Genomic DNA, 288,358 nt, shown 5'->3' on the forward strand with positions numbered 1-288,358 from the left:
AGTTCACACCAGTACTGTTGTAGAGAAACCATCATACAGTAAGCTTCAATTAACTAAAATATACAAAAACTGAAATCAACGAAGCTTGATGAAGTGGTTACATGATTGCTGCTAATGTACGCATGCTGTATGAAATTGGTGTTTTGCATTTTGTACACAAATTGACTCCTATTCTACTGTAACTAACTACATCATTTTTAACCACAGCACATTATTCTGTTGTTAAAATCAACTTCTCCTCATTGGTTTTCGAGATGAGATCAGATCTAACTTAGCCTACAAAGTTCAAGTCATTTTTGCCACCCAGGCATGTTCAGCTGACAGTGTGGTCGGTGGTTTCGCTCGTTATCGTGGCCCTCCAGCTGTTAGAGATTTAAAAACAGGCACTTGTTAAGATTATGCAATAAATCCTGTCAAATTACATGAAATACATACATGGTTCCAACAGAAATAATAGAAACAGTTATCATTTTTGATAGTATCAGCAGCCCTAACTGGCTCATTAATTGAAACATTGTATTAATCACCTTTCTGGATTAAAAAAACGAGTTCAAGCTACGGGTGAGTGATATTTCACCCCATCTGCTGGTTGGAAAAAAGGACAATACTCCTACTGTACTCAATATGTATTACATGTGTGTACAAAGTCAAACTCTTTACACACACACAGGCAAAAGTTTGAGATGTTTCCATCAAGACTAACTTCCATCCCAGCTGTACAGCGCAGTGTGAACACAGCACTGTGGCAGCATAGTCATAAACACAGCAGGGTTGGTCGTCTCTTCATTTAATCAGACAGTATAATCATGTTCTGTCTTTTTAATCGTCCAACATCACACATTTTAAACTCAAACCACGGCCCCCTGTTGAGCTCCGTCTTTGGTTAAAGGACAAGTTACACACAGTACGTCTTCAGGGTTTTAGTTTGCACGGAAAGGGAAAACAAACCTTCCTTCTGAAAGGGAAAAGCAGGGAGAAGTTTCTGAAGCTTCTCGGACAAGTGTCTGTTAAAGTTACACTCTTTATGACGGACAGAGAACATGGCAAACTGTGAGCATTGTTTTCATGACCCAGCTGTTCAGTGTTTTCTTTTGATAAAGGCTGAACATGAGCTTATCTCTCTGACCTTTACCACTATAAAGTGCTGTGTTGCTCATTTATTTGTGTCTGACTAATGTATTCACAAACCCTATGCAGGCTCATTATTTACCAAGTGGATTCTGCTGACCACACATTTGAATGGATAATTAATAGATAATTAGAAGAGGCCGTAATTAAACAATGAATCTCAGAAAACTGCTGAATTGAGAATTATAATGTATATTTTTATCAAATATGTAGCTTCTGTCATGCATTGTGTAGCTGTGCACAGTTTTGTTAAAAAAAGTCGTGTGTAACCTACGGAAGCCCATTTCCATCACTGAGAGGACATTTTTGATGACTTACTAAATCATTATGATGACTTTGTCATTATTTTTTGACTAACTATGTAATTATAATTAACACTCATTATTTAGAATTATTATCTCAATTAAAATGAGATAATAATTAATTTAATAATTTCTTGACATATTAACTCAAAATAACGACCTAATGGACCTGCTTTCAGCAGTTGGGCTGCCGCATGCACTTGACAGCTCAAACACATACACGTAGTAATTTTGATTCTAAACCGACGGATGTTATTTAGCACATTCTTAGTTAAATCTGAAACTTGACTTAACTCTAAAGCCATGTCCGTCAGCATCATTGCAAAAGCCGACCTTGACTGGCTGCTAAACTGTAAGTCACACCGGAAGCTAACAAAACAAAGCTATAATAAGCTACCATGATTTATACACAATCTCATTGCGAATGCATAAGCCGCGGTTTAGGACCACAATTGAAGTTCCATTAACAGACAAACCAAACTTCAATGAAAATGGCATCTGCTCTGTCCTTGTTGCTGAACATTTTCCCCTGGTCATCCTCATATTATATGAATAATAAAACAAACAGCTTTACTGTTACATTGCTTGCAAGGCAAGGCAAGGCAAGTTTATTTATATAGCATTTTTCAATGGCAATTCAAAGTGCTTTACAAAAAATGAAAGACATTAAGAAAATGGCATTTAAAATCAGTCATTAAAAAGAAAAGCTAATAAAATAAACATTAAAAGAAAAAGTACAAGGATAAAAGTTACAGTGCAGTTTAAGATATGAATAGTTCAAGTAAAAGCAGCGACAAAAAGAAAAGTCTTCAGCCTGGATTTAAAAGTAGTCAGAGTTGCAGCGGACCTGCAGGTTTCTGGGAGTTTGTTCCAGATATTTGGAGCATAATAACTGAACGCTGCTTTACCATGTTTAGTTCTGACTCTGGGGACAGAAAGCTGACCAGTCCCTGAAGACCTGAGAGATCTGGATGGTTCATCATTTAGCAGGAGGTCAGAAATGTATTTTGGGCCTAAACCATTCAGGGCTTTATAAACCAGCAGCAGTATTTTGAAATCTATTCTTTGACACACAGGAAGCCAGTGTAAAGACTTCAGAACTGGAGTGATGTGATCCACTTTCTTAGTGTTAGTGAGGACTCGAGCAGCGGCGTTCTGAATCAGCTGCAGCTTTCCAATAGATTTTTTAGTGAGACCTGTGAATGCAGGCAATTCGTGTGCTTTTCCCTCGCCAGGGCCTACTAAGGGAAAAAGTGCTATTATTAGCAGATTCAACAACCCCCTTGTGTGCATTTACTTAGTAGGCCTACTTCAAGATAACATTACTGATAATGTCTTCTCTGCTTCAAACGCCAACACACCACACACTGCGCTATTCCTAAAGGTCCTTTGCAACTGTTATAACACCATGTATTCATTTAAATTGTCTTTTTAATGTAAATTATCTAATTAGAAAAGCGTGATGGAAAAGATAACTCCAGCATAACTATCCCCAGAGCGGTCAAACACACTGCTGACCCTGTAGGGGAGACTCTATAATTAAAGAAACACGTTGTCTTCCCCATCAGTGTCCATCTTGCTTCATGAGCAAGAAATACCGTCTTATGGGCTGAAAAAGGAAAGATTTATAGCATTATGGCATAGCATTGTTTGTACTAAGAACTCTTAGTATGCCATAAACTGAAAACAGTTATCCTAACAATTGTTAAAATAATATAATCCACCTAGCAGCACCTCTGAAGCTCAATAATGACCATATCTTTGTCAGGCGTAGCAGCTTCCTGGAGTCTCTTTTAGTTAACTGTCAACCTCGCTAAAAATACTTTTCATGAATTAAAGTCAGCTTTCTGTAATTCTGACAGTCGAACCGCCTTACATTGGGCTCTTTTCCACAGACCGCTCTCGACAGTCACTTATTTGAAGATGAGAAAAGAACAAATGTTTGTTGTCTTCAGAAGTGTTTTGATGTCTCTGTGTGTGGGCATACATTGAAAGTCCTGGCACCAACTGGCAGACCTTCATGACTCCACTTTCACTGCTCTCTTGTAAGTGCTGCTGGCCTGACTTCAGTGTTTAACGGCGTCCAATTAGAGGTGAAGATACTTTGAAAGGTTAATCAGTCGGCTCTTGCTATGTACTTCATTATTTCATGGGAGTAAAAAGGGAGCAGTTGCAGTCATCACAGCTCTACTTTTATATACAACTTTAAACAGACCCAGGCTTTGTTCATGCTAAGATGTTCTACATGGAGGGCCTCGTAACAGTTCAACACACGTCTAACATACAACAGCCTGAAGTGAACACACACACACACACACACATACACACATCTAACATACAACAGCATGACGTGAACACACACACATCTAACATACAACAGCATGACGTGAACACACACACATATTACATACAACAGCATGAAGTGAACACACACACATCTTACATACAACAGCATGAAGTGAACACACACCCATCTTACGTACAACAGCATGTAGAGAACACACACACATCTTACGTACAACAGCATGAAGTGAACACACACACATATTACATACAACAGCATGAAGTGAACACACACACATATTACGTACAACAGCATGAAGTGAACACACACACATATTACATACAACAGCATGAAGTGAACACACACACATATTACATACAACAGCATGAAGTGAACACACACCCATCTTACATACAACAGCATGTAGATAACACACACACATCTTACGTACAACAGCATGAAGTGAACACACACACCAAAAAAGAAACAAATGACACTGTATCAGACTATTTGAATATTTTATTAATATGTAGAAAATGTATTAAAAAAGGAACTATATAGTACATGTTTAAGTCAAACTAGAGCTACATGTGACAGTAATCCTTAGTTTCAGCATATATAAGCTTCTCAACAGTCAACAACGCATTTTCAACATTGGCAAGATTTCAAATGAATGCAGTTTGAGTTTCTGGCTCATATTGGAAACGTCAACAAACGTGGTGTTTTGATCATTTAATTGACCTTTTAAAGCAAACCCAAATATCACATTTTCTTTTTGATATCTTAGAGGATCATTTGTCATTATTAGATTAAATCGTTTTTCACAATGTGGCATCAGTAACAGAGACATTGGAAAATAAGTTAAATAAATAAGGGGAACATGTTTCCTGTTCTGTAGGAGGCTCAGTATAAATAAATAGTAATACAGTGTGATACTCAGTTTTATGTTTAAATAACGGAGAAGGTTATCTATTTTCAAACCCTCCATTTAAAAAATAATAATACTGTAGTTGGCTTGAAATGAGTAAAACAAATGATTTGGTCTTAATGTTAGACGGACTGTTATCGTTATCATCATCATATCAAGAAAATATTCAAGCTCTTTAGTCTATGGAATTTCAAGCATGTTTTTTTTTCATTACACAAGGGTTGCATTTGCTCAATTTCAATAGTTTTGTTTTCCTAAAAGCTTCATAAATAATTAACTTGAAATGAAAGATGGGACAGAAGCTTGTTTTAAGCAAGACAACGTGACTTATTTTTTCTCATTGATTGACACACATGGTTAAATTGATTGAATGATTGGAAACATTTGAAAACAAACAATATTATAGCATATCAGCATTCCTCTATTTAAGAGCACCTTATATTTTGCCATGAGTAAAACCCCCCACAATACTAATAACATTCAGTTCCTTTTCTGCAAAGCTTCGTGACCTTTTGTTCAAAAATGCACTGAGGCAAACTTCATCTAAGTAGTTAATGAAATAAGTACACGGAGAATTCCCTACGCTACTATAAATCACAGAAAGAGATGGAGTGCATGAGAGGCTCTGAAACAGTCACTTTGACACAGGACATAAATCAGACTGGGAAAGGTCACATGTTGAAACAGTTTGTTAAATGTATATGTTAGGTTATGCTGGTTTTTATTTTACCCTTGAAGGGCAATTTTACTGTTTTTCACAACAGTTTAGAGGCCTGATAAATCTATATTATGTTATCAACATATCTTACTTTACAAACTATTTCAATGGCGCCTTTTACCCAGTTCAGCAAAGAAACTGCAGACACAAACATATCGCTATGACATTTGTTATTTACCATCAGGCTCTTGATTGCATCCATGCATTGGTCTCCATCTGCCCTCGAACACAACAACGGTTAAAAATATAACGGTCAAAAGGGAAATGTTTCTGAATTAGTTTGCATCTAAAGGGGAACACATCAAAAGTCATCTCTATCTCTACATGAGTATATTAGTAGTTTATAGAGGGGAGAGTCACCATTGTTTTCAAGTCTAATGAAGAAAAAAAAAACACAAATTAAAATGTACAGTCGTATAATACAAGCCAGATTTCCTGGTTTGCTCAAAACAAAAAAGAAATAAAGAAACTGACAGGAGTACATAAGAATGAGATCTCCAGCTGGAAATATTGAATCTATGAGACAAAATGTTGCTTGCAGGGATTGTAGAATTCGTTTTCAATCGATTCAATTGTAGAATAAAAACATTTATTTATGGATAGTTTGAAGCCAGAGAGGAGATTTAGCCATTTATTTGATTTGACTTCAAACTCCTCAGAGATCATTTCCCCTCCAACAGCGAAACTAAAACAAGTTATGTTTCTAACAAACCGCAGTCAACTAAACTCACTGGCACTGAACGCTGTGTGCGACAGTGTGAACGCTGAATGAAAAACAAAATGCTCGGTGGGCTGCAGATTATGCCCGCTAAAAGAAACCTTCTCTGCCATGTTTGCTGATGTTATTGTTTCACCGGGGAGCTTCAATAGCGAGCTAGTTAAGAACGGCAGAGAAGAAAGAGTTGGCTCCTCCCCACCCTCTGTGCTGCCTCCTTTGTCGGGTTCATTTCAGTGTACAGTGGGGGAGAGGCCGGGCGAAAAACCGCACTATGCCCACCCTGACTTTCTTCTGCATATAATTTAGTGTTCACATTGCATACACGCACAACGCCAGGGGACACCATTACCATAAAAGTCCCTGAAAAGTGAGAATCTACTAATGCAGGAAAATGCTGCTTCAGTGACTTTGGTGACAAAACTGACTGGCATCTTTCCAAGCTGCGGGTTGAAGCTCTATTGTGCAGGTCTTTGGTTACACCTCTCTGCAAGCAATCACTGCGCATACAGAAGGGGGGGGGGGGCACAGATATTAAGCGTTTGTTGTTTGGAAATAAATTCCAGGAAATAATATTTTAAAAGCCCACGGACGACTGAAGAAATCATTCAGCTGAACGGACAAGAATAGCTTTGCTGTGTTCCCACTCGTAGTGCACATACTGTCTCAGTGTGGCTACCAAAAATAATAAAGACTTTCTTTCTGCTTTAATAATGAACACAAATGATACCGTGGTAACAGTAACACAGAGGAATATGATAAATAAAACAGGTGGTAATGAAGCTGTTGCTGGTGCACGGCTTTGTGAACGAGGAGTCTGGAGGTTTTGTTTTTTAAAGTTAATTTCATCTCTTATGTCCTTTATTTGTAATTACATTAACTTAATATAGGCTCTAATACCAAGGCATCAAATCATACTAAATAGATGGATTTTGCCACAATATTAGTTATAAAAATATATTTATCTTACAGTTAAGGGTTTTAAGGGCATATACATTATGTTTCTTTTGTTAAAAGTGTTATTATTTCGGTTAAAATAACGTTAGCTCTTGCAGCCTTGAGGGCATTTCTGAGCACATTTCTATCCCAGGGAAAGGCAAATCACAGCATTAAAGGAAACAAAAAGCTTCTTGGTTTGCCTTTCCATTTTTTTTTTACAGCAAATTCGAACCATTGTCATTCAAAGTGTTTAATAAATTACATACAGCGTCTTCTTTCATCTGAGTAGAAGTACAGCAGGGAGCGACGGCGAAAGAGAGATAAACGGAGCTCGGTCATTGTTTCCTTATCTGCTATGTCGTGTTCTCATCGATGGTTAGAAACAGTTTCTGCATGTTAGTTATACATTATTAATAATGGGGTTTTATTATTTTACAACAGAAGATGAATCAAATATTAGTATCTTTTTGTCATAACCCTTTCTTTTTCTTTGCAGCCTCACTAAAAGGCGTTACAACGCTCATCAGTGAGACACAGATAGCAGAAACTCATCAGTGAACAGCCTCCGACCTGCGTTATCTGTGACTCTGGGCCGGGGGGGGGGCTTTGTTTACAATCCAGGGGCGGACCGCCTCCTCTTGCTGCTGATGCTGCGGAAGTTGAACGGCCTCATCTTCATCTCCACGGCAGGAATAGAGAACTCGTGGCCTTTCCAGTGGTACCAGTTAATGCCCTGTAAGAGTGACAAGAGGGGTTTCAGAAGCAGGGTCAATCAACAGGGTGTTTAAAGGCCCCTCTTTTTCATCAATATATTATGGTTCTCAGTTATATACAAAACATGTCTCTGAAGTGTCTGGCTCGAAATACCAAACAGACCATTGTAGCATCCCATAAACCCCTCTGTTTCAGCCCTGTTTCAAAAGTGCTGATTCTCTGAGATATTTGGTTAAAAAGAACACAATGGTGCTCTAGGAGGAGATTCAGGTGATAAGGGGGGGGGGGGGTTACTAATGGTTACACAAGCCAACAAATCGTTCTGACATCATAAAGTGGCTGATCAGGTTTTTAATATAAATGGATCAGGACAAAAAGAGAGCGAATCTTTTCTCCTGAAACTTTCAGAAACTCTTTAAACAGAGGGGACACATGTTTCTGTATAAAAGACAAGAAAAAGTGGATTTTGCATAATAGGTGACATTTAAGGTGAGGGGAAATGACAGAAAAAATTTCAATAAAAAGGAAGGAGGAAATGTAACATACTCAGAAAAGTGTCTGAAAGCACACATCCTTACTTAAGAGCTACCGTAGCACTAGCATGAATTCAGTGTAATTATAGTCTCACTCCATCCCCGCTAATCCACCACCTCCAAACCTTCCAATTTGCAGCTCTACACTGAGAGGCACTTTGTCCGTGCGTGTCGTTATGCCTGTCCATCTCTGCTCCTACCTGCTCTCATTTCATGTCCTCACACAATAAAGACGGCGGGCCAGAGCGCCGAGGGAGAAGCAGTGGTGCTCCGGGGCTTTGTAGTTCAGCCTAATCACAGCTTCACACAACACCTCGCTCTCTTTGTCCAGCCATTACAGCACCGAGCTGAGAGAGAGCCACATCACACACTCGTCAAAAAGAAACGGACAAGCACTCGACTCTCACTGCCACATCACGCAGAGGGAGCCTCAGTGTGATCACACGTGTGCATGTTGTTTGTTTCCCTCACATGGTTCTGTAATTAGAATACTGTATGCTGCCCTTTTTAGACAAGTCTATATTAGCATTCATGGGGTCACCTGATCATTTTGAAATGATTTTATTTGTATTTAAATATTCTAATACATTTCCTTACAAAACTCATTTGAATTTAGTTTGTGACACTAAAGGAACCTAGTTTTTAGTTGATTAAACTTGTAATGAGTTGTAAACCTGCAACATGTCCCTAAATGAAATGTTCTGGTGTTTTTATTTGAACTATTTCCTCTTGAAGACCATCATGTAAGATCTCCCTACTACTCTGACTACTTCATACCTGAGCTGGCACTATTTCTATTGTTGTTTAAAAAAAAATTGTATGTCTTGTAATTGCTTTGTTGAGGAACCTGTCACGCAAGTTTTTCATCATAAGATACTACAGCGTAGTTGTGTATATGATATGACAATAAACTGAAAATTCGGTTCCAAACTACTACATTTAAATTTAAATAATGCCATTAATTTTCCATAATTATACAAGTTTAATAACATTTTAAATTGTGTGATTTTATTTCAGTTTCTAGTGACAAATATTTCTGACAATATATCCCATTGTCTACTCCTTTTTTAATCTGAATGTCTGAATCAAAGCATTAGCCTCCAACAGCTGACTCAACACCAATCCACTGTAGTTCTCACTGGTATGAGTGTTTGGAGCCAAACAGATGAAACAGGATCCTCTGCTCAATGAGTGTCCCTGAGTTTAATCAAAATGGCTGTGACAGTGTTAGCCTTTTTTTTATCATTCATTACAGCTCCTCATTCAGGCCAATCAGTGTAACGGAGTATCGAGATGCATGTCTGCAGCAAATCTCATGTAATTACATTTATTATTAGCCCTTTAAATGTAATGATGTCATCCTTTCAATCACACTGCCGTAAATGTCTATGTGCATTCTGTAAATGCCACAATACAGTGCCTGTCTTGGAGCAGTGCAGATAGTTTTACGTGTTGTGCGTGATGTGCTCAGCTTTAGTGACACCATCTGATTGTTATGCGGTAAACCTTCATATCATTAAAAAAGTGTCTCTGAATATGTGGACTGCAGCCTCTGTTGACGCGTTTAAAAAGAAGACGCACTTATTTAAATGTAATAATTTGTAGTCGAGTAGAGCGCTTTCTGATACTGTTCTTTAAAAGATGAAAAACGTACTTGCTTACACCAAAACACTCAAATAGAACATTTGTGGAGCTCGAAGGAATGTGGAAACGCATTTAAAACATTTAACAGGAATGTGTATTTCCAGAAACTGTATCCAGTTCAACTTGCTTTGAATAATCCTCAGAAATTGAAGTCAGCATTTTTCTAAACTACTTTCGAAATGGAGAAGTTCCTCAATTCCTGTAATTTCGTACCGTTTCTTAAACTAAAATACACCCTGGCCTCAGATGTGTGGTTATTAAAGGAACGCGCATGTATTCATGAATATGAAAGCTCAAAACTAAAATAACGATGATAGGTGGGTTAGGGTTAGAACCTGGACCACACGTTTGGGTAATAAAGCACCTCCAGGCCCTTATCATGTCTCATTAATGTGCTTCGGTGCTGCATATTCCCAAACAGAATTTCAATTTAATTATCACAAATGAGTTTACACCAAGCTACACCTGGAGTTCTGGGGCAGCTGTCTACTTCGCCATGCTGTTAATCAATCCTCGTCTTGTATCCACCCTCGACACAGTCCAACACATTGGGAGGGGTCTTTTTGTAAATTGGATAAACAAACCCTTTTTTCACCACTAAATCAGTTTTTGACTTTAAGGTCCCCTATTATACTGTTTTTCATCAATACATTATAGGTCTCAGTTACATACAAAACATGCCTCTGAAGTCTTTGGCTCCAAATACCAAACAGATCATTGCAGCCAGCATCCCATAATCCCCTCTGTTTCAGCCCTGTTTCAAAAGTGCTGATTCTGTGTCTGTTACTTTAGATGAAAGTAAGGAGCCACTCCCCACGCCCCTCTGAGAGATATTTGGTTAAAAAGAACACAATGGTGCTCTAGGAGGAGACTCAGGTGATAAGGTGGGGGGGGGGGGGGGGTACCTTGGTTGGTTTTTGGATAATGGTTACACAAGCCAAAAAAACATGATGACGTCACAAAGTGGCCAAAATCGGATCTGCTCATTTTCAGACAGGTTTTTATAGAAATGGATCAGGATAAAAAGAGAACAAATATTTTTTCCTGAAACTTTCAGAATCTCTTTACACAGCGGGGACACATGTTTCTGTATAAAAGACATGAGAAAGTGTATTTTGCATAATAGATGAACTTCTTGCTCTATTATTTATCACGTCTTTACGGGATGACTGACCTGACTGTGTCTGGACTCGCCGTATTTGCCGTTGAGGTTGGCCCGGTGGCAGTTCTTGTACCACCAGGCTCCTTTGTAAGACAAGGCACAGTTAGTGACGGCGATGTCGTTGTCTCTGTCTTTTGTGGAGAAGGGCCGGCCCTGGTGATAGCTCAGAGAGTCACCTGGGATCAGAGGAAAGAGAGAGAAAGAGTGAGACCGTTAAACCTCCGCGTATGCTTCATTTGCATATGGCTGCGGTGAATAACGGCGTGATGAGGAGACATATATACGACCAGGCAGGAGAGGAACGGGAGAGACATGACAGGAAATAAATCCTGCTACAGGCAATCTCAATGTACTAAGGCAGAGAGAAATATAATTATAAACATGAGAGGGTGACGGGTGATTCTGGCATATGGTCATGTTGACATACTGAGAGATGCATGGAGAGCAAGGACCTCAGTGGAAATGTGGAGGAGTGCTGAGGCAGGTATCAGACATAAGGGAGAAGAAAAACAATGGAGGGGAAAGGAGTGAGGAGAGAAAATGGCAGATGGCAGAGTAGGGATGGAAGGAGTATTTTCACTTAAAGGTTGGAAACAGCACACATTTTGATATATATAATTATAGTATAGTTATTTGACATAAACAGCTCCATATCACATCGAGCGTTGATGTTGATGTCATTACAGGTCATTTCTAAGGTTGATCACAGTGCAGAATTATGATGTACGTTAACTTAAACACATTCAATCCAATCGTTTTTACAATGATGTATTCCACCACGTACCAGCGGTGCCGTTGTACTCTCCTATTCTGAGCTTGTAGAGGCTTCTCGCGTCTCCAAGGGAGAATTTGTCATAGTTGGCATAGACTGACTCCTGTCCGTCCTTCATGTCAATTCTCAGCTCATAGCGGCCCTGGCCAGCAAGCTTCTGGATGTTGTCTAGACCTGTGGAGAAACAAAACACACTTTATTGAAAGTTATCACCCTCACACGGATATGGAAGTCATGACGTTCATATAGTGATTGAAAAAAATCCATAGGGAACCCTAAAAAAGCGAGCCTCCTATTTAACTTTATTTTGAAGAGACACACATGACTCAATTTGCCCAATAATTGTATATTCAAAACACAAATTACAATCTGTACAGCAGTTGCCCCTGTCCAACAATAGATCCTTAGGAGAAACACTAAACACAAACAAATAACTGTCAACACAGACAGACATAGATACTACATGTAAATAAGAATAGTACAATTACTATATGGATTGACAAAATGACAGTATTTGTAATTGATTGATTTGCGTTATTATTGTGTCATACATACATAATATGCCCAGCCGATACAAGCTAACAAGACACAGCTATTTATAAAACATTGTTTAAGGCATAAATCTAAAATAAAAATACACAAATAACTTAAACTGACATCCTGCAAAGGTAGTCAACCCTTTAAGCATTGGAATAAACCTTTCTATTCTGGGTATACCAAAACATTTCTGGAGTTTGAACAAAGATTTATTTTATATGAATATTCTAAATACATCATAATAAAGTGAACACAGAGGAAAATGTGAAATATCCCTTCTTATATTTCAAATGTTTAAGACAACCTGTTATTCATAAGAACATTGATCGGAGAGGTTGTTAAACCATTTCGCAAATAATGTAATATAGATTTCTGTGATGTATTGAATGTACCATGTACGTACACTAAAAGCTTTGAGTCCTGATAAGAACTCTGGCCGGTGTCTTTGTCAGCTGCTTTTACTGAAGAGTAAGATTGACATTTTCCGAGAGCCGTGGACACTGCCACCACCGGCGCCCCTTCAAATGCCACATGCAGCACAATCGTGAGATTTGCGGCTTTGCTCTCTATCACCAAGGTAACAGACATGAGGCTCGTTTGAACCCTGACAGGCGATAAGACCCCACACCGACCTGAGAGATTGGTACTGCCTCCACCATCAGATTACAACAAGCACCCATTTGGAAAGAGTCTATTTCCCTGCTTAACCTCCAGCAGAGGCATCACACACTTCTTCTTTTTCCACCCTGGGAAAATTAGAAGAACATCCTCCATTGCTGATAAGGAGTAGGAAGTGGAAATGCAAGAGAGGAGGGAAACTAAGTCTGCTGTAATACATCAATGGAAAGCATGTTTAATATGTAACACACCAGAGGCATTTAAGGTGAAAGCAATAGTCACAATAAAATTGCGTTTAATTCTCAGTCATCTCTAATTTCCATTATATTATATCACTGTATTATCAGCAATTAATATAGCAGCCATCATTTTTTTTACAGTTTTCTCCTCCAACAGTTTTATGGGATCAGACTGCTCTATTTCAGACTGCAGCGATTAAAAAATACATTTTGACACACTATTGCACTCTTGCCTTATTATACTACCAATATTACCGTCTCGTCACATTTTATTACCAGCCTTTCTCTCTCACTTACACAGGAACGACGACGACGGGGGATTAAAAAAAAAAAGAGTATGGGATAATGATCACATACTGCAGCTTCCCCGGTTTAAACATCACGAAGCTGACTTTGTGTTCAGCGCTAAAACCGGCCGAGGTCAGTGAGTAGGGAGAATAGATCGCCCTAAAGCAGCAATAAAAACGTCCGTTTGTTAAAGTGCATCAGATAATAATGAAAGCTTAATTTTCATATTCTTTACTGCTGACCAGTTAAGCACCTCTTCTTTTAAGTCTGAGTGGATTTAATATCCATGTTTATGGTTCCATACTGTCTGATATATTACTGTTCTGTGTGTGGGGGCGGTGATTAACTAAATGTTCACAATAATACAGTAGCTCTCCAGGGGCTATGGCAGCGACCAACTCTGTAGAAAGAAGAGTGAAGGACACATAGTTTCACACTGCAGTGACCATCTGGGATAACACCATTTACTTTCTATAGGGAACGTTAGTGGACCCTTCTTGAACTGTCACTGCTAAAAATGCCCTGCAAATTCTAGCCCCGATAGGAGAAATGTCTTCTTTTAACCATTCAATTATACCTTGTATGAAAAATGTAGAATATTCATTGTCAGTCCTTAAACAGGGCCACTGTTAAATGCTATTAGTAACACTTTCCAGTATGTGTTTTTGTTCTGTTTTTTACTTTTGAAATCAAGTCAAATTCCTCGTACGTGTCAACTTACCTGGTAATAAACCTGATTCTGATTCTGATTATTTCCCTCCTTTTTGAAACAATCTTGTAGTTCCCTGCTAACAGAGCTCTAGCTTAACAAACTCCGAGGTCAGTTTCATACGACATGTGTGCCGTACTCTGAGGCTGCTGTGATCCCTGCTGGCTCGTTATCTGTAATCACGAGGAGAAGCTTTCACAGAGCGGCTCTTGATGCTCCACACCCTGAGGTAACGTTAAGATGCTTTTATGCACTGAGAGAACAGAGTACAGTACAAGTGAGAGAAGACGAAGAAGGACGCGGGAAGTGCAACCTAGAAGGCACTTATGAAAAGTAAAGAGGGACCTTAGAGATTGAAGGAGCTGCCCTTGACTAGCATACCTCCAGAAGTGGTGAGAGGGCAGATTATTGCTGAAGTAATATTTGGAGGCACTGAACCACATTTGCTCTGGATTTTATTGTAGGGACAAAGGCAATGTAAATCTGCAAGATGGGAAATCGGTGCCATGATGCTGCAACATGAGACTTCTGAACACTGCCGTCACTTTATGGCTCACTATCTTTGCTTCATACTGCGCAGTGTGCACTTGGGAGGGATTCCTATTCTGTTTGGCGCACAAAAATGTTTGTAGAATATTTTTCATCCTGCTTCCTGTGCTTCAGTGAATAATGCCCTCCATATTCCTCATTGAAATACAGAAACAAATTAATTTATACCAGCAGACAGCAATCCTTTCTCTGTTGTGATAAAAAAAGTTATACTTTGAACACCCTCCCTGTGGTCCAGACCAGCTGGCATTATTATTCAATTCACCTCATAACAACGCAAACAGCTTTACAAAATAATCAGTGAGACAAATAATCTGACACTCTGGAAGAAATGCCTTTGAAGCAGATTGCATTATTTTGTCAGCTCCTGATTATGATGGGTCTGAAATCTCTTTCACCTATAACAGTGTGTTTAGTCGCTAATGGCCTACAGCGTGCCGCAAACTATCTTGTGTTATGATCCAATATGTGTCAGCTGCCGAGTAACAGCCTTCCCTCTGTGATAATGTGCTGATAAGGCAATTTCCCCCCAGTGTTATTCAATTCCTGTAATCAAAAAGTTCAGAACAGATTCTTCTCAAGGTTCTGATTCGCTTAATGAAATATTCATGTAATACTTTCCTTTAATCATCTGCACCAAAACAATAACACCAAATCTGGCCCATGAACAAACATGACTCATTTGCATATTTTCTAATGAATATCATTATTGTTTTCTAATGAAATCTTAAGAGGGAGGGGAACATATATTCAGTAGTTCATCAGTGTTCTGTTGTTTTGTCTTTGAATCAAACAGACGCTAAAACAATTTCCAACTCATTTCAGGGAGAGACGAGCTTTCAGTGAATCCAGTAATGAGTCGGACAGATTTTGTGAAGTAAAGAACTGAAAGATGAGATGAGCAGGACGAGAAAAAAATCCAGCTGCAGGGTTCTCCGTCTTCAGATAATAATAATAATCAATTGAATTTATATAGCGCTTTTCAAGTCTCAAAGTCACTTGACAGTTTGGAGGGGGGACCAGGAGTTTGTGGTGGATGCGGTGAGAGGGAAGAATCCAACAAAAATGGCTACCGCCCAGACAAGGTATGGGAAACGTCAACTTACAATAGATTTATCAATGGAACCAATTGAAAGCTGCCACCCTCTATTGATTAAATCCATTTCAGTCATGGAGACGGTGTGCAGATAAAGATGGTAATAAGGCTTTTACAAAACTGAACAAAACGTCTTAAAGGTGGGGTAGGTACGTTTGAGAAACCAGCTCGAGATACACTTGTTGTTATATTCCATGGAATGCAACATCCCGATAGCAATGAATATCTTCAGTGCTTTGACAAAAAATCCATAAAAACGTCATCTGTGGAAGCCGTAGTACTGTAAAAAGCACAACCAATCATCTGAGCCGGCCCGGCTAAAATAACTGGATGGCCTTCCTGCCTGTCAGCCTTCCATCTGTGCACAAACTTATCTCGTGCCCTCATTGGTCATGTGCGCGTTCGTGTGTGTTGGAGCTCTGTAAGGAAGTGGCAGATTTTCTCCGGTCGTGTATTTTCAAATTCTAGCGCACTCGAGCTGATTTCTCCAAAATTACCGACCCCACCTTTAATATCAGCCTGCAGCACAGAAAATGTAGATACTTGAAACTTGAATTAGGCAGTAGCATACTTGACCTTATTACCTTAATTTCATAATACACCTGTGTTCCAGCATCATCATCATCATGTCTATCTTATCCAGCAAGATAAGCTACGGTTATGCCAGAGCACATAAAGTGGACATGATGCGTGGATAATCTTTGTATTTGAAAGTACTCCCTGGGACTCTCTCTAGATTAATTATCTGAGATTAAGACTCTTACCAAGCCAGAATTCATCCTCCAGGTTTCCGAAGCCAACCCGATAGTCATTCCACTTCCTGGAAAAGTCTGTGAGTCCGTTCTGACGACGCTGGAAAACCTGAACACCAAAATATAACAATGTGACAAGATCAGAAAAATACAGTTTACAAATAGACTAATGCAACTTAAATGTTCAGACAAGATAAGTCAGTACTGTGACTAAAAGGACCTTCAGTACTGTGTAGTCAATCAAAACCTGCTCTGTCTTTTATACCTTTACAGTTTATTGCATTATAGTGAACCAAATGCTTTAGAAATGCTTCAGAGCTACTTACAATCCAGCCTCCTTCATCAGTGGTCATGTCACAGAACACCTGCACCCCCTGGCTGGGGTCTCTGTTGATGTAGATGGTGTAGACCCCGCTCAGAGTCTCTCCATTCAGCAGGTGTTGGGCACAATTCTGAGGCGTTGCAAACAGACGACTCCCTGGAGATAAGCAGAAGAGGACCCATTAGAACTTGAGTGTTTTTGTCCATCTTTTGTAGAGTTATCCGTAGACGGTACAGGCATTTGAAAACTTTCCATTTTCTTCAAAGGCTGCAATCATTTGGATTTTTATATCATCTGAGTAAACACCTATTTGCTCAAAGATCAAAAGCCATGGATAATCATTTACCGCTTTGTTGTTGCCCTCAGCGCAACAACAAAGCCCTTCACTGAAAACACTGTTTTGTTTACAGCCCATAACTTTTGTTTTGTTTTTAGCAGACAGTTGTTTTAGTGGACAAGCTCTGATAAACCAGCTGTATGCTATGTGCCTCAAATTATAGACGTAGCTGTTAAAGAGCCAATTACCCTCAGGAGAGAAGAGAACAATAAAAAGGAGAGCAACTATTGATTTAACATTCATCAGGCAACCAGAAACACGGCTCTAAATAAAGGTTAATGTTGCTCCATTTCCGTTGGATGTGTGTACTATTAAGTTTCCTATATACATTTGACAAGGTAATACATTCTAATAGTGTGTTTACAGCTTATCCTACTGCCTCGGTGTTAGTTACATTAATGCACAAGGAATAGATGCCCCGTACAAAAACATTCAAATCAAATATAAACAACATTTTAACAGTTGCTAGACTGTTCCATAGTTTTGCTCCTTGAACAGACTGAATGTCAAAGTCAGCTTTTGCGTCAGGAAATATGACAGCTACAGTTTTTAGTGTGTTGATTTAACTGGTCTGCTGGCGTCTTAAAACAAGTTCATTAAGCAGGGAAGAAGCATGACCATGTTCAAAATAAGCTTTCATTTGGAATAGCTTTTGAAGCTTTCGAAGTGTCCAAAAAACATCAATTAAAAGTTTAAGATTAGAGTAAAACTGACAACCTGCAAAGCTTTCATTTAACTGCCACGTTCACTGCTGGGTTGAAATGATAGATATTAATATTTACTTTTGGCATGCTCACAGAATTGTTCAAGTTATTAGCAGCTTCATAATGCTTCCTAACCCTTGTTTGAGTGACAGATCCAGAGTCTAACTATACACTGGGCAGAACATTGAAGATTAGAGCACTCTGTTCAGCTGTAGGATCGTAGACAGCCAACCTGCAGGTGCAGCCTAATGAGAAGTCTCCATACAGACAGGAAATGGAGATTATAATTGTGTCTGACGTTGGGGACACATTACTGTGCACCTTTGTTACGGTGACAGAAATATGAAATGCTGTGCAAGAAGGGGAAATAAATCGGGCCAAGAAAACTCACCCTGTAGGAATCTCTTTCCGAGTTTAAAGCAAACAATACAAACACATGGTGTGTATGTGTATACAGTATGTGAGGGGATGTGTGTGTGTGTACTGTACCTGTAGTGAAGGTAGTGGACACCACAGCGCTGGTGTCAAGTCCTCTAGCAGCCTGGAGCTTCACTGTGAACTCTGTGGTCTCTGCCAGACCCTCCAGACGAATCCATGTGTCCTCTGAATCCAGTATCAGCTCCTAATACACACACACACACACACACACACACACACACACACACACACACACACACACACACACACACACACACACACACACACACACACACACACACACACACACACACACACACACACACACACACACACACACACACACACACACACACACACACACACACACACACACACACACACACACACACACACACACACACACACACACACACACACACACACACACACACACACACACACACACACACACACACACACACACACACACACACACACACACACACACACACACACACACACACACACACACACACACTAGATTGAGACATTGTATTATACAAAGCAATAATTCAATGTGATTTCTGTGTAAACCTCAGGGTAGAAAACTAATGACACAAGAGTCCCCAACCAGTCACAGATAAAACATTTAATTCTGCTTGTGAGATTTCAAAAGACTTTTTTTGGCAACAAAGAGACCTTCAGGCTATTTTTGTTCAGGAAACACACGGCAGCTTGCTTTGTGTTCTAGTAGCACGGTGTTATGTCAAACTGGTGACTCAAAAAGGTGAGGAGGAAATTAGATGGATTGTAATAAGGATATAAGTTAGTTTAAATACTGTATTAGTGATTTTGTATAAGTTAGCTGTTTGCATATGAAACATTTGGCAGTTCTTTTTATTGTAGATGATTTCTTTCTCACACAAATATTTTGTTCTGTAAAATGGTGGCTTCCTGTACTTCCTTGTAAGATAGACTGGATGTTTGGCATGACACATAAATAACTAAGTAGTAAGTCTTGGACATGAAGAAAGGGACTAAGCCATATACAATATAAAAGGGTCTTATTGGACAGCCAAGTTGAGACGCTACGAAGGAATCAGGAAATAAACATTTATATTTCTGTTAAAGAAGTCATAAAAGTGCACCAGACAGTTACTTCCCTCTGTTAGTGAAAATGTTTCTTTCATTGAGCCTGTCTGAAAGAGCCATGACATATTTCCTGTGACAGGTTTCTTAGATCAGACATAAATCGCACAGTGCTCGCACTCTACGCCTGTATTGGTATGCATGTATGTTACAGTTTGCCCTGGATACACATTAAATATGAAGAAGAAAGAATGAAATATTCAGCCAGTTTTGAAAAAGAAATCACACATTTCCATGCAATGTGTCTACGTGAATTATGCATGGCAGCAGCTGGTAAATGGTGCCTCTCCGTCTCAGAGGATCTAACATATTCCCTCCATGTTTCTAGGGTCAAGATAGGATTTTCATGGAAAGCAAAAACTCCCTGTTTTCTAAAACATACCTTTATGTGTGTGGTCGATGTTTGGTGGATTTTTATTCATCCTTGTGCATGTTTGAATAGGGAGAACTTTATTATTCTAGGCACCAAAATAACCAACAGTGATACATGCATTTACAAACTGGTAAGTAAATGTTAATGAGATAAAAAATGAATCTCGTTGCTACTGTGTGTAATTTCAGTCCATTATCTCCGTAAGAGAGAGAGCTGAACAGCTGCAAGGCTCAGGAATATGTGTTTAGATTACAGCCGAGGTAACGCAGCCAAGATGAACCTCAAGTAGAGGCAACAGGAGGAGAATCTCTCAATGAGCACTTCAATCTGCGGCCACAGCGGTCGGTTTGGCTCGGAACTGAATGTGTTGTGACTCATTTCCTTTTCAAACACAATGACTGTGGCACTTGTTACTGAGGCAGCTCACTGGTGAACAAAGAATTGAATGAAATCTAAAAGAACATTATCAAAGGTGGCGAGGAGAGTGAGACAAAAAGAAACATGTTCATACTCCTTCTAACACAATCTTACAGATTTAAACACATTTTCTTTATAAATGATCAAAGCTTTATCAAGAATATAGTTATCTTTGGGGTTTTTCTTCTTGAAAATATGAAAGAAATACGCAAACTGTTACGAGCTATGGGCCTACAGTGGGGTTTTTTTCTCCAGTCGTAGCCAGAGCCAACATCTATACACACCGATATGACATTAGCTGCTCACTTTTTGAGCTGTAAAAGGTGCTGCATATGACCAGCTAATGAGCAGCCTGCAAACTGACCCAATGCATACTTCTCTTTTTCAGTGAGCAACTGAGACAATTAAACTGAGTACATGTCTACATTTGATAGGAAGCATACAGTATCGTCAAAGGTATGTTCAAAGTCTGTTGCTCTTGTTCTGTGTAGCAGGCTGCTGTCTGGTTGTTAGTCAGTATGCCTATGATAAAAAAGTGTTTTATGCAAATATGATTTATAAGAAACTACATTATTGGCTGTATGAAAACAACAGTGTTTTGATAGCATTAAAAAGAAAGCTCCATAATGAAACCTAACTGTTAGATATGAATGTCTACCTTTTGGTATTGATTTGTATGCTGCGTGTTTGTGTATTATGCAGATATGTATGTCGTAGGAGAACAATAATTGTGAAAAATGTTATTTCTCTTTAGCATGCAAAGTTATGCAGAGTCTTGGAAATGGCATATCAAAATGTTGATTTAAAAGTATTCTTGTGTAAAAGCCATTACATTTCTAGGGACCATTTTTCTTTTGAAACAAACCATTGTTTCGGAAAATAGACGAAAAGGCAGAACGAGGGATGAATATCAAGACAATTATATGAAGAAGGATGCTGATGGCACTTATAATAAAAAAAAGGGATACTGTTGCATTCTTTGTACATGAGTGACACCCGATGGTCAACCACAAAGCAGTACTACACATTCAAGCTCAGTGTGTGTGTGTGTGTGTGTGTGTGTGTGTGTGTGTGTGTGTGTGTGTGTGTGTGTGTGTGTGTGTGCCTGACATTGGGTCTTGAAGGGGACAGTCTTTGAACATCTGGTTTCATGTGTGTGCTTGTGTGTAGGACACCTAATTGCCAATAAAAGGGAGGCTGTTGCAGAGCATCATGGGAAATGGTTCTAGTCAATTCGATAACAGGTGTGGTGCGTTCTACACAGAGCTTACTAATGTGCTTTATTACCATGAATCGGCCACATGAAAATATTTAATCAAAATAAACAATGGCTCTACTGAGACCCATTAAAGTTATATCTTCATTGGACAGCCACGTTCCCTTCATGATTCCCTGGTGTGTGTGTGTGTGTGTGTGTGTGTGTGTGTGTGTGTGTGTGTGTGTGTGTGTGTGTGTATGTGAATCAATCTGTGTGTCCCCGAACGCTTGCACTCAATATCAAGGGATTACATGATTAAAAGATATAAAGTGGATTTTGAAAAGTTGTGATTTACCTTTCCAGAACGTTCTTCAACTCTCTAATAATGGGTTCAATAAACTGGGAACATGTTCTTCTTTGCAGAAATCCAAGAAGGTGTTGTCAATGTGTGTCTACTATCTGCAGTTTCTATTTTCAGGTGATTGGATTAGCAAAAGTACATCTTATCTCCCGGACACATGATTGCAAAAGTTTCATGGATACTCAACAGGAATTTAGAAGAAAGAAAGCAGATAAAGAAACCTCAGATAAAACTTTAACATACATGTAAATACAGTATAACAGATATGAGATAACAGACACAGTTGAGACAGTTCTGCTGTGTGCACTACATACTTTGCGGCTGCCGTCAGTTGCCTTGTAAGTGAGCATGTAGTTGTCAATCTCTGCGAGTGGTGGTTGCCAGGAGATGAGAGCGCTGCGGTGATTCACCTCACTGGCAGTCAGATTCAGGGGCGCGTCCATGGCTGACAGAGAGAAAAAAAACATACCAATTAAGTTCCAAATAAGGAATGCTTTCAGGACATTTTCTACATCTTCTGAGTACTGTAGTTATCAAATAATGATTGAGCTGTTGACTTGTCTAACCCAACCTCTTACAAAGTATTCATATCAATTATACACATTGCAATTTCGCTTTTTATAGATGCTCAGTTGTCATGGTGGAATGAGTGTGGGTCTGGGGTTGAAAAAAATAAAATGCGGAAGAAAATGGGTGGGCAACGGACCTATTGTAAACACAATAACATACATTTATCTCTTTACTTTAAGTAACATATTTTCTCATTCCTACCATCTGAAGAGTGCCCAACCGTTTGAAAATGGAGGATTCCATTAAGTGTTTGGTAGCAGTGGGCTGCTACTAGCTTAAGGGCAAAACAGCACCTCTTCATGTACAAGTCCACAATCTACTTGGAGTTGAAAAGCAGGTCTACAAAAGTGAGTTTTTCTTAGCATTTTAAACTAAATACTTGATTCTGCAAAGCCCGGACAGCTGACCTGAGGATCTGAGGCTGCGGATTGGCTCATGAATTGAATGAATGAATTGGCTCATGATTGGCTTCTGAAGGCCAAACCCTGTGAGCTTTAAAGGGATTTGTAAACCTTGAAATACCTTCTTAATCAAACACAGATTTATTGTAGAGAAGCCATGATTGGGGTTATTTGATGTTGTGAGTTAAGACCTTACAACCTGAACTACTTTGAGGTGAGATGTAGAGTTGATGGCGGAAATGAGGAAGTGGCAGCAGTCAAGTTGTGAACATACTGTAGTTGTGTGAATGACATTTTCTAGGTCAGAGTGTGAGAGCATTGTTTCAATCCTGGAGATGGTTCTTATTTAAAGGAAGCCGGATCGGACAACTTCTTTTTGATCTGTGGTTCAAAGCTTTCATTTGAAAGAAATAGTACTTCTGCGTTTTGGCAGAAGACTTTCCATTAGCAAACAAAGCACCGCTGATGTATGCAAACACTGATCTGCATGCATTATGCATAGCACAATTGGAAACTCTTCCGGAACATGTACCAAATGTGCTGATAATTTATGTTCTTGCTTTATTCCATTTTATTTCAAATCTTTTTTTCTTTTGCACCCCTGAATGAGGCTATCTGGCCGCACGACAGAAAACCAAAACCTTATTGGACCTTTCTCTGAGGTTGGCTCTCCTGCTGTTCTGCCTTGGCCAGATTTCTCTCTCTCTGGACAGAACCAGCAAGAGATGCAACAAAGCGTCAATGACCCCAACCTTCCCACAAACCTCTCTTTCTTTGATTAAATAAACCAGACAAATGCCATGCCATAACTGCTGAAGGTCATCTTGAATGGATCTCTTTATTTCCATTTTCTTTGCAACTTGTACCACAAGTGTGATGCTGCCAGAAGCAATAATACATATTATTGTTCCCTTAAACAAATCTGATAAAGAGACCATGTGAACCATGTGCAAACCAAAGCATTGGCCTGCAATCCATCTGTGCTCCCGGGTGTATCTGTGTATCTTGTTCCTGCCTGCGTACATGACATAAGCTGCTGCTCATAACCAATTGCCCCTTGCAGGATTAATAAAGTTGTTGATTGAGAATATTTCTCTTGATTTCTTTATAGAATTTGTGCGTTTATTTGATACTTTGACAGTGCAGAGGGTGACAGGGAAAAGGGGCGTTAGACTTCCACAACCTTGAATAAACATTAAACTATTGACATCTGCATACAAATCAGTTGTTTGACATGTTGTCGTGTAATTGTTGTAGACTATTTTACCAATGTTGATAGAAACATAGAAATAATGTCATCCATGTTGTGTATCATTGATGTGATTATAGATTTTGAACAATGCCAGTCTATGTCACAGGGGAATGAGCTATGCTAGGCTTTGACTACAAAGGCAACACCTCTCAGTAACAAATATATATTCGGGCTTTGGTCTTATATGATAGGTAGATTAGGAGTATAATATTACCAGACATATCCTATAATGCCATCATATCATTAGGGATGAAAGCCATTGGAACAAAAAGGAACATTTAAAAAAAATAGGGAAAACAAAGCTTATAATCTGTACTTTATAAGCAGTTAAAGGTGAACACATAGGAAAGGAAAAGCGCAGGTAAAAAGGAACACTTTCCCTTTTTGGACATTCTTGCACATATACGGTAAATGTGGTAAATGGGTACAATCCCAAAATCCCCACAGGACTGAGAGAGAGGAGCAGACAAGACACTTTCCATGTTTAGTCACAGTGTATCCCCGCTTCAAAATCATTCAAGCCCTTGATCGGTAAGCCCACCCAAGTTTTACCGCACATTACATCACTCCATCCAAGTATATTCTTGGTGCCTGCACAGTTTAAACAAGGCTTGATTATAGTCTGTCTTGAGACCTTAACCACATCACAAGCAGACTCACCTCAATGTCCCCACCTTACATCACACTTTTTTAGTCAATATCTGATCTTCCGACATGGTGGCAGAAGCATTGACACGCTGTAACCTCATTTGAGAGCTTGATGGAAAATAGATGACCTTCATTTTGAAAACATCAATTTCCAGGAGTTACATCATGGGTCTGGGGAACATCGTCAGCAAACAGCAGTCTGAGCATGGGAGGCAGGAACCGAAACAAGTGAAGTGCTCCACTTTGTGTTACGTGCAATCCAATGTCCCCACGGTGAAGACAAGATAAAGATGTCTACTAACATGTCTGTCCCTTTCTGTGATTTATTTTTCGACGTTAGACTTTTGTAAACAGTCTGAACTTTTAACTTCCCTAACTTTTAGCTAAACAACTAACCCCTAATTGAACTCAGACTTTACACAACTCCCCACATGCACTATTGCGGCAGTAATCTTAAACAAAGTGCCGCGAGGGACTAAACAAGAGAAAAAACACTGTGGACGCGCAAAAACTCAGTCTTTCCAAAAGTATGCGTTTGACCTTTTATTTCCAAAGCAAAAACATTCCATATCCATATGCGTAGGCCTATATTCCTTTACGCATGCATGCGGTCAACAAAAATGTTCCTTCTCCAGCTCACTCCCCCTCCATCTATTACAAAGTGCGCAGGTAAAAGCAACCGGATATAACCACAAACGTCACCACACAAATCCAATGACACGCCCACCACCTATAGTGACTCAAAAAACATGTATCGTAACAAACACAGAAACATACTTCAACTGTGGCTCCTACACGCACATACAAAATCCACAAACACACACTGTCTTCTATGTGAAATACTTGTCTGTGTGCACATTTGGAAGGATCAATGACAGCTGGGTAATTAACAGCATGTACGCGCCTTGATAACCTCCTGAGTTAAGTGGGGTGCTTCCTTTTGGAGACAGTGATAGGCAGATTCACATTGTGCGGCGGGGGGGGGATTTAGAGAGAGTGACAGAAATGGAACAAAGAGTTTTTTTAGGAGCGCCAGGCTGAGCATTTCGCTTGGAGATGAACACAGCACAGTGCACATTGTGCTGAAGTTTTCTCTCCTGCACCTTCTCAGCTTTATTGACCTGGTCTGCATCACAACTCTGCCTTTCTTCCTCCTCTTCTTTTGTCTGTTTCCTCCTATTCCCACATCAATCTGTGGTCTTCCTCTCCTTCATTCTCTTATCACTTTTTATCTCCATTTGTGCTTGTGTTTCTCTCTCCTTCCCATCCTTTGTCCACTTCTATTCTTGCTTATCTGACAGGCTGCCATTCTAACTCGATGTGCTAGAGAGTGAACTCGAGTTTATCGTTTTGTTCTTGTCCTCCTTCGGCTTGATGTACACTGTGCTATGTTATGCACGCATGGGAGATAGGTGAGAGAAAGAAGAGCCAGAAGGGGGCATTCCTTAAAAAAGGATGGCCAGCAAACAGCTTTAGCTTTCTGTCCGTATTCTTCACTTTCTCTTAATTAACTAAATAAAACTTTCCCTATCCTGTTCTGACTCACGCTCTCCCTCCAATGCAACCTTTCCATGGCGTGCGCCCAGGCAGGTGAGCAGGTGTCGGGAGTTACTGGCAGCTCTGAAGCTCCATTTTCAGGCGAGGCAGTTTGAACAATGGTATTGAGATGAATGGGTTTGGCTTCATCTAATGTCTCATTAACACGCTGTGTAAACAAAGGGAAAGTAAAAAAAGAACACACACAGCGCAGCAGATGGGAAGGGCAGCATGGGCAGCAGTCATTTGTTGTAGAAAGACAGAGGAAGTTATTCTTCTGGAGAGGGAAACACAACTCTATGCCAATTTGCAAGTGAATCATTCTGCCTGAATGATGTATAGGAAACTCCTTTGAATAAATGAAACCCATTGAAGTGAACACAATGCTGCTTGGATGAGCCTCACAGATTGTAGTTTGATGTTACACCTTGTTATTTTCCGTAAGAACACTCAAGAGCCTTGATTAGCGTCATGGCCAATATTAAAGAGCCAAAAGGAGCCTGACAACCACCATCAATGAGGATTACTTCAAACTTCTGCATACACTATAGCGTTTGAGAGCACTTCACTCCACCGCGGTTCTTCTTCAGACGAGTAGTTTGTTTAATTTATTCACCTAACAAACCAGGTTTCTTTGTTTTGTTTTATAAGCTTAAAACAAGAACAAAGACGACGCCTCAATGTCATACATTTTCTTCTGCCTTTCTTCAGTTTGTCGCTTACCCCCTTTGCTTTTATATATTCTTTTTGCATCCTCATTCTCTTATTACAGGGCAGATGATCAAGCGAAGATGTCTCATCAAGCCATTGATTCCATCCATGACACCCCTAGATAAGGATTGTTTCATATCTTATCAGTTTAGTCAATTTCTTTTATAAACTGCTTTTAAATATTGAGTGGGAACAGTAAGTTACTAGGCTCAACTCAATAAACCTTTTTGTATTTTAAACTGTTTGCAAACAAACATTCAAAACCTACTTTCAACTGACAGTGATATCGTGATATTAAAACAAACAAACACAGGAATGCTGAATCCTACGTCATCCCAAACATTATTAATAATGCCTTGCCGGTCTATTTCTGGTTGTTTTGGCTTGATCTATTCCTCCTAATATGACATTTGAAACATCTTTGTAAAATGGATACCATATCAGAGAATATGGAATAAATGAATACCTAAAAAAATGTAATATCTTTAACCCTAAATATTTAAACACATTCTTTAAAATACATTAAACTGTCAAAAGGCAGCTCGCTCAGTACTTGGTAAACATCTCCAGCCAGAGCTCAGAGATCTGCCCGCAGCGCAGATCTCTGCTGCTTCAAAACTTGCTGAGCACTTCTCTGTGGGCTCAGACATATCTGAGGGAGGAGAAGTCCCGGTGCTGCAGGCTTATTGAGACACCCGTAGCAAAAGCCCTTATCTTCCAGCCCTATAGCTAAATATCAGCTGATGGAGAGTCAAGCTGTCTCACTCTGTGTTGATCTCCTGAGGCGTGGAGGCCAGCCAACGAAACCACTCTGAGATGTGGTTAAGAGTCTTGGAAATCCACAAATAAACTCCTCCCTAAAAAAACGGAATGGCTGAGAAGGTCTTGGACACATTTTCATAGGAGCCAGACGCATTGCTTGTACTCCTCTCCTCTCTTTGTGCCGTGTGGAGAGACCATCCGGACAGAAAGAGCATCACTGACCCATCGACTCTTCTCCATCACGCCTTTGCATTTGCATAGCTGCTACAGTATACACCAGATGGACCACGAATGATTGCCCTCTCAAATAACCAATATTCCAACTGTTATAAAAGAATATGTATAAATACATTTCAGACACATACTGTACACTGAAACCAGAGATTCCAGAACGTTACAGACACTTGAAAATGTTGTGTAATTTTTTTGCAAATCGGTCAATAATGCTCTACACAACTACTATTTATTCTGCATGATTGCTGTTTGTCATTAGCGATATCTAAGAAGATAAGAAGGATTTTTCCCAACTTCGAAAATGTATACTCCACTATAAGACAAATACATTTAAATGGCTTCTTAAAGGTGGGGTAGGTAAGTTTGAGAAACCGGCTCGAGATACACTTTTTGTTATATTCCATGGAATGCTCTTAACATCCTGATAGCAATGAATATCTTAAGTGCTTTGACATCATCTGTGGAAGCCGTAGTACTGTAAAAAGCACGACCAATCACGGCCCGGCTAAAGTAACTGGATGGCCTACCTGCCTGTCAGCCTTCCATCTGTGCACAAACTTATCTCGTGCCCTCATTGGTCATGTGCGCGTTCGTGTGTGTTGGAGGAGGGGCTCTGTAAGGAAGTGGCAGATTTTTCCCGGTTGTGTATTTTCAAATTCTAGCGCACTCGAGCTGGTTTCTCCAAAATTACCTACCCCACCTTTAAGGCAAATCCTTTTACAATTATGTATGAGTCTACTTGTTATTCAATTACTATACATGTGAATTCATTAATATTATTGTAATTTATCTTAAATGTTTCTTCAAGGCACTTGCTGTTTCAATTTTCAAAAAATAAAATAAACTTCACTTGGCTATCTCTCAGGATAGATAAACCTTTTTCAGCCACTGTCACGGTTGCTTCTCGAGGCCGTCCATCTGAGTCATTCTTAACACTGTGGCTCAGTAGACAGACGGAGTGCGAGAGGCAGACAGACACAGAGGCAGTTGACAAACCCAATCAAGGGTCTCCTCTTCGTTCACAGCCTGTTCACAATGTGACATTTTCCAGTGGAGCAGAACAGCCCGAGGAAAACAAGCTGTGTGAGCGGAACCGAAACAGGCTTTAAGATTTCAATTAAGAAGTTTAATTAACAACACTAGAAGATTCCTGTGAAGTTGGGGTTGTCTATAAGGCGCCCCCTGTGAGACCTGCCATCATCATCTCTGCAAAGAGGAAGACTCTATTGGTGTGTGCTTGTGTGTGCAAGTATACTGTACACAGATGAGTGTACACTGTACCCTCACAGCTTGAATGTGCACTAGAAAGATGACATTGTTAAAATACACAGTGTTAATACCTTTAATGCCCAAGAGTAGCGCTTGATTAAGTTCAGGAATGATCCTTTAATGTTTATTTATTACATTTGAGTTTTTAGAAAAACACGAATAAGAGCAGTATTGAATTCAATTATAAAATGTGAATTTTATAGTTTTTGAAGGTCCTATTCTAGGACCATAACAAAGGTAACACACTCAAAAACCAAAATCCTTTCTTTGGCTCGATCCATCCGTGCTTTGTCCATCACAGCAGCTTCCAAATGTCCTTTACAGTATAAGAGAGAGTCTAACGGTGGCAGAAATACATGTTTTTGTTCTCGGGACAAACGAGGTACTAGGCAGAGCATCTGTTTCCGAAATAGAATCACCTTAAACTGCCACAAATATTTGTTTATGTATGAGTTGTATGTATGGCAGTAACATGGCTGTATGTATGCATAATTGTCCTGAGCCCCATTTATGTTTTGAAGTCTCTGCAGCGCTGCTCTCGTGCGTTGTTTGTTTCTGCTGCAGTGCAGGACAGGTAGCTCTGGTACTCCTCGGGGGATATGGCCTCCACTGCTGACTGAAAACTTTCTTTACTGCAAGAACTCAGAAGTTTTCAGGTGCAACTCAGCTAAACTGGAACAATTCCTTCACCCCTAACTTTGCTCTCGACAGATCAGCCAATAAAGGTAAATATCGTTTGAGAGAGGGGTCACCTTGAGGTGAAGTAGGCAAAGATGAAGAAAAAAAGCAAAAGTTGAATCCCCCCCAGTTTATGTTATGACCAAGTCAAAGTATCTAGGTACTGACCCTGCAGCGAGTGTTACACAGGGATTAAGGATCAAAGAAGTGCACACACTCGGTATGTACTGTACAAGTTTGATAATAATAACAGTACTCTATATCTTTTCGAATAATTTCCTGTACCCTTTTATCTATGGCTGCAAAATAAAATATATATGCACTTACCACGCACTGACCTTTTCATTTATATGTACATATAAACGCAGACGTAAACCTAAGAAAATCACTTCAGAGATGAGGGGTTTTAAGATTTAACAACCATCAAGTCCGCTTTTCTACAATAGTCCTGGTGGGGAGTAACAGGTAAATCACAGAGACACTGACTATATTTTCTTTGAAGAGAGAGAAACACATCAGTATTTGACTCATCCGACCTACTTTAGAAGCAGTGTGAAGCAGCCATAGTCCTTGGTCAAGGACAATGGCAGGAGAATTCCTACTTAACATACTTTTCTTTAGCAGTGAACGAAACCCAGCACCCGGAGGAGACCCACGCAAAACACAGAAAAAAGATTTTCATTCCACACAGAAAGGCTCCGGTGGGGCCTGGAGGCGCGTCCTGCTGGGATGCTTCAAAGCTAACCACAGAATCACGCACCTCCCACTGAACAGGCACCAGCTGAATAAAATGAGCACTTACGTGTTTGAAGGTTGGTGATGACGGTGCCGCTGGTGAGGGGTCCTTTGGTGGCGTACAGAGCCACAGAGTAGGTGGTGCTCGGCTTCAGATTGGACAGCTGGTGCTCCTGCTTGTTGCCTTCCACGAGGAAAGTGTCAGCTGTCACTGGAAAACATAAAAGGTTCATATGTTTACCACACTGCTCGCATTATTATTCATCTCTGAAAAGACTGCATTCATTTGTCACTCTTTAGAAATAAGCTCCTAAGCATGTTGAAACTTAATCTCAAATGAATCCTGCACTGTTCGGCAACCTTTGGGGTGCTCTTTGAAGTTGAAGGATTTCTACACTTATTATGCTTTGAGTTGAATTTGCTTTTGGGGGCAGCTCTGCATAAATAAAGCACACTATAAATATCTATTCCTTATAACATCTGACTGAATATAGAAGCAATGCAAGACTAAGAAAACATCTTCTCATGTAATTTAATATCCCAGAAATCAGTTTAAGGTATTTCATGGCTAATATAACCGTTTAACCCATTTGAAGTTTGAATTATGTACACATTTAAATACGGATAAATTATCATTCGGTAACCACTTCACATCAATGAATCAACTGTGCACAATTGCTGATTAAGAAAATAATTGTGTGACACGAGCAATAATTGAATTTGACTGGAAAATACATTTCACATAACTGCTGGGTTGTCAGCAGCTCACTGACAGGAGGTGTTTTACAACAGAATTTAAATTTGTAGTAATATTCCTCTTACGCCAGACTTTCTTTTACCCTAAATGTCACAGTGACAGTGATGTTTGTGAGGAATTAAACATGCACATGTGTCCATGCTAGAGTATTAACCTATTTTACAGAAGGTTTGACTTATGGATCCCATGCATGTAAGAGTGTTATGAGGTTGTGCCAATACAAATCTGTTTTGTAATGCAGGACAGTACCTGATGAAATATGAGATGTATTGACCTTGATGTGACACACTGACACTCAGGGGAATTGTCCACAACTTTATTATCGCACTGTCCTAAACCCTGGCTGGGGATGCTTTCCAACTATGTGCTCAGCATAAAGAAAGTGTCTCAGTATCTGAGATGATCTGGCTGCAGTCCAGTCAGGCAGGCAGGGTGTAACGCACCAATTGACTCAGAGAGCTGAGTTATACAGATTCCTCTGGATAACTCCAGGCTTAGACAGTCGGGTCGTGTGCAAATGAGAAATATCCTCCCCATAAAATGTCATCCAGACGGCTCCTAAAAGTCAGTAGGGAAATTATAGTTATCACGTTTTATTAAACCTTTAACAAACTATTTATTGAGTCAAGGCTGTTAAAATTAAAAGAGGTAATATAATTATAAATGGCTTTAGTTACGCATAAAGCAAAACACAGAATACTGCCAGAAAATATACAAACCATTTTTTCATTTCAGAGGATGAGCATCATACTGTAGGAGGACATTTTAATGTTAAGCATCAGTTTGCACGTACTACTTTAAAGCAGATGTGTGTCTCTGTAGTTGCCGTAAAGAAGTGGAATTCTTTGCCAAATTATTTAAAGAGCAAGACAATTTTTCTGTTCAAGAAAATGTATAAAGAAAGTGTAATTAGACAGCATGAAGTTGACTTTTGATTGTGTTCTGGTTTTATGTTTCAGTATTTGTAAGCAACTGTGACTGAAAGAATATTGCTTTTATTTTACTTTTTAATGGTTATTTCATTTTTGTTGTTGTTGTTATTCTTTTGTAAGAAGGGGCAGGTAAAATAAGATTTTCTTCTCCCTACTCCTTTCCACCATGCGCTATACAAAAGAAAAAACCAGTATAAGTGTACATGTTTTGTTTTAAAATAACTGCCATGTGTGGAATAAACAAATAAATAAATAAACTGGCTAGTTTAAAAAAGAAAATGACTGAGAAAATGGGGTGATGTTTGTTTAAAAATACAATTTCCTTACAATCTTTTGATACTTTCATATTTCAGCGCTCTCGCTGTGTATGTCAAGATGTTTTATATGTGGCAGTGTTGCCTACTGTAACTTGGCAGTCATCCACATGGTTCAGGGAGCAAATTATAAACTGACTCCGAGGGGCAAAGCAATATGGCTATCTGTTATCTGGATATGGCTGTCAGACAGTGAATACACGGGCTGCATCAGAAACATATGCCCTGTAAAACCCACAATTGGTTTCAAGGCTAAGTACTTCAACCAAGCATAATGAACTCTCTGGAGCCAAGACAGATCGATCCATATTACCTTCAAGGATCGTACTGATCTCACTTCTTATTGGAAAAACCTTGACGGTACCTAACATATCACCACACGTTGCACATGAATGACCAAAAACAAATCTGATCATCATGCTCTGACCTTACAGCAGCTATCACTCTATTACACTTAAAGCAAATCATTGTGCAGAGAGCTGTTAACAATAATAATTTGGTGTGTAGTTGTACAGTGCTTTTCACAACCGAGGTTAATAAGTACTTCACGACACACAAACATGACACCTACAAATGGCAGCATAAGATAAAAGGCTGATTTGTAAAATGGGATTCACAGTTTGCAACGAAAGCAGTCAAGTGACATCAAAGAAAGTGAGGCATTAAAGTGCTACAGTCGCAGATTGATCAAGGTGTTTCTTATAAACTGTAGGGGCAGGGGAAAGGGTTAAGGCATGTAGTTTAGATTCAAATGAAATGAAAATCTATGATGCATGTGTATTATCCTCGCAACTACAGTCGTTGAATGTCCACTTTTATGTAAGGTTTGAGGGTGTGCTTCTGCAAGCCTCATTTGCATATTCACCTGTCGCGGCGCGCCCAGAGGCTTTTTTGTGGGCACGTCAACAGGATGCAAGGTGTGGTTCTCACGGGAGGAGGAAGCCTGTGTGTGGTGAATGCGGGTATTCAGCGGGATAGTTACGTTTTCTCAGCATGTATATATGTTAAAATGCAATGGGGAAGTAACTGAAAGTAACCGTATGTGGATATTGCATCGACCGACCTGGAAGCACGTCTCCTTGGAGAGGACGCTCACAGAGAGAGATTCTCTCCGACACAGGGTGAGATCGCTCCTTTGTGCCACGCTGGACCTCGTGTTTCCTTTTTTTGTGGAATATATAGTAGCCTGAAAAGGCCTGCAAACATTTCTGTTTTTGCCGCTGACGGGCGCAGGAGCAACAGCCTTTTTTGTCAATGAACAATAGCCTGGATTAGGCAGTAAAGACACTTTTTGTGTATCGCAGAGCGGACTGTTTAATTTTGTTTGTGTTGTTTGGCTGGTAAACTGTCAATATAATGGATCCATGCATGAAATCTGTCTCTGTTTATTTTGTTTAAGGCCCTGTCACACTGTACCGAAATTGACACCCGATGGACACACGATAAAGGAAATGTTCAAATTCGGCTGTGATCGTAGCAACATCGGGCCATTCGTGAGGGCATCTAAGCCATCGTATGACCGCCGGTGGAGTTCCTCAGGCTCCGGCAGCAACTTCGTGAGCGGCAACTTCGTAAGGCACTCGTGAGGGCATCTTGTCAAATCGTGTCATCTTCGTGTTATCATCGGTGCATTCACACTCACTCTGATCGGGGCGAATGCCCGATGGCACCGAGGATAACAAGATGCCCTCACGATGGCCTTACGAAGGGCAAAATTGACACACGAATTCAACACGAAAATGAACCTTCGCAAGGTCCTTCGGCAATTTTTTGGCATGCCAAAGATTTTACCACCGCTCACGAAGTTGCTGCCGGAGCCTGAGAAACTCCACCAGCGATCATACGATGGCTTAAGATGCCCTCACGAATGGCCCGATGTTGCTACGATCACAGCCGAATTTGAACATTTCTTTTATCGTGTGGCCATCGGGTTGTTTTATTGCACAACAAAATAATGTAAACATATTATGTAAATAACCCAATTTGTGTTCTGTGAAACTAAAAAGGATATAATATATTATTTTGAAGGACAGTTGACAGGAAGTTGTTGTTGTTATGGAAACAAGTAAAGAACAAAGTCTGAAGATATCAGTACAGTATCATAGTACTGTAACATAATTGTTTTTGGTACTTTCATTGCAGTTGTATGTCTTAAATGTAATGTAAATGTTGCCTTCGTGTGTGGTTCGGGGCCATCTTCGTGCGAAATTCACAATTCCATATTCGTGTGTCCATCGGGTGTCAACTTCGGGACAGTGTGACAGGGGCTTACAGGAGCAGATTATCCGTTTATTATTTCTGTTTACCTTTATAATATAATTTCATTCAAGAACCCCTTGTGCGTTTAATTAACACAACTATTTTAAATAGTTGATCGTACAAAAGAGAGAAAGGTGTTGATGATTCTGTCCAAATGCTTTCATTAGTATAATTCTCGTGCTTTGATGGTGGTTAATCAAGCCTTCTTCTCCCCGTCTAATTAACAGCAAATGCCTCTTAATGGCAGTTCATATTACTCACCCTGGTTGTGTGTGAGGGTCAGCACGTAGTTGTCGACACTGGAAATGGGGGGATTCCACCTCAACAGAGCCCCTTGGGGAGTGATGTTGAGAGCTGTCAACTCAGCCGGCATGTCCATCGCTAGGATTACAACACAAATATAAGCCCAGACAAATACAACAATAACAGTATGTTCAGTGATATCTGGCCAGTATGACTGACAGCAATGGATCACCTTGAAGGACCCTTAAATGACAGTCGAAATGTTGGCTACATACTGTATCAGCCAAAAACATTAACAGCTTTCTTTATCAAATTTAAAGAGCAAAAACATTAACATTCTTACAATTCAGAAGCTGAAACCACAGTCAAATTAAAATAAAACTTAAATTGTCTCTTTTGTCTAGCATTTGCCAGATATCTTTGAAAACTACACTACCATAATTGTGTTCACAAACAGTGGAGCTGTGTCAGTCACTTACATACACAAAGACATTGTGATTCTGTACACAATGGGTCGAGATGCAATTGTAAAAACACATGGAATGCCAATTCCACCTAGACAATTCAAAATGGAAAACCATTACTCAATCCACATCTTAGTTGTACTGTAATTATAGAAATCGAGAGACAGAAGAGCTTCGCATCTACACTGATTAATTATGACTCTCTTGCCATTTTGATCACTGTTTCCTCAATTCATAGACACATCAAAGAGAAATGATGCAGTCAAAAGGCTGTAGGAAGTCTGAGAAACTCTCCTGAGCCTGACGCTTCGCCAACCTTTTCCTAATTTCATTCTCAGACTGCTAGACATGGCAACATTGAGTTTGAATTTAATTATACCTTTAACCTCAGTGTTTCAACCCCATTTCTCCTCAGGCATGTTATTTCTGCGCAGTAGAGAGCGTAGCAGCAGAACACACAACACCACGTGTGCTCCAAAGCTCTGCCCAGATGAGGTAATTAATGCTGCCCTGCCCTCATCAGACTAAAAAAAAAAGTTGTGCTCATTAGCACAACGAAGTGAGTTTGACTCTTCCTTATCTCTGCGATAGATGAACACACCTGATTCAAATCATTACTTTAATTGCAAAAAAGGTTTAAGTGAATTTAATGGAGACCTGCCAAGTCAATTAGTTTGGCAATGGAGATGGAGTTGAGATGGCCAATAAAGAAATAAATAAACAGGTCATCCACCTTCAACAGCCTCTGTGATAATCCAATCATCACTCCCCATCTCCTGATTGCTCGGGTGGATCGCAGATTGAGCCAAATACATCACGCTCGCACTCGAGGTGCTTAAGATTCAGAAAAGGAACAAAAGGCTGCTGTGGGGCATAATGCTGTGTTGCAGTCCCATGCTGATGGGAAGCTCTGCTCAATTAAACCTCCAGAAATACAAGAAAGCCTGAGCATTGACACAATTATCCTGTAAACCTGCTGTTTCCAAACACTACGTCACTGACAGCAGAGCAAATCCAAATGCCAATTACACAATAAGGCAAGTACACACTCATATGTTAATTGCAGTGTTTGCCTTCAAGGGGGTCAAATGGACCAAGAAGTATTTTCTATAGTGTTCTTCCCAGGGGATGACATTTAAAAAACTGTAGACACAGAACATCAGGTATATACTGAAATTAATATTAACATTATGTGAGAAATTATATTGGACAAACTAGTTCAGACATACCTTTGATTTCTGTTCAATTGCTCAAAACAAATGAGAGTTTTGGGTTATCGTTAAATGAAACGAGTAAAAAAATGAAGCCACTTTTACATACTTTATTCAGTGCTTTTTCCTAAAATCGGCCTCAGAGAATTTGAAAACTATTCTGTATCTAGACAATCTGACCGATTTAGTGATGTTTATTACTGTGATGCTTGAAATTAGTTTTCCAAAACTCTAATCATTGCATTGATAAGTGCAATAACATTTAGTGGTGAATTCTACTGTACTGTATGCGATTATCTGATGAAAGATGGTCGCATTAGACAATTTAAGCTACACATATTAAATCATAACCGATCATGTTGAGAATTCACAATCTCCTCTTTATCTGCTAAACATTAGATTAGGATTTTCATAATGTTAAAAAGGCTCTCTATCAAACTAAGTGTGGAAACATCGGTTACACAGCTTATTCGCAAAATAAAGACTAACAACTTCTGTCCTTGATTGTAAGGGAGAGAATAGGGCACAGGAATGCTGTATTGACGTATGAATCTGTGTGTTATTATGTGTGAATACATCTCAGCAAAACTTCAGGAAAATGTTTTACATTGAGTATTTGTGCTTTGCTGGAAAGGGTGTTTTTAGAAAAAACTTTAGATGTGACGGTTGACCATGAGGTCAGTCTGCTGTGTGCTGTGGCCATTATGAACCGCAGACCGCAGCAGATAGTGCAGTTAGCGAGACACATCGGACCATTTACTCCCCAGTCCATCTCTGCATCCCCTCTCATTACAATGGAAGCAGCACTGCCTCACTGTAAAGAAAAGCAGGTTATCAGTGTGAGTGTGTGTTCTCCACAACGCTCTACTGGAAGGGTGACATGCAACCATTGTACCTAATGATGTTATGCTGAAAGGAGGTTGTACTGTATATATCTATATATACATCGATACAACATTACGTGTTGATAGAAATCAACACGTAATGAAATAAGACCCCACGGTTTGATGATTGATAGGTGTGTGGGCTGTCTTTCATGTTGGCACACGGAACAATGGGGGCGATCCACCATTACCCACAATGTAAAGTAATTCACACAGCCTCTTCTCTCTGTGAGGAGCAGCAGGTTCAGCTTTCAGAACACAGTAACAACAAACTAAAATGGCATTGATTTTTTAAATATGTCGTGGAGTAATAGATTTATTTATTTTTCTGCTCAAGAGAGTACCAGAATGTGTGCAGGGGTTGGGTTTTCAGCATGTCAACTCTTTCACCTGTGGGGAAGTTGCAGGATTGGCTCCAGGTCGCCCTTTTTATTTACTACTAGACAAATGTGCCTTTTTGTTTCATACAGTTCAATTTGGATTGAGACAGGGAAATAATGTACCTCACGTGTGGCGTTTCACTGTCAAGGAGGCGATATAGCGTGTAATTACATTGCAAATACTGACTTGAGCCCCACCACTGTATGGGTTAGCCCTACCATAGATTACCCAACAAAAATACTCTGGAGCCGCAACTGCCGACCCGTATTGCGCATGCGCAGATCTAAGATCCAGTAGAAATTATAAAAAAGTAAAAGTCTGCTGCTTATTGTTCTAGGCCAAAATAGAGTCAAAGAGTATATGAGAGTGAGTGTGTGTTAATTAATATATTTGGCAGTTTGGAGTAAGTCTGGAGATTTGTTTGTGTGTGTGTGTGTGTGTGTGTGTGTGTGTGTGTGTGTGTGTGTGTGTGTGTGTGTGTTTCATGAATACGCCTCTCACGATAATTCATTTTGTTGGATACATTTTCCCGGAAATTATTGTCGGAAACGTTATATGACCATTTTAGACCACTGACATAATGATAATATATAATAATAATTCAAGTACATCCTTTCAAACTGCTAGTCACATCCTCATGTAAATGGCAATTTATCGAGTTCATTTTTATTTATCGTACGATAAGTCAATTAATTGCTTATCGCGACAGGCACACAATAAAACAGTGGAAACAAACATGTGTTTGACTTTCATTAGTGAATGAAACTGTGTGCCCTTTATAGTCTGTGTCCAATATTGTGTATTTGTATATATTGTATATATATCCTGTATATATGCTAAGGTCCCGCTGCTGACACGATAGCAGTCATTTTGTGCGCATATGTGTAATTAAACCCATGATATCAAAATCTCACTCCAGCTAGGTACCCAAAGTTGGCAACCCTGATAAAGCTACATGGAACATTTTCACTGCTCATTGTTGATTGTGAATGTATTGTATGTGTAGGAAACGCTCACTATCATAATGCTTTATTCAAAGAAATACTGAAACGACTTGTAAGCTAATGTATTACCTAACTGGTAGTCTTCAGCTGATTTGCTGGTACCTGCTGTGCCTTTGTATGAAGTTATATCATACAAATGCACACACACTGTGAAGACCACCGAGACAAATGTAACATTTGTGATATTGGGCAATATAAATAAACATTGATTGATTGATATCTCTCACAGGCTCCGCCCTCTACTGGACTCTATGGGTACTACCTTACCCTATGTTGCAAATGTATTATCTTTTGCAACATAGGACGTCTGTCCGTCCTGGGAGAGGGATCCCTCCTCTGTTGCTCTCCCTGAGGTTTCTCCCATTTTTCCCTTTAAACTGGGTTTTCTTTGGAAGTTTTTCCTTGTACGATGTGAGGGTCTAAGGACAGAGGGTGTCGTATTGTCATACTGATATTCTGTACACACTGTGAAGACCACTGAGACAAATGTACATTTGTGATATTGGGCTATATAAATAAACATTGATTGATTGATTGATTACCCTGCGAGCATTCTCCCACTGAGACTTCAATAGACGTAGCCGGCCTTGGGCGGGCCTACCTGAATGCGCGCGCCTCACACCGTATAAAAGGAGGCCTCGTCTCCTGACTATCACGGCCCCTACACACGGTGGCGTGCGTTGCCGCTTGGCGGTGGGCGTGTCTTGAGCTTGGGGAGTCAACGCGAGCAACGCGAGCAACCCGACCAACAACCAATCACATGAATGTCCCGCTCCGGACATACAAAGCAAAGCATTCATGCTACATCCAACCTACGTCTAGATCTCCGCGGCCCGAATCGCCACATTTCCTGCAGGAAATTCCGCATGTTAACTATGAAACAGTTACTGGGGCTTGTGCAGCCAGGCGATTGGTTCACCACCATCGACCTGACAGACGCGTACTTTCATGTAGAAATTGCTCCAGAGCACAGAAAGTGTCTGCGTTTTGCCTTCCAGGGGATAGCCTATGAGTACAATAGGCTGCCGTTCGGCTATTCCCTATCCCCCTATTCCCGTTCTCCAGCATTTCATGCCCCTAATTCAAGGGAGACATGTAATGGTCAGGAGCAACAACAGCACCACAGTGGCTTATATCAACAGGCAGGGCGGAGTCCGCTCCGCCGCCTTGTTGGCCACAGCGGAGAGGCTGTGGTTATGGGCTTCAGAGGTGGTGGTATCTCTGAGAGCCCTCCATATCCCGGGACTGGACAACAGGGGGGCCGACCTCATGTCGAGGGGCGGCCCCCTGCCAGGCGAATGGACGCTTCACCCGGAGGTGGTGAAGCAGATCTGGGCCCAGTTCGGGAGAGCGGAAGTGGATCTGTTTGCCAGCTGGCGCAACAACCACTGTGCCCTGTGGTTCTCCATGGCCCTGAGTGACGAACCGCCCTTGGGGGTGGACACGTTTGCATACGAGCCATGGCCAAGGAAGCTGCTATACGCCTTTCCACCGCTGCGTCTCATTCTCCCTCTCCTGGGGAGAGTGAGGCGAGAACGTCTGTCAGTCATCCTAGTGGCTCCGGACCGCGTCGGGGCGCCGTGGTACTCAGAGATGACACAGATGAAGGTGGGCCAGTCCTGGGCGGTTCCCCAGTTCTGGGGGGCGATGTCCCAAGAGGCAGGTGCAATCGGGGCGTTACCCACTCTCGGCCGTCCTCTCCAGTGGCTCCTGAGAGGGACAGGCTGAGACAGGGTGGATTGTCTGACAGTGTTATTCAGTCTATCCAGGCAGCTAGAGCTGGATCCACCACAGCCTGTTACAGGCCAAAGTGGCTAGGATTCCAGCGATGGTGTGAGGAGCAGAGAATAGAGCCCCTATCTTGTGAGTTAGGCTCTGTTTTTCCTTCTTACAGTTACTGGTGGACTGAGGGCTTGCACATTACACAGTGAAGGTGTATGCAGCAGCCATCTCGGCCTGCCATGAGGGATTTGGTGGCAGGTCAGCCTTTAGTCAACCACTGATCTCGCGGTTTTTACAGGGGGTCAGGAGGCTGCGCCCAGTAGTGCACGCCTCCACCCCGCAGTGGGACCTGCCCCTAGTGCTCAAAGCTCTGGTCTTAGAACCATGTGAGCCTCTGGAGCTCTCCTCCCTCGTGGAAGACAGCTTTGCTTCTTGCCTTAACGTCAGCCAAAACATTTGTCCGAGTTAACCGCTCTGGCGGTGCACCCGAGCTGTTTACTGATTCGGGGTGACCGTAGCGGCGCGACACTCAGACTGAACCCCTCCTTTGTGCCCAAGAGCCTAAGGAGTGCGTTCAGGTCGAGGGCTATTCAGTTAGGGGGGTTTAGTCTTCCCCCCCAGGGTGGGAACAAGGAAGTTAATCTGCACCTCCTCTGCCCGGTGCGTGCGCTAGCATGTTATGTGGAGCGCACGGCTGCCCTTAGACGCACCGAACAGCTGTTCGTATGCTTCGGGGGCGGGGTGATCGGGAAAGTTCTGTCCAAGAAACGCCTGGCAGGCTGGCTCTGCGATTGCATTGCACATGCCTACGGACAGGCAGGGAGAGCCTGCCCCACGGGGGCTCGTGCGCACTCCACACGGGCTGTAGCTGTGTCAACAGCCTTTGTCAACGGTGTGAGTGTGGAGGGTATATGCGGCGTCTTGGTCGACGCCAGGCCCCTTTATAAGGTTTTATCTCTTGGACATGTCTGGCTCTTTCTCCTCATCTGTGTTTGCTGGGGCAACACAGGATTTGTAGGGGGGGGGTTGTGGGTCAGTTGGCATCTGACCCCCTCCCCGGACGTGACGCGCCGTCGCCTTTCCCGGGCCCTCTGGGGGTCCCGGGATGGGCGAAGGGCGCGCTGGGCCCTTACAGCCCTCCACACTTTAGTCCACACACACTCTGCACGGGGTCGGTGTCTGAGTGTGGGGCATGGGCACTGGTGCTCTCCCTGCGATCCTTAGGGATTCAGGGAGGCAGGCGTGTAGTAAGCCCATTCTGGGCCGAGGGGGCTCTCCCCATCCGTCTATGGGTGGGGGGGGTCCCCCGGCACTGTTTTTTGAGCACACTTTCTGCGAGGTAAGCGCAGCAGGGTGTGCTCTGTCAGCCACAGCCCAGATTTCTCCTCGGTCACAACCGGGTTAAAGGAGAATATGGGGCAGCAGCTGCTGACCAGAAAAGCCGGTCAGGGGCAGTAGGGTAGAATGTTGTTGTTGGACAACAGTGCGCGTATACATCGGGCTCCACCCACTGTACCCATAGAGTCCAGTAGAGGGCGGAGCATGTGAGAGATATAACGTTGGGTTACGTATTGTAACCCTTATATATTAGCACAGGCGGAGCCCTCTACTCAGGGCACTGTCTGTCCTATTCCGCTCGCTGAAGATTGGTGTAGGATGATAGTCCTTTTATACGGTGTGAGGTGCTAGCATTCAGGTAGGCCCGCCAAAGGCCGGCTACGTCTATAGAAGTCTCAGTGGGAGAATGCTCGCAGGGTAAGGTAGTACCCATAGAGTCCAGTAGAGGGCGGAGCCTGTGCTAATATCACAAGGGTTACAATACGTAACCCAACGTTTCTTAACTATTGTGTTAACGACTGTGCAATAATAGCCCGCTGTATCACCTTTAATTTGCCATTATGAAGGTGTAGTCTTGCAGCTCCTACTGTAAGTAGACATGTCACGCTGAGACTGTGACTTGATGTGGAGCAGCGACAAAATGTGTCACCCCGAAAAACTGCAGACGATTTCACAACAAAGCCTAACGAGAAGAACGGCTCTGACGAGGAAAATAAAGGTTTTTGAAGATGAAAACCATGCAGTGTATCTTTGGAATAGCTCTGTCATATGTTAACAAATAATTTAAAAAAGAAATGCACATCCCTTATCTATGTCTTCTTGAAATATCACATATAAATATTGTGAGTAAAGCAGAGAGGACCGTAAAGGTCTGTTTCCGAACAGTTTGACAGAACACACAACACCACATGTGCTCCAAAGCTCTGCCCAGATGAGGTAATTAATGCCGCCCTGCCCTCATCAAAGAAAAAAAAAAAAAACAGTTTTGAGAAAAGTGAGACTTAAGTAGGTGTCCTGGCACTTTGCTAATGAGCGCCGTTATTAGCCTTTTGTTGTACCTAAACATAGTCCATTTAGTTTCAACCCTCCCAAATTCATCTGAGATTAGCAGCACCTGATATGTTAGCTTAATGAAATATTGCTCCCTGCTTCTTCATCCCCCCCTGACAATAATTGATTACGGAAGAGAAGTACGTGGCAATTGCAGCGTTATTCAAGTCATTATATACTTGGCCGGGCCATGCAGGATTACTTTTCTAAATCCCCTGTTTATGTATTGTTGTTGAACGGCGGCATTAGAAGGTCCCTGGTTGGGCATTGTATGATGTGAGGAAATGTGTTTGACCTTTTCTAACAAGCTTGACTTGAGTTATGTTCTTTGCAGTCTATTACAGCCCCAACGGCTCTGCTCATTGTAAGCACACTGGGATTGTTCAAAAGGAAGCTGATGATAAAGAATTGCAGGGGAAGAGCCAGACATACAAGTGGCAATAAGAGAAAGAAAGGGATAACTTTCTTTTTTTCTCACTGGAGTTTTAAACCTCGCAGCTCCTGGTTAATCAGGTCTCATTTGCATTCAAACTCACCTCCTGCTCCTTTTCTCACTCCTTTGCTGGGCCCTATTTAGCTCTCTTTCTTTGCACACACACACACACACACACACACACACACACACACACACACACACACACACACACACACACACACACACACACACACACACACACACACACACACACACACACACACACACACACACACACACACACACACACACACACACACACACACACACACACACACACACACACACACACACACACACACACACACACACACACACACACACACACACACACACACACACACTATTATGCATAAAGCAGCGGCTGATTGTTTATATTAGGTCAGTGGAAGATTTACTTTGATTTGGAAGAAATAGGTTGGGTAGACACTAGGGTAGGAAGAAGCTAACAGGAGAGAAAGGATGAAGCAGAGAAGAAATGCAAAGAGAACAGAATAAAGGATACTGAGAGAAAGAATAGGGTAACATGCAGCTGGATAGAGGTGAGGAAAAAGTAGAAAGGGATAGAAAAAGGCAGGAGATAGAGGACAGTGAGCTGGAGTTGAGAGTAGGTTACCAATTACTGGGTCACGGAGTGGACAGCTTCATCTATTGCAGCTCCTCCTGCAATGTCAGCTGTACCCTTAGATTTTGTCTGACGTCTGTATCTGTGCGTGTTGCTCTTTTTAGCACAGAAGTCCCAATGCGCAGCTGTTTTTGGGAAAGAACAATTGGTCCGAGAGTCTAACTGAGAAAAGAGGGATTCTTCATACAGATCACACGGCAAACATTGTGTTCATGTGTCGCTCCCTCTCCTAGAAGGGCGTTTATCAAAGAGTCGAGGGAGCCAGGAGAGTGGTTTTAAAGTAGAGACATTTCATAATGTTGATTAAGAGAACATGAGGACAGCACATCAGAAGTATATTAAGTATGACACCTGACTATTCCCTGTGTTTTTTATATTTCTGTTGTAAATTATTGTCTTTTATTGTGATTGTAGTAATGTGTTTTTATTACATGCACAGCATTTTGGCTCGACCAAAAATTGCTTTTAAATGTGCTATATAAATAAAACGTGATTTGATTAAAGTGTTTAGTCAAAACAATTTACTCAACAGCTTAATGGGAGGGGAGGCGTGTGGCACAGTGGATAGAGCCTTGGTGTTTGGATCAGGGGGTCACAGGTTCAAACCCCACTGCAGTCAGCATGTCGTTGTGTCCCTGGGCAAGACACTTCACCCCAAATTGCCCACAGTATCGAGTATGTAAGTCGCTTTGGATAAAAGCGTCTAATAAGTAACATCTAATTTAATGTAATAATATAGCTCAAACTAAAGCATTCCAATGCAAAAATCCTGCAATAAATTGGTCCTTCATTAAAGGTCCCATGTCATGCTTTTCCGGTTTTTATGCATGTAAACGGTCTGCAGAGTCACAAACCCTCAAAGTACACCCTGTAGCGAGTACAACTCTAACACAGAAAAGACCCGTCTATGCTGCCTCAGAACGCCTCGTTGGAGATTTCTCTTTTTCTTCCTGGGTACAGTGACGTGCTCATACCCAAATGGTTCTCTCAGCGGCGAAACTGTGATGCGGTAGGGGGGGGTGCTAGTGGAGCCAATGGTGCTGAGGTGCTGGGGCCCTCTCAGCAACCCCCCCTTCCCGCGTCCATTCGCGATGTCTCGTTGTCTCGCAGACCCCACGCAGCAAGCAGGAAATGAACCCAGCTCACACTGTCCGCTCCTCGCAGCAGCGAGCCGCGCAACGTCCCGCCAACACGGCACCCAGACCCCACGCAGCATTCTCATCTGTTTGTCCTTACTGGTGTCATTTTCTGGTTGCTAACACCATTGTAACACATAATCACTGATGCTCCGCTGTAACGGTGGTGGACTCATCAGAACAGAGTGGGCGAGCTGACCAATCAGAGCACACTGGGCTCACAGGGGGGGGGGGGGGGGGGCAGGAGCTCCAACAAGCCGTGTAGGACAGAGAGTGAATACACATACTATACAGAGATGCTGTATGAGAAACCAATGTGAGTTTGGAAAATTGGGACCTTTAAAAGTAATGTTTTTATTAAAAGAGGTGATGATTTACTTATCAGGCTGTAGTTCGTGATGCTGTTCTATTGCATACTGACTAATGTTTCTAGTATTTTATCCACCACATTTATATTTCACTCCCTGTCCATAGTAGCGAAAGTTTTAACAAAGGAATAAACCGAGAAACCCTAGAAACACTCAGCTTCCCCAGCCAACCTACAGTACGGCCAATACAACATTTATAATCAAAGCATGTTCTCCTCTCACCTGCTTCACTCCATCGCTGTGTGACTGACAGTCCCGAGGAGAAAGTGGAAACCAGATCTTTTTGTTTTCTGTCCCTGCACTGTGCAGATGTAGCCTGCTACTGACCTCGAACATTGTTAACTACATCTCTGACTTGTTAAGCAATTTATTAATGTATGACAACAGACACATTACCAGTGTGAGTGACATGGACACAGCTCCACAGATTTCTCTAGTGACTAGATACTGATTGGTAAGGGCAACACAAAATAACCTCCCCATCAAGAAAGAAGTCAAGCTGAATAAATGAGGGGAAAAATAGTCAATTAAGTCTGATCGTTTGTTTAATTCAGCTGCAGTTTGTTTTGTTGCATGGCTGTTTGGCTCTCCTCTTAATATACAGCCATGTTATATATATATAATATACAGACACACTCCTACCTGTGAAGACGGCGGTGCTGACGACTTTGCTCTCCTGACTCCCTCTGACAGCGCTGATGCTGATCTCGTATTCAGTCGCAGGGAACAGGCTGGACAAGGTGTAGTTGGTCACATCGCTGTCAATCACCACGCTGTCCACTCGACCTGCAGACATCAGAACAGCCGCCGTCACTCTGATCTCAGATTTATCAGGTAAAGGGCACACTGCTGCGAGTTTTACATCACAGGGTAAACATTTAATCAATACAAACTGTTAATTACAAATTCATTCCACTGATAAAATGTTATCAATTAATTACAGCTACACCAGTGTGTGTAACAGTGCTCCCTTCTACAACATATCTTACATCAGAGAGACACGCTGCAACACATGCCATGTTCATTTAACTGCAACACGAAAACACAGTGCTCCAGCGTGCATATTGGTGAATTCCTTGTTCTTATAATACATTGACGTGTCGTTAAAGACTGGGTTACCTCTGGCTGATTGGTAGGACAGCTTATAATATTCAAATGGCGCCATTGGTTTGATCCAAGAGATAATCACAGAGTCTTCAGTCACATCTGACATTGTCATCTCTTTTGGAGGGTCCATGCCTAGAAAGGAGATATAAGTGTTAGCATAGGATCAAAATGGTCCACAATGGATAACATGGGACAATTTATTCTGATCCCAGAAAAGCGCATTATGTGGTATACTGGGCAAATAGGGGAATTTACATAAACATCTAAAAGATTCAGTGCCCTTGAAACCCGAGGTACTTCATAAATCCTTGCTTTGTCCATTTTTTATCTGCTCTTCATTATATTTGCACAAACAGAAGCAGCAGAAGCCCAGCGTGTTCAAAAATAAATAAATAAACACCATCAAAAGATATTCCAGAAGAAATCTATCTGGTAAAGAACACAATGGGCGGCATTAGCATTGAGACTGAGCAGGGCTTACTCAGAGGAGATTTACCCCCCCAGCTGACAATTTGTTTTATGCGTCTCCTGAGACTATCGAGCTGCCATGGAAAAGGTTATGGCCAAAACAATGTGAGAAAACAATTAAACTGAGGACAGGTCCTTAGCTGCTAGAGAACGAAATGGAGGGATAAAGAAAGTTTGAAAGGGGGAAACACAAAAAGACAGAAAAGGAAGAGATAAAGAGATAACATCTATCTGTCGGTGTGGACAAGAGGAGGAACGAGCAGCACATAAAACAACCACCCCACCCCCTGCTGAATAATAATGGCTATTATTCACAAGCAGAGGGGGCAGTTTATTACTCCTGGCTTTGAAGTCATTTGAATTCAACTTGTATGACATACAGTACCTTCATTTACATAATGTGTTGCATATTATTCATGCATGCATATCTTACTAATTATGTTTACTTTGGTAAAAATAACGGCTGGAAAAATAAAGAGCTTCTCGAGGTTCTGAATGGGAACAGTTACAGAACAGGTCCGTCAGTGAACTCTACTGCTATTGACCTGATCCTCCTGAAAGATCATAATTCAATTTTCACTGTGTAAGCTAATAAATGAATGTGGCCCTCAGGCTTAGCAACACTGAAGCACGGGTGGAACCGATAAACAGCCACACATATACTGAACTGGTTAGAAACTGAGGACTCCAGAACATTTGAAACGATAAAATCTAACAAAAAAAACCATTTAATCGAAAAGGAACGCCAAAGTCTTTAATCAGTGCTCACATTGAAATGAGCAGGATCAAAGCATTACACCCATTCTGAAGACAGGTGCAAGAATACTGTATAGCCATCTCAAAATCCCCATCCAATTTCACCCTCAGCATGTGCTTATATAATCATGTGTGGGTGAACGTAAAGAGAGAGTGCTTGTGACTGCTAAGGTATTATGTTAAACTGGATCAGTTATCAGATGGCAGCTTGCAGGTGTCTCTGGCACTGATGCAAAGATAATATCTATGTTGTTCAATGCTGACTTTTGCCTTTCCTCTAAGAGTCTCAGTCCTCTCTTTTGATTTCCTTTTTGTCCTGATTTTTCTTTTCTGTCTCTTTTTCAGGCAGGTTACTTCACTGACCCCCTTCTCATTTATTCTCTTTCCAAATGTGAATAGCACACTCATAATCAAAATAAATTATTCAAGAGCTCCTTCTATCAAAAAGGCAATTAGCGTGAAATGACAAGGTAATACTGTATTATGTATTGACAAAGAGAGAAAGATATGAACCATCTTTTCAGCGTGGTTTGAGGAAAAACATTTTAATCAAAAGACACAGAGAGAAATGATAGAGAAACCTTGAAAAAACTAAAGAGATTAAATAAAGGGAAGACTGAATGGAAAATATTCATTTCAAATGTGCAGAAAACAGTACAAAGCATTGGCAGACATCTTTAATTTACGGTAACAATGCCCATGTCCTCCTCCTCTCCCATTCTCTGTCCTTTACTGTATAAGCATTTGTCAGAATTGTCTCAAATATCAGTTACGATTGTTTATGAGTTTATAAACATGACTTAGCACTTGGCTGTTGACTCAAATGTCATGTATGTGGCAACCAGTGTTGTGCTAGTTACTGAAAACCAGTAACTAGTTACCATTACTAGTTACTTCATTTCAAAAGTAACTCAGTTACTTTACTGATTACTTACACCAAAAAGTAATGCGTTACTGTGAAAAGTAACGTTTTAGTTACTTTAAAAAAAGGCTCCCATTATATTAATGCCCTTATAGCCTTCATTTCAGTACTGTTATTGCATTGGAGAATAATACAATCTATTGATCAACTTGACATGCATTATATGCAATCTGGATAGCATCGATATTAGCTGGTTTTTGTATATTCTTTCTCCAGGTAGTTGGAAAAAGTTTTCCGTCCCATATGCTGTGTGCCGCCCGGACATGCTATCATGCTAACTAGCTCCCTGAAAGCGGGTGAATCCACTTTGGCAATAGCCTGCATGTGTTCTACAACATACCGTGCAATGGCTTTGTCGACTTTTCCCTGGCTAGCAGTCCCTTGGTTAAAATCCAGCCGCTGTTGCTTCGGTGCAGGTGGAGGTGGAGTGGCGTCGGCTGAGTCTCTGTGGTGTTAGCTACTAGCTTCGTCCCAGCATGTTGTTTTTGCAGATGTTTTAAGAGATTTGAATGACTGGTTTGGGCAGTAGATAGGCTCTTTGACCCGCCAGTACACAACTTACATTTAACTAAAACGTTCTTTTCTTTGTGCTCGACAAAAGTGAAATAGTGAGAATATCTCCAGGTGGAGAAACTAGACTTGAGCTCCGCCGCCGCCATGACAGTCTTGTTAGTAAACAACACAAACACGCCCACAGCCCGTCTCCCCATGTGACACAGGAAGTATCTAAGTACATTTACTCATCTCATCTCTGTTCACCTGGCTGTTGACTATATAAAAAAACTAACGCAGTAACGGAGTAACGCACCATGTAGTAACGGTAACTGAGTTACTGAATTTAAAAAGTAATGCGTTAGAGTACTAGTTACTGCCAAAAATAACGGCGTTACAGTAACGCGTTACTTGTAACGCGTTAGTCCCAACACTGGTGGCAACATACTATACCACACCGCAGGAGAATACAACTTGTATTGTTGGTACTACATCTTACAAAGAAATAGAAAGAAACAATCTCCCAGGCAGATCTGTAATTATTAACAATAATTCTGCTCTGGAATGAAATGCTAAAACAGCATATTTTGCAAATACATATTTAATTTAAAATCACTTTGAATTTCCATTTTTCCATTTGTTATCCCGTTTCCTTTCTCACACTTGCAACTGTGTTCTACTAATGTTCTTTTCTTCCTTGGTTACTGGTTTAAAAAGACTGGAAAATACAAAAAACATATTTTGATTATCTGTTACTTTATTTATGAATTTGTCTTCAAAAGGGAATTATAGCTTCTCCATTGTCGGGATTTTCTGCTTGTTTTAGTGAAAGTACATTGACATTTCTATGGAGTGTTAGGCTTTAGAAAATTATTTATGAAGGACAATGTTCAGTTTTTTCTGACCTTTCATGGATCCAAAAATTGCTCAATTTGCAGATCAATCAAAATGTAAAAGATTGTAAGTTGAAACCCTAAACGTGGTCTAATGTTAAAGGTCCCATGTCATGCTTTCAGGTTATTACCTGTCCCCTTGTGTGTTATGTAGCTTGTTATGCATGTAAACTGTCTGCAGAGTCACAAACCCTCAAAGTGCACCCTACAGCGAGTAAAACTCTAACACAGAAAATACCTGTATGTGCTGCCCCAGAACGCCGGGATTTCTCTTTTTCCATTTGTTTCTTCCGGGAATCAAGTGACGTAACGACGACCCAATGGACCAATCCGCGGAGCCGCTACGTTACGTCGACGGAGCCGTTACGTTAAGGACTTCCTCACACACCCACACTCAATCCACACACACACACTCAATCTTTTCTCAGGCAGCTGCAGCTCCGCAGATTTCTCAGCCTGAGACGGCGGGACGCGGCGAGGTGTGAGCACACACACAGACTCACAGCCAGGCTGCAGGTGTGTGTGTGTGTGTGTGTGTGTGTGTGTGTGTGTGTGTGTGTGTGTGTGTGTGTGTGTGTGTGTGTGTGTGTGCTCGGGCTGGGTTTAGCTGTGTCTCGCCGACCCCACGCAGCAACCAGGAAACCACCAGCTCACACTGTCTGCTCCTCGCAGCAGCGAGCCCCGCAACGTCCCGCCAACACGGCACCCAGACCCCACGCAGCATTCTCATCTGTTTGTCCTTACTGGTGTCATTTTCTGGTTGCTAACGCCATTGTAACACATAATCACTGATGTTCCGCAGTAACGGTGGTGGTCTCATCGGAACAGAGTGGGCGAGCTGACCAATCAGAGCACACTGGGCTCACAGGGAGGGGGGCAGGAGCTCCAACAAGCCGTTTAGGACAGAGAGTGAATACACATACTACTGTATACAGAGATGCTGTATGAGAAACCAATGTGAGTTTGGACAATTGCACAATATAAATAGACCTCAACAATGGAATTATGATCAGTAGAAATGGCCATGTCATGGGACCTTTAAGTACAGAGGTACAGAAAAATCTATGAATGTAAATACAAATACTCATATTATGAAGCAAGAATACCTAACTGCTGAAACTGGTCTCATACACTCCAGCCATAAGCCTTCACTCTGCTGCTCATGTTTATCGATGGTTGTGTGTTATCCCTGAGTAACCTCTGATACCACTGTTGCATGAAACCAAGCAGCTCACCTGTAGTGAGTGAGGCAGTAATGGGCTCAGAGGTAACGTCCCCCTGTATTGTGATTAGACTGACGGTGTACTGAGTGGAGGGCAGCAGACCCTGGACCAGCGACTTCATCTTGGAGCCATCCAGCGTCACCTTGGAGGTGTCGGTCCCATCTGCAGAGCTGTAGCTCAGGATGAAGAGGTCAGCAGGCGGAGCGGGGGAGCTCCACGCCACCAACACCGAGTCTGAAGTCACCTCTGACAAGTAGAGGTGGGTTACGGGCCTGATTCCTGGAGGGACGGGGGTTTAAAGGTCACCGGAGAGTTTTCAAGGACACGTAAAAAAGCCTCCACTCTAGCAGGAAACGGCGATGAACAAAGAGAGGAAAACAGCTGCCGTCATTATGGAGATGACAGATAAGAAATGTGATGATTGATGGAAGCAGTCCTGGATGGTATAATAGATCATTTATTATACAGTTGAGAAAATTAGCCTTTGGTGAAATGTTGATGGGGCAGGTGAGAGTCAGACGAGACCACAGTCATGTGGAAGTGATGAGTTAATTGGTCATAAAAAAAAGAAATAATGATAATTTATCCGCAGTAAAGAGGAGGTTGTGATGGGACTGTTAACTACAAGAAAACTGAGAAATGATGATGATGATGATGATGATGATGATGATGATGATGATGATGATGATGACGATGATGATGATGATGATGATGATGAAAGCAGATGCTGTTGTCAAAATGTGTGACCTGATCAAGAGATGATGACATGAATACCAACCAGTGTAGCAGATGACACAGCAACACATGCCGGACCATTTGAATTGAATTAGCCATGTGTGGATGTATAAATAGCAGGGAAGAAAGCAGCATCATTGACTTCTCTTTTTCTGACGCATCAAGATCAGTTTACTTTGTAATCAATTATTACTGGAAGCCTGTGTTGTTTAAACTTGTCTGCATTTATGATCTTCTCCTGTTTTATTGATGAACAGCTGCCTTTTTATGGCACATTTCCTTCACCAACTGTCGACATGCATTACCGCTTTGTGCAGTCAGCGGGAAATGTGTATCCCGTAAAAACCAGATAGTTGTGATCTGCATGTGTGTACTTGTGTGAAAGTCATTACAAGACATGACACAAATAACACACACACATCCAAACATGGCTCTGTAGCACCGACGGTGGTGACAAACTCCACATGGCAGGACAAAGAATGCAGAAGGAGTGTCAGAGTAATGTGACGATGGTGGTTATGATGAAGATGTCGACGATCGAGATGACGTGAAGGCTTTTGTAGAGTTTGGAATTATTAGAAAGAAAGGCAGTGACAATGGCCGCAAGGAGGAAATGTAGATATAATGATAATATGGTGAGTCCCATTCTAGGTCTTAATGATGCGTTTGGATATCATAGGACAGAGGCATTAACATCACAAATGATGTTAATACACTTTTGTAGATTAGGAGGTTCGTGCCTGATTAAATGAAATTCCCTTCAGGCATTCCTGAGATATCTTTTTCAAGAGAATAAACGGAATTCAGTTCACAGTGACTTTGGCCTTTGACCACTAAATTATAATCAGTGCATCCTTGAGTCGAAGTAGAGATTTGTGCCAAATTGAAGAAATTCCCTCCAGGTGGTTGTGAAATATCGTGTTCACGAAAATGTAACAGCCAACCCGAAAAAATCTCTGACTATTGTGGCCCAGACGCATGATAACGAGAGTTTTGAAGATGACTACATCCAGGAAGTAGTGGAGTTCATATGAACTAACAAAGGGACAAACTGAAATAGGAATAGTGCTCCAACTGCAGCCTGGGATATATTTGTAATCACAGTTTAAGATCAAATGTTTGTTAAATATTTTCGCTGTAATGAGTACACCTGAGCGGTGAACAGATGTTTCCAATATGTCAACGTGAACAGTGGAGGAGTATGTGACAGGTAATTAATTATTTTCCCTCTGATTCTCTTCATCTGTCATTTTAAGATTCTGTCATCTCTCCTCTCCAGATGGTTGGAATGGTGTTACCTTAAAAGGCCACAGATACAAAACGATGATGAGTGCGATGATGATGATGATGATGGTGATGGTGATGAAGGTCAGAGTGAAGAAGCAAAGAGATGATGATGGTGATGAAAGGTGAAGAAAAGAATGACAAATCTTGCATGCCCATCATTTAGTCAGCATCCTTTGTGCAATCAGTAGTAATCAGCAGCGAACCGCTTCAACACGTGTCTTTATTCACGGCATTCATTTTGATATTCTACAGTATTGTTGTTTTATAGTTATTTGTTAATGTATACAACCCAATTTGTGTTCTTTGAAATTGAAAAGGATATTGCATTGTGTTTGTTACTTTCGTCGCAGTTGTATTATATGTCTTAAGTGTAATTTGGCTTGGCTTCCTATTTTGTATGGACTTGCTTTTATTTTGAAGGAGAGTTAGCGCTGTTGACAGGAAGTTGTTGTTGCTATGGAAACAACGTGACGGAGATTAACGGAGAAAAAGTAATATCTACATATACAGTAAAGACGGAGAAAGTAAACGATAAAGTGTATGGTTAAGTGTTAGCACCCCCCGAAGAGGCACAAGCTCTTACGTTGATATTGGAGTTTTCAATAAATAAAAAAAAAATGGAAAAAAAAAACGAATATCCGAAGAACGAAATTGAAACCCGAATAGTACTCCAACGAACGAATATTCGGATATTTGGATGTCGGGTACAGCCCTAGTAGATTGACAGCAATCCCAATCCGACACATAGTTGGACGGAAAAGAGAACTTGGTTGTGATTGAAATTCTCAGAGAAAGAGGAAACATCAAGCTGAGAAAGAGGAAGAGCGTGGCAAGCTGACACTAACGAGTGTGACAGCAAAACTGAGAGCATCACACACATATATTAAGATGAAAAACAGAGGTGCAATCAGGGAACACTCGTAACACGCTCATTAGCTTACGTGAATAATTAAGTGCTGCTAATCGCTTCTTCAGAGTATTATGAGGTCCCTCCATTTTATTTTAGTGTGACTCACCTTACCTGCTGCCTCACTTTAGTCCATTATAGACACCGTTCAACTTCATTACGCGCCACCGTTGTTAAAACCGTTCTCCAGCTCTGTGCAGTAATGGGCTGATCTTTCATTTCTTTATCTGAGCCGAGAAAACACTCTAGAGTAAATGTCTCTTAGCTTTGCCTCATAATTGAGAGGATTCAAGTGACTCAAATCTTGATACGCCACACAAGTTTATATAGCACCGTATCCTCACCTGCCACTGCAGCAGGTATATCAGCTGCTCATATTTGTATGCCAGACACTTTGAATTGTAAACACTGAGTCAGTGGTACGTTACCTAAATAATTCCTGACTTTTATTAACTAAGGGATTGCTTTGGTGGCAGGTGTGCTGAATGTTTTACCTGACACAGTCACCTCTGTATTTGGCAGGTGCTTTATTATTGCCTTCAAGGAAAACACTACTGCTCTACTTAGACGACACTGTGTACCTGTTTGAGTATGTACAAGTTGAGTATTCTCCATACCAGTGAAGGCATCTATAGTGGCTGCAGTGCTCTGCTGTCTTCCTCTTCTCGCTGCCACAGTGATGCTGTACTCAGTCCCCGGCTCAAGGTCAGTCAGAGTGGTGGTGGTAACATCTTTAGGCACAGTCAGCTGAAAAGAAAGACACAGTTAAGCATTAATTCAATAGGATTTATTCAGACACAAAAGGTCAGTCACGTTGGTCCTTGGATGATTGTTGACCCATCTATGTACAGTATTATTAAAAGTATGTTTAATGTTTGATCTATTATTCACGAGGTATTAGTCTGTCATTTTCCTTACCTCAGTAGAGGCACCAGACGAGGATGTGAAGGTGACCTTGTAATGGTCGATGGGACCCTGGACCAAGCCCCACACCAGAGTGATGGTGTTGTCTGTAGAAGCCATCACAGTGAGATCCATGGGCACGTCCAGACCTGATAATGAGGAGACAAGATTTAGGTAAAACAAATTAAGATCTTTTCATTTGGAGAAAATAAAAAGAAGGTTATTTGAGCAATTTAAATGATGCCTTTAATTCGTTTTTAACATTTATTTTACCCTCCTTTTGTTTGGGCAACCTCAAAAAGTTATAACAACAGTAGGTACACAAAGCTTGATTTAATTAATACTCAAATTCTCTGTTGACTTACTTAAAAGTTATAATCTCATGTTATGTTGTAGGATGGTTTCTGTTTATTGCTACACTGTCCGACCCTTTTGTGTTTACAAGTGTAAAACTATTTCTAAGATACTCAGATGTCACAATCCCCTCTTTCGCTTTAGAAAAAACACTCATATCTCAAATTTGCATGACTCCCCGTCCTACTAATGAGAAAGTCCAGACGTTGTTTCATGTCACATCCTTACATTTTCCTCAAATAAATTGAGTTGATTGAAACCTTTGTTTTGTTTACATTTCAGCGATCTGCCCCCAACGTTTTAGCTCGTTGTTCTTTGGTGCAGCACTGACAGAAAAGCAGGACTGTTGCTGATTCAAATGTTGCTTACTCCTCCTTATTATCATAATCATCCCACATTCTGTGTTTAATCTTCTTGTTTTTGTTCTGGTTTTAAGATTGTCTTTTTGTTTCCTGCAACAATGACCCAACTTGCCCACCGGATCATCAATGTTTAATTCTCCTCTACTGCAAATGTTTTTGGAGATTATTGTCAAATAGATTTTTGGAGGGTAAAGTAAGACTGAACGTACTTCGATTGAAGCCACTGATAATGGAAATTATGCTTTTAGCTTTCAGCAACATGAGCACTGCTGCATGCTGGCCAGAGAGGTGTTGTTGTCATATTATTTAAAGCTTTTTGAGAAAGATGTGATAGCTCTACTGCATTTTTAAAGTTCAAAGAGTTGGATAGAAAGAGCTTGTTCGTAAAATTGAGGTATAATTTCGGAAAGTGCAAAATACCTTCAGCCATTAAAATGATTGCAACTGGAGGGAAGATGTGCTTGACATTCAACATGATGGGAAAGATTAGCAAAGCACCTCCACCCACTAACATTTTAACAGAAGGTTAAATGTTTTTTAAAAGACAGAAAAAACACAATAAAAATTCAAATAGCTTATAATGATATGAGACAAAGAGGGCCATTAGCAGTCAATGGTATGCATTATCACAGCCTTAAAATGCTGTAATGAGAACTTTAGCCCCAGCAGGTTTTATAGAACATCACCTAAAATAGCACATGTCTTGCTTAATTTCACTAAAGTGGCTTTAAATGGTTGGAACAGGAGCACTGACCCACAGCAGGAACTGAACATTACAAGTATAATAGCAAACCAGATGCTGTGAAGCTGGTATTTCTACAACGCTGCTGTGATCCACTTATAAGAAAGTGCCACCCTCAAAAAGACCATTTAAACATCATTTACTCACTGAATGTGTCTTTGTCCTAGAAATCCTAGATTTTTTTTCTTTTATGACTCTACAGTGAAGGTATAGACCAAAACGTATAGTCTTTAATGAAATACCATACAGGTTTTAAAATAGCAAAACTATATGAAAAGTACAGTTTACGCACTGTTGCAGTACAATAATGGTAAATAAGTTTCATTTATCCAATTTGCTCACTACTAAACATGTACATTTTCTCCATGTTTATACTGCACAAGTCGTGTGAAACTTGCTTAACTGATGTTCCAATTTAGTTCAGCGGTTTTTTGAGAAATCTGCACTTTTCTGGATTCTCGGTTCACTGTGCAGATATGCAAGCAACTCAGTTTTCGATAAAAATTACAAGTAACACCTTGAGTAATTGATATAAAAATCAAATTGTATATACAAATTATGTTGTATTTTATAGTAATTTCAAGGGTGAAGTATTCCTATAATCTGTTTTACATACATCAGTGGAGTATAAACAGGGATGGACTCACCTGTCCTGGCGTTCATTGTAGCTGGTGTACTCTGGTTGCTATCTTTCATGGCAGAAATACCAATGCCGTACTCTGTGCCTGGCAGCAGGTCTGAGGCACAAACACAGAGAGGGAATCCGTTACTAATTTAAAACATCATACAGCAAAAATAAACATAACACACACTTGTTTCCCACTCTCCTTCTCAAGCAGAGTGCAAGTCAATTAGAATGACTTTTTCACAACAGCCCAATTAGCTCTACATTGGTGATGAGGTCTGGGTAAATTAACGTACATCAGTATCATTTCTGTGAAAAAAACTCTTACAGCATAACTGATCAGTTTCAAATCAATTCAGTACATCCACAGTGAGTTTCATAAGTTACAGGAATAAGATAATGAGGAACGGAAATGAGCGAGGGAGTGACAATGATTATTAGTAGAGAGAAAGTGAGAGTGACAGAGAAGGAATGAGGGTGTAGGCAGCATAAATTGCAATGGCCCAACAACATAACACAAGGACCTTTGGCTTCTATTCTTATGCTGGCCGTGCCCTTTCCAGCACTGTGGCCTTTCAGAAAAAACATACCAGCTGACCCTTCCTTTCTGACAGCCTTTCAATACGTCCGCAGGACAACAAGCATTTCTACAGATACAATCAGTAGCCCTGTCCGCTGAATGTTAGCTCTGCAGATAATCCTGCCATGTAAAACACATAGGCTCTTCCAGCTTCCTCCGCATACATTAGATGCTCTGAGATAATACTGGAGACATAAGGAAAACATCGCACTGAGCGAAAGACCCCTACAGATGTTCATACATAATTCAATACAAATTAACTACAAACAATAAATTAAAGAAAAGCAACGGCGCTTTTTCCTTACCTGTGAGGGTGGTCTTAGTGGTGGCTCCCTCATTGCGTGGTACAATGACTTTATCATACTGGTCTCCTGCTAAAGTGCTGTACACCACCTGGTAGCTCTCCGTCTGGATTTAAACAGATACATTGAAACTTTAAGAACACCAACAAAAAGGAAACCTTTTAAACAAAATGAAGAAAGTACAAGACTATTAACCAATAGTCGGATCACAGAGTAAATGAATTATGTTGCATTAGCCCAGCCTGACATTAGTCTCTCTGCTGTGCAGGATCATGGGGATGAATACATTTGTAGTTCTAAGCGGCAATGAGACAGATTATCTTCTTACGTCTGTTGGAGTAGTTATTAGGGTCGGGCGATTGGATCATGAAGATATCTGCTACCAGTGATTGGCTAAAAACATTGCTTATTGTTTGTTTTTTGGCTGATGTTTGTAATTCTATTTTGCTAATTGAATGGTCTGCCATTGAAGCACAAAATAACCGCTGCAAAGCAGAGAGCTGACCAGAGGGCAGATAGAGAGAGACAGTGGGGAAAGACAGTGTAGATTTATAATATCATCACATCTAAGCGACTAAACTAAAACTTTATATCCATGAGCCAGAGTTGGTGATTCTTGGACGAGTGGTAAAACTAAAGCGAGGTGGTTGTGGCTGTTGGGCTGACAGTGGCTGGTTACAAAAATGCAATTAATTAGCCAGCAATAGTAGCCAGGGAGCCCTGGTAATAACATTATAAATACACAGTGAAAAAACATGATTTCCTAGATTTTTAGTCACAGTAAAACGTTTCGGTGACCACTTGAACCCAACACATTTCTTTGCTACATTCTCTGTATTGGCATTTACCAAGCTGACAAAATGCACACAGACCTGTCGGTGATGATAAAGTGCTCAATACAACAAGACAGAGCTTAGAGAAATGGAAGGAATACAAAAAACGGCTTTAGGGTGGGTAGTATGCAGGAAGGGTCCGGGGAGCATGGATAAGGTCAAGGGATTAAGGACACATTAGTTGTTTACACAAAATGTATTTTGTTAAATACGGGACACCTAAGGTTGAGTTGAGATCATGTGTAATCTAAGAGGTATTTCAGGTTAGTCCAGTACACATATTTTAATAATGTACATAATCAGAAAAGATAAAAGAGACAAAACATGTGCTTTCAGAAGAGACCATATATCTGTATATTACATTGCAGATGTTTGGCATGAATAGCTTGTGGAGGTATTCAGAATCTTTAATATAATTTAAACACGTTCCTATTCTCTGGGATGTTCTAATATATAACATTGCATTAGATTTGATATGCTATTCAAATGTTGTTTTGTCCCCGCGTCTTAGTCACTGGCTGAAAAACAAGTCATGAAAATGAAATGCAAAGGCTATTCGGTCATCATTTATTTACCTCAGCCTCGCTGTTGTCCCATTCGAGCTCCAGGGAGGTGGAGGTCTTGGACACGAGCCGCAGGTTCTTAGGGGCATCGATCTCTGAGAAGAACGATAAAGCTGACAATGTTGGGGACACAGACCAATTCTCAGGGATTGTGAACAAGCAAACATCAGCGGTTTACCAATCAGACACAGATACTGCTGGAGGGCAACTGTTAATTACTACAGTTAATCGGTACATTATTTACATCAGTTGCATCACATGTTCATTTGTAACATTGTATAGCTCATTAGTAAGTCAATGCACATTATATATTACATACATATGCATAGATGATTATTATTATTCAAAAAATATCATTTTGATGAATTCACTTTTTGTTTGCATTCAAAACAAGAAAGGATAGTGTTTCCACAACCAATCACAAACTACACACTGCAGCAATAATTACTCTGACCAGATGTTCACTTCTATATGCAACACAGATAAACGTTATGTTTTACATTAGGCCATATGTCATAGACTTTTCTATCCCCAGAGGCAGGCCAGGATCCCACACACACACACCACACACACTACTATCACCACATCTGCTTGCTGTCAGACCTCACCAGTAGTAAATTCAGTGGAAATAGATCCGCTCTCATTTCCTCTAAGCACTCCGCTCACAGACACCTCGTAACGCGAGCCAGGACGCAGAACCTGTGAAACAAAAACAAAAAAACAGGGACAGTTAGGCTTGTTTAATCTCTTTGCATGGCTTTTTTCATTTGTTTTATGTTTAATCTCCAGACACAGACGGCTGGCAGACTCTGGGAATAGATAATATTACCAAGCATGACAACAGTACACACACAACATAGCACTTGTGAGTACAAAGCAATAACACCAAAGCAAACCATCAACCCAAAGATAAGTGGTTTAAGTTGTGAGGACGAGCTTTTCTGTCCACAGATGGCAGGTGAGTCCACATGATGTGTGTGTATGATGAGATCTGTGACACCACAATGTGATCAATTGCACACACACCACACCACTCACCTGCAGGGAGTATTGACTGAGCGTTGGCTGGAGGCGGAAGGTGGTCCGTGGACCCTCTCCTCCCACCAGGCCGTATCGTAACACGATCTGATCAATCTTTGCCTTCGGTGGTGTCCACTCCACGAACGCTACGGTGTCTGACACATCCCGCACAATCAGCTGAGTGGGGCCATCAATCACTGCATACAGAAAAAGGAGGAAAGAAGCAGAATTATCGACCGTCCTGTTGCTCGCTTTGCCAACCTTTCCATCTATTGCTGCACTTTTTTTTACTTGGTCGATTTATTGTTTTCAAAATGTACAGTCTTTTTCAATTTGACCTGATTTTTTGGTTGGATTCCAAAACATTCGTAGGTGGAGATGCCACCAACAATTATTTAATATGCTAAATACAATTTAAGAAAATCGTCAAAAGTCTGAGAAGCATGAGGTGATTTGTTTTGTCCAAAACACACTCCAGAAACCCCAACATACAGTATTTCATATCTTTCCCATCACATAAGACAGTGCTTCTTAGTCTTTTTGGCTTGTAACACATACAAAAATAACCACACGTGCCAAAAATCCTTAAAATGTGTAATGTTTTATCTTCTTAGATTGTCGAATTTGAATACCATTTTTGTGAACATACATTAAGAAATAACTTTTTTTTGTATTTGTCTTAAAATATCAAATTTTCTTTCATTGATTAAAATCAAATTCATTCTTAGTTGTTAAATGTTGTCTAACCACAAGCAGCTTAAAAAGCTGTATTTTTGCCCTAAATAAAATACAGTAACGATAAATTATGTTTGAACTAAACAAAATCAAAAGATAGAATTAATACGATTGGTAATTTGACCAAATGATTGAAGCCAACTTTTTATTTGAACACATTTCAGTCAGTCTATAAGGAAGAGATGAAAGTTCATGTTAATACTGCCACAGGCCAATGCATTGGTAGATAGGTTATCAGGAAAAGCTGTTCGTTGACAGCCTGTACTGTAGAGCTTATCAGACCCAACACACGCTGAGACAATAGGCTTTATCTCTGCAAGGTGTAAAACATAAGCCACGATTAAAGTCTTTCTATGCCGATTGCTGGAAAACAGCACATACTAGGTGTTAAGAACTAAAACACATTTCAAAAGAAATTAGCTCCCCGTGTCGAAGAAACACAAAACCCTCCTCCACAATAAGGTGGTGTTTCTCAGAGGGGAGCCCAATCTGGACCGGTGCTTTGTTGATTTATAGGACCTTGCTAGTCATGAAATAGCAATAACAAACGTCAAGTTCAAGCATAGGGTGATCCATGCACAACTGTAACTGGTACTACCATAGGCCCAAAATATATGATCAAATGTGTGACCGTAACATAAACTCTCTAGCTTTATGGTTTAAACACTCAGTTCTTGTTCACTATGAGTGTAGGCAAAGCTTTCGATTCGCCTACAGAGCAAACAGGTCCACAGACGACACTATAGCCCTCACCACGGCATCCACACGTGGCTTTCACACGTGGACCAGAGGAACACATATGTGAGAATGCTGTTCATTGATTACAGTTCAGCCTTCAATACCATTGTGCCCTCCAAGCTGGTCATCAAACTCAGAAAAAGCTTGACAGCGACTCTTCTTCCTCCGCAGGCTGAGGAGGTTCAACATGGACTCCAGGATACTCTTCTACATGTGCACCATAGAGAGCATCCTGACCTTCTAGAGGTGCACCATAGAGAGTATCCTGACTGGCTGCATCACGGCCTGGTACGGCAGCTGCACTGCCCTCAATCGTAAGGCTTTACAGAGGGTGGTGAAAACTGCACAGAACATCACCAGGACGGAGCTGCCATTCATGGAGGACCTTTACTCCCAGCGCCTCTGGAAGAAATCCCTCCGGATTATAAAAGACTCCCATCACCCCAGCCACAAACTGTTCTGTCTGCTGCCGTCTGGCAGGCATTACCACAGCATCCGGACTAAAACCACCAGACTCAGGGACAGTTTCATCCCACAGGCAATAAGACTGTTAAACACCTGAACTGTTGTAACAACATCCATAATATTCATCTGCTACTTAGTAATTATGTATCTATTTATCTAATATATCATATTTTAATGACTTGCATATAGACTCTTATTTCACCATTTCACTTTTTTTTTTGCACTATATTTTTCTGTTTTTCTGTATTATTGTGTTGCACTGTTGGAGAAGCCTGTGACCTAAGATTTTCATCGACATAACTACTCTGTAGCTATGTTTGTATGACAAATAAAGAACCTTGAACCAGTTGCTGCATGAAAGAATAGGGATACATAAAGTATTACTCTGCATGCTCTCATTGTTAGAGCATCAATGTCAAAATAAAGACATTTCACTCAAGGTAATGGAGTGTTAAAGAATGTAACAATAAGCACTCTGCTTCATTAACCTGTGGATTACCTTTATCCACTGAAGCTATGGTGTGACATCTGTTGCTTTAACAGATTGTGGGGGAAATGCAGGTGCTTTTGATCTCTGAATCAACATTTTTCTTGATGATTTCCACAGCAGGTTAACAGGTATCTAATACACAACTACAATTCAACTAATTTCCAGTTTATGATACATGTTGAATTATCCATGATATGTTTGAAGAGACAGCCCAAATAGCACCTGGGACAATGATCAGTTGTAATTGAATTGAAAGCCCCATTCTAGTTGAGCATAATGATTCTCTGTCAATGTCCCCAGGGCCAACTTATGTAAATGAAATATTCCAAACAGTAAGTGAAGCAGGCACATACAGTCCTTCTTAAAGCTTTTGAGATCTAAATAAGTCTGAGACTAAGGCTACACATATTGCAGGTCAACCCCCGATCCTTGATGTATTAGAAATTGGGCCCTTGGGTCTTGTCCTAGAAAACATCCAGAGGAAGACATCTGCTGAGAACCTGTTCTCACATCAGCTCTCCTCTCCCTCTGGTTTTCCTCAGACTCCTCATCACACTCACTCCGTCTCAGAGGAAGGATAAATCTTTGTTATTAATAATTGAGTAACTTCAAATTTGTCTTTTCCTCTTTCTTTATCCAATAAGGTGTCCTGCAGTGGGCCGTCATAAAATAATTAATGACAGTGTGCCATGAATTATTAATCTTTATTTAATTACTCCCCAGAAAATGAACAGAGATTTGACAGGACAATTGATGGTGTTTTGACTACGGACATCATAGTTTGAATTGTTACGAAAGAGGTTTGAATTGCCTCTATTACAGATGTCTAGTAATAATGGCAGCTGGGTGAGGAGTGGGGCAATACCTCAGTGAGGTTTACATTGGGGACATTAATAATGGCAGACTATCAAATACGCCAAGGTGACATCGTATTTAACTCTGCGTTTTTGTGTGCGTGTGTTTGCGTGGACGGGATATATGCTCCATGTCCTAAAATGACATTTATGGAGACAATTAATTGCTGACAGTTATAACAATCACTTAATTATTCAAGCCTTTAATCAGGCAAAATAGCAAACATTTGCTTCAATCAGCTTCTTAATTTTGAGAACTTGCAGTTTTTCTGTTATTTATTAACTGTAAAACAAACACTGTTGTTTCTGCAAAACAAGGACTTTGAGATGTCCCCTTGGGTGGGTTTTAACTGACAGATTAATACATTATAATACAATCTTTTATTTGCAGTACTGCTCACATTTCATATTAATATAAAATAAGCTTTTTCTGATCAAATATGCAAATGTGTTAGAAAAATGGTAGTGGCTATTTAATCGTATTCCTCCTTAGGCCACATTCACAACTTATCTTAAAACCCCTAAACACTTTATTATCAAATCAAGTTTTATTTATAAAGCACATTTAAAAACTATTTTTGGTCGAGCCAAAGTGCATGCATGTAATAAAAGCACACTACAATAACACAAGAAAACAAATTGAAAAGACAATAATTTACAACAGAAATATAAAGACAAAAAACAGAGAAATGTCATGTTATGGCAGTATTGCTAAATGTGTTTAACTAAATTAACAAAAATCAAGTTGTGTGGTTTGAACATGACCTGGCAACAAAAGCTGTAATCACATTGTGTTTAAAGGTCACCTATTGTGCAAAATGCACCTTTTGATGTATTTTGTACATAAATATGTCCCCCCGGTGTGTTTGGTATTTTGAGCAAAACACTCCATATATATATTTTTAATATATATGTTTTTATATATATCTGAGACCTATGCTATTGCCTAAAAATAGCATGATAGGGACCTTTAAATGTTGTTTCTTTAAAGATTCTATTCATACGTACATGTTGTGACAGTGGCAGTGAATGGCTGGCTGCGACCCTGGTCTCTGAGCGCCACCAGGTTCACAGTGTACTCCTCCCCTGGCCTCAGACCAGTCTGCACGAAGAAAGTGATGGTGCTGGGCAGCTGTGCAGTCATCCCTCCTTCATTGTCCTTTGAAAAAAAAACAAGAGATAAATGTGATGAGCTGAAGAGCAATGCAATCTGCATATTTCGAGTAAGTGCCAGCTACTTTGTGGCTTAAACTTTGCGTCTCAGTGGAGATAAGGCATCTGGCAGATGCACAATATGTCACGATCTGTCTGTGTTGTGTTTTGTCTTGTCTAGATTGGTCTTTGGTTTTCTGTCTGCTTTGTGTTTTGTCTTGTTTAGATCTGTCTTTGGTTTCCTGTCTGTGGGCCCTTCTCACTTCGGTTAAATGGATTCCTTGCATCCCTCACTTGCGTCGTTTTCCTGTGACTAGTCCCTCCCACCAGGGAAGCATGGAGAGACGCAAGGAAACCACGAGAAGCAGGGAAATTAGTTTTAAGAGCAATGGGACGTCCTTTCCTCCGGGGCGTCACGTCCGTTTGTGATGGCGCTGCACAGCTGATCGTCTGACAGCAGCCAGCTCTGTCCCCGTTATTTCCACAAACACCCCTGCCTCTGTTAGTACACATTTACTGACACAAACATTTGTATCATCTGTTGTAGACCCAAATAAATCAAATCAAATAAGAACTCATTCTCAAAAAAGATAAACGCCATTCTTAAAATGTATAAACGAACAATAGTTTGATTAATATTGATTAGAGTGCACAAAATAAATAAAATAATTCAGAGAAGAAAAAGAGATATGCTATCTATCAAAACCCAGTTAGATTAACATTCATTGGATTGCACACTTTGTTTGTTTGTTTGGATATGTAGCAAATTAACATTTTAAATAGCACTTAATGACTGACTAATATAACTGCTCGGGTCTTGATAGATTGAGTGGGGAAGTTCATGAGATATTTCTAGAGGGTTATCAAGAATAACTTTGATCCAATGACCATTTCCCTCTCTGTCTGTGTCTGTGTATTCTCTTAACCCAGCCAAATCTTTTTTCTTGTTTTGTATCTATATCTACGCCGGGATCCGGAGTCGAGGCTGATCCTCTTGCTGTAGTCCTGTGTCTTGGATCCTCTATCCTGAGTTCTGGATTAAGTCGTGGACTTTGGGTCGTGGCTAAACCTGTCTCTGCGGTCCTGCCTGGGTCTCATCATACTGCCTCCCTGAAGGCTCCCACAGGATTGTAGTTGACATCTTCATAGATTCATCTTCTTATTACAGACACATGCATTTCCTAATATTTGGACTACCTATGCTGTAAAATGTATTATCTCTTAGATTTACACACGGCATCTATTGTACGTCTGTCCGTCCTGGGAGAGGGATCCCTCCTCTGTTGCTCTCCCTGAGGTTTCTCCCATTTTTTCCCTTTAAACTGTGGGTTTTCTCCGGAAGTTTTTCCTTGTACGATGTGAGGGTCTCTAAGGACAGGTTTTTTCTCATACTGATATTCTGAACAATCTGTGCTGTTGTCTTAGCTGTAAAGTGTCTCTACTGTAGGCTATTTTTATTATATGCACTTTGGCTCGACCAAAAATCGTTTATAAATGTGCTATATAAATAACACTTGATTTGATTTGAAAAATAAGGCCATTGGGACGCTACTCAAGATGGCGCAGACAAATCAAGTTCCGGTGAGACCGAGACCGAGGAGCGAGGAAATGAAAAATAAGAGATGTGAGAAAGGGCCTGTGTGTTCCCTCCTACCTGTTTTCCTGATTGTGTTCACCTGGTGCCCCTGTGTTTTCTCCTCCCTCACCTGTCTCGTGTTTCCTTGATTAGTCCTGTGTGTATTTTATTTCTGGTTTTTCTGTCTGTCTTTGTAAGATCCTTGTTTGTCGTTGACTATGTTCACTGGGAAGAATTTTGTATGTTTCTTGTTGCCTTTTAATAAAGGTGTTTCCCGCCGACGACTCTTCTGCTGGGAGTCCTGCCAACACTGTGTCCTGTCCTGTTTGGGGTCCCATCGACACCAGCCCTTGCTCCGTCGTGGGTCCCACTGACACCAGCCCAGGTTCCGTCCAGGGTCTCGTCTACGTCTGACCCGCCAGGGGTTCCACCAGCTCCTGCTCGCCCTCGAGCCCGGCCCCCTGAGTGCCGCTGTGTTCGCCCTCGAGCCTGGCCCCCTGATTTCCCCGGCCGCGGTCTTCGCCCTCGAGCCCGGCCCCCTGAGTGCCGCGGTCTTCGCCCTCGAGCCCGGCCTCCTGACTTTCCCGGCCGCGGTCCTCGCCCTCGGGCCCGGCCCCCTGACTCTTCCAGCCGCTGCCTTCGCCCTCATGCCGTCCGCCTGAGACCCCCACCACGAACTCTGCCTTGCCTCCGGGCCATGCCGTACGCCCGAGTCCCCCTTCTCGGCTTCTACTTTGCCCCGGGATGTCCGTCTGAGTCCTTCCTCTGGTCCCCCTCCACCCACCCTGTTGGACGTTTTTCACTTTGTTTTGTTTTTTCTTGGGGGGGGGGGGTGTAACGTCACGATCTGTCTGCGTTGTGTTTTGTCTTGTTTAGATCTGTCTTTGGTTTCCTGTCTGTGTGTTCCCTTCTACCTGTTCCTTCCTACCTGTTTTCCTGATTGTGTTCACCTGGTGCCCCTGTGTTTTCTCCTCCCTCCTCCCTCCTCCCTCCTCCCTCCTCACCTGTCTCTTGTTTCCTTGATTAGTCCTGTGTGTATTTTAGTTCTGGGTTTTCTGTCTGTCTTTGTTAGATCCTTGGGAAGAGCTTTGTATTTTTCTTGTTGCCTTTTTAATAAAGGTGTTTCCTGTGAAGTCTGCATTTGGGTCCTGCCTGCTACCTTGACACAATATCTCCAGCAGATACACATAAACAGTGACTCATGTATGCAGTAGACTTTCTGAATTGTATATTTCCTTTGACTGATTCGTACATGTAGATGAATTAGCACATTAAGAACCTTGTTGCGGAAGTATGAGTCAGTGATATTTCTCAGGCCATGTTCTGCAGAGGCAGCACTCTGTACATTTCTAAAGGCCTGTCACTCATCCATATGGAGCCACTGCTTTTCCCAGCTGTTCTCAGAGAGCAAGTGTTGCACATGCACTTCCTGCCAACAGACAGATGTTCCACCTACTGCTGCTCCAAGATTCACAAAAGCCAGCGCTACGAAAGCACGTACATTATTAAAACAGAACTTAGAACAGCTTGCTGCTTTCCTGAATCAAAACTGTAATTAGAGATGTAATCCATTTAATCACCTCAGCTAAATTACCAATGTGGGCAGTAACACACAGCGGTAATGTTCCAATAACAATTGGTCCTCAATCTCAATAATAATACAGTTAAATGTTAAATTATGCTAAATGAATCACCATAACAGTATATCCACTACCATCTCCGATGCCAGTTTGCTCGTAATTAGTCATCATTCTTTCTGCCGACAAGGTCGCTGAGATGAGGAATGACAAAATACTTTTTCTGGTCCTTGTTGAGGTATTTTTATTACTTTAATTTGATGATCATTATCTGTTTGATTTCTTCTTGGTTAATTATAATGGTAATTTCGTTTTTCAAGTTAGACAGCATGTAATTATATGTCCCTAAACAAAGAGTCATGAAGTGATTCTAATAATCCTCTGACTATCACAAAAAGCAATATAATAATATTACATTTGAACGATATTACAGCAGTGAATAAAACTTTAATACCTTTAATGTGAAAACGAATGAAGCACCATATTTTTTAAATAACTACATGGCTGGATATTACTAGAGGCAAGGGGAAAATCTGTTTGGTGATGAAATGAGACGTAAACCCCCAATATGTCATTACAGATTAATTATACCTGATGCAGCTTGAAAGATTGATTTAATAATAATAATAATAATTTCAATTTATATAGCGCCTTTCACGAAACCCAAGGACGCTTTACAATGGGAAGTAACAAAATAAAAGGTAATAATAAACATACAGAGCAATAGCAGGAAATAAGTGACTGTAAATTAGTTGAGGCCAAAGGACTGAGTGAACAGATGGTGTTTGAGGTGTTTTTTGAAGGTGTCCAGAGTGTCTGCATTCCTGATTGCAGAGGGCAGAGAATTCCAGAGGGTGGGGGCTGCGACACTGAAGGCTCTGTTGCCAAATGTTTTCAGCTTGGAGCGCTGGATGGAGAGCAGCCCTTTGTCAGAGGACCGCAGGTGACGAGAGGGGGTGTAGGGCTGAAGGAGTTCAGAGATGTATGGAGGGGCTAGGGAGTGGAGAGATTTGTAGGTTAGCAGGAAGAGTTTGTACTGGATGCGTGACTTGACCGGGAGCCAGTGAAGGTGGATGAGGGTAGGGGTGATGTGTTGCCAGGGCTTAGTGTGGGTGAGGAGCCTGGCTTCAGAGTTCTGGATGTACTGGAGCCTGTCCAGGGCTTTGCTGGTGACCCCGAACAGAACTCCATTGCAGTAGTCCAGACGAGAGGAGATGAAGGTATGAATTAATGTTTGGTACTGATGTAGAGTTGGGTGTCGTCGGCATAGGAGTGAAAGTTGAGACCATGTCGGCGAATGATTTCACCGAGGGGGAGCATGTAGATGTTGAATAGAAGGGGGCCGAGCACTGAACCTTGCGGCACACCTTGGTTCACAGGGGCTGGGGGAGAGCTGGGTTTTCCGATGGTCACAAACTGTTGCCTGTTGGAGAGGTAGGAATGGAACCAGGAGAGGGCTGTACCAGAGAGGCCAAGGTAGACGGATAGGCGGTTGAGTAGGATAGTGTGGGAGACTGTGTCGAATGCGGCGGAGATGTCCAGGAGGATGAGGATGCTGACGAGGCCTGACGAGGCCTGAATCGGCGGCTATGAGGAGGTCATTGGTTATTTTAATAAGGGCCGTCTCTGTGCTGTGGTTGGATCTGAAGCCTGATTGGAAGGGTTCATAGAGCTCATGGTCGGACATATGATGGTGGAGTTGGGCAGCAACTGCTCTTTCCATGATCTTGCTAAGAAAAGGAAGGTTGGAGATCGGCCGGAAGTTGCTGGGGTCCTCGGGGTCCAGACCAGGTTTTTTGATGATGGGGGTGACAGCTGCTATCTTGAGGACGGCGGGAACCTTGCCTGATTCCAGGGAGGAGTTGATGATTTTAACAATGGTGGAGCAGAGAATGGGTAGGCAAGTTTTGACCAGAGCAGAGGGCATGGGGTCGAGAGAGCAGGTTGTAGCCTTAGCTTTTGAGACAAGTTTGGTAACCTGTGTGGCATCCACTGGTGCAAAGGAGGAGAGACAACATTGAGGCAGGTGTTGAGTTGAACGAACACTGACTGGAGGTGGTGTGGCATGTGGATGGGATGGGGCAGAGGCCTGGAGTTCCTGGTGGATGGAGTTGACTTTGTCCTCAAAGAAGTCAAGGAACCTGGTGCAAAGCTCGGGGGCGTCTGCTGGGTTGGGAGGGTCAATTGGGCGGAGTAGGCGGTTTATGGTGGAGAAGAGCATACGGGGGTGGTGTTGCTGGTCACCGATGAGTGAGGAGTAGTATTGTGCCTTAGCTTTTGAGAGGGCGTCCTTGTAGGATTTTACATGTTCTCTATACGCCTCCAGATGGACGGTGAGGCCAGATTTTTTGTGGAGCCGCTCCAGTTGGCGGCCAGAGGCTTTCATGGCACGGAGACTGGTGGTGAACCAGGGGGCTGAGTGGGTGAAGGAGACAGTGCGAGTAATGAGGGGGGCAAGTGAGTCGAGACTCAGGGAAAGAGCAGTTTTGTACTGGGCTACCAGTCCGTCAACCGAGGTGTCAGGGGGATCGGAGGCCAGGTGGCTAGCTATGAGGCTGGTTATGGCTGGTGCGCTCACTGATTTTAGGCTCCTGTAGGTGATTGTCCGCAGTACAAGCTGTCTGGGGAGGGCGATAGGCACAGTGAACAGGATGGCATGATGGTCGGAGACAGCCAGGTTGAGGCACTGCAGGTGCGCAGTTGTGCCAGAGGTACATACCAAATCCAGGGTGTGGCCTTTGGCATGGGTGGGATCATGGACATGCTGTTCAAAATTGAAGCAGTCCAGAAGTGCCAGGAAGTCAGAGGCAAATGTGCAACTGGGTGAGTCCACATGAATGTTAAAGTCTCCAAGAAGGAGCGTAGATTGGGACATGGAGCACATTGAGGTGAGTAGCTCAGATAGTTCCGACAGGAAGATGGCAGAGGCTGAGGCTTTGGGGGGGGCGATATATAAGAACAGCCTGGAGCTGTGCAGATCCAGATAAAGTGAAGGCAAGACATTCAAGTGAGGTGGTGTTGGGTACAGGAAGCTCTTTGATCGAGATGTCTGCCCTGTATATTACAGCCAGCCCACCGCCCCGACCAGTGGAGCGGGGCTTTGTAGTTATTACCCGGTCTCTTCCGTCCAGGAGTGAAAGAGAAAGTCAAAAAGTGCATCGTAACACATGCTCATGTGTGTGTTTCCATGTGTGTTAATCTCATCTGCCAAGAAAGACACAGCAGCTTGTCCAACAATAAAAAACAAAAAACTAAATTAAGACGGACCTTCCAGGAAACAGCTCTGGTATCCTTCTGATTCTATATAAATATAGATTGTAAGGCTGTATATGAATATATACCACTGAAACTAATGTAATAAAAGTACAGTGCTACTGGCAGCAATATTGATTGAATGATTGCTTTACAGGTACAACAAGCCCAACATGGGTATGATGTGCTAGCAGTGGGATTTTTCATTTTAGTGTCGGATATAAAATATCTGTAGCGGTTTTTAACAGCGTTAACGGCAAGTACAAATCTCACCCTGCACCTCCCCCTCTCTCTGCTTCCTTTTTGACAGAGAGTTCTGTGTTTTTTCACATAGCTTTCATGCCTACTTCCATTACAAGATTGTCAAAATTCACAATCCCCATTGCTGGATGAAATCCAAGGGGGGCGGGACTGCCAACTCATAATATGATTTCCCCCGTGGTTGGAGCAAGGGGAGGAAAAGCAAGGAAGGATACAGGAGGAGAGGAAGAGAGAGGTGAAGAAGAATGAAAAGGTTGAAGGGTACCTTTCGAGGGTAGAGAGGAAGAGAGTCAGATATTTCGACTGAGAGGTGGTGGATGGAAATAGAAACAAGAGATTAAGTAGAAAGGGTGGAAGGATGGAAATTGCTTGAAGAACAGAGAAATAGAGGATTGGGGAGAAAGAGAGAAGACGGCTGAAAGCAATACAATTAAATTAGGAATCCCGCTGCTTTTTTCCCCATTCGGAAATGTTCTATTCGTTAAGGGTTTGAAATAAAAAATAAAAAAAGCATCTTAACATCAGATTTGAGGCCGGACCAAAGGATATCTCCCCCCGAGAACACCTTAAAGGAGAAAACCAATTACTGTGAGAGAGCACAAGATTAGAGTGCAGAGAGTACCTGCGTTTACGGCGGGAATTAGGAAGAGAAAGGTTTTTGCTTTCTGGCTTTGAACCTGGCCCTGCTACAGTTTCATGAAGGGGTTATTCTGGAAAAGGGTTTATTGGCTCATCCACCTAATAGCCAATAAGCTTAAGACAATCCGCTCGTCTAATTTGGTATGGGCCTCAAGTTGAGCAAAACCCCCAATAAATCCATCCAGTTATTTTTCTTCCTGTTTCTTCAAGATGAATAAAATAAAATACTCTGTGTGTGTGTTTGTGGATGATGGAGAGAGAAAAAGACGGTCATTTGGTCATCCTTTTTTTTTGTCTCACACAGGACAGTGCACTTGTGTTACAGCATGAAATAGTGCTGTAGTCTCACATTGGGACTGACAGCGATCACATACGCTGAGTGTTCACACTGCTTTACTCTACCTTGGGGATGAAGCTGATCTCCCATCCATCGAAGGAATAGTAGAAGGGTAACCACTGGACCTCCACTGACGTCTCTTTGATGGATTTGAAGATTAAGCCATCGGGATTGGAGAGATCTGTAGAGGTAGCCAGAGACCTATTATTGTCTTCAGTGACCCACACAGCCCATAAATCACGACTCCACCATGTTGAGGTGTCCACTTTTTCTCTTTTACATTTGTTTTTTTGTTCTGTTCCCTCGGTAATACTTTAAAATAACCATCAATAATAGAGGGTAAGTTCATGTTTTATTGCTAAAATAGTACAAAAGCACACATTTCCTTTCATCAATTTATAAAAGTGTAACCCCCTGCTAATAAATATATTTAATACATTTCTTACTGATAAACAACCTTTTTTTCTGCCTATATATGCAATGTTTTCCTGTAGTACCGATGTCAACATCAGTGCCTCGGTTTAAAAGAAATGACTTGTACTTTTATTTTGCAAAATACCTAAATTAATTTTTCACAGGCAGCCGTGTCCTCATAAATCTTTCCAGATAATCAAATCCAATCATTTCATAATTACGTTTTGCAAAGACAACCCAACAAATCATATCACACATGAATAATGGTTGCACCAAACTTAATTGCCTTAAATTAACTTTATAACTCCAAATGTTGCTATCACTGAAATTAAAGTCACTTATCTGTGAAATGGAGGATCATTTTACCAGCCAAGACTGATGGCATCACACCGCACGGTAAGTAACCAGCTGAGTGGAGACAATATTCAGTTTGCCTTTGAAAACAAGCTCTTACTATTCAGAGGTTCAGTGAGCTTGCATACCTCTGATAAGCAGGGAATAGTGTTTCTTTGTCGGATCAGGTGCCCTGGTATTAACACCGACCAAGACTTTAATATTCAGAAGGTGTTCATAATTACGTGTGCGTGTATTTGAGTGTGAGTGACACCACGCAGGTGTTTCAGGTAGGAATCACAGCCAGTTGGCACTGAGGAGCAGGTGGTATTCTCACTATATTGACACTGAAAAACGTCTTGGGGAGGTTTTAACAAAAAAAAAAAAGGTGACAGACAAGGTGTGTGTGCATCTGTGTTCATGTAAAAATGAAAGTACAGCACTGAATGAGACGGAGGATATTTAACAAGGTACTGGTTTGAGGTATTACATTTATATTCTGTTGGTCATGCACCAAACATAGCCTCAGTGAAATATCCTTTAGTGCTCCCGTGAGAACATTTAGTCAAAACAGCCACGAGCTTCACTTACAGGTGGAAACCGTGATGCTGGCAGGGACGCTGATACTGTTGTTAATGACAGCGAACACGTTGATGTTGAACTCTATTCCCGCCTCCAGGCCTGAGATAGTGCAGGTCGTGGTATTGCCTGGAATCCTTATCTCCAGTTGCACACCTGATAGAAAGGCAGGTACAAAGATACAATGGTATATATATTTTCAAAGATATATATGCTTTAAGACATTTTGAATCAACTGTAACTGAAATGCACTTTTCCTTCCTTCTACAGGCCAGCATATCTCTGTACATACCTCCCGGGCTGCTGGGTGTGTAGGTCACTAAGAAATCTGTCAGAACAACGGACCCCTCCCACTCCACGTCGATGGTGCGGTCAGTCACACCTCGGATCTTCACGTTCATGGCGGGTGCCACTGTCGAGACAAAATCCAACACAAATGAAGTTTAAACTGCTTATTTTTGGTGTTTTACAATAACAATTATAAAGTGTAACGTCAGAAAATCCCCTTTGGACTAACTTGTTAGTATGTGTCATAAGTTTGCAGTTAGCCATTTAGCAGTTAGCCATTTTCTACCTTAGTGGGAATACTGAAAAACGCACTTGCTCAAAATTGTATGGCAACATTTTTCACACCCATAATTAACGATTTCAGTGTTTTTATGTTAGCTAGCAAAGCGAGGCATTTTTGATATATATCAACTCAATTTATGGAGCAAAAGCTAAAATATGGCTTCATGGCTTGGGAATTGACTGCCAGTGCTACAACTACTTCCTTAATCCAGACAAATAATATGTATCAGATTGAAGTAGACTTTTTAGTTAATTTATTTGACACCACACAATAATACATATCTGAATTAAATGTCAAGCATTTGAATGTACACATGTTGATTTTGAACCACAGCAAGCACAAGTCAGTAACATTAGATATAGTCTGATTAGCTTGAGCTTCCCCAACCCTATGAGAGTGAGCATTGAGATACTCAGGGCAAGGATCCAGATTAACTTTTACATTGATTACAACAGGGACATATAACATGTAATGGGCCTTTTGCATGCACACACATTTTTGGAAACCCTTCTTCTCCACTTTCAAAATTAATCAAGCGCCTCGGATGGATGAGTCACCTAACCAGGGACATGAGAGCCAGATAGTGGAGCAGATACCTCTGTTGATGATGTCAGGTCTGGGGACCGCTGTAACCGGCACCAAAGCAATCTGACAAAAACGTCATTTGAAATGACCGTTATGTTTGAGGTTGTGATGGGGCTTGAGGGGATAAACAGGGCTCGGTTTCACACATACACATACAGAGACACACCTGCTAAATGTCAGGCGCACTGGTGCGAACAATGAACATATTTAGTTGCACTTCACTGACTTTAGGACGCACCCTGGAGCCCTAATTCAGAATTGTACACAATAATGAGACATTCTTGTATGGCTCTATCCTTCAAAGAGGCACATGGTCCTCTCCGACTGCGGCACCTACTGTAGTAGTAAGTCCCATGGGAGAGATCATACTCTCCATTCCACCGATACAATTAGGATTGGCAGGGCTGTGACCATGGGCGTCGCAGCCATTATATGAGGGTGGGACAAGTCCCCCCCACTTTTTCAAATGATTCGTTTAGACCCCCCCACTTTTACCATGTGGAAAGTCCGTGTATCGGTCTATCCACTCGCCGCACTTTGTAGAGCGCTGTGTCAGTGCTTCATATCAAATCCATTCCACTTGCTTATTGAGAGAATGCCCAAATCAATGAAACTCCGTACCATGTTTTCACTGCTACTTTGTACCAAAGCAGATTCTCACATAGCGCGCGCATGTTCAAGGAGTGTTGTCATAGTTGGACAGCTCAGACCTGTTGTATGATGCAATGCCTGTAGCAGAGGTAATAAAGGCACACACACCAAATGTTCAGGAAATGGTTAATACAGCGAAAATCAAAGCTGACGATCTCTTGGTTTGATATGTTTTCTCCCCAAGACAACATGGACATAAGACATTTTTTTTCAAAGAAGAGGAAAGTAAGTCATCAGCTGGTAGCAGTTAATCAGTTAACAGTGATGGCGGCGGCGGCGTCTCACTTCTGGAGAGGAGTTTCGTCTTTATGTCATGATAGAGAGATACAAATACTGAATAGTTTAGATGAGAAAAGGCATCGAAATGCCAGGTTACTAGTATTTATCATGTAAACAGGGAACATGAATAACCCCATCTCTCTGTGCTCATGTCAACACCATATCCCCAATATGATCATAACATGTCCATGTAGAGACGCAGTCTGTGTGTTTTACTGCCTAGATTAGATTATTTTCTGATTTCCATCTCAAAATGGTAATGCGCATTATGTTTTAATTATACTTCTTATCATTCAGAAGCTTTTTGTGTGTGTTTATGTTTTACTGAGTGCTTATAGGCAATTTCTATCCCAGTATTCAGTTAACTATTTATTTTAGCTAGCTAATATTCTACCTACTGCTTGGGACTTTGAGTCTTCAAAATGTCCAATGTCACAGACTGGGACTTACTTTAGAGTCAGTTGTATTTACATTCAGTATGACTTGTTATGTATACTGCTCAATAAATAATGATCACTTCACCACCTCTCTTGACATCTAGGCGCTTGAGAGTGAGTCAGAGGCAGAACACAGGGACAGTGGAGAGAGGACCGTTGCTGAGGTGAGTGTTGAAAGGGAAATTACAGTTTAGAGTAAATTGTGATGTGGACTCTCATTCCAGAATGTAAAGGAAATCAGTGGGGATAATGAACAGGAAGCATTTCAGTCAAGGGGCATCATATGACCAATATAGACAGAAGAGCAACATTTATTTGAACATGTACGTCAATGATACCATTCCTAGGTGAATTTAACATCTGTATGGAGTCAGATCAGTCTCAATATTAATAAATGCTCACAGAAGGATTCACAAATGTATTTTGCGATGTATATATAAATGGCTCTCCACAACAATATCTCTCAATGCACAATATTGTTATTGTTGTATATAAATGTACAAAAAATGGGCATTTAAACTGCTTTTTATTAATTCAAAGACGGCTCTGAATTAATAATCAAATATGTTTCCTTTCTTTACTACTGGATGAAATTACAAAATGTACCCATCATTTTCCTCATGCTAGTATAGCCACATAAAAGTATCAAACCACCTGATAAAATGCACCAGAAAAAAGGACATTTTTTTGTTCCCCCACAACCCCCGTTAAAAATGCCCCCCCCACATTCAGGATGCTTCCTACGCCCATGGCTGTGACAAAAAGTAATTGTGAAGAGTTCACCTTTCTCTTTGTTTTTAATGGATGGAAAATGGACCAGGACACTAATGGATATATCCTGACAATAAGAAAGGCAAAATATAGTCAAGCGGAGTGCCTTATCAAGTTGCTATATTTCCCCTTTCTCTGCATGATTGTGCCATTCAGGTTCAATAAAGGTAGAATAAAAACCATTTAAAAAGTTTGTATTATTGTGCCAACCCCACACAAATCCCTATACAGTATTTGTCATTGTTTCACTTGGTTTTCTTCATGCATACACGTTAAAACATGAAAACAGGGTACACTGCAATGCGTATATGTGGGTTCCAGTCAGTAAAAGAAGCCAGAGCTTGTGGAAACACGAGGCTGAGTGTTTACATGACAGGGAGGAGCACTGTCAGTCACTCAGGCTGAAGTAGAGATCGTCAAGCCATAAGCCCTGAAAGGTGGTGTTGAATGTCAATGTGGAGGCATAAACAAGAGTGTTTACAGCTCCCACTGCCAAAAACAACAAGGAGGGGGGGGGAAGGCAGGTGAAGGACATAAAGGAGGAGAAGACAAAAGGTACACACAGTTTGAGTCAAAGAAACAAGACAGGTTCACAGACAGAAGGAGAAAAAAGACAAGAATAGAGGAGCCTCATAAACACACGGTTAAATGAGAGAAAAATAAGGATGACTTGGGAAACGAGAGTGAGAAAGAGCAAATTGAGTGTGATAGTGTGATAAACAACCTCTCACACTCTCATCATCTCTACATCCTGTGATACAGGACTACAGCACTGCACTGAGACCGTCTCAGGGGAACCTTTGGACACGCTAGGAGCCGTTTCAGCCCTTTCCACACACTCTCCACAGATGGGCCCATGCTACACAGTAGTTAGCTCATTTCCAAACAGTGAGCCTGCACTGGGGATAGATCCTGCAGCATTCAATTAGCAAGATTTATTTCATCGATTAGATTCAACTTCGTCACGTATATGAAGGAAATAACAAATCAAACGAAGGAGCTATAACCCACGGTATAGGAAGTAAAGACTTTCTCTTCTATAGAAAATTATTTATAGTAAATCAAATGCAGATATATATTTCCTTTATTGTCACCAAGGACTTGATTCTTACATCCTATCAACATTTCTCAAGAGAGTTTCTGGCCTTTTTGATTGGGCTAATGTCCAACTTCAGAAGCAGTTGTCCGTGCCTACCTTAAAGTCTGATTTATTTGTAATCCCTTTAAGCACATCTTGTTCTTAGCTGTCTACAAGGAGTTGTGATGTCAAACTGTTTTAAGGATTTCTCCCAAGTAGAACAAAAAGCATCAGACATGTAAAGATGAATCTGAAGTTCAACTGTATCCCTTCAGCCAAACATTATTATAATTATTCTTAGCAAATGACGTGTTGAAATGCTTATCTGCATTACCGGGATGTTACAAATGCACTGGTTATATTAGTTGCAAACTATTTCAAATGTAGAGGGGTGTGAATTTGCTAGCATGTATTTTTCCTAAAGGATATTTAGGAATCTCTCTACATTTGTTGTCAGTGATACAGTTTTATTAGTTAACAAAAGGCATTTTTAGATGTTATAACAATCCTACTATGAATGTAAAGACTCCACAGTTTGAAGGAAAACCTCGTGAGTGCATGCACAGCGCTGAGACCCCCCACTATGTGCAGATTGTAAATGTCAGTTGTCACCACGAGCACTCTGGTGATGTACTCGCCACTTTTGCAACTGAAGAATCAGGACTCATTGAACTGATTGTGGAGTTTCTCTGCCGTCAAGATGAAACACTACACTATAGCAAAAGCTGATCTTTGATTTGTGTGTGGAGATATTTGTATGTAAAGATGTACTGTATCTTCCCATACGCCCGAAACATCCCATTTAAATTCAAAAGCCTCCATTATTTCTCACACTGGAAGAATATAGGCCACCATAATTGAGGCAAAAAATACATCCCGCTTTCTTCAGCTTTTGATAACATGAAACACTTAAGCCTGTCACCCTGCAGGTCTCTGGTAATTGAACTACTTCGTTTTGTATTCAGCAAACTATCCACAACAAGCATTGGCTATGTTAGCCTCTAATTGGGAAGAAATAAGCAATTCGGACCCCCTCACTAGGTATAGATATTAAAGGGGAGGGTAGCACGTAAGAATGAGCCTCAGTAATACGAGTTGCCGTGTCTGTCTTTCTCCTGCTCACTCTTCTCCCTGTCATCATCCTTCATGTTGTTGACAGCAGCTTTAGAAGGGAGAGGAGCATCTGTTATTTTGGTGTGAAAAGCTGGGTGAGAACAAAAGGCAAAAAACTGTCTCAGCTGCAGTGAATGTGACAGCTCTCTGGTCGGATGAATGTGACTTTTGACAATTTAGTGTTATCATACCTTCTGCTGTCCAGCAAGTCAAGCGTCCCGCCACTTGGATTTGAAGCGGATGTTTTTAAGGGCTGCAAGATGCTTAAAATGATGGGCCTGAGTTTTCAGATCTGATGTACCTAACTGCTGTAGCAGAGAGTAAGAGAGAACTTTTCATTAATATATCTATTGCTCAGATCTCCTTAGCTGCTCGGTAGGGTTCAGAGAGGCCAACACGATTCATGGAGCATAATTTATAAGACGGTTTACATTCTATCTAAACACTACACTCGGCTGTAAGATTAATTTCTCCCATTATTTCCTCAATAGTGTGGCGATAAATGAAATTCCCCGCTGTATCTTTGTGCAAACTCTCAGCACTCCATGGAACATGAATGCCATTACCCACTGGCATGTATATAACGTTTCTGTAATGTATTTAAAGTTTCTGTAATATATTTTGTGCTGGAAAGAATAGTTCATCACATGACAGTAAGTTGCCTTGGTAATGTAGAAATCCCATCTAATGTTGCAGCCTTATTATAAAGACACCTGATCGCACAAAAAGATCAAACTGATCCGTCTGAAGGTCAATTCAAGATTCAAGGCTTTATTGCCATGTGCACATTCGCTACAGTGTAGATATGGCAATGACAAACTTAAAGTGGACCTATCATGCTATATTTGAATAATATATTGTAGGGCCATACAGTACCTATATAAAGTATATATAGTTTTTTTCTCAAAATACCAAAAAGATCTCATTTCGCTCTATTTGCTCTTTCCAGCCTGTTTTTGCAGGGGGCTGATTATGTGAGCTGCAACTGACCACGCCCCCCTGCAGGAGAGGGGAGCGTGCTTTGAGATCAGCTGCTAGGCTGCAGCGGGGAGAAGAGGGGGAGAAAAAGAGATCTCCGTCCACCGTGTTTTATTCTTATAGAAGTAAGAAGAGAAGTAATGGGGCAGAAAACCCTCCTTTTTACGCAGCGGTCCAGACATAGACATCAAACGGCGACACATATTCAGTTGCCAGTTACTTTGGCATTAGGGTAGGGATATCTACGTAGATACTTTCCAAGGTTTGACATAATGAATTGTGCTACTTTTAAAGCAAGCAACGATGTTTTCAAATCTGTAATCAAAAAGCTCCTCAAAAACACTATTGAGACTTCCGGTGAGCAAGGCGAGTGAGATGGCTGCTTAATTTTGAGCTCTTGATAGCGATTGGAAATCAACCCCCTTAACTCGCCTAGTAATATACAAATTGATGCAATTTTATTGGAATGAGAGGGGGAAAGAGAACTAGAAGTCAAAAGAAAGGTGACAAACTAGAAAGACAGAACTCACCGGAGATGGAAGACGCTCGAAGCTCCGTTGGCTCTGTTAGCTCACAACAGGACTCGGCAGACACCATGCGTTCAATGCTCCAGGAAATACGCAATTTCAGGGCTGAGCATAAAGTGGACTTAAACAAACTCAAAGAAGAAAACAAAGAAGACATGAAATCTGAACTGGAAGATATGAAGCAGAAAATGTACCAAAAACGTTGTGCTAACACAGGCCCACGAAACTGGGCTGAAAGAAGCGGAGGAACGAATCGAGGAGGCGGAGACAGCAAACATGGCTATGTCAGATGCGTTGATTAAATCAATGAAAGAACAGAGAGCCATGCAGGGGAAACTGGTGGATTTGGAAGGTCGATCCAGGAGAAATAATATGCGCATTTATGGAGTACCCGAAGAGAAGGAAGGTAATTCCATGTCTGACTTTGTGGATCAACTTTTGAAAACTGAACTAGCTTTACCGGACACCAACCTACAGATACAACGCGCTCATCGAGCTGTGGCTCGCAAACCGGAAAGGAATGCACCGCCAAGGTCCATAGTGGTGAACTTTCTGGAGTTTACCACCAAAGAAAGGGTACTGAAAAAGGCCTGGGAAAAGAAGATACTGATGGATGGGTGACGTCTATCGTTCGATCACGACTATGCAACGGAGGTCGTCCTGAAGCGCAAGGAGTACGTGGGAATAAAGAGGGTCCTTAAAGAGAAAAATATACGTTTCCAGACACCTCTCGACAGGATGCACATTCACTGGGACTCAGGATCACGCACATACGACAATGCGCAAGATGCAGCGCAGGAGCTGCGGAGGAGAGGTTTCTCCGTGGAGATACCAGACCGCAACGCTTCGGAGCTGTACCCGGAGATGGAGCGTCTCCACCAGACCAAGACATGGCAGCGCGTCGGAGAGAGTAGTGCAGGTGGGGCCGAGACCACGAGCAGAGTAAGGAAGAGGCTACAAGAGTATGAGCGAGTATGAACTGATTCATATTATATATTCACTGTATATATTTGTCACGACTTCATTTGGATTATATAAATGCTATCGGGTGCCGTTGGACTACTAGGATGCGTGAGATTGCGTGTTTCACCTCTAGTGAGGGGCCCTCCAGGAGGAGGCTCTCCCCTCTTCCTGCCAACGGGGACTTAGGGTGGCGAGGAATCACCCTACCTTGGAAGTCTACGTTTTTTTTTTTACGTTCTACGTTCACTACATGTGGGCCAGATGTTCAGGTCAGGGTTTCCGTTAGCCGGTAATTACCGGTTTTTAGCTGGTAAAATTGAATAAAAACCGGTAAATTCAAAACCTGACGGTCAAAATGTCCGATGCTCCGATCGATCGGCCGCCGGTCATTATCAGCCGATATTCACTCTTAATAGTTTGATCTGTGCTCTCTATAAAGGCCGATCAGGAGAGCTGGATCTGATCGATATGGACATAAACGCGAGTGAAGTGTAACCGGACCGAGAGAGAGATCAGATCAGCTGCTCCATGATCACCTGAAGCCCCGCCCACTGTTTAGCGTGCTGCATGAGAAACTGACGGGCTGTCAGGAGAGAGAGGGAGGGAGAGGGGAATCCGTTTCTCCCGTGTTATTATTCAAAGTTCATTTAAACTTTTGAATAATGTACTTCATCTACTACAAGTAGTTTGTTTGAATGTAATAATTATGTTGTTCGTTGTTTGTGGAATCATTTATTGAAAAATGTATCTGAATTTTTCGATCTGTTACGATTATAAACTGAAGCAATATAAAAATGAGCCCCGTGAACTGAGTTTTAAACATCAGCATATCCGGTCCTAGTTTGGTAATTACCTGCTAACGGAAACTCTGCTACACAACTCTTATTCTTCTTCTTATTATTATTGAAACATGACCGGTAAGTTTCAGATTTGTCCGGTAAAATAAATTCTGTTCGGACATTTGACCGGCGAGAAAAAATCCTAGCGGAAACCCTGGTTCAGGTCTGTGTCGTTTTCAGTTGTATGGAGTTTTGTGAATGCAAAGGATTCGGTAATTTAAATGCCGTACAATCATATAAAAGTGGTGTCACTTAATGTAAATGGAATGAATAATCCAGTTAAAAGGAGCAAGATCCTGGCTAAATTGAAAAAAGAAAAGGCCCAAGTACTATTTTTACAAGAAACTCATCTGCCTCAACAGGAGCATGACAAATTAAAACGCTTTGGTTATAAAAATACATTCTATAGTTCGTACAAACCTAGCCAGAAGAGGGGAGTGGCTATCCTTATTTCAAATGCAGTTCAATTTGAACTCCATAAAGAAGTTAGGGACAAAGAGGGACGATATGTATTAGTGAAAGGAAAGCTTGAAAATGCAGTGGTGACATTGGTAAATGTATATGCCCCCCCCAGAGAGCAACACATCTATTTTTAAAAATCTGTTTGACGCCATTGCATTAGAGACTGAGGGTATTTTGATATGTGGAGGGGATTTTAATGTGGTCCTGAATCATACCAAAGACACTACAAGCCACAAAAATAGCAAAAAGCACCTGACCAAGTTTGTTAATGCGTCAGTGCAGGAAATGGGACTAATTGATATTTGGAGGGTCCTTCACCCCCTAGAACGGGATTATACACACTATTCAGTGCCCCATTCTGTGTACTCCAGAATTGACTACTTTTTAATAAATACGGGTGAAAGTCACAGGATCACAGAGAGTAAAATCGGCGTGGCAGATGTTTCGGATCATAATATGATTAGCTTGTCAATAAATCTGAATAGTAGACAAAAGAATACAGTGTGGAGGCTCAATGTTGGTGTTTTGAATAATAAGGCGACTGTGGAACAGTTAAGGGAAAAGATAAAAATATATATAGAGGAGAATGATAATGGAGATGTGGATCCTGGGATACTGTGGGATGCTTTGAAGGCTGTTCTCCGTGGAAAGCTGATCGCCCTAACAGCATCACAAAAAAAGGCCCGGCTAGCCACATACAATAACAAAATAGAAAAATTGAGAGGAATGGAGACAAAACATAAGAGTACATGGGATCAATCGGCATTACAACAAATTAAGGAAACAAGGGGGGAGATAAATGAGATCCTCAGAGGAGAAATTGAAAAAAAGGCAAGGTTTTGAAAGCAGTCTTATTACGAATCGGGCTCAAAAGCAGCTCGGCTCCTGGCTAGACGCCTGCGCAAACAGCAAGCCTCTAATACAATTCATAGAACAAGGGACCCCCAAACTAATCAACTACTGTATGAGCCAGATGAGATAGAAAGAATATTTGAAGAGTACTATAAGACACTCTACTCTAATCCACCATTAGCTGATGAAAGCACAATAAGAAACTTTTTTAACTCGCTTGATCTGCCATCTATAGGTGAGATACAGAATGACACCATTACGTCGCAATTTACAGTAGAAGAGCTGGAAGCTGCAATCAGTAGGCTAAAGACCAGTAAATCACCGGGCAGCGATGGGTTCCCTTCCGAGTTCTATAAAACTTTCACGAAGGAGCTAACACCTCTGCTTCTGTCTTGTTTTAATTGGACTCTTAAAGAAGGCAGGGCTCCCCCATCTTGGAGGGAAGCAATTATTTCCATTTTGCCTAAGGAAGGCAAAGACAAAGACCACTGTAAAAATTATAGGCCAATTTCTCTTTTAAATGTGGACTACAAGCTGTTTACCTCAATCATCTGTAAAATATTTGAGACTTTTATGCCAGATCTTATTCATTAAGATCAAACTGGATTCATTAGAGGGCGTCAAACACAAGACAATATCAGAAGGACTCTCCATATTGTAGACAATGCGCATAAAAAGGGCACAAGTATGGTTCTGGTTAGTCTGGATGCAGAAAAAGCAGTTGACAGTGTCAGTTGGTCTTTTTTATATGAAGTACTAAGGAGGTTTGGTTTAAATGAAAATGCAATTTGGTGTATTAAGACTATTTATCATGAACCTACGGCTAGGATCAAAGTAAATGGGAATTTGACCAATAGGATTCAGCTGGAGAGAGGCTCTAGACAGGGCTGCTGTCTCTCTCCTATTCTCTTTGCTTTATTATATTTGTTGAACCATTGGCGCAAGCAATAAGGCAGAGTGAAGATCTGCAGGGTGTCAATATAGGGGGGGAAGATCATATCATTGGGCTTTTTGCAGATGATGTTATAGTTTTTCTTGAGCAACCAGATGTATGTTTCCCAAACCTGATGAACCTACTCCACACATATGGTTACTATTCAGGGTATAAACTGAACGTAACAAAAACTCAAATTCTCTCATTCAATTACTCACCATCCCAACAAATTAGACATGCATATAACCTAAAATGGAATTCCAAAACAATGACTTATCTTGGTGTAACTATAACCAAAACATTTTCCAACCTGTTTGAAGCCAATTATAACAAAATTGATGACAATATCCGAAAGGATGTAGAAAGGTGGTCCACCCTCCCTTTAGACTTCAGTGCCAGAATACAAACGGTTAAAATGAATATCCTACCTAGGCTGCTGTATTTTCTTCAGTCTCTTCCAATTGATGTTCCACAAAAAAATGCATAACCTGGGACAGGATGATTTCTAGATTTGTTTGGAATAGTAAAAAATCAAGAATACGATTTACGACACTTCAGTTGCCTAAAAGTAAGGGGGGAATGGCTTTACCAAATCTTAGGGAATACTTCTATGCAGCCCAACTCAGACCTTTGGCCTACTGGTGTAGACCAGATTATGAGTCTGGATGGAAAGCCATGGAAAGGGAGGTACAGGGTTACCACATTCAGGCCTTGGTAGGAGATAGGAATTTGGTGAGGGCTCTGAGAGGTGAAATTAATACGATAGTTGCGTTTACACTAGAGGTCTGGAATGTTGTAGTAGCAAAATACAAATTAAAGAGAGGGATACACACGCTGAGGTGGTTTGCATTCGATTCGAATTTTAAACCAGGGGTGTACGATCCAGCATTCAAAGAATGGGTGCAAAAGGGCATAACAGCAATGTGTACGGTTTCAGAAAAGGGTGAATTAATGGGTTTTCAGGAATTACAGGCAAAATATGGTATTACAGACAGGGATTATTTTAGATACATGCAGTTAAGACACTATTTTGTAAAAGAGATAAGGCTAAATGCAGATGAATCTTTAGATACTGTAACTGGGGTAATTGTGGATGCGTATCAGCAGAAGGGGTCTCGGATCATCTCTGCTTTCTACCAGGCTTTGAGGGGAAACAGGGGGGAATTGATCTACATCTACATAAAAGCAAAATGGGAAGCGGAGTTACAAATAAAAATGTCAGAGGAAGAATGGTTTCAAATGTTCGAGACGCAATTTACATCCACAAACTCATTAGTATGGAGGGAATTCTGCTGGAAGAACCTGACTCGCTTTTTCATAACACCCAAAATAAAGAGCAGGCAACTTGGTGTACAGCAACAGTGTTGGAGGTTGTGTGGGAACATGGAGGCTGACCACTGGCACATTTTCTGGAACTGTACAAAGATAAGGTCATATTGGGAGAAGGTTAATGCAGTTGTCAAAACTATTTTGGGTTATGGAATCCCAAATACCTGCCCAGTCTGTATCAGATCTGTTGCAGCCCCTTTTTTTTTGATTTGGGTATGGAGGAAAATAGAGAGGGTTGTGTTTTCTGACACTTGGTGAGTTCCCTGGAACACCGGGGACACATATTCATGTATAAAGGACGTACAAAAGTGCATTTTGCATGATAGGTCCCCTTTAAGTCACAGGCACAAAGTAGCATGTCTTTAAGTTGAGTTTTCTGAGCAATTGTTAAGGGAGTTTCCATGTTGGGAAATTGAACCCCAAATGTCTGACAAATGTTCTTCAATAGGATCAAACTGACTAAATTGATACAAATTAATAGCCTACCAGAGTTGCAGTCATCTCCTGCGAAGCCATCCTGGCACTCACAGAATCCCTCCTTGCAGACTCCCTTCTTGCTGCAGTTGTTGGCGCAGTAGACCATGGAGCAGTCCTCCCCCACGTACCCCGGCCTGCACTGGCACGTCCCGTTGACGCACTGCCCCTGGTCCGAGCAGTCGTTCAGACACCTGCCTACCATGCAGTCTTCGCCGGTGAAGGACTCTTCACAGACACACTCTCCGTCGATACAGAGCCCGCGACCCGAGCAGTCTGAAGGGCACCGCGGCTCTGAGCAGTTGTCGCCTCCAAAGTCACGGTCGCACACACACTCCCCCTCCACACACACACCTTGGTTGGAGCAGTCGTCCGGGCAGCGGGACTCGGAGCAGTTTTTGCCGGCCCAGCCTTCCTCACAGATGCAGCCGCACATGTCAAAGCTGAAGCGGCCATGGCCGCTGCAGCCTGGCAGGAAGTCCAAATGACCTTTAAAAAAAACAAAAAACGCTTTATTCAAATATCCAAGTAAAATTAAAGGTCACCTATTATGCAAAATCCACGTTGTCATGTATTTTATACAGAAACATGTGTAAAGAGATTCTGAAAGTTTCGGGAAAAAATATTTGCTCACTTTTTGTCCTGATCCATTTATATAAAAATTAGGGCTGTCAAACGATTACAATTTTTAATCAGATTAATCACAGCTTAAAAATTAATTAATCATGATTAATCACCATTCGAACTATGTCCAAAATATGCCATTTATTTATGTGTATTGTTGTGGGAATGGAAAGATAAATGAAAGCAGGCGGATATATCCATTTAACATACATATGTATGTTTATTATAACATTTTTCTGCATGTCAAAATGAAAGACAACCCACACACCTATCAATCATCAAACCGTGGGGTCTTAATTCATTACGTGTTGATTTCTATCAACGGGGGAGTACTTCAGGAACGTCGACAGAGGGGGGGGGGGCTAGTGGAGTACTTCGTGACCACAGAGTGTGAACGTTGTGATCAGCTGTTTTAGCGCAGTTCTCCAGTGAAGGGGGGAGTCTCCCTCCGCAGCCGGTTGGCGTAGTTTTGGCACAGTTCCGTTGTACAGACCGACGTTAACAGCAGCCCTGTCTGTGCACACGGAGACCGACTCTGTCGTCCGGTGATCTAACCGCCTTCTGGAAAAGCTTCACAAGTACGTCGGTATGCAAATGCGCTTTGTGACACAAGTGACGGTACGCATTTCAGATTACGCACATAACCTGCGTACCAGTTATGTGCACCCCTGTACCAGAGCCATATTATTACTATTATATGGCTCTGCCCTGTACTACAGCAAGAGTATTCTCCGTCGGGACTTCCTGCAACAACACCACGCCGTTATCAAAGATGTTCTATTGAGAAGACGATCACTACGTGACAAAAGTTTTCAAAACCGTGGCTACTGAAATCAATCTTACTAACTGCTGTCTGTGCAATTTACTCCGCGCGAGTTGGCAGACTTTATTTTGCTTACTTCAACATCATTTTTCATGGTGGGGCTAAGCCATTTCTTGGTATGGGTGTAGCCTACCCCAGCCATACCCTGGCGCTGCCACTGGTGGCACGTATGGGGCGGGCCATTCTGCACATGCGTTAAATGCGTTAAATATTTTAACGCAATTAATTCAAAAAAGTAATTACCGCCGTTAACGCGATAATTTTGACAGCACTAATAAAAATCTGTCTGAAAATCTGATTTTGGCCACTTTATGATGTCATAACGTTTGTATTGGCTTGTGTAACCATTAGCCAATCACCAACCAAGGTAACCCCCCCCCCCCCCTTATCACCTGAATCTCCTCCTCGAGCAGTGGTTCTCAAATGGGGGTACGCGGACCCCTAGGGGTACGTTGGAGTACTGCAGGGGGTACGTGAGATTTATTTTATGTTAATGAAAAAAAAAACGTAATTAATGCATTTAAATAAACTACTAATAGTAGATTAACTACTTTCTTCAAAGGTTTACAGTAATTCTGGATAATAAAATGGGAACAATAAACGGGGTGCTCTCTTTTCCCCTTCCTCTCCTGACAGCCCGTCAGTCTCGTGCAGCTCGCTGAACCTGTACTAAGTGACCCGACAGTAAAGAATAAATATATGTATAACTAGTTTAGCTAGTTCCAGAGTAGATGAAATAGCTAAATGTGTTAGGTCTAACTCTTAGTGTATTTTGCTCCGCTCAACGGTCCGTCACAGCGGACGGAGCTGTGATCATGCAGAGCTGCATGTTCTCCGTCAGCAGCAGCTGATCTGATCACTCTCTCTCCCTCGTGTCCGGTTAGACTTCACTCGCATTTATGTCCAAATCTATCAGATCTAGCTAGTTCTAGTTAATGATATGACTGCCTATCAAAGGACCTAAACAATAAGCGTAGCTTGGCAACGGCGTGTGGCCGCAAAGTATAGGGCAGCATTATGCATATGTTTATATGTGGGGTCAAAATCCCATGCTCATAACATGCTTATATGTGTTTCTCTTCATTCCCCACGCCCCAAAATAAATAAATAAACTAATTTTAGGAAAAGTAACGAAGTTTGAGCAGTGTGGGTTTTATATTAACAGAGTTACACATATTTCAAAACACGAAGTGTAATAACTGCAGTTTGCCTCCCTGTCAGAATGACAAAGGTCCTCAGTGAAGCACACGCCCATGTTTCTCACTACATTGTAAGTACAACTTATTAAAAAGATCAGTTCAATGCAACTAATGTCGTCTTAGTGTTATTGCATGATGTTAAAATTGGTTTTCCATGAATTTAGTGATGGATTGTAAACTTTTGAAATGTAGCATTTAAGTGTTTCTCAGTTACAATGTTGTTGTTTTAATAAATCAGACACTGATGGTGCAGCGCTGTACTGTACCTCTTTATATAGGCATTTTTTCCCTAACAATGTTTTTTGCGCTGATCAGGGGTACTTGGCTGAATTTATTTTTCAAAGGGGCTACTGTACATTATTGAAAAAAGTTTGAGAACCAGTGTCCTAGAGCACCATTGTGGTTTTTTTTAACCAAATATCTCTCAGAGGGGCGCGGGGAGTGGCTCCTTATTTTCATCTAAAGTAAGACCCAGAATCAGCACTTTTGAAACAGGGCTGAAACGGAGGGGATTATGGGATGCTACAATGCATGATCTGTTTGGTATTTGGAGCCAAACACTTCAGAGACATGTTTTGTATATATCTGAAACATATACTATTGATGAAAAATAGTATAATAGGAGACCTTTAAATCGAAAGGGAATCAGTGTTAGGGTTAAATGATTAGTTAAAATTAGAAATGAACAGAAATGAATCTTTTCCGTCTTGATATCCAGAAAAAGTCCTATCCCTCTTTGATGGAAGAAACAGAAGTCAAGACATCGATGAAAAGCTGTCTCATTTCATGCATTTCCATCCAGCCGCCGTCCTCCACAGCTGAACATTTCATCCTCATTCTGATTCACATCCTGACTGCAGGAGATAATCATATTCCCACAGAAGAGATTGAGCGTTTTCAGGAAATATTTGAATAGGGTGATGGTGTCAATGGAGCATATCCTTTAACCATAATATATCCTATAACTTTATCCATTCTAATCCCCTCATATTATAATACCGGCATCTTCTGAATAGTGAACTAAATTCTTACCAGTCGCAAAGGGTTCTCCACAGCTTTTAGACCGAGACTGTGTGTGAAGAAAAACAATAACCCTCAAGCATCAATATTCTGCTGCCGTCTGTCTCCCCCATAAGCTGTTTTTTCTATATCTTTTACTTATACTACCGGTCTTTTTCGATTTGCCAGATGTGAGTTTTGAAGCTTTTTAACATTCAAATGCCTAATGGTTGATACCAAAGGGATTTATCTGCAAATATCTCAGGTCAAATAGCTTATATTTTCCAAAAACAACATCCTCCAGCTTCCAGAATCCTTGTACATGTTTGTCATTGTTAAACAGTTCTCACCCATGGCTGAGCTCTCCCCACAGCACCCAGAGCCGCACTGAGCTCTGAGCAGGGACACTTCTCTCTCCAGCATCTCCACCCTGATAGCAAGTTGCTGAATTGTGGTTGTTGCCGTACAACCACATGCAGCCTTTGGGATGTTGATGCGGTGAGTGAATGTCACCTGAAGTAGAACAATTGTTTGGTTAAGAAGTGCATTTTGTCACTTAACGGCATTGAATAAGCTTATTTAATTCACAGTAATGGGATAAGGAGGATTCTGTGAATTATTTTGAGTATCAGACACTTTCCTTTAGTCTGGTATATTCAAAACGAGGCAGAATAATTAACCAACTTACCATCAGCTTTCATGGTTTAATATCAAAAGAATCAAAATATTTCTAGAAAATAATTCAACCCTTTCCAACAGCAAGGATAAAAGGAGGCATCGCTAATTTGAGCAAATCCAATGAAGGCACCAAGAAAAAAAACTCTAAACAATTCAGAAAGGAAGTGGAGTGCTTACTACAGTATGACTGTTTGAAAAATGTCTGTGTTATTCATAAATTGTGAGGCATGTTTTTTTAATGTATAAAGAAACAGTGCTCTCCTTAATACATAATGTCGAAATTTGAAATGTAATCATTTATAATTATTATGCTGGAGTGGTTTTTCAACAGCAATCTATCAATATTTTAATAATGTTACTTTTCTATTAATTAAACTGTAGGTTATGTACTAGAATTCACAATGACCACAGCCTTTAAAGTTTACTATGAAATATTCTTTTAACAATATGTCCTGCTTGTGTTTTTGCTTTGGGTGATGTGTCTCTTTTAAATAATTCTAGGCAAAGCTACATATCACCGTGAATATCAGTAGGTAAATGATGATGTGTGATAAAACAGATGTTTCCGTTCCTCATGAGACTGTCTGCCTAAATAACTCACAAACAGGCTCTTCACATCTCACTCTGACAGTCATCCAAAACGCTGCATTGCTCTCTTTGCTTTATATTCTAATCAAACAAAAAACAAAAAGTCATTGCTAAAACCCGTACCTGGCTGTCAGCATCCATCGTCTGCTCCGTGTATTCTGTTGGACCATTGGGAAACATTGGACCCTCCATAGAAGGTCTGGACTCCGACTCGGCATAAGAGCCTTTGAAGCAAAAAGAACGTTTTTTTAAAAGTGTATAAAAATACCGCATGCATGTGTGTGTGTCTCTATGAGAACAAAAGATGGCTTCAGGACAGAAGATAAGAGAACTACAGAGAGTTTCATCAAACGCTCGATCGATCGGAAGACCTCACCATCACCCGGGGCCGGTGGTGCGTTGGCGTCCACGTCCACAGAGCACAGAGACTCCGAGGGTACGTTGATGTTGTACACGTGGTTAAATATCACTGGTTGATCCCGCAGGGTCTCGTTGTCTGGGGAGGCGGAGGGGGGCTGATCCCTCCCAGAGGTCTGCCTCCTCACTCTGGTGGTACGAACCAGCTTGTTGTCTCCTGAAGGAGCAGCGTGAGCGGCAACCTTGAGAGAGAGGCAATGTGAAACAAAAACCACTGCAGACGGTTTGGACTCGGGGTTTGTTTTTGTCCTTTATGTCTTGTGTTTACAGAATATGATGGGACTAAAAAACAAAGAGAACTCCCCATGGGAGGGGCACAAAACAATAAGACATTAAAACATAGTATATCAAGGATTTTCTCACTGACAGCAACAGTGACGATGCCATTTTCAAGTTAAAATGTGGGCCAGAGCTTATGCTTTCTCTCTGTAAGTTACAAAGCACAGGTAATTGCTAACATTAGATAAGGTAACATTTCAAGGGAAATAAAGCCACGGGCAGACACCATGAGATCAACCAAGGATTGTATTTATGATGACACCTTTTTGAATATCAACGCTACCTGTGCGCAAACCCAATTACTGAACCCAGTATGGCAACCGTAACCAGGCACAGCAGGTCTCTCAAGATTGTGATTCCTCCACATTTTGATGTGTGTGTGCATGGGGCTGTAGTTAGCATAATACTCTACAAGTAAAGAGTTTGGAGAGTGTATGAGTTAAATACAAGAGTAAAAGTGTAACACATGTGTCAGTGAGATCCACAGATGTAACCTGCAAATGTTAGTATGTCCTCTGAAGCAGCTTCCTACCAGTAGGAAGGCCAAGGAGAACATCATTAACTAGATGTGCTGTGGGGTTACAGGTTACTGATATCCAAGGTGCAGTATTTCTGATGTGTAGAAGAAAAGTAAAGAAAAAGAACACTCAACTCAAAATTGTCTGTTCTCTGTAATATGCTAAATAGTCAGTGTGAATTTGTGCCCAGAGTCAAGTGATTAACATGGCTGGCTAAAATAGTAGATTAGAAATACATAATAAATAAGGGGGAGGAAAAAAAAGCCGTGGGAAGCCTTACTCAGAAAAGTGGACAGGGCGAATTTGTACCTAACCTTTTTTACCTGGAGAGCAAGAAACAGAGCCAGAGCCAGGACCCAGCCTGCTGTGGGCACAGTGGCCCTGTGATGCTGCCGAGCCAGAGGCATGCTGGGATTAAATCTCAACATTCCTGTCCAGGCACACCTGTGGAGGAATGGAGAGAAGAAGAAAAGTAGGAGGAGAGAAAAAACAGTCAGTAATGTTGTCTTTGTTGAATATGAAATACACACAGAAGTGTAGTGCGCAACCATGGAAACATATCTGTTCATGTGTGTGTTTATTCTGTGTGTTTCAGTGCATGTATCAGGAGACCCACTGCAGCTTATCCTTATCCTCTGTCAATGGAAATAAAAGCCTTTGATCTGATGTAAAATAAATGACTTTAGAAGAGACACTCCTGTTTGGATTGTGGAACTGGCTAAGAACCTTTGAATGTATTTCACTAGGCAATACCAAATATTTGATCTTTCCACTTGGGAGGAATACGGAAATATTGCTCGGGGAGAGAGTTGACAGATGGATTTCAGTAGAGAAATGGTTTGAGTGATGCCGCTGTAATCCCCTCTCCATTGAGTGGGGAAGTGAGAACGCTGAAGTAAAAGCGGCACAGAGGAAAAACTGATGCGGATCCTTCTAGCTGACTGTCACATATCAGCACAGATAAAAGAGTGCCGGGCAGAAGTTTGTCTTTAATGTGGCTATTTGAATGTATTGAGTTTTGCCACTATCAGCTGAATCAAACATCTTACTACAACTGCAGAGAGGCTCTATTCTGCAAGTGTGGGGACAGCTGGTATCTTGAAAATATAAGGACGGGACTGAAAAGCAATTATATCTGTGGTAGGAGTGTGTGTGTGGCTGTGTGAGCGTGTGTGTAGGGTGTAATTTAAAGCACAATTCCCTTGAGTTTTAGCATGTTCCTTTCTCTCTGTGTAAGATGAGCTTGTGTAGTCGATTTTCAAAAGGCTCTTTTATCACAACAATGCATCTAATGGTGGTGAGGTAGGCTGCCGCTCTCGCCTTTTACGAAAGCCTGATGGAAATGTTCCTATCACACCTAACTGACTGCCTTTTTTTGATCATTTAGGGGTGACATGTTGAAACCTGAGCGTATTTGCACATAAATGAGAAACACAAAGAATCCCAGTGAATATAATATAAAATCCTTTTAAGTTGTTCTCATTGAGGGAAAATAAAACGTGTTTTTTAAAGTCATGTATACACAGAGCCCCCCTCTCACACAGACACACTCAGAGATGGCAAAAGTACACACATCCTTTACTCAAGTAGAGGTACAAATACTCATGTTTACAAATACTCTGATAAAAGTAGAAGTACTGACTAAACATCTTTACTCATGTAAAAGTAAAGAAGTATGGGCTTCGAAATGTAAGTAAAAAGTACCCATAACTACCAGCTGTTTTATAAAGTAACTGACCTCCCTTTATATTAATAGAACAATAATGTCATTGTTAGCTAACGAATGTTTCGATGCTGAACAACGGCAAAGATTACAAAGTGGTCATTGGTCGATCTTCGAAATGGTCGAAATGATGGATACACGTAGGCCCGGTTCCAGAACAAAATGACTCAGGGTGCATCTGAGATTAGAGAGGGTGCAGTGGTAAAGTGCTATTTTTATAAGTGGGGAGTGAACCTAACACCCTCTAGGGGGGTCCTCACCTCCTCTAGGGGGGTCCGGGGGAAAGCTCCCCAGGGAAGCTTTTTTTTTTTTTAAATATTGAAGTTAAAAGCATCAATCTGGTGCACTTTGAGAGCAAAATTAAGAGATCTATGGATCTATGTGCTCTTTGCTTGGTTCATGCCTTCCCAGTCCCTTATCATGTAGCATATAAGAGCATGGCGCCAGTTGTTGTAGCCAGTTGTGGTGAAGGCATCTGACTTAATTGAACCAAAATGTCTACATGCATAGCAGAAGATGGCATCTTTTTTACATGAATATTCCAGCCAATCTCTGTTTTGAGACCATGAGCTGCAAAATGAGCGCCTTACCCCACTGTACAGGCGAGTTGGGTACTTTTTTAAATATACCTGGGCAGGCTCTATTTTGCTGAGGTCCTCTGGCACTTGCGGGCCGCTGAGGGGTGGTGGTGTTTGGGGCAACGAAGACGGCTGCGGCTGCTCCACCTCCGTGGGCAAGGCGGGCAAAGCCGGAGAGTCGGGCGTTACTGTCCACGACAGTGGCCGCGGGTAACGTATTGTCCCCATGATCTGAACCTGCAGTAGATGCAGTGTTACTGCTGGCGATAAGGGCTGGTTGTTTTAACCATTTTCTGATGTCCATCACTGACTGCTGTGTAAGCACCTTGCAGATGACGAACGTGCAGCGGCACAGATCACGCGCACCTGACATAAATGACGTTTAAATTGACCAAATAAAAACAGCAGGTCAATGTTATTTAACCACAATTACAATTTATTTTATTTCAACTATATTCTTCTTCTTCTTATTATCATTATTACTATTATTATGACTACTATTATTATTATTGTATTATATATGTAATATTTTCACTTTTTTTTCTTTTTTCACTTTTCATTTTTCAAATGAGGGTGCATAACGACTCAACTATATATAACCGGGCCTGGATACACGGATCGTGTTAAAATCAATAGGCACGCAAAGACTATGAAAAAAATAATGACCACGCCACCAAATGCACATTAAAACTAAAGTAACGAGCCTGTTTTGAAAATGTAAGACGTAGAAAGTAAAGGTATTTCTGTTAAAAATGTAAGAAGTAAAAGTAAAAAGTCGTCAGAAAAATAAGTAGTGGAGTAAAGTACTGATACCAAAAAATGTACTTAAGCCCAGTAACAAAGTATTTGTACTTCACTACTTCCCACCTCTGGACACACTTCACTTTCAAGATCTTTTGCACATACCTGAGAACATCCTTCATTTAAAGTCAAAGTGGAAAAATCCTCTATGTGCTTGAGGTTTGTTATGTGTGCTGAACAGAAACACTGTTGACACATACAGTATATCATAAAGACCCACAGGGGAAAGATAGCTGGTCATACGTTGCAATCTACAGCATGCCTCGCTTCCCACAATGCTTTACCGATGACTTTGGCCTTGCTGAAAATGACTCCCGACCAATACCTACTGCTCCACGCTGAAGAGATGGAAAATATTCTACTTGGAAACCCTCCCCTCAAGCATGCTGCTGTCTGACACGACACAAGCAGTTTAACTGGAGAATTCACCAAACAAATGAGAGGCATGCTGATGATGAAGGTTGTGCGATGGACAAAGCCAACCGGAACCATCTCGTTCACAGCCATTAGCTAAAGCAGTCGCCTTTCTCTTGGCTTCAGTCGACGACTTGCACGGGATGATGATAAATGGGTCTACATGGTGGATGTTGCACTCACTTCCTGTTACAGGCATAACGGAAAACAGCTCTTGGAGTATATGAGGCCAATACAATCCACTAACAATATATCTTTGTATTATTTCTGTTAAACACCATTATATTGAGGATGATGCTTTAATGGTTTGTAATTAACAATTTTTCCTAATAATTGTCAAGAAATGTCATGGAAATATGTGTTTTGGTCTAAAAATCAGTAGGGATTATCATCATCTTTCAACGAAAAACGTATTTTAAAGTAAAATAATTATTTATTTGGTAATCACTTATGATTTGAGACATTATTCTTTACATACAGTACATTACAATGAATGTAATACTTGTCTCTCTAGGATATCTGACACGCTGTGCACTGACTCTTACATACAGTTACTTACATTATTACTGATAAACCTTTTATTTCCTGACTTTAAATGTTTTGTTGTTGTTTTAATAGATAATACTTCAAACAACAATACAATTCTTCCAAGGTAAACAAGGTGTTGATACGTCAGCATTGTCACTGTAAATATACTTTCATACTAAAATTAATCTTCTGTGACGAAAGAAGCGCTACTCATAAATAAGCCAAGCTCTACTATATATTACACCAGGTTCTTAAACCTCTTTTCTATGACACAGAAGGTACAAATAGATGTGTTATGAGATAAAGGTGGAATGCAACCTTTTCATCGCACGATAGACAAAAGAGATAAAGGTTTTGCTTTAAGGCATACTGCTTTTAAACCCATACCAAATATAGACACCATACAGTACATGAACACAACCCTATATACACAGCTTTGCATATAGTGATGAAAGTTTCAAAGAGTTTCAAAGTCACAGGGTGATATTTTACAGCATTGGGTCATGGTGCAAACTGATGCCCAGAAGCATTTCATCGCACAAAGAGGAGAGGTTTTTCATGGAGGCCCAATTAAGGACAGAGCCACTCATTCAGAGTGAAGAGAATCCACATGCTTCAGGCACTAAAACTGGCTTAATTTATTCACTTTCTTTTTTCATCCAGTAGAGAGAGAACACACGCGCACAAGCACATTATCTAACACTCAGAACTGATACATACGCCTTCAAACCTACAGTACCGTTACATACGTCATATCCACATATACGCGTGGGAAAATACACACAAAACATCACAATGTTATGTGTCGGGTGTTTTTAAAGCCCTTCATTGACTCTGTGTAATAAGCTCTGAAACAATGCTGTCATTTTATGTACTACCTGGTGATTTCCTTGAGACAAATTGGATGAGTTCCCCCCCTGTGGGGCTAAAATCAAACTGGCTGTTCCAATTATAATAAAAACCATCGGGAAAATGTATAAAGCACCACAGAGGGAAAGGCAACATATTCAGCTTATACAATAGAAAAGAGGCCAATGGGCAAAAAAAGTGTAACCCTGAAACGAAACACAAAAACCAGCACGGTTACAAACGTTTTATGTAAAAGATAATCACTTTGATCTTATCAGTCTAACTCTCTTATCTCTGTTAGATTACATTTCTCTCTGAGGTGAGTTTTGTCTGTATTGAATCCATCACAATATCTTTCTCTTTCATCCATAATGTGGTTAACGGGCAGAAGAGTTGATGACAAAAGAGAATTACATTTTTTGAATTCAAAGTGTAACTTCACCGATAGACCTAATCCAATCTTTGTCATGTGGCAACTTTAAAAAGTATTTTTTATCACATGCGCCTATAGATGTTCTGCTGGATATATGGACGGCAAGTGCTACATGTCAAAGAAGCATATCGTACTTTTATAATTAAAACCTATAAGATGAAAAAAAGATATGATGTACATGTTGGTTATATTTGTAATCTCACTATAATGAATGTGAAGACTTTGAATTGCTCAATTAGGCTGACAGAAGTTTGACTAACCTCAGGGATGGGAAGAATCCGATTATTCAGCAGAGCAGTGCGCTCTTTAGACTACAATTAATTTGAACAACTCCAAAAACACACAGAGGTGATTCTATGTTGCCCGAGTGAAGCATTATTGATTTAAATGAAACAGTTTGGCATTTTGGTAGCTCACCATGAACTTTTACTGCAGTGAAGTGTTAAGAGAGGTGTCCGTAACGCTAAGGCAGTGCAATGCAAAAGTAACTTCAGGGATTACTGGGATTTGTGGTTGCCGACTACAGGTCAAAAGCTCACACTGTGGAGGGTTTTATGCAGCCTTGAGGCTTTATGAGGCATTTCCCATGCTTATAACCCAATCCTTATTTCAAAGGTTGCTTTTTTGTGTTATATATTAGCCTACCTGAGCTTTATATACACTCTGTAAACACTCACATTGGTTAACCTAGCTGGTGGTTGACAGTTTTATATGTTCTTACAGGTCTCCTATCATGCTATTTTTAGGCATATATTATGGATCTCAGATATATACAAATATATAAAAAATGTTGATGTCTATGATGTGTTTTGCTCAAAATACCAAATAGATCATGCATTTTAGACATCCCTCATATCCCTCTGTTTCAGCCCTGTTAGAGAACTGCAGGTTTCGGGTTCTTAGCTTGCAAAAAAAAAAGAGGAGGGGGAGCTAATGCCTGCTCAGAATTCTACGAGATACAGCTAAATGCTGCCGTGATTAAACATATCATGTCAGGAGGATGCGTCCCCAGCTGACCCAGAAAGCGACGCAGGTTCTGGTCCAGGCTCTCGTCACCTCACGCCTAGACTACTGCAACTCCCTCCTGGCTGGTCTACCTGCATGTGCCATCCGACCTCTGCAGCTCATCCAGAATGCAGCGGCTCGTCTGGTCTTCAACCTTCCTAAATTCTCCCACACCACGCCGCTCCTCCGCTCCCTCCACTGGCTTCCGGTGACTGCTAGAATTCACTTCAAGACAATGGTACTTGCGTACCATGCTGCAAATGGATCTGGCCCTTCCTACATCCAGGACATGGTTAAACCGTACACCCCAGCGCGTGCTCTACGCTCTGCATCAGCCAAATGACTCGCTGCACCCTCGCTGCGAAGGGGACCCAAGTTCCCATCAGCAAAAACACGTGGGTTTGCTATCCTGGCTCCTAAATGGTGGAATGAGCTCCCCATTGACATCAGGACAGCAGAAAGCTTACACACCTTCCGGCGCAGACTGAAAACTCATCTCTTTCGACTCCACTTCGAGCGATATAACTATTAACAAAGCACTTATATACTAATAAAAGGCTGGCTTATCTAAATCCAGTTGAGTAGCACTTGAAATGTTTTTGCTCTATGAAGCCTGATGTACTTATATGATTCTGTTTTCGTCAAGTTTGTATTTTGTTGGTCGAACGCACTTATTGTAAGTCGCTTTGGATAAAAGCGTCAGCTAAATGCAATGTAATGTTCCAAACCACATCAAGGATTACTTCTGAAACAGTGTGGTGAGTTCAAGATGAGTTACTTTTTTTATTTCCTGCTTTTTTACACATACTCTTTCCAGTACAGGTTAGCTCTGAGTGTTAGCGATGATTGCTAATGTAAACAAAGACCATATTACGTCCAAAACATGTCGGGCATTGTTTCTGATAGCAACGTTTCTGTTTGGGCGTGGGTCCACATTTCCGATATTACCGATAAAGAGAGAGGGTTTTATTTTCTGACACTTTGTGAGTTCCCTGACGCACCGGGGACACATATTTATGTATAAAATGATAGGTCCTCTACCTGTTAAGCCCAAAGCCTGTCTTTCAGGTCTCAGGCTCGAAAATGACATTCCCAGAACAAATTACTATTATCTTCCCTTCTAAAAGGGGTAGATTAATAAAAAAAAATCTCAAAGCAATGATAAACCTGTCAGTTGGATGTAGAAAAGTCAGAATCAATATAGATGTTTTCATTTTAAAGTAAATTCAGATTGAAGCTAGTAAAAAAATGTAAATTATAGTTTCCGTCCAAAATAAACCATTACTTATAGTGAAAACCACCCTTGAATGATGGGATAGTAAAAAAAAAGCTTTAGGAATCCAAACTATAACATATAATAAGAACCCTGTATCAAGATTGATGCAAAACAAGTGAAATATGACATTTTTAGAGAGATTGAGAAGAAAAACCCACCTCTGGGGTCATTTGGGTGGATTTGCTATATCTCTGGAACAAATCGGTCGATTTTGATGATTGACACCACTTTTGAACCGTCAGAGCCAATAGAATCGAGAGGGAGTTTCTAAATCCATCTAAACATTACCATTGGTGAATGAGAGTGATGCGCAGCCAGCATGCCCAAAACCGGAAGCTGGGTTACGCTCTCATACACTCTATATGAAAACTCAGAATATGGACATAAATGTTATGATAGATAATCAGTAATCATTTCAAAGTGACATACTGTAGAAACATTGGATTAACCTTCAGCAGCATTTATATGCATTTTAGTGCCATTGAATACAACTTTTGATTAGAAAACAGCAAAGGTAAGACGTATTTGCCGTTTTGGCCACGTAAAGTGAAGTTGTGTGTTGCACAGTGATGATACTTATACCATTGGAATCTGTGGAATCTCATATGATAAGCTTTCATATGGTATCTTGTTTGTGCAGATCTAATGAAGTATAACATATTTCTACCGTGAGTTATGTGCTAAGTGTGTTAGCACTCTTTCGCTTAGTGCTAATTCAGACGCTTGACGTTAGAGTTGTGTGTTGTTTCGGTAAAACATGTTCATAGCGTCAGTTAGCTGAGTTTGTTCCCGTTAAGTGGGTATGACACATCAATAGGTTGTTACATGTTAAGAAGCCCTGAGACACAGTTTCGTGAAAAAACAGCTGTCAGATGTCCATGAATCATCCTGAGATGTCTCTGTCTCACTTTGTCCACAGTAACGCCGATACACTGTCACTTCACTGTGGCAGTAACATCTGCTTACACCGTGCATCTGGCTGATTACATCTTTAGTCGAGCAACAACTGAACCTCCTGACCCTGTCTGCATACTTAATATATTCATTTGCAGTCACATTATTCACTGTTTGGATTAACTGGCAGTTTGAATTAAAGAGCGAGTTTACATTATAGAGTTCCCAGACTTTACGTCCTTCATGCTGCAGAGAACAGTTCATTTTGTTCTGATTTTAACTAGTTACCAACGTGACTGTGTTGTGACTTTCACTCAATGAAGTGTGGGTGATAAGTGTCAGGCTGCATGTTTCACAGTGTGTGAAGATGGGTTTCGATCAGCCTCTGAAACAGGTGATTTTATCTCACCTAAGAGGTAGTATTTTTGAACATGTTGGGAGATGTTAGGGCTTGCAACAACAACAACAACAAAATGTATTAGATCATCTGTTTCTATTTTCCTTACATTGTCCGTTGCTCTGTGCCCTTAGCTCTCTGGTTCCTTTTGAAAACAAACGCTTAATAAATACAGGCTTTCATTTTCTATTAAATTGTACAAAATATTTTCTATTTCTGACAAATGTTTCCTTTGAAGCTGGATGATATTGTTGTTTTTTTCACATAATCTTTGTCACAGTTTATACCAGTTTAAGGAGCTAGCTTGCACAGTATTCACAACTACTAAAAATAACCTACAGTTTGTTATATATGTTGATTATGGAAAAAAACAAGGACATTCAGTGCATCACTGTGGTTCATATGTGATTTTCAAAGTTGTATGGCAGAGAGGAATAATTTGTAGGAGGATTTGGCTTTAAAGTCCGTACAAACTGTTAATTAGAGCATGTCACGAAATAAAGCACAAAAGTATGTTTGTGATAGCAGATATGTTGTGTTTAAGGTAGTTTAGGTTAATTGGTTTTAGAAGAGAAAAAGGGCAACTCTTAAACAATATTACACCGGGATCCATGGGGCTGTACTGCATGTTCTTAGATTTTGCTGTAGGTGTGAAGAGTTGTCTTTTATGACACCAACAAAAAGATGACAGCTTGTTATTACCACAACAGAATCTGCTGAGAGCTCTTCCCTCCTTCATCCATAATGATTCCCTCACCACCCATGAGTGAAAGGAGCAACGACTGGGTGTAATGTGTTGTCAGCATTAGGGCCTAAGGCATGGCAATTGTCATAATGGGACACGACTATTCCTCTGGGCTTTCTCTAAAAACACGATGCACAGTTTTACCAAACATCTACAGTACCAATGCAAAATGTATTCAAAATATGTATAATAGGACATGCTATGTATATTAGGTCCATACACAGACCAAATCAAATGATTTTTTTTCTCGCATTTAGACATTTTAAAACAAAAATATTATACAAAGGAGTGAGAGTAAAATCATAGAGGGACAAATGAGAAGAAGGTTTGAGAGACTGAGAGAAGAAAGCTACAGAAAAAGAACATAAAGCTCAACAAGCCTCTCTCATCCAACCAGCTGCAACATGAAACAAGAAGCAGCCACTGAACACCTCCCTCCCACACACTGCTCACTAATCACAGCCTCTGAATAAATGTGTGAGTAGGTGTGTGTATCTGTGTGTTTTAGCAGTTAGGGACCCACAAGAGAGAAGCATCCCTGTTGGATTACGGACGGGGTACGTACTTGAAAGCTTCATTAACTTCCACTGTGTGTGTGTGTGTGTGTGTGTGTGTGTGTGTGTGTGTGTGTGTGTGTGTGTGTGTGTGTGTGTGTGTGTGTGTGTGTGTGTGTGTGTGTGTGTGTGTATGTGTGTGTGTGTGTGTGTGTGTGTGTGTGTGTGTGTGTGTGTGTGTGTGTGTGTGTGTGTGTGTGTGTGTGTGTGTGTGTGTGTGTGTGTGTGTGTGTGTGAGTGATGTGTGTGTAGCTCACTTTCCATGGCCAAAGGGCTTTTAAGACTGTTGCCTCCCCGACTAAGTGCTCGCTGTCTGCCCTGAAGACATATGTCTCAATCTGTGTATGTGGTCTTGTTCCCCTCTGCGGCCCTCGGGGGGGGGGGGGGGGGGGGGGGCTCAGTGAGAACAGATAAGTCAGCCTTGGGAGCAGCTCATTGAAACCATCCCTTTACGAGTCGAGAGGAGGACAGTGAAAACGCTTAATGAAGCTATCGCCTTCTGTAATCCAGCTGCGATGGTAATCACCAGTGCCCCCCCAGCTGCTGATACACACAGGCGCTCAGAGAGACCCTGTGTGATCATGAGCAGACAGAGGGAAGGCTGGAAGGCATCGGGGGCTTCTTCTGGTTTAAGATGCTAAAGGCTGGATGTCAGTCTCAAGGCTGAACTGGTACCAGAGGGACAGGAAGCATCAGACTGCCGCGTGTCAATGAGTGAGGAGTCAGGTTGCCATGGTCACGCTTCCTTTTATCCGTAATTTTTCAAAGAATGACCTCCACTCTCAGCTGGTCCATCTTCTCCTATTTGCAGCTCTCATTTTTCATTATCCTGACTTGTCATTTTCGCCATCTCCTTTTATCTCTCTGACAGGTTTTTCATTTGCTCTCTTTCTTTCTCTGAGGATTTTCTTTATCCCTGAAAGTCATTTTCTCCACTCTGTACGGTAGATCTGTTGTTCCAGAGATGTGCTGTATAATCACACATCTATGTATGGTGGATTTTCCAGCTGAAAGCCACATACAGTAGATAGATACAGTATGGAAAGACTGACATTTGCTCAGCTTTTTTCATTGTTCTCTCTCTCTTTTTCTGGCAGATCCTTGTTTTCCCCTTCTTGCTCGCCCTAAGGAAGTAAAGCCATAACCTCCATTTGCACAGATTAATGTGCAGCCACCTCGACATGAACACAAAACCAATACCAGGCCTTTTTGCGTGGGTGATCGCTCACTCTCTCTCTCTCAGCTGTTCCTTTATTCTTTCTTCGTCCATGTTTCCCTTTTAGCCCTCTCTGTCTCTCTTCCTCTCTCCACCTTGTAAATGGGACTGTGGCAACATTACGATGCTTTTCTCATTATACTCATCACTCTGGCCAAATTGCCTTGTCTTTCAGGACCATTGGGCTCTGTTCATTGGCTGCTCCTGTAAACCTGAGGGCTGCACAAGTCTTTCCCTCTTTCTCTGGGCTGTTGCAGAGCAAAGATGGGACCATGAAATAGATTTTATTCTACAGCAAATAATACAACCGCAGGCCATGGATGCCAACTGCACACTGAGACCCATTTATCCAGGCAGATGTAAACAAGCACTGAGATAACATGCGGCAAGGAAGCGCTTCAACAGCGTCAATCTTCTGTAAGCAAACCTGACAAAAATGACAACCTTCCTATAATTGGTTGTACTTGTCATCATGAACACCCGTCACATACTTGGACATCAGAGGATTGATATGTACCAATGAGGTATATGGGAATATAAGTTACTCTTATGTTGCATTGAGCCATATCGGCCTGTGGCTACACAGTAATAGTTGCTGTTGACACTTGATGTATTATTGTCTACAATTAAAACAATTTCACTTGTAAAGAAGATTGTATCACTTGTGTTTGCTGTGACCATTACTATAAATATATATTTTAATACAGCCAATGAGCAAAATGAAGCTCAACAAAAAGTCAACTGAACGGTGAAGATGTATTGGTGATACTGTACTTCTGTACATGCTGTATATGAGGCTACATAATAAGCACTTTAACACTACATTATATACGTAAACAATGTATTATGAGATTTTTTTTCTGCTTTCCTTTATTCCAATGCTGTCTCTTCCTTGGAATACTTTATTAATTAGCAGAACAAAAGGGTAACCATAGTCCTTTAATTAGAATGAAAGAGAAATGCATGATGTCAGTCATTTTAAATCCTAGTCTCACCAGCATTTGTATGCAAGCATTGCAATTTAAAATCTGCGCACTTCTCCGTAAGAGAGTACATAACTGTTTATTCCCTGATCCTGAATAATTACATGACTGTATATTAATAAGGTTTATGTTGTAGGTAACACTCATATCCTCATAACTAAAATAAACAAATAATTTAATAACTATTGGTTACATCCTTGTAACCAATAGTTACAAGGATGTAACTTAGCTGCTTTTTCTCAGCAGGAAACCGATGGACTGTCCACTCCAAGTAGGGAATGAGTCCTTACCCCAAGTGAAGGAGTTCAAGTATCTCGGGGTCTTGTTCTCGAGTGAGGGAACAATGGAGCGTGAGATGGGCCGGAGAATCGGAGCGGTACTGCAGTCGCTTTACCGCACCGTTGTGACGAAAAGGGAGCTGAGCCAGAAGGCAAAGCTCTCTGTCTACCGGGCCATTTTCGTTCCTACCCTCACCTATGGTCATGAAGGATGGGTCATGACCGAAAGAACGAGATCGCGGATACAAGCGGCCGAGATGGGTTTTCTCCGCAGGGTGGCTGGTGTCTCCCTTAGGGATAAGGTGAGAAGTTCGGTCATCAGGGAGGGACTCGGAGTTGAGCCGCTCCTCCTTTGCGTCGAAAAGAGCCAGTTGAGGTGGTTCGGGCACCTAGTTAGGATGCCACCTGGACGCCTCCCTAGGGAGGTGTTCCAGGCACGTCCAGCTGGGAAGAGACCAAGGGGTAGACCTAGGACCAGGTGGAGGGATTATATCTCTTCGCTGGCCTGGGAGCGCCTTGGGATCCCCCAGTCAGAGCTGGTTGATGTCGCCAGGGAAAAGAAAGTTTGGGGCTCTCTGCTGGAACTGCTACCTCCTCGACCCGACCACGGATAAGCGGGAGAAGATGGATGGATGGATGGATGGTTACATCCTAGCCTAAGTTTGGAGTCGACTCGGGTGGTCTTCCCTTCATCTGTGGTGTGGCCTCGGCAGAAATATAATTGATCTCAATACACATTCAAAACGAAAGAGACAGAACAAAGGAAGCATTCACACAGACAGACAGGCAGAAAAAAACACTGACTCAAAAGTGGGAGAAAGCTAAAAAAGCTATCGGAGGGATGTGATACAAAGTGGTTGAGATAGAGTTGGAATAAAGGGCACAGGAGACGGAGAGACCGAGACACAGAGTGGACAGATGAAAGAGTGTGAGAAGACAGTTAAAAATGTACAGAGTGGAGGTAAATGCTTACATCCTTTTCAGTTAGCCCGGCTAAAATCACAAAACATGGCTTTTAGCAAACACATTTTCCTTTTCAGACCAGCCCCGGGGGTCATTTTTAGAATGGACAAAATAATAAAAATCACAAAGGTAGAAAATGCTCACAAATTAAATGAAAAGTTGCTTGAGATTCAAGCATAACAACCAATTCAGAATGCACAAAACAAAAAAACGTTACTTATGTTCTACTCACAACGGTGTCTGTTCTTCAGTATTTCTGTTACTTTTCTGTATTAGGCACAAAATATACAGTATGTTCAAGGTTTTTAAAGAGCACTGCTATTTTTCAAATTGTCTCTCCACTGCAGAGTATGGTACCTACATAACACACATCAAACAGCCTGTCAGTGCCTGACTTTGACATACACTTACAGTCCTCCGACTCCTTCTCTTATATTTCTCTTCCCTTATCTTTTTGCTCAGGCATGACCTAAAACAAAAAATGGACTCAAACCTTCAAAACACCTCCAATCTGTCCCCCCAAGAGCTGCCTGTGGGTCTGTCTCCTTTCAAGTAAGCATTTTCTGTCCTTTAATCTTCCCCTTTCAAAGGCTTCTGTTGCTTGTGGGACTGAAAAGCTTTCTCCTGGAGCTTTCATATAAAGTAAAAAGGTGGGGAAAGTCGGCCTTCTACCACCTGTGCTATCTGTTTTCTCTCTCTCTCTTCTATAATTCGAAGGTGGGTTGAAATGACACACAAGCCGCAGCCACAATCCAATACCATAAGCTGTACCGAGACGATAAAGTAACTATGGAGGATCAAAAGGATTGACACGTTCTTATGTTGCTGCTGTCTGTTCAATGCTATGACAGTGGGGGAAGGAGAGGAAGTGCTCATGGCGCGACGTCGGGATTGTATTCAATTACCGAATAAACAGCTCAACGGCAGAGACCCGCAAAGCTGGTTATTTTAAAGCCTGCGCAGCATTTTGTCTCATTGACAGGCATTAGAACGTGAATCTGCTTGTGTTTGTAGTGACAAGTTTATTTGTTAATGACAGCTTCTCTTTGAAATGTGAATAACCCACTATATGGTAAGTACTAGTGATATTTTACCCATGCTGAAACAGTCAATTACTTTGTTCTTATTTTAGTGTCTTTTTTGTAATTTTTTTAGAACAAAGTCATTTTTTTGTTGGGAAATGTCCTGGTTTAGTGGAAAATAAAGGGAAATATTTTGTTTGGAGTTTTGTCAATTGTATCGTTATATCAACACAAGCTGAATAAGGTAAAAGTTAGTGAGTAGTTACATTGTACATGTATTGCCAGCATATATAATTTGGTCACATGTTTTTTTCATCAACCTTCCTGGAACCTACCCAAAAATAGTAACTCTTTTAATTACATATTTTGTCCTAGAAGTGTTTGATTGGTTGGACCGGTTGGACCTCCATAATTGACTGCTTTCGGCTTGATATGAATCACATTGGTTAAAAATAAATTATTGATCAAGCTCCAATTGGACTTGTGAGATTTCTATTATTAATGTAGCTACAAACTGCTGGAGCAGGTTGAAGAGCCTTTCATTACTGATCATACTGAAGAAAGATTGGTCAGACTTTAATCATTGAAGGGATATGAAAAAGCCATGAAATGTAACACTAACAATCTGATTGCTCCAGTCCCTTGACTATCATTTTATGGTAGAGGCCTCTTCTGGCACAAACCTGTGGGTAAGGTGTTGCTCTTTTCACCACATGCAATTTACAGAACCATCAAAAAACAAGGATTCAACCATCTTAAAAGGTTGGATTCAACCCGACTTGTGGAAAGCATTCTATTATACACTGAACAAAAATATAAACGCAACACTTTTGTTTTTGCTCCCATTTTTCATGAGATGAACTCAAAGATCTAAAACATTTTCTATTTACACAAAATAACCATTTCTCTCAAATATTGTTCAAAAATCTGAAAAAATCTGTGATAGTGAGCACTTCTCCTTTGCCGAGATAATCCATCCCACCTCACAGGTGTGGCATATCAAGATGCTGATTAGACAGCATGATTATTGCACAGGTGTGCCTTAGGCTGGCCACAATAAAAGGCCACTCTGAAACGTGCAGTTTTGCTTTATTGGGGGGGTCTGAAAACCAGTCAGTATCTGGTGTGAGGGGTAGGGGTAGGGTTAGGGTAATGTTGTGAATCGAGTGGCCCATGGTGGTGGTGGGGTTATGGTATGGGCAGGCGTATGTTATGGACGACGAACACAGGCCACTCGATTCATAACATTACCCTAACCCTAACCCTAACCCTCTGTGTTGGAGCATAAGAGAACATCGACGGTGACGACCCACTTTGATTCATTCAAACATTCAAAAATGCTTTCTGCTGCTGCGGACAAGAAAGCCAAACAACTCACGTTCACCGAGGCATCAACTTCCAAAACCCTTTTGAGGGCTACAAGAAACGAGGTGAGTAGCCAAGATTGAAGCTGGTCAGATAACGAACGAGTAAATGAAAACAGAATGAGGCGGAGAAGTGTGTGTGTGTGTGTGTGTGTGTGTGTGTGTGTGTGTGTGTGTGTGTGAGAGAGTGTGATTAAAATAGCCCAATTGCTTTTACAATAAATAAACATTGAATGTGTTTAATTGAATAGTAAAGGGGTTTAACGTTAGTGGCAGGTTGTGTGTGAGAGAGAATAAATAAATAAGACAGCCCAATATTTATTTTTACCGCATATTTAGCATATTTCGCAACTTTCCGCATATTTCGTAACTTCCCGCAATTTCACCGCATAAAACCACATAAAACCCTGCATGTTTGATTGCATAATCAAGGATGTTTGCCCGCATAATCAAGGATGTTTGCCTGCGTTTTTCTGGAGGGTCTACCTATGCATCTGCATGGTCCGCCTATAGGAAGAAACGGCCCTGAGTGCACAGAAGGACTCATCTATAAATGTTATTCATTACCTTAAAGACACGTCTTGGACCAGAGCCTAGCTGTATCTGAGCTTTTAAGCTCTCATGAGCCTGAGCACAGCATGAGATCCAGAGGCAGTGCTGCTCCGAACATGTTTCAGTCTAGACGGACGACAGCTTTCTCCATCAGAGCTCGAGCAGACTCTTTGAACAACCTGTCTGATGAGATCAAGCAAAACTCTTTAAAAACCTTCTTTGAGCACTACGATTTCTCGAACTGCAGTATGCTGGTCTGCCACTGATTTGTGTTGTTCCGATTGCTTTGGGCTTTAGAGTATAGCTTTTAAATTCAAAACACATAGGAAAAGAAAAACAAATACAGAAACAAACAAAAAACATATGGTACAGATTTATGATAATCAAACTGCTTCTTGTTTTAGGCATTTCTTTAAAAGAATACTTCTTTACGGCTTGTTATTTACACCAGTTTTCCAGCTTTGATGCCCTCGTCCTAAAAACGTTCTGCACACTTATTTGTTATTAACACAGAGAGTTGCAAGCAGCTATTGTCTGAGATCACAGGATGTAGTCTTGTTAGACGTGCCAAGAGCAAGGACTGTCTTAGGTAAGACAGCTTTTATGTGCGCAGCTCCACTTGCTTGGAACAATCTTCAGCAAAAATTGAAACTGAGCAATCTCATTCTTCTGCATGTTTTTAAAGCTAGGGTAAATGAAATGCTTGCTGATACAATGGGCACTTGTAAATGTCTATAACTATGTATCCTGTAAATATAATGTATAATAATGCTGCAGGTCTCCCTTGAAAAAGAGATCTATGATCTCAATGGGACCAATCTGGATAAATAAAGGTTTGAAATGAAATGAAATTAATGGTCCTACTAAATGTATACCTTATTTTCAGCTGAACTGAGCTTTTATCATTAGTTGCTCCAACCCTTTAGATCAGGGGTGTCAAACTCAATTTTATCAAGGGCCATATTAGCATTATGGTTGCACTCAAAGGGCCGGTTGTAACTTTAAAACTATACATATATAAATATTTAATATATATTAGACCCTCCAGAAAAAGGCGGGCAAAAACCCTTGATTATGCGATTAAACATGCAGGGTTTTTATGTGATTTTATGCGGGGAAATTGCGGGAAGATGTGAAATATGCGGAAAGTTGCGAAATATGGTAAAAAAAAAAAATTCAATATTGGGCTGTCTTATTTATTCTCTCTCACACACAACCTGCCACTAACGTTAAACCCCTTTACTATTCAATTAAACACATTCAATGTTTATTTATTGTAAAAGCAATTGGGCTATTTTAATCACACTCTCTCACACACACACACACACACACACACACACACACACACACACACACACACACACACACACACACACACACACACACACTTCTCCGCCTCATTCTGTTTTCATTTACTCGTTCGTTATCTGACCAGCTTCAATCTTGGCTACTCACCTCGTTTCTTGTAGCCCTTGAAAGGGTTTTGGTGAACGTGAGTTGTTTGGCTTTCTTGTCCGCAGTAGCAGAAAGCATTTTCGAATGTTTGAATGAATCAAAGTGGGTCGTCACCGTGGATTTTCTCTTATGCTCCAACACAGTTGCACGGGGTGCAGAATAGCTTCCCCCCACAAGACATCGGGGTACTGCTTTGCCCGGTCTTTCGCAGAAATGTTCGTCGGTAAATGAGATGGAGATTTTTTCATCTTGGTGTTTTCTCTCTCGTGTGAGTTCCACACATTCACTCTACGGTGTTGTTTACCTTCTGTGATGCGCGAGCTGATGACGTTGTGTCATCTACATCATCATCATTATCACTACTTCACGTCAAGACGAGTTAACTTTTTTTTCCTCAACTTTGTGTGGAAAAATGCGGGGATTATGCGGCCTTTTGATAAATATGGGGCCTTTTAAAAATCTGCGCCATTTTGCTGATTATGCGGTAAATTATGCGATCGCAGAATCTCGTCTTTCTGGAGGGTCTAATATATCAAATAATGTACTATATTACATTATTGCCTCTGCATTGGATTATTATCGGATAGGGTATAACTTCATAATTAACTACGTCTGAAAGCAGAAGTCTAGGGCAAATAATTGAAAGTCTATTCAGTGACAATGTCACAAAATGATTGAAAAAGGAAAGCCAAAATCTAAAAAAAAGAAGTGACATTTTGAAAAAAAAGTAATATTTTGAAAAAAAAGTCAAATTCTGAGGAAAAGGCTAATTCTAAGAAAAAGCATCTCAAATTTCAGATGCATTGTGCTACATGTAGTTTATGGGCAATGTGTTACTGTAAATCTGCATGTAACCTTATAATAAACATATTATATTCTTTGCAAGCTCTTGTTGTGGGGCCACATATAATGAAGTCACAGGCCGGATTTGGCCCACGGGCCTTGACTTTGACACCCCTGCTTTAGATGATTACCTGAGGAACTTAGACTAGGACACTTATTGCACCCTATAAATGATCTCTCGAGACTCGCACATTGTTTTTTTTATAATTCTGATTCTAATCTCATTAAGTGTTCTTTTATGCACTTTTATCCATTGTTTCTCAACTTATTTTTGTGGACTGAGATGCTTTTGTTTTATTTAAGAAGCACTTTATAACAGAAGATTTAAAAAGGTACTTTTTAAGTTATGGTATTATTATCAAAATACTTTATATATTTTTTAAGTTAGCTGTTCATTTATAAGCTTTAATACATTTAGAAACAATGCGTATTGCACCTGAGCATAATGACAGTAAAGAAGACCAATCACTATCACAATTTAATGGAGGTTCAGCTTTTAAAGAGGTGGGTCAGCCTGTTAAGACATCCAGTATTGATTGTGCTTACACAAGGTCAAATTGGCAAAGCTTCCCGAACAGAGAGAGGTAAGGTCAGTTTGAATACGTTATCTTGTCTGCATCTCTGTACCAGACATCAGATTGTGGTGCTATCAGTTCCAGGAATAGCCTGGTGAACAGAGGATACAAAGGTCCAGTTCATTAGCAGAGAGCCCACAGCGACAGACTGCTCCGACTGCTTTCTGCAGCACAGTCCCCTGATGCAAAAGTCAAACTGAATAAAACAGGGGAACAGTTATAAATAGGAAAGAAGGATCATGTAAGGGATAGTTAAATGTGTTAATTAGACATTTGCAGTCAAATGACTTTCTGTGAGATCTGTAAAAAAGTGGATGGTATCGTTTATTTGCGCGGTAACATTTATTTATTCAATTTGACCAGTGTCCACCTTAATGTTGGTACACTAAGGATAATTGGATTCAACTCCTGGGGGAAAAACTAATGCAAAATATATTTTCAAGAGGTTTTAATGATACACTTTTACCAAGAATTTGAAACCTCTGATAGCATTTGAATTCTGCTGAAAAACTTTGCTCAGAGGAGATATCTGACTGGACATATTTGACCAGAAGGGGGCCTCGGCTTCACCTATAGGTCATATGTGTCACCAATGAGCCATGCTAATATACACATACCAAAATTAAATGTCCCCTTTGAACATAAAATAGTATATTCAAAATAATCAATCATTAAGCCTTCAGTACCCAGTGAAATCTCAGGGTTTTGTCTAAACCGGGTAACAGGGACGCTGTACCCTCTTACTTTCGGTGTGCACCCTCATTTTAAAGTGATGCCAGAGAACAACATTTCTGTTTGTCACAAAATCTGAAAATCGTGTAGAATAGACCGTCAGACTGCATAGACAGCTTTGTTTTTACGGAGCTCCGATGTCGCATTGTTTTAATGTCTTCGGCGCCATCTTGTATACGGGCGTCAGGTTCTCCCAATAATTCATATATCTTATATAAAAGATCAGCTCCACAGTATAGCCCTCATACTATATTGGTCTAGAATAACCCCTGAACGCTCACATGTACAGTAAGTCAAATATTATTGAGGTAAATCCATAAATTCTTATTTTATCACATTGCCACCCACCCTTACAACACAAAAACCAAACAATAAAAAAACTGTGCCTTTGTGAATGTGTAAATGCAGAAAACTGAGAAAGAGATGCATAAAAAGTCATATTCAAAAAGCTGTCAAAGCAAACGTCAGTAAAATCCTGACATCTCAACTCCCTTGATATACAATAAAAATACTCGAAATCCATCTGCTGTCAGCGGAAGTAGAAAGACTCCACACTCAAAGATTTGAAAGTTGTTCTCCAGGGTCTGTCTGTCCTTGTGTTTCAGTTTGTAGTATTCTGTTCATATGATTTCCTGCATCGTGTATCCACAATGTTTACTCCCTACAGTGAAACACACTCCAACACTGCCTGCATATTACATCTCACTATGTAGCACTTTGGTTGACTAAGTGTGACAGTTGAGACAGTCACTGCAGATTATATTTGAGGGTAATGAAGATTCATGTGCAGGAGTCTTAGTCACAGTTTCTCTATATTCTAAACCCATCTTTACGCTGAATTTCTGAGTCCTGTCGAACCGCTTCGAGCTGCTCAGATGCATCTCGACAGTGTTTCAGGAAACAGCTCTGGTCAGTTCAAGGAGCTGTTTGTACTCTTCTCGATGCACCACTGTCTGCCAGCGCTGCAGCCATAATCAGGTCTGACACAGGCACACGGACCATAATCCCCATTGATTAGACACCTGAGATCAAAGGCTTCCTCCCCCGTCACTCTCACCTTCTGTCTCCACTCTGATTACGCTGCTTCTTTCTTTGCCTCTCTTTGTCCATGCTCTGCTCTGTGATTGCATGTTTTCTCTTCTGAAGCTCCTTCCTGTTTCAACAGCTGCTGTATTTTGACATCTTTCAATAAAGAGATCCCAAATCATGACACCTCAGTCAAAATAAACTGGATCATTAAGAGAAACATGTCTCTTCTGCCCGCTTGACAACATCATGTTTAGAAGCTTTGTTTATTCGAGATTAGGAGTGGTGCTGTGGGCCGTTTGCCCTCTTATGTTTAATAACCGCCAGACTAATAAAGCAGTTTAATCAGTTGAAAAGTTAGCATTAAAAGAACAACAGAACAAAGCAATTGGCAGTCATCATCTCTCTTTCTCTGTTTAGCTTCCTGTCCTTCTCCATCTTCGTCCAATCCCCTATTCTATTCTATTTCCCTCTCTGCTTCAATCGATGCTCGCTTTCAGTTTTCCATTGAGACGATGAAGATGTGTTATCCCTAAACCGCTCTTCCCATTCATTCAACTCTAAATTCCCTTCAGTGGAATACAAATCTATGAATATATTTGCAGACACACCAATGCACCAGGACGTGCTCTTTGTTGTTAACCTCATATATTTGAGATCAAACAACTGACAAAAGCAATCTCTGAGAATAAAGGAAAAACTGAGAGGTTTATACACAACAAACGAAAGCTGCAATGCTTGTCACTGGTGATGATCTCACATCGGATGATTTGAACTGTTCTGGGGTTCTTGTGTTTGTTTCAGTGAAACTGGACCGACTCTAGTAGTATGGTATTTGCAGGCATGGTTAGAGCCAATGTGTTTTGTTTACCAATAAAAAACGTAAGCAAATGACGGACGTGTGGTAGTATTTCAGTCTCCATGAGAATGATTTGTGTCACACAGTGTGTACGTTTCTTCCAAGTACTGTGAACACACTTGGATAATGGTATAAACTCTACGCAACATGCAAGGGGGAGCGAGCGTCTGTTCAACTCTGAGCTACAACGTGGCAGGGATGCTTGAAGTGTGCATTTAATTAGTGGAAAAAGGTAAAGATAGTTGTTTATCAGGCAAAACAATCCTCCTTCTTTCCTTGTAAAGTGGGCTATTTTAAGGGTTGTTGAATAGATTGTATTATTGCTTTTTTCTAATGGAAATAAAGAGATAATAATAAATATAAACAACAAAAAGCATTGCCATCTGTTATCGTTAGTATTGTTATTCCAAGCTTGATTTTTGGCACTCACAAATGGCACAAATAATAATGATGTTTACAACTAAAATATTTATTTTTCATTCTACTGAGAAAATTGCATTTCGGAGCTTGAGGACAATCCTGATTATCACTGTTTAAATCTGTATGGAAGTGTTTGTAAATAAACACAGGAGGTACTCTGTCAAATCTCAGAGCTGAAAAGGTAATTAAGTGATGAAGATACCCTAGCTGTTTAACCCATGCCTAATTAGACAGAGGAGTGTAGCGTATTCCAGGGAGTGCAGATGAAACGCACGTATTTCTAAAGCTGTAGTGTACTCTACAAGACGCATCGCACATTAATAGGTTCTGTGATTTCAGTAACTTAAGATACTCTGTGTGTGCACCTTGACAACTTAGAAAATAGTATGAACAGGTGAAAATCGTATCTTAATTTGGTTCAAAAGTAAAAGATCATACAATGATTTTCAGACTATTGCTATTTTTGTATCAGCACAAACTATGGCTCTGTGCCTGGCTTCATTTATTGCGTACATTTGATGTTGTGAGCTGTGTGTAACACTTACTAAGCCATCTCTCAGTAGGCTAGAACACATTTCGTAGTGAATCAAGACTGCATTACAGAATGTAATACTATGCAGCATCAGTTGGTCAATTGTCAGTTTTATTTGTCGGGGGTTTGATGCTGCTAATCTCTTTGTCCATACAGAGACAAAGACAGATAGATAGAGAAAAGGTGTGTGTGTGTGTGTGTGTGTGTGTGTGTGTGTGTGTGTGTGTGTGTGTGTGTGTGTGTGTGTGTGTGTGTGTGTGTGTGTGTGTGTGTGTGTGTGTGTGTGTGTGTGTGTGTGTGTGTGTGTGTGTGTGTTATAGAGAAGTGACAATCCATTTGTTTTCCTATTAGAACGGCAGTTATGGTGATGAATACATACATGGAAATTAGCCCAAGATGAGGGCTAATTGTCTGATTAGATGTGCTTCAGGTTGATAGATGCACAATAAGCCCATGCACATAAAGCAGTCATTAAGGAATGGCCATCAAATTGAACATTACACTATAGCTAGAGGGGAAAATATGGATGTGTCTCTACACATAGGAGTGTGTCTATGTTTGTGTGTGTACCTTTTTCTGTGAGTACTGTGTTCTCTAGTTGCCAGTCTCCCTATGACTCTGCCCCTATCCCGGAGAGGAGAGAGATTAAAATGGCATTAAACACAATTACACATTGAACTGCCTGTCCAAAAAAAAAAAGGTTTCCTGGGAAGAGTTGGAAATTGCTTTGTGGTAAAGACGTATGTGCCGCGGAGCCTCTGACATGGCAGAAGTGTTGATTACTTGCACACACTGAGATGTGTACAATCCACCTGTGGATAAACATGTAAGCCCTTTTATGTCTCCTATCTCCTATAGCTTGGCAGTATATATAATCGTCAATATGGTGTTTATAATTACCAATGTAAAGTAAACTGCATTTATATTCAAAGAGCAAACAAGCCTCAAATGCCTCTTTTATAACCATAGCAGAACAACTGCAGGAAAATTGAAAGCACACACAGATGGACACACAAACAAAAGCTTAAGTACATACTCTTTGTCCTGCTGATAAAGGAAAGGAACATATCGGGGCTCTTCTATCAACACAGAAAAACGACTAATTTGCTTTCCCCGTCTGCTGTGCTGCTGAGGGTTTATTTTTTTGTTACAGCACATCTCCTGAGGCAGGCTCATTGAAACAAACACACGCACACACACACACACGCCCTCGCAGACACAAAACCGAGCACGGTTTGCTCTTGAGGGTGCCTCGCTCACCCACTGAGAGTTAAAATGACATGTTTTGCTGGCCCGGGTTGTTTTCAGCTCATAGGAATTGCAAATTCCCTGAAAGCGGTGTCATTTTGACTTGGGTCTCCTCCAGAAAAGAAGGTTGTTTAAATAAAAAAACAAAGTTCCGCTGTTGGTTCTTCAAACAAAGATAAGAGGAAAAGTGTCCTTCTGTCCTCTTCATAAGGAAATCAAAATCAAACTGTTAAAAACATTTGAGTAATTATTTCTGGAAAATATATCATCACAATGCCTTCATTAAATCTTTGATACCTTATTGGCAGTATGAAGACTTTTAAATTTTAACTAAAACTATAAACTGCTCTAGACAACAAGCTCTTTAAACTAAGTGGCTAATGACCCTGTTTTAAATATTCAAGAATAAAATATACAATGTAAGGCTTCAGATTAGTCGCAGCAACTTTTCCATTACAATACCCAGGTACCCCTAAAAAAAACACGCCTGTTTGCTATCCTAGCTCTGGATTTATTCTATTTTGATTGTACCTTGGTATACAATTATTGCTGAAAAAAATAGATGTTAGGTCTTGTAACTTATTCACCAGCACTGACTCATCATCATGGTATGATCTTGCTTTTAGTGAATATATCTACACTTTCCTTGTTGTTCGGAGTTTGAATCTTTATGGTTTTTGCACTCATTGTAAGTCGCTTTGGATAAAAGAGACAGCTAAATGATATGAAATGTAATGTAATTAAAATATATGTTTGAGGTTGGGTCAAAGCAAACACTTTTGCAAGCCTTATGGGTACATGCATTCAAAAATACTTAATAAGACACCCCAGTATGGAGAAACATTTTCCAAACCCATATTCTACAGTTTTTAACTCACAGACATCGCAACAGCCATCTTAGAATGATCTGCATTACCACTCACATGAAAAAGGCAGAGGTTACTCTGTTACTTCTGTCTGCTGTCTCAACGAGAGAGCAGAAAGTAACAGATGATCCCGTTTCCTCCTTCTGACAGCTTTGTAGTTGTGAGAGCAAAACAGAGGAGTGCTTTTCAGGGTAAATCATATTATGTTCGCACAGTTTATTCCCCGGTCCAGCAGCCACTAAAAAAAAAGTACTGCAATCGGAAAAAAATCTGAGCACACATGTAAAGAAGAGGACGGGAATAAATGTGCATAATAAATAATTTGCATTCCTCCATGTTGGTCTGGCTGGGCTTAGACAAACGAAAGCAGAAAGGTTCTATGAAATAGTTTGGGAGAATAAACTACTGATGCAAGTGTATTGTTCTCATAAAACCAGATGGGAATGGAAAACAATTTGTTGGCACACAAATCTGATAGAGCCTTTGAAAACGTACAATTCACACAGTGTTGTTTAGATGAGGAGGCTAAAGGGACTTGGTGTCCTCGGATAGCTGCCGTTTTTTAAAGCTTATATCTGCTGTAGAGTAGTCTTGTGTCCATTCTCGTAATCAATTGGTTTAATACAAGTACCAGATTCAAGTATCAGTTGTGAGCAACAATAAGTGTGGCAAGATTCATGTGTGCAGTATTGTTTTAATATAACTAAGTGTAATCATTATAGACTGTAATCTATATCTATATATATATTTGTTAAATTCAAGCATTTGTGTTTGTCTTACCTATTATGCAGTCTGAAACAAACAAAGTATCTTCTACACATTTCACGATGCTTCCTGTTGTATCTCTTTTAACATAGAATAAACTGGACCATCTTTCATGAAGGGAAAGGACATATTGCCTTCCAACAATTCCTGTCAGCAGCACACTCTTTGCTGTTAAATCGTACAATATGGATACATTAAAAATATCCTTTTTGGAAAGTTTGATTTTGTTTTAGACCAACCAGCATTCGGATTGCACAGCATTGAGTTTTCTCTGTGCTCTGTGCTCAAATTCTTAATGTATTTTCCTGCCCGCAGACTGGATTATACACCATTGAACACTTTTCTGGTGAATTTTTAAGCAATGGCAGCACTTGGTTAAGGTTAGGGGGGGATCAGGGACTGGTAGAATACAAAAAAAAAAGTCAGCAGTAATGTTATGTGTTTGTGCCCTGATCAGACGCTCCTAGTGTGTCTAGCTGTAGTTTCCTGTTATGGTTTTGTAGTCCTTATCGTTTCCCCTCCAGGTGTACCCATTTGTAATTAACTCAGGTGTGTCTTTTCTCGTCATTACCTCATGTATAAGTATTCTGCTTTCCCCTTTGTCTGGGGCTGACTGAGAAGTCCATTGTCTGGATGTATGTACTTGAAGGTTTATTGTATAAGTTGCAAACTATCAAACTCACATTAGTACATTGCTCTGCAAAGTGAAGCTCAAGCATTCAAACAAAGTCAGAATAAGCACGAAGCTGCATCCTGACAGACTTATACAATTCCATATGCAAAAGGAAAACTTTGGGGAGATTCAGTGATAACTGAGTGGTATCAAACTGTGCGCAGAATATTCCCTTTTTCTATAATTGTCAGGTGCACTGAATTCAAAAACAAATACCTTAATGTATATTATTGTCCATGTCCCTAAACCTCAACATTATTCTATACCAAAGCTGCCGAGCCACTACATAAATCATATGGGCTTATTGAATTTAGAAAGTATGAAATATCTCAGATGATAGATAGTTGGTATTTAGTCTGCATGGCCCGCAGCCATAAATGCATTTAATTGTGTGCGTGTGTGCCTGTGCGAAAAAATGGGAAAGAAAGTCATTTGAGACACAAAGACACAGATTTAAAGAAATTCTCTCTTTCGCTCCACACACACACACGCACGCATGCACGCACGCACACGCACACACACACACACACACAGTTTTGTCGTCTACCGTAACTTTAGGTCTCGTGTGTGAATTAGGCTTGTCTCTAAGGGTGCATTCACACCTAATAGTCCGCTCTCTGGTGCGCACCAGATGACAGTTTGTTACATTGTTTCATTTTTCAGAAGGTTCGGTTTGCATTCACACGGGCAAAACTCAAACGGACTATAAACTTTAAACACAAGTCATGTGCTCGGAAATGCTGTTCAACCATTGGTCAGACATTAAGGGGGTACAAACGCAAATCCCGGCAATTTCTAGCGGAGCCTCCGCCATGGAGCATCGGCACTTTCGGCAGGTTATTCTCATGCTGCTGTTAGTCTGGAGATCAACAGACACTAGCGGCCCGCGCATATGATTATATAATCAGACAACGTCCGTTAAAAAACATTATTACATGGCTTTGTTGAATACTCGATTCTGATTGGTCAATTCAAAACACGTGACACGTTTTTAATCCAGAACAGACAGACCGCTGTCAAGGATGTATTGACCGTTGTTAAGGACGCTCACATCTGCACAAAGAAGTCCGTTCGATTGAACTGTATACAGTTTGGCTGAAACTAACTGACAAGACAAGAGCGACAAGAAAACAGCGGAGAAGTAACGGGCAGAAACCCTCCTTTTTACACAGCGGTCCAGACATAGGTCAGACGGCGACACATATTCAGTTGCCAGTTACTTATACAGGGATATCTAGATACTTCCCAAGGTTTGACATAATGAATTGTGCTACTTTTAAAGCAAGCAACGATTTTTTGAAATCTGTAATCAAAAAGCTCCTCAAAAACTCTATCGAAGCAGTTCCTGCCGTTGCTACGTTAGTTCAAACAGTAACAACGGACTATTTTTCTTAGCGGATGCATGTCAATTTAAATACAACTATTTTTTAAATCAATAAAATCATTTTCTAAATCCACAAAAGCATTTCAATTAATATTGGGAGTCATGTCGTTACTTTGTTGAGAATGTGGCCATGTAATAAGCGGCATAATGTGCAGCAGCGCGGTCATTATGGGGAAAATAACACCTTCATGCCGATCTAGATCCCTCCGCTTCGCGTCGGGCTCCTGATCGAGATGGGTCTGGCTGCAGACCGCAGCAAGGAGGCGTTTCCTATAGGGGCGTTTCCTAACTTTTTTTATCCAATAGCAACTTAAGGGATTCCAGCTGCTTTTATAAATTCTCGCAGACGAAGTCATTGTTCTAATGATGGGAATTCCGGCTCTTCTTGGTGAGCCGGATCATTTGGCTCACCAAGAAGAGCCGGCTCTTTCGGCTCCCAAAGGGCTCTTCAGTTTACCACATATTATACCTTTTAATTAAATCAAATGTAGCCCTGTTTTGACTAATGATGTATATGTGTATGCCTACACATATATCACTTAAATTATTCAAGACATCCTTTGTACTAAAGTATTCAAAAGTAAAAATTACATGTTTAATATAAATTATTTGCTGTGGCCAATTGTTTTCATTGCATTTACAGACCCGTGTAACTCTCTGATACCACCCAATGAATGCATTGACTTGCTTGTAGAACCACGCTACACAAAACAGATGGCAACACCTATAAAAAGTATTTTAAAAAAGGGGCTACTGTATCAACCTATATAAAGTATGTAAATATAGTTTTTCTCCCTGCAGGAGAGGGGAGCGTGCTTTGAGATCCGCTGGCTGCAGCGGGGAGAAGAGGGGGACAAAAAGAGATCTCCGTCCTCTGTGTTTTATTCTTATAGAAGTAAGAAGAGAAGTAATGGGGCAGAAACCCTCCTTTTTACGCAGCGGTCCAGACATAGACATCATAGCTACGGCAACACATATTCAGTTGCCAGTTACTTTTGGCATTAGGGCAGGGATATCTTTCAAGGTTTGACATAATGAATCGTGCTACTTTTAAAGCAAGCAACGATGTTTTCAAATCTGTAATCAAAAAGCTCCTCAAAAACACTATAGAAGCAGTTCCTGCCGTTGTTACGTTAGTTCAAACGGTAACAACGGACTACTTTTCTTAGCGGATGCATGTCAATTTAAATCAATACATAAAACTATTTTTTAAATCAATAAAATCTTTTTCTAAATCCATAAAAGCATTTCAATTATTATTGGGAGTCATGTCCTTACTTTGTTGAGAATGTGGCCATGTGTAATAAGCGGGATAATGTCCACATTGCACATTGCATAATGTGCCTTCATGCCGATCTAGATCCCTCTGCAAAAACAAAACAAAAAACGGCTCGTTCGCGGGCGAGAGCCGGCTCCCGTCGTTCACTATAGGAAACGCCCCTATAGGAAACGCCTCCTTGCTGCGGTCTGCAGCCAGACTCTATTGTCCTGATCATGTCAATTTAAATACAACTATTTTTTAAATCAATAAAATCATTTTCTAAATCCACAAAAGCATTTCAATTAATATTGGGAGTCATGTCGTTACTTTGTTGAGAATGTGGCCATGTAATAAGCGGGATAATGTGCAGCATTATCCATGAGAGACGTTCTGCAGAGGAGGGGCGTTTCACCGACGACAGGTGTTCTTACTTTTATGTAGCTGACGGAGAATTTTTACTTTACACGACACTGTTCAACACTTAATTCTGCTTTACTCTTTAACTAAACAACCGCGGATGTCTTGAAAGAGTCTTTCGCTAAAGATTTTTGAAGATATCCGCGTTCTTGTGACACGTAAATACTGCGCTTCCTATGTTTTGGTGCGGACTGCGTTCACACCAGCAATGAACCGCTCCAGAGTTCGCAAGCAAGCGCTCCGAGACCACCTATTTTAGCGGACCAGAGTCCGGTTGTTTAGTTCACTTAAGAGGTCTCGGACTGCGTTCACACCGACCCAAATGAACCGCACCAAGCGGCTAAACGCACCAGGGTTCGATTCAACCGGACTATACAAGGCAGGTGTGAACGCACCCTTAAGTGTGCAATTTTGTATCGGTGGAAGATCCCATTTCCGTGGTGGCGATGCAGCAGATGGATTCCATCCCCTCTACCCATTCATCACCTGCCACAAAAGACCTGCCTTTGCCCCCTTTACTACGATGACAAATGGGTCTTTTTCCTCAAGAAAATAAAAGTCGTTTACTGTGTCATCAAACAGGTTTTTATCTCATGGGGGCTACTGGAGCTTTAGAGCAGAAACATATTTTATTTCGTGTTTCACAGCACAGGATGTCAAGGGGCAACAAGGAAACTTGAAATTGCTATGATCATCAGTAAAAGAAACTCAAGGGAGACTGGATGGAAAATGTCAAAATCTGTTTCAATTCAAGTAACTGTTGTAAGAAATGTTAACCTTGTCCTGTCCATGTAAAGCCTACTATCTAAATAAATGATTTATTAGCTGGTAATTACAATTACTGTCTTGAAAAACACATAGTTGGATTATATGTTTTGCTTGGGAGAAGAAAACATGATTTCCATGTTTTAAATTATTCGATGCATAATTATATTAAAAAGAGGGGGATCATTTATGAAAACAATATTAAAAGTATTGCCAACGTTGACAAGGGTAAAGGGACAAATATATACTTTTTATTGATTATTGAACAGTTGAATTTACGTAGATGTGTTTCAAATGCCAGGGTTAATTTAGAAATCGCTTCACTGTGTCTGAAAAATAAATAATAAACTGTTAGTGCAATGAGCTCATTTATGGGAGTGAGGGCGGCTGGAAATGTGAAATGTGCTATCTTTGCAATGGAAATTAAATTGGAAGTTAACTACACTGACAAGAGGGTTACTGCTGCTGCACTGTGTGATTTAAAACGTTGGGATTATAAGGTAAATCTTTGATTTCTAGGTTACATTTTCGAAATTGAGTAAAAAAAAGAGCTGCAAGAATATTTCAACATAGACAAAAGTGTTCTACCTGTTATGTCAGGATTTACAGAGTCTGTAACAGACGCCTCGACTAAAATAGGTTTATGAAATATTAACATTATTATAAATATTAAAAATAAATATTAATATTAATTAATTAATACATATTAATATTAGCTTCAGGAATAAGGAGACGAGGTGCCACATAACACAGGAAGGGCCACATCTAATGAGTGACTGTTTGGACCTTATTCCATGATTGAATTGTTCAATCATGGAATGTGATTTACAGTAGCTCAGTCAGTCACACCACAAAACTCAAAGGAGAGGAGAGTGGTTCAGGTTGACTTGCTCTATAAAATAGTTTATCAACAGTACAAACCCCGCCCCCCTCGCACTGTCACCTGCACTGTCAATCACACTGTGTTATCCCCACTGCCCAAAGCAGCCACCTATACGCCATTTGATTACTTGAAATTAGCTATTTTCAATGTAAGATCTCTCACCAGTAAGGCCCTGCTGGTTTCTGAGCTCATTGTGGACAGAAAGCTTGACTTTTTATGCCTCACCGAGACTTGGCAACAGCCTAATGACTTCTCCCAGTTAAATGAAGCCGTTCCACCGGGCTTTGCCTATATGTGTAAACCCCGCAACACCGGGAGAGGGGGTGGTCTCGCCTTGCTCTACCGTAAGGACATCAAAGTCACTGCTGTCACTGTCCCCCATCACTCTTCCTTTGAATGTCTAGCTGTTAAACTCTCAGGCCTCAAACCCATCATTATTGTCACCATCTACAGACCACCAAAATCCTCTGCTGTTTTTCTCACTGAATTCTCCTCATTATTAACATCTGTATGTGCAATGTCCCCCACTGTTATTCTCACTGGAGACTTTAACATCCACATTGACGACCCATCCAGTGTTTTTGCCAATGACTTCATCTCACTCCTCGACTGTCTTAGTATCACACAACATGGTAACTTTCCTACCCATAATAAAGGTCACATACTGGACTTGATCTGCTCCACTGGCATTACTCCTCGTAATGTCACCGTTGCCGAGTTTCCTATCTCTGACCACAAAGTTGTACTCTTTGAGGTTCACGCCCCCCGATCAAAAGCTAAAGAAGAACGGATCATCTCCTTCAGAAATATCAAACACATCGACCCTACAGATCTCACCACCCTGATCAACTCCTACCCCATCCCTCTTGCATCCTCTTCCTCTGCTGACTTGGTGAGTCACTACAATGACTGTCTGTCCTCCTCGCTTGACGCCCTGGCCCCTGTCAAAACCCGCACAGTCTCCTTTGCCCGCACCGCTCCTTGGTTCACCTCCGACGGCTCAAAACAACTGGTCGTCGACTTGAACGGCTGTGTAAAAAGACCGGACTATCAGTACACACCCAAATCTTTGCTGATCACCTACATCATTACAAGAACGCCCTCTCCACTGCCAAATCCACCTACTACTCCAACCTCATCAGCACTGGCACCGGTAACACGAGAGCCCTTTTCTCAACAGTTAGCCACCTACTTCAGCCCCCCAGAACCCTCCCTCCTAATATCTCCCCTGAACGTTGCACTGACTTTCTGCAATTTTTCAGCTCCAAAGTAAGCAACATCCACCTACAGCTGGCCTCATCAGGCGCCCCCTCAACGGACCCACTCTGGATGGCCACCACGGTCCAACCACCCACCAGCACCCTCTACAACTTCACTCCAGCATCAGAAGCCACCATCTCCAAGCTCATCTGCAAAGCCAAATGCACCACCTGCCAGCTTGATCCCCTCCCCAGTACCCTCATCAAAGCCTGTCTGCCGTCCATTTCCCCCATGATCACAAAAATAATTAACTCCTCCCTCATTTCTGGAACTGTACCCTCCACCCTCAAAATGGCTGCAATCACACCCACCCTCAAAAAACCCAATGCTGACCCAGCTGACCTTAACCACTACAGGCCCATCTCCAACCTTCCCTTCATTTCAAAAACCCTTGAAAGGGTGGTTGCCGCTCAACTCCAGTCCCACCTCGACTCAAACGACCTCCATGAACCCTTCCAATCTGGTTTCCGCTCAATGCACAGTACCGAAACAGCTCTGGTTAAAATCACCAACGACCTCCTCCGTGCAGCTGACTCTGGACTGCTCACCATCCTCATCCTCCTCGACTTCACCGCTGCCTTCGACACAATCTCCCACCCACTACTCCTGGAACGCTTGGCTGACATTGGGATCACTGGTGTTGCACTCTCCTGGTTCTCCTCCTACCTTACCAACAGACAACAGTTTGTCCAGCTGGGGAACCACAGGTCAGGGTGTTCTCCTGTTTCACTGGGTGTCCCCCAGGGGTCAGTATTGGGTCCACTCCTCCACTCACCCGGACTGCCTTCTTCCATATCCGCAACATTTCCAGACTCCGCCCATCCCTTTCACAATCCAGCACCGAAATCCTGGTTAATGCATTTGTCACATCCCGGATTGACTACTGTAATGCTATCCTCTCTGGCCTACCCACAAAACTACTTAACAGACTCCAAATCATTCAAAACTCGGCTGCCCGGATCATTACCTGTACCAAATCGTCTGACCACATCACCCCCATCCTCATCCAACTTCACTGGCTCCCTGTTCAGCACCGGATTGTCTACAAAAACCTTCTGCTTACATACAAAGCCCTCAACAACCTCACCCCCACCTATCTCTCAAACCTCCTCCAGGAATACACCCCCTCCCGCTCCTTGCGCTCATCCTCAGCCGGACTCCTGACTGTCCCCATCTCCCGCCTTAGCACCATGGGAGCCAGGGCTTTTAGCTGCACCGCACCCAGGCTCCGGAACTCTCTGCCTCCACACATCAAACAGTCTGACTCCATCACGACATTCAAATCCCACCTCAAAACTCACCTGTTTAAACTGGCCTACTCACTCTAAAACACATTCAACCTGCTATCACAGATCCCCCTCTCACTCCGTCACTTCACACTCTTGTCCTGCCTGTTTTATGCTTTTATGCTGCTGTATTGCCTTGTCGGTTCGATTAAATTGTGTTCCGTTTTTGTTTTAGCTGTTTTAACACTTTTAAATGCACTGTAAGGCGACCTTGGGTGTCCTGAAAGGCGCCTCGAAATAAAATGTATTATTATTATTATTATACTTTATGCAATCAACATGGTTAAAATAGTTTGAATCTCTGTGTCTAATTCATTCTCATCCAAAGCTACTTGTACATGAATGTGATCCAATTAAGTCAGTATGCAAAATGTTGATGTAATGGCTTTTGTTTAACTTAGTTCTAATTATACGGATGCTGTATTTGTACAGAGAAAGGCGTATAAGCCACAGACGATACACAGAAGACCGCAGATCTACTGAACTACAAGGCCTTAATGTTAGACTGGTAATAATGACAGAAATAAACCCATAGACACATAGAAGGAGAGACGGGCAGAGATAGACAAGGCGACAGGCAGCCTGAGTCAACACGAGAATACACACAACACGTACAGGATTTTAGAGTAAGGTGCGGACCCACAGGCTATCTGACGAATCAGCATGTCGAATACGAGAACAAATATTAAAAGCCTATAAATCAATCTTTTAGAACCGCAGGTTAGTAAAAGCCTTGGAGAGGAAATCAATAAAAAAAAGCACACAGGTAATGAGGAAATGGAAGATCCATAGTAATCCAATTTCCATCATTTACGTGCAATAGTTTAACGACTCTCAAATTTGCATTTAGTCTTTTTCTTCATAAAGAGCAAGCTTGTCATAACACAAGGTAATAAAAAATGACCCTTACTATAAATGTGGGAATAGATTATTCATATAAATCCCTTTGTGGGCATAATCAAACCGCTGCATGTAACAGCCCCGCTGAAGTCACTTTAATGACACAACACGGCGCTAGCTACTTATAAGGACAAACAGTTGTGTGGGTTTTGTTAAATTTTGAATAATTGAAGCTGCAACAAAACTCAAGGCCAACATACTTCATGCTTATGGACGTATGGATTTAATTTGAATAACCATTAGATACCCTAACGGAGTACGGATTTGTACAAAAACCCCTTTAAAGGGGACCTATCATGCAAAATGCACTTTCTGATGTCTTTTACATATGTGTCCCCGGTGTGTCGGGGAACTCACGCAGCGTCAGAAAATAAAACGCTCTCTCTTTTCCTCCGTACCCAAATCTCTAAAAACGGGGCTACAACGGAGCTGATCCAGATTTGCGTCCGATATGACGTAATATCGGAAATGAAGGCTTGCTTTACAGCCACGGCCTTATCAGAAACGTTGCTATCAGAAACAATGCCCGACTGTTGGACGTAATATGGTCGGTGTTTACATTAGCATCGCTAACACTCAGAGCTAACCTGTACTGCATAGAGCATGTGTGTGAAGAAGCAAAAAATAAAAAGGAACTCACCTTGTGGTATAACCGGCAAGAGAGAAAGCCTTTGAGCTCCATACTGTTTCAGAAATAATCCTTGATAATCCATGATATTTTGTCACCGCAGTATAAACCGGTAGAATCTCCAGCATGAGTTCAGCCCCCTTTTTTTTATTAATTTCTTTTTTTTTAAAAAAGCTTTATACCCCAAATCAGCACTTTTGAAACTGTCAGGGTTTAGTGCTAGTATGCTGTTAGCTGTTGTGTTTTAGTGTTTTGTCTATCGGTCTGTTGATAATTACTATACTCTCTCTCTCTCCAGGTGTCGGCACTTCCTGTCCGTGTGGCACCTGCTAGACTGATTGTTGTTCCCGCCCCTGATTGTGTCCACCTGTGCCCCATTACCTAATATGTATATTTAGTCCTTCTCTCCCTTTGTCTGGTGTTGGTTCGTCTTGTGTTATCGTTAGATCCATGCCTGTTTGCCAGAGATCTATATTACAGTGTGCATATCCGTGTGCATATCTCTCCCGTAAGCTATCTTCTGCCGAGAGGAATTACGACGTGGGAAATCGGGAACTGTTGGCGGTGAAGATTGCTTTGGAGGAGTGGCGGCACTGGTTGGAGGGAGCAGAGCAGGATTTCCTGGTCTGGACGGATCACAAAAACCTGCAATACATCAGGAAGGTCAAACGCTTGAACTCTAGGCAGGCCAGATGGGCTTTGTTCTTTAATAGATTTAGGTTCACTCTGTCATATCGACCTGGTTCACAGAATGGAAAGCCTGATGCACTCTCCAGAATGTATGATCCTGAGCCATCCCCCAAGAGTCCAGACCCCATTCTGTGGCCAGACCGAGTGATAGGGAGTGTGACCTGGCCCATTGAAGCCAAGGTCAAACAGGCTAACAGCGGGAATCCTGTTCCTAAAGGGTGTCCTCAGAATCGTCTGTTTGTTCCAGGGACACTTCGTTCTAAGGTGATTCATTGGGCCCATACATCTGTTCTTTCCTGCCATCCTGGAACCAAGAGGACCCTCTTTATGGTGAAACACAGATTCTGGTGGCCTTCTATGGGGAAAGATGTGGCAGAATATGTGGCAGCATGTCCTGTGTGTGCTAGGAACAAGACGTCTCGTCAAGCTGTGGCAGGTCTTCTCCGACCTCTGCCCATTCCCAACAGACCATGGTCGCACATTGCGTTGGACTTTGTGACAGGATTTCCACCTTCGGCAGGTTACACCACAGTACTCACGGTCATTGATCGTTTTTCCAAGATGGTACACCTCATCCCCATGTCCAAATTGCCTACGGCCAGAGAAACAGCACAGGCCATGTTGTCCCATGTTTTCCGTATCCATGGTTTCCCAAACGATGTCGTTTCAGACCGAGGCCCACAATTCGTTTCACGTTTCTGGAGGGAGTTTTGTCGCCTGATCCAAGCCACTGTGAGCCTGACGTCCGGATACCATCCCCAGTCAAACGGCCAAGCGGAGAGGATGAACCAAGAAATGGAGACCTGTTTGAGATGCCTGGTGTCCCAGAAACCTACCACCTGGAGCAAACATCTGATTTGGGTTGAGTATGCACACAACACCTTACCCACATCAGCCACCGGAATCTCTCCTTTCCAATGTGTCCATGGATACCAGCCTCCATTGTTCCCGGAGCTCGAGCAGGAAGTTATCGTACCATCAGCACATGCTCTGGTTCGCCGCTGTCGCCGGGTATGGAAGGGAGTTCGCCAGATGCTGCAGAGAAGTGCGACCGGCATGAAGAGGTTGGCTGACCGAAAGCGACGTCCATCTCCTAGATACAAGGTCGGTCAACGAGTGTGGTTGTCCACCAAAGATCTTCCTCTGCACGTCCCCTCCAGGAAACTGGCTCCTCGGTTCGTTAGTCCATATCCCATTTCAAAAGTTATTAATCCTGTTGCTGTTCGCCTATGTCTCCCAAAGTCCCTCAAGGTCCACCCCACGTTCCATGTCAGCAAGCTGAAACCAGTTTTAGAGAGCAGACTGGTTCCCCCCTCCACACCACCTCCACCTCCCCGGGTCATCGACGGAGGTATCGTCTATACAGTAAAAAAGATTCTGTCAGAAAGAAAGCGGGGTAGAGGGAGACAGTTAGGGTCGACTGGGTAGGGTATGGAATAGAGGAAAGATGCTGGATCCCGGGCAGCTTCATTGTCGACAAGTCCCTTATCACAGATTTTGACAGACTACGGTCTCACTATTCAGGGACGTCTGGAGCCGTCCGTAAAAGGGGGGGTACTGTCAGGGTTTAGTGCTAGTATGCTGTTAGCTGTTGTGTTTTAGTGTTTTGTCTATCGGTCTGTTGATAATTACTATACTCTCTCTCTCTCCAGGTGTCGGCACTTCCTGTCCGTGTGGCACCTGCTAGACTGATTGTTGTTCCCGCCCCTGATTGTGTCCACCTGTGCCCCATTACCTAATATGTATATTTAGTCCTTCTCTCCCTTTGTCTGGTGTTGGTTCGTCTTGTGTTATCGTTAGATCCATGCCTGTTTGCCAGAGATCTATATTACAGTACCTAGTAGATCCTAGTGATTCTATGGAGAGTCCTAGTAGAACCTAGAAGTCTGGTTTCTTTACAATAAAGAGTATTACCAAGCAACATAATCGAGCATCTGAGTTCTTACGAGCCCATCGTATCAGAACGAACCAACCTAACAAGATGGACTCAGCCGATTCTACAACGCTAGAACTCCTTCATCAGCATGAGGAACAGCTGTCAGCAATTAACCAAGGGGTCCAGAGTTTGAATGTTCGTCAAGACAACCTTCAAGCTACTGTGTCAACGGAAATAAACCTACTGGCTGAGAAGATGCGGGAAGTACTCACTCATCTCGTGGCAAATCCTGGTGTTCCTGCGGCACAGTTTTCCGGTCCAGCGGGGGTCGGGTCTGCTGATATTCCCGTTCAAGTCCCCGTACATTCGCCTACGATCCGCCTCGCTTCGCCAGAGAAATTCTCCGGAGAATCTGGAAACTGTCGTCCTTTCCTGGTGCAGTGCGATCTCCACTTCAAACACCAGCCCGCAGCATTTCCCACCGATCAAGCTAAGATAGTTTTTATTGTTTCTCATCTGACGGGGAGAGCGGAAGCCTGGGCAACAAACTCGCCTGTTTGTCAGTCAGTAAGACTGTTTTTGGAGACCAGGAGCAAGATTTTTTATCTGACATCACCCGGGAGAGAGGCAGCGAGAGCCATGGTGAACATTAAGCAGCGGCAGAGGAGAGTGATGGATTACGCAATCGAGTTCCGTACTTTGGCAGCGGAGAGTGGGTGGAACTCAGCGGCTCTCTTTGATGCCTTCCTGCATGGATTATCGGATCCCATAAAGGATCAGTTGGCTCCATTACAGCTGCCTGAAGATGTGGACTCGCTCATCGCCATGGCTATCCGGGTTGATCAACGTCTAGCTGAAAGAGAGCGGGAGAAAGGAAGGAATACAGGATCCACTCCACCTTTCAGACAGGAATTACAGAGGGAATACTACGCTTGGCAGAGGAATTCCCAGTCTTCATCTCCAGAGCGACCAGCGCCCCCTATCGCCGCGGAGGAACCGATGCAGCTCGGTAGAGCCAGACTCACTCCGGAGGAGCGTCAGCGCCGTCTACGGGAACGGCGATGCTTCTACTGCGGCCAGCAGGGTCATGTTTCGGCAGCCTGTTCGGTAAAAGATCGGGCTCATCAGCGGGAAGGAGGACGCTGGTGAGCCGAGTGACTTCCTTCGACTCTCCAGTCAGAAAATTAATGCAGGTACAAATCAAACTTGGTGATAATACTATGACTCAGGATGCATTAGTCGATTCTGGGGCTGATGAGAGCTTGTTAGACTGGGAGTTGGCTAAAAGTTTAAACTTAAAGGTCGTTCTTTTAGATCAACCCTTAGAGGCTAGTGCCTTGGACGGACGCCTTTTATGTACTATTACTCATCGCACGGAGCCCATGGTATTAGTCATAGATCAGGAACATCGTGAGCAAATAAGTTTTCATTTATTTAACTCTGCTCAACATCCTATCATTTTGGGGTACCCCTGGCTTGTTAAACACAACCCTCACGTTGACTGGCAGACAGGAAAGGTTAAAGGGTGGGGAGTTGAGTGCTCTCGTTCATGTTTAACCAGTAAAACAGGGTTGAGTAAATTGCATAGTAACTCTAAGCAGGGGTCAGGCAATAACATTGACACTTTTTCTAAGCCTTCTGACTTTCCTGATTTGGCTAAAATTCCGGCGTGTTATTTAGATATCAAGGAGGTGTTTAATAAAACACGAGCTACTTCTTTGCCACCCCATAGACCGTACGATTGCCCCATAGACCTTCTGTCAGGCTCTACTATTCCCAAGGGACGGTTGTACTCACTTTCTGGGCCAGAAAGGGAGGCCATGAAGGAATATATCGATTCTTCACTCAAAGCTGATTTGATTCGGACATCTTCATCCCCAGCAGCGGCAGGTTTCTTTTTCGTGGGGAAAAAGGACGGGACATTGAGGCCCTGTATTGACTACAGTCTGCTAAATCAGATCATAGTTAAGAACAGATATCCCCTTCCACTCATCTCTACGGCATTCGAACTGTTACAGGGAGCTAAGATATTCACCAAGCTTGACTTAAGGAATGCTTATCACCTTGTGCGCATCCGGGAGGGCGATGAGTGGAAAACAGGTTTCAATACACCGACGGGACATTACGAATATTTGGTGATGCCTTTTGGACTTTGTAATGCACCTGCTGTTTTTGGAACTGAAGAGGAGGTTCACCACAGCTCCCATCCTGACTGTACCTGATCGCCACCGACAGTTTGTGGTGGAAGTGGACGCCTCCAACGACGGCGTTGGAGCTATACTGTCCCAGATATCAGCGGGGGACAACAAACTTCATCCGTGTGCATATCTCTCCCGTAAGCTATCTTCTGCCGAGAGGAATTACGACGTGGGAAATCGGGAACTGTTGGCGGTGAAGATTGCTTTGGAGGAGTGGCGGCACTGGTTGGAGGGAGCAGAGCAGGATTTCCTGGTCTGGACGGATCACAAAAACCTGCAATACATCAGGAAGGTCAAACGCTTGAACTCTAGGCAGGCCAGATGGGCTTTGTTCTTTAATAGATTTAGGTTCACTCTGTCATATCGACCTGGTTCACAGAATGGAAAGCCTGATGCACTCTCCAGAATGTATGATCCTGAGCCATCCCCCAAGAGTCCAGACCCCATTCTGTGGCCAGACCGAGTGATAGGGAGTGTGACCTGGCCCATTGAAGCCAAGGTCAAACAGGCTAACAGCGGGAATCCTGTTCCTAAAGGGTGTCCTCAGAATCGTCTGTTTGTTCCAGGGACACTTCGTTCTAAGGTGATTCATTGGGCCCATACATCTGTTCTTTCCTGCCATCCTGGAACCAAGAGGACCCTCTTTATGGTGAAACACAGATTCTGGTGGCCTTCTATGGGGAAAGATGTGGCAGAATATGTGGCAGCATGTCCTGTGTGTGCTAGGAACAAGACGTCTCGTCAAGCTGTGGCAGGTCTTCTCCGACCTCTGCCCATTCCCAACAGACCATGGTCGCACATTGCGTTGGATTTGTGACAGGATTTCCACCTTCGGCAGGTTACACCACAGTACTCACGGTCATTGATCGTTTTTCCAAGATGGTACACCTCATCCCCATGTCCAAATTGCCTACGGCCAGAGAAACAGCACAGGCCATGTTGTCCCATGTTTTCCGTATCCATGGTTTCCCAAACGATGTCGTTTCAGACCGAGGCCCACAATTCGTTTCACGTTTCTGGAGGGAGTTTTGTCGCCTGATCCAAGCCACTGTGAGCCTGACGTCCGGATACCATCCCCAGTCAAACGGCCAAGCGGAGAGGATGAACCAAGAAATGGAGACCTGTTTGAGATGCCTGGTGTCCCAGAAACCTACCACCTGGAGCAAACATCTGATTTGGGTTGAGTATGCACACAACACCTTACCCACATCAGCCACCGGAATCTCTCCTTTCCAATGTGTCCATGGATACCAGCCTCCATTGTTCCCGGAGCTCGAGCAGGAAGTTATCGTACCATCAGCACATGCTCTGGTTCGCCGCTGTCGCCGGGTATGGAAGGGAGTTCGCCAGATGCTGCAGAGAAGTGCGACCGGCATGAAGAGGTTGGCTGACCGAAAGCGACGTCCATCTCCTAGATACAAGGTCGGTCAACGAGTGTGGTTGTCCACCAAAGATCTTCCTCTGCACGTCCCCTCCAGGAAACTGGCTCCTCGGTTCGTTAGTCCATATCCCATTTCAAAAGTTATTAATCCTGTTGCTGTTCGCCTATGTCTCCCAAAGTCCCTCAAGGTCCACCCCACGTTCCATGTCAGCAAGCTGAAACCAGTTTTAGAGAGCAGACTGGTTCCCCCCTCCACACCACCTCCACCTCCCCGGGTCATCGACGGAGGTATCGTCTATACAGTAAAAAAGATTCTGTCAGAAAGAAAGCGGGGTAGAGGGAGACAGTTCCTGGTCGACTGGGTAGGGTATGGAATAGAGGAAAGATGCTGGATCCCGGGCAGCTTCATTGTCGACAAGTCCCTTATCACAGATTTTGACAGACTACGGTCTCACTATTCAGGGACGTCTGGAGCCGTCCGTAAAAGGGGGGGTACTGTCAGGGTTTAGTGCTAGTATGCTGTTAGCTGTTGTGTTTTAGTGTTTTGTCTATCGGTCTGTTGATAATTACTATACTCTCTCTCTCTCCAGGTGTCGGCACTTCCTGTCCGTGTGGCACCTGCTAGACTGATTGTTGTTCCCGCCCCTGATTGTGTCCACCTGTGCCCCATTACCTAATATGTATATTTAGTCCTTCTCTCCCTTTGTCTGGTGTTGGTTCGTCTTGTGTTATCGTTAGATCCATGCCTGTTTGCCAGAGATCTATATTACAGTACCTAGTAGATCCTAGTGATTCTATGGAGAGTAGAACCTAGAAGTCTGGTTTCTTTACAATAAAGAGTATTACCAAGCAACATAATCGAGCATCTGAGTTCTTACGAGCCCATCGTATCAGAAACAGGAAGTGAAATAGAGGGATATGGCTAGAATGGGTGATCTGTATGGTATTTTGAGCAAAACACTTTATAGACATGTTTTTTATATATTTGTATATATCTGAGACCTATGCTATTGCCTAAAAATAGCATGATACTGTAGGTGACCTTTAATTTTAAATTATAAAGATGAAAAAGCTTTAATTTAGCCATTAAAAATAAGAGTGTTGCAAAAATGCACTCATCTTTATAACTAAAGCTTATCTGCAATGTTGGAAAAATATCTTTCACTATTGACAATCAGACTGTGGAGAGTACCAGCTAATAAAGCATAAGACCATTTACATACAAGTAAACAAATGCGCCAGTGAAGATGGCCGCATTGTCTTTTGGCTCCTCTCCAACTTTGCAGTTCGTATTTTTTTAGTGTTTATTACCTGTTGCCGTTTGTTTTTAACATGGTTCGCAAAATGCAAGCCGACCGCACCAACTCTGCTATACAATATAGCAGAAGGAACTTCTTCACATCAGAAACTTTGTGGACAATAGCCCACCGACAGACAAGGGAGATCCGCCATGGCTACCTGCTGTTGTCCTTCCTGAGAGACAAAGCGGGGGTCCCGTGCCGGACTGCTGGTCAGACTGAGGAAACGAGAAAACCGACCCCCTCTTCCGAGTATTCTTCTGGCTATTGTTCAATCGATTGAAAATAAACTAGATGAACTCGGAAGTCGGATTGCTTTTCAACGGGACATTCCTGTTAAGCATGAGAGACCCCGGTACCGGGGCACTGCCGCAACATCTTGCAGGAAACAGTGTCTGAGGGCATGTTCATTTAATAAACTATGAATGTTTTATATCCATGTACCGGGAAGAAACTCATCTAACTGATCATTATTATTCAAAATAAAACCCACAATGCTAACGCTGAGCCTCTGAATTAGCAACGAGCGAAAAATGCTAACGGATGACTGCACCGAAATTCACTCACAAAACCTTATTATTTATCTTTGCACATCCAACAACACATCGTTTCACATCGTGAGGTGACACAGAATCGAAGGGTACCCTCATTATCACTCAAGTATACGATATCGCGACTTTATAAACAAAAATAGACATCAAAACATGTGGCGCTAGGTAGCTAAAAATGGTAACATGGCTCACCTGTGTCGTAGTCTGGTAAAACGTGGTCTTCAATGGCATTAAAACGATAAAAACGCCGCTGAAGTTAATCCATAGGTTAATCCAATGTGTCTGTGTCCCTTTGAAATGATTTCTGATAATCCACCATGAGCAATAAACCTGCTTTTCGGTTTCCAGATGTCAGACCTAGAGACAGCTTCACTCTCATGCAAAACTGTGTGCACGAAGCCCACACCTTTTTGTTTTACCATGTATGTGAGTGGGGAGATTCCCCTTCGATTCTATTGGCTCTAACGGTCAGAAAGAGATGTCAATCACCAAAATCGACTAATGGGTTCCAGAGAAACGGTAAAACCCCCATTTCCACCCAAATCACCTCAGAGGTGGAGTTCTTTTTGGCTAAACCTCTCTAAAAAGGTAAAATGTCACTTGTTTTGCATCAATCTTGATACAGGGTACTTATTATATGTTGTACTTTGGATTCCAAAAGCTTTTAGTCTACCTTACCATCATCCATTTACTATAAGTCAAAAATAAGTTTTGGACGGACACTATAATTTACAGTTTTTTACTATGTTCAATCTGAATTTTCTTTAAAATAAAAAACATCTATATTGTTCTGCCTCTTCTACATCCAACTCACAGGTGTATCATTACTTTGAGGAAAAAGATTATTAATTTAACCCTTTTAGAAGGGAAGATATGGTCATTTGTTCTGGGAATGTAATTTTCGAGCCTGAGACCTGAAAAACAGGCTCAGGGCTAAACTGGTTTTAAGAACTGTAATGTGTTCATTCTCACTGAGACTTGGCTCAACCCCACTATCCCGGACTCCGTCATTGTTCCTGACGGATTCACAATTTTTCGCCAGAACTGGACAGTTAACTCGGGGGAAAGTAAGAGAGGTGGTGTGTGTGTCATGATCAACAATAACTGGTGCACAGATGTGAGGATAATTTCTTCGGACGGTTCCCCTCATTTAGAGCACCTTATGATCACATGCCGGGCTTTTCACCTGCCGAGAGAATTTACATCTGTTGTGATTACAGCAGTGTATATTCCGTCGCTCGCCGACAACAACACAGCACTCGATCAGCTGTTTGGGATTATCGACAAAACAGAGACTTCACGGCCAGAGGCGGCGTTCGTTGTGGCCGTGGATTTTAACACCGCTAACATGAAGAAGCTCCTGCCGAAGTACTACCAACACATCAGCTGCCCGACGCGAGGGGGAAATATACTGGACCATGTTTATTCTCCTTTTCGACATGGATATACTGTAAGGCTCTCCCTCGCCCTCCCTTCGGCAAATCAGACCACATCTCACTGCTGCTGCTGCCTGCTTACAGGCAGAAACTCAAACGGGACTTACCGGTAACAAAGACAGTACAATGATGGAGTGAGGAGTCAGATTCAACTCTGCAGGATTGCTTTGCATCTACGGAGTGGAGTGTGTTTGAGGAAAACAACATCGACACACACACGGACACGGTCATCTGCTACATTGGGAAATGCATTGATGACGTGGTACCAAAGGTTTCTGTACGAACATTCCCGAATCAAAAGCCCTGGATAAACGTGCGCGGCAAGCTAAAAGCGCGTAATATCGCGCACAGAGCTGGAGATTTGGAGGAGTACAGGAAATCTAGATATGAACTCCGGAGAGCTATCAGCAGTGCAAAGGGACAATACAGAGTAAAAGTGGAGGACTTTAGAGAGACTACAAAAGAGCAGCTCCCTCCCTCCCTGACTGACTCTCTGGACACCCTGCAGTTTGCCTACAGAGCAAACAGGTCCACAGACAACGCCATAGCCCTCACCATCCACACTGCCCTCTCACACCTGGACCAGAGGAACACTTATGTGAGAATGCTGTTCATTGAACAACACCATTGTGCCCTCCAAGCTGGTCATCAAGCTCAGAGACCTCGGGCTCAACAGCGCCCTCTGTGACTGGATCCTGAACTTCCTGATGGGCAGACCCCAGGCAGTGCGGGTGGGAAACATCACATCCTCCACCCTGATCCTCAACACCGGAGCCCATCAAAGCTGCGTGCTCAGCCCTCTCCTCTACTCCCTGTTCACTCACGACTGCGTGGCCATACACAGCTCTAACACCATCGTGAAGTTTGACCGTCATCGGCCAGATCACCGATGGCGATGAGACGGCGTACAGAGAGGAGGTCGAAACCCTGACATCTTGGTGCCAGGATAACAACCTCCATCTCAACGTCAGCAAAACCAAGGAGCTGATTGTGGATTACAGGAAGCAGCAGAGAGAGGGACACATCCGTTAAACACCTGAACTGTTGAAACTACATCCATAACATTCATCTGGCTGCTACTTATAAATTATTTATCTAATACATCATATTCCAATAACTTGCACTATTTCACTATTTCACTTTTTTAAACTATTTTCTTCTTGTATTTACTATTTACTCGCACTACATTTTTCTGTTATCTGTTTTATTGTGTTGCACTGTTGGAGGAGCCTGTGACCTAAGATGTTCATCGTCATAACTACACTGTAGCTATGTTCGTATGACAAAATAAAAACCTTGAACCTTAATATAAATAAATAAAAGTTAAATGAATATAGGAAGAACACCATGGCAAAACTCTTGCAATGACTTCTTTCAAGATACCAATACATGTTTGACCTGTGAAATAACACACCGTTTTTCTTTATTTTTCTTGTTTCTTTTCCCTTTTACCCTTTAATTTACTGCCAGGCTCTTCAGTCCCTGCTCTTTAAAGTGTTTTTCTATCACTAACTGACAGAAAATGATGAAAGCGCTAGTTATTTGAGTTGTCACAAGAACTGAGGTAGTTTTTGTGCAGGTAAATAGTTCAGATGAAAAGTCCTATTTACCTTTTGACTGCCAATACATCATAACAAATGTAGGACCATTAAAGGTCCCATGTCATGGCAATTTCTACTGATCATAATTTCATTGTTGAGGTATACTAAAATAGATTTATATTGTGCAATTTTCCAAACTCACATCTCATACAGCATCTCTGTATAGTATGTGTATTCACTCTCTGTCCTAAACGGCTTGTTGGAGCTCCTGCCCCCCCCCCCCCCCTCCCTGTGAGCCCAGTGTGCTCTGATTGGTCAGCTCGCCCACTCTGTTCTGATGACTCTACCACCGTTACAGCGGAACATCAGTGATTATGTGTTACAATGGCATTAGCAACCAGAAAATGACACCAGTAATGACAAACAGATGAGAATGCTGCGTGGGGTCTGGGTGCCGTGTTGGCGGGACGTTGCGCGGCTCGCTGCTGCGAGGAGCGGACAGTGTGAGCTGGGTTCATTTCCTGCTTGCTGCGTTGGGTCTGCGGGACAGCGAGACATCGCGAATGGACGCGGGAAGGGGGGGGGGGGTGTAGCCCCCTCAGTTTTGCCGCTGCGAGGCTCCACTAGCACCCCCCCCCAGCGCGTCACAGTTTTGCTGTTGAGAGAGTGTGTGTGTGTGTGTGAGGTGCTCCACAGATTGGTCCAATCCAATGGGTCCCTTTGGGTATGAGCACGTCACTGTACCCAGGAACAAAAAGTGAAATCTCCAACGAGGCGTTCTGAGGCAGCATAGACAGGTATTTTCTGTGTTTTACTCGCTACAGGGTGTACTTTGAGGGTTTGTGACTCTGCAGACCGTTTACATGCATAAAAACCTTCATAACACACAAGGGGACGGGTAATAACCGGAAAAGCATGACATGGGACCTTTAAGTATGTGACGTCTAATAGTTTCTCAGGCCTTTCAGGTTTAGAAATAAGACTTTATTCATTTCAAGCTACAATCTGTGTTCAATAGATCAAGGGAATTAAGAGCTGAAATAATGTGCTACATATACTGTAAAGACCTCCCACTTGCCAAAGTGACAGAGGTTCAATGAAGAAGTGTTACAAACTTCCATGTGAAAAATACAAATCAATCATTTCTGTTGTGTTCTTGTCATTAGCCTCAGAAAACATACTGTATGTGTGTTACATGTGTGTGGTTATTTCAATGTGATATGTGAAAAACACCATAAGAACAACTTGTAGAGAGATTGTTACTTGTTTCTAGGCATTGGATGCTTTTTTGAATTTTTTTGAACGCCTTTTTGTTTTAGAAGAGTTATTCTTATTCTTCCCACTCGACTTTTCCTGCATCTAATAAATATGCTCTGTAATAACATGATAGGCAAGATTCATCAATGTTATAAAATAATAGAATCATAATTAATACTTAAATATTTCAATATGAATAGCCTCAATCGAACTTAAAGGAATGGTATGCTCATGACACTCATTTTTAAATAATTATCATCCGATAAAACAGACCAGTCTCTGCCAGTCTTTCTTTTTTTTTTTTTAATCCGATGACATTATCAGTGATTTTAAACTGATTATATACCGAAATAACATCAACACTGTGGGCGCCGCCATTTTCCGGACGTGACGTAAACCATGCGTTTACGTCAGGACACGTTGATCTCCATGTTATTTACTGTAGTTTCTCTCTTCAAATATGCCTCACTGTATCGCGAAATATTGCCACAATTCTGATAGGAACAATCCACGGAATGCTTAGTTCCATCTGTTGCCAAAAGGTAAGCGTAAGAAGTACATTCAGAGGCAGTGGCTAGCAAAATGTGGCCGGCCCGAACCGAAAGATTCACAGGCTCATGTATGCAGCGAACATTTCAAATTTCCGGACGACTACTATGAGAGTGTGATAAAACATAACATGGGATTTATGGAACAACCATTACTTAATGGAGATGCAGTACCATCGGTCTTTCTGGTGTCATCACCGACCAGGACACCAGTTCGGCCAGTTGAGAAATCGCCCTCTGCAAGTGTGAAGCGACGGAGGAGCAGAAGTAGTGCTCGGAGTAAGAATAAGGTATGTTATAGCGCATTTCCATTGCAGCGGCTAGTCCCGTTTTAACGTCCTTTAGCGTCCAGGCCAGGACAGTTTTTGGTGGCCTTTCCATATAGCGTAGTACCGACTAGTGTGTATTTTCCCCCAGTTTTTTCCGGCCCCATAAAATCGTGATTCTATGGCCAGGGACAGCGAAGCTGAGTATGCTAAACTAGAGAGGGAATCGCTAGCAAGGGTGGTACTACATGCATACATATAGTATCTTATATCATCTTCCCATTATACACACATGCATTTCCAAACATTTGGACTACCTATGTTGCAAATGTATTATCTTTTCAATTTACACACGGCATCTATTGCACGTCTGTCCGTCCTGGGAGAGGGATCCCTCCTCTGTTGCTCTCCCTGAGGTTTCTCCCATGTTCCCTTTAAACTGTGGGTTTTCTTCGGAAGTTTTTCCTTGTAAGATGTGAGGGTCTAAGGACAGAGGGTGTCGTATTGTCATACTGATAAAACATCAAAACTTCTTCCTCTGCTGACGAGTCCGAACTCAAATATTCCGCCATGTTTCCGTGTGTTGACAAAGTGAACGCATGGATGACGTCACGACCATCACGTGACTACTAAAAATGGCGGCGGCCAGACGGAATATAAAGGTTTTGATAAAAAAAGAGCTATAAAATCATTATTTACCGGGGAATATCGCTGATTTCTTCAGGGTATGGTTTAAACATAATGTTTCACTAAATACTGAAGTTTTGATTAATTATCTAATGAGTGGACCATTCCTTTAACAAAAACTGTACAGCTTTATCACTTCTGTCAGCCAAGCAAAAAGCCATTGTTGCTGCAGATACAAAACATGTTATAATGAGTTTTCTTACTTTAGCCCGACAGAGTGACACAGTGTCAGTCAATCACTTGACCTCCAATAGTGGCAACATACAGTGGGGGGTTATTTTAAAACATAAGCTATGTGATAACACTGTGTGAAGCCTTATATCACAGTGTGTTTCCTTCCACTTCTTTAATGTGATTTATTAAATTACACATTCAAAAAATCTGAATAAAGACACAAGAAATTAGAAAACAAAAGTCCAACTATCAAAAAAGGTTGGTTTAATAATACAGAAGGGATGTGACGAGGTGTGATAGAATCATTGTATGGAAATTAAATGACGTGAATGCCCATGATTTAAGATACATGAGACCAAAAATGGCCGCAGACAAAAATGTGAGTGCACAAAATTGTGTGGAGTGATAAAGAAACTGTAACATTCCTGAAAGTAATATAAGAAAAACAAATGCAATAGGTTTATTTTCTTAACACAGGCTTCCATTGTTCAATATATGAAGTCATCTTTTCCTGTAATACTGAGCTGGTGCTTGACTGTGGAGTTGGCACCACCGGCTCATACTCTTGACGCACTAAATTATCAACTTTCAAATAACATGGTTGACGGAATATAATTTTATTATTATTTGTTTGGTACTAATGGGAATTGATTTAAAATTGGCACTGCATGAAGTCACTTAACAAACATCTACCAAACCCTACAGAAATATTGGACAGCAGACGTGCTTCACAGATGTCTTATATTCAAATGAAAGCTGAATTTGTTGAGAAAATATTTGCTCACCATCACCTTTTTTTAAATACAATAAGAAAGTATAGCACATATATTTGCATCCCTTGTGAGAAAACCACTTGTGTGACTTTGCTCTCTGTTTGCTGCACTTCCTCAGCAACACTGTGTCGTCCAGTCGCCCACATTTACTGCGTATCACGCTTTAAATCCCCTATTGCTTCCATCCCTCCGTCAGTCTCTCTGTTCATTTATCTCTCTCGAGCACACACACACTCTCATCAGCGCTCAAAGACAGTGCGGTGAGAGGTTAGGGCTGGGGGTCTGACGCGGATATCCTGCAGGATGGCTGGGATTGGGAAGGGAGCGTGAGAGAGACACCGTGAGCACCACTCAATCAATTTCTATTGAATCTCTCTCCAGTGGGAACATGATCAGCGATACAGACCTGAGGGATAAAACAAGCCTGTGCATTTCTTTAGATCTGAGGGGAAAACATCCAACGGGGCTTAAACTAAAATTGCTGTGGCTCAGTGGTTAGCGTGCTTGACTTCAAATCAGGGGGTAACAAGTTTGAGTCCCACTGCAGTCAGCATGTGGTTGTGTCCCTGGGCAAGACACTTCACCCAAAATTGCTCCTGTGGGGATTGTCCACAGTACTGAATGTACTAAGTCGCTTTGGATAAGAGCGTCTAACAAATGTAATGTAATGTAAAGAGTGGTGTAATTATTTTACCAGCCAACAACCAACTGTTCATTTGTTTCAAACACTGGAATTTAAAGTGGACCTATCATGCAAAATGCACTTTTGTACATCTTTTATACATGAATATGTGTCCCCGGTGTTCCAGGGAACTCACCAAGTGTCAGAAAATACAACCCTCTCTCTTTTCCTCCGTACCCAAATCTTTTAAAAACGGGGCTACAACGAGCGGATACAGATTCCATCCGAGCTGACGTCAGCCCGGAATTGTGTTGTTCACACGAGACCACTCGAAAGCGCTGGAGACGCTGTAGTACATATGCCAGGCCTGTAAGTGGAGCTGTAGTCCTGCCACAAAAGCAGCGAAGAAGACTTCCCGCGCATGGTTGCCATGGTTGCCCTTCTGTTTATTCTCCGCTGTGGCTGGCTCTTTTTTTCCCTCCCCGAGGCAAGTGTTTGCTCCTGTTGTAATTCTCTCCGGTAGTCCACCAGCAGATGAAAAACACCCACGAGGGGGGACGAGGGGACCGTGCGGCAGAGTTTCAGTTAGATTTTTATTCGCCAGTCAACATGTCCGTTAAAGTTTAAATCTTCCGGACAAAATTTGAAAAGTGCCGGTCAAAGGTCTTCTTTGTTATTTATTGAGCTTTAAAACAAATGAATAACGACTCTATATAATCATATAAGAATAAAACACGGAGGACAAAGCCTCTCTTTTCCTCTCCCTCTTCTGAGAGCCCAGCAGCTGATCTCCCTCTCCTGCAGGGGGGCGTGGTCAGCTGCAGCTCATTTGCATTAAAGCTACATCACAGAATCAGCCCTTACAAAAACAGGGCTGGAATAGAGCAAATAGAGCGAAATGAGGCATGGCTAAAATGCAGGATCTGTTTGGTATTTTGAAAAAAAAACTTCACAGACATGTTTTATATAGGTATGGCCCTACAATATATTTTTCAAATATAGCATGATAGGTCCACTTTGAATCAAATAAGGGAACGAGGGTGTAGTGCAAAAAACAACCACTGTATCCTTGTTTTTTCTTTGATCACATTTAGACATATATTATGTAAACATTGACCAATTTGGAGCCATTTATACAATTCCTCCTCAAAACAGAATGCTTATTAGAGCAGTCAGAAAGAAGAACAAACACTGAATTAGAGGCTTTGTTGCTACAAAATGAAAAAAATTACACAGTACAAAAAATAGCAAGAAAATCAAGAGAGGCAAAGGCATTTAAACCTTTTCAAATGTGCTAAAAGTTATGTAAATGAAGTGTTAACCGAGGATTCACCCTGCATGTTAAACAGGTACAAATGTAAAACCCACAACAATGCTGGCATGAAATTAGTGAATTAGGTCCCAGGAAGGTTAATCATATTCCAAATGCAGCAAAATTAGAAAATGAAGCAGCTGAAATGGTGCTGCAGTGTTTCTACACTTATCATTATAATCATTTCTGTGAAAATGTTAAAGTGGCAATTATTCTTAGTTTAACGATCACATTTTAAAAGACTGAAATTTATTATGACTGCCACAGCTGTGACCGGTTTATAAATGCAACATGAACTTTTGAGAGTGCAGATAAAGTGTAAAATGCTAAACTGGAAACCTTCAAGTGAATTTTGGGGCTATTGAGATTGAAAGATTTGATCAAATTTGGACTGCAAAAAACTCAACAAAACCAGATTATTGAATATTAGATTTGACCGCGCATTCATAAGGGGGCTGAAATTCAATTGGTTGTCAGTCAGGTGTGCTTCAATCATGAAACATGGCAACATGTCTCCATGTCTCCATGGCTACTTGCCTGATGTGACAGAGAGAGAAATGGTTACATTTTCCATCTTCTTTTGAGTTAACAAAGGAAAGGGAGATCAGAAAAGTACTAATCTATGTCATTATCTCTGTGGGACAGTCAGACTCTAAGAAAGTCTTCTCATGCTGTAGTCTGAATATAGTCTAAAAAGGCTAGAATTAAAACAAGATAACCATAAGTACATAAATAGAATAAGTGATTATATTGTGAAATGTTATTGACATAAATAGAGAAAATAATTGGGAGATGCATCCATCGTCTTGTTTAAAATCGTTCAAATGCATCAAATCCCAACAATTATTCAGTTTCCCTTTGAGAACTTGTTGAATTTTAAATGAATCTCTGAAAATAATGTTGGTTTAAAACCCGGTGCCAGTGTTCACCTTTTATGTTTAATTTGACTGGAGAGGTCAAAAACAATCCTTGTAGAATTAAGGAGAACTTTATTATGAGAACTTCATTAGGGCCACCCTGAAGACCACAAGATTAAACACACTGGTCTGACTTAAACATTAAAACTTGTGAACTTCTGATTCATGTTTGATGTAAAGATCTACAAATTAAAAGTCTTAACTCAATCTCACCCAACCTGGTGTGGTAAAACAACAGGTTGGGTTTTCTAGCTGGTTTTACTTTGGAATTCATCCGGCAACATAGCTTTAAACTTTCATAAATCCCCTCCCTAAGTTGAAGGTAAGGTAATGCATGTTCACAGTATGAGTACTGCACTGCATCCTTTTATTTTGAATAACAAACTTTCCAATGATATCAGAAGATGGCTCTGGCTTCCGATGAGCAATACAACAGCTTGAAGTAAGAGCGGGCTTTGATAAAAGTGTTTCTATTACCACAGCTACTCAAGCAAAACCGGCATATCAACTTTGCATGTTTCACTGAATCCCGGAAACCCTTTCATTCGTCTAAAAGCCTTCTGCTAGAATACTGATTAATATTATCAGTCAAAAAGCCAATAAGGATTTCTATAGGAAATGTTTATAAGAGCTGGCTGAGGAAAGGTTGTTTGCTCTTTCCACTATCATTGTATGTACAAATCGTATAGGTTTAGGTAATAATACTAATACACATGTATAGACAAAGTGGTTTATCATCATACAACCCAAAATCTTCAAAACCATACCATGCCAACATTTATGTTTGATTTGGGCAACATTGCAGTCGTAGAAAGCGGCACATGTTTAAACAAACTTAATATCAAGATTGTTAAGACCGATGTTTGAACTGATATTACCTTAAGCATAAATAAATGACATGATGTGGACCTCAACAATTAACAATGTTGTTTTTAAGTGGGAAATATTATGCTCATTTTCAGGTTCATATTTGTATTGAACATTGCGACGACCTCCTAACCTATCAGGCTCTCCTCTCCTCTTTCTCTTCTTCGATCTCTCAGGCAAAAAGCACTTTCTTTCAAGACAAGATCCAATCTTCCTATTCCAATCCTAAAAAACTATTTTCCATCTTCTCCACCCTCTTGGACCCTCCCAAAGCCCCTCCCCCCTCCTCCCTTCTGTCAAGCGACTTTGTTAACCACTTTGAAAAAAAGGTTGATGATATTCACTCGTCTTTTTCTGACTCACCTTTACTCACCGCTGGATCACCTGACCGACGGTCAACCGGCACACTAACTACTTTTTCCCCTCTCTCGCCAAGTGAGGTTCTTACCCTCGTTACCTCTGCCCGCCCTACCACCTGTCCTCTGGACCCTATCCCTTCAAACCTCCTTCAGACTATCGCTCCTGATATTCTACCGTTTCTCACCCATTTCATCAACACTTCTCTAACTTCTGGTCACTTTCCAAACAGTCTCAAGGAGGCAAGAGTAAACCCTCTCCTGAAGAAACCCACTCTCAACCCGTCTGATGTTATAAACTACAGGCCTGTCTCTCTCCTCCTTCGCACTCTCCAAGAACTTGGAGTATCAGGCTCTGCACTTTCTCTCCTCACCTCATACCTCAAAGACCGCACCTACAGGGTAACTTGGAGAGGGTCCGAGTCCGACCCTTGTCAATTAACTACAGGGGTCCCTCAGGGCTCTGTTCTTGGTCCCCTCCTCTTCTCCCTGTACACAAACTCGCTCGGATCTGTCATTAGCCCGCATGGTTTTTCATACCACTGCTACGCTGACGACACCCAACTAATTCTGTCCTTTCCCCGCTCAGAGACCCAGGTGGTCGCACGCATCTCTGCTTGTTTAGCTGACATCTCTCAGTGGATGTCCGCTCATCATCTCAAGCTCAACCTTGACAAAACTGAAGTGCTTTTCCTTCCGGGAAAAGATTGTCCTCTGTTGTCTCCCCGACCCAGACTGCAAGGAATCTGGGTGTGATCCTGGATAACAACCTGTCCTTCACTGCAAACATCGCTGCTACAACCCGCTGCTGCAGATACACGCTTTTCAACATCAGGAAGATACGTCCCCAGCTGACCCAGAAAGCGACACAGCTTCTGGTCCAGGCACTCGTCATCTCACGCCTAGACTACTGCAACTCCCTCCTGGCTGGTCTACCTGCATGTGCCATCCGACCTCTGCAGCTCATCCAGAATGCAGCGGCTCGTCTGGTCTTCAACCTTCCTAAATTTTCCCACACCACTCCGCTCCTCCGCTCCCTCCACTGGCTTCCGGTAACTGCTAGAATTCACTTCAAGACACTGGTACTTGCATACCATGCTGCGAATGGATTGGGCCCTTCCTACATCCAGGACATGGTTAAACCGTACACCCCAGCGTGTGCACTTCGCTCTGCATCAGCCAAACGACTCGCTGCACCCTCACTGCGAGGGGGACCCAAGTTCCCATCAGCAAAAACACGTGGGTTTGCTATCCTGGCTCCTAAATGGTGGAATGAGCTCCCCATTGACATCAGGACGGCAGAAAGCTTACACACCTTCCGGCGCAGACTGAATACTCATCTCTTTCGACTCCACTTCGAGCGATAGAATGACTAACAAAGAACTGCTAACAGAGCACTTATATACTAATAAAGGACTGGCTTATCTAAAGCCAGTTGAGTAGCACTTGAACTGATTGGCTCTATGAAACCTGATGTACTTATATGATTCTGTTTTCCTCAAGGTTGTGTATTCCTGGTCGAACGTACTTATTTAAGTCGCTTTGGATAAAAGCGTCAGCTAAATGCAATGTAATGTAATGTATTAAAAAAGAGAACCGAGTCTGTTTTCAAAGGTCAGTTGGCCTGCTCTGTTGTGATTGGTTAACAACTTAGAGATGTCCCGCCCCTTAGCCTATCAAGTACAATGTACTAGAAGCAATAGCCAATAGAAGCGCGAGTGTTAAATTGTGATGTGTATATATAACGTAAGAAAACAAAGGAGTACAACTGAGGTGTTTAAGGCAGGGGGGGTGAGAGAATCTCCCTGTGGTATGAACTTTGAGAGCTAAGCCTTTACAGAACCTTTCACATCACATCCCAAAAAAACACAATACAGGAAAGGGAAAAACCCCACAGGTGTAATAGGGACCCTTTAAATGCAGCAACTACCTAATTAGGATATGTGTGTGACTCATGCAACTATCTAGAGTCGTTTCCCTCCTCAGGATGGGATGTCAGGCCTGTTGGCCCAGTTAGAGAGACGCCTCGGTGCATGAAATTGACCTAAAGATTTAGCCTGTCTCGGATTCAAAATACCTAGAATAAAATCCCAGATGAGGAATTTGGACATGCTTTACTTTTGTTTGTTTTTTTCTTTTATCTCTCCCTTGCACAGTCTCCAGAGTTGCCTATTTCTGTGCTGTCATCTTGCTTCAGTGGTATTTGTTGCACAGAGAACAGAGATCAAGAGTGCTACTGCATTGATTCTTTTGCTTTGTTATGACACTAAATTCAGCCTCAGTGCTCCCTCCTAAATTAACAAGCCACACATAGACACATGCACACACACGCATAATGACACATGACAGATAGCTATGAGCACATAACTTGATGGGAGATGATTTGTTATTTTAAGACTATTGATTTGTGAGTTATGCAATGAAACGAGTCTCTTTCAGAAGCATCCCTCCAGCAATCCATTTTAACATGCTTTCACTTTCATTGCATACTAATGACACGATCGATACATCTTCTAGGACGCTGACTGCACAGAAATACAGTAAGAATACAAGAAATACAATCACGCACAAATATGACAAGAACACTAGTGTGAGTTGACAGTGTTTTACATGTTTGGTTCCCAAAACCGAGACTGTGGAAGCATAGTGCTTCCCCAAATCTCATCCATCATCCAAACATCTAGCAAAAAGAGGAATACATTATTCTATTTTTAGAGGGATGTTTCCACAGTATATGCCTCCATTATCTTGCAACAAAAAATGGTGTGGTTACTATGCAAGGCAGCAAGTCATCCTATCAGCAGTGAACATCATCTACGGATGGGGTAACGAGTAATGGAAAGTCATTTTTACCAGAGGCTGTTTTCCATGTAGGGATGCTGCTGCGCTGCCAGCTCATCTAGGACAAATGACTGCCTCTCGCCCAACTCATTACAGTAACCTAAACCAAGTAGCTGAGTAGCCCCAGGTGAGGGCTGTGGATGTCTGAATGTTCCCCTTGACCGTTGCCTCACTGCTGACCGAACAACATGCAGCAGGAATTATAAGGCAAGCAAGTTTTGGGATTCATCGAGCCCTGTTTTTTACAAGTCTACTGATTAAACGTGGGTATATTCAATCAGGGGGTTCACACAAGTTGTATACTGATTAAACATTAATGATATCATGCTGTGTGTATGATTAAAGGATAATGTGTGATAAAGGAACTATGGCATAGTAAAAGAAAAACCGTCCTGGTGTTAGTAATGTAAGTAGAATTAGAAGGGGCAGATATTCACAAGGCAATAAGTAAAAAAAGAGCAATGTGTAAGTGAGGCTGTATAGTTAAAGGAACAATGTAGACATTAAATGTGTTTCATGAAGTTCAAGTTGAAGGAAAGAGCCATCCCTCACAGTCCATATTGTGTTCTCTTTGCAATGCCATATTTTATTAATTTGGGCTTGCTTTTATTTGATTGGCCACTGCAGTGCCATGTCGGATCATATCGCTTTACGTCTATAAAAATAATGAGGAGGCTGCGTATTTGATTTAGTGCTAGAGTCCGTTTAAAAGCTGTTTGAGATACAGCAGCCAGGGGAGGGAGAGAGAGAGAGAGAGAGAGAGAGAGAGAGAGAGAGAGAGAGAGAGAGAGAGAGAGAGAGAGAGAGAGAGAGAGAGGTGTGCTGAAAGCTGGTTTGAAAGAATTATGTGACACAAACAAAAGCTCAAAACTCTGATAGAGGACAGATTAAGAGTAGCTTTGGTAATGGAGTAAGTTTGAAGACTTGAGAAGTGATGCAAGTGTAATAAGTTGTCTTGTACCTAAACATTGATGATGACAGCGGTGACTGGTGATGCATTCATGCTTTACCTGCCATTTTAATTTGACACAATTATTAAATAGCTTACCTTTAGTCGGGGGTGGGTGGTAAATACTTACAAAAGTTAATTTTCTCTTTGGAATAACTTCCTTGTAAGTGCCCAACTCTACATTGTGCATGAAATGACAAATGGGCACACAGTAAACTCTTTCTGGCAGTAATTCATAAAGTTGTCAAAACTTTTAACAATATATTAACTGAACAGTCGCAAACAGAATGTGTACGCAGACTTTTTGTTTATATATATAACATGCCAAAAAAATATCCAGCCTGTCTTCCAGTGCCTTTATTTTATGGAGGAGTAATAAACTGCAACACACAGTTTCAGTAAATAAAGCAAAATAAAGCTTCCTCTGAATTGAAAGCTATGAATGGTTTAACTAGATAATAAGAGTCTCTTAACAGTTAAGCAGTAAAGCAAGTGATTGCTTTTTCATGGACTCAAGATTTTGAATTTCTACCATGCGGGTTGCACTAACCAAATCCAATCACATGGATAGCAATTAAACTCTTCAGTGAACTCCTGACATGGTTCAGTTCCAAGGTAATCACATAAATTACTCTGATCCATACTTAATTTCCTCCCAGGATGTCGATGATGTTCTCTGTATGTAGCGGAGCTAAAGTTTTGTCAAAGTCATGTACAGCTGGCATGTATAGCACCTGCGACTCTATATAACCAATAACAGTTAATAACAAAAGAGTTGGAGTGTGTTGCAGTCAAATACAAATGTGTGCACTAGCCCTAACCCCACAACTCTGACCTAAAGCCAAAAATAAATTGATATATTTTCCGTGGGAACTATACATCGCAGGTTATAGTGTAGAAGAGAACATTGGCGATGTTATTCATAAATGTGTCTGCGTAATGTAATTTGATTTCATGTGAATGTTGTATTTTAATGAATTATTATGTAGCACCACACACGTTCCTAGTTTATGTAGCCTTTCCATGTCTCTCTTTTATTCCTATGTTCTCAAATATTTACAACATTTCAGTGTATTTCAATGAAATTGCTTCACAACTGTTAAATACAATGGTTAAGTACTTGTAGATATTGGAATCTACTTGTCTTGTCAGGCCAAATTTGCATTGTGAAGCATAAAGGTTATTTCAATATGTTTAAGTTGTTAGGGAGTTGAATTAGCTTACAGTAGTAGTTAACACATCAGGTTTGTTGTATTTCATACTTAGACTTTAACATCTGCATTAGGGTATTTGATATCATTGTTGTTTATCAAGGACATACTGTATAAACAAGCATAACGTATGGAGACTAAAACTGTGTCACAAATGCTACAGGTATTATATGATTGCTAAAACATGCAAACTGTTCCACAATAGTCTTACTGGCCCATTGAGAGTTTAAAATATATTTATCTAAAAATAACAAATAATAATAAGCATAATACTGATGTTAAGAAATGTGTTGTTTTGTTGTAAAGCCGACCCCAGAGGCACTGCAGAGAAGGACATGTTTAACAAGGCCCAGGAAATAAAGGGTTTGTTTCCAGTCAGTGACAGAGCTGGGCCAAACACAGGAAGGAGCCAAGCATTGTTTTTGATTTCCAACTGTTTTTATTTTTGATCTGTCTCCGGTTCCATATGGAGGCCTGTCCGACAGCAAGAACAGATTGCATTACTGGACTGGTCACAGAGAATGGCTGCCGCTAACAAGTTGTCGCTCCTCCCTGACCCTTGTTTGTAAGTGAGTGTGTCCCTGCGGTTGCCTGTGTGTGTACATGGATGTGTATTTGTGTGCGTGTGTGTGTGCCTGTGCATGTTCTCGCGGGCGTGACCCCGAGTGACTTGTTTCCAATAAGGAAATGAAATCCATTGCGGGATTTTCTTTCTCCCTCCCAGCAAACCATTTCCTTTTATTACTTCACCTCCACTTCCCTGAGCCACTGGGTGCGCTTCCACGCTGCACACAACTCCAAGACAAGCATCGGCAGCATCTATCTTGTGGACAGAAGTGCTGAGTGGCTATTACTTCTCAGCAGACCACATAAAAACCACAGCAATTAAACGCTATTGGGCCATTCGACTTTGTCCTCTTAGAGGGGGAAAAAGAAAGAGTGAGTGAGTGAGAGAAGAAAGGCGGGGTAGAAAGTGGGGGTGAAAGACAGAAAAAAGATACTTTGACTGATCCTGCTTAACAGAAAGAAATATTTTTATGTCGGTAGTTTGAAATGCGGAAGGATAAATAAAAAAGTGTGAAAGTAGCTGTGAAATTAGAGCGGATGAATTACAGTACCTGCTCTCAAAGGGACATCAGAGAGCTCTTTAACTAAGGTACAATGGAAAGTAAAAGTAGGTGCAGCATGGGAGTTACAGTGAGGTCTCCACTTTTAACTAGATTTATAGTTTAAGTGATTCTGCTGGAGCTGCATTGTTGTTCCGCTCGTCAGAAAGAAGCTTAAATCACATCCAGTGCATTTCAGACTGCTGTACTGAAAAACATCTTTTGAGTTATGTCTTTTTAAATCTATTTTGCAAAGCTGAAGGAAATGGCTAAGATGGAGGAGTGCCAATGCTGTAGTGCAGGATTACAGTCTGTATGGGATGTGTATTTAGTCTTGGTGATGCATTTATAATCTCCAGAGACAAAACAGGAACTGAAAGAAATATCAACTAAAAGTGGACGCAAAGATAAAATCATATCAGATGTCAACATGGATTGAAACTGATGTCAGCCAGCTACTCATGAGGCTCCTGTGGAGAATGAGCTCAATGTGGAAATACAATCAGCCAAGAGCTGCCTGAATATACAGGGGAAGGTTTGTACAGCTTTTCTATGAATACACATTGTTAGTGAACATTAAGTCAGAAATGAATATTTCCTCAAAATGTTGATTAAAAACGTAATGCATGCGGCATAAATGTAATATCAGTACAAACTTGCTGTTGCAAATAACTGAGGTGCTAAATGTAGTGTGGACAGGGTTGGATCACGTACAACAGTAAATATTACATTTCAGTATGTTCATCATCAACATAACCTTGACTAAATTAAATGAGTCTACAAATACATCTCATCAAGAGTGCATTTCATCCTTCACTGAATAAAAAATATCTTTATTAGCTATTGAAATTGAGTACAAAATTAAACGAAGGCTAAACTAACTGGTAGACAACTGGAGCTGGAATATATATTTTCTTAGTAGTTCTCACTGAAACAACATGATGAAAGAATAAAATCATCTCACATTAGGAATAAAATCAGCGAGAGATCTATTAGATGTTGGCTTCCACAATGTAAATGAATCAAACCTGTCTTTATATATTAGAAAGAACAATTTTGCATAAACTCATATGTCACATTTTTTGCCAAGTGACTTAAAGTACTTCTTCAACTCAATTTGACCATCAAATTCAGAATCAGACTTTAATTGTGCTGCTACAGAGACATGTACGGCATTGAAGCAGCAAATGTACAGTGGAGATAAAACACAAAAGGAAAAGACTAGACTATATTAAATAAAAAGGCAAGCACACGTTATTCAAAAATATAAACAATAGGCAAGACGAAGACAAACAAGTACACCATGGTGAAAGATAGCATTGTTTTGAAACATAAGTGAATGTATAAAGTATCAAAAGATCTGATAAGGTTAATAACCTGTAAATAAATGGTTAAATAATAAAAAGCTAATTTCCCATAAGTGTATATTGCATGTAAGCTGGTATTGCACAACAGTTTTCATACTAGATATTATATATATTTATTTACAGAGGTGTTATTGCACAACAGTGGTAGTAGTCTTAACAGACCAAACTTCATCTACCACCATATGGCCGACATAGAAACAGTTGTTTTGTTGTTGTTTTTCGACAGCAAACAAGCTCGGTTTTTCTCTGTGTGATGTAGTGACAGCAGTATTGCAAACTCTCCAGTCAATCCTGTGACTGTTGTTGCTGCCACAGTGGAGGACTGTCCCCATTCATCAGGGTGCGTCTACATACGTTTCAGGCACCTAAAAATAAACGTCTCAAACCTCTCTGCAGGATGAGGATGACAGCGCATAAAAAGTATGTCCAGAAGTGAACCCAACACTGAAAATTACGAATGGCTGCCTGTCTCATCACCTAAACAAATCACAGTATCTTCCAAAACTGATTATAGATGCTGCAGTGTGGCCCTCTCCTCTACAATAAGTCTTTCTATCCATCTTTCTCTGTCTCTTGATACATTTCTCTCTTTCTGCCCTTTTCTCAATAACGTTCTGTCTTCCTCCCCCACTCCCACTTGTTGTCCCTTTGCCTTTCTATACTTCAGTCTCTGTCTCTGGGTGAACCGCTTCGTCTTTGTCATGTTCTGTCTCTCTGCTGACAAGACAGATATATTTAAATGGGAGCTAAGGACAGAGTGTTGCATTATTCAAACCCCTCACAGAAACGAGTGTTGGAAACAATGACAAGGCAAATCCCATTAAAGCAGGCCATTTGCTGAGACAACTAATCCTAAGGCCACATTGCAGCCAAGTGAACAGGCAAAGACAGTTAACGTTCACACAAATCATTTCTTTTGCATCTGTTTTTAATATTTAATCATATCTATTTAACATAGAAATAGTCCAACCTGAGTCATCTGAGAATAGCCACTTGTTCAGCATTACTACAACTCACTACATGTAACAAATGTCCAAACCTGACACCTTCAAGTTGCAACACCCACCACACCGTTAGTGTAGGCTAACATGTGCTTTGAGACCCGGGGGCAAAAACTGAGTAGCCAGTTATTCAGCCTGTTGTGAACCTCAGTGGAAATACCTGTCACATCACAAACTTAATGTGGAAAATCAAGGCCCTGGAACCAATATCCTGGATACAGCCAACTGGCTTACAACACACTGATGGAGCCCTCAGGGTTACATTGAACACTGTGTGGGATTCATCAGGATCATCAGGATCCTGCTAATCTTTCTGAGTAGTGCTGATGTTATACATGGGGGGTAAGCAGCCAGTTGCCTATTTGCAATACTTCTCTTTTTTCAACTTTCCACGACCATTTTTATATTAAAGTTAAGTAAAATAGGGTGTGGCCTGATGATGTACATAGAAGTCCTGAATTAAGAGCTTTTTAGTCTGAGTACAGTTCTTTGACATTTTACCATTAACAAAAAAGCTCAAAGCAGCTTAAAGTTCACAAAGAAATTAATTGGACAAATAATAAAAAAGGGAGTATTTGATAATTTAAAGGTCCCCTATTATAGTGTTTTTCATCAATATATTATAGGTCTCAGATATATACACAACATGTCTCTGGAGTGTTTTGCTTGAAATATCAAACAGATCATTGCAGCATCCCATAATCCCCTCTGTTTCAGCCCTGTTTCAAAAGTGCTGATTCTGTGTCTTTTACTTTAGATGAAAATAAGGAGCCACTCCCCACGCCCCTCTGAGAGATGTTTGGTTAAAAAGAACACAATGGTGCTCTAGGAGGAGATTCAGGTGATAAGGGGGGGGGGGGGGTTACCTTGGTTGGTGATTGGCTAATGGTTACACAAGCCAAAAAATCGTTATGACATCATAAAGTGGCCACAATCTGATCAACTCTATTTCAGACAGGTTTTTATATAAATGGATCAGGACAAAAAATTAGCAAATCTTTTTTCCTGAAACTTTCAGAATCTCTTTACACAGAGGGGACACATGGCTGTTTATGTATAAAAGACATGAGAAAGTGGATGTTGCATAATAGGTGACCTTTAAGAGCTTTTTAGTCTGAGCACAGTTCTTTGACATTTTACCATTATCAAGAAAGCTCACAATTTGCAAGCAGCTTAAAGTTCACAAAACAATTAATTGAACAAATAATTAAAAAAAGGTATTTTGATCATTTAAAGGTGGCTAAGCTAGTGTGGCAACCATGACACAACACACATTGTAAGAACGCAGTTGGTGATTATACTTTCCTTTTTATTTTACACATTCAAAACACATTTCTTCTTGCTCTTTATGTTGAGCTATACAAGAACATGTTGCTTACTTTGCATTTGTTTTGCACTTGATATATCGACATTCTAACGTATGCAATGTGGGCATTATTCCTTCAAGAATAAACCAGGGCTGTATTGAACTGTGGCATCACCTTACATTTTGTTACCAAAAATATTGACGGACACTAGCTGATTAATCGTAGCACTCTTTCTGACCCTCTGACATAGTGATCTGTTAAAACCACAGGGAGGGGAGTCTTGTGATTTTATCCAATGAGAACAAACATGTTGCCAATAGCTTTTGGCTATTTGGATGTGCAAGTAAGCACACTGTTTCCCCGGGCCAGATCGATGTTTCTTGATTAGGGTGCCCGGGCCAAAAGGGATGCAGTAACTTTCCCTATTCGTCAGCTATACCCAGACCTATTTTCATTTAACGCATGCACACATAAGTATGCAGATACACACCCGCACGGGCACGCACAAACATTAAACACAAAAAGACAAACTGATGTGTCGGACATCACCGACACACACACACACGTCATTTGTCTCGTGGCATTTAGTACAAATGTGAGATAGTGTAGAGCCCAGCTAAAAATCAATGGGCATTCGCAACAATCAATGGCTGGTTTCCTATGAGAACTAATTAGAAAGGCAAACACGGGGCGCCGCCTCCTTCCTCCTTACTACCGATCACTGTGAGCTCCAAACTAAGTGCTTCTCCACAGTCAGGGTCAAACTAAAGCGTAATAAAACAGTGATTTTCATTGATCGTCATAGTTGTTTATGCGGTTAAGCTGTAAGACTTTTGAATGACCTTCAGAAGATGAAAATGAGCTCATTTGCTTTCATATATTTTGTCACTATGAGACTTCAAACATTTTAAATAGGTCACTTCAATGAAAGGATGAACTCTGTCTTGCTCCTGTTAATTTACCTTGAATATTTTCACATCCTGTTTTCCCTTTGAATGACTAAGTTTCCCTTTCTGAGTAATTCGTCTATTAGTAATGTTGATCACTGAGTAACAATGATAATGAGTTACATCACTTTTTCTGTTAGACCCTGCAAGTGTGAATCAGGCTTTCATCACTATGATGTTGGTTCATTAGCTAGTTTGTTGTGTTGACAAATGCCTCATTGTGACAGAGAGGAAATGTCTGCAATAGGACAACATGGATTTAAATGTTGTTTTTAAATGTATTTTCTTAGCCTGTACAGGATATGTATTGATTCCCTTTATCGATCTTCATGTCTCTTATGTGCTGTTTACACGAGAACGCAAACGGTTGTATCCGCTACTTTTCTCTTTCGTATAGCCCGTTCGTTCACATGAGGCCGTAACGGAAGCACGGAAACGGACCCCACAAGCGATAACGGGTCCCAAGGTGGATAGATCTGCAAACGCAACGCTCTGGGGGGCCAAACGGCTCCGTGTGCACGTCCTATACGGTCATTTCCTGATAACGATGAAGCCATAGCCCCGCCTCTCCCCACCTCTGCTGCTCACTGCTGTAGCATGGTCAGTAGCTACTGACCATGCTACAGATGTTAGTGCAAAATCTATAGCCCCTCTACCACAACCATCAGCAACAAGTGGACAAGGAGAATTACATGAACTACATGTTGCTAAATCCACCGCGGGGCATAAACAGAAGGGCAACCATGGAAACCATGCTCGGGGGTCTTCTTCGCTGCTTTTGGTGTATTTTGTGGCAAAAGTACAGCGCCACTTACAGGCCCGGCATATGTACTACAGCGTCTCCAGCGCTTTCGAGCGGTCTCGTGAGGAAGTACAGCGCCACATACAGGCCCGGTATATGTACTACAGCGTCTTGAGCGCTCCTGAGCGGTCTCGTGTAAACGGAAGACTTTTTTTATATCGTATTCGGTTCGTTTGCGTTTCGTATGCGTTTCCGTTTGCGTGTAAATGGGGTCTTAGAGTTTCTGAACTGCTTACCTTAATCCCCATTAACTCCATTAACTCCAAATCCAATCCATTTTATTAAAATGATACGCCTATCTACCAATCTACAGGATAAACCTCTGCCCCTTTAGGTATTGCTGTACATTAGACCATGCAGAGACTCACAGATTGACATACTTAATGAATAAACCGAAGACTATGCTGCGAGGCAATTCAAGAAGTGTGGAGTCATCACTTTATACTTTGCTAATTCTTGACAACTCTGAGAAGGATTGTCTGCCCGGGGCCATTTCCGTAGCTAAAGAGAGGGCGGTAAATGTAGCTTCTGTTTGAAGGGCAGAAAAAAGGCATTAAATAGTATCCTTTGGTTTAACTGTTTCTCAACTAAATCAGCCCTGATGAAAAATGAGAGTCTGCTTCATGGCAACAAGTCAGGATATTAACAACACTGTATGGAAATCATTGGCTAAAAAGGACTGAACCTCGTGCCATGCTGAATGGGAGAGTGACTAAGTACGGATGATATACTGCTGCGGAAGTGGCAAGTTAATACATTACCTTATTGGAGTCAGCTACACAGTAAACCTATTGCAAGAAGAGTAATGGTGTCTCTAGATCATTGAGATATGTGGCACAGCGATTGGAACAGCTTCTAAAGTATGTGCTCCAATGCTAATGTGGCTAAAGGGGCTATCCAGGGAAACAGACAGATAGCAAACGGGCTTATCTGAAAAAAGTGTCTAGCCGCACAGAAAACTGAAGCTGTGCTAAAGTGGACGTGTTTCAGAAGACATTTAAAACGACAGGAAGAAGGTATGAAGCAGCAGCAATCAATCAATCATTAGTATCTTGTTTGTTTGTAGGTGACCAAATACTTATTTTACCGAGGAATTTACCAATTAATTCATTAAAAATCCTACAATGTGATTTCCTGGATTCTTTCCCCCCATTCTGTCTCTCATAGTTTAAGTGTACCTAGGATGAAAATTACAGGCCTCTCTCATCTTTTTAAGTGGGAGAACTTGCACAATTGGTGGCTGACTAATTTTTGTTGCCCCACTGTAGGTGTCAAGCTGAGTTGCTTTTCATTGCTGTGTGAATACATTTGCTGTCTGAGTACACTCTGTACATAAAATAGCGGGGAAAGAGCATTTGATATTGAGGACAGAAGTGATCATTATTCACAAACACACACGTCTCCAAGCACATAGGTAAACATGCATCTGAAAGGCAACTCACCTTGAGAGCAGCAGCCGGAGTTGATCCTTTTAGTGTTGGTCTTCTGGGCTGCAGCTGTCAACAAAGAGCAGAGAGGTTGGGGATGTTTAAAACATGTGCTGACTTTTGTACTTGCTTAGGAATCTCCTTTCAAAACATAGCCGTAGGGAACAAGTGTACTAAATAATAAAATGAAACTTTATTTTCTGAAAAAAACAATGATAACATTGATTTAGTAGGAAGAAACAAGAAACTCAAACAGTAAGCAAATACACACCAATTAAAAATGTGGGGTATACAGTGGTATACAGTATCTTCTGTATGCATTTGACTGCTTAATGACATTCTGTATAATTTTGCTTTATAATGAAAACGTTCACAAAAAAAAAAAAAAAAAAATTATAAAAATAATCAGATATAAAAAAAACGGTGTTAAAAATGTAAAGTTATTAATCTCAAGCCCCTACCAAGTAGATAGAAAGCTCACAGATATAATTGTGCATGTTCCATTCAGTAACCTTATGATATGATGCGTTAAAGCTCTATTTCAGGGGTGGGGAACCTCCGGCCCCCGGGCCGTATACGGCCCGCGAGACCATTTGGTACGGCCCTCAAGGTAATTTATAAACACACGCAAAAAAGAAAAAAATTAAAGAAATCTAGACCGCAAACAAATTAAACAAAGCGAGTGCCTGTTTTTCCTGGCCAAGGTCAGGGTCCTTGAACACAATACGAGCCTAATGTGTCATCACGTGGTACATGTCTCGTCTGACTTGGGTGCAGTTCTGACGGAGAGCACCAGAACGTCGCTCCGGCACTTGCAAGCAGTACCCATAAGGAGCCGTACACATGCCGCAGTTTTTGCGTGGCTGTGTCTTTAGTTGAAAGCCCGGTGGCGATCTGCTCATATGTCATACTGATCATACAGTCAATAACTTTTTTGTTATTAGCATCTGGTTAGCTAGCTATGCTAACGAATATAAGAAGCTTTTTCTAAAACCAGTGAGGTAAAGGCACATCTTTATATGATCATTATAGTTATAAAAAAATAAGAGAATAAAGTAAACGGGTATAAAATATATTATATGACAGTAAAAAAAAGTTGTTATTAATAAACAAGAATACAGTTTGAAAGGGTAGTGATTTGTAAAATATCCATAAAGAAAAAGAAAATCTGCTTACAGTTCTGTTTCATATGTGTTGAGAGATGTATCCATAGATCTCCTAATGTTGCTCTCAAAGTGCACCAGATTGATGCTTTTAACCCCCCCCCCCCCCATTTAAATCACGTCCACATGGATAGGAAACTAAATACATTTGCACACATCTTGTGTCCAATATCTTTCTGTTTTGGTGGTCATGCCACAACCGTGAACGTGCATGCATACGCGAGTCATGGTAAAATATCTGGATTAAGAGGTTGAAAGAAAGGCGAAATGAATGGGCTGTGATTTTAGTATTTTTAAGCAGAGGTCAATAATTTGTACGGCCCTCGGAGGATGTTGTAAAAATTGAAATGGCCCTTGAGAGGAAAAAGGTTCCCCACCCCTGCTCTATTTAGTAAAAATGTGTGTTGGTCAAAGGTACAATTATAATGTTGTCCTTAACTGTTCTGGTCAAATGTATTATTTGCAACACAAACATATGTTTCACAGTAATTACAAAAAGAGACAAGTGAGGGAATTATGACCTGATCCGTTGCAACATATTGATCCGTTCTAACCAAAGCCTTGTTTGCTGCATAACTCTGAAGCAATGATCTGCTCTATGACAACACTGCCAGCACGGCCTGTATACAAACACGAGGTGATTAGCATTTCTAATGGTTTTGATGGACACTAGAAATGACTCTCAGTGTACACTTGAGACACGAGCCAGCACTTGATAAAGAGACATGATAGGAGTCAGGGGATGCAGACAGGTGTGTGTGTGTGTGTATGTGTGTGCGTGTGTGTGTGTGCTCTTATTACAGGATTATGACCTTTCCTGTTGCATAAGGCACTCGTCTTATGAGCTCCTCTCATCGTCCTAATAGGCAGCCATATTGTTTAGGCACTTACAATCAGTGTTAGGTCTAGTTCAAGTGTTTATTAAACATGTGTGTAAAAACTCCCATGTCACATACTGTGCATAAGCATAAACCTGCTCAGCTGTGGCTGTTGTCAATCCCTCTGAGTGCTTTCAACTGACCAGGGGTCAGACTGTAAAGCTCCAAACTCTGATTCACTCTGTACCTCCATGTTGAGGAATGAGAGACAAAAACCCATCATCTCCATGTTATATGCATCACATGACTTTGGTGTGATGGTTTATGTGTTAATAAATGTATGCCTTTACCTCAGTGTACTAGGTTACACTTGAGTCGGAATTAAACATGTGTCATCTCTTAACGCATGTAAGACTTGCATACAAAATATGCTGCAACTGAAGAGGATATTTGCAAGGACAGAGACAAAACCGACTATGTAGTGCTTTAAGATTATACATTAATGTAGAAATAAACAAATCCTTCACATCTAGGTCAACAAAAATCAGATCGGTTTAATCTTAGTAGTGTGTCAACATAAAAGGGCATTCAAAGAAAATGACAACAAAATCACAATTTCATGTAACAGGTTCCAAATAGGTTAGCAAATAAAATCAAGTCAGCACCTATTCCGTACCCCAACTGAATAATCTCACAAGATGATGGGTAGGCAAACATGTCACAGATAGTGAAATGAAAAATGCTGAGAAGTATTCAAAGTTGAAGTGACAGGCAGACAGACAGACAGTTCTTTGGGAATCAGGCGGAGTATGGTCTCACATTTTAAGAGTTGAACAAAGTCAAAATCCACTTTCCTGAAAAGGAGAATTTGGAAAACAACCAAGACTGACTCAATCAGAAGGATGAAAGCACAAAATAAATCTGAAGCTAGAAGACAAATAGTGAACACTTAGACAGAGTTTCACTTTAATGGGATTTGGGACTCTATACCTACAGTACAGCCAAAGTCATATGGTACCTGTTTATAAATGTTCTTACTCTTGAATTTGTGTATATATCTTTTCATATGCATAATCTATTGTTGTGTTGGGCTGAAGATGACACTGTCCAAAAAGTACTTAGTCACTTAGTTTAAGTACACAAAAGATAAAGAGCCTCTAAAATGACTCAAAATGGTAGTAATAATAATAATCATATTTTGGCATAAATAAAGGAATATACAGATGGTGATTCTGAATTATAATCAATCAATCAATCAATCAATGTTTATTTATATAGCCCAATATCACAAATGTTACATTTGTCTCAGTGGTCTTCACAGTGTGTACAGACTATCAGTATGACAATACGACACCCTCTGTCCTTAGACCCTCACATCGTACAAGGAAAACTTCCAAAGAAAACCCAGTTTAAAGGGAAAAATGGGAGAAACCTCAGGGAGAGCAACAGAGGAGGGATCCCTCTCCCAGGACAGACAGACGTGCAATAGATGCCGTGTGTAAATTGAAAAGATAATACATTTGCAACATAGGTAGTCCAAATGTTTGGAAATGCATGTGTGTATAATAGGAAGATGAATCCACGAGGATATCCATCCAGGACCTATGATCCAGGACCACAGCCACGACTCAAGATCCAGCGCTCGGGATCCAGGACACAGGACCGCAGGATCATCCATGACTCCGGATCCCAGCGTATATAGACACCAAAAAGAAAGACATTTGGGGAAGCTGGGTTAATCGGAACATGAGAGTACACAGGTATAGACAGAGAGAAGGAAGAAGTAAGATGTCCCCCGACAAACTAAGCCTATATCAGCAAAACTAGGGGCTGAATCTAATCAGCCCTAACTATAAGCTTTATCAAAAAGGAAGGTCTTAAGCGCACTCTTAAAAACGGATAGGGTGTCTGCCGCCCGAACACAAACTGGAAGCTGATTCCACAAACGTGGAGCTTGATAAGAAAAGGCTCTGGCTCCCATTGTACTTTTAGAGATTCTAGGAACAACCAACAACCCTGCATTCTTGGAACGCAATGCCCTAGTAGGACAGTAGGGTATAATGAATTCTTTAAGGTAAGATGGCGCCTGCCCATTAAGGGCTTTGTAGGCGAGAAGAAGAATTTTAAATTCTATCCTGTGTTCTATAGGGAGCCAGTGTAAGGCAGCCAGAACAGGAGTAATGTGGTCCCTTTTCCTAACTCTGGTTAGTACACGAGCCGCAGCATTTTGAATCAGCTGAAGCGATTTGACTGACTTCTTGGTACTCCCTGATAATAAAGAGTTACAATAATCCAGCCTAGAAGTAACAAATGCATGGACTAGTTTCTCTGCATCGTTTTGAGGCAAGATATGCCTGATTTTTGCAATGTTACGTAGATGGAAGTAGGCGGTCCTTGAAATTGATTTTATGTGGGCGTTAAAGGTTAAATCCTGATCAAATATAACACCAACATTTCTTACAGTCTCACTGGAGGCCAAATTAATGCCATCCATAGTTAGTATGTCTTTAGATAATTTGTTTCGTAGATTCTTCGGGCCAAGTACAATAACTTCAGTTTTGGTCGTGTTTAACATCAAAAAGTTTAAGGTCATCCACGTTACACTACTTATAAGTACAAACAAAGAGAGAAAGAGAAGTGACAGCAATGGCATACACCTTGTCACAGAGAGTGAAGTGTGTGTGTGTGTGTGTGTGTGTGTGTGTGTGTGTGTGTGTGTGTGTGTGTGTGTGTGTGTGTGTGCGCGTGCGTGCGTGCGTGCGTGCTATTATTTACACATCATTCACTCCATCACTTATTTATTCTTGGGGACATCTAACAGTTTAGAGGAGAGAGTGACAGAACAAGAGAGCGAGATGAGAAAAGAGTGTAGGCAGTGACCAGAGTTGGGTGTAATAATATTACTTTGTCGGTAACGGAGTAGTGTAACGCGCTACTTTTATAATTCAGTAATCACACTACAGTTACTAACATTGCCCCGACACGCGTTACTTCGTTACTTTCTAAAATCAGTCATAATCAAACCTCAACAAACACCTGCAAAGAACACGTGCTAAGGTGAAGCTAACGCACAGCTATTTGTTGTTTATTTATATCACACACGTAGTCTGTTCTTCTTCTCTGTTTTTCGGTTGTTGCTTGTTTTGAATGACGAATACACACTACCGCCGCCTGCTGGTAAGGAGAGTTATTGCCACTCACGCATGCGTAGTTCGTACGTGCTCGGCTGAAGTCTTTGCGGTGTCTGGTTCCAGTGCAACACATGGCCAACACGCAGGAGAACACGCCGACGCAACAGAGTGAGCAGAGATAGACTGCGCAAAATATTGAGTGGAGTCAATGGAAACTGAACTAAAGAGAACATTTGAAACTTTAGCAGTCTGCGTGATCTGCCTGCAGGGAGGGGCGGGCCGGCCCTGCGAGTAAAGTAACGAGTAAAGTAACGAGTAAAGTAACGAGTAAAGTAACGAGTTACTTTATGTAGAGAGTAACGAAGTAGTGTAATATATTACTTTTTTTTAAAGTAATATGTAATATGTAATATATTACTTTTTTTTAGTAACGACCCCATCTCTGGCGGTGACACAATGACAAAAATCAAAGCTCAAAAGAAGAGAAAATAGTTGGTAGATTTTCACAGCGTCCAAATACAGGAAAATATGGAAACACACAGAGACACACGTGCGTCTGCGCCCACCATCATACGACGGCCCTCCTTTTGGCTTCTCAGGGGCCACCGTTCGAATCTGGCACTGGAAGTAGACAGCAGCTGCTACATGAGCCACACGCTACACATGCACTCTTTGTGTCATGCTCACCCACACAAACACACTGACACATAACTCAAGTCATCGCCCATACTTGTTCCTACAGTATGTGTACAAAGGAGGAGACAGGAAGCTACTGTAATGAATTAAATAATCAGAAAAACACAGGAATCCAATATAATAAAGATTGACAAAAGTCAGCTGCAACATATACACACAGTTATGTTGGGATATGTTGTCACCATCTGCATTTCAATCTTTACAAATACCTAAATGGATGAGGGTATAATGAGAAAATGACAGTGCTAATGTAGAAAAATGGAGCCGAATGCATATACCGTGTAATTGATTTGTTTTTAGAAGAATACAGCACTGTCAAATAATTTTTCATGCTGGATACATTTGTAATCATCTAAATATCCAATTTGCATTCAATTATGTGAAAGTTGCATTCAATTTATTTGTATCATAATTACTGGTTATCTTCAGAGGGTAGACACACGCTCACAATGAACTAGTTTAAATGAGAAAGATAACCAAAGTTGACTTTTCTGGGGGACGGATTGATTCCTGTGGTTACCCTGATCATCCACACAGCCCATTTTGAAAGAGAGCTGATAGTGATTGATATGACTTTTGAATCAGATGGCAAGTAATGAGTGTCTTAATGTTTTTTTGTCAGAAATAATCCTGTCACTGATTGAGAAGGAGTGCGCCCCGAACAGTCAGGTGTTACAGCTTGTGTTCTAATAAAGTGAGACGTATCACTGTAGATGGTGATTATGCTGCATATCAGCCACAGACATTTTGACTTTGAACTGGATTTGTAACTACTGATTTGCACCTATCGCATTTCAAATGAGCAAACTAATCTAACCCCTTAATGTTTATTCAACCTCACCCTGTCGCAGTTCCTTTCACAATAATGACTTGCTCGCTGAACATTATAGCATTTTACACAGCTATCAATTCAAGTAATTAATACTTTAACCCAAAATATCGATTGAAGAAATATTTCATTAATGAAAATTATCGATTTAAAATGTATTGTGTTTCTTCCACAAAAAATAAATACTCTCCTCGCTGTGTTTTAAGACAGAATTGCATCAATAGAAACAATCTGTTATTCATAGCAGCCATCTGTTACAAATACAAATAACAAGATTTGAGTATTCCAACAAAGCGATAAATTAAATTACCAATAAACTCTTATATTTCATAAATGTTTAAACAAATCTGCATAACAGGGATTATAGCATGTGGAGCTGATCGTCCCTGTTTTAAATTGCATACCATTACTAAACATTTCGGTTGCTTTTACTACTTTGATGTAACCTCCCCCCCTCCCTGAGGTGTCATGGTGAAGCTGAAATGTCACGGCGCTGAAAGCATTGCACTCTGCATATCCCCCCGGCCAGCTGCAGACCCCTCTGTCAGACGACAAACTTCCCAGCTATTTGTCCTCATTACAGAACAGCCTCCAACTGCCCACCTTAATTCCCACGCCTGCCTGGCATGAGTCATTTTTACGACGGCCACTTTGGCCCTCGTTGGCCCGGGCTGCCTATGCTTTAAACCCAGCTAGGCGAGTAAATCTGCCAGATTTAATTAAAATAGCTTATTTTGCAGCTCTCTCCCTCTCTCCGTCCTCTTGTACCTGATGACATAATGGTGCTGGGAAGTTCCTTCTGCAGAGCTGGCTCAAAAAGACGAACCCTTTGAAAAAAATGGAGGTGTGTTGGATTATTTTATGATGAGTAAGCAAGAAGTAAGCCCCATCTCATTTTATCTGCTCATCATCTTGCTGTGACCTGGTTTCCTGAGTGGAAAGATAATTATGAAGGTCATGGGCGAAGTGATAAGAAGGAGTCTACATAAAACCTTTAAAAGAAATTGAAATAAAAATCAATGAGCAAAAAACTTCCATCACGGTTTAATTGTCTGTGGAGTGACAAATAACAACCTTGCTGTCTTTCAAGGTCAGGCTTTCTTGGGAGAAGTAACGATTTGTGAGGCTAAATCAATGAAGCTCATTCGAGCCGTTTTCCTACATTATTGTTCAGGGACTGTTTGGTGCCATTGATCAGCTGATTTATAGCTTGCATCTGCTCTGGGCTCTCAATGAATGTGGAGACGCTCACAGCACATAAAGAAAGAAGAGAAGAAGCACATACAGTGCCCTTATATTTATTTTTGTCAATGTTCAAGCTTTAATGCGCTGTTATAATGTATCCAATGCAGTAAATATGCTTGAAAAGCTTATACTTTATGCAGAAACTGAGTGATAACAAAGTCTCACACTTGAAGTCTCAAACAGCCCTGGGTTGGACACAGTTGCAATTGTCACTCAGCAGAGAAAATGACTCTTTGTATTATCAGTATTGTGATACATGGGGTCAAAAACAATACTACATTTCCAAGAGCCATATCAGTCAAATATGTTGATGCCATTTATGAATTCAGGGAGCCATTGTGCATTATGCTCTATTAGCCCAAAGAGAGGAAGGAGGAAAAGAAGACCTACATTGATACGAATAAGGCGTTAACACTGGACACAGTTATTTTCAAACACTGATTGCAAAAACTGAACCATCCCCCTTCTTGACATCTCTGTTCTCTCCTCTCCTAGCTCTACCTTGCTACTAGCCTAATTTCCATCCTTTTCTTTCTCATAAAACAGGCACTAATACCCCGCCCTTCTTTCTCTTCCCCTCTTATTTCCTCTCCTTTCTTATCTGCGCCCCTGACGGGCTTGTCTGTCTCCTAACCAGCTGAAGCAAGGCTTCCGCTGGTCTGCGCCTGGCCCCTATTATCAGAGCATAACAAGGAGCTGCAGTGTCAACTTGTCAACCTAATAAACATCCTTTATGGCAACCGCTTGGGTGTGTTTTAAGGGGATTCAGTCATTGGTTCATTGATTTCATGGATGGCGCACACAGTGCTTACACTTCCACCCGTCTATTATGCAGTGGACAGGCTGCAATTGTTTTGCCATTCACAGCCATACTTATGACACTCGTACTCCTCAAGGCTTTCCGCTTTGGGTCATGGTTGTAGATAGAAAGGCAGAAAGAGAATGAAATAAGAATCCAACACTGGTCAATAAAGCAGCACTCAGGGCAGCACAGCATAATCATAGGCTGTCTGTTCAGACCTTTGCATAATAATGTTTGCATTCGTTTTGCAGTTCAGGTTCAATAGGGCTTCCATATTTTCTTTTGGTCTCCGATAGGTCCTTTCACATTTCAGTGCTGGAAAGGTGAGGAGTCAGGCAGAGGTCAAACAAGCCATTCAATCACTTACAATTCACTCATCATACTTTCTTCTCTATTGCGGCACTTCAGCCATTCCGAGAAGATGGAAACATTGACTTTTCCCCAAACGTTCTGAGAATGACAAAGGAATAAGATGAGCGAAGAAAGAAACATGGAGACAGAGAGGAGAAGAGAGTCTGCCACTCTTGAGAATAAGTGGACCCCTAGTTCAGCACCATGGACAGCAACAGTTGGACTACCAATCAAAACAGCTGAATCTGAGGCAGCAAGCCAAAACCCAAATGTGGCTGTTTAGCCTTTGTCCACTATCATGTTATAAATATTCATAACAGGTTGGCACACAGATATGTCTTCTTAACAAGCAAGCAGCGTAGGCTCCCACTGAAAGTTCATTCATATCAAACACAGGTGTGAACAATTATGAAATATTCATCTAATACTTCACAAAGCTTGAACCAGGCATATGCCGTTGTGTTTATCAAGCTATGGATCAGCGTTTATAGCGTTTAAAGCCTTTTGTTATTTTCACTGTTATTGCTTTTGACGGTAAAAGATCCCTCAGCTAAAAGCATATTGTACTGAGGCCAGTTCCTTAATCCATTGAGGGCTTCTTAATTGATGGATGATCAGTGACAGGTCACCTTGGTTATCTCCGTTATAGCAACCTAAATGACAAAAATAATTGTATATCACGTTTAACTCCAAGACAGTTGGATAAATACACGGGTTGTACTTGAGAGGCTATTAGGAGCAGGGTTAGCTACTTTCTATTTTCAGGAACCAATCAGAAACTACAGGCTTGATGGTGTTTGCTATCTTCGGCCGTCTGTCACAATACAATGTGATCAGCAATGCTTGAAAAACAGTGTTCCAGAGCGATGTGAAGCAACGGCAGTAAGGCAGGTCAACCTGCCAACCCGTAAAACTGTCAGCGCGACCTTCACTTACACTCAGTATTGATGGTCCAATCATATAGAGAATATGAATTAGTACCTTGGGGTATTTCTTAAAATGGGGCATAATTCTTGGACATGTCCAAAGAAAAAGGAATAAATCACGTTGTGACATTATGGCGTCACACATAGAGCTGGAGAAGATGAATTTCAAAAACATGTTTCCTCTTACTCCTCCCAACTGTACGGGATGTTGTGGTCAGAGAAGGGAATACAACATCGACTGGGCCGACTACAGACACTGAACACATAGGAATATATCTGGACTGAACAGGGATGGAACATTTCAGAATATACATTTTGATGTTGAATTGATCGTTCCGATGTCAAGCTTTAATCTTTTTTTACCGAGGGGAAACAGCAACTTCACCGTCATGCAGTGCTAGCCCCCCTAAAGGCATTGTGTAACGCTTTATTCCACATCTGTGTTATTATTCAAAAATCTGCCAAACAGGTAAAATACCATATGCTGAAAATGTGTTTTAATTAAAAGACTGACCACGTTGTATAATGGTTGGCAAAGTGTATTATCACCACCAGCTATTTTTCTCTCTGAGCCCAATACTAATATGTGCATAAGAGAAGTGGAAACCTGTATTGATGTGCGATACATTTGGAAACTCGCCGACAGTTTGGTTTTTTAGTTTTGATTTTTACACAAAAAAAGAAAGAAATCCAAGACCAAATTATATAACACAAAAAGAAAATCAAAACATATTTTTTAGCAGGAAGTAGTTTTGCATTAGATGTTATGTGGTACGCTGTATGAAAGCTTTATAAAACAGTGGCAGTGGCTCCTCTCTCCCGCGCTTTGTTCAGCTTTCTATTCACTGTTCTATTCACCGCCTTTAGCCGTTTCCTCTATAAATAGATGTCAGTGTCCATTACTGTTTCTGGACTCCTAAAAGACCCTGTTGTACTTTCCAAGCTTTCTGTGCCCATCCGTATCTCTGCTTTGAGCCACTGAATGTACCCTGTAAAATATGTGTGGTTCCATTCGAGTAATCATAACAAATTAGTTGAATAATTGCTACATAATTTAAAAATATCTCCAGTGTGTCTGTTTTTTGAATAAGACGACATGTTTCCCTAATATAAGTTATATTCTGAATGCGAAAATATAGAACACGGTAGACTAATTATATTTCAACAATGCCCCAGAGAATAGCTTAACATGTATTTACATTTCATTGTGATAGGAGTACTTTCTAGATCAAATGGAAAAAGAGATATATGTGAAGATGTAAAAAACATTCAATAGGGATTTGAAACCTTCATCTGTTTTAATAATATACATTTTCGGGGGAAGAAAGGACTTCTCTGCTTTTCTTTATAAATACACAGAACCATTACATTCATCTGCTGCCCAAAGGCGATCTCTTATGAGTCACGTAATAGATCTGGATAGAAAAAAAAGATCAGGCCATGACAACAACAGACTTACATTATACTGTAAAAGAAGAAAAGGCTTTTGTAGGCTGCAGTGCATATTCCTGCTGTAATTGAATAATTCTGAATGTGTTGATGTATTATCTATGATTATATGTATTATCCATGGACTGAATATAAATAGGTAAATAAAACATGGAAGTGGGAAACTAGGAACATGCATTACTCGTCACGACACAAATGTTGGAGCAGTGAGAAAACAGCACACCCACAAATAAACATCATGTAAATGTGTACAGTTAATTTGTATTTTGACAGTGTTGTCAGACTTGCCATTTGAGTGTGACAGTTTGGTTAACACAGTGACAGGGACAGGATATTGGATTGAATGGAAATGCATGATAAATGACTTTCATTTATCCAGTTTGCTAGCAACCCTACTGATGTCTTAAACGCATGTGTAACAAAGAGACACACACTAACGTGCACACACAGATGTGCACAGTGACACCTGAGCAGAGGGGTTTGCTGGTGCATAAACCCAGAGGAGGAACGCAGAGTTCCTGTCAAGTACAGTAAAAGCGAAGCATTGCACAAGACCTAAATATTTCACAAGATTATTTTTTACCAGGCAAACAGTATAGCAGCAAATCAAGATATCATTCACGTTAAATACGGGAAAAACCTTGTGCTTTTCTACAGTATGTATTCGATGTTTGAAATATCGAAATATGCTCCGCTCTCTGCCAATAAGAGGTTCTGCACCAGACTGTCCCGCAGGTTTCTGAACTCGTTCCTGATCAAGGTTTCTCTCGCCTGGTTGCCCTCTTTGGTCAAATAACCAACTGAACAATTCAGGGTTTTTTCCTTTCAATGGAGGCCTCCGTGTTCCTGTGAAATACTTTCGCTTCAAAATCTATTTACACTGTGCAGTAAGTTCCCACCTCTCAAAGAGTGTCAAAGAATCTACAAGCTTCTTTCCTTTCGGCTCCTTGGTAAAGGTTAAACTGTGAAATAAACAGATTTTGCACACATGTGTTTTCCTCTATGTATCATCCTGACTTGAACTTGCTTCCTGACTTTCTGTCATCAAAAGGGATTACACGTTTATTTTTATAAACGTGTAAACATTTAGAGATAAATCCCAACTTTGACCGTCAGGGTTACAGAGTATCAACACAGTAACGGCCCGTCCACACAGCAGCGTTAAAAAAAATCTTGAAAATCTTGGAGGTGGGCGTGTCTGAAAGCTTGGGGATTGTTTGCGAGCAACGCGACCAACAACCAATCACATGAATCTCCCGCCCCGACATACAAAGCAATAGCAATGTTAAAACGAAGTAAACTGGATATAAAATCCCCAAACAGGTGAAAACCTACCAATTTCACCCACTGTCTCTGCCACCTCCGTCCATGCCTGGTTCCTCCGGTTTGTATCCCAGTAAGTTAATAGGGACTAGTCATAAAGAACCAGGTGATTTGCTACCGCAATAACTAATTTCTCCTCCATTTTCTCTCTCTAGGTCGTCCTCAGACGAGCCCTCCATCGTCGCTTCCAGTCATCCCGGTTCTCCATACATCTGGCCAGTTCATTGGTACGTTGTGCTCCTGCGTCGTTCTTGAGTACGTCCACGTATGTTTGTGCGGGACGTCCTCGTGACCGATTTTCAGGAATATAGAAAATGAACTGCGGTCTGGCTCTCCCAGCTTGCACACGGTTTGATTGGCTGACGCTTCCACCTCAGCTTCAAAAGTTGAACATTGCTCAACTTTTGAATCCTGAAAATCGTGGAAATCCTGGAAATCTTCGCTTTGCTTCCCCACAATGCAGTTCGGCGAACAGCGAGGCAAAGTGACTTCACCCCATTCAAAGTCAATGGGCAGAAGCGTTGGAAGATTTTTTGAACGCTGCTGTGTTAGTTCCCATCAGCAAAAACACGTGGGTTTGCTATCCTGGCTCCTAAATGGTGGAATGAGCTCCCCATTGACATCAGGACGGCAGAAAGCTTACACACCTTCCGGCGCAGACTGAAAACTCATCTCTTTCGACTCCACCTCGAGCGATAGAATTACTAACAAAGAACTGCTAACAGAGCACTTGTATACTAATAAAGGACTGGCTTATCTATAGCCAGTTGAGTAGCACTTGAAATACTTGGCTCTATGAAACCTGATGTTCTTATATGATTCTGTTTTCTTTAAGGTTGTGTCTTCCTGGTCGAATGTACTTATTGTAAGTCGCTTTGGATAAAAGCATCAGCTAAATGCAATGTAATAATAATATGTGGATGGGCCGTAAGTGAATAAATCATTTGAAATTACAAAATCACAAGCATACAAGTTTAAAATGATTCACAGGGTCATTTAATTCATTGAAAAACGAATGACTAAATTCTGATCATATGTTGCGACTCATTATTTGCATTGGTTACATCGCTTAATGACAGGAAGGTAATCCATTAGAAATGAGTCAGCATATGTCTAGAGCTTTTCGTTCACTTCTAAAAAGGTGGTGTCATCACAGGCCAACAATCTGTCCTCCAGTCAGCCCGTTCAAAAAGAGTCCCAGATGTATATCTGATATAAATTAACAAAGGTTTGATCAATGGCTCTTTTGACATTGTTAAACTAGAGTTGCATTGATCTGAGCGGTTGATTTATTGATTGACAGGATGATAGATGAGCCTTAGGGCGTAATCAGGTTCAATTTTGACCTTTGTTCAGGGCAGAGGTACAAATAACTTTAAGGGTTGACTTATTTCTTGTCACTTTTTCCACCTACGATATTACAACTATGCTAAACTATCCCTGAGTTACTGAAAACCAAACTTGAGATATGCCGTCTACTGATTCTTTGTGACACTGGATACAGTATGTGTTAGTTGAAGCCATACGCTTTATATCCTGTCCGAAAATGATATGACAGCTATTAGGGGCCTTCGTTGACGGCACACTAGTAGCAGGAATGTTTTGGGGCCAATGTAGGCACATATTTGGATGTAGTGGGTGTTAGTTCTCAATAACCAATCAAATAGCAGTTTTTTGTCTAACAATAATTGGCGGTCTTAAAAATCTGAAGGACAAATCGGTCACAAAATTGGACCCCAATGTATCAATTATGACTGCATTGCTCTTATGTGATTGACACGTTGTTTTGAAACAAGCCGCCCAGAGGCTGGAACTTCCTACCACAGAGACAAAAGGAAACTCCGCAGAGCAACGCAGGCTGCGGCCACACGCTTATCCTCTGAGAGCAACCGAAGATCAATGAATGTTTTCCCCTTTTTTCCAAACAGCAGGGTTGTCCTGCAGCATGAGGGAGAGATGATCAATGTAGATCTCATTAGCCCCCTATGATGACAGAAGAACGACCTACTGATGAATGGACAGCTGGAGAAACGGGAGAATTATTGACGTGACCTTTGGGGATGCCTCTGTTCAGGAGGAAACAAAACCACATGTCTTCCACAGAAATGATCGTCTTTGACATATCCATCATTTTCTACCTCGCCTTCTTCTCTCTCTCTCTCTCTCTCTCTCTCTCTCTCTCTCTCTCTCTCTCTCTCTCTATCTCTCTCTCTCTCTCTCTCTCTCTCTCTCTCTCTCTCTCTCCCCCTCCGTCTTGAAAGCAGTCCAGGAAACGTATATCACGTTATTGTCCGTCCTGTTCAGTTTTTTGTAAATTCTAATATGAAGAATAAGCAGTGAATGTGCACAGATGGTTCTGACATCCTGCACAGGAGTAGATAATATTCTGTCCGTGTTACAGTATGTTGTCCGCATTATTCGGTATTCATAATGTCCATAAAAGTGTTAAATTCACCTTTAATGGAACTGCGGTTGAATGGTCATCTGCCAATTGGATTTTATGGATACATCCTTTGTGGCGGGGGAAAAAAGTGAAAGTCAATAACGGAACAGTGTCATCTCAAATGCTGAGGTTTTAATGATGGGGAGCCATCCAGTCACTTTTCCACTAACCCGAGAGATAAAGGACCGCCGACAGTGAGGGGGAACGCTGAAGGAATTAATTCAACATTTAGTGTGTGTGTGCATGTATGAGTGTGTTGGAGGCAGTTAAGTGCGGGCAGGGGATGTAAATGAGAAGCCAAAGAGAAAAAAAATGAGAAGAGGTAAGAAAGAAACAAAGGAAAAGGGAGGACACAAAAAGACAATCTGTGAACTATTTGTTCTGTATATTTCCATTATGTACAAGAATAAAGGTGGGGTGATTAAAGAGACAAGGAGGTGTATGGAGGGCAGGGAGGTGGGGAGAATAGAGAGATGCAGAGGAAAATGTCTTGCAAGGAGGGGAGGAAAGAGACAGATGGCAGATAGAAGGGCCAAAGACCGGCAGAGATGAAGATGAGGAGACGTCAAGGAGCATTAATGGAGGAGGAGTGGAGGGTGGGAAGCTCCACCGATCTGCGCCGTTACAAGGCCTCACAATTAATTGGTTTAAAATAACACAGATGTTTGCATTTTGCCTGAGGCTCATGCTTACCTCCCCACTTTCTTTAGCTCCTCCGGCGGTCTAGATCCTAATCGATCGGGGGGGCTGCTGCCTCATGCCTCTGGCTCAGTCTGAACATCCTGATGTGCCAGAGGAGGGGCTACAGGGGCATTGATTTCACTTGTTCCATAGGGGGTAAATAAAGTCTTTTTGATAAGTTAAAGGGCAAAATGCACATAGATATACAAATAAGTAGCAGGCACTAACTTGTTTTTTTATCAATGCAAAAATATGCATTTTCTATTGATTACTTTTTACCACATTTAAAATACAGTGTGTATAGAGAGACTGTTTTGCATATAAAAAACATGACCGATCTACAGATGCATCTTATTACCCTGACCGAGGAGGTCATGCTGATGACACACAGATTTATTTCCAAACTTCCCCGGATAAACATCTGGCACTTTCACATGTCTCAAGATGCCTGGAACACATACACCATTGGATGAGCAACAACTCCCTCCAACTGAATAGCAGCAAATCAGAGGCCATTCTGATTGGAACACCACATCAAACACAAACAACTGAAATCCCTCATATCAGCATCAATGGCCACTCCATTCCCCTCTCCCCACTTGTAATGAGCCTAGGTGTGAAACTGGACTCATCCCTTTCATTCCAAGCACACATAAAGACGGTCTGCCAAGCCTCATACTACCACCTGAGAAACATCTCCAAAATGCGACACTCCATCACCTCCCGCATTGACTACTGCAATTCTCTGCTTGCAGCCATTCCAGCAAAAACACTCAGAGACTACAATATGTACAAAACTGTGCCGCCCGGATACTCACAAAAACACGCAAATCAGAGCACATCACCCCCACCGTTCATTCACTCCACTGGCTCCCTGTAACATCGGATCAACTACAAAGTCCTCATAATGGTCTTCAACGCCATCAACCACACTGGCCCCACCTACCTACAGGAACTGCTAACCAGAAAACATTCCCATACCTCACTCACACTCAGGTCAGACAGCTCCAATCTCCTGGCTGTTCCGCGGACAAAACTGGTCACCATGGGAAACCGTGCTTTCTCCTCCCTGGGTCCACGTCTGTGGAATCAGCTTCCAGAGAACATACGGACCTCGGCATCACTCTCAGTTTTTAGGAAATGCCTCAAGACCCACCTGTTACACACCGCATTTTACTGACTGTCCTTTACCTTATTTATTTATTTTTAAACCTTTTATGCTCTTAAGCTTTTATTTTTATTTTTTATATTGCCATATTTGATCCAATATGCTCCTTTAGATATATTTTTACTTATTTGTCCTTATAGCTTTGTGAAGCACCTTGAGATGACGTTGTCTTTAAAGTGTGCTACATAAATCAAATGTATTATTATTATTATTATGTTTGGCCCGATTTTCATAAAACATTGTGGAAAAGTGTAGCATTTACCAAGCAAAAACCCATTCAAGTACAAGTACAATATTTATTTTTCACTTATGAAGATAGTCTTTGTGGAGGTCTATGCTCCCTCCTATTCTCGCTGATTTTGATAGGATATTTTCCATCCAACTTCAACCTGTGTGGAGCTTTATCTTCATTAGTATTGAGTCATATCTGCTTAGCAAGCACTCACAGTGAGTCTGTGATCATGTAGCACCTCTTAAGAAGGGAGGAAATGTCAAGGTCGCAGAGAAAAGGTCTTGGACAAGCAGGAACAGGAGGAGCATAACAAGAGTTTGGATTCCATTTGCTCGACCTCTCGGCACAACCATTTAAAAAAATGAATGATACAGAAGAAGGAAAGCATTACATCGAGAACAGTCCCTGCACCTCAACAGGAGCGTTGTCCATAATCCAAACCAGCGTGGGGAAAAATTGAAACAAAATATTGAATCTATGAAACAAATGCAATCTTTTTCTATACTATCACACTTTAAACAAACGTAAAGTAGGAAAGACAATGTGAATGCAGCAACTCTGCAAATATACAAAGCATTATTTAACAAACAGCTCTATTTTATACAGCAAGTTCAAACACTATACAATAAGCAAACAAGTTCATCAATCTATCCCTTAAGGAAACCAAACTAAAGGAACGTCTTAGACCATTAACTTCAAATTAAATATACATTGTAAACTGTGTTATGTTGTTTAAAATTGACTAAAGTTGGAGTTTTTTATGAATTGTGTTCAGAATGTTCTTTTAAACAACTTGCACAGACTGGCTTGAGAAACCCTAATCCATCACAGCAATCATTGAGCTTTGTTACCGTTGTGGAATAAAGGGCTTTTAGAAACTACTAGCAAATGGTTTCTTCAAAACTCAAATCAGAGGAATTCCGAAAGAGGATAGTGTTGAAAAAAAGGATTAATAACAAGCATTTTGAGCGTATGAGCCTCAGTTTATTGGCTTAATGGTCCTAAATATGCAAATCAATGGAATATGTTCAATGAAATATTGGAAAGCTGATTTAAATTATCCATTTGATGAGTATAGATGGAAACAGCTAGATATACTTTATATACCGTAGGATGCTTTGCTGTGAATAATGCATGACATGTCTCATGGCAGTCTTTCAGAATAACAAGTAATAAAGCCAGCGAAGATAGTCATTTATCATACCGTTTTTCTGCCAGGAGATATGTGATTTATTACAAGGCTGTAAACTTTGTTTGAAGTGTATTTTTATGAAGCTTTTCGCATGTCCAGTCTCCGAGCGGCCCTCATCTTTATTGACAAGCGATTCGGGAGTGATATGTCTAACCCTTCAATATAATGGGAGGCCTGGGGCTCGCTGGTGAGGCTCCGCCGCCTCGGACACACACCGTAATATTTCTGGTGTCACGCAATTGAGTGTGGGTCCCAGTTGTGTCATATCAACATCTTTGTCTTTCTATCCATCCTTTCCATATCTTTCCTTCACTATTAAATAGAGATGCCTCTAAACATACAACAACAAAGCATGGAGTGCTTGGTTTCATCTGCTCCGGCCTGAGTGCAGCTTGATGCAGCGAAAGCTTTCATTTTCCAAATGTCGAAAAGAGCCAGTGTTTCTGTAGATACGCTGTCAGGCTCCCAGTAGTCTTTAAAAGCCCTGTTGTATGGCATGGAAGCGTGTGGTGTAGTGGGTTGTGCGTTAGTGTTTGGATCAGGCGGTTACAGGTTCAAACCCCACAGCAGTCAGCATGTCGTTGTGTCCCTGGGCAAGACACTTCACCCCACATTTCTCCTGTGGGGATTGCCACAGTATTGAGTATGTAAGTCGCCTTGGATAAAAGCGTCTAACAAGTGACATGTAATGTAATGCAATGCTTCCTTGAGATTTGTTTTTTCTTAGTTGTTTTTTCTTTTTCTCTCCATTTCTTATGACTCACTAACAGTGCATGTCTCTGGAGGATATGGCCTTTATGAGAGGAGATTTCATCTTTCATCTTTTCAAAGACAGGCGCCCAACCAGAAGTAAAGTTATTTAAAAGGTGAGAAATGTGAGAGAAATATCCCTCCTCCACAAAATCAAATGACCACCAGGGTAGGAAAATGCAAGCCAAACAAGAAAATATCTCAGCTAACACACACATCCACTTTTAAAGAAAATAACTTCACAAAATGGATGCTGAATAAACATGACCATCCATGGAAAGCAACATGAATCAGTCTACAATGTGTCGTCTTAATGTTAAAATAAATAAATAAAAATATGCAAGTTTATATATGAATCACTTCTTTAGCTACATTTCCCACAAATCCACAGGTATTTACTTCCATAGGCTAAGTCTAGTTGCTGTTACACATGACAAGGATGACGACTTTCATTCAGTATGTATAAAAGGAAAACAAGTCATACAGGTGGGATATAAACCCAACATGTCATGAGCACCGACAATTAAATATCATCTTGTCAAATATAAACGCATCATCTGACAAAAAGCATAGCTAATTTTGATATCAAGTTGTTAAGACTAAGTGAACAATAAAGCTGTTGACAATGTATAATTAATATCTGCATTGCATTTCCTGTTGCTTCTTCACAATAAAAGCTTCCCACTTGCTGTGAAAGGGAAGAAACAGCTTGAAAGGATGTCCCTGACAAAACGTGAGCGATAAATAGTATGAAAAATATAATTTGATATCTGAAGAGTTATTGATTTAAATGGGGTTGCTTGTTTCGATTATCTGTATAGCAAGAGGAAAAAAGCGTCCTGCTATATCAAACACGGGATAAGAGTGGACATAGGGTTGATGGGAGTTGATAAATGGCTCATCTGCTCCCCTGAAAGGTCAGAGCTCTTATTATTTACAACATTGGAGCTTTGTCACGGTTCGGTGACACTGACCTTGTCCCTCGGTCCGTCTATAACTGTGAGTGTGTGAGTCTTCATATTCTCTGTACGCTTACATACTTCACAATACACACAAATCACACAAACACAGTGAAAACACTAGTGACCTTGGTCTAGATTAACTATGTTCCTGGAGGAACAGACCTCATTTATAAATCCTCCGAGAGATCCTTGTGTATTTTTGTTGTTCTTCATGAACATACTAGTAGGCTGCACTACATTGACATGTTCTAATCCACATACAAATCAATGGGCATAACACACAAAAGGAGAAGAGGTAGTTAAAAACAAAAAAATTGAAATTGCTTAATTAGCGTTCGAGGCAAATGGCAGCTACCCAGTTTCAATCATCACATGCTCCCCCCCCCATGTAGCCTGAGGATAGGTGGATGTTAATAGTTGTTGAGCTGCATGCCGGTTTAATGGGATGAAAACTGACATTTAAAAAAACTCTTGAGGCAGTAAAAGTATCATATGTTTGAGGTGATACTATCTACAGCTACGTATGAGTGTTGCCTAGCTGTTACTTGACTGGGGTCAACTGCTCCAAATGCCTCAAGTATTACATTTTATATTCGTTTTTGAAGAATATATTCTCGTTAGGATTCATTGTAAGCATTTCTTTATTTAAGAGTCTTGTAGATGTACCGTATTGTGTGAAGCACGGTACAAGAAGCTGTTGGCAATACAACATACATTTATTTTGTAAAGCCCATGAAGGTTTTATATTTCGTCTTCATCCTATGGCACCAGTATCAAGTTGGGTGGCCAAATGGAGGATGAATAAAACGGTATTTACGCTGAGTATTCCCAGGATGTCAGTTACCTCTCATAAACACTGGCATTTGTTACAATAAAGTGCATCACACTTGTGTGCACTTTTCAATAAAGTCACCAAATGACATTGAAGAACAGGATTACTGAAAATATGCATCTCTACTTAAAGGATCAAATCAAAGCTCAGCCCACTTTAAAACATATGTTTAGTGAAGTTAAATGGCACAAGTTGTTTGCTTTAATCCCCTCACCCTTATATTTCTCTCTGTTTAAGTCAATTCAGCACCAATAATATACAGAACAAAGCCAGATTGCTTTATGAATGCAGGATATCAATCATCCCCGTTTAATATCAAACGTTTGCTGGTGATTCATTATTATAATGTGAGGATTTGTCTAATGATACTGCTGAGACAAGCGATCTCTGCAGGCTGATGCCGCACCCTGCCATTTCCTACAAGGCCCGCAGAGTTTAGATCGGCTGCATCCTCAATGTCAAAACCCTAGGTGTTGTTTTGATTTGGGACAAAACATGTCGTTGATGAGTTATGTCCTGCGGTGGCAGCCTTTGGATGTATGGGTTGTGTCGCGGTGCCTGGAACCCTGGAGAAAAATGCGAATCAGCATATAAATGATTGCGTTATTGAGAGTGCTAAGAAAAACATCATCCCACAAGTCCATTATATTAATTGGAATCGCCCTCGCCATGGCAGGGATGGCTCCGGTCACACGAGGGTCGAGATGTGATAAATTAAAGGCCGGAGCATGAATGTAGCCCCGGCCAATGATATTGCAGAACATGTGAACAACTGGTCCCTTTTGTTTATCCTGACCTTGTAATTAATCAGAGGGAGAAAAAGGATGGAGGGGAAGTTTAGGAGTCAGGAGGGAGAAGTGGAGGAGAGGGATTTAAGCCCCCTAAGAAAAGACTACACCGGGAAATCCTGAGCAAACACTAACGCAGTCCTCGGTGCTTCCAAATGATCTTAATAAAGAGATGCAATATCACAGGGATCAAGGGTTTAACACTTCAAAGTGGGATGCTAAGAGACATGGGGATTTAGCTAGTGTTTGTTTGTTCCCATTTCTCAAGCTTAGTGCTACAGAGTGTGGTGTCAGGATACAGGATGTTGCTGACAAATAGCAGAAACATGTAAGCCAGTTTTGAGCATTATTTTTAGCCAAGGTTAATTGTCAGAAAATTAGTTGGAGACTATTTTGAGTCATCATTTGAGTCTGTTTTCAAGCTTCTCAAAAGGTAGAGAGACAGCTGATAAACTGCAGTTATTGCTATAAATTCAATTCAACATGAAATATCCATAACATCAGCAAGGCAGAGGTGGTTAGTTTACTCAAAGGGGTCATTTAAGGAAAGGCTAGGTATCCACTGCTGTAGATGACTCATATCTACAGAGACATACACACTGTGCAGAAGATGATATTCCTTTCTCATTTATTTTACTGACTTTTTATACAACCTACCTTGACTGTTTTGAAAGATTTCTCCTTTGTATTTTTGAAATAATTGTTCTTTAGGGGAAGCACATCTGTATTCTTTAGTTTTTACTTTTCACACTTTTGCACCCGCTGCCTAAACATATAAAGAGAGCGTCTTCTGTTCTGTGATTAAATCCGCTTCAGTCTGCCCGCTATCTCAATGAAGGGAAAATATCGTGAGAAAGCTCCAAAGCAAACTATGTGGTAATGCAAGACCCCCAGTTAGACTGTTTATGTGATTCAGAAACATATGAATGCATAACTGTATATAGCTCTGTGTCCTGTAAGCCTAAACACTACGGATTGTGAATAAACAAAAAAATAAGCTCATGTTATGCAACACAAACCCTAAGGCATCAAGGCTCCAAAATGCATTAACTAACAAGGTTAAACATTTAAAGATAGCTGGCGATCATTTGCATATAAAATAATGAGATTTACTTTTGCAATTAAAAACATGAATGGGATTTTATATTGTGACTTTCAGAATCATGATCGACGGCAAAGAAAACAACAAAAAACGGAATAAAACAACAACCTTAATTCTGCTTTTCTATGACTATAGTTGTATTGCTGCTTTTAGCCGATGCCACTCATTATTCAAGAGGCCATGGTACAGAAGGGGAGATACAGGTTTATTTAGCAAACACAGGAGATTTATTCCAGCTCCACAAAAAACTGAAATATGGCACAGCTTTATAGCAGAGCCATAATTCAGCCGTGAGAAAAACAGATTCATGCACAATCTGAGGCATTACAGGAATTTATAATCAGTTTCGCAGCTGTGGTCATTGACAAATATGCAGCTCTGAGACTGGCTGCCGCAGTGTGTATTTCAACTCAGAGGCTTGATAAACTGTATAAAGGTGAGTTATTGTGCTAGGCAGTAAAGAGAAATGTAATCCACTGATAACTCTACAAAGGGCATTTCATAAGGAAAACGCACAGCTACAGTATGTGACATGAAGTAGCAGCCGTGCTACAATTAACTCTACATTTTTTGAATCCATTCACAGTTCAGTCGTGCACAATCAAGTGTTGAGATCTATCAGGAAATGTTTCTTTAGAAAAATCATCCAGTCTTGTCTTTACAAAACCCTTTTCGGCCTTACAGCGAATCTATAATAGAACTTGTATTCAAATTGTATTGTTTGTAAAGACTTCTATCTTGATGTTTCTAAAGAATAATGGACAACATTCAGAAACCACTTCTTTTTAAATACATATAAATCAAAGTATTATCGCAAATATTCTATCTAGTCTCATCCAAAGTCCTTAAATCATAAATATATCTTGAAAACTAGTAAGACAAGCATTGTTTTTGCAGCACAGCACTTCTAAAAATGACATGAGTGCTTTACAGTTTGACAGTAAAAAAGCAGGCGCTGTTCATTTCCTAGACTGTTTTTATGAAACAAACCACCGTAATAACAAACCACTCTTATCCTGAGGGTGAAAAGTTTTCTAATATTCTGAACTGTTTACAATAAAAAACTTCACATATTGACAAACTGTCAAGGTTCTCGCTGCGATCAGCCAATTTACAATTCACTGGCTCGGTGAGAAGAAGTGCTATTTCTACAACAGTGAAGCGCGGTATGAGAGAGTTTGCTCCAGATACTTCGACTGCTCTGCCTTCCAAAGAACTACATCTGAATAATATTATTCTCAATTAATGAGAGAATACTTTTATTTAGCATATGTGGCCCCTAAAGAGTTTGAAACCCCTAACCACTTGAATATGCAGTTGTATATCCACATTAATTAAACTACCGCTTGCCTTGAATAAGCAGAGTGCGTCCTGAGAGATTCACACAGGTTTACTCGTCCACATGTTCCTATCTCTATTTGTTTTGATTCTCTCTTGTGTGTGTGTGCTTGTGTGTGTCCATCACTACAGCTAGCCAGAGTAATGGAGTGGCCCCACCTGGACCTACCTAGCACATGGGTCCGACTTTCAGGGGATTAATGTGCTCCTGAAACCGTGTGTGTGTGTGTGTGTGTGTGTGTGTGTGTGTGTGTGTGTGTGTGTGTGTGTGTGTGTGTGTGTGTGTGTGTGGCTGAACTACAGGCAGAGGCTCCTAGTGGTCAGCCAGAAAGAGAGACTGAAAACCTGCATGTGCGTCCAAGATAGTCCAGGAAGAGATCGTAGAAGAGAAAGAGAGATACAGTTGAGAGCGAAGAGGTGGTGGAGATTAAAAAGATGGAGGGAGAAAAAGGAGGAGATGTGTGAGCCGGGTTTGTCCCCCTGTCTGTGTACTTGCCTCTATGTCTCTGTTGTGTGTTTTGTGGATCACAACAACATGATCAAGGCCTAACTTTATTATGGTGGCAGCTTTTGGCTACCGTTGAAAAGACTGATCAATTTGGCTTCTCTGTGCGACGTAGCCCTGCCATGCTGCCCATGACTCCGCAAAACATTCAGCTGCTTGGCAGTTCAGACGGGGCTGGCGGGCACCAAAAGAAATGTAGCTTTGCAAAATGAGGACTCCAGCCCAATGAATGAGCTCATTTTTGCCCCCTCGCACTGTCTCATCTGAACTGCCACAATGCGCTGCTGTGATGTATTCTCAAAAACACTCTCCAACTTTTCATCAGAAATTATAACCAATTCCACTTTATAGTATTCATCAATTCTTAGAAGAGAGCCTATAAAAACGTTTTTTTCTTTCATTATGATTTCAATGCGAGGGTATTTCTCACAAAAGTTATTTGTTTGCACTCACTTGAGGATACGGAGCTCATAAAACGTTGATGGATAGAGAATATTCAGTTAATTTCTCATATCGGCAGAACAGCAGCTGACAAAAATAGCCAGGTGGCACCACTAGTTTAATATACTAGACAGCCAGTAAAATAGAGCCTCTGTTAAATGTTGCTTGTGCATGAGAGTGATTCAGTCTGCAAATATATACACTATATCACCTGCAACAATTCCCAACTCCAGACTCCGAGGCTTGCTCTCCTCTCCCTATGCTAAAAGGTAATGAAACCTCCACAAATTGGCTCCTCACAAACACTGAAGGCTGCACACTCACAGACACACATACACATACTTAAACTGATACAGCTACTTACACACACACACACACACACACACACACACACACACACACACACACACACACACACACACACACACACACACACACACACACACACACACACACACACACACACACACACACACACACACACACACACACACACACACACACACACACACACACACACACACACACACACACACACACACACACACACACACACACACTGTCCCTTCCTCACATCAAACACCCCCCTCAGGCGCACTGACAACATGGAGCAGCTGAGGTGGAATGATTTACCTGTTGAACAGGAGGATACGGTTTTGAGAGCCACCATTTTTCACCGGGGCCTGACACCATCTCCCAAAAAGTCATAAAGAGACAGGGCACCATCCAGAGAGAAGCATAGCTCATGTCCATAACTGCTGCACTTTACGATGTTTTTCTAACATTGTTGGAACAAAATGTCTGTCATAAATACATGTGGATGCAGGCTGAACACTAACACCAAGCAGGTGGGGACACACACACTTATCTTATCTACCATATTCAGTGAAGCTTTTCTCTAAATATCTTAAATCCTAACGGTGCAGTCTTGGGTGATGTAACTCTCGTAAGGCCATAAACATTCTGAACCGTTTCATATTAGATGCCGAGATAAAGACTCTTACCTTAAAATATAACTGACCTGAGGTCTGTCATCATATTTTTGACAATGCAAACTGCGATTTGTAACATGAGATAATATCCCTTTCCTGGTTTCGACTAATCGAAACAAACATTTACAACATGGTACAAATGTATACACATGCAAGAGCCAAGTAAGAGTCACAAATATGGCTGGAAATTAGTCAAATGTGACGACGCCCTTTATGCTATCTGCAATCCTTTTTTACGGGTCCCAAAATGAATAAGAAATAAGAAAGAACCATGCAGTTTGGTGTTGATTACAGTGATGACAGAGACACTGTTTAATTGATGCATTTCCAATTAACGGATTTCAATGAATTGCCTGCATAACCTAGAACAGTGCTTCTCAAAGTGTGGTCCGCGGACCACTGGTGGTCCGTGAGCGCCCCCTAGTGGTCCGTGAGTATATTGGTAACATTTCACATTTGAAATAAATAAATACATTTAAGTTTTCCGCACTCTCGCGGGAATATCTCCGCAATGGAACGAGCTTAAGTTTCACTTTCTATTGCATGATAAAGCCCAGTGCAACACCCTCGTCACACATGTTGCCACTTGTTTGTACCATTTCCAGGCGATTTATAATCTGTTCTAGAAAAACGATGTGTTTTGGGATATTTGTGGTCCTTGGTATGAAAAAGTTTGAGAAACACTGACCTAGAAGATCCTCTTGTTAAAATTAAACATTTTAATTTATTCTGCAGGCAACTTTAATATAATAACATGTTACTATTTTCCATTTACTTACTACATGTAACTGCCACAGAACTAATTCTCCAGTTAGTACATCATTACATTTGTTGTCAAGGATATTCCAATTTTTGGTTTGAAACACATGTTTACTTTTGTTTTAATTACATTTGAAGTATAAATGAAGGCATTCAATCACTTACATATGGTTAGTATTTCATCTAAAAAAAAGCAATAAATCCTACTCCAATTACATAACAAAATTACACAAGTGGAAACCACAGAGCCAAAGCACTTTGGGTACATTATGCTTAAATCCTGAATACTTTGCAACAGCGTTTGTAGTTGATCTACAGCACAAGTTGTATTGATATCTGCCTACTAACTTAAAAGCTCATTTAAATATCATGTAAATTCAACCAACTTTATATTTAAAACCTGAAGTGTGGCTTCACTTGACTTTGTTCATCAGCTTCAGGATTATTCCTAACTTCGGTCTTGGCCACTGAACTGTTTTCAGACAGACAGACAGACAGACAGAGAGACAGAGACAGAGAGAAGGCGGTCTGGGCACACTGTGGGTGTCACAGAGCTGAGCTTTAGGAAAGGGCCAGTTGGACTTGCCGGGATGACTTGGCAGCGTCTGATTTGTTACATGATTTGGATGCCATAGCTGCAAAATTAACTCATTTAAATGCAAGTGATTTTTTAGATCCTCTTCCCCGTCTGGAGTCAAGTTCAGACGGGGTTTTTAGTAAGTTCATGGAGGCTCCTGGGGATGATCAGACTACTTTTTTCCCTCAATGCAACTGCTGTGAGTTACTAGTTGAATCCCATTGATGGGTGAAGAAATTACATTTAAAAAATGCTTTTTAGCAAAATGATATTCAATTAATTATTGCAGAAGCCTCAGACATCTGATTTATTTGCTCAATAGCTGACGTTTGAACCACAGTGCTACTAAATTCACACTGTTCAGCAGATGTTAGTGCTCTCCATAAACACAACCATGTTGAACAAAGTATCTGCCATAAAGAAACAGCCTCTCATTGTTATTTCCTTCCCTTGACTTTGAAACTAATTAATATTTTGGACCAGATCTATAAAATATGGAAACAAACTAATCAAATCCTATATCCAGCCCAGTGAGAAATGTCTTTGATAAGTGGTACCTCTGGAAATTACACATGCAACTGTCGAAGAGCTAGGTGATATGAGTTATTTCTCTATGGGTGTAAACGTGGTAAGCTTTGTAGCCAATACAAAACACAGGTGCAAATAAACAGAAACTTGCCTCAGACACACAAGCTGAAATTACCTGAGTGAAATATTTTCACTTCTCCTGAGACTAAGTGAATCTCCAATAACAGCCAGACAGGCAATGGGACGATGAAAAAGGCTTCACACACACACACACACACACACACACACACACACACACACACACACACACACACACACACACACACACACACACACACACACACACACACACACACACACACACACACACACACACACACACACACACACACACACACACACACACACACACACACACACACACACACACACTGAATGCATTGCTTGCTTACAGCTGATGTCTGCACACTCAGAACATTGGCTTTTTGTGGTCAATAAAACCAAACTACACAAAAAGTCCAGTGGTCAAATTTCTGCAAGTGATACAAGAAGAAAGAGAAGAAAAAACACAGCTGAGAGCAACACAGATCAATATTATATCGATAATGCATAATGAGACTAGATATCATCTTAGATTTTAGATATGGCATCAGTGCTGTCCATTTCTGCTTTTAAAGGCTACATTATAGTCAAAAATAAATGTCTTAACTTACCACACTGTTGTAGCTCTGTTCTATGAGTTGCTTTTAACCACATGGTCAATATATCCACAAAACTACATGATACAATGTTGTTGCATCAGTATTTAGCTATTTGACCAAAAAGAGCGATGATATGTTTTTTCTGTATCGCCCAGCCCTACTTGAAGTTGTTTGTGTAGATTAAAGATGTCTCCTCCAAAGGTTTCCACCTTCATCAGACAAAGTTAACAGATTGCCACATTAACGTTATCAGGTTGGCCATCGTCTTGTCGGACATCTCTCCTTACTGTTTCCACGTGATGAGTGAAAGCTGGCCCCTACGCGAGCTGCTGTATTGAAGAGACACTTTTAGTTCTAAATTGTAGAGGCCGTCACAGCCAATGACAGATAGCCGATATCTTTCTCTAAACACCAGACACTAGTGTGATTCTATTGCAGGAGAGTCTATAGTTTAGAAATGTGAGTTTTTATGAATGTTGAGGTCTAAAGCATAATGTTTTTTTATCTTGACGGTGAGTACTGTAATCTGACTTTGCCCAAAACAACATAGACGTTGCAGTCACTCACTCTCTCACACTCACTTGCAATTTTCAACCTCCAGCGCCCTTCATTTAGGATCCAACACATGTTCCCATGACAACACTATCAATAGGGGACCAGCCAGGGTCAGAAAGTCGCCCTCTCTTTTTTTGTGCACTGACCCTGACATTTGGAGCTCTTTTCTCACTGTGCATTTCTCAACCTTTTTCCTGGTTGTACTTTCTCATTTTATTGAATCCTCTTCTTGTATCTCGTCTGAGCAGGTCTATTTCAAGCGCGCGCACACACACACACACACACACACACACACACACACACACACACACACACACACACACACACACACACACACACACACACACACACACACACACACACACACACACACACACACACACAGAAATAATCTTAATAAAACTGGACTTTCTATGTTATTTAGTGTACAGAAAAACTACATTTTAATTATACTTCTCGCGTAGGAACTGTAGTATTTACATTTTGCACAAAAGCTTCACCTTGTTCAACCCTGCTTTGTATCGCCACAATCACAATAAATTAGAATTAGCAATTCCATATTGGAATTAATCTTTACTTATATACCATGAATCTAGTAAATGTAAACGAAGCCATGAGTAATGAATTAGGAGAAACATTCAGGGATTTATTCAACTGGAACTCCAGTTAGTGGATTAGCGGAGATGGGCATAATTATGAAATGAATGCAACTGCATGAATCTGATTTCCTCTCCGCTTCCACTCGGTTATACTTTTGAAGGAACAAAAGGAGGAGGGATCTTTGGTTACAACGGGGAAGCAAATGAGAACATCTCCAGTCGTTCCTCTTTTCCTCCCCTGACTAAATGTGTTTCTTCACCAGGCCTCCTGAAAAGTTCATTATGAAAAGAGGTCTGGGTTGACTGTATGTATTCCTGAATAGCCACCAGAGACAAAATACATCAATCACAGGGACACAGCTGCTTCAAATGTCACTACTTGAAATTACTTTTCTCAATGTCACAATACATTTTTGACAACGGTGATAAATTCCTCTCTTATAATAATCCCCAGTTCAAGGCTTTGTTTTTAATCAAATAATGATGACAAAAGAATCATTAAAATATCCGTGTCCGTATTGTTGCTGGGTAATTATAAACCCTTGTTTTATAGTCATTTGCAGTGTGGTATAATCTCATTTCTTCTAATAAAGAAAGCAGGGAAGTCTGCCTTATTTCAGACGGGTTTTTTTGTTGTGGTGCAGCCTTGATGTTTAAAATATCATAGCTACATTTAGACCAAATGTATGTTTAGCGCTGAATCAATTAGTGGATGAATGAATAAGTCCATCCACAATTGTGATAATCAATAAATAATGGAACATTTTCAAGCAATCACACAAATCAAACATATTCCAGTTGGTTCCAACCATGAGGTGAAACTCCCTTAAAGGATCTTTGTATGAGTAATGAGTAAAAAAGGCGTATGTTATACTTACTGACATATAAAACATGACAATTTGTCAAAATCAAAATGTGTTTAACCTTTATAAAAAAATCTGAATCTAAAGAGTACATGACTCACATAAATGTGAAACGTACTAAATGTCCATCTGAATATAGTGAAGATAAGGTCAAATGTTGTATCTTAATGATCTTAATGACCCACAAATATACACACACACTGAAAAGAATGGTCACATCATAATTGTTACTTTATTAAAATATTATCTTGCATTTCCATACAAAAATATTTTGAATTGGTTTGTGAAGCTTAAAGGTGGGGTAGGTAAGTTTGAGAAACCGGCTCGAGATCGCTAGAATTTGAAAATACACAACCGGAGAAAATCTGCCACTTCCTTATAGAGCCCCTCCTCCAACACACACGAACGAGCACATGACCAATGAGGGCACGAGATAAGTTTGTGCCCCGATGGAAGGCTGACAGGCAGGTAGGCCATCCAATCCGTTTTGATTGGTTGTACTTTTTACAGTATTACGGCTTCTACAGATGAAATTTTGTTATGGATTTTTTGTCAAAGCACTTAAGATATTCATTGCTATCGGGATGTTAAGAGCATTCCATGGAATATAACAAAAAGTGTATCTCGAGCCGGTTTCTGAAACTTACCTACCCCACCTTTAATGAACCTCTTTTTCGTTCAGTAACTCTTACACCACTGATACGATACGATACGATATACTTTATTGTCCCCGTAAGGAAATTTGTTCTGGGCTCCGTCCAGCAGTTCCGCATACATGTACATAATATACAAACATAGTGGACATTGATACACATATCATCAATCATATACCGTTTGAACAAACACAATACACACAGACGCACATACTGACAATGGCGACCTATTGCACAACCCTTATGGCCAACATTTAAAAAGTACATTTCATTACATTTGACTTTTGACTACATTTCATTTCCTGTGAATGTTAAGAAGCTTAACGGACATTGGTAGGAATGAGTGCTTATAGCGGTTCAGCCTGCTCTTGGGAACCCTGAATCTTCTACCAGAAGGTAGGAGCTGGAATTCTGGGTGGAGTATGTGGGTGGGATCAGACACTATTTTGTTTGCCTGTCTGATAATGGACTGCTCGTATATGTTTTGGAGAGATGGGTGTTTTTTAACCCCCATAATTTTCATAGCCGTCTGTACCAGACGAGCGATCTGTGACTTTGACTGCACTGTCAAGTTACCATACCAGGCAGTGATACCATACCTAATGATGCTCTCCAACACTGCATGATAGAACAGTAACATGAACTTCTGGTCGACTCCGAAAGCCCGGAGTCGACGCAGAAAGTACAATCGCTGTTGAAGTCTAGAGCACAGACCTTGAACATGCGCCTTCCAGCTGAGTGTATTATCCAGATGGACACCAAGGTACTTATAGGAGCTGACCTGAGTTATGGGTTCATTGTGGATAACCACCGGGCTAAGGTCACCCACTGCCTTTGGGTCCCACACCATCTCCTCAGTCTTCTTCACATTCAGCACTAGATGGTTAAGATCACACCACTGCACAAACCTCTCTATTTCAGAGTGATAAGCCGATGAACTGCTGCCCTTGTGCATTAAGCCAAGGATAGCTGTATCATCTGAGAATTTGATTATATAATTCTCCGGGTGGGCTCTTGTACAGTCGTTTGTGTACAGTGTGAAGAGGACCGGGGAGCTCACACAACCCTGGGGGGCTCCTGTACTGATGGTCCGAGGCTCTGAGAGGGCATTGTTGACCCTGACTTGCTGAGTGCGATTGGTTAAAAACGAGAAATACCATTTCAAGATAAAAGGATTTATACTGATCTTTATCAGTTTTTGAAGCAAGATGTGAGGCTGCAGTGTGTTAAAAGCCGAGCTGAAATCCACAAACAGTAGGCGTATATATGCCTTAGGGTCTTCCAGGTGTTTAGTGACCAGGTGTGTGATGCTATTTAGAGCATCGTCTGTGCCACGCCCTTGCTTGTAGGCAAACTGAAAAGGGTCTAAATGTACATCAACCTCCATCTTTAGCAGCGGCACCATGATCCTCTCAAAACATTTCATGACAATGGATGTCAATGCAACAGGCCTAAAATCATTGTTTACCTTTGGACAAGGTTTTTTGGGGACAGGTTTTATTATTGATTTGTTCCAGAGGGTGGGGATGGTGTGAAGATCAACAGATTTTTGAAATATGGGACACCATGCTGGTGTCAGTTCTTCTGCAAATGTCTTGAGGAGGAATGCAGAGATGCCATCTGGCCCTGTGGCCTTCTTAGTACAGGTGTGTTTGAAAAGTGATTGGACCTTTAAAGGGTCAATCACCACCCTTTCATCCTGGTCACTAGCAGGGATTGTCTCTACGATGTCTGTACTTTCAGAGGAGAAGTCCTGGGTTTCAAATCTCATGTAAAAGTCATTCAGTTCATTTGCTTTTTGCAGGTCATCAGAAGTACAGAGATACTGCAGTGTATACTATGAGTTTTTAACCTGCATAATTACCCTAAATGAAATGCTTAGGTGTCTTTATTTGATCTATTTTCTCTTGATGACCATCATGTCACTTGATAAAAACATATATTATTTTCAGTGTTTAGGCTGCAAACAGGACCTCATCAGTGCCTGTCCTCTGATTCCTACCTTACCTTTTTGAACAACAATCAAACAGAATACACTACTATTTAAAACACGGTAAAAAGTCATGAGGGGGGTTAGAATTTGTGGAATGATCAACTTTGATTAGCTTACATCCTGTGGCAAACACACACACATACACACACACACACACACACGAACATACACAGACAGCAGCGTATTGATCGCTGTCAGATCCGTCTATAGACTGGAAACAAGCCTCGAAGCAACACAAAAATTAGGACACTGATGATTTGTTAGTTAACACAGTCAGGGCTGACACCCACACACACACTCATTCACCACACTGTCCCTCATTTTGGCACACTTACACACATTCAGATAGAACTGCCAATACACTCCCCCCCTCCCCCGACACACACACATCCACACCAAAGTAGACACAGTAGTTGACTGATATGGAACAATGAACAAGGAGTTTTTGTCTGTTTTTGAATTATGTCTGGCGCTGGACAATTCTGGATGAGTCTGACAGAAAAGAGAGTGTGGGTGTCTGAGAGAGAAAGACAGAGAACAAGAGAAAGAATCAAGCATGGCGACCAGAAAACATTCAGGCGGAGAGGAGCGAACCGTGTGAACCTTACAACTCCCGCCCCAGGTCTCCATTGTGCGGCACCACAGCCATTGGTCGAACAAAGCCATAAAATATGAACACAAGCGGTAAATGAAGCAATTGGGCTCAGCCAAAGTGGAACCAAACAACTTCAGTTGTCTGGACGAGGCATCTCGATTTTTGGATGGTAGTTGGATGAGCCCGCCTGCCTGTCTGGGCAACGGACTAACTGTGACACTCAGTGAGAAAGAAGGCACCAGAGAAGTGGAAAGAGAGACAGGGGAGGCAAGAAGTTAAAGACTCAATGATAGAAAGAGGGTGTGAGAGAGAGAAAGAGGACAGATGCTGTCTCGGTGACTAATACCGGTACTAAATAACAGCCAAATAGCACAAAAGAACAAGGGGAATAGTCTCTACAGTCACCAGAATGAACAGATTGACTCAGGTACGTGTATGAGCAGAGAGTGTGATTAAAAGACATGAAGCAATTATCTAAATCAGTTCGACAGGAATGAGCTGCAAATTATTCAATTTTTTCAAAGGAGTTCGCAGCATCTTTATTTTGACTCTTTGACAACTGTGTGCAATTTCAGTTCCCTGCGTTTGCAGTTTACAGTCATCTCTTTGCACTGTTGTTGAACCCTTCCAGAGCCAGGGTTGTTTATTATTATCATTCTGAATTATGTTACCTCAACCTTGTCGTTTGACATAACCGTAGAAAATACATTTCAGGTTTTTTCAAGAAATGACGATGCTCTTTTGCATCTTGGTGTCAAAGCAAGTATAAATCAAATACCTCCAAGTACTGTGCAAACAATGAAGCCACACCGACATCCAACCTGTGCCACTATAGCCCTAACAGATGAGTTTAATCTCTCTTTCATGTAAAACGCCTAGCATGTTTTTTAGATATACTTTAAACAGAATGTTATTTAGCATAATACAGTGTATAAAAGGTGGTACATGTGCTATTACAGTATCAGCTGGAGGTCAGAAGCTGAACATTTTTGAATCATTTATTCATTACTTTGAGAAGTACTTTGATTTCATGTAGTGGCTTCTAGCTGGTAAATATATAAATGTATGTGTGCGTAAATCAAAATGATCTGTGATGATGTAATTGAAAAGTGAAGACTTTATTTCGCCTGTATGTGTGACATCACTTCAGAAGATTAAAGGTGAAGCCTTTGTGTGAGGGAAGCAAGGAGTAAAACATATCGTGATAAAAAGACGGATCTAAAGCTGTGAGTCATGGCTCTGAACAGAGAGGATGAGGCAGCACAAACATGCCAGTTTAAAAAGATACAACATTGAGGAAAGAAGAAGAGCCTATTTCTACACAGAGACAAAAACAAACTAAAACCATTTACACCCTTACTTTGAAATGCCTTTTATTTTGCTTAACTACCCAAGTTATATTGAAGCTTGAAACTATCCAACCTCTTATTGTGATGTCGAACTAAATGGTTTTCTTCATTCCCATCAGGAAAAATGAAGGTTTAACTTGTTCTTAAGGTGAAGAAGAACATTTGAATGGGTGATGTGTTTTTGAGTGCCCTCCTTGGCTCCGTTTCATGAGCAAGAGCAAATCTAGTGCACCTTAAGTGTCCCTAAAGAACAAGTCAAACACAATTTTCCCTGAGAGGTGATTTGCAGCAGGAGAGAGGTTGTCCAATCTGAAAACACACGGGGTACACACATACACACCTCCTAACACATTGTGTCTCCTACATTTCATTTCATTGTCTCCATACAGCCATGGCCTTTACACCTCAGTGGGTTTCACTACTTCCTGATTGCACCTTTGTGTGCTAATATTAAGAATTACCGTCAGCCCGGGCAGAGTCAGTGACCTTTGAAGTAAAGTGAAGTAGAGTGGAAGGTGAAATATGGAGGGGGGGAAATGCAAATGCTTGTGAACACACTTACACATTCACTATTATTTCATATGTGTGCTAGTGTACACAACCTGTGCATATTAGGCATGATCTTAGCCCCATACAAATAGGTATTACTGTATATTTAGAGAACTCTATGGGACACAGTGACAGGAGCACCAGAGTCAACAAAAGGTGAATGCAAAACCTCCCATGTTACGTTAATGTGTGATTTCACCCAATTTCAAGCATGGCCGCCTCAATAGGATTCCTGCATCCCATTTAAACGTTCCTCCAGAAATAACATTTATCCAATTTGTTTCATGGCGTCCCGCTTCATGCTCTCGTCTCACACATGCCTGTGGCAGCCAACTCTAGTAGAGTAGTCTGGTGTGTTGTAAGTAAAGCAAGGCTGGGAAGAAAGGGAATAGTTGGTCCACTTTGGGAAACATTCCTCTGATAATCCAGCATGACATAGCTTGATAACAGGAAATGCGATATTTGTGGAATGTACAGACTTATATTTAAATGTTCTAAACAATATGTGATACTCAGTTTGTATTGTGTATATCTTAGGAAAGTGAGAGTCTGCTTCAGGTGATATGTTCAGCATCTCTCTTGAGGAGGAGCACTTTACTCTGCTATACGCCTATTTACTCTGCATTTTTCCTGGCAATACTTCCCTGTGAGTCACCGCGGATGGTGCTGCTGGATGCACATCCACCACTGTTTCCAGGCACAGGGCCTATCACAGAGGTAACACACGGCAAAACACAAAATCCATCCAGCTTACAACGACAATGACTCACTCGTCTGCTACATCCCCTGCACCCCTCGTCTCGCTAATTAGAAATGAACTGGGTAATTAACCACCTTAACTCATTGTTCGAGATGGAATATTTCACTCTCCCATCATGCAATGCTTTTATTGTCAACTTACAATGACAGCTTTTTTGGCTATTGTGTGGATCCCTCACTCCAATTTGAATAACTAACAACTCTAAAGGGTCTATAGTAAAAACTTGCCTGGAACAGAAAGGGGGGAAATGTGGCAAAGCTCTTCCTCTGTGATGGTTCTCCGCCTTATCGCAAAAAAGCAGCTCTCGCTTTTGACACAACAACTTATCTCTGTTTACTGCAGCATTTTCACTTAAAGCAAGTAAACACGCAGGAATCCAGGGTATTGTTGTGCAGACACGACAAATCAGTTGTTTTCTATTATTAGGTGTATTTCGCATTTGTGGGATGAGTATGGATGATTATTTAGTCACACTGAGACATTGCATAAAGTTTCTAAAGAACTCAACCAATTCAGCTCTTTTTTTGTTTTAAACCTGCAAAGAATTTATTTGGGACACAGAAATGTCAGTTATTACACATATATAGTCATTCAGTTGTATTGAGAGTCTGCAGCACATACTTATCAACACACGTACATTGTGAATGGGTGAAATGATTTATAGTTGTTCACATAAGCACACAGAAGCCATGCTCTGCTCATACTTTAGGGATTCTGAAAATATCCTAAATCAGAATTATCTTATGGTTAACAGGAAAAAGAGAAAAATAACAGTGATTTGATTTATGAGAAATTATAGTTATCTTCCATTATTAAAGGTGGAGTAGGTAAGTTTGAGAAACCTGCTCGAGATACACTTTTTGTTATATTCCATGGAATGCTCTTAACATCCCGATAGCAATGAATATCTTCAGTGCTTTGACAAAAAATCCATTAAAAAATGTCATCTGTCGAAGCCGTAGTACTGTAAAAATTACAACCAATCCGTTTAGCCGGGCCGCCCTGTCTGTCAGCCTTCCATCTCGTGCACGCACAAATGTATCTTGTGCCCTCATTGGGCGTGCCGTCATTGGGCGTTCATGTGTGTTGGAGGAGGTGCTCTGTAAGGAAGTCTGAAGGAAGGGGCGGATTCTTTTCGGCTGTGTACTTTCAAATGTTAGTACACTCGAGCCGGTTTCTGAAACTTACCTACCCCACCTTTAACTGTGCAAACATCCAGTGCTGCAAAAGAGTTTTTGTTTTTTCACCTCTAACAACTCAAGGCCAAATATTGTTACTGAAAAAGCAACAGAGAAGTGGATACAAACGTGTTATCTTGCAGAAAGCAGTGATCACAGTACTTTGCCTGCATTTAAGGTTAGAGACGAAGCCTGCAGTGCTACGGATAGTTTTAATGAGGAAGGTCTCTGCATTTCAGTTGTGAGAGTTCAGCTTTGAATTCCCAGCATTTTCTTTACGCCTCAGGATAATTTGGCCTCACTAAAACTCTGAAAGACTTTGACACGATTGAGCCCTGTGATTTGGAGGAAGTAAAAGTACATATAATAGCACCAAAAATCATTTTGAAGCAAAAGTAAAAGTATGTAATTTTAACATCACAAAGACCTATAATGTAGGTTTAGCATTTAACATTTATCATACAGAACATCCAGTATGAGAGTCACCATCACACAGAGCAGTGCTAAGTTGTACTACAACTAAGCAATTCATCACATTTAAATTAAGACAACGTTTTTTTTAATAGAACAAGTTTTTTTGTTATTGCAAAAGCAGCAATATATAAAGGTTGGATTTTTCAAAGAAAACAGCCTTTGATATGCCTCATTAACGGCCCGTCCACACGGCAGCATGCGTTGCTTCAACGGAGACGCCTCCCATTCACTTTGAATGGGGTGACGTCACGCTTTGCCGAACTGCATTGTGGTTCCGTTGCTTTGCCTCCGTTGCCCGCTTCGAAAGTTGAGTAAGTTCAACTTTTTGTCACGATCTGTCTTTATGGTGTTTTGTCTTGTCTTTTTCTGTCTTTGGTTTCCTGTTTTATTTTGTAAAGTGTTCACCCCCCGTTCCTGCCTGTTTACTTTCTGTCTGTTTTCCCTCCCTGATTACCCGATTGTGTTCACCTGGTGCCCCTGTGTTTTCTCCTCCCTCCTCACCTGTCTCTTGTTTGTTTGATTAGTCTTGTGTGTATTTAAGTTCTGGTTTTTCTGCCTGCCTTTGTCGGTTCGTCTTGTGTCATGACTAGTTTGTCGGTGAGTGTTCTGTTTTGTCTTTGTTTATATATCCTAGCCTTGAAATAAGTTTTTCAGTTTATATCTGCATTTGGGTCCTGCTTCCAACATACACCGTAACATTACGAACCGACCAGAGAAATGGACTCAGCAGATGGTCCTTTTGAAAGGGAGCTGCTTTCATTCACCTACTTGCTGGCTTGCAGCTATGGTGAATGGAGGGGAGCGTCCGGAGTTCAGCAGCGAGAGAATGTTTTGGCAGAGGCGCGCCAGATGGCAGCCGAGAAACTATGTTTCGTTGAGTTCTTACCTGACTGGATTTTGGACTTCCTTCAAGCATGTGATTCCCGGCCTGCTAGCCCCAGGCATGCTAGCTCCATGTCTCCCAATTCCCAACCTGGCACCATACGTCTTGGTGGGTTCCGCCTGAAGTCAACCCGTGCTTCTGCCCCAGTTCCTGCTCCTATCCAGGAGTTGTATTCCGGAACTCGTCTGGCTTATGGAGGTCCACGGAGTATTCAGGCGGCTGCTAAGAGGAGTCGTCGCAAGGCCAGGCTAGCAGCCCGAGCCCCAGCAGCCATGGTTCCGGCTACAGAACCGTCCCACACAGCCATGGTTCCGGCCCCAGTTCTGGCTCCAGCAGCCATGGTTCCAGCACCAGTTCTGGCCCCAGCAGCCATGGTTCCAGCCCCAGTTCTGGCCCCAGCAGTCATGGTTCCAGCCCCAGTACAGGCCCCAGCAGCCATGGCTGCATGCTCCAGTACCGGCCCACGCAGCTTTGCTTCCATACTCCATTACCTGACTTACACAGCCAGGGTCCAGGCTTCTGCTCCGCGCCCAGCAGCCATGATTCCATACCCAGTTCTGGCCCCAGCAGCCATGGTTCCAGACCCAGTTCTGGCCCCAGCAGCCATGGTCCCAGACCCAGTTTTGGCCCCAGCAGCCATGGTCCCGGCCCCAGCAACCATGGTCCCGGCCCCAGCAGCCATGGTTCCGGCACCAGTTCTGGCCCCAGCAGCCATGGTTCCGGCTTCAGTACCGGCCCCAGAAGCCATGGGCTCGACTCCAGTTTCGGCTACAGGGCTGGCTCCCTAGCCGACGCCAGCTCCCCGAGTCTTGTCGGCGTACCGGCCGACTCCAGCACCTTGTCTCCTGCTGGCTCCCCAGCCGACGCCAGCTCCCCGAGTCTTGTCGGCGTACCGGCCGACTCCAGCACCTCGTCTCCTGCTGGCTCCCCAGCCGACGCCAGCTCCCCGAGTCTTGTCGGCGTACCGGCCGACTCCAGCACCTCGTCTCCTGCTGGCTCTCCAGCCGACGCCAGCTCCCCGAGTCCTGTCAGCATACCGGTCGACTCCAGCCCCCCGTGTTCTGTTGGCGAACCAACTCTCTCAAGTCTCCTCTCCAGTTCCCTCTCGAGTCCCCTTTCAAGACACTTCTCAAGTTCCCTCTCGAGTCACCCCTCCAGTTCCCTCTCGAGTCATCTCTCAAGTCTCCTCTCGAGTTCCCTCTCAAGTATCCTCTCGAGTCACCTCTCGAGTCTCCTCTCGAGTCTCCTCTCGAGTTCCTTCTCAAGTCTCCTCTCCTGGGCCTTCTCAGGTCTCCTCTCGAGTCACCTCTCAAGTCACCTCTCAAGCCTCCTCTCGAGTCCACTCTCAAGTCTTCTCTCCAGTTCCCTCTCGAGTTCCCTCTCGAGTTCCCTTCCAAGTCATCTCTCAAATCTCCTCTCGAGTCCCTGTTCAAGACACTTCTCAAATCTCCTCTCGAGTTCCCTCTCGAGTCCCCTCTCCAGTCACCTCTCGAGTCCCCTCTCAAATCACCTCTCGAGTTTCCTCTCGAGTTCCCTCTCAAGCCCTCTCTCGAGTTCCCACTCAAGTCCCTACTCAAGTACCGTTGGAGGTTCCGCTGGGGGTCCTGCCAACCCTTTGTCCTGTCCCGTTGGAGGTCCCGCCGTCTACTCTCCAGCCGGGGGTCCTGCCAGCTCCTTGTCCTGTCTCGTTGGAGGCCCCGCCGACTACTCATGCCGGGGGTCCTGACAACCCTATGTCCTGTCCCGTTGGAGGTCCCGCCGTCTACTCTCCTGCCGGGGGTCCTGCCAACCCTTTGTCCTGTCTCGTTGGAGGTCCCGCCGTCTACTCTCCTGCCGGGGGTCCTGCCAATCCTATGTCCTGTACCGTTGGAGGCCCCGCCGACTACTCTCCTGCCGGGGGTCCTGCCAACCCTGTGTCCTGTCCCATTGGAGGTTCCGCTGGGGATCCTGCCAGCTCCTTGTCCTGTCCCGTTGGGGGTCCCGCCGACTACTCTCCTGCCGGGGGTCCTGCCAACCCTATATCCTGTCCCGCCGACTACTCTCCTGCCGGGGGTCCTGCCAACCCTTTGTCCTGTGCCGTTGGAAGCCCCGCCGACAACTCTCCTGCCGGGGGTCCTGCCAATCCTATGTCCTGTGCCGTTGGAGGCCCCGCCGACTACTCTCCTGCCGGGGGTCCTGCCAACCCTGTGTCCTGCCAACCCTGTGTCCTGTGCCGTTGGAGGCCCCGCCGACTACTCTCCTGCCGGGGGTCCTGCCAACCCTTTGTCCTGTCTCGTTGGAGGTCCCGCCGTCTACTCTCCTGCCGGGGGTCCTGCCAACCCTGTGTCCTGTGCCGTTGGAGGCCCCGCCGACTACTCTTCTACCGGATGTCCTGCCAACCCCATGTCCTGTTTCGTTGGAGGCCTCAACATCACATGTCTCGCCGGGGGTCCTGCCAACTCCTTGTCCTCTTCCGTGGGGAATCTTGCCGACACCTGTTCCACCGGCTCTGGTTACTGTCCGGTCAACACCGGCTCCTGCCCGGTCCCCTGAGAGCTGTGGTCTTCGTCCCTCCCCGAACTCTGCCTTGCCCCCGGGCCATCCGCCCGAATACCCCTTTTTGAACTCTGCCTTGCCGCCGGGCCATCCGCCCGAGAACCCCTTTTTGAACTCTGCCTTGCCCCCGGTCCATCCGCCCGAGAACCCCTCCTTGAACTCTGCCTTGCCCCCGGGCCGTCCGCCCGAATACCCCTTTTTGAACTCTGCCTTGCCCCCGGGCCGTCCGCCCGAGAACCCTTCCTTGAACTCTGCCTTGCCCCCGGGCCGTCTGCCCGAGTCCCCCTTTTTGAACTTTGTCTTGCCCCCGGGCCGTCCGCCCGAGATCCCTTCCTGGTCCTCTGCTGTGCTCCTGGACGGTCAGCTCAGTCCCGTCCTCCTGACCCCCTCCACCCACCCTGGTGGCCTAGTGATACAATTTGTTGCAATACTTTTAGTAACTGAAGATCAGCAAGGTTCATATGTTGCTTTGTTTAAATTACATGATTTCAAAAACTCAGAATCTCAAAAATCGAAATTAGACTATTTCCCCATACCGCTCAGCAGGTTGTACAGACACACATTATATTAGAGAAATAGCAACATTTGTAGTAAGATTTGTCATTAATATACCAACCTCTGGCCTCCATTTAAAATGGAGTGTTTTCTCTGAGAAGTAAAGTAGCATCATGTTTTTAAAGCTCTGCAAAAGGAGGTTGCACTGGATGATTATTTGTTCAAAGTATCTTCAACCCAAGCTTTACGATTTACCTTTGAACTAAAAACGTGATCCTTTCCTAGCCTTATTCTCTAAACTGACAGTTTTAGTATATATATTAAGTATTTATACTCCATTGAACCACTGAAAATATCTGTTTTGTGAACTGAATGCACTTGCTGTACCAATGCCAGGGTTCACACAATGTGTTTTCTGCAAAGTAACATTGAATATAATCATAACTTTGGATTGTTTACAAGAAAACTCTACTGGGCACCTTTTTAAAGATGAAAATAATTGTTAGTCAGTGGTCGTTTTAGCATTTATATTAAATGGTCTCAAACTGTCTCAAAGAAGAAATAACAGACACAAATAATTGTAATTCATGAAATTATCCAGACACAATAAGGGGTATAATTAGTAAAGAAATATATATTTTAGGCTTGCTTTTCATTCAGACTGTAACAAGCCAGTGGAAGATTGTTCAATGAGCTTTTCTGATCTGTGTCCAACAAGCTTGATTGCAGCAATGTTATTTGCCAATTTTGTGCTGCAGAATAAAAGCCTTGAAAACCGAGTGTAAAGTGTGACAACATGAAAGAGAAATCGGGGGAAATGTACGGGACAGACGGACAGACAGAAAAGGGAAAGAATAGTTCTTTGTGTGTGATCTCTCTGGGTGGGCAATCTTGTGTAATGAGTAATTATTATTAAACTGTGAATAATGTATTCACTCAAATAAATACAAAATATAATAAAATCCCCGCCGGTGCAGCATTTTGATGAACTGAAATAATCTGTATTTGAACTGTACTGTACTGTACTGTACTAGTACCTAAGGAGCCAGTTTGACATTATGAATTGCTTGTCATTGTATTTTCATGTTTTTTTTTTAAAGAAAAATGAACTTTTCCACATTGCTTGCCGAAAGGGCAGATCTGCTGGCACTAACAATGTCTCCTGCTGTGGAGAACACCCTCTCGCTAGGGACAGAGGTATCAAATACAGCCAGGTAGCGCTTTGCTAACATGGCAACATAAGGATTGTTGGCGTTTGTAATAGCTTTGGCTCGGTCTAAACTTTTTGCGAGTGGTGGAGGCTTAAATGCTAGTGGGAGTTGGGTTTTGCACTTCAGTCTTTTTTATTTTGGTAGCGGTGATATTCACGTTCGGGTGATACCTTTTCAAATGAGTGTGCAAGTTTGATGTATTGTCAGCCGCGTAACCAATTTTAGTTGAACAATGCCGACAAACAGCTTTGGTTCGGTCCACCTGTCTTTGTCCGTCATCCTTGTACGTAACTGCGAAACCAAAATGTTCCCAAACCGGAGACTTCAATGATGCTGGAGGATTTTCGAGCTCAACTTTATCTGCCTTGGCCATTTCGATAGTTCCTCAAATGACTGACTAAATATGAACGCATCCCTGTGACCAGCTCTCATAGTATGCCTCTCGTCCAATGAAATGACTTGCTCGCTCTGACGCGTTGAACCCAATGTGAGCAAATTACTCTGAATGCTGCGACGCAGCACCTGAGATTACTTCCAAAAAGTTGTTCACGTTCTCAATTTTTTACGTTTAACGTTATATTCATTCGGTACACTTCGGTACACACGTGGACCGAATAATTTCGGTACGGGTACGTGTACCGTTACACCCTAGTAATGAGAAATATTAACCTTGCCAGACTTTTAGTCTTGTTTAAAAAAGAAAATCATCATGCTCACATAAAAGAGTGCACCTAAAATCCATCCAACCAATGAATGGCCTTTACAGGGAAGGCAGTGCAAGGAGAGAATATTGTTCCCATTCAGTTAAGCTGATCCTGAAAATGAATCATTTCACCTGAAACATGCATTAGTAGCACAAAGCATCATCTCCTAAGAGGTGTGTAGTTCAAACAAGATTACAAAAGGCACAGAAAAGGCCCCTTTTGTACCTGTCAAAAGGGCAAAAGTGTATGCTGCAGGGCTCGACAGTAACGGTTGCCATTGGCAACCATTCAGAAAAAATGTCAACCATTTCTTGGCCTTTGGTTGCCATCAGTGGCAACCAGTTTTTAACATCAATCAATCAATCAATCAATCAATGTTTATTTATACAGCCCAATATCACAAATGTTACATTTGTCTCAGTGGTCTTCACAGTGTGTACAGAATATCAGTATGACAATACGACACCCTCTGTCCTTAGACCCTCACATCGTACAAGGAAAAACTTCCAAAGAAAACCCAGTTTAAAGGGAAAAATGGGAGAAACCTCAGGGAGAGCAACAGAGGAGGGATCCCTCTCCCAGGACGGACAGACGTGCAATAGATGCCGTGTGTAAATTGAAAAGAGAATACATTTGCAACATAGGTTGTCCAAATGTTTGGAAATGCATGTGTGTATAATAGGAAGATGAATCCACGAGGATATCCATCCAGGACCTATGATCCAGGACCACAGCCACGACTCAAGATCCAGCGCTCGCGATCCAGGACACAGGACCGCAGGATCATCCATGACTCCGGATCCCAGCGTATATAGACACCAAAAAGAAAGACATTTGGGGAAGCTGGGTTAATCGGAACATGAGTGTACACGGGTATAGACAGAGAGAAGGAAGAAGTAAGATGTCCCCCGACAAACTAAGCCTATATCAGCAAAACTAGGGGCTGAATCTAATCAGCCCTAACTATAAGCTTTATCAAAAAGGAAGGTCTTAAGCGCACTCTTAAAAACGGATAGGGTGTCTGCCGCCCGAACACAAACTGGAAGCTGATTCCACAAATGTGGAGCTTGATAAGAAAAGGCTCTGGCTCCCATTGTACTTTTAAAGATTCTAGGAACAACCAACAACCCTGCATTCTTGGAACGCAATGCCCTAGTAGGACAGTAGGGTATAATGAGTTATTTAAGGTAAGATGGCGCCTGCCCATTAAGGGCTTTGTAGGCGAGAAGAAGAATTTTAAATTCTATCCTGTGTTCTATAGGGAGCCAGTGTAAGGCAGCCAGAACAGGAGTAATGTGGTCCCTTTTCCTAACTCTGGTTAGTACACGAGCCGCAGCATTTTGAATCAGCTGAAGCGACTTGATTGACTTCTTAGTACTCCCTGATAATAAAGAGTTACAATAATCCAGCCTAGAAGTAACAAATGCATGGACTAGTTTCTCTGCATCGTTTTGAGACAAGATATGCCTGATTTTTGCAATGTTACGTAGATGGAAGTAGGCGGTCCTTGAAATTGATTTTATGTGGGCGTTAAAGGATAAATCCTGATCAAATATAACACCAAGATTCCTTACAGTCTCACTGGAGGCCAAATTAATGCCATCCATAGTTAGTATGTTTTTAGATAATTTGTTTCGTAGATTCTTCGGGCCAAGTACAATAACTTCAGTTTTGGTCGTGTTTAACATCAAAAAGTTTAAGGTCATCCACGTTTTTAAGTCCTTAAGGCAGTCTTGAATTTTATTTAGATGATTAATTTCATCAGGCTTGATTGATAAATATAGTTGAGTATCATCCGCATAACAATGAAAGTTTACAGAATGATTCCTTATAATATTGCCTAACGGAAGCATATATAATGTGAACAAAATAGGTCCGAGCACTGAGCCCTGTGGCACTCCATGGCTAACTTTGGTTTGCGTGGAAGATTCATCGTTAACACGTACAAACTGAGAGCGTTCAGATAGATAGGACCTAAACCAGCCTAAAGCAGTTCCCTGTATGCCAACTAAGTGCTCTAGTCTTTGCAATAGGATATCATGGTCGATAGTATCAAATGCAGCACTAAGATCGAGCAAAACAAGAATAGAGACAAGTCCCTTGTCTGAGGCTATTAGAATATCATTTGTGACTTTAACCAGAGCTGTCTCTGTGCTATGATGTGTTCTAAAGCCAGACTGAAAATCTTCAAATAAATCATTGTTTTTTAAGTAATCACACAACTGTTTTGCGACCGCTTTCTCAAGAATTTTTGAGAGGAACGGAAGATTAGAAATAGGTCTATAGTTGGCTAAAACCTCTGGATCGAGGTTGTGCTTTTTAAGAAGCGGTTTTATCACTGCTACTTTGAATGATTGTGGAACATAGCCTGATAATAAAGACATATTCATAATATTTAATAAATAAGTGCTAATTAATGGAAAAACTTCCTTCAACAGCTTAGTTGGAATTGGGTCTAACATGCACGTTGATGGTTTAGAAGAGAGAATCATTGAATGTAATTGTTCAAGGTTAATGGCTGAAAAGCATTCTAGTTTACTATCTAGTGTAATATTAGAACTTACGATTCCGGGAGCTGTTGATAACACTATACTGGTCGAAGGCAAGAGGTCATTAATTTTGTTTCTAAGAGTAACAATTTTATCGTTAAAAAAGCACATAAAATAAGAAATAACAAAGAAATAAGGACAACAAACAGCAAAATGTGCACCCCAAAATAGATAAATGTTAATTATTTGTTGTATTAAGAGTGATATTTAATTATTGTTGTGACCAGTCGGAACCTGATACTTAAGTTGCACGTGCATTGGTGTGATTATGGAGCGAGAAAGCGATGCACGTTTACTCGCGTGCGCGGTGCGCCGTGTTTGTTTTACAAAAAATGGCGAAGCAAATTAAGTTGTACGACTGTGCGGTAAAAAGTTCGGCCATCACCTCAACATCTCAAACGAATGATCAAAGTGATTCAACTAAGGCCCCGGCCACACGAGGACGAAAACAGTCATTTGCGTTACTGTTTAGTGTCATATAGACCGTTCGGCCACACAAGGACGACCGAATACGGCACTAAACGACTGCGGAAACGATAACGGGTCCCAAGGTGGATAGAACGGCATACGCAATGCTCTGGGGGGTCCAACGGCTCCGTGTGTACGCCCTATACAATCATTTTCTGATAATGATGAGGCAATAGGCCTGCCTCTCCCCACCTCTGCTGCTCACCCCCGCGTCAAAGTAAACTGCACTCTGAATTCAGATTATTTATCTTTCTCTCGATATGGACATAAACGCGAGTGAAGTCTAATCTGACAGGACGGAGACACCTCTCAAACTACCTAAACTAGTTATAAATATGTTTATTTTTACTGTCGGCCGGGTCACTCATTACTGGATCAGCTGCTGCATGAAACAGACACTAGGCTTGTTTGAGACAAGCGAGACCTGCGCAGTTGCGATCAACGTCTTACTAGTGCGTTGCATGATGGTTAGTCATTTTGTCCGACTTGCTCTGGAGGCTCGCCTACATGAGATGTTGAAATCTCGCGGGACAAAGACGCCCGCAGCCTTGAGAGCGAGGCACGGCGAGGCGGCGCAGTTCCTCTCCACAGGCTGTGGAAGCGAAATGCTTGATGGGAAACGACTCGCTGGTATCTCGAGCGCTCATTGGTGGTTTTTACCCCGTGCTGCTGATGAAACTCTCCAATTGGCTCGGCAAAAGTTTGTTGTTTTGTGTCAGTTTTACGTCGCCACATCCAGCACTATATAGATAGAAAAAAAGCAGTCTATATGGCGCTGGCCACATCCATTCCCATTTTTCATCATTGTTCCACAATGTTTATCATCATGAAATTAATATCTATATATTTTATACTATACTTGCACTGCTTACCGTTTTCATACTTTATATATCTTAGCATATTCATACACACTGTTCATACTGCTCACAGGCTGATATCTAGTGTATTCATACCCCTCACTGTTTATTCATCATTCAATTCATTCTATATTTTATTCTGTAGATTGTGTACATTACTTTTCACTTTACTGCTTGTTGCACTCCTGGTTAGAATCTAAACTGCATTTCATTGTCTCAGTACCTGTAATATGTGCAATAACAATAAAGTTGAATCTAATCTTGAGCAGGAATAAAATGTATTTACTTAGTACATATCTGACATTAACGATTAAACGTGTGCATTCTTTATAAATGCAAACCGAGTCAAGCCGACTCCGGAGGTGGCGGTATGCACCTTAAAGTTGTTTGCAATCCGCCAAAAAACCAAGAAGAAGAAGAAGAAGAAGAAGAAGAAGACGAGCTGTCCGACTTCATGCGAGCTTTTTGAGACCTCCCCCGGCTGCGATCGGCTATTCTCGTCTACTTTCGAGGCGAGCCGCAACCATAGACTAGGCTTGTTTGAGACAAGCAAGACCTGCGCAGTTGCGATCAACGTCTTGCTAGTGCGTTGCATGATGGTTAGTCATTTTGTCCGACTTGCTCTGGAGGCTCGCCCACATGAGACTTTGAAATCTCGCGGGACAAAGACGCCCGCAGCCTTGAGAGCGAGGCGAGGCGAATTGGCGCAGTTGCTCTCCACGAGCTGCGGAAGCGAAATGCTTAATGGGAAACGGCTCGCTGGTATCTCGAGCTGAGCGCTCATTGGTGGTTTTTACCACGTGCTGCTGATGAAACTCTCCAATTGGCTGGCAAAAGTTTGTTGTTGTTTTGTGTCAGTTTTACTTCGCCACATCCATTCCCATTTTTCATCATTGTTCCACAATGTTTATCATCATGAAATTAATATCTATATATTTTATACTATACTGCTTACCGTTTTCATACTTTATATATCTTAGCATATTCATACACACTGTTCATACTGCTCACAGGCTGATATCTAGTGCAGTGGTTCCCAAACGGTGTGCCGCGGCACACTGGTGTGCCGTGAGGCAAGTCCGGGTGTGCCGTGGGATTTTGTGACAACCATACCTTATTATTGCAATATACAACTACACAAAAATAAAAATTTATTAATTTACTATATCAGTACTTTGTAGGTTTATATGTACGTAATCTGCGCGACTTGCGCGTCCACATCTCCACGTGCAGTGCTGCATACACATGGCTGAGTCAGTGATAACTCTCGAGGGGTGGAGGTATGCCCATTATTTTGAGTTCATCCGAAGAATAGACAGGAATGTGACGGTGAGGTGCAAACTGTGTCCAGGCCAGAAGCTGTTATCCACTGCTGTAAACACCACGTCAAACCTCAACAAGCACCTGCAAAGAACATGCTAAGGTGGAGCTACCGCACACGCTATTTGTTGTTTGTTTATATCACAGTCTGTTCTTCTTCTCTGTCTTCCGGTTGTTGCCTGTTTTGAATGACGAATACACACTACCGCAGCCTGCTGGTAAGGAGAGTTATTGCCACTCACGCATGCGCAGTTCGTACGTGCTCGGCTGAAGTCTTTGCGGTGTCTGGTTCCAGTGCAACACATGGCCAACACGCAGGAGAACACGCCGACGCAACAGAGTGAGCAGAGATATACTGTGCAATATACAGATAGCAGGAGACAGAGGACAGCCATGGTCAGATAGGAAAACATTCAGGATCTGGATCAGTCTTATGCGACAATGGAAACTGAACTAAAGAGAACATTTTTAAACTTTAGCAGTCTGCGTGATCTGCTTGCAGGGAGGGGCGGGCCGGCCCTGCGAGTAAAGCAACGAGTAAAGTAACGAGTTACTTTATGTAGAGAGTAACGAAGTAGTGTTTTACTTTTTTAAAGTAATATGTAATATGTAATATATTACTTTTTTTTAGTAACGACCCCATCTCTGCTGAAATGTTACATTTATAATTTGTAGTTCAGGACCATGGACAATGCAGCTTCCTTGCATTGACAGTTATCTGTGCTGAATTTCCTTTGTCTCATTTTTAATGTTGTGACCTGTCTGGTTTAAATGAGTGTGTTGCTGCTTTGACGAAGCCTAATTTGATAACGTTTCAAATTAATTTCTGAAATATTTCGTTAATAAATATTTCATGAGTAATATAGTTGTCTTTGTCACATTTTATTTGGCATTAGTAAATAATTATGCACATTTACAGATATTTTACATGATATCAGTGATAACACGTGTTATAAGGGCTAATTTGCACAATAGGTGTGCCTTGAGATTTTTACTTGTCCTTTGGTGTGCCTTTGGCACAAAAAGTTTGGGAACCACTGATCTAGTGTATTCATTCCCCACTGTTTATTCATCATTCAATTCATTCTATATGTTATTCTGTAGATTGTGTACATTACTTTCCACTTCACTGCTTGTTGCACCTGGTTAGAAGCTAAACTGCATTTCGTTGTCTCAGTACCTGTAATAACAATAAAGTTTCTCTTTAAGTTAAACCAAATCATTAAAATAAAATCTATTGTAATGTAATGATTTGGTTTAACCTTATTTATTGAATACATCATTTAAAATGGCAAGATTAAATCAAATTACATTCTCCATACAATACATGTGGGATTTCTATTGCATCCACTTCATCTGCAACGAAAAACGCCAACGCAATTTCCGCCATTGCAAACCCAGCCAGTCAAGCCGACTCCGAGTCCGAGCTGTCCGACTTAAAACGAGCTTTTTGACACCTCCCCCGGCTGCGATCGGCTACTCTCGTCTACTTTCGAGGCGAGCCGCAATGTCTCTCAAACAAGCCTAGTCTGAAGTCGAATAGTCCATTTAGCTTAGGAACCTTCCTAAAGGAGTGAAATGACCCGGAAGTCCCTCAGTGGCAGCCATGATAAGTGCCGTTCGAATTCTCTAGAATGATGAGAATGATAGGAAAGGAGGTTTCAAACTTCCTTTATAACCTCCTTTAGCTTAGGAACCACTGGACCTCCCTAACCGACAGGAGAAGCGAAAATGCTGCCCCACAATGCCTTGCAGCCGCAGCATTTGCCGTCACTCAACAGTCGGCCGTTCACGGAAACAACCGATTATGACCGAGAAATGATATCATGAGAGTTACGGTGCTTATTAAGCTTTTTAAAACATAGGTGGTAAGTTGCCAAAGTGCTTTGTTTTGAACGTTCATCAGTATTATACTCAAAAAGAGAAATATGAACGTTAGTTTTCACTGAAATTATCAAATAAAGTCAACATTTCAGTCTTTACTGAGCTGTGTGGGGTTTGTTCAACTTTTAAAAGATGCTTGAATGGTGATATACACAGTGATAGATGTTAAGGACTAACGTTTATAATAAATACATCTGTATTGATTTTTAGATCTTTAGTTCATACAATCATACGTCGTATTGGGATCATTTGTATTAATGTGGACCGGAGGGAGAGGGTGACGAGCATAAGTTTCACTTTCCTTTTTTATTTCAATTCCAACTTTGGTCATGAAGAATATGTTTCTCTGTTGTCCACGTTCATAAAGCAAAGCAGCAGCATCAGAGCACGGTGCAGAGTCTCTAGATGAGTTTACATCAGTCCCTCGTTCTTATTAAACATCCATGTTGTAGTCCGCTGTATAGAAAACTGTGGTTTCCATAGTTCCCCCACAGCAGCAGACGCAGAAAATGACGTCCGCTGGCGCATCATAAACACGTCGGATAGTGAAAGTGCATTCGGATTCTCTAAAGTACCGCAGTCTCTTCTCCTAAATCCTTTTGAATTCTCCTATCCACTATCCCTTAACCCCGTGACGTTTCACTCAGAGGTCAAGGAATAGACGATAGGGTTAGAATTTAGGAGCTGATTTTTAAACTATCCGACTGCAGCCCTACTGTATCAATAAAGGCCGCAACGCGTCTCAGACAAGTCTACTACATTCTGCTTCGCTGTGCATTCACTTCCGGTAAAAGTTCCTTCAAAATAAGAGTCCCGATCTTATTACTACCAAAATAAAAGTGCAAAACGAAACTTTACCATAGGAAAATATTTGCATACAAATATAATCTCTTCTAAAAAAAGGTAACACATTTTAAATATAGTTAGACATATTAAAGGTAATTTACAGCATTCATAATTAATATCCAATTCTTAACTGTGAATGATTTTCATTAGAAATGTATTAGTCTGGCCAATCCAAGACTTCAATGCTGAAGGGCCAATGGATCTATGGTGGGGGTCCGCACAAAGGTCAAGAAAACCCAAATTTGAAAGGGAGACAACGGATGACCAATAAACTAGTGACTTGCTCAATTCATTTGTAAGGGATCTGTGAAGAACATGACAACAGCTGCACTACTGGGATTTAGTATACCAGCAATTGAGGGTGAACCCACTTAAGTTTCAAATAATTGCATTAATTACTTGTTGTAAAGCATTTGAACATTCTTTAATGTCACATTTTCATTATTAAGTTGATGTATAACTGTATAGTTAAAGGAAGTGTTTCCATTAATTAGCACTTCTTTATTAAATATTATGAATATGTCTTTATTATCAGGCTATGTTCCACAATCATTCAAAGTAGCAGTGATAAAACCGCTTCTTAAAAAGCACAACCTCGATCCAGAGGTTTTAGCCAAATATAGACCTATTTCTAATCTTCCGTTCCTCTCAAAAATTCTTGAGAAAGCGGTCGCAAAACAGCTGTGTGATTACTTAAAAAACAATGATTTATTTGAAGATTTTCAGTCTGGCTTTAGAACACATCATAGCACAGAGACAGCTCTGGTTAAAGTCACAAATGACATTCTAATAGCCTCAGACAAGGGACTTGTCTCTATTCTTGTTTTGCTCGATCTCAGTGCTGCATTTGATACTATCGACCATGATATTCTATTGCAAAGACTAGAGCACTTAGTTGGCATACAGGGAACTGCTTTAGGCTGGTTTAGGTCCTATCTATCTGAACGCTCTCAGTTTGTACGTGTTAACGATGAATCTTCCACGCAAACCAAAGTTAGCCATGGAGTGCCACCGGGCTCAGTGCTCGGACCTATTTTGTTCACATTATATATGCTTCCGTTAGGCAATATTATAAGGAATCATTCTGTAAACTTTCATTGTTATGCGGATGATACTCAACTATATTTATCAATCAAGCCTGATGAAATTAATCATCTAAATAAAATTCAAGACTGCCTTAAGGACTTAAAAACGTGGATGCACCTAAACTTTTTGATGTTAAACACGACCAAAACTGAAGTTATTGTACTTGGCCCGAAGAATCTACGAAACAAATTATATAAAGATATACTAACTATGGATGGCATTAATTTGGCCTCCAGTGAGACTGTAAGGAATCTTGGTGTTATATTTGATCAGGATTTATCCTTTAACGCCCACATAAAATCCATTTCAAGGACCGCCTACTTCCATCTACGTAACATTGCAAAAATCAGGCATATCTTGCCTCAAAACGATGCAGAGAAACTAGTCCATGCATTTGTTACTTCTAGGCTGGATTATTGTAACTCTTTATTATCAGGGAGTACCAAGAAGTCAGTCAAGTCGCTTCAGCTGATTCAAAATTCTGCAGCTCGTGTACTAACCAGAGTTAGGAAAAGGGACCACATTACTCCTGTTCTGGCTGCCTTACACTGGCTCCCTATAGAACACAGGATATAATTTAAAATTCTTCTTCTCGCCTACAAAGCCCTTAATGGGCAGGCGACATCTTACCTTAAAGAATTCATTATACCCTACTGTCCTACTAGGGCATTGCGTTCCAAGAATGCAGGGTTGTTGGTTGTTCCTGGAGTCTCTAAAAGTACAATGGGAGCCAGAGCCTTTTCTTATCAAGCTCCACATTTGTGGAATCAGCTTCCAGTTTGTGTTCGGGCGGCAGACACCCTATCCGTTTTTAAGAGTGCGCTTAAGACCTTCCTTTTTGATAAAGCTTATAGTTAGGGCTGATTAGATTCAGCCCCTAGTTTTGCTGATATAGGCTTAGTTTGTCGGGGGACATCTTACTTCTTCCTTCTCTCTGTCTATACCTGTGTACACTCATGTTCCGATTAACCCAGCTTCCCCACATTTCTTCTTTTTGGTGTCTATATACGCTGGGATCCGGAGTCATGGATGATCCTGCGGTCCTGTGTCCTGGATCGCGAGCCCTGGATCGCGAGTTGTGGCTGTGGTCCTGGATCATCGGTCCTGGATGGATATCCTCGTGGATTCATCTTCCTATTATACACACATGCATTTCCAAACATTTGGACTACCTATGTTGCAAATGTATTATCTTTCAATTTACACACGGCATCTATTGCATGTCTGTCCGTCCTGGGAGAGGAATCCCTCCTCTGTTGCTCTCCCTGAGGTTTCTCCCATTTTTCCCTTTAAACTGTGGGTTTTCTTCGGAAGTTTTTCCTTGTACGATGTGAGGGTCTAAGGACAGAGGGTGTCGTATTGTCATACTGATATTCTGTGAAGACCACTGAGATAAATGTAACATTTGTGATATTGGGCTATATAAATAAACATTGATTGATTGATTGATATAGTATCTTAATTATTTAAAATATAAGGTGACTAAAAATGGCAACCGTATTTTCAGTTTTGGCAACCAAAAGCTGATGCCTGGTTGCCAGCCTGGCAACCACTTTTAAAAGTTAGCGTTGAGCCCTGATGCTGTTTAAAATAATAAGGACAACAATGTCAGCGAGTAGAATAATCTCAGCAAGATGATTAAATCCTCCATGACATGAAAGCACAACCCTTTCTTAAATTATGAAAAAGTCAATTAGATTAGCTAACCATAAATATAAAGCTGCTGAGGAGAACACAAGGAAGGCAACACTATCATGAAAGCATAATACAGAACTCTGAGGAGAGCTGGATGGCTGTTTGTCACATGTGGTTAATTCATCTTCAAGCTTTGTTGGGTAAACTCCCGTATTACATCTGTTCACTGATAACACAGAGAGTTGCAAGCAGCTATTGTCTGAGATCGCATGATGTAGTATTGTTAGATATGCCAAGAGCAAGGACTGTCTTAGGTAAGACAGCTTTTACTGTATGTGCGCAGCTCCTGCTTGGAACAATCTTCAGGGACCAATCTGGTTAAATAAAGGTTTGAAATGAAATGAAATCTGCTGTCAGCGAGTGTTTAGTAACCTTGAACGTCGTCACTACAGACGGAAATATGCAATTTACCATTTTGAAACCACAAAAGCTTTAACATCTTATGTCTTTTGGACTGACCCACTAACATTGAGCCTCCTGATCATTTATCATTTATTGATAAACATTGATAAACACAAGGCAATTTACAGGGCTTCACTTACTTAACGCTCATTATTAGGCGATGATCCATGACAGTGTACAAAGCATTAATGACAACTTTCATAGAAACACTGCTGTTAGATTGCTCCGGTTCAGATGGGGGTTTTCCTGATGGGACATTTCACGTACAATTTTGCATTTGCAATCACAGTGGGAAAAGAGTCTAATTCAGGGTATTGGCGGAAATACAATAACCTTTAAAAAGGATTCTCCTAAACAGTGGGAACAGAGAGCCATGAGGATTGTCTCCATCTCTGTAATATCCCATTTCAAAGTTTGAATTGAAAGAAATACTTAATGAAACATGGAATGACACTATAGGTTTATGTTATTGCCATTAGTTTTAAGTATCTGAAATGTAACTCCAAAGCGGTGTTCTTCACTGTGATTGTGGTATGATGTTTGGTTGTGAATACTACCATGAGCCTCAGCTGCTGCTGCTTTAAAGAAGAAGCCAATCAGGGGAGTGAATTAGAGCTGTAGCTAATTCAAAACGCAACGCAACCGGGACAAAACACATTTGCCAAATGTATCTAAAGTTAACCCAGTAATTGGACTGATTTATAGAGCTGAATGTTTAATCAGGTTTCTTTTGTATTCTTGGACTTTAGCTCACCATGGTGGTGTTTGGAAGAGAAATGTAAGCTAGTGATTGTATGTTTCTTATCAATATGTGTCTTTCTCACAGTTTACCTTTCTCCATACATCGATTTTGAAAATGTACTCGAATCAAAGATCCAAAATATTTTATTCCCTTTTTCTCTCTAGTGTGTGTTCCTGTAATATCTGCTGTGTACTCCACTTGTCCATCGGGATTTGGAAAAACAACACCCACACTAGCATTTATTTGTTTTCCCTACCACACCAACTGATTTCAACAATACATTAATTATCTAACCGATCACCATGGGCATATTCAGTATAAATGGATTCTTACTGATACTATGAAATAAACCTTAATTTACAGTTCCCTACTTATGAAGCAGCTGATTCATTTATTCACATCCTAGTGTCCTAAATTGTTCAAGCAGTAGGTGATTGTTTAGATTTACACACCACATTACACCGACACACACAATCATAATCTAGGACACACATTCTCATTCCCTTCGATCACTTTGTCAATTACACAGAGGAAGTCAGGGAGGATGAAAATGAAGGGAGTCAACAATGCATGGAACATCGATGTGTCCAACCACCACTGTCGGTTTAAGTGGAATTGACTTCTGCTCATTTCCCAAATTACGCATATCTGACTGGCCCACCGCTGCAGGGGCTACAGGAAGCACGGGACATACAGGGAGTCTCTCTCATACGCTCGCTCTCCATTTCTCTGCAGGGAATCAATGATGTCTGCTAAATTATTGGGTGAATTTAATCAGCGGCACAGCAGTACTTACTGCCTTGTGACCCAGTAGCTGTCAGGAAGTCAATCGGTTTCCAACAGTTAGTGTTCGAATATCACGGCGATAATTAAGAGAACAACTGTAATTGTTCCAGAGGTGTAAATGTAACAGAGGAACTACCTCTGCATTCGGTGCTCAGCTGTTCACCTACAGGTATCTGACAGCTGCTCAAAGTATTATTATTTGTTGTGCTACAAGTGTTACAAATCCCCGTGACCCAGACGACAGTGTACTGATAAATGATAGATAATGTCTGGATTAGTGTCTCAAACAGTTAATTACAATTCTAGCCTGCTGAACTTTGGTCTTTTGTATAGTAGTGTATAATTACGAATAAACTGCTTCTTCTCATGCATTATATTCCTCCTTGCTAGATTTGTTATCATTTTAAATGTATTTACCTTTCACTATGTAAAGACAAGACTAAGAATATTATTAGTTTATCGATGTGTTGAAGGTAATAGGGAATCGTACTGTAGTTACCCTTAAAAAGTGTTATCTTGAAACCCCACAAATGTTTGAAAAGCAATTTCCTATTTGTCTCCACTGTAACTGCGTTTATCTTTATTACACTAATTAATTTAAGCCACATGCAGACATTTGTGGGTGATAATTGCATTACAGATACAAAGTCAAAGCAGATAAATAATAAAAAGTGCCTCACAAAGCTACTGTCTTCTTATTTCATCCCAACTTACGCCAGCGGGAAGCGTTCAATTCTTTTTTTATGATGATTTTGTATCCATTTTGTGAACGGAAAATTATCAACACTCAGTCAAATCTGAAGAGGGACATTTATCCACGGACAATTGCTCTAAGCTGAGAGCTTAAGACCAACCCGATTTCAAGCCTTGCTTTTTATCATTAGATATACCCTAAAGAAAGAGTTTAACGTTTTGGAAAACACAACAACATGTAGGCTATAGCTACTGTTATAGTGTAGCATGAAGCCTGCAGCCAAGGTAACGCAGCTAGCCTTGCTCTTTTCGAAGTTAAAAAATCCACCTCTAAGCACTTCTAAAGGCTCACAAATTCATAAATAACATGTATTATTAATGCATGTTTTTATTCCATCTGTAAACTTGACAATACTCCGGCAATTGATCACGAAACTAGAATGAGCTGGATGCTAAAATGGGGTTTGCTGAAATGCATTTAAGTAAAGCTCCCCATTCAAATTGCAACATTAAAAATGTCCAGATAAATATAGATCAATCAATGATAAATAATTGAAGCAACAGAAGCATCAAAGCCTTGCAAAGAATGTAATACTGCATCCAAATCATGTATCATGCTTACAATGTTCCATAACCCTCAGGCTACCTTAATGGATTTCAGACGGTTACTCTGCCCCTGTCACATGAAAGTAGGTTGAAAAATGTGTCATCACTCTCCAATGGGATGGATATTGATTGGGGGGGATCAATGAAAAGTTTGCAGAGTGTGGGTAATATCATCTGGGTTTGGCGCTATAACCAAACAACAAACAGAGACTGTTTGTGTGTACTGAGATGCTGCATTGATGTATGCATGTCACTGCAGATTAAACGTTGTAGAATGAGAAATGATCTGATCTAAAAAAGAAAATACAGCCTAGTATTTGTAGAAGCCTTCACTGAAGCATAAGCAGCTCTAGAATCAGAAACATGGTCAATCTTTTTGTGTCTGTAATTCACTTGCCATGGCTGTGTCAACTAGGGTGGAGTCTCTTACCATTTAAAAAACAATAAACTACACAGTTGACAGCATTCATGAGAAAAGGGATACAAGTTTATAATAGCTAATGACATTCCTAGTTTTCTATCTATTTCAACTCACAACAAAACAATTACATAGGAAATAAATGCCATATTAAAGTAAAGCAGTTTTGAGTAAAAGGAAATATGTTAGTTACTTGAACAGTAGTCACTGAACATACAACCTCCATTATAACAGGACAAAGCACACGGTTTAAAAGTCAACCCCCAGCCAGTGCTGCATAATCTGACAGTTGTTCCCTCAGCTGGCCTTTCCATGGCATGAGTATGAGGTTCTTTTAGAAATGCCTGCTTCATGTCCGTTGGTTTTAAGGTCATTTCTGATGTTAACAGTGCAGCCACTAATGACGAAAAAGGTGGGTTTGTAACATTTCTACAACCTTTTGGAAAAGGTGAAATTGACATTGAGTTGTTTAATTGTAACAAGGCTGATATATTCATTGAATTATATGCATCTATGACCTATAGCCTTAATCCACATTCAGTGTTGCTCAGTCAAGCCTATTGTTATCTCATGCAAAACTTCCCGTAACACCTAGGTCATGCATATTAAGGGGAAAATCGAATCCATCAGAAATGCATATTCTATGGAATTATGCAAATGAGACAACTGGAGCAGTTATAATTGCTCAGCGTGTGCTACGAATGAGAATGGCTTTTCGTATGAGCTAAGGACAAATTAACTTAACGACACCATTCTGGTAAATGGCAGACAGATGGAAAGTTCACGGAGACAAAACGCTTTCTTAGTTCTTAATCACATGTGCAATTAACTGGCGTATGAAGGTGCTGGTTTGATTGGCTTGTTGTAGCCGTTATTCATATAAAGTGATTTTTTAAAGTGAAATGAGTCTATATCCTGGAGCGAGCGACAGGTACAGAGAGATAGTCCTCTTTTAACAGCAAAATGAGCCCAGAAACAGTTGACAGCCGGGGGGGAAATGACCCAACGTGCACTGTGACACTACATTAAAGTTGGAAACAGGACAGTATACCAGATGAGGTTATAAAATCCACAGAATGTGTTTATAAAGCTGCCTGTAGCTTTTAATATTCATAGTTTGACACAAGGTCAATGGTGGAATTACGATGTAGTGCAGAAAGGGTGAAACAATGTCTGTAATCTGTCAGCTTCCACATATCACAGTCAGGTAGGCTGGAAACTGTAAAAACGCAGCTATAGTATTAATCATTTACATACAATGTCATTTTTATTTTGTCATTGCCAGACAAGGACTATACTTTGGCAGGCTGCCCAGATATGTTATTATCAGCAAAAGCAAATTTGCCTTGTAGATTTTTTATTTATTTATCATTTAAATCCATAAGAGAATGCCGTCATCTGGGATCGATTAACTATAGCGGCCTGTGGCGACTGGAGAAGGTTCATTCTTGTTTTTAAGAGATCTTGTAAGCCATTGTTTTTCTGGCTAATTTTTCAAATGCATTAAAAGTTAAAGCTAAATAGACAACTAGCTGAACACCAAGGCAAGGCAAGTTTATTTATATAGCACTTTTCAACGCAAGGCAATTCAAAGTGCTTTACAAAAAATGAAAGACATTAAGCATTAAAAAAGAAAAGCTAATAAAATAAACATTAAAAGGAAAAATACATGGATAAAAGTTACAGTGCAGTCTAAAATATGAATAGTTCAATTAAAAGCAGCGACAAAAAGAAAAGTCTTCTTGCTGGATTTAAAAGTAGTCAGAGTTGCAGCGGACCTGCAGGTTTCTGGGAGTTTATTCCAGATGTTTGGAGCATAATAACTGAACGCTGCTTTACCATGTTTAGTTCTGACTCTGGGGACAGAAAGCTGACCAGTCCCTGAAGACCTGAGAGATCTGGACGGTTCATAATTTAGCAGGAGGTCAGAAATGTATTTTGGGCCTAAACCATTCAGTGCTTTATAAACCAGCAGCAGTATTTTGAAATCTATTCTTTGACACACAGGAAGCCAGTGTAAAGACTTCAGAACAGGAGTGATGTGATCCACTTTCTTAGTGTTAGTGAGGACTCGAGCAACGGCGTTCTGAATCAGCTGCAGCTTTCTAATAGATTTTTTAGTAAGACCTGTGAAGACACCATTGCAGTAGTCGAGTCTACTGAAGATAAAGGCATGGACAAGTTTTTCCAAATCCTGCTGTGACATTAGTCTTTTAATCCTAGATATATTCTTTAGGTGATAGTAGGCTGATTTAGTAACTGTTTTAATGTGACTGTTGAAACTCAGGTCAGAGTCCATGACTACACCTAGATTTCTGGCTTTATCTGTTGTTTTGAACATTGCAGACTGAAGCTCAGCGCTAACTTTTAAACGTTCTGCCTTGGCTCCAAAAACCATTACCTCAGTTTTATCTTTGTTTAATTGGAGAATGTTCTGACACATCCAGTCATTGATTTGTTCAATGCACTTACTCAGTGTTTGAATTGGAGCATAGTCTCCTGGTGAAATTGTTACGTAAATGTGTGTGTCATATGCATAGCTATGGTAACTTATTTTGTTGTTCATTATCTGAGCCAGTGGTAGCATGTAGATGTTAAAGAGAAGAGGCCCCAAGATGGAGCCTTGAAGAACCCCACATGTCATATTTGTCAACTCAGATGTGTATTTACCTATAGAAACAAAGTTGTTTCTATCCTTTAAGTAGGATTCGAACCAATTTAGAACTGTTTCCGAAAGTCCCACCCAGTTTTCCAGTCGGTCTAGTAATATGCTGTGGTCAACAGTGTCAAACACAGCACTGAGATCTAATAATACTAACACTGAAGTTCTGCCACTGTCTGTGTTTAAGTGGATGTCATTAAAGACCTTTATAAGAGCAGTCTCAGTGCTGTGGTTTGGACGAAAGTCTGACTGGAACACATCGAAACAGTTATTTAAATGCAAGAAATTACTCAACAACTTTTTCAATGATTTTACCTAGAAATGGCAGGTTTGATATGGGCCTGTAATTGTTCATTACTGAAACATCTAGATTATTCTTTTTTAAGAGCGGTTTAATGACTGCAGTTTTCAGGGCCTGTGGAAAAATACCTGAGTGAAGAGATTTGTTTACTATATGAAGTAGTTCTGAGGCCATGCAAGGCAAAACATCTTTGAAAAATCCTGTTGGAATAATATCAAGGCAGCAGGAGGAGGATTTCAGAAGTGATGATTAAGTTGTACTCCTGTCCTGACAATTTCTTAATGCACCAACAGCCCCATCTCTGAATAACCCCCTCGATCAGCTACCCCCTCAAATAAAATCTAATTGTGGGAGATACTACATTTCCTTAAACCACACCTCATCCGGCCGATGCACTGAACCGATGTGAAGGACACATGTTTGACTTCATTTTAAGTTGTCACAACAAACTACTGTAGCGATCCAAAAGAACAGGGGTCAAACTCTAGCTAATGTTATTTCCTTTCACCTGGTAACTTCCGACACAAGAGTTACTGTGTGTTTGTACATTTAAGTTGAGACTTCAAAGCCAAGAAATTCAAGTCTCAACCTCCGTGTCTGGTAAAATCCCAGAAAAGCTTTTAATTTGTTCGCTTACTTTGGGTCTTGAGATGGACTTTAATAAATTAAAAACAGCTTTGACCACAAGGCTTACTGCACTTCAATGTTCTCCTCTTTTTAACTCCATGCTTACTTTGGATGAAGCTGCATCATTCAAACTTCAACAAGACATCTTTGCTCTCAATTAGTTTAGATCACATATACGATACGATATACTTTATTGTCCCCGTAAGGACATTTGTTCTGGACTCCGTCCTGCAGTTCCGCATACATGTACATATACAAACATAGTGGACATTAAGAGACATACACATATCATCAGTCATACACCGTTTGAACAAACACAATACACAGACGCACATACTGACAATGGCGACCTATTGCACAACCCCTCATGGCTAACATTTAAAAAGTACATTTCATTACATTTGACTACATTTCATTTCATGTGAATGTTAAGAAGCTTAATCGACATAGGTAGGAATGAGTGCTTATAGCGGTTCAGCCTGCTCTTGGGAACCCTAAATCTTCTACCAGAAGGTAGAAGCTGGAATTCTGGGTGGAGTATGTGGGTGGAATCAGACACTATTTTGTTTGCCTGTCTGATAATGGACTGCTCGTATATGTTTTGGAGAGATGGGTGTTTTTTAACCCCCATAATTTTCATAGCCGTCTGTACCAGGCGAGCGATCTGTGACTTTGAGTGCACTGTCAAGTTACCATACCAGGCAGTAATACCATGACCGGGGGAGCTCACACAACCCTGGGGGGCTCCTGTACTGATGGTCCGGGGCTCTGAGAGGGCACAAGATGTGAGGCTGCAGTGTGTTAAAAGCCGAGCTGATGGTCCAATTAGAGTAGTAAGTACTCAACTACTATTTTAGCTTGGTGCCATTTGTCTTTGACTGAGTGAAAAGATGAAAGAGAGGACTTGTTTAAATGAATGGAATTGATCTTCTAAGGTTATTTGCAGATACTTCATCAGTTGAGTGTTTTTGTTAAAGGTTTAAACTACATGTGTTCCAAAAAGCTCAAATATCATGTTTTAAGAGCTTCACAAGCCACACACATAACATTACTCCAAAAAATACCAACTGCAGGATTATAATTATTTCACCTTTACCTCCATCAATGAGAGTTTGCAATTGGAAACACAAATGCAAATAAGAAACATTATCAGAACAGAAAACTTCTTCTTCTTCTTCTGTATAATTCATGTATTCAAGGCAATTTTTGGAGGTTTGACTTCTTAAATAATGTTGAGATAAAGTTAATATTTAGATGAGCATCGATATGATGCAGGGCAGTACAGCTGTAGATAATCCTCGCTCAGCAGGTATCACGCAGCGTCTGCCTCTGACTGCAGCACAGTTGTTGTTGTTGTTGTTGTATAAACAGAGACAGCTCATATTTACCCTTCACCTAAAAGGAGTCTCTTGAGCCGACACGTTTGTATATCTGAACATCCTTCACAGGCTGCCTGGGGGGGGCTCACGCCTGAACTTTAAGCTTTTTATTTCACAGTAGGGGCGAAAAACTAGTATCAAAAGGTCACTTCCTTTTCTGGCAGGAAATACACACAGCACTGTGCACCTATATGATCACACACGTGCATCCATTCAAACCCAGGTACACGCAGGGACCTGCACTGTGCAGTAAATATATTTTAAAGATGTTTCTGCAGAGGAGGTTGAAAGAGATGGAAGACCTTTACAGAATATTTCCCAGCGTGGAAGATGAGAAACATTTTGAGGGGTTGCTGAAGGAGGGCGGTGTGCAGAGAGAGATTGAGAGCGACAGGCAGAGAAGGGGGAAGAACACCAAATGTTAAGTAGCGGTTGAAGTGGAAGAATTCCAGTTTGGATTCAAGCTCCTTGGCTAATGAGGATCATTAACATGGCCTGCCCAGATCCTCTAAACGCTGGGGAGGACTGGAAGATAAGGGATAAAAATAAAAGCTCTCAAGCACATCCCCACAAGATTCATAAGGCGGCCACTTTTAAAAAAAAAGATAGAGTACACGCTGGCTGCGGAAAGGCTACATTTGGAAATTTGCCTTACAGGTACAGGGTGGAAATCAGAAGAAAATGACAGTAAAGTTGTCCTTCCCTTCACATATCCTCCATTATCAAGAGGGCTGTTCACATATTTGATCCTTTGAGCTTTATCATTTCTGCTCTCTCCACTGGCTGTTCACCACACAGTAAAACAAAGCTCCCAAGAGGCTTAAAATAAGCTCCTTTCCTGCTTCTATAATTTCATGATATACAGTAGACATCTGTTTAGAGAACATGCAACCACTTCTACAGCGTGATCAATTGTTTAGATAAAACCGACAGTATCAAAACAGTTTGGAAAAACAAATGTCCTTCGTCAGTGGTCCAGAATCGAGACCTGCTTTATGGACATCCTGCCATCGATTCTTGTTTTTTCCTGCTCTCAGCACTGTCACTCTACACCGTTGCGTATGTGAAATTTACAACATCTTGCCCGATCAGGCCTTCCCAACAAGCAAATACTGCAAACTTAGTGTTACATCAGCCCTTCAGTCACAGTGCAACTGCTTTTCTCTTCATCTTTTATTTTTTATTAGAGCGCAGAGACACACACTCCGCTGTGTTAGACCCAAGGCTGTCAGACAGACACATGTCTTGATAGGATCCGCATAATTGGACACATTCATCCGTCTTTTGTTAACAAAGTACTTTGTGGTGCAGAGATCAACAGTGAAGAGCTGTGATGGTACTGTTGTCTGGGTTTACCAAAAGAGCCTCAACTTAGATAGTGTTGAATACAAAAAACCTTTTAACAAGAAAACTAAACCCCAATTAGGCTTTAGGAAAATGCTGTTTGTAAAATGCTGTTGCAGTTTTTAGTATTTCTACATTGCAGTTTTTATACCATTGCGAAATATACTTAAAATAAAAACTAGTGATTTTCCAAACTGATCCGGACTGATCTCATTTTTGTTAGCTTAAAAAATACAGGCAGAAACGTTTTGGCCCGATGGTTGGCAGAATATTCATCACAACTGCAATGAAGCCATTATCTCTCCTTGTTTATTAGCAAGGAGCAGTGGACTGTACTTTCTTTAATCCCAAACAATTCACCAGCTCTTCTCTCTAGCTGATCCCCTCAGTTTTCAGGATGGCTTTCTCCGAATTAAACGTTCATTAAGTTTACATCAATAATTGATGGGTTGTAGTTTTGAATCAAAGCCTTCAATATTCGGATTGATACGCTTGTGGAAAAAAAAGGAGGATAAAGCAAATTTAAAAGGAAAAGTATTTAGGGAAATATTGAAATGTTGAAAAGGTATACCATTTTTTTTTTAAATGCAATTCATCGGGACATTGCTCGTAACAAGGCTGCCAAAAAACACTGTGATTAGGGTCATTTAGCATTGCTTTTAAATATATTTCAGTACATTTTATCCAATATTTTGCTGAGTTCAACAAAGTTGTAATACCTGGATGTGGTAATGCCTTTACATTGTTGGCCACAATGATTCTAGAATGTACATTTGGTACATACACACTTTCCTATATACTATATGGCTGAAAATGTGAATATAAATTATCCAGAGAGTAATCCCAGGAGAAGAATTGAAAGAGAAGGAGAGAAGAAAGCATACTTACAAAAAGAGAGCTTTAACATAAAGCAGGAAAGAAAGAAGGGTAACAGTTCACACAGTCGGACAGATGCCTGCGTCTGGCTCCTCTGCCTTGCAAACATAAATCAGAGCAGTCTAGTTAGGATTTATCACACAGACTGAGATGATCGCACAGGAGGCCGCTGAGGAGGAGCTGCTTGAAAGATGAACCATGATGGAAGTACAGGAAAATGCTCCGTTCATTGAACTCTCTCAAACTTTAAAAAATGTGCAAAGCATGTGTAATGTATTAATAGCACAAGTAAATTATGACTTTCCCACGAAACAATGATTCGAATTGTTCCATGGTAAGATAACTAAAACGACATCCCTAACCATACAAGTACTCATCTAAGATGTTAGTCCTTTTACTGCAGTCCCTTATATGCGACTGTTTTTAAATCCGTGCAGTAACTGATGGATGACGCGGCCGCTAATGAGAGCTGGATATGTCCAAATGTAACTGTCTTCCTAACGATAAGTAATGACGGTAGCTTAGCTAACACAATTAACACAGGCGCAGAGCAAAATAAAATTCCCCCAGTATGAGGTATTATGTAAATTATTAATTACCACATAAACTATTGCGATCTTGTTCAAATGCACATTGGCAAAAAAATAAATGTAAGTGATTTGGAAAATGTAGCAAGGAAAATATAGTGAGAATGTGAGGCTGACTCGCAATAAATGAAACTACAAACAATGAGAGTAAACATTAAAATAATTTTGCATTTGTTCTTGTCAGTGAAATGTCACCACTATTTAATTTCCATAAATCTTGCATACGCAGTAAGATTGTAATACACGTTTCAATTCAGATGCAATTTTATAAAAAGGACAGGATCTCTCTCTCACAATTCCATACATTAAAAATATAATATCAGAACCACTGTATAGCAATCTGTATTTAATTTGAATTTCAATCACATGAGTTCCGCACAATCTCATTCCACATTCAATGAGGGATGCATGTTTTATGAGCGGCAGTTTTCACAAATGCAGTTACACTTGTGTGAGTTTGGGTGATTCTGCATATAAATGTGTGTGAGAAGGAGAGGCAGAGAGTGAGTAATGAACAGATAAAGAGCCGGCAAGGGCTAAAGACAAAAGACAGAGAGTGTGATGGGTGTCTGATGTATCCAGGAAGAAAGGTAGATCGGAGAGAGAAAGTGATCGGCTTGATGACACAGGATCCACATGGCAGAGAGATGTGTGTGATATGATGAACCAAAACACTGAAAAACTCAAGCCTCTCCACTCACAGCCGACACACACAAACACTCATAAAAGAACTCTGAGATTAACTGCTCAGATTCTCTGTTTACAAGGTAACTGAATTGGTGGGTTTCTCTCTGCCCGTATTCCACTACTTCTCTGCCTTTTTCCGTCAGTCTGTGGCTCTCAGGATATAATCACCACAGCTTCCAATACGCTGTCGATACGCAGCACTGAAACCCCCCCAACCTGTTCCCCTGCTGCGACCATGAACAATACGTCTGGCTGACTTTGACAAATTAAACCAACTCGATATATGGAAATAACCTTCACGGGATGAAATGGAGGGGGAAAAAGGGAAGCGGGGGGGGGGAGTATGGGGAGGGGGGAGGAATAGAAACTGAGAGAGGGATGGAGACACTCACAGATGGATGATGGGATATATCGAGCTTCTGAATTCTAATGGTACAGCATGGGAATACATGGAAATGGCGCACATATAGACCGCTTTCTAAATGTCACCATAGATAATAATTAGTCTATAAAGCAACCAAAACACACATAGTCTGAGATGGAAAAGCAGGTAATGGGATTTAATAATTGTCCACATGCATTTTGGGTTGTTTTTTGAACTGGGCAACAATGCAAAAAAAAGGTAGAGTCCTGTATTCATTTAGAAGATAGTAACTGATGGGAGAACACACTTTATAATTTCCCATGCGTATGTTGATCCATTAGATTGCGAAAACCTATACAATAATATTAACGGTCAACTCAGACTTACTGTATGTGTTAGGGATTAATTTTGTCTTTACTTAAGATATTTGACCTTTCAGCCTGTTATCTGTCTTAAGGAATGGGAAGTCTCAGCTATTGCTGACATTATCAGTTTTATGACCGGTCAACTCTCGGTCACAAGAGCCATAGAGTCAGATAAAGTGATTCAGTGTCTCCAGGTGTTCACGTATACCTTCCCCCAATATGCTGATTAGCTCTCGGTAAACTAGTTAAAGGGTCTACCAAGATGCGAGGCTGATCAGAATTGACATGACAACCCACCCGTGCAGTCAGAACTTTTTGCTGCTGTGACTTGTGATATGAATTCTCCGGCCGATGCTTGTAATAAACTACCAGTGTTTGACATCAGAACTCCTGCTCGTCCTGTGTCTCTTTCATGAGTCGGTGACTCCCACTGCATTGCTACACAGAAGTTTCCTTTACAGTATGAAAGTACAACCCTGTCATCGTACATGAGTTTGAATGTACAATATTTTTTACCAAATAGTAAAAAATGACACAATTACAATTTTCTTTACCTTTCACAATCAAACTATATTCTTTTGAAATAAGTTGAACGGTCCTGCTTCTCGAAGGATGCCAAGTGTTTATCCCAAACTTAACAGTAACATTCCCAGAAGAAGGAAAAAGTGTATGTAGATGAATAGCCTTTCATGATAATTTGTCATGCAACTACTTCCAACTAATCAGTTTTAAAGCACGCTTTTGTCACGACTATTAATTGCCCAAGTAATTAGAATTCAGACACATTTCACCCGTGACAATCAGAAAATCCTCACTCACACGCACTTTAACTACAAAAGCATCCACACATGGTGCAAATAAACACACAACCCAGCGGGAAGAGGTCGTTAAGCAGCTATTGTTGTGTTGCTCTCTGCTCAGCATGATAACAGTTTGATTGATACTGAGGTTCCCCAGCTAATCACCTGGCTACCACTTTAAATGTGCACCGTCTTGCAACTGATGCCACAACTGAAACAGCAAAAAAGACACTCAGCACTAACACAAAGGCAAATAAACATACAACAGTGAAGATACAGGACTACGCACATACATACAATCTCGTCAGAAGCTGAAAGCAACTGCCCAACATTCGTCTCCGTTCCTCACAAGAACAAGTTAACTCACCTGCTCCGAGTGACCAGCTGAAAGCTTTCAAATTGGCCTTGGGTAATCTTCCTCCCTCTCGGTCTCTTCACTCTCTCGGTCCCTTTGGCACCTCTCTCTCTCACTGTGTGGCAGTACACGGACGTCCTACGGGCCACTCACCCTTCCTGTGTGGCTTGGCGTGAGTGCATCGATCTCTCAGCCAAGTGGTACGTTGTCCGGCTGTTTCCACAAGACTCAGATGTGCTCTCTCCTCTCCGCTCACTCTGCCTCGCACAGCTGCAGAGGGAAATATGAGGACGGGCAACGTGGTTGGGTGCTGCTCCACTCTCCCTCTCTCTCCTCTCTCTCTTTAGTGAGCTGGGATGCTCTCTCTCTCTCTCTGTGAGGTTGTCAGCTGGTACGATGCTCACTCCTACTATCTCTTCACTGCCACTCTGTCTTGCTGTACTCAACTGCATGCTATCTCACCATCTCTTTTTTGCGGTTCCTCCATTGATTGTTCTGTCTTTTCTCTCTCTCTCTCTCCTTATTGATCTATGTATTTGTGTATTTGCTTGTGCAGCCTCTAGTGGCTGCTTTCTCTTCATGCTGCTCACAGAGTCTATAACACATTTTACTCACAGAGAACATGAAGCTGGGATGACAATTTGCTAGATTAACATAAGGTGACGTCTTAAAGTAGCTTGTTTTGTCAAACTAACAAGGTTAAGCCAAAATCACAAAATATTTTGCATTTTTCCCTGATGAGTTGCAAAGTGTTCTTATTGTTTATCAAATCAATGTTTGTTTTATGTATTGATAAGTCAATGAACAGGAAATTATTCAGAAAATAACTTTGAGTTTTAAAAATTGTTCCAAGCTAAAATGAAAAACATTGTCTTCATAATTATCTTAATATATTTTTTGTTTAACTGTTGGCTAGATAAAAGAAGACATTGAAGATGTAAACGTCGACTGTATGTGAAAACCACATGTTCGGACATTTTATAGACAAACAAATTGTTTATTTGAGAAAGTATGCAGCCCTATAAGTGAATGGTTTAATTTGCATTTGACTTATTGCAATTTTGAATAATTTGTAATCTTGCTTGACACTCAGCTATTGAAAACTTTATTTGAAAAGTAAGCATGTAAATCTAATTTTTTTTTAAAAATTGATTATATTAAGATGATGGATGAAGAAGACTAAATAAATACAAAACAAAAACAGTTAGTCTAACTTGGATAAGTATGAATCAAGCAGTAGTCACTGTCAGATAGCCATGTGCTTATGTTGACATGTAGCAAGCAGGTAGCGAGCTACAATACCATTAGCTTTCTAAAGTTAGGTTAGAGTGGCTAGGTTTTTGTATATTTCGGGGGAATTTCACATTTTTTAACACGGCTTTAAAATTAACGTGGTCTCAACAGGATCAAATAATGAAAGTAGACACATATAAGGTATTCAAGTTCGCACAGTTGACCAAATATAACGCTAGCTAGTTGTAATTAGAAGTAACGAAGCAACTCTTCCAAGTCTTCAACGCTATTTAATACTTAGAGTGATAATGTTATGGAAACTCACCATAGATAAAGTAGACACATTGCTAATCTTACCGGAAGACATTTCTTATGAAAAAAACACAGTTATCCCAATAAAGTGCGAGTTATGGGAATAAGGTTAATCACAGTCTAATGTCTGCAGGTGTGCTCATCATACAGTAATGGCGCTCAGTGCTGCCGCCGGTGTCTAGAAGTTGTACTGCAACAAAATGGTGGAAACAGTATTTGGGCCATTTCTCTACTCCAGAGCATAGAATGTAACATTATATTTTAAGATTAGCAAAACATGAAACGTTCTTTTTTGTTTATTTGATATACATAGTATTACTTATTACAGTTTCTTACATGTAAAATGGTGTATGAAAGGAAACGTGAAATCGTGTCTTACCAAGCAAGTGTAGAAAAAAAGTGGTTATAAAAGCTTTCCACTCATTTGATCATATTCTATTCAAATAATAATATCATTGATTATTTTATTTTTTTATTTGAGTTTAATGTACATTGTTTAGTCAGCAGACAATGGCATGTGTTTTGGGTTCATGTGTTTAAATGTTCACTACATCTAAAGACGTGTTGGCATTTTGCCCGTATTCATATTATGCTGACAATATTGAGGCAGACATTAAATGAGTAAAGATGAAGGCTGAAATGCAACACAGGCCCCAGAGTATTTTTCAACACATGCTTATGTTAATACACTACTGCACAATGTATTGTGAGTCTTCACATTTGCCACATGAAAGGCCATGCTTGCTGTGCAACTGAAAAACAACATAACCTTCAATCACTTGTCTTACCGTGATAAAGCCTTTTGTGCCAACTCTGACTGAGGAAGTGTTTCTCCTCGTGGGTGAAGTGTTTTCTGACGATGTTCTGCACTGAATAAAAACCACAGAGTTGTGTTATTCTGAGGGAGAATCTTCAAACACAGCAGCTCAGGAGTAAAAGGTGAAACGAACAGGAGCTGATCAACTGCTGATCAACTGCCGGACGGCAAAAGATACTTTGCATCAGTCAAGAAAAATTGTGGCTGTGGAAGAAATGATCTTGAATGCAATAGTGCAGGAAATGTGTTTTTCTATGTTGCATGTTTGTCAGGTTACGATTAAGAAGGGACCCGGGAGGAATACTGTTATTTTATTTTTAGAGTGTCACACAGATGTGTTCATAGCCACACACTTCAACTTGTGCTTACCTTACCGTCATCAAAACAAAACAGGAGTCAAAGCGTATTCACACCACAGGAGATTAACCAAAAATACACTTGGCTTTCCATCAAACAGGACGGATAATAAGTGTGAGTTTGTGTGGGAAAGAATCATCTGTGGGCAGAATGGTAAGATGCCGGCCTACATAGGGTGCCATTAGCTTGGTTTCGAGGTGAACCTGATGCTGGATGTCACAGCTGATAAACAGACTTCAGGGTAGATCACTCGCCAGCTTACACAGGGATCATCATGTTGAGCTTATTAGGGCTAATTAGAAATGCTCAGAAAGAAAATCCCTGGAAAAAATAAACACAGTAAAAAAAGTGTGTTTTCCTCTGATGGGGACACATGCTGATGCACCACCTGGCTGTGGGCTCTTCTCCTACTGTTAAATACTCTGGATTACATACTCCACAAATACTTTATATAGTCAACCCTATTTTACATTAAATCACATTCATTTTGCCCCAATTCAATGCTTCTTACTTTTTTTCCAATCAACATAAATCACAAGTGATTTAGGGTAAACTATCTTGTTTACATAAGACTTTCATTTACGCAGGTTTTAGGATTTCATATATCTCTGTAAAAACCTTAGATAGATTATAGATAGGAATGAAACTGGAACGTTTGGTGTTTGTACGTGTTGCTGTAATTGAGATTCCTGGTTGCGATTATGAAAAACAAAAACATTTTGTCAGAAAATGATCTTTATGTATTCCATACATATTGTTGGAAGAAACTACAAAAGAAAATGCTGAAAATAAAAAGGGTTATAGTAAATGTGAACCCGCCTCAGTTGATTGTTGATTGATTAGATATTTGTATTTTTAAATCATATGTTTAATTTAAAATGAGGCAATGATGCTTACTTTTGTAAATAGACACATTTAGCAAAATGTAACATCTAAATGTGTTATTTGGATGTTTTTTTTAATTGAGACTGAAAGAAAACACGTTGCAAAACAGCCAAAACTCCATATTTGACAAACAAAAGTGGTGAGCAGAACTTTATTTTATAGAACATTATCTGATCATAAGAGACAAAGTGTTTATGAACGTAATAACCCTCCACCATCCACTGCTCACATTTCCATTGTGATTAAATAACAAAACGCAGGCGTGAGCTTTCACACATTTCACACATATACAGGCTTATATTTTCCAAAATGGTTGTTTATCTTTAGACAAATGCTAATATTCCAATTACACAAAGCTTTCAATTGTGTGTAAATACCTGTGAAATAACACACTGTTTGTGTAAGACCTTTATGATCAAGCACACCAACATCAAAGCAGATTCACCCAATCTGAAAAACTTGATCAGAACAGGAGGCATACATATTTAATGTAAATTAAATTGACATTGTAACATATTGTTTCTTATTCCAGAGCTGAAAAACAACAGCCATTATTCCCAAACAGCAACTGCAATGTTGATTATTTGAAACAGCTGTTTCAATGAGAAATGCAATAAAACATGCTGTGCTTTGCAGCACTCAGCACTTGCTGTTGCTCCACTGAGCATCCGATTTATTTACCTCTTGCAGGAGAAACATTCATGAATGAATAAATGCAATGCCAATGACATTTCCAATATTGCACAGCCATTCATTGCAATATTGTCCTTTATGGAACTGAGAAAGTGGGCTATTTCATGAAAATGTAATGGTAAGGAATTATTTCAATCACATGCAGATAACCCTTAGTGTGTTTCTGCTGCTCCCAATATTCTTCTTCCCAGATTGTCAAACAAGGCTAAACAGGTCTTATTCTTTATTTATGCTGCTGCATATCTTTAAGAGCAAAGCCCCAGGCAATGCTGTCTGTATTTACTTGAGATTGAATGTGATGCTAAACTAAATAAGGCTTTTAATCCCTTTTGTATCAACAGCTTGGTTATCCTTAGCTCTGTAAACCCTTTTTGCTTTGCTGTGGAAAAGTCGCTGTTGAGTTAAAAGTCAGCATGCAGCCTATATGGTGAATGAAAAATAACACAAATCTGTTGCCTGAGAAGCTAATTCCATTTCAGAGCCGCATTATGATTCAAAACAGTCTTTCTTCTTGGGAAACGTAAAAGCAGCGAGCCTGTTCTGAAGTAAGACCTTGGCTTATCATAAAACAGAGACAAGGGCATCACAAAATAAATGCTATTCAGTACACCGTTCCTCAGAGTCCCCCAGATGATCGGAGGTGCTGAGTGGCCATAAAGCCTCCCACAATTTAATCAATAAGGCTTTCCCATTGTTTAACATTAGTACTTGAGTGTGCCAATAATCCAATTAATTGCACAGATCATAACAGTGAAAAGCTGGTTTGGTTTTATTCTGCTATAAAAACACCCTTCACATAACACACATATTCACATATTAAACAAAAGAAATGTTAAAAAAATCCAACATTGAAAACTTGAGGGAAAAAACTAAAAATAGCATATCACACAAACAAGGCTTTATTCCAGAAATTGAAGTATGTGGTCTTCACACACTCAATGAAAATACTAACATGGTATCATTTGTTACCATGTTCAGCTGAGGTATTTGATTATAAACCAAAATCAATGGACACAAATGGGACTTAACCTGTTAAACCCCAAGGTCCCCGTCGGCGGGGACCCTGTTTTTTTATTCACGACACTGTGTCTCAGGGGATTTTAATATTTAAGAACCTATTAATGTGTTATACCAGATTAACGGGAATAATCTCAGCTAACTGACGATACAAACCATTTTTACCAAAACAAAACACAAGTCTCATAAGAAGCATCTAAATGACCCCTTAGCGAGAAATGCTAACGGACATTGGCACAGAACTCAAGATAAAAGTACCCTTATTACTTATCGTAGCTGCACATACAAGATATCCGATTAAAACTGAGGTTCCACAGATTATTTAGGTATATAGTATCATCACTGAGTGATCCGGGTCGTCTCACCGTAGCTGTCAATCTGATCAAAAGACGTGTTCAATGGCATTAAAACCAGAAAAAACGCGGCTGAATCGGTTAATCCATAGGGTTTTAACGTCTCTGTTTAAAAAAATGATTTAATTTATAATCCATAATTCCATTTTTATGTAAAAATCGGAGAGCAAATGTTAGCTGCTAATGGTAGCCACCAGAGTGGCTGCTGCTTCTGGTCTAGGCGGCAGTCTCACACACACATTACCAAATAAGGACTATGTGGGAGTTCCCCTCGATCCCATTGGCTCTGACGGTCAGAAAGAGATGTCACATGTCAAAATCCAGCAAGGGGGGCCAGAGATATGGAAAATCCACCCAAATGGTCCCAGAAGAAGTTTTTTTTGCTAAATCTGTCTAAAAAGGTCAAATATCACTTGTTTTGCATCAATCTTGATACAGGGTACTTATTATATGTTGTACTTTGGATTCCTAAAGCTTTTAGTCTACTAACCCATCATCCAAGGTTAGTTTTCACTATAAGTACAACATATTTGTTGGACGGACACTATAATGTACAGTTTTTTACCATGTTCAATCTGAATTTTCTTAAAAATAAAAAACATCTATATTGAATCTGACTTTTCTACATCCAACTCACAGGTTTATCATTACTTTGAGAAAAAAGATTATTAATTTAACCCTTTTAGAAGGGAAGATATGGTAATTTGTTCTGGGAATGTCATTTTCGAGCCTGAAACCTGAAAAACAGGCTCAGGTTTAAATTAATTCGACATGGCGGCTTTCATAAAAGACAGTAGATGACCAAAGTTATTTTAACTCATAGTGAAAGGCAAATAAATGTCTGCAACAAATTCCATGCCAAACAATAGACAATAGAGAATGTTGGAGAATTACTAAAGGAAAAAGAAGAATATCAAAAGTGAGATTGCTAATTTCTTTATATTTTTGAGGATTGGAAATACTCTGTACTGCAAAAAGATTATTGTATTGTCTTTCAATCCAAGGTGTAACACATTGTCTGGGTGGTGGATGCACGCCCACTTGAAGACTTCATTGAAGATGAATGGGTCATTTTTCAAAAAGACCCCCGCAGTTTGGACAACCACTAATTGCAGAACAGACTAATGTAGGAATGAAAGATTGGTGGGCCTCTATTTATGTTAAAAGTGCTGAGGATTAGAGCATTTTCTCAAGACATTTTTAGAAATGGGAACAGCGCTTGGACATCTGTCACAGGAGTTTAATTGCAGAGGGAAAACATTGAGCCTTTTTTCTAAATGAAAGCGGATATATCATTTTCTTTACTCAATTGAACATGAACTGTTCTTTCTTCTAATTAAAGATCCACTGAGCTGGCCAACTGAAGTAATCTCAGATGTCTCCACATTTAATTTCACTTCGTTTTAACACCCCGCCAGCACCAGGAGAGGGGTCTGTCACTGACTATTTGTCAGCGCGAAACAAAGAGGGGACAACTTCCTGAGGCACTTTTGAAGTTTGGGCTGTGTATTTTTTGTTGAGAAAACACAGAAGGATACAACAACGAAGGGCAGATGGGCAGGTGTTGAAAGATAACAGTAAATGTTACAGAAGCTATTTGGGGCAACTAAGTTGGAAGCATGTTGACAACATTAAGAATACTTTTTATGATTTAAAGTGACAACATGGGAACTAACAAATTATTAAATCATTTAAAAACATCTAATTTGCTCTATATTTACAGCAAGTATATACAGTTGCAAGAAAAAGATTCTCCACACATAGCGTTGTGTGTTCCTTCCAAACAACTCAACTTTGGTTTCATCTGTCCACAGAATATTTTGCCAGTAGTGCTGTGGAACATCCAGGTGCTCTTTTGCAAACTTCAAACGTGCAGCAATGTTTTTTCTGGACAGCAGTGGCTTCCTCCATGGTGTCCTCCCATGAACTCCATTCTTGTTCAGTGTTTTACGTATCGTAGATTCGTCAACAGAGATGTTAGCATGTGCCAGAGATTTCTTTAAGTCTCTAGCTTACACTCTAGGATTCTTCTTCACCTCATTGTGCATTCTGCGCTGTGCTCTTGCAGTCATCTTTACAGGACGGCCACTCCTAGGGAGAGTAGCAACAGTGCTGAACTTTCTCCATTTATAGACAACTTGTCTTACCGTGGACTGATGAACATCAAGGCTTTCAGAGATACTTTTGGAACCCTTTCCAGCTTTATGCAAGTCAACAATTCTTAATGGTAGGTCTTCTGAGAGCTCTTTTGTGCGAGGCATGGTTCACATCTGGCAATGCTTCTTAAGAATAGCAAATTCAAAACTGGTGTGTATTTTTTATAGGGCAGGGCAGCTTTAACCAACACCTCCAATCTCGTCTCATTGATGGACTCCAGGTTGGCTGACTCCTGACTCCAATTAGCTCTTGAAGAAGTCTTTAGCCTAGGGGTTCACATACTTTTTCCACCCTGCACTGTGAATGTTTACATGGTGTGTTCAATAAAAACATGAAAACATATAATTGTTTGTGTGGTATTAGTTTAAGCAGACTGTGTTTGTCTATTATTGTGACTTAGATGAAGATCAGAACACATTTTATGACCAATTTATGCAGAAATCCAGGTAATTCCAAAGGGTTCACATACTTTTTCTTGCAACTGTACATATTCTTTCAACATTGCTTAAGCATGTATAACGGCAATTTGTTATAAATTACAATAAGTAACTAAACAATTATTCCAGACACACAACACAATTATATTTATTGTTTTGTGATTACATAAACAAACCTTTATAGTGTGTTCACAGCATTTACTAGTTATACACATGTCCTAATTATTCTCAGGTTCAGTTCAACCTATCTAGTTTGTATTTGTATAAATACAAAGATTCACATTCACAAAGGAATGATAGATTATTATGTTTAATAATAACCCATTTAAAACCTACTTAAAGCATGAAACCAGCATGCTGAACCTGGATGCAAAGAATAAATGTGTATCGTTATCAAGAAGAAATCATTGTTAGCGAGAAATCATTTGCTATTTGCCGTCTTTTGTTGGATAAAAAAACCAGAAGGAGGTATAAATATTTGATTGCACAGTAATTCTATTGTTGGTGTGACTTTACTGTTGCATCATTAATTATATACCTGTTGTTGAAGGAAAAGTAGTGTGTTAGTAGGGTCACATTTCTTAAAGAGGAATGAAGACACCAGATTGATACTTAAAGTATAATTGTTGTGTAAATTGAGTTCGAGCTGGCTGCATCCGTGTGCTTGTTACAGAGTCATTGCTCAAACAGACTCTTCCTCAGCTCTTCAAGCGGTGGCCTTCGTGGCAAGTCTACACATCTATTTTTAACCAAGATTTATTCTTCTGCTCACTGCAACAAAAAGCTGGTAAGGGATTCTTGTGCTTTAATAGTGGATACAATTGTGGATATAAAAGGATTATCCTAAAATGTTAATACCTAAAGGAGTATAAACTTTACAAGGTGCAAGTCAACAATTATCAATATGACAGTGAATGGGTTGTTCTGGGTTAAACTAACTACAGTAACCCCCATGTTTTTTTATGACATCATTTGAATCATATTGATTACATTTGTATCCGAGCTCATAGCCATTTTGTATGGGGTGATAATACAGAATCACCAACAAGATCTACTTGAGTAGCATTCTGCTATGCTAAAAACAAGTCTTACTAATCTGTTGTAGGCCACATTTTGGCCTGTGTTAAATGTTATTCCATTTTATGTAAATACTGCTATATTTTACTATATTTATTATTTTGTTATGTTATTATGGTTTTCTTAAAATAGTTCTCTATCTGTGTTTTTTTTATTTTTGTTTTACTTTTTTAATGTATGCACCATGACATCAAGTCAAATTCCTCATATGGGTCAACTTACCTGGTACTAAACCTGTTTCTGATTCTAATTCTAATTCTGATTCTTGTTCTGATTCTTCTGATTTGGCCCAGAATATTGAATCAACAGTAGGTCATTCATTAATTTTAGTTCATTCATTAATTCCATACCAAATTTGTAATGATCCATCAATGATACGAGGTGAATAAATCATTTTTTCCACCACCATGTTGACTGTAAGGAAGCCTTGTTTGTCTGGGAGGGGGAGAGAGACACACTTGGCAAAGGTCCACAGTGAGTGCACTTTCTTGTTGTTTTCTTTTTACTGTTTTCTTACTACCCTAAAAACGTTATAAAAAAAGTAATTGCCTAAACTATTATTTATTATTCAACTGGTCAGGCAGGTAGCACTAATGATAGGATAAGCAGAAGGGGGGAAGGGCCGATAAACAAACTGAGGACCCCTAGTGGACAGGTGAGGATTATCTGGGTCAGAGTGGAGTCTTTGTTTTATACATACATAGCAGCATGAAGCTATATTTGTTTTCGTCATGGTTCCGTTTCTCTATCAAAGGTCACCTGCTTTTGTAAAACTTCACAGCGGGTCTGATTTTTCATTCTGGTGTGTTAATTTAAATCACTTTTGGAAAAGGTCAGAAGGGTTATATTCAAACAGTGAAAAAGAAAATCCTAATAACTGTGCGTCCACATTATCCTCTATTACATTATCTAATTCATTTCTAAGGAAAGTTAGGGTCAAGATTAGCAGCATCAGCAATATCATTAAGGGAAGGTCCAATTAGTGTGTTTGAGAAAAATACAATTATAAAAAATGTAAAAAAAAGTCATGACCGAAAGAATGAGATCGCGGATACAAGCGGCCAAGATGAGTTTTCTCCGCAGGGTGGCTGGTGTCTCCCTTAGGGATAAGGTGAGAAGTTCGGTCATCCGGGAGGGACTCAGAGTTGAGCCGCTCCTCCTTCGCGTTGAAAGGAGCCAGTTGAGGTGGTTCGGGCACCTAGTTAGGATGCCACCTGGACGCCTCCCTAGGGAGGTGTTCCAGGCACGTCCAGCTGGGAAGAGACCAAGGGGTAGACCTAGGACCAGGCGAAGGGATTATATCTCTTCGCTGGCCTGGGAGCGCCTTGGGATCCCCCAGTCAGAGCTGGTTGATGTCGCCAGGTAAAAGGAAGTTTGGGGCTCTCTGCTGGAACTGCTACCCCCGCGACCCGACCACGGATAAGCGGGAGAAGATGGATGGATGGATGGTAAAAAAAAAGCTCAGGAGATGGGTTGTGTTAAAGAGTGTGTGTGGTATCAATGCAGTTTTTTATTTGAAGTAGTCTGCATTGGACAGGTCCCACTTCGGGGAAAATAATATAGGACAAATCAAATCTTCACTTAGTTCGTATAACAAAACCAACCCGATATCTTGACCTGACCATCAACATCGGCACCTCTGCTGTCTCCCCGACCCAGACTGCAAGGAATCTGGGTGTGATCCTGGATAACAACCTGTCCTTCACTGCAAATATCGCTGCTACAACCCGTTGCTGCAGATACACGCTCTACAACATCAGGAAGATACGCCCCCAGCTGACCCAGAAAGCGACGCAGGTTCTGGTCCAGGCTCTCGTCATCTCACGCCTAGACTACTGCAACTCCCTCCTGGCTGGTCTACCTGCATGTGCCATCCGACCTCTACAGCTCATCCAGAATGCAGCGGCTCGTCTGGTCTTCAACCTTCCTAAATGTTCCCACACCACGCCGCTCCTCCGCTCCCTCCACTGGCTTCCGGTAACTGCTAGAATTCACTTCAAGACACTGGTACTTGCGTACCATGCTGCAAATGGATCTGGCCCTTCCTACATCCAGGACATGGTTAAACCGTACACCCCAGCGCGTGCACTTCGCTCTGCATCAGCCAAACGACTCGCTGCACCCTCACTGCGAGGGGGACCCAAGTTCCCATCAGCAAAAACACGTGGGTTTGCTATCCTGGCTCCTAAATGGTGGAATGAGCTCCCCATTGACATCAGGACGGCAGAAAGCTTACACACCTTCCGGCGCAGACTGAAAACTCATCTCTTCCGACTCCACTTCGAGCGATAGAATGACTAACAAAGAACTGCTAACAGAGCACTTATATACTAATAAAGGACTGGCTTATCTAAAGCCAGTTGAGTAGCACTTGAACTGATTGGCTCTATGAAACCTGATGTACTTATATGATTCTGTTTTCCTCAAGGTTGTGTCTTCCTGGTCGAATGTACTTATTGTAAGTCGCTTTGGATAAAAGCGTCAGCTAAATGCAATGTAATGTAATGTAATATCACGGCAAGACATGTGACGATTTACCATGCTGGGAGACGTGAAGATGTCACGATTTCGTCCCTTCAAACCGCTTCAAACGTGACAGTTTCACGGTATTGTTAACCCATGTTAACCAGTGGAGAAATAACCGGAAATGCCAAGCAAATGCTACCCCGATGGTCGGTTGTTATTGTCAATATTAATATAATAATGATTTATTTTTTAATAGTCACACTCGATTACGCCAATTTTCTTGTTGCCCCAGCTGGTCGACACCTCTTTTAGCAGAAACAAAGGCTACATTAATGTATTAAATCGATGTTAATCCATGCGTGTAGATCTGGTGTGGATCTAGTTGCACAAGATGGCGTCTATCAACTTCCGGCGGCTGGGTGTGCGGTTGTAAACTTCCGGTCTACAGTAGAGCGGTAGAGGGAAGAGCGATAGATAGCGTATAGATATTATATAGGCACTATTTTACACTCGATGTCTCTAAGACCTACCGAAGGTTAACATCAGTGATGTACATCGGCTGGTACAAGCGGCAGGCTCAGCCCCGAGGAGCAAAAGAGAAAAGGGGTTCAAGATGTAGCTACATATCCAGCTACGTCGACAATTATGAAGGTAAGTGACAAACAAAGCTGTAGTTACTGGCTAACTTTCACAAATTGACAGTCTTGATACAGTGTAAAGCGTTTTAATGATGTACTATTACGTTTTTTTGGATAACATGAATGATATCCAATTCCCCACAGTTTCAAACAAAGATCTACCTTCAGGGAGAGTGAGCGTCAGGGCTAGCTGTTACAGGTCCATGAGAAAGCATGAAAAGCCTCACGATCTCAGAGTAGGGAGGAAAATAAAAAGTGTTAATCGGTTCAAAGCCTCAATCAGGTTCATGTTCTGGGGTTTTGATGTGGCTAGAGTAGGTAACCTGTGATTTAGGATTCAAATAAGCCCAGCTTGCTGACGTGTTGCAACAGATTACATAGTGACAATACATTTTCTCACATCAACTGGTAGCTAGCTATGTGTGTGTAGCATGAAGGGGCTACAGATTTATTTTTCGTTTTGTAACCCTCTCGTGTAAAATGATAAATACATTAGCTAAACCCAAACTTAGCTTTCATCAAAGATTCTTAATGAGAGGTTGAAAACCGTCTCTGCTTTCATGGAAACCCCAGAAACTGGTTGTGACGGCTCCTGTTCTTTACTGAATGTTTAGTATAATCCATGTAGGGTCCAATTATTTGTATTGGCCAGTGTTAGGTAAGTGCTGGTTTTGTACCCTACATCTATGTTAAGCTGTTCAACATTCTACTAACACTATTTTATGTAGTTATAATATAAGATAATACATTGAGAGAGCTGAGACAGGCTATACAAGCGTATCTGTTTGAATGTCCTTAAATTACAGTATTCCAAACAGCAGAACTTCTGTGTATGTGATGTGACTGACAACCTGACATGATTTAGCCTTTCCCACACCTATTACTTGCCTGATCAGCCTGCTCTCAGCTTTCTCATTTGTCTGTGTTGTATTGAAGCAGTGTCCTAAATGTAAAATGACTGACATTTTGTTTTAAGAACTGTTCACCTGTGGAGATTGCAGTGACAAAGTGTTCCTGTGTAGCTGGAACAGCACTCTGCAACCACAATGTTGCACTGCTGTTCCAGACCGCACACTACTCCACACTCAACCTGGCTGCTGTACCCCCTGTCCTCAGCTGCACTGAAACAGACCAGCGATGGCACAAGCCAAGAACCATGGTAAGTACAGTATGTGTTCACAACCAATCCACGGTTTAATGAGTATTTCCTTTGTGCCAAGAGCTGATTTAGTATGTTGCATCAACGACCTTTTCAATTAATTTGACAATTATTTTGTGTAATTAATAGGGTGTGAAACCAGGCAGAGTGAGTGACATGGTGTTCATTTCCACTAAGCCAAATGGGTTTACAGTTGCTGACGGTGTAAGCTAATATATATTGTCCTAAGTAATTGTATGTAGCCTGCTCCAACTTTGTGATTGTTGTCTGAGTGTACAATTGTTCTTAAAGTCCTAATTATCATATAAACATGTTCAAAGGAGTACACGTTACAAGGCCGTGCGGGGGGAGCTGCCAGACCCAGATGTCCTCAAAGTCAGCGAGGCATACAAGGACTTCTCAGCAGACATCGCACCACGAAAAAAAAAAAACGAATGGCTCACTACTCAACTCAACGACTAACACTCTTTCAGAGGATTTGTTGGAAATGCACACATTATATATATTTTTTGCATCTACTTTCTGGATATTGTACATCTGTTCATCTGTTATATAAACTAGCATTACTTAAATATGCAGAGACTATGAATTGAAATGTTTAAATATGTATTTTTCCCCCCGATATAACATTAACCTATGTTTTGTAAAAGTTTATTAAATTAATCTGTAAAATGTTATCATATTGTGGATTTATTAAATTATGTATTTTCCTTTGTTATTTATGTGTGCGTTTGTTTTGAGGATATAATTCATTAGTACCTAAACATAGTATGGTATAACTGCTTTTTGTAATGAAATACACAATTGGTTTGGGAGCAAGAAATCTTTTAATCGTTGTTGCCCAGGCTTGCCGAAATGAATGGAAACTTATCTCCCGATTATAACATTAAATTGTGTAACTTGCTGCTGTTAAATACCGTCAAACTATGTGCAATATATACTTTATATACATATGATATGCCATCTTTAATAACTAATATATATACCGGGCTGCTAAATCCTAAGAACTGCTACAGGATTTGATTTGTAGATTTGATTTGTTTTTTATCTTTTTTTTAGCATATTGTTTATTATATTATAACTTAGTACTTTTTAACGCAAGATATTCAACACTAAGCTGTCTGTGGCTCTTTCCTGCTTCAACGCTGCAAATGTCCCCTCTGTGGGACTAATAAAGGTATTCTGATTCTGATAACGGGACGAATTTGTGCAAAGGGGCACACAGCAATGTGGTGCCAACTTTCTTACACGCTGGAAGGCCAATCGCTTATCTTTACCCAGAAATCCGCTCATTCTTGCTCTCGGTGTGACATAACAAGCTGTCAAAACTCTGTACTCAAACTGGAAGTACTCAGCCGCACACCCAGCCGCCGGAAGTTGATAGACGCCATCTTGTGCACAGAGCCTATGTGGATGTGGAATTAACGGACGTGACGTTGTGCGATTGAGTTGCCAGGCAACAACTTCGGTTCATGTTTAAAAACATGTTCGAAGGCCTCACGAAATACTTTAATGCAAATTCAAATGTAAATTTGAAGGAATGTGTGTATAACAAAATACATCGGTGATAAATGAAACCGGAAACTGACGTAGGTAAGATCCTCAGCTCGATGATTGGATGGATTTGAATGCATGCTGGGATTTGGGGTTTATGTGATGTGAAATCTGAAAATGTTTTTTAAAAACAAAATAATACTTTATTCCGAGTGTGCTTGCTTTTCTCTTTGAAAGTCATCATATAACGGCATTATTAAAATAATAAAATTCAATAACGTGCTTTAACCACCAGGTGTCCCTTTCTATCAGCTCTGCACGGTTATGGTGTAAATACAGCCTATCTATTGGATCAAATATAAAAGTCAGCCGAATTAGTGTTGATACTGCAAGGAGACGTATTGTGTGAAAAGAAATGTAAGATGTTGTTTAATTGCTTATATATTTATGATCCGCGTCATGTTTTCAGTTTTGGCGGCAGTTCTTCCTGCTTGTCTAGAAGTCTTCTCAGCAGGGCTCTATAAATAGAGAACTACGGCAGATATGTAATACTTAATGCAGCCGAACCATGTATTACAATGCCGTGATATCGGGTTGAACAAAACACGTACATAAATAACTTAATATGATAATAACATTAAGGAAAAGGAATACAAAAAAAGATTCCCTTGTCTCCTCTAAAAGAGAATTAAGAACTATAGGTTACTTACGTAACCCCAGTTCTAAGTGAGATGTCTCACTATGGGATGCGCCTCAACGTGTATGCAAACAGAAGCATCAATCTCATTACGCCAATCCTGATTGGCTGGTGATCTTGACGTCTACATCAGCGAATCCACCCACCCTTTAAGTAGCTTGCGCTACGTCGCAGCGTCATTCAAAATAAGCACCTGTTCTCGCTTCGCCTTAGCAAGAAGGGCCGTCTAGTGAGACATCTCACTTCATGTTACTCTGAGACTGGGGTTACGTAAGTAACCTATAGTTCTCATTCATAACACTCCGTTCGATGTCTCACTATGGGATATTGAAACTCCCGTATTGCTAGACATGCTTATCTCGAAAATCACCAAAACAACCAGAACAGGAAGAACCCTGTCTCAACACGGGGCCCAGCACTGCGCGGGCCACACTTGGGAGCAGAGACATCTAGCCTGTAAAAGAGGACAAAAGTGAGCGGTGAGGACCAGCTCACTGCTGCACAAATGTCTTGGATGGAAACACCCTTGAACAAAGCCCAGGATGTAGCCAGTCGACGAGTAGAATGAGCACGCAGGCCCGTTGGTGCCTGCAAACCCTGACTCGTATAAGCCAGAGCAATCGCTTCCACAATCCAGTGGGAGAGCCGTTGCCTGGTAACGGGCTTGCCCTTATGAGGGTTAGCCCAGGATACAAAGAGTTGGTCATTGCATCGAAACTCTTTTGACCTGTCCATATAGGTGCGTAAAGCACGGACTGGGCACAGTAAATTCGGCCGCTGTTCCTCAGAGGAACACAGTGGCGGAGGAAATGCCTCAATGTCAATGGGGGTACATGAGCCAACCACCTTAGGTACAAAGGCAGGGTTGGGCTTCAGCAACACTCTCGTTTGCCCCGGGGCAAACTGAGTGCATGAAGGATGTACAGAGAGCGCATGAATGTCACTGACTCGCTTGGCAGATGCCAGAGCCAGTAACAACACTGTCTTCAGTGACAGGTGTTTCATGTCAGCTTCTTCCAGGGGTTCAAATGGAGGTCGAGTGAGCCCATCTAAAACCACTGCCAAGTCCCATAAGGGCACCAGTGACCTGGAAACAGGGAGGAGCATGCGAGCCCCTTTCATAAAACGGCAGACCAAAGGATGTTGGCTAGCCGTCTTTCCCTCAAAGCCCACATGGCATGCAGCAATAGCAGCCAGGTACACTTTGATCGTAGAGAAAGCTCTGTGTTTATCAATCAGGTCCAGTAGAAATGATAGAATCACCCCGACAGGACATTGAAAAGATATGTGTCCCTTTTGAAGGCACCACTCCTCAAACACCCTCTACTTACAGTCATAGAGGGACCTGGTGGAGGAAGCTCTTGTACTCTGTGTAAGGGAAACTTCTGTTGCAATGGAAATCAGGACTCAGAGAGACACGGGAGGAGCAGGAATTCTGAATGTCAAACACTGGGATTTATTGAGAGGTCCAACGGCCGGGACAGATTACACAGCATAGTCACACTTTCATGTGGGCAACTTTGCAATCTCTGCCCACATAAGACAAAATACATGGTCTGTATATCCATAAGGCGTGGCCTATTTTCCCGCCTCTGGTAATCAATACCAGACCCTGGAACAAAACTGTTTGTATGGCAACTTCTCATGTGCCTATACCCCTCCCCCCACAGGAAAGGCAAAGGACCTTTTGACCTGTGTCTTCCTGAGAAATTACTTGAAGGAGACAAAGAGAGAAATCACTAAAAGTCTTCCATGCACAGATCTCATTAAATATTTCCTTCACAGATCCTCCCTTTTATCAATTTATTGATAACCAATTAACATTAGTCTAAGAATATTTCAGTCACTACTTAAATCAAATAAAATGTCCTCAGAGTTGTGTGGATTCCCATTACATTAATTACATCAAAAGCAGAATAAGATTGAAACAGTCAATAACAATGGTTGATACAGACAACCATAATAGAAAAATCATCTCTCTTCAGTTTTGTCAAAAGCACAACAATAATACACATGTAATACAAAAATATAAAAGTAAAATATATGTTTCAAAACAAGATCTTTTATCATTTATCACCAGTGTTGTGCTAGTTACTGAAATCCAGTAACTAGTTACCATTACTAGTTACTTCATTTCAAAAGTAACTCAGTTACTTTAATGATTACTTACACCAAAAAGTAATGCGTTACTGTGAAAAGTAACGTTTTAGTTACTTAAAAAAAAGGGCTCCCATTATATTAATGCCCTTATAGCCTTCATTTCAGTACTCTTATTGCATTGGAGAATAATACAAACTGTTGATCAACTTGACATGTATTATATGCAATCTGGATAGCATCGATATTAGCTGGCTTTACATTTTTGTATATTCTTTCTCCAGGTAGTTGGAAAAAGTTTTCAGTTTCATATGCCGTGTGCCGTCCGGACATTCTATCATGCTAACTAGCTCCCTGAAAGCGGGTGACTCCACTGTAGCAATAGCCTGCATGTGTTCTACAACATACCGTGCAATGGCTTTATCGACTTTCCCCTGGCTAGCAGTCCCTTGGTTAAAATCCAGCCGCTGTTGCTTCGGTGCAGGTGGAGGTGGAGTGGCGTCGGCTGAGTCTCTGTGGTCTTAGTTACTAGCTTCGTCCCAGCATGTTGTTTTTGCAGATGTTTTAAGAGATTTGAATGACTGGTTTGGGCAGTAGATATGCTCTTTGACCCGCCAGGACATAACTTACATTTAACTAAAACGTTCTTTTCTTTGTGCTCGACAAAAGTGAAATAGTGAGAATATCTCCAGGTGGAGAAACTAGACTTGAGCTCCGCCGCCGCCATGATAGTCTTGTTAGTAAACAACACAAACACGCCCACAGCCCGTCTCCGCATGTGACACAGGAAGTATTTAAGTACATTTTCTCAAGTACTGTACTTAAGTACAGTTCTCATCTCTGTTCACCTGGCTGTTGACTATATAAAAAAACTAACGTAGTAACGGAGTAACGCACCATGTAGTAACGGTAACTGAGTTACTGAATTTAAAAAGTAATGCGTTAGAGTACTAGTTACTGCCAAAAATAACGGCGTTACAGTAACGCGTTAGTCCCAACACTGTTTATCACTCAGTTAATCTCATTCATCAAACACAAATTCAAAATCAGCTTACATCTTAAAGATTTACTTAAAGGCAATTACTTATTAAAACACAATTAGAATTTAGGAATATAAGAAATCCAATTGAGGTATTAAATCAGAATTATGAGAGATCCAGTTAAGATTCCCAGTTAAGGTATAAATTCACAGTGATAAATCGATCAATCTGTAAAGGTACAGTGTCCTCAATCTTTAACATTACATTACGTTTACTTCAGTACGCTTAATTCAAGAGTAAGGCACATACATTTTATTCAAATACATTTGTTAAAATACAAAATCTGAAAAGGAAAAGTCAGACATTTTATTGTAACAACCTGAGGAAGGAAAAATCAAAAACATCTGTTCTTTATTCAAGGAAAATCAAAACATCTATTCGTTTGAAACCGTCAGGCAGGTAATTTGTATTTACTTTATCAACAATGAGAGAGACTAAGCCCTCGTACTGTAAAGATTGCTCAGAGTCTATGGGGAAAGTTGTACCAATCCTCAGCCTCATCGCTAATTCTAGATGCTATGTCCAGCTCACTAAACCAGCTTTCGTGAAAGGAATTGGGCTAAACATAGGAGAATGCATAGATTCTGGCATATTTTGGCACAGCAAACAGTCGCTAATATTGCGTTCATGTGCGTAGTCTAACATTAAACTTGCTGCAGAATTAGTTTTAGTTCGTTTAAAAGGAGTGATTAAGGCCTTTTTGAAAAATCTACATCACCTGCTGAGTATTTAAGTGGAGTGGATAGAACATTTGTTTTTCTATCTAAATTTAGCATGCAGTAGCACCTGGATTGGGAACCTGGTAATCTGGTTTCCTTGTTGTACATTTTACCTGGTAATGATTAAGGATAGTAACATTGTCTGTTATAATATTAGAAATATCTTATTGTTCAATACCTTATCAATCTGAAAATATCAATTAATTTATTTTGTTTAGTGTGAAAGTGTAATCTGATCTGACAAAATATATTTGTCACCACTATTTAACACATATCTGTTCATCGGAAATATAAAAACAATCATTAATTGTACATCTGTAATCATCTGGTCATTCAATTCAAATGTTATCTTTGTACAAGAGCTGGAAGAACCTGTCGTCCTGACTCGTTCTCCTCCTTTCTTTATGACACAGAATGTCTGGTGTGTGAAGGCATCCTGATACTGTAGATTAGCACTGAGGTGCTGATTGGCTCAAAACTCTTCTTCACCAGAGCACCATATTTCAAACCCCCCAATTGCTCTGCTTTTTGTGGCTCATTCGGTGAGCACTTTATGATTTCCCAGTGAAACAGAGGCTGATCTGCTATCTGCTTGAGAGCAGAGCCTATTCCAAGTGGCACATCCAGATGCCCCGACCCGTGATGGAAGATGTTTAGGAAGAAATCTGCCCCTCCAAGAAACATGGAGCCTTTGAAGCCATCGCTCGTCCTGCAGAGTTGTCTGAGCAGAAAGATGAAGAAGCATCCCATCCCATCAGAAAGTTGAAGATTAGAATCCTCTCATCTCGAAAGACCTCGTGCCTCCTTGCCCATGGTTGGGGGTGCTCTCTGCAGCCAGAGGGTGTGACCCCCTCTCTCTGACCCTTGGCCTTCAGAGCTGTCCTAGTTATTGGGTTAACACTTGATAGAGATGTTTTCCTGAGTGCAGACAACTCAAGGTAATGGATTAGCACATTATCATTAAATTACAAAAATAGGATAGGCCCCTCAGAATTATTTGGGAGCCTTCCTGACACATGCATACATGTAAGGTTTGTGTTAGTCATTGAACATGCAAGAATCATATACTCATCAGTCCAAAGCAGAGAAATGTTATTTTAAGTTAAATGTGTGTTACGACTGGAGCACACAAAAACTGATAGGACCCAAATGCACGACTCTAGACAAAAGATGATTCAAAAAAAGGTTTTACTGTGATGATAAAACAAGGTAATCCATTCACAAGGTTCAAAACGATCTGGCACTTGGCACAGGGAACACACAGAATATATACAGAAGCAAGGGACTCCACAGGTGCAAACAATAAGGGCGGGCAGGTAATCAGGTCCGTGGACAAACAGGTAAGGTAGGAATCGAACTACCTGAAATGAGAAATGACAAAGTAAAACAGGAAATGGCAGACACGGACTTGACAATATAGACTCACAGAGAAATAATACTAACAGATCTGACGAGACACAACAGTACCCCCTCCTCTACGGCCGACTCCGGACGGCCCAGAGTCCTGTGGATTAAGTCTGAAAAAGTCCTTTATCAGTTTCTGATCCACAACAAAACTTGCTGGTACCCAAGACCGATGTTCTGAACCGTATCCTTTCCAGTCTACAAGGAACTGTCGGCCGCGTCCTCTCTTCCTGGCTGCTAGCAGTTTCTTGACGTCATATATCAGACCGCCGTCTAACATCCGGGGGGGAGGAGGAGGCTTGGATGGAGGAACCAAACGACTCTCCCGAACCGGTTTGACTTTGGCAACATGAAAGGTCGGATGGACTCTCAAGGACCTGGGCAGGCGCAGGCGAACAGCCACCGGGTTAACAACTTTCGTTATGGGAAACGGACCCACAAATCGCGGAGCCAGCTTCCTGGAGGCCACACACAGGGGCAGATCTCTTGTAGATAGCCAAACCTTCTGCCCGGGTTTGTAGGCAGGTGCCGGACGACGATGTCGATCTGCTGTCTTTTTCATGCGAGCAGCACTCTTCAGGAGAACCTGGCGAGCTCCTGCCCAGACTCTGTGACACCGCCTCACCAGGGCATGTGCTGACGGTACAGTCACTTCCTTCTCTACTTCTGGAAACAGAGGAGGTTGGTAACCATAGGCGCAGTGAAAAGGGGAGAGACCCGTGGCAGATGTAGGTTGGGTGTTGTGGGCATACTCCACCCATATCAGCTGCTTGCTCCAAGTTGTGGGATTCTGGGACACCAGACACCGTAAACACGTCTCCAGTTCCTGGTTGATCCTCTCTGATTGACCATTAGCCTGTGGGTGGTAACCAGATGTGAGGCTGGGAGTGGCTCCTATCAGGCTGCAGAACTCCTTCCAAAACTGGGAAACGAACTGCGGCCCACGGTCTGACACCACATCTCGAGGAAATCCATGCAGCCTGAAAACATGAGATAAGAGCGCTTCTGCTGTCTCTTTAGCAGAGGGAGATTTGGGCATGGGGATAAAGTGAGTCATTTTGGTGAATCTGTCAACAACAGTGCAAATGGTGGTGTTACCTGCAGAGGGCGGCAGTCCAGTGACAAAATCCAGCGAGATGTCAGACCATGGGCGGCTTGGAATGGACAAAGGTCGCAGTAGACCCATAGGAGACTGGGTAGAGGTCTTATTATACTCAGTAACCTCCTTCTCCATTTTAGGCCACCAAAACCTTTGCTTTATCATGTACATAGTTCGTCTGATACCTGGATGACATGTTAATACAGATGTGTGAGCCCAGTGAATCACATCAGAGCGGACAGATGGGGGAACAAAGAGACGGTTAGGGGGGCCACCACTGGGTACGGTTTTTCCCTCTAAAGCTTGATTTACCTTAGCCTCAATTGGCCATGTCACCCCTCCTATCACCTGAGTGGGCGGTAAAATGGACTCTGTCTCCTTGGAAAGAGCCTCTGGGTCAAAAAGCCTGGATAACGCGTCTGGTTTGGCGTTCTGTGAGCCAGGACGGTAGGAGAGAGTGAAGTTAAACCTATTGAAAAATAAGTTCCATCGTGCCTGTCTGGAGTTTAACCTCTTAGCCTTGCGTATGTACTCCACATTTTTGTGGTCTGTCCACACAATAAATGGCTGTTTTGCCCCTTCTAGCCAGTGCCTCCACTCATCCAGTGCTACCTTCACGGCTAATAACTCTCTATTGCCTACATCATAGTTCCGTTCAGCCGCAGTCAACTTACGGGAAAGGTAGGCACATGGATGGAGCTTACTGTCTTTCTCTGCCCTCTGTGAGAGGACCGCCCCGATGCCCTCGTTGGAGGCATCCACCTCCACCGTGAACTGCCGTTGGGAATCCGGGATGGTAAGTATTGGAGCTGTAGTGAAAACTTTTTTCAACTTCTGGAAGGCCTGGTCTGCCTGTGGGGTCCACACAAACTGAACAGAAGGAGAGGTGAGTACATGCATAGGAGCGGCAATAGAACTAAAATTCCTAACAAACTTCCTGTAGAAGTTAGCAAATCCAAGGAATTGTTGGACTTTTTTCCTGGAAGAGGGTGTGGGCCATTCAGCCACAGCGCTCACTTTAGCAGGATCCATCATTATCTGGTCAGGACCCAGGATGAAACCCAGAAATGAAGTGGAACTGACGTGGAACTCACATTTTTCAGCCTTAACATAAAGTTGATTGTCCAACAACTTTCTTAATACCTGACGAACATGCGAAACGTGTGAACCTTCATCACGGGAAAAAATCAGGATATCATCAAGATAGACAAAAACAAAATGATTCAAAAATTCCCTCAACACATCATTTATGAGAGCCTGAAAAACGGCAGGTGCATTTGTTAGACCAAAAGGCATTACCAGATACTCATAATGTCCGCTTGGAGTGTTGAAACCAGTCTTCCACTCGTCCCCCTCCCGTATCCTCACCAAGTGGTAAGCGTTACGCAGGTCAAGTTTTGAAAAAACTCTAGCTCCTTTCAACAGTTCAAACGCTGAGGTCATAAGCGGGAGGGGGTACCTGTTCTTGATGGTTATGTCGTTTAGGGGGCTGTAGTCGATGCAAGGTCTTAGGGATCTTTCTTCTCAACAAAGAAAAAACCAGCTCCGGCGGGAGATGACGAGGGACGGATAAGACCCGTTTTGAGAGAGCCGTCTATGTACTCTCTCATAGACTCTCTCTCTGGAGCTGAGAGAGTACAGTCTTCCCTTGGGCAAGGGGGACCCAGGCAGGAGATCGATGGCGCAGTCATAGGTGCGATGAGGAGGAAGGGATGTCGCTTTAGTTTTATTGAACACCTCCTTGAGATCTCGGTAGTAGCTGGGTACGTTCGAAAGGTCAGGGAAGTCTGAGTCTTGATTATTTTCATGTTCCCTGTCATTGTCTATTATGGGCTCTCTGACAATTTCAGCAGTCTTGCCCCTGAAACACGAATGAGAGCATTCGCTTCCCCACCCCAAAACCTTACCAGTCCGCCAATCAATGTGAGGGTTATGTTTGCACAACCAGGGATAGCCCAGAATTACTGCATGCTGTGCAGAATTAAACAGATGAAAAGTCATATACTCTGAGTGTTCATGTTCAATAGTTAGTTTAAGAGGCATGGTTCTATGAGTCACTTTGCACATGAGAGTACCGTCCAGAGCGCTAGCTTCAAGTGTCTGAGTCAATGGCACGGAGGCAATTTTCAAACGTTTAGCTAACCCCCAATCCATAAGATTAGCGTCAGCCCCTGAATCTACAAGTACTTTCAAAGCTATGCTGTGCTCATTATTACTAACCTCAACCTGGGTCATGGATCGTGAAGGGAAATCTGCGGTTGTCAATCGGCTCACCAGCACCCTCCGTCTTACTGGTAAGCCCCGTCTTTTAACGGGCAGGCTCCCAGGAAATGTCCCTGCTTCCCACAGTAGAAACATAAACGCTCCCGGAGGCGCCGCTGCTTTTCCTCTGGAGACAGCCTGGCCCTTCCGAGCTGCATGGGTTCCTCTTCTGTGTTCCCCGAAGCAGGTTTCACGGTAGTAGAGGAATTGTGGGTCCGAAATCCGGGTCGTAGTGGAGATCGTGCAGGAGGTGGCGCTTTCCTGGCTTTCTCCCTCCGTCGCTCTTGCAGCCGAGTGTCTGTGCGTATAGCCAAGGCGATCATACTGTCCAAATCCGGCGGAAGATCAAGAGGAACAAGAAAATCCCGCACAGAGTCACTGAGTCCGCTGAGAAACATATCGTATAGTGCGTCTTCATTCCAACCACTGTCCGTGGCCAAAGTACGAAAATCAATGGCGTAGTCAGACACACTCTGATTCTGCTGGGAGATCTGTGTCAGGGCTCTGGCAGCTTCTCTCCCCGGTGTGGTTCGGTCAAAGATCTTTTTTATAGTCTCAGTGAATAGTTGGAGAGATTTACACACCGGAGACTCCCGTGCCCACTCCGCCGTAGCCCAGGCTTCCGCTCTTCCCGTGAGGTGGGACACAACAAACGCCACCTTGGCTAGATCACTGGGGAAAGCAGCAGGCTGGCAGGTAAAATGTAGGTCACACTGCGTTAGGAATGGACTGCAGTTACCGGACTCGCCCGAAAACTTCGCTGGAGGAGCAAGACGAATCATGGAAGCTGGCATGGAAAAAACAGCTGTAGGCTCTGGAGCCGGGGCAGCCACGTTGGAAGGAGCGGCAGGCACACTATCCAACCGTGTGAGTACATTATGGAGCTGTTCAGCCAGGTGATTAATTTGTGTTGTAACTACGCCTCGAAACTGGCTGCTAGTCAGGGTCATTACTCCCTGGTTTATGTCCTTCATTTCTTCCTCCTGCTGCCGCAGACGTTGAGCCTGAGAGCAGAGCGCTGCCCTCAGGGTTTGAGAGTCGGCTGAGTCCATTTGTTGGCCAGATCGTAATGTTACGACTGGAGCACACAGAAACTGATAGGACCCAAATGCACGACTCTAGACAAAAGATGATTCAAAAAAAGGTTTTACTGTGATGATAAAACAAGGTAATCCATTCACAAGGTTCAAAACGATCTGGCACTTGGCACAGGGAACACACAGAATATATACAGAAGCAAGGGACTCCACAGGTGCAAACAATAAGGGCGGGGCAGGTAATCAGGTCCGTGGACAAACAGGCAAGGTAGGAATCGAACTACCTGAAATGAGAAATGACAAAGTAAAACAGGAAATGGCAGACACGGACTTGACAATATAGACTCACAGAGAAATAATACTAACAGATCTGACGAGACACAACAATGTGAGCTAGTCCCTGTGGATATAACCCTTTCTCAATGATTCTAAATGTTATATTAATTCACCATTTACCGTTTGATAAAAGATTAGTTTATCAGGCGTACATTTCCTCTTCCATAAAACATAGGTTTGAGAAATTAATGTTTCAATAATATGAGATCAACTACTCAAATATAATTGACTCTCCCCTCCCTTTTCTTACATATGTCACATAATGTAATAACAACGTAGGAGTCTATTTAAACATGGTATTGTCTATAAGCTATTAATCGAGAAAACTCAGTATCAGCATGTAACTTGCAAATAACTCTTCTCTCTTTCCTATCCCTCTCTTATCCTCATCTCTCTATTCTCTCTTCCACATCCCTCTCTCATCCTCATCTCCCATCTCTCTCACAGCTCTCTCTATTCTCTCTTACTTCAGTTAGATATGAAATAAAACATACGAGTCCATGTAAGCATGGTAGAGGTCATAATCCATCACTCGAGAAAACTCAGTATCAGCTGTGCGCAACTAACAAAAACAATTGTGAGAAACATATATTATGCAGGAAATGCACACCTTTGTTGAAAAAACAAAGCATCTCTGATTTGGGAGGAACAGCTTCAACCCCCTTAACATCTGAGTTACCACTGAAGGCATAGCATGAATGATAGTGGGCGTCTGAGGGTGTCTTTACTGAGAAATGTCAAACAAATTCAAAACCTTACATTTGAAAACAGGTTTGCATTCCTCCACTTAAGGTGACGTTATCATTGGAAACAATAAAAACAAACTATTTTGATATAGAATCTATAAATTGAATCGTTAGAGCAGAACAGAATGGTTGTATTTTTAGCCTAAGCTCCGTGCAGCCTCTAGTTTCACCAGGTGGAAACATGGTCTATACGGTAAGAGGCCCCTGACATCAGGCCTATACCAAAATAGTAGGGGCTTTTCACAGTTTGCCAATCTTACAGGCATCCTCTGCATAGCAGTATGGATAGCCTTAAAAAAACAAACAAACCACTCCGTGATAACGAGAGTCATATTTCTGACCCTTATGCCCTAAATGAAGCCGTTAGTCTCATCTGACTGACCCAAGGGTTTGGTGCTGGTGTGACAGTTCCAAGTGTTCAGAGCAGACGTCAAGCTTTCAGTTCATGGCTCGGTGGGGGGGAAACAGACCCATGTGAGACAGTATCAACGGCTTGTAGAGTTCAGTTTGAGGAATGTCATTCTCTCTGGGAGCAGGAAATGGTGTCCATTCTCGGACCAGACCATTAATGTCATGTAGCGCATGCATAGTATCTCTGTGACTGCACTCAGCCGGACTGTAGTAGGGCAGAGCTGGGTGACTTTTTAGTGAAGCCGTCCGAGGCCATGGACAACAAAAGGAACACAGGGTCATCAATGTCTCTCTTTACCATTGGCTCAATCATAAAACAAATTAGTGGGAAAAATGTGAAACACTAATCCATCATGTGAAATGTTGAGTTAATTTAAATAATTACTTATGGGTTGAAATCAAATTATCATTAATATTAGAAACTAAAGTCAGTTAAAATAGGACTTGCACGGATCAGAATCTAATCAATACACCATTTTCCCAGCTCTGTAATGAAAGGATAACAAGCAGGGATGCAAACTTGTCACCTTTTGAATCCAAAATAGGTCGTTTGTGTGATTCATGTAGATCTGCAATACAAATACTATTGGGGTATGGGCAAGGTTGCCAACTCTGGGTACCTGGCTGGAGTGAGATTTCGATATCATGGGTTTAATTACACACATGCGCATGAAATGACTGCTATCGTGTCAGTAGCGGGACCTTAGGATATATTTAGGATATATATATAATATATATACAAATGCACAATATTGGACACAGACTATAAAAGGGCACACAGTTTCATTCACTAATGAAAGTCAAACACATGTTTGTTTCCACTGTTTTATTGTGTGCCTGTCATGATAAGCAATTAATTGACTTATCGGCTCCTGAGTATTTGTGTTGGGTAATCTATGTTAGGGCTAACCCATACAGTGGTGGGGCTCAAATCAGTATTTGAAATGTAATTACATTACATTACATTACATTGCATTTAGCTGACGCTTTTATCCAAAGCGACTTACAATAAGTACATTCGATAAGCCAGTCCTTTATTAGTATATAAGTGCTCTGTTAGCAGTTCTTTGTTAGTCATTCTATCGCTCGAAGTGGAGTCGAAAGAGATGAGTTTTCAGTCTGCGCCGGAAGGTGTGTAAGCTTTCTGCCGTCCTGATGTCAATGGGGAGCTCATTCCACCATTTAGGAGCCAGGATAGCAAACCCACGTGTTTTTGCTGATGGGAACTTGGGTCCCCCTCACAGCGAGGGTGCAGCGAGTCGTTTGGCTGATGCAGAGCGAAGGGCACGCGCTGGGGTGTACGGTTTAACCATGACCTGGATGTAGGAAGGGCCAGATCCATACACGCTATATCGCCCCATTGACGGTGAAATGCCACGTGTGAGGTTTGGATTATTTCCCTGTCTCAATCCAAATTGAACTGTATGAAATAAAAGGCATATTTGTGTTGTAAACAAAAAGGCGACCTGGAGCCAATCCTGCAATGTCCCCAGAGGAAAAAAATTGACATGCTGAAAACCCAACCCCCGCAGCGGCGCTGTCTGGGGGATTTTTTTTTAAATACTAAAATAACATACACATTCTCTCTTGAGATGAAAAATAAATCCATCTATTTACTACACGGCATATTTAAATGAAGCTGAACCTGCTGCTCCTCACAGAGGAAAAAGGCTGTGTGAATTACTTTACATTGTGGATAAGGGTGGATATCCCCCATTGTTCTGTGTGTGAAAATGGAAGACAGCCCACACACCTATCAATCATCAAACCGTGGGGTCTTATTTCATTGTGATGATTTCTATCAACACGTAATGTTGTATCAATGTATATAGAGATGTGTTACCGCAAAATTATTCTCCGTCGGGATTTCCTGCAACAACACCACGCCGTTATCTTGATTCTGATGCCAGAATCCATTATCAAAGATGTCCTATTTGAGAAGACGATCACTACGTGACAATCTGCAGCCGCGAGCTGTTATGTGCCAACATTGCCGCATGGTGTTCTTCCTCCCATATTATGTGGTCCGGAGTGACTCTTACGGAGCGTCCACACTACAGCTTCAAAAATAGCTTGGAGCTGGGCGTGTCTGGAGCTTGGGGATTTTATTCAAGCAACACGGCCAACAACCAATCACATGAATCTCCCGCCCCCGACATACAAAGCAAAAAACCTCGGGGATTGTATGGGAGCAATATATATATAAACTCCCCAAACAGGCGAAAACCTACCAGTTTCACCCACTGTCTCTGCCACCTCCCTCCATGCCTGGTTCCTCCGGTTTGTATCCCGGTAGGTGAAGAGGGTCTGGTCATACAAAACCGGGTGATTTGCTACGGCGATAGTTAGTTTCTCCTCCGACTTTTTTTGAAATATAGAAATGAACGGCGGGATATCTCTCCCAGCTTAGACGCGGTTTGATTGGCTACGGCTTCAGCTGTCAGATTTTGGGAAACGGGATTTGATTGGCTGGCGCTGGCTACTCCGGCGTCTCCGGCGTCAGAAGTTGAACATTGTTCAACTTCTTTCGCCGGAGACGCTTGAGACGGACCGCTCTGCTACCCACAATTCAGTTCGGCGAAAAATCGAGGCTACGTGACGTCACCCCATTGAAAGTGAATGGGCAGATTGGAGCTTTCGACGCTGTCGACGCTGTCCACGCTGTAGTGTAGACGGGCCGTTACAGACTGGACCGCTGGTGAACAGCTGTTAGAACGGGCCGTTCAGGTGTTAAGAGCAGAGCTCCCTGTCGGAGCAGCAGAGCGTGAAGTGAACTGAAAAAATGTTCTGGCTAACGTTAGCTTTAGTACTCAGATCTTGTTCTTGAGTAGAAGTACCAGAGTGTAGGAATACTACGTTACAGCAAGAGTACTGCATTAAAAATGTTACTCAAGTAAAAGTATAAAGGTATTCTCATCAAAATATAGTGGAAATAGTGACAGTAAAGGTAGTCGTTGTGCAGATTGGTCCATTTCAGAATAATATATATGATGTGTTTTATAATGATTGATCAAGAGAGTGTTCTCAAAGCTGGTAACGGTGCAGCTAGTTTGAATGACTCTGTATACTGCAGGGTAGCTGGTGGATTTACTCCAGGTGGAACTAAAGTCTGATTTAACACTTGATTATATTTCACATAATTTATCCAGATCCGTAAAGTAACTAAAAGGTATGAAATACATGTAGCGGAGTAGAAATACACCATGTACCTCTGAACTGTAGAAGAATAAAGTAGCAAAACATTTAAATACTCAAATAAAGTACAAGTATCTCAAAATAGTGCCCAAGTATAGTACCTGTTGAGTTTATGAACTTAGTTACACCAGTGGCTATACAGATAGAAAGACTAAGCCTTGCACAGAGGCATACAAATACATTTATGAAAATTCTCAACAGTGCTGCCAGAATTATAAACTGACTGCTACAATTAAAATAAATGCTTTTATCTATTTCTATCAGATGTGACTCTTTGGCATTTCTGTTATTATTACCTGCTGCTTCAGTTGTTCTGCCTGCCAAAATCATCTGTTATTCCTCACACAAAGTGGATTAAGGCAAATATCCAAAAATTGTGTGTGTGTGTGTGTGTGTTTGTTTGGTGTGTGTGTGCGTGTGTGTGTGTGTGTGTGTGTGTGGTTGGTGTGTGCGTGCGTGCGTGTGTGTGTGTGTGTGTGTGTGTGTGTGTGTGTGTGTGTGTGTGTGTGTGTGTGTGTGTTTGGTGTGTGTGTGTGTGTGTGTGTGTGTGTGTGTGTGTGTGTGTGTGTGTGTGTGTGTGTGTGTGTGTGTGTGTGTGTGTGTGTGTGTGTGTGTGTGTGTGTGTGTGTGTGTGTGTGTGTGTGTGTGTGTGTGTGTGTGTGTGTGTGTGTGTGTGTGTGTGTGTGTGTTTGGTTGGGGGTGCCTGAATGTCTTACAATTTCCAGAATGTTCCTCTTTGTGCCTTGAGGCCATAAAACCCCCCAATGGTCGCTCTGTGGTCTGCTCAGATTCTCTTCCCCTCCAGAGGTCACACCTGTCTCTGACCTCGGGTGCAGAACTTTAGGAGCAGAGAAAGGGGGAGATTCCGTCCAAAAATGCAAACCTCTCCATGGGCAAAACAGCATCTTATCTAACTGTCCCTGACCTGCAATCACCCATCTTAAAAATATTGCAACATTATACTCCTTTAAAAATTGCTCAACTCATTTAAAAACATTTATTATGTACACAATAAAACCTCAACAAGTATATTGATCCTGGCTTAACCAGCGACCTTTACTCTATTGTTCATAAGCTCAGTATTTGACAACTATTAGGATTGTAGTAATGTCTGTATAGACCAATTGTACTAGAAATAATTTGAAACAGTTTAATAAAGAATGTTAAACTATATTTAAACTGTAATTGAACTTCAACGTATATCAATTATCTGATTCCAGTGGCCAGTTGGAACAGACAATCAACAAGGTTTTCATTTTGCAGCAACAGCGCAAAAGGTTTCAATCACTGTCTGAGTCTGGTTCTGTATTATCTGCTTTGTTTCGAAATGTGTTCAATACATTACGTTTTTTTATTCATTATTACCATACAATACATAGATTAAGAATAAATGAAACAAATAATACAACATTGAGCTGTTTGAGCTTTTCATCTTTACATTATTGTTTTTATTTTTCTCAAGTCACTTACTTTTGGTGAGATAACTAAAGTTTAGTTAATTTTATCCTGGCTGTGGACTGATTTATTATTAGTTACAAAGCATGCACAAGACGGCGGGTAGACAAACAAACACGAAACAATTATACAAACAGACATGAACTCTCAACAATTGCCAGCGTGACAAAAAAAACTCCTTCCGCTCAATTTAGTCCGAATTAGGGAGAGTCTCAGAGGGGGTAGGGAAATATCTGTTTAATTATGAGTTCCTTCTTACTCATATTCAGCAATTCATATATGACATTCCCAGACCACGTTTAACCACTTTCTTTAGTACAAAAATGGCAATAATCGCGGAACCAATGACTATGTGCTGTTCCAATCTGTTGAAGAGCAATAACTAATTTATTCTCAAATCAACAACCACTATGCTGATTTAGTGGTGCTTTGCTCGTCCCGTCCGGCGAGCAGAGTCTTTTATTTATCCAGTACCCTGTCTTCCAACCACAGCCAAATTCAACAACTAATCAGTTATGAAACACAGCGCTATGCCACATTCTCGCGTACCACGCCCAATCGTTCTGTTTAGTTCCAAATCAATAAAATAGTGTGAGGAAAAGAATATGTAGCACTTTGTGCTCCTTCTTCTCTGCCTGCTGTTCCCCGCAGGGGGGGGGGGGGGGGGAATTCACACACACCCTTTCTAGCAGCAGCAGCTGCAGGCAGATTTGAGCCGATTTCTGCTGTTAATTTAACCAGTTGACCACTGAGACCTCCAGAATTCGGCGATTTGTTTCAATACAAATCTATCACATTGCTTCTAATGCAGAAACTTCACTTTACTGATGCCCTTCTTTAAAGTCTCTCCGAACCCAAATGTGGTCACACCACCAGATGTAAAGAGTAGAGAAACGAAAAAAAAATTGCAGCAGCTCAGTTTTTTTTACAGGTAATTTTATGATACCGTCAACCACAGATACTGGCAAGCCAATCTCAAAATAGAAATGTACTTACCAGCCTCTGAAGATCTTTTGGTATCCTGTTCCGTGACGCCAATTTGTAAGGGAAACTTCTGTTGCAATGGAAATCAGGACTCAGAGAGACACGGGAGGAGCGGGAATTCTGAATGTCAAACACTGGGATTTATTGAGAGATCCAACGGCCGGGAGAGATTACACAGCATAGTCACACTTTCATGTGGGCAATTTTGCAATCTCTGCCCACATAAGACAAAATACATGGTCTGTATATCCATAAGGCGTGGCCTATTTTCCCGCCTCTGGAAAACAATACCAGACCCTGGAACAAAACCGTTTGTATGGCAACTTCTCATGTGCCTATACCCCTCCCCCCACAGGAAAGGCAAAGGACCTTTTGACCTGTGTCTTCCTGAGAAATTACTTGAAGGAGACAAAGAGAGAAATCACTAAAAGTCTTCCATGCACAGATCTCATTAAATATTTCCTTCACACTCTGAATAGTGTTTATCACCTTCTGAGGGAGTCCCACTGTATTCAGGTTATACCACTCACGGGCCAGGCCCATAGTGCCAAGTGCTCTGGGTGTGGGTGAAAAATCGTCCCCCCCCCGCCTGAGACAGTATGTCCCTGCGTAGTGGGAGCTGCCACGGCTGCCCGCACAGCAGCTGATATATCTCCGCCAGCCAGTACATTGCAGGCCAGTGTGGAGCTATTAGGATCAGTGTGTGGCGTTGTTCTCTCACTCTGGCCAGAGTTGGGGGTATCAGAGCCAGGGGTGGGAACGCGTACAGAAGGACCGGAGGCCAAACTTGCGCGAGCGCGTCCACGCCTAACGGTGCGTTTAAATCGCGCATTGAAAAGAACAGCTGACATTGAGCGTTTTCTTTTGATGCGAACAGATCCACCGCGGCCCGGCCGTAACGCACCCACAGCTAACTCACAATCCTTGGATGTAGAGTCCAGTCTGCGTATAGTGGTGCACCTCTGGACAGCAGATCTGCCCCGAGGTTCATCACTCCTGGTACGTGCGTCGCTCTCAGAGAGAGGAGACGTCCGCAGCTCCATAAGATCAGTTTGCGTGCCAGCATGTGTAACTGGAGAGAACGCAAGCCCCCTTGGCGGTTTATATACGATATTGTGGTCGTGTTGTCTGTCTTCACGAGGACATGATGTCCTCTGAGAAAAGGCAGAAAGCGTTTCAGGGTGAGGAACACCGCTAAAAGCTCCAGATAATTTATGTGTGACCATTGGAGGTCTCTGCTCCAGAGACCCCTCACAGGTCGACCTTCGTATATACCCCCCCAGCCCGTCAGACATGCGTCTGTGGTGACCACCTTCCGCGATAGGACAGCACTCATAGGCACGCCCCGTACTAGAAAAGTCGGGTGCAGCCAGTGGCGCAGTGCCATTATGCATTTCATAGTGACCATCACTCTCTGCACGCCATGATGCACGGGGTCCAGTCTGAGGGCAGCTACCCAGCGCTGAAACTCCCTCATGTGTAAGCATCCCAGTCGTACCACCAGGACGGCTGACGCCATGAGCCCCAGTAACCGCAGACATGATCTGAAGAGAACATATTTGCGTGGCTGGAAATGAGCGAGGCAAGCCCTGAAGGCTTTCACTCTCTCTGATGACAGGCGGGCTGTAAAGGGCACCAAATTCAGGCGTAGGCCCAGGAATAGTATAGTCTGGGCTGGAGACAACATGCTCTTTTCTGTGTTTATTACAAAACCCAGGTCGAGCAGGTGTTTTACGAGGACATTTGTCTGCGTAATAGCCTCTTGTTCCGACTGTGCGAGAAGGAGCCAATCGTCCAGATAAGTTGCCAGGCGAATACCCTGTTGTCTTAACGGGGCTATCGCGGCTTCCGTACATCGTACAAACACTCGTGGGCTGAGAGACAGACCGAAGGGAAGTACTCTGTATTCGTAACAGACACCCTGAAAGGCGAACCTCAGATATTTCCTGTGTGGATAATATACTGGGATGTGGAAATACGCGTCTTTCAGGTCGACTGATGTGAACCAATCGTTTTGGCGCACGAGACGCAACAGAGATGTGTGAGTGAGCATTCTGAATTTGTATGTTTTGAGATATTTGTTCAGAGCCCTCAAATCTAGTATAGGCCGAATCCCGTTCCCTCCCCGTTTGGGAACGAGGAAATATTTGGAATAAAAGCCGCTCTGACTCTGTTCGGAGGGTATTATAGATATAGCCTTCTTGTCTAGTAGCGAGAGAATCTCTTGCTCCAGAATATGGGCCGACTCTCCCCTAGGCTGACAACCCCGGTCGATACTGCGCATGCGCGTGGCGGTGATGCCTTCATAGCCGTCCATCGTCCGCCTTCTGAGAGAGGTAGCAGCCACTCTTAGAGTAACTCTTAGCCATAATAACTTTGTATTATTAGTGTAGGACACTTATGTATGTACAACATCTGAAGATGTGTAGTTTTATTTATGCTTTCACATCATTTTACAGCATATTGCTATACTATTTCAGACTCAGTATTTACATTCTTATATTCAAAGAAAATCAGTAATATCTTTAAAAACTACAAGTAATTTTATATCAGCTGTGCACCGTTATGGTGTAAATATAACCTATCTATGAATTAGATCAAATGTAAAAGTCAGCCGAATTAGTGTTGATACTGCAAGGAGACGTATTGTGTGAAGAGAAATTGAAGATGTTGTTTAATTGTTGATATATTTATGATCCACGTCAAGTATTCAGTTTCGGCGGCATTTCATCCAGTTTTTCCAAAGGTCTTCTCATCAGGGCTCTATAAATAAAGAACTATGGCAGATCTGTAATATGTAATGCAGCCGAACCGTGTATTACAATGCCGTTATGTGATGACTTTCAAAGAGAAAAGCAAGAACACTCGGAATTAAGTATTATTTTATTCTTTTAAAATGTTTTCCGGATTTCATATCATATAAACACCAAATCCCAGCATGCATTGCGGCTAAAGCATCCAATCAGCGAGCTTAAACCATAGCTGAGGATCTTGGGTAATCGCTCGAAATGCCTAAGTCTGTTTCCGGTTATTTTTATTTTGAAATTCAGTTCCTGACGGACGCCAAAAAAGCACGAGATTATGAAATTAAACCAATAAATAAAAGCAAGGATAATTGTGTGTTATTGGTGAGTAAATAACAGTGTGTTATTTTGAAAAGAATAACAAATTAGAAGGAAAAAAACATTTAGAAAATACAGATTTCAGTATTCTGAGGCTCTGAGCCCCATTTATCTTCCTCACAGACGGCAACAAAAGTCAGAAATTATACGATAAATTATGCAATAATTGTGGCTTGATATTGAGTAAGAACATGTTTTTATGAACCACACAGCTTCCGGTCTTCCACGACCCGACCGGAGAAAAAGACGTGCTGCAGGCATTAAACACATTACCCGTAGAAATACTTATTGTAAGTCGCTTTGGATAAAAGCGTCAGCTAAATGCAATGTAATGTAATGTAAATACATTCCTTTTAAAATCGTGCTGTGCAACACGAAAAAAAGAGGAAAATCGTGTTGGTGAACATGAATCAATAGATTAAAAATCGTGTTGGTGAACACGAAATGCCATGAGACTGGGTTGAAATGCTAGGTCAATAGCAAACAAGACGTTCCTGTTAAACGACTTCTTCACCTCTCATGATCTGGATTTAATGTTCCTGACGGAGACCTGGGTCCACACTGGCGAGTATGTACCGTTTCTGAACTTCTTCCTCCCGACTGTACTTTCTTCTGCTCCCCCCGTACCACCGGCCGTGGTGGGGGTATAGCTTCAGTGTTCAGCTAATCTCCAATGCCATTTGCTTCACCCAGTAACTAGCTATGCTAGCTTCGAGTTGCAGCTTTTTGAGCTGAACCTGGCCTCACCTATACTATGCGCAGTCGTGTATCGTCCGCCAAAGTACAATAATGATTTTATAACTGACTTTTCTGACTTTCTGTCCGGGATAATGGTGAAATATGATCGTGTTTTGATCTGCGGAGACTTTAATGTCCATGTGTGCTGCGAGTCTAAACCTCTGGTTAGGGATTTTTTAAACCTCCTCGACTCTTTCGGTCTTATTCAGTCTGTGGCTGGCACAACACATGATAAAGGACACACCTTAGACTTAGTATTATCGTTTGGATTGTCTATCTCTGTGGATGAAATCTGTGCAGGAACGCGTATCTCAGACCATTTACCGGTTCTGTTTACAACCTCGATCCCTTCTGTAGGAGTCGAATCACGTGCTCCTGCGCGTTGTCTGCGTTCAATTAACCCCTTGACTGCCTCACAGTTTTCAGATGCTTTTAATACTTATCCGATTTGTAAATTAGAGGTGAACTGTGCTTTTAGTGCGGATGAGCTTATCTCTTTGTTTGATTCGACATGCACACTAATACTGGATTCCGTTGCTCCTTTTACGCTTAGACGCAACAAAGTTCTCTCAGAGCCGTGGCTCAATGATTGTACTCGCGCTTTTAGGCGCGCTTGTAGGCGTGCAGAGAGAAAATGGAAAAAGGATAAACTTCATGTCTCCTTAGAAATTCTTCGTGCTTGCCTTTGCGATTATCAGATGGCAGTCAAAGCAGCTAAAACAGAGTATATTTCTCTGTTAATCTCCAAAAACAGCCATAAACCTCAAGTTCTTTTTAATGTCCTCAATTCGATCATTAATCCTTGTGATGCCTCTCCAATTGTGCCATCAACTACTCTCTGCGATACATTTCTTAAAATTTGTATCGAAAAAGTATCTGCTCTAAGGCTAGCCTATACTAGTGCTACCCCAGATCCTGCTCCCTTTCTGTGCCCTGCTGTCTTCAACCATTTTGAGCCTGTATCCCTCTCTTCTCTCTCGGAAGTAGTCGACAAACTGTACAGCATTCCCTCTCGCTTCCTTAGAGATGTTTTTGAATCAGTTGGAGCAAGTGTTTTATTGCTTGTAAACACCTCTCTTAGCTCAGGATGTGTCCCAGCTGCCTTCAAACATGCCGTGGTTAAGCCACTACTTAAAAAGAAAAATCTCGATCCCTCCATTCTCGCAAATTTCAGACCCATCTCCCAGCTACCCTTTTTATCTAAAGCCTTGGAGCGAGTAGTCTACGTCCAGCTGCAGTCGTTTTTAACCACGCATGGCATCCACGAAAAATTTCAGTCTGGCTTTAAACCTATGCATAGTAGTGAAACAGCCCTTTTAAGAGTTTTTAGTCATCTTTTTTGGACCCCAACCAACAGTCTCCCCAGTTGATATTCTGGGCTCCCTCAATAAAAATATCCTCCCTTCTGTCATGAACCTTGGAGTGACCTTCAACAGCGCCTTTAAATTTGATAAGCAGGTTAGCACTGTAGTCAAGACCTGCTTTTTCAAAATACGACTATTGGCTAAGACCAAGTCGTTTTTATCTTTTAAAGACCTAGAAAGGGTTATTAATGCCTTTGTTACCTCGAGACTGGATTACTGCAATGCTCTGTATGCAGTGTTGTGCTAGTTACTGAAATCCAGTAACTAGTTACCATTACTAGTTACTTCATTTCAAAAGTAACTCAGTTACTTTAATGATTACTTACACCAAAAAGTAATGCGTTACTGTGAAAAGTAACGTTTTAGTTACTTAAAAAAAGGGCTCCCATTATATTAATGCCCTTATAGCCTTCATTTCAGTACTGTTATTGCATTGGAGAATAATACAATCTGTTGATCAACTTGACATGCATTATATGCAATCTGGATAGCATCGATATTAGCTGGCTTTACATTTTTGTATATTCTTTCTCCAGGTAGTTGGAAAAAGTTTTCCGTCCCATATGCCGTGTGCCGCCCGGACATTCTATCATGCTAACTAGCTCCCTGAAAGCGGGTGACTCCACTGTAGCAATAGCCTGCATGTGTTCTACACAACCTGATCTCACCAGAATGCGTGACTCCACCACGACTCCTTAACACCACAATGCGTGGTGGAGTCACGAACTTTGTTACATTTGCGTGTCGGCACCACGCAAACAACCCCAATGTAAAGTGAATGAGGCTCCTTTGTCGTGGTGCACACACGCATTTCTACAACGTGCATTGTGTGTAATGCAACTGTTAATTTTATTAAATTAGTTTGTTTTTAAGGAAGGCCAGAGCTTCAGCTGTGTCAAATAGATTGTTCCCTTCAGTTAACGTTATTTAAAAGATAATGATCATGTCTTGTATTACGAGCGTCCATTCCCATTGGATAACGGAGAATTTTACACCCGGAAGTAAGTAGCCTATTCTCCTTACTGTCGATTGATTTTACAGTGATATCTGCACTACTCATCGACTAAAAAACACCAAATTGTCCTTGTTAATTACACAACATTGATTGGTTTGAATTGTGTGCAATGCTTTTGTATTTTCCCCCTTCGATTCGGAGAAACAAATATTTTTTCGGAGTTTTTGGACGGCAGAAGACACTACACTACCCAGAATCCTCAGCTATCGTTTGGGACTACACCATGAACCCCGTGATCAGTCCTCAAGTTCTTTGATTGGTTGACCTCCAACTGCATTCCATATAAAAAAAAAACGTTTCGTAAAAGAGAAAATCATACTTTATTCAGCAGTGCTTGCTTTTACACATCTGTCTTAGTTCTTTATTTATCTACAGAGATCGGGCATCAGAATACACCGGAAACTATTCTTTTACCGTTCTGTTTTAATTTCACAATAAAGTTAGTAGTAATATTTTGTTTTGATATTATTGTTTTTTATTAACTACTAGACGACTGGGTCATGTTAAGACCATCTTTTTTTGGTTGCTATGGGTTTTTTCCATCGCTTTTGTGTTACAAATATCAAAACAATAACAAAATAATATTCGTCGTAAACTAAACCGGAAACAGCAGTATATTTTATTTTGTTAACACTGTAAACTTGACAGCCTTTTACCTATGCTTTTAACCCAAACCACCTACTGGTTAAAGCACGTTATTACACGTTTAGAGTAATTGCAATGCAGGAAGATTGTGTTGCTTTTTAATGACTGTTTAAAATGCCTTTTTTTTAATGTCTTTCATTTTTGTAACGCACTTTTGAATGTGTTATATTTTATGAAAACATTCAAATATTAAGAGTACATACAAAATAGTGGGAAAGTAGAAGGTCAATTATATAAATATAGAATAGAAAATATCAAGAAGATACTCAAATGATATATAGAGTAAAACAGTTTAGTGCCTGATAGGAGGATGTGCTAACTAATAAGGCTTTATTTAAAGAAATGTGCAGAATACGACAGTGTAATGGTGGAAGTATACACACATATTGATAGATGTCTTGTAATGCACTGTTGATGAACCTGTGACCCAAGTTGTTCATTCATTGCATAACTACACTGTTGTGTATATGATATGTCAATAAACCTTAGAAAATCTTGAAATCTTGAAAGGGATGTGCAAAATAGCAATTATATACAGTCTTTAATGAACTATTAGAGAATAACGAGTAATGAATATGCTTTAAACGGATCTGCAGATAAATATTTAGTCTTCTCAAGCAACCAACTATCAAATATCTCGCCTGATTGTTGGCACTTGACAATCACCTTCACTGAATTTCATTCAGGTGTAACTAAAGTCTGATTTAAGGGTTGTTTATATTTCACATCATTAATCCAAATCTGTAAAGTAACTAAAATAAATGTAGTGGATTAAAAATACCAGGTTAACCTTAAAGAAAGCCCTCAGGATTATAAAAGACCACCATCACCCCAGCCACAAACGGTTCTGTCTGCTGCAGTCTGGCAGGCGGTACCACAGCATTCGGACTAAAACCACCAGACACAGAGACAGCTTCATCCCACAGGCCAGAAGACTATTAAACACCTGAACTTAGAAATAACATTCATCTGGCTGCTACTTAGAAATTATTTATCTAATATATCATATTCCAATCACTTGTATATAGACTCTTATTGCACTATTTCACTATTTTTTCTGTGCATCTGTTTTATTGCGTAGCACTGTTGGAGGAGCCTGTGACCTAAGGGGGGGAGGGGGGTAGGACACGTTCGATTCCTGTTTTGAATAGTGTGCCGTAGATGGGTTTCATTCCATTTCAAAGTCCTTTTGGACGCTCTGTGTAAACGTCGCGCATCCAATCACAGAGGTTGAGGACTGATCACGGGGTTTGTCAAGCTAAGCACATGGTGTAGTCCCAAACGATAGCTGAGGATTCTGGGTAGTGTAGTGTCTTCTGCCGTCCAAAAACTCCGAAAATATATTTGTTTCTCCGAATCGAAGGGGGAAAATACAAAAGCATTGTACACAATTCAAACCAATCAATGTTGTGTAATTAACAAGGACAATTTGGTGTTTTTTAGTCGATGAGTAGTGCAGATATCACTGTAAAATCAATCGACAGTAAGGAGAATAGGCTACTTACTTCCGGGTGTAAAATTCTCCGTTATCCAATGGGAATGGACGCTCGTAATACAATACAGGGGACATGATCATTATCTTTTAAATAACGTTAACTGAAGGGAACAATCTATTTGACACAGCTGAAGCTCTGGCCTTCCTTAAAAACTAACTAATTTAATAAAAATAACAGTTGCATTACACACAATGCACGTTGTAGAAATGCGTGTGTGCACCACGACAAAGGAGCCTCATTCACTTTACATTGGGGTTGTTTGCGTGGTGCCGACACGCAAATGTAACAAAGTTCGTGACTCCACCACGCATTGTGGTGTTAAGGAGTCGTGGTGGAGTCACGCATTCTGGTGAGATCAGGTTGGTTCTACAACATACCGTGCAATGGCTTTATCGACTTTTCCCTGGCTAGCAGTCCCTTGGTTAAAATCCAGCCGCTGTTGCTTAGGTGCAGGCAGAGATGGAGTACTCGAGTCCTGGACTCGGACTCGAGTCGGACTTGAGTGCCGATTTTCGGGACTCGTGACTCGACTCGGACTCGCGCACTGATTGACGCGACTCGGAATTGGACTCGTGAATTCTCGCACAGGATGACTTGGACTCGGACTCGGACTCGTGAATTCCCCCCCCCCACGATGACTCGGACTCGACTCGTACATTGACGCTCCGACTTGGACTCGGACTCGAGCACATTTTCTCTGGAGTCTGATGTCCTCTATCCTGTATGGCGAGTTCACGTACTGGGCCCCGCTATTCCAGTCTAGAGATGCCTAGAGACACACCCCGCATCGTGCTGTATGCTTTCACACATTCTGCTTCCACATTGGAAAAGAGCAGCGCAAAATGCTCGTTATGTGGAAACAATATATATCTAAGGATCGAGTTCAGACATATAGGCTGTCTTGAACACTATCATCAGAGTAACGTGATCTAATCAATAAATAAAGATTCAGCCGATAACGAAAGCACATACTTAACATGCAGAATGACGTCATTTTGCATGCTAAGTAGCTATGTGCTTTCTGGGGATAAATCTTTATCGGTAAACTGATTTAACCCGTAAAAGTTCCTTCAAAATAAGAGTCCCGATCTTATTACTATCAAAATAAAAGTGCAAAACGAAAACTTTACCATAGGAAAATATTGGCATACAAATATAATCACTTCTCTAAAAGGTAACTCATTTTAAATATAGTTTATTTATATATAATAATAATATTAATATTAGAAATAAGCTTTATATTTGTATAGCACCTATTACAAGAATTGTAGCCAAACTCGCTTCACAGCAGTTCAATAGACAGGATAACAGCAATGTAGAGGAGCAGCTACATTTCAAAACATATATCCACGAAGATTAATACATGAAGACTTGTGACTCGGACTTGACTTGGACTCTTCTTAAGTGACTCGGAATTGGACTCGGACTCGAACACAGGTAATGATGACTCGGACTCGGACTCGACATGGACACTCCTTGGGTGACTCGGACTTGGACTCGGACTCGAAGAGTGGTGACTCGAGGGTGACTTGGACTCGTGAATTGGTGACTTGACTACAACACTGGGTGCAGGTGGAGGTGGAGTGGCGTCGGCTGAGTCTCTGTGGTCTTACAGTAGCTACTAGCTTTGTCCCAGCATGTTGTTTTTGCAGATGTTTTAAGAGATTTGAATGACTGGTTTGGGCAGTAGATAGGCTCTTTGACCCGCCAGGACACAACTTACATTTAACTAAAACGTTCTTTTCTTTGTGCTCGACAAAAGTGAAATAGTGAGAATATCTCCAGGTGGAGAAACTAGACTTGAGCTCCGCCGCCGCCATGATAGTCTTGTTAGTAAACAACACAAACACGCCCACAGCCCGTCTCCGCATGTGACACAGGAAGTATTTAAGTACATTTACTCAAGTACTGTACTTAAGTACAGTTCTCATCTCTGTTCACCTGGCTGTTGACTATATAAAAAAACTAACGCAGTAACGGAATAACGCACCATGTAGTAACGGTAACTGAGTGACTGAATTTAAAAAGTAATGCGTTACTTTGTAACGCGTTAGTCCCAACACTGTCTGTATGTGGGTATGGACCAGGCCTCAATTAGACGCCACCAGCTAGTTCAGAACGCAGCTGCACGTCTTCTCACTGGCCATAAAAAGCGTGACCATATCACCCCAATTCTGGCTTCATTGCACTGGCTTCCAGTTCGGTTCAGAATAGATTTTAAACTCCTTTTATTTGTTTTCAAAGCCCTAAATGGGCTGGCTCCTGCCTATATAGCCGAACTCCTCCATCGCTACACCCCAGGCAGAGCCTTAAGGTCGGCTGATCAGCTACTGTTGGTTCAATCAGGAGAGACGTGATGTATGAGTACATGTTTATTATCGGGACACATGATATGCGGGAATAGTGATTGACGTATTACAACAAGTAACTGTAATGATGTTTTGGCGACTAGGCCCCGGGTTTGCAGGATGATCATTCAGGAGGGAAAGAATCGCTCTGATGAACCCCCCGGGGTCTAGACACTGGTGGTGGTGATAGTAGTTCAGTCCGATCTGAAGGGAGAAGGTTTAGCTTGGCCCTGTATTTAGGAGACAGGAGGCGAAGGGGTGGAGGAGGGTTTGCGTTGACACCTGAAATGACAACTGACAGGAAGGGGAGAGCAGATTTAAAGAGGTTAGCAGGTGCAATGATTGGCTAGCCGGGGCGTAATGCCCCTGATCACTTATTGAAATAACGTGTGACACCCGATGATGTTGTCTTCCTGATTGAACTTACACTGAGCTACATTTCAATCAGGAGAGACGTGATGTATGAGTACATGTTTATTATCGGGACACATGATATGCGGGAATAGTGATTGACGTATTACAACAAGTAAATGTAATGATGTTTTGGCGACTAGGCCCCGGGTTTGCAGGATGATCATTCAGGAGGGAAAGAATCGCTCTGATGAACCCCCAAAAGAAGTGAAGTATGAAGTACGGAGCTGTGAGCAATCCTTACCTTGTGGCTGGCTGCGGAGATCTATGGATGAAAAGAGAGATTAACATGGGGACATGATGAGCGCCGGAATCGCTTCCGGGCTGCGGGGTTAGTCATGCGCGGGACCACTGCCCGAAACCTGCACGCAGGTTTACCATGACGCAGACCCACTGGCCGCAACCTGCGCCCGCAGGGTTAAACCTAAGCGCGGACCTGTGTCCGCAACCTGCGCCCGCAGGGTTAAACCTAAGCGCGGACCTGTGTCCGCAACCTGCGCCCGCAGGGTTAAACCTAAGCGCGGACCTGTGTCCGCAACCTGCGCCCGCAGGGTTAAACCTAAGCGCGGACCTGTGTCCGCAACCTGCGCCCGCAGGGTTAAACCTAACCGCGGACCTGAGTCGGCAACTTGACTCGGACCCACGTTCGCGACCTGCACTTGCGGGATTAGCATACGCAGATCCGGAGTCATAGCCTGACAGATCCGGAACCGTAGACACGTATACATGCTGACGTGTTACCACCACCAGTTATAGGTATATTTACCATCTTTTAGTGTTTGAGGGACCTTTGGATAGCCAGCACGGCACTGATGTCCGGGCGGATGTAGGGTGTGAAGGCAGAGGAGGACCATCGTCCGAGTTGTTGCAGGGATGAGGATGAGACGCCTTGATTAGCAGCGGAGGTAGCTGCGCCTATCCTGAACGAATGCCCCGAGAATAATTGGGGCGATAAGCCGGATCTAATGAGAACTTGCTTAAGGTAATGATTGAACTGGTGTTGAGTTAAGGGAAATCGTTGCAAGCTGCGATGACGGAGCAAGCGCCTCCGCATTTGGAGTGTTTAATGTTTAAACTAAAATGGCTAGCGTGGAAGGATAGGTCGTTAAGGCAGACGTCTTGATTGGGATTGAATGATCGTGAAGCTGTGGTAAATTCGCCTGGTCTAAGAAAAGCATAAAATGCCAGCAGAAATACGGCGTCGAGTAGGGCGTCGATGTAGGGAGAAAATAATCCTTCTCTAAGTTTGGAGAGCATAAGGCGCAGAGTGGAGAGTGTAATGGGTCGTCTATGGTCTAACGCTGGGGGAAACGTTTTTAGAAGACCTCTAAGTATGAGTTTAACGGATAGGTTAGCAAGCAAGCTGGGGAAGCTGGGATCGAAGCAGCGAACGTTAAATTGTACTCCTGCTAAGAGGCCCCGGATGTATTGGGGTTTGAGGTGGCGATCAGTGGCGCAGTAGCACATGAAGGCGCACACGGTGGGGATGAGAACGGGTCTAAGTGAGATGCCTACGGAAACACAAAAGAACGCGAACGTTCTCCATGCAAAGTCGTACGTTCTGAGGGTGGAAGTGGCTAAGCCTTTCCTCATAAAATATCTGGCGGACTTGTTAGGAGATATAAATGATAACTTGGCCGCATTTCCAAATCTCCTCGCGTCCCTACACAAGCTGTTATCTTACATGAAGGGAATCCAGAGCATACACTTAACCGTTAAACAATAATCCACTTTAATGGTAATATACAATGCAATACAATCAAATACATTACCATACACAACCATATCGTATCATATGTGTAATGTCAGGAGTTTGGCCTACTCCTGGCTCCTGCCCACAGGCCGCCACGACCTTCCAGTCCGAGCGACGCGAGGAGAGAGAGAGAGAACAGCAAGCCGGATAGGCTTTCATACCAAATGATACAGGAGGGGGTTGAGTTTAAGGACAACTGGTCCAGTCATCTCAAACAAACACCTCTGACCCTCACTGTCTCCTATTTCTGCAGCCTCTGCAGCCTCTGCAGCATCCACACATCCCCCCATCACATTCCAGAGACCACAGCGGGGTCTTGTTCCAGCTCCCCCACAGCAATAAAACCCTTAACAGCCCTTCACAGTTTGCATGAATACATACAAATATTTCCTCACAATTCCCTCTTTTGCACTCTTAAAAAAAAGAGTGCAATTTACACAAGGCACTTGCAAAAAACTGCATCCTTGTCTGCTGAGTCTCCATACTTTTTATTCTCAGTGTCCACAGTGAAGGGCACTCCGTCCAGGCTCTCGTTGCAGGTGACGCAGCGGAAGCAACCGGGGCGGTAAGACTTCCCCAGGGCCTGCCGGCCTGCATGTCCATGATTAGATGTCCACATGTGTTGCACTTGTCTGCAGACTGCTGGAACCCAGAGTACAGAAAGTCCTCTACACAGAAAACCCTTCCTGCGTCATAGTAGAACGCCTTCCCTCTCAGCCTTCGACTACAGGCGCTGCAGGTGAAGCAGCTGTCATGGTAGAGGCTGCCCATAGCTTGGCAGGCCTGGCTGGCTCCATACACCGTCTTGTTGCACTTAACACACACTCCTGTTTCAGCGGAGAGTGGAGTCCCCTGTGCCGTCCTGGCTTGCCGTGTCTTTGTCCCCTCTGATCCGCTGACGGCGGCTTCTGGGCTGCCTGCTAGAGAGATGTCTTCCTTCTTCTCCGGCTTGCTGATGGCGGCTTCCGAGTCGATGCTGAATAGATGTCCTCCCGATCTTCCTTCTCCGGTCCGATGATGATGCCTCCCGGGACGACTGCTGGATGGATGTCCTCGAGGTCCTTCTCCTCCAATCCGCTGATGACAGCATCCGAGTCGACCTCCATGATGAGAGCCAGATCTGTCCTGATGTCGTCTAGGGTCCTCGCAGGTGTTTCCCCCCGCCGCACACTGGCTCCGCACAGTGGTACCAGTTGTCCCCCTTTCCTTGTAGGCGGACGGCATGGGATGTCCTCTGGGTCACTCGGTCGGGGCCGGAGAGCCTGGGGTTGACAGTCAGCCTCCTGCGTCTCGGGTCCCCTTTTTGGCATCCACAACCTGTGTGGAGAAATCTGATACAAATCCCTCAAGCCTACGCTCCGGGCTCTGGGGCCCTCGGCTGTTTGACCCACCAGTGCGTGGCAACTTGGAGCCTGTTGGTGGGGTGTCTTAAAACAACAGACGTCTGAGCACAGGTTTTCTAAATTAATTGTGCAGCTTCAGAATCTTAATACTTGGACTGTGCCCACTAAATAAGAACCACAACATCTTTAGGTAAACTAAATAACATATTTCAATAGCTCTGAATTTCTGACAAGCATCTGTATTTATTTTTAAATGAAATCCCTGAGATCCCATTAAAAATCTAAAAATATGAGTTGAACTGCTAATGTTTCTGGTAACGAAACACACTAATCTTATGGATTCAAAAACAACCAAAATAACGATACTAACAAAGTGAATGGCTTCCTGGTGATACTGCTTCTACCCGTCAGTGCTTAGATATTATCCCGCTGGAAAATGAATACAAAATTCCAACAAACTGTCATCAAATGTCTTTCTATTACAAATGTAGATTAAATGTATATCCCCATAATGACCTCAACAATAAAGTCTATGGCTTTTACTTCTTTACCAGGCTAGTTACATGATGTTGTCCAAATTACATTCTATCTCATTACATTACTATGTTTTAACTTTAACTGTAAATATGTTCTTTCTACATTTCAAACCTTAGTTACTTTAATACCTGTTGAAACATTAGTTGACACATTACTCACAGGTCAGTTTCTTCCATTATTCCATTCTGGACTGACATCTCTCTGGTAGCCCCTTGGCCACTGATTCTTTATCTGTGTTACCTGCTATAACTCAATCAATATTAGAGACATGTCAACATTCATCAAACAGTGTGTTATCCCCAAATATGGAGCAGGTCAATTCTAAAACTGTCAATCAATGGTCAGATTGAACAATGGAGTTGGGCAGCAGGTTCCTTTCAGTCCCTAAATGAAAAATGTACATTGTAAAGTTTACACTCCCCCTTTTTTACACATTCTCTCATGTGTAAACAAAAACCTGTATGGGAAGAAAACCTTCAGGTCATAATGGATTATAAGACAATACCAAACATTTTTCCCAAATGTACATCCATCATTTCCCCAGTAAACACTTGAGAGTGTTTCTCTCCATCATTCAGTCCTAAAAGAAACAGAATTCCAAATTTCATAGTTTGAGTTTCACATTCTTCAAACCGCCACCTCCTGTGGGAGTGAAACATCATGAAGCAGATTAGATACGGTTTCCCCTTTTGTGCAATGTTAGGAAACCTCTCATTTCACACATTATTATCACCCATAAATAATGTGTTAGTCCAAAACATGCTTGATTAGTCATCGTTTTAAATCATGCAGTTGCACTGATCAGGTGCAGACATACACACACTCACACTGTCAGGTTGTAAAGTCAGGTTTGGTCAGGTTCACCGCAGAGTCAGTCATTGACAGTGCCTTCCCAAGTTACCCTGTCGGTCAGTTGGTCTCAGTCTTTTTGGCCATGTGTCTTGCTCTGCAGAGACTTTGATGTTCCAGCACAGGCCAGCATCCTCCGTCTATACAAATCTGTATATATGGAGCGCCATCATTTATTAATTCACAATTACAACTATAATGTTCAAGATATCTCCAACCCCTCCTTGCTGTTTCCCACATTCCCTGAAAAGTGTCTAGCCAAAAAAAATGTCACTTCCTTATTGTACTATTACTATTACTGCAATTCATTTACACCTAATTAGTATTAAAATGACTAATAGATCTATTTCAGAAACATGTGTACATCACTATCTTGTGTCAAAACATTACTAGGATCTGTAAAGATCTGCTATGTATTCCATAACTCATTCTATCAATTTATCTTCAATTCTGGTGCACTTAAAGAACAATGTTACCCTCTTTAACCGTGCGTGGAACCCTGGGTGTCTGAACATGAAACCAGTACCTCAAATTGAAATACTATATTTTGTTTAGAACCAGCTTTCCCTTCAACATGACCTATATAAATAAATATTTATCTGATCTTATAGAGCTGTTACTAAAACTCTCCCTTTGAACTGATCAATACTGTAACAAATTAAAACACTACCAAATTCACACACGAATAAAAAGTCCAGTGCATACTTCCTTCATGCCCCCCACCTTTTTTTATCAGTGTGTATTAGACTGATTTTCCACTTCACTTTAATAGTTCTCCTCTTTTCCGCTATTTTTATTTACCAATTGACTAATTTATGGTCCATACATCTTCTTATCTTCACTTATTTATCAAGTCAATTCAAGTTCTTTACAATACATTAGTAGATACCTTGTGGAGTCTTCACAATAACTAATCCCCTCTAGGATATGAAATCCATTCATCTTCAAGCAGATACTATGTCCTTATTTATGTTTTGTTCACGATAACAATGGTATAACAACCACATGTCATCAATTCTGGTCCACCTAAAAATCAATGTTAAACTCTTTAGCAGTGTGTGGAACCCTGGATGTCCGAACATGCAACCATTACTCCCTCCTTTATCAAGTATTTAAAAACAGAAGTCATTTCATATTTCCTATGGTAATAACTATGCTACAATGGTGAAATCAATTATTTAGATTGGAATACGATATCTGGCTTGGCACCAGCTCTCCCTTTAACATTATCCTTACAGATAAAGATTTGTCTTATAGAGTGGTTCCTAAAACTATCCCACTACTTTATTCACACGTGAATAAAAATGTCAAAGAATATTTTGTTAACATGATGAAAAGATTGAAGAATATGGTTGTACTCTGTCATGTGGCCCCCTTTAACCCTCAGTGTGTTCTCATTTTACTCTAATAGTTTACTGCTATTTTTAATTTAATAAATCTTTCTGTCTTTACGTATTTATGCTTTAAATGTGCGTTTTGTGAATAAGTGTGTTTATGTGTAAACTCACTCATTCCCGTTTTCCTTTTCTCCTCCTCTGGTTTTCTCAAGCCGTGACCCCGGCCTCCTCACTTCTAATCGACCATGCCAACTCCTCTGATTCTGTGTTCTCTTCAGTCCATCAGCTGTAACTTCATCAGCTGTCAGCCATTGGCCCAGTTACATCTGCATGCCCCCTCATGCCAATGTTCTTGCACTGCTTTGCATTTCATCTCCTCCTTTACAGTCTCCCTGCTGTTTTATGTAGGGCGGATTCTGCTCTCATGTCCCACACTTTGCTCTTGTGCTCAGCTTGGAACTTCATGGTCCCGTCTGAGGGACTGATGAGCGTAGATCTCTGCCCGTCAGCATGCTGTTTGGTTCTGGATGCCACAGGTGGAGATAGTTCTGGCTGCAGTCTTGTTGTTGCTGTTTCAGCTCTGGTTCTCTGTCTGTTCGAAGGAGAAGGAGGAGTCTCCTGTTGGGTTAGGTCTTTTGTCTGCTTGGAGGGTCGGGATCGTAGCCTTTTCTAACTCAGAGGGGGAGTCCAGGTCTCGGGACGCATTACCTATAAAAAATCTAGCACACTGAGGTTAAATAAATCCAACCCTTTCCACTCTGACTCTTTGTAATCATACTATCTGTCTTAATTGTTAAATGCCATCTAAACAACCTAATTGATGTCTACAAATGATATTACAAAAACTCATTCTAAAAATTGTTTCATCCATTGCTACATATTTACCCAACATAACTCTTTCAGGAAACCATTTTCTCCTATACATTGAAAAACGTACATGTTTCCAGCATCACATATTCCACACACTACGAAAGAACATCCACATATTTTCCCCAATATTTTAAGCTAGTTTCTATAACAAGATTATCATGTGTGACATAATAATCAGATGTCTTGTTTGCTAACCAAGAATATTAAACTTTAAAATCTCTTTTGGCCAGTTGAAGTCCTGCTTACTTCATCTTTAAAATCTTCTTTAATTTGAAACCAAAAAAGGTCTTCCTTCTCCACCATGATCCTATCTCTATCTAAGTTGTGTTGCAAGCAGGTTAGATCTGTAATGAATTAAAATCAATATTTAAGGACGCAATATAAGTTAAATATATTGTTAAGCTAATTACTGTTTTATTGTGAAGGCCTCTCTGGCGAACAGCGGCCTTTGGCTTTTATTTTGAAAGGCCGTTCCGGAACAGCGACAATCGTTCTAATGCATTAAATGAAGCTTAGCGCAAGTTCAGACAGGAAGACCTAACACTCCGTATTGCGCGTCATGGCAATACTTGCTCCCTGCATCTAAATGACAGGGAGCGCCTCTCCTCAGCTAAACCTATCACGCCCCTTCATTACAGGGCTAATCATCGCACCTGTTAACCCCTCTATATATGCTCTCCCCTGTTCTATCAGCTGTCTTCCAGGTGTCAACGCGCAAAGCTGGTAGTTTATACTCCTCTTACGCCTTTAAACACTGGATACAAAAAACAAAACAAACGCTCAAACATGCCTAATTCAGACTCTTCAGAGGACTTACCTTTTTCGAAGGATCTCGATCCCATCTCCGATACCCTTTCAGAGGCAGCATCCAACTCTGTAACTCATCGTCGCTCCAGCTCCCGTCTGAGCGCCCGCAGCGGCTCTCGCTCAGCAGAAGCAGAATTCCTCATCGCCCACCTCCAGGAGCAGGGCATCACCCCAGCCCCAGATCTCCTGCTGTCTCAGCTCCGTGATCTGGCGGACCAAGCCTCCGGCGCGGTCTCTCAACCCAGGCCAGCAGCCCCAGCCAGCCCCCCCCGGAAGAGGGCGAGGGCGCGCTCGCGGCCGCGGGGGCAAAAGGCTTAAAAAAGCGAGTCCTCCAGGAGCTCGCCCGGCCAAAAAATCCCACACTCTCCAGGTTCACTCCAGCGGGGCTCAGCAGCCCAGCACCGCTCAGCCCGGGAGCTCCGGCACTCAGCCCCCGTTCGACAGTAGACTAGCCAATACGCTGCAATCTTTGGCAAGCTCCATGCTATTAATAGACGCTCGTCTCCAGTCCATGGAGAAAAATCAGGCCGGAGCTTCAACCTCTCTGGCGGCCCCGCCGGGCCAGGATTTTACAACCGGCGCGATAGCTCCCGTTTACACCCTGACTTCCGCCCTCCCGGCTCCTCTCTCAGGTAGGCCTTATATCCCCCAAGCCGCTAACATCTCCTCACGGCTCAGGGCAAAAATCCTTGACGGGAAAGACATCAATTTGGTCAGCCTCATCCTGCCTTCCCCGGAGTGCGACAAAGCCATCGCCACGGGAGGAAGCATTACTGCGGTATTTAAATCCGCAGACCCCCGGCTCCTCAAAGACCTTTCGATAGGACAATTTCTGGTAGCATTCAGCATTTTCCGCGATGTTCTCTGCACAGTTTACCCTGGAAGGAGAGCGGAATTAGACGCCTATTTGGCCATGATCGGAGATCTTCACTTAAAATATGGGAAACTAGTTTTCTATCAATACCACAAAAGCTTCTCCAGCAAAGCAGCGCTACACTTAGCTCATAGCAACATCCGCCTGGACTGGTCCGTGCTGGATACCGAGCTGCTCGTTATGGCTACCGGCGGGCAACAGGTAGTTTCATGCATTAGCTGTGGAGCGCAGGGCCACACCTCTCCGCTCTGCCCTTCAGTACCTCTCTCCGGGTCTAGCGTTTTCCCCACGCAGTATCCTGGGAACATCAAAACAAACCGTCAGTACGTGCAGGGAGGCCCACCCGAGGTCAGTCTGCCCCAGGCGCCGGCTCATTTTCCCGCGCCAGAATCAACGTGGTGGAAAAACCTTTTAAAACATCACCCATCGACTCCCATTAACACCACACATTTAGCAGCTGCACTTTCGACTCACCCAAATCCCGTGTTCGTTGACTATCTGCTGTCAGGGCTCTCTCAAGGGTTCAGGGTAGGGGTTCTCTCTCCCCCCTCAGTGACTCTAGTGGCAAAAAACATGCAGTCAGCCGCCAAAGAACCCACTATAGTCTCTCAGCTCATAAAAAAAGAGCTCAACAAAGGATATTTAATCGGTCCTTTCCAGTCCTCTCCGTTCCCGGTGTTCCGAACAAGCCCAATAGGGGTCGCTACACGCAAATATTCCGAGAAGAAAAGGCTCATCTTCGATCTGTCCGCTCCTCGCGCTGGGCCGTTCTGCAGCATCAATAGCCTTATTCCCCCCGAGTATTTTTCACTTCACTACGCTTCAGTCGATAATGCCATTAAGCTTATCAAATTTGCAGGGCAAGGAGCGTGGCTCTCCAAAGCGGATATCACGGACGCATTCAAAATAATTCCCATTCACCCATCTCAGTGGCACATGTTCGGTATCAGGTGGGAATCAAAATTCTACTTTGCTGTCCGCCTAACCTTCGGGTGCAGAAGTAGCCCCCGTATCTTTAATTCTTTTTCCAAAGCCCTCTGCTGGATCCTCCTGAACGTCGTTAGAATCCCCTCCGTTCTTCACTTATTGGACGACTTCCTCCTCATAGATCCCCCTCGGGACAACTCAGGCGACTCTTTAGCAAAACTCCAAACATGCTTTCAGGAGTTAGGTGTTCCCCTCTCAGTAGAGAAAACGCTAGGCCCCAACACACGCCTGGGCTTTTTAGGCATTACACTCGACTCCGTAGACATGGAAGCATCTCTCCCCACGGACAAACTGCAGCGCATTCGCGACATCTCAAAAGCCTTCTGCGAGCAACAAGTTATCACCAAGCAGCAGCTTCTCTCCTTGCTCGGGCACCTCAATTTCGCCATGCGTATCATCCCTCAGGGGCGCTCTTTTATCTCCCGGCTCCTGGATACAGCGTCGGCTGCAGAAAACCTCCATGACCACGTCTTCCTAGACGAAGGCTGCCGCTCTGACCTACGATTTTGGTCCCTCCTGCTCGCACACTGGAATGGCGTCACCTTCTTCTACGACGACCTCATGTACTCCTCCGACTCCATGAGATTCTTCACGGACGCTGCCCCATCCGTGGGTTTTGGGGTTTTTTCAGGGAGAGTGGTTCGCAGGCTCGTGGCCTCCGACATTTCCCAGCCATGCCTCTTCCTCCGCTCTGCATGAGATCTTTCCGATCGCTGTTGCCTGCCACGTGTGGGGGCACCTCTGGCCCCGGAAGCGGATCTCAGTACTCTGCGACAACCAATCAGTGGTCGGGATTATTAACAAAGCACGCTCCCCGTGCCGTGACATCATGCCGTTCATGAGAAGCATCACGTGGTCTTCCATCACCCACAATTTCCTCATCTCCGCACGTCACGTTCCCGGCCACCTTAACCCAGTGGGTGATTCCCTCTCTCGCTTCCAATTTCAGAAGTTCCGGAATCTCTGCCCAGGAGCCAGCGCTCAACCCGTCAAGATTCCTCCCCTGCACCTCCTCTCTCTCTCCTAGATAGTAGCCCCCTAGAAAGGCACCTCGAATCAGCCAGATTCTTCATGAGGAAAGGCTTAGCCACTTCCACCCTTAAAACATACGATTTCGCTTGGAGAACGTTTGCGATGTTTTGCTTTTCCTTAGGCATCACTCTTAAACCCGTTCTCATCTCCACCGTGTGTGCCTTCATGTGCTACTGCGCCACTGATCGCCACCTCAAACCTCAATACTTCTTAGCGGGAATCCAGTTTAACGTTCGCTGTTCCGATCCCGGCTTTCCCAGCCTGTTCACAAACCAGTCTGTCAAACTCGTCCTCAAAGGTCTCATTAAAACTTACCCCCCCGTTTCAGACCGGAGACGCCCTATTACACTCTCCACTTTACACCTCATGCTCTCCAAGCTTAGAAGCGGGGTATTCTCCCCTTACATCGATGCACTACTCGACGCTCTATTCCTCCTAGCTTTTTATGCCTTTCTTAGACCAGGCAAATTTACCACCGCTTCCCTCACTTTCAATTCCAATAGAGACGTCAGCTTTTCTGACTTATCCTTTCACGCCAGCCATCTTAGTTTATATCTTAAACACTCCAAATGCGGCGGCGCCTGCTCCGTCATCGCCGCCCGCATCGATTCTCAATTCTGCCCTTATAAAGCCATGATCAAGTTTCTACGGCTTAGACCTACCTCGAACCCCCTCTCGCCATTATTCCTCATCTCAGGGAATTTTCCTTTAACACAAAGACAGTTCAACATCTATTTAAAACAAGTCCTCATTAAATCCGGGTTATCACCCCTTCTACACACGGGGCACTCCTTCAGAATAGGCGCAGCTACTTCCGCTGCCAATCAAGGCGTCTCGTCCTCATCCCTGCAACAACTCGGACGGTGGTCCTCCTCCGCTTTCTCATCCTACATCCGCCCTGACCTCAATGCCGTGCTGGCTATCCAAAGGTCTCTCCAACCTTAAACAAATTGGTACGTATGCATATAACTGGTGGTGGTTCTTAGCATGTCAGCACGTATGTTGCCCTACGGCTCATGTTCAATTCTGTTATTTAAACCTGCATGTCCAGGCTGTAAAACCTTCGGGTTGTATAATGTGTCCCTGCTAAAGCAGGTTGCCCCGCAAAAAAATGTTCGGGAAGCCTCGCACGTTCCGGGCACCCGGGGCACTGGTCGGGTCGCTCGGTGCGTCCGGGTAGTCCCCGCTCACCCGGGATGCCCCGTACGTCCGGGACGCCCTGTACGGCCAGGATGCCCCCTCCGGGATGCCCCGTACGTCCGGGAAGCCCTGTGTGGATGCCCTGTACGATCCAGGATGCCCTGTACGGCCAGGAAGCCCCGTATGTCCGGGTTGCCCTGTATGTCCAGGATGCCCCGTTCTTCCGGGAAGCCCCGTATGTCCGGGTCGTGAAACCTCCGGTCCGTATTATGTTTCCCTGCTAAAGTCAGGTTACCCCGCACATTCGGGAAGCCTCGCACGTTCCGGGCACCCGGGGCACTGGTCGGGTCGCTCGGTGCGTCCGGGTAGTCCCCGCTCACCCGGGATGCCCCGTACGTCCGGGACGCCCTGTACGGCCAGGATGCCCCCTCCGGGATGCCCCGTACTTCCGGGACGCCCTGTATGTCCAGGAAGCCCCATCCGGGTTGCCCCGTCTGTCCGGGATGCCCCGTACGGCCGGGAAGCCCTGTACGTCCAGGAAGGATGCCCGGGAGGCATCAGTCGCTTATATCCTCACATGTATTAACCTCCTTTTCATCCATAGATTTCCGCCGCATCCCGCAAGGTAAGATTCACATTCAGTACTTCATCCTGCATTCTTTTGGGGGTTCATCGGAAATGGTTCTTCCCTTCCCGATTGATATCCTACTAAAACTTGGGCCTAATCGCCAAAACAACATTCATTCATTTGTGATGAACTGTCATCATTATGTTCCATTGATATAATGTGACCGATAATAAATATGTATTCCATACATCATGTCTCTCCTGATTGAAATGAAGCTTAGCGCAAGTTCAGACAGGAAGACCTAACACTCCGTATTGCGCGTCATGGCAATACTTGCTCCCTGCATCTAAATGACAGGGAGCGCCTCTCCTCAGCTAAACCTATCACGCCCCTTCATTACAGGGCTAATCATCGCACCTGTTAACCCCTCTATATATGCTCTCCCCTGTTCTATCAGCTGTCTTCCAGGTGTCAACGCGCAACCCTCCTCCACCCCTTCGCCTCCTGCTTCCAACTCAGGGCCAAGCTTAACCTTCTCCCTTCCAACCGGACCTAACCACTTATAACCACCACCAGTGTCTAGACCCAGGGGGGTTCATCGGAAATGGTTCTTCCCTTCCCGATTGATATCCTACTAAAACTTGGGCCTAATCGCCAAAACAACATTCATTCATTTGTGATGAACTGTCATCATTATGTTCCATTGATATAATGTGACCGATAATAAATATGTATTCCATACATCATGTCTCTCCTGATTGAACTATAGTCGTGAAAGAGACAAGGAGGGGGAAGGCGTGTGGAAGCAAGCAATGAACTGAAAATGCCACCAATCCTGTTTTAACGTGATGGCGTACATTGAAAACCAAAGCGGGCATAAGCACCTTTGTCATAACTGACAAGCGTTCAAAAACCTTTCTGCTTATCCCTTAGGCTACTACTTTTTGTTTTATTCATAACCTAAAAATACAATTGTGATGAATAGCTTGCTTTTTTACCATTACATTTACCAACATAAAACAAGGTCTGTACTAATCAACAATGACAACCTACAGACAGCTCATTTATTTAAATATACGCAATATATTGACTTCGCTTTTATTTATCTGACTCAATTAACGTGCTTCCCCCCCTTTCAGCCACTAGATGGCAGCAGCAGAGCACAAATGAGCTTCACTCTTCTGAGCGAATGTCTGATTACCACAGACAATCGGTCACACAGGTTATTCAGGTAAAAATCACACAGATTTATTCCCAATACACAGTTTGTCTAGCTTGATAACGTGCTTCATATGTCGTCACGCAGGACTCTCTGCCTACCTTGCGATCAACGTTATGTTTACGTCAGCCTTTCAAATTAATTTTTACAGACAAGGGAAACGAGAGCTGGTCTCGTCACAATGTAGGTGACGTTAGCGCTCTCTCCCAAGGATTTAACATATAAAAGTCCGCTGACACTTTCGCTTATTTGGTCTTGGACTCTTATTTACCCCCAGTTTTAAACGGCGGCTCGATCTGAAAATATCGAGCGTCCAGGTTTCGTCGTGTAGGAATTACACCCACAGCCCACGAACTGCACCGCTTCCACGCCACTTCAGGAATAAACTACCTGAGATCCACGCTAACTGCTTTATTTCGTCACGCAGGACTCTCTGTACCTTGCGATCAACTTTCACGTGTTTTATATAACTTTCCTAACATGGTACAATATGCATTGTATACTCCATTCAAACTTCAAAAACACTCTGAAATGCCTACAGACAATCCTACAGTTTCGTTACCTTATTTGTAGTGGCGCAGGGCCCTGCTATTGTCCGAGGCGTCTAAAAGTGCTTGTTCCCGACCCAGTCTGGTCGCCTGAATCCTTCCACAGCTCATGTTTATTCGGCGTCGAGATCACCATTTGTTAGGAGATATAAATGATAACTTGGCCGCATTTCCAAATCTCCTCGCGTCCCTACACAAGCTGTTATCTTACATGAAGGGAATCCAGAGCATACACTTAACCGTTAAACAATAATCCACTTTAATGGTAATATACAATGCAATACAATCAAATACATTACCATACACAACCATATCGTATCATATGTGTAATGTCAGGAGTTTGGCCTACTCCTGGCTCCTGCCCACAGGCCGCCACGACCTTCCAGTCCGAGCGACGCGAGGAGAGAGAGAGAGAACAGCAAGCCGGATAGGCTTTCATACCAAATGATACAGGAGGGGGTGGAGTTTAAGGACAACTGGTCCAGTCATCTCAAACAAACACCTCTGACCCTCACTGTCTCCTATTTCTGCAGCCTCTGCAGCATCCACACATCCCCCCATCACATTCCAGAGACCACAGCGGGGTCTTGTTCCAGCTCCCCCACAGCAATAAAACCCTTAACAGCCCTTCACAGTTTGCATGAATACATACAAATATTTCCTCACAGACTCTAGGTGCCTAGCTAAGGGGCTCTTGTTTAATGTAGAGAGAGGAGATGCAGAGGAGGAATCCCAACGGGTTGCGGGCTGGCTTCCGGGCAGAGGTTCCGGGAGGTCTGAAATTGAAAGCGAGAGAGGGAATCAGCCACTATATTGAGGTGGCCGGGGACGTGACGAGCTGAGATGAGGAAGTTGTGGGTGAGGGAGGACCACGTGATGCTTCTCATGAACGGCATGATGTCACTGCAAGAGGAGCGACCTTTATTGATGATCCAGACCACTGACTGGTTGTCGCAGAGCACCGAGATGCGTTTCCGTAGCCAGAGGTGGCCCCACACGTGGCAGGCAACAGCAATCGGATAGATCTCGTGCAGGGCGGAGGATGAGGCATGATTGGGAAATGAGGGAGGCCACGGGCCCGCAAACCACTCTCCCTGAAAGAAACCCCCAAAACCCACGGATGGGGCAGCGTCCGTGAAAAACCTCATGGAATCAGAGGAGTACACGAGGTCGTCGTAAAAGAAGGTGATGCCATTCCAGTGGGCGAGCAGGAGAGACCAGAAGCATAGGTCTGAGCGGCAGCCTTCGTCTAGAAACACGCGGTCGTGGAGGTTTGTTACAGCCGACGCTGCGTCCAGGAGGCGGGAGATGAATGAGCGCCCCTGGGGGATGACGCGCATGGCAAAGTTGAGGTGCCCGAGGAGGGAGAGCAGCTGCTGTTTGGTGATGACTTGTTGCTCGCAATAGGATTTAGTGATGTCGCTGCGTATGCGTATGCAGTTTGGCGATGGGGAGAGATGCTTTCATGTCTATAGTGTCGAGTGTGATACCTAAAAACTCCAAGCTAGTGTCGGGTCCTATGGTTTTCTCTCCGGACAGGGGGACGCCTAGCTCCTGAAAGCAGCATTTGAGTTTCGCCAGGGAAGCGCCTGAGTTATCCCAAGGGGG

At 41.7% G+C, this 288,358-nt stretch overlaps 1 protein-coding gene across 6 annotated transcripts; it reads right to left on the bottom strand.

Moving 5' to 3' along the window:
* Positions 1–4,215: 4,215 nt before the first annotated feature.
* Positions 4,216–229,435, bottom strand: tnr (tenascin R (restrictin, janusin)). Of its 6 annotated transcripts, none has more exons than XM_034104813.1 (31): positions 229,183–229,435; positions 160,367–160,420; positions 116,878–116,931; positions 93,614–93,734; positions 92,453–92,675; positions 92,200–92,300; positions 91,161–91,323; positions 87,178–87,654; positions 74,615–74,734; positions 74,335–74,478; positions 73,062–73,177; positions 65,211–65,361; positions 60,939–61,117; positions 60,509–60,599; positions 59,913–59,995; positions 58,508–58,610; positions 57,645–57,734; positions 55,555–55,688; positions 55,254–55,383; positions 51,720–51,986; positions 46,966–47,085; positions 46,489–46,632; positions 35,207–35,326; positions 30,751–30,894; positions 22,202–22,332; positions 18,480–18,612; positions 16,954–17,105; positions 16,640–16,736; positions 11,852–12,013; positions 11,080–11,243; positions 4,216–7,747 (listed from the first exon to the last, which is right to left on the bottom strand). In XM_034104813.1, the coding sequence occupies exons 4-31, from the start codon at positions 93,716–93,718 to the stop codon at positions 7,625–7,627; spliced, it is 4,167 nt and encodes a 1,388-aa protein (XP_033960704.1). In that variant the 5' UTR covers positions 93,719–93,734; positions 116,878–116,931; positions 160,367–160,420; positions 229,183–229,435; the 3' UTR covers positions 4,216–7,624. The 6 variants fall into 6 exon arrangements, with proteins under 6 accessions (XP_033960704.1, XP_033960701.1, XP_033960702.1 ...); XM_034104810.1 differs by having other exon boundaries at positions 59,913–60,013; XM_034104811.1 differs by lacking the exon at positions 116,878–116,931 and having other exon boundaries at positions 59,913–60,013.
* Between the last annotated feature and the right edge of the window lie 58,923 nt (positions 229,436–288,358).

The sequence above is a fragment of the Pseudochaenichthys georgianus genome, chromosome 17 (genome assembly GCF_902827115.2).
Source record: "Pseudochaenichthys georgianus chromosome 17, fPseGeo1.2, whole genome shotgun sequence".
Lineage (NCBI taxonomy): Eukaryota > Metazoa > Chordata > Actinopteri > Perciformes > Channichthyidae > Pseudochaenichthys > Pseudochaenichthys georgianus.

Coding starts and splice junctions, on each gene's coding strand:
- tnr (XM_034104811.1), bottom strand. CDS start 93,718: ATGTTGAGATTTAATCCCAGCATGCCTCTGGCTCGGCAGCATCACAGG. Junction 92,301..92,452: donor ACCACCGGCCCCGGGTGATG/GTGAGGTCTTCC, acceptor TTTGCTTCAAAG/GCTCTTATGCCGAGTCGGAG. Junction 57,735..58,507: donor CACTAAGACCACCCTCACAG/GTAAGGAAAAAG, acceptor TTTGTGCCTCAG/ACCTGCTGCCAGGCACAGAG.